Consider the following 241,393-nt stretch of genomic DNA (forward strand, 5'->3'; position numbering starts at 1 on the left):
AACCTTTAAATCAAAGGGTCACAAGTTCGATTCCCAGTCAGGGCTCATGCCTGGGTTTCAGTCCAGGTCCCCAGGAAGGAGTATGCAAGAGACAACCACACATCAGTCTCTCTCCCTCTCTTTCTCGCTTCTCTTCTCTCTAAAATAAAATCTTTTAAAAAACGGCTTTATTATAAAAGAATTATTGCTCACTGTAGAAAATTAATTCCAATCATAACAATGTAAATATTGACCCAACAATCCCAGTCTCTAGTCTATACCCAAGAGAAATAATGTGTCCACACAAAAACCTACGCATAAACTTTCATGGCAGCACTATTCACAACAGCCCCCAATGGAAACCACCCAGGTGTCCACCCGCTGACAAATGGATAAACAAAAGGGGGTGCATTCATTCAATGGGACACAGTCCAACGAATACAAAGGAACAAAGGATGGATACAAAGCTGCAACATGGATGAGCCTTGGACACATACTAAGTAAAAGAAGCCACAAAAGACCATAGACCCGCACGGTATGATTCCATTTCCAGCAACGTCCAAAATAGGCAAAGCCGTAGAAGCTGGAAGTGGATGAGCAGTCGCCAGAGGCTGGGGGAAGGGGAGACAGCCAGTGGCTGTTATAGGTGCGCGAGCTTCTCCTTGGGGTGATCAAAATGTCCTGAAATGAGATATGGTGACAACTGTCCAACTCTATGAGTACATCGAACACTACTGGTAAAAAAATTTAAAAAGTGTTTAAAGGCTGAATTCTGTGGTATGTGAATTATATCTCCATAAAGTTATGTTTTTAATTTTTTTATTTTTATTTTATTTTTTATTTTTATTATTTTTTTTTAATTTAAAGGGGAAGGGAAGGAGAGAGGGAGAGAAATATCAGTGTATAGTTGCCTCTTGTGCATCCCCTGATGGGAACTGGCCTGCAACCCAGGCCTGTGCCCTGACTGGGAATCGAACTGCGATCCTTTGGTTCTCAGCCCGAGCTCAATCCACCGAGCCACACCAGCCAAGGCAGTTATTATTATTTTTTTATAAAGAAGGAAGAAGGGAGTAAGATATCCTTTAGGTCACCCCACCCCAGACTTCCCCAAGTAGCTGCGCATTCAGTCCACGTATGTTCACTGAGGGCCATCTGTACCCTGTGGACCAACGTGAGGCAAACAACTCACATCCTAAGAGCAAGGGCACCCCAACATTCAGAGCCCCAGGACCAGTGCCTGCGCGGCCGGGCCTCTAACCCTCTCCTCCTCCCTTCCATCTACTTCCGCAGCTCCAGCAATCACGGGGTCCCCTCCTATCGCTGTCCCTCGGCCCCTCAGTCCTCACTGCCCTTCCCACCCAGTCACTCACCGCTTCCACCACCTGCTCTGCTCCTCACACCCCCGGGCTCCCCCGACAGACCCCTCTCTGGTCAAAGCCAGCTCCCTGCCAGCGCTGCGCCTGCGCAGCTGGGTGTGGCGGAGAAACACACTCCACCGCCAGCCGCCTCACTTTAAATCCATAACATGCATCCCTAGTGGGTCCTTGATGCTGCCCAATGTCACAGTCATTCTCTCTCCCAGTGGAGCGCGCCCTTCTCCTCTCTATAACATGGGGTAGTCATGTTTCTGCCTCCTGGGACTGTTGGCTCCATTAGCACCAGGCACACAGTAGGCCCTCAATCAGCGATAATCTCTGGGGTTATCATCTCTGGTCCTCGGTCCCGGAGCTCCCTGGTGACCTGGTTTCCGCGGAGACCCACCCTGCGGTCATTTATTTTGTTACGCTGGCTGGGCAGCCGTGGGTTCTTTGCCATATTGGGTCATTGTGGCACAGGGCAGTGAAACAGGGAAGCTCACAACTTCCTGTGGCCGATGCCGCATGTGAGGGGCCCAGCCTGAGTCAGACCGCAGGGCCCAAACGGAAAGTTACCAGGGCTTCAGCAAGGGAGGGCGGAGGAGTTGCGGGGTGCAGACAGCCAGCGCCCCAGTCTGGGCAGAGCAGGATGGCTGCCCCCAGGAATCTAGGCTGCCCCTCCCTCTGGGAAGAAGAGATCAAAGCCCAGAGGAAGCAGGAAGTGTGAGCCTGGCTCCCCAGTGACTCACCTCATTCATCTGGGCCCAGTCGCGCCTCTCACCCCTGCAGAAAGCCTTCCCACCAGGCGGGGTCATCTAACCTGGGTCAGTCTATTCATAACCCTGACCTGCTTCCCCCCCTGCTCACATCAGCCCGCACCCTCCATTCCTCTGCCTCCGCATCAGGGTGTTGAGATGTTTGCAGGTGTCTTAGTCTACAAGTAGGTCTTGGAAGGTAACAGGCAGTGGGAGGGGTGGGAAAAGTCCTATTCTAGAAGGCGGGGTGCTTGGGGCATGGCTACTAACCAGCCCTGTGAGCCTGGCTGGTCTCACACCCCCTCTCTGGGCTCTCGTCTCCATTTCCGCAAGAACGTGCGGCTGGACTCCATGTCCTCTGGCTGCTCAGCCCTGGAACACTGTCAGGCCTTGGGGCTCCTCCCTCTCGCCTTGTCCTCGGGGTGGGTGGGTGGGGGAAGTCCTACAGCCTAAGAGGCTCCCGGTGGTTTGCTGCTGTCACACCTGGACCTCATCCCCACGGAATCCCACACCCCTGGCAGCATCCAGCTGAGCCCAGCTCAGAACGCAGGTGCGCAGGACTCTTCACATTGCACCTCAGCCGGCTGACCTTGGCCATCACTTTCCCCACCGCCTTCCTCTGCTGACCTCCAGCTGTGTGTGCCCCCAGCAGAGGTCTCTTTTTCCTCTTCCTCATTCAGTGGAGCTCTGGGTCAAGGGCAGTGACCAGCATACAGAAGTGGTCAATAAATACAGTACGAACAAATGAATGAATGAATGAAGTGGAAACTCCCCAGGCAAGCTGGAGCCCTGGTTTGCCTCCTTCACACAGACCCTGGTGCACCCCGGCACGCGTAGCCCACGGGAGGCCAGAACTCTGCCCTGCTTGTCGAGGAGGCGTTGCTGGTGAGAGGCGTGTAGATTTTCAAGGGAGGTTCCAGCTGGGCTTCAGCCACGCCACAGCCCCAAGCTGCCTGGCCCATGACTCACAGGCCCCAAACAGCTTTCTTAACCCTCCCTGGCCTTTGTGGAACTGCTTTCTGATCATGCCTGCAGGCTAAAGCGTCTCGGGTTTCTCTCCAGGCCGGTCTCTCCCCAGGGGCTTCAAGTTTCCAAGATCCCACCAGCTTAAAGGACCAGCTCAAGATTCCTGGGCTGTAGTATGTTTTCCCGAGGAATCCTGCTTGTGTTTACAGAGGGGAAAAAATTGCCACCTACGCTGTCTAAAAGTCAACCCGATATTCTGAAAGCCTTCACCGCACACCTCCCGTTTGGCACCTGTCTCCGGGGTTGCTGGGGTAGAAGGGAGCCCCAGCACTCCTCCCACCCCACAGCAGCATTCCCAGGCTCAGGGGGCCACCAGGGTGAGGGAAAACCAGGCCCAAAGCTCTTGTTTACACTGGCTGCCTGACCTTGGCCATCTGGGGCCACCAGGGATTCGCTCCAGTTCTGGGAACAATCAGGGTCTCCCACCTCCCCTCCTCCACCCTCTCCATCCCCCTTTTCCAGACATGTTCTCCCCTCCCAGCCCAACACACACCCCCCTTTGCAGATAAATATCTGACGGCCTCCTCTTGCCCTGGCATCTTCGCATCAGGGAGAGGCGGAGCCTCCTGAAGATCACGAGCTTTCCCTTTTCTCCTGTTACTTTTTACAGTAAACTTCTAATTTGGGGATAATTGCAGATGAACAGAAATGTCGCAGAGGACGCACAGAGTTTCCCAACACCCTTCAGCAGTTTCCCTCTTGTTGCACCTTTCGTAAGAAAACAGCACCGGCAACATTTATCTGCACGGGAAACCCACAGTGGCACTTAGTCAGATGCTACTTAATCTCTTTAAATGTCTGGAGAGCTCTGGCTGCTGTGGGTTGCCTGCCAGCCTGGGACGGAAAGGTCCGATTCCCAGTCGGGGCTCGTGCCTGGGCTGTGGGTCTGGTCCCCAGCTGGGGACGTAGGAGGGGTGGCCGAGTCTCTCGCCCATTGATATTTCTCTCCCTCTCTTTCTCCTTCTCTTCCCCTCTTTCTAAATAAGTAAAATCTTAAAAAAAAAAAAAAAAACCCGAAAGTTAAATTAAAAAATGTCTTGATACTGGTCATTCTCTGTGTTTCACCAATGAAGAAAAGAGATTCGCAGAGTGCCTTGCCTGGGCTCGTAGTGAAGAGGCTGAAGAGGCGAAGGCAGTGAAAGAACAGGGTTAGGGGTGGCATTAGGGCCAGAAGCACCAGTGGTGTGACCTTGAACCTTAGACTCCTTGTCTCAAGGATGGATCGGCAGTAATTACCTCGAGGCTAAACATCTACCTGTCCAGGAAATGGTCGCTGTTGTCATTACGGCCAGCATCATCATGACTAAGCAGCCCAGATCGCTCCCATTTCTTTGTTAAGGATTATGTTTGGCTGAATCTTTGCCACTCACCCTCTGGGCACCTTTCCTGGGAGGCAGGTGGGCCCTATAGATGTGCTTCGACCAGGCCCTAAGGGCTGAGAGTTAGAAATACTAGGGTACAGTTCCCCCATGGTCGCTGGCTGTGTCCTTGGGCAAGTCACAGCATCTCCCTGAGCCTCTGTTTTCTCATCTGTAAAATGGGAACGATCAGAACCTTCCATGCAGAGGTGTTGGGAAGACACTATGGGACGAGCATGGAGTAGCCCCCGGCAACTGCTGGTGTGGCAGTGCGGTGGTCCCCCGAGGGGCAGGCAGGTCACAGGCTGAGCCTCCCCGTCTGACCAGCCTGGTTACCTTTCCAGACCGGTTACCTAACCCTGCTGAAACCTGCCTCCTGTCCAGAATAATCAATCATCCGACCTCTTGAGCTTCGCCCTGAACAAGCACTCAGGAAATAAGAGTCAGTTTCTATTGTCCTTCCTCACCCTGAGGTCTAAAGGGTTGTCTCAAGTTCAAGTGACTGGTTAGCAGCTCAACCAGAGGGAGCTTCAGGGTCTTGCTAAGGCGTTGTCCCATCCACCTGAGCAGAGCCCACCCCACCCTCGTCTGTTGGAGACTGTTCTGGGCAGGGAGGAGGGGCAGCTGCTACCTGCCTGCTGCTTCTTAAGGCTCCTGAACACCACCTCTCCTGGCCTAAAGGGGCTGTCCATAGGTTCCCGATGAAGGAAGCATTGCAACTTTCAAAAAAAGGTATACAATCAACGCTTGCTAAACATTGTATTTAACTCCTACGGGAACCAGGTGGGCATGTTATAACCGACTAGCTCAAAGGGGCAACAAAAGAATGTTCACATTTATAGGTGAGGAATATTGAAACGAATGTGCAAATAGGGTGGAATTGCTTTTCCCACAAGGGGCTGAGGGGGCCCGTCTGCCCTGCCAGGATGTATTGCTGTACAATAATAGCTCGAGGGGCTGGCATCTGACACCCGGAGGGGATGCTGATGGACAGCAAGTCGTTTTCCACTGAACTGCACATTTTTTTTCCTGTGAAAGGGAGGTCGTGAGTAGGACGCACTCTGCAGTCTCGAACCTGACGGTCATTCTCAAGATTGGTACGTCTCGGGCACTATGAATGCAAAGTCCATCCTGAATGAATCGGGGGAGTTACATCTGCAGCTGCTAAAGCGAAGGGTGAAAAGACGTTTAAGATTTTTTTCCTGCTCAATTTCGGCACCTGGAACATTGTAGATTGTGGGTGTTTGGGACCTGGGCCTGTGGCCGAGGCCTGTAGTTTTCAGCGGACCTGGTTCAAGCCCCATTCTGCTGGCAGCCCTGGGTGGTCACATCCTCTCTCTGATGCAGTGTCCTTGTCTCTGAATTGTCACCTACATCATAGATCATGATTAGTTTTCAGAGCAGCTATTCGCCTCCTAGAAGTGTGTTTTAAGTGGATAAAACCATTTCTTTGACGATGGTCCATGGTCACGGGGATTTTTTCCCATTGGCGCAACCTTCTCCTTCTCCCTCACCCTGATCCCAGTCTGCTCTCCACGAAGTCCTTGTTTCCACCGCTTGTGTTCCTGGCAGCGTGAGGAGCAGCACTCAGTGGCCCTGGGTGGGTGGGGGGTGGAGGGGCTGATGCACACTGGGTGGAGTTCACAATTCAAACACCTGGGTGTGGCCTCAGGTAAGGGGGCCCTGAGGCGGCGTGACAAGCGGAAAACCTCAGGCACCCCAGCAACCCCACAGGGGCTTGTGTGGAATCGGTGCTCACTGAGCCCGTCCCCAGGTACCCACTTGTAGGAGGCTACGTGGGAGCTCCCAGGTGGGGAGGCCCCACAGACTGGAGTCCGGGAGGAATTGTCTCCTGACACGGGTCTCCCTCCAACGAGGGTGCGTTCCAGTTGCAGCAATGCCACAGTTTTCCAGTTTGTCATCTCCTCTCATCCTCTCTGCAACTGCGCACAGTAGGTATTTTCATCTTGTATCGCAAGAAGCTGAGGACCCCATGAGAGGGTGGATGTTGGTGCTCCCCAGCTCCAGGCCGAGTTCGCTAGCCCACGCTGCCCTCTAGTGGCTGTGCTCAGAACCTGCCTTCAGGAAGCGCAGGTCAGCCAGCAGCGTCTCGCCGGGTTTGCACTGAGCCTTCTTCCCAGGACAGGGCTGCAATCAAGGGGACAGGTACCCCTCCCAAGAAGCCTACATCACTTTATCAGCCCCTCCCTGTCTATCAGCCCCTCTCTGTCTCCGAGCATTACATCTATTTTTTTTTAATTTATCATTAGAGGGGAAGGGAAGGAGAGAGGGAGAGAAATATCAATGTGTGGTTGCCTCTTGTGTGTCCCCTGCTGGGAACTGGCCTGCAACCCAGGTATGTGCCCTGACTGGGAATCGAACTGTGGTTCCTTGATTCCCAGGCCCGCGCTCAATCCACTGAGCTACACCAGCCAGGGCTGAGCATTACATCTACATGTAGGTATTTAACTGTGGCAAAATATACATTACAGTGTGCCGTTGTAACCATTTTCAAGTGGCATTAAGTAGATTCACATTATTGTGCAACCATCTCCCCGTTCATCTCCACTCCTTTATTTTAATCCTGTGAACGGAAACTCTGTACTCATCGAACTCCCCCTCCCCCAGCCCGCCTTTCTGGAGTGCTCTCCACGCTGAGCTGTCTCCTGTCTGTCTCTGTGAATTTGGCTACGCTAAGGGGAATCACACAGCCTTACTTCACACTGCAGAAATCTCCCTCGAATTGTCTGCCTGTGAAGTGACTTATAAACGGGAAGCCTGGGGAACAATGGCATCCCACAGAAGTTCATCCGGGTGACATCCCTCACGACATACCCAACTAGAAACAAGCTGGGCCGTGAGGAATCTCGGCGCAGGGCTATTCGAATATGGGAGAAACCGAACCAGCAGCCCCTCGCAGCAGGGAGCTAGCTGGCCTGGCCCTCACACTGGGCCTTGCTGGGCTCCAGTCTCCCAGCTCACTGCAGTCATATCCTGAGCACGGCCCCTCCGGGCCAGCGGCTGAAATGACCAGCACCCAGTCCTGTGAGACACCACTCCTTCCCTACCAAGCTCAGGTGTAGAGCCACACCGCAGACATTTTCTTTAAAAAGCTTCTCAACCATAGAATGGCCCATTTCCTGACAGCAAACCCCAGTCCCTTAAATCCTCCCCAAGTCCTCAGCACCTGCCCAGTTCTGAGTCCCTCCTAACATTCGCTGTGAGGGGAAGCAAGCACAAACAACCCCTTTGTTTCCTGGGGGCAGGTCCCTGGCGTTGCCTGATTGAGGGGCTTCCACAGGGCCATTGCGGAATGCTGACAGGAGTGACGGCTAAGAATTGTGGGCCAGCACCAGAGGGAGCAGGGAGCTCCCTGAACCAGTCAGAAACCTGCCAACCCCACATTGCTGTCCACGCCAGCAACCCTACGTGATGGAGACTAGAGTCGTTCCCATTTTACAGATGAAAACATCAAGTTTTGGAGGCTTAAGAACTAGTCCACACTATGGAGTGGCAGCTCCAGGTCTGAGAGCCAAGTTGCCTGCCTCTCAAGCCCAGTGCTTTCCTGCCAAATGCCCTCCTCTCTGGAGCTGCGCCCACCGAGTGAGCCCCGGCACCAGTGTGGTCCTCTTCACGTGCACCGTGTGCATCCTGTAGGTGAGGGTCGACTCTGCTAAGATTTGGTGGCCTCAGATGGCTGCTTTGCACAGGTGGCCCGTGGGCAGGAAGAAGTGGCACGATGAGCTGGTTGGTTCGAGTTGCCACTGCTGAGCATGAGTTCCCTGACCTGCTAAGCGGAGCCCCACTCTGCGGGAAAGGAGAAGCACTTTCTGAACGCCCACACCACTGTGAGCAGACGCCCAGGGCACGCTTTTCCAGGGCTACGATCAAAGGCTCGTGTCTATCTCGGCAAGACATTGGACGGAACACAGACGGACTTCTAACAGTAATGCGTTTATTCTCACGTGGAATAGGAAACATGTAACCAGCACACCAACCTGTGACTGCACAGCTACATTGTTCAGCACAAGACTAGAGCTGGGAGTAAATACAGGATGTTGATTTAAAGAAAATACTAAGGCAGTGTGAGGGTATGAGGTCCTTGGTTATGACAGTGGTGGGCGTGGGCTGTGAGTGCCTGGGGTTTGGGGCCCGCTGCTCTGACGCCCCTAAGGGGCTCTAAGAGAAGCTCTTCAGTACCTGGAGCCGGCACGGGCATGCATACCGGAGCCTTCGATGTGTCAGGACCGCCCCAGGGAGAAAAGTGCACCTTACGACATTGTTCGTGCCCTACAAAATGCTGTAGAAGTTACCAAGCAACAAAAGTGATTTTCCTTAAAATAGAAGAATCTTCTGGGTGCAGCCTTGAAGAGGCAGCGGTTGCAGGGCAGCCTGGGCTGGGGGGCCTGTGTGGGCCTTGGTGAGACAAGCAGGAGGTTGAAGGGACACCCCCCAGCACTGTCTCGAAGGAGTGTGTGTGTGTGAGAGTGTGCATGTGGGGGAGGGGTGTGCACACCCCAGTTAAGGCACATGAAGGACCCTCAGAGCACCTGCACCCAGTTTCCTGCATACAACTGGCACTTACTAAGTGTCAGCTGACTGGCACATGGGGCTGCTGATGCCCTTGGGTGTTGGCATATCTCGCCCTTCCTCCTGCCCTCCTCTTCAGGCTCACAGCTGGGCCAGGGTCCATGGCCATGCCACCCCAGGTCACATTCTTGTACATTTATGAACAAACGGGAAACATTTCCTATTAAGGTACGCTCTCCTCGCAAAAAAAAATTCAAAGAATGTTTCTCATCATTTAAACCTTGATATTTTAAAAAAGTACTTTTTAAGGGACTTTGGAGTTTAACTCAAACAGCTAAGTTCTGCAAGCCAGAGCTGATCTCAGCACCCTAACGGAACAGCTCAAGTGTCATTGCTAGGGACACAGGGTGCCACCTCACCCCTGGAAGTGGGTGGAGTCAAGGCCAGTGTGCAAGAGGGGCTGGAGCCTCAATCATGGCACCCCATGAGATACTCGTGTTATGGGGACTTCCGGTGCCCAGGGGACAGGAGGAGGAGGTGAGAGTTAGAGGGGCACTGTCTGCCAGCTGCCGCTGCTGAGCTGGGAGGAGGCCGGGGCTGGTCCCTGTTGCGGCTCAGAAGGTGCACAAGAGCAGTCAGGCAGGGAAGCCGAGTGGGCAAAGGCCCCCCACCGGGGCCGCGGCGCCCTCAGCAGCACCCCGCAGCGCTCCGCTTCACGTGACACGGCTTACAGAAGAGACGGTCGTTCAGCGGGTAGCAGCCTTGGTCCGTGGGCTCCACAGACAGGAGGATCCTGCAGTCCTGTGGGGACAAAGGACATGCAGATGGACCCCAGGCTTGGGCGCAGCCTGGAGCTGGCCCAGTGTCTGCTGATGAAACGACCCGAATGAATGAACTCCCTCTGGGCTGGAAGGTGGCTCCTCATTCCTCTTCCCCCAGCACACCTGGGGCAGGTCCCCACTGGGGAAGACAAGGCACACAGGGCTCCCGCCCACAGCAGGTAGGGCGTGGTGAGCAGGCAGAGTCACCAGAGGGGAGACGCCCCCGGAGGGATCACGAAAAAAGGCAGAAGAGCCTTCACAGCCGCCCAGCAGTCCCTGTAGGACATGACCTCTGCAAAGCAGCGACCCCATTTCCTGCTGGATGCCGCCCAGACCAGGGCCCGGTGCCCTGCGGGCCCTTGGCAAACATCTGCTGAATGAGTAACTGAAACCAGCCCGGGCTTCATCTCAGATGAAGAAACCGAGGCCCAGGCAGGGTCGGGGCTTGCCCTGGGTCTCCACTTTCTGCACAGCTTCGACACTGGCACGAACTTTACAATTTCAAATTCTCAAATCACCAAACGACTTGAGAATGAGATTTGGAGGCCAACCTGCTAAGCTCACCATTCTGCCGCAAGGCTGTCCCTCACCTCAGCCTTACCAGGGCACACACTGGGGAGTAATAATGGGGACAACTAATGCCCAGGGATGCGGTTCAGGGCATGGCTGGCATCCTCTGGAAGCTGCATTAATCAGTTCAGAGGGGCTGGTCCCTTCGGAGACAACTTGGGGCTCAGGGGTGCCATTCTGACGCAAGGCCAGCAGAGGGCGCCCTCGTGTGTCTCTTTTCTGCAACTGCATCTCAAGTCTCTCTCAAGGACTATTTAAATGCCAGGCTCTGAGAGCATCAGTTGCCAAATGTAAAGTCACAAAAGTGCACATGTGACCTCTTCTAAATTAGAGTCGAGGAAGGAAACATCTCAACTATGACAGTCACACAACTGGGAAGGAGCTGTAGGGTGGAGCTGTTTGTCCACCAGTGCAGACAAACAGGGCTGGAATCACTTTTCTCATACTCAGTTTCGGCATCTTAAATGGAGACACTAACTCCCATCTCACAAGATCATCACAGGATCAAGTAAGGCAATGTGTACGAAAGCATTTTGTATGTTAAAAATCAAGGCCCAGGTATGAAAGCGCTGCTACCCCTCCAGCAATGGTAATAAATGACACGGACCACAAGGGACAGGAACAACCAGAGGAGTGTGGACAGCGTCGTGAAACCCCTTTCTTTCCCTTCCCCAAGAAACAGAGCCCCAGTCTGTTCCAGGCCGAGGCAGTCTGAGTCTCGCCACCTGAAATGTACCCGCAGGTCGAAACTCTGGCTTTCTGCTGCAGCCCGGGAATGCTCACTGTAGCCTTGGCCCAGCTGACCAAGGACAAGCAGGGAGGTGTTATTTGCTCTCTAACCAGGCTCGGGGAAATGCTTATCACCACTGGACCTTATGAGGGCTATAGTGGTGACATGCACACTCGATTTCCGTCACCGTTCCTTCCAGATGTGCTATCAGTTGGACTCTGGACTCTGACCAACAAAGACAACGTAACTCTGAAGCTATCTGTCACCTTCTGGACCGAGCTCCCTTGTCACACTTATAAAAAAACAGCCCCTTGGTTCCATGTGTCTGTTTGAAGAAATGTTTAGACTTACTGGCTGATTAAGAGGTTTGCTCTGGGGGTCCCCACTTAGGTGACACCCACAAAAGTTGCCACCTTTGTTCCCGTCATCAAAGACAGAAACATCAGTGACATGGAGCCAACAGTGGAAGAGGCAGGGGAGGACCCCTAGAGCGCCCCCAATAGGACTGACTATGTAATTTACAGCATCTGGGACAAAATGAAAATGCAGAACCCCTTGTTCAATAATTAAGATTTCCGGACCCTTCTGTAGTTCCTAAGTGTGATGATTGGATGTTCACGCTCTTGTGTGACATGAGCCTCCCACAAACCTTGTAACATCGGCACACTACCCATCTGACATTAAAAAAAAATTAAGGTTTTCATGACGGTGACAAGAGAGCTTCCAAGCTTCTGTGTGCAGGGACCTGTGGGACTCCCCGGGCACTTCCTGCTAGGATTACTGCACCAGCTTCTCACCTTGGTTTCACCTGTCCCTGCGGCCTGGGGCACGAGGGCCCTTTCCTTCTCTCTGACCACGGCCTCTCACACTCAACACTCCAGACGCACCTAGGAACGTCCACTTCCTCTGATTCTTCAGGCTTGCTCATACCAAAGTGGGTTTTCACAGACCCTAGCTCCTTTCTGGACTTCCTTTCTTCTCTCTGAATATCTGACAAACTCCTACTCATCCTTCAAGACCCAGGATAAGCATCACTTCCTCTACAACCTCTCTGGTTAGACTCCACAACAGGCTTTTTAGTCCCAAAGCTGATTTATGTATGCTCTTTTCCAGCACCGGGAAAGATGTCTGCGGTGCGGGATTGCCCATCATCTCTGCCTTCCTTCCTACGGTGGAATCAACTCCCTGGCCTCAGGAGTTGTTAATCACAGCCCCTGACAAGTGATTGGTCTAGAATGGGCACGTGACCCACTCTGGGCCAATCAGAAGCCTTCTTGGGACTGAATTGGCTCTCTTGATATCATTTCCAAGTTAAATAAATGGATGTAAGCCTGTCCCAAAGGTAGCCATGCACTGTAACCCCCTCCTCATAGAGGATACTAGCCCATAAGAAGAGAAAATGAAGCAAACACACAAAAAAGGCAGAACTGAGAAACGAGAGTGTGCCATAACAGTGTCACTGGATACAATCAGTGACATCTCTGAGCCTCCCCACAACCCCCTTTCTTGCAGAAAGTAGGTTGAGTTCAGTTTCTATCATTAATTCAAAGAGTTCCGATTAATAGACTCTACTTGTGTGACTGAACGCGACGTGCAGCATGTCATGAAATCACTGCTTCACTCACCTCGCACCTGTAGCAATTTTCATGGAAGTTTCTTCCCATGCACTCGATTTTGAAGGCATCCTTGCCGTCTCGGGGGATGATGGGATTCTCGCAGATGCTGCACACCGGGGCGAATTTCCTAGAGGGAAGAGAATGCACTTCGGAGGCGTTCACGCCGACAACCACAGAAATTAGCTGTCAGAACGGCGCCTGGCTCTAATTCACCTCCCAGAGCTATTTCAGACCTGTTGCTACGTGACTGCACCTGGAGCTACAACCGCAAATGCCTATTTCTTCCTGGCAGGGGCGGATGGAGAGACCGGAGTAATTAGACCCGGCTTCCCAGGGTATAATTAGCTGGAGGCAAGGAAGTGAGGTGAACGTCAGAATTTGAGAAAGCGAAGACATCTCCTGTGAGTTCAGCGGGGCTGGGGCCCGTTTCATTCGTCTTGTATTGTAGGTCATTGCTTTTTCTTCTTCCTTTCTTTCCAACGGGCACATCTGTCCCGCCCTCTGGGATATGCCTGTCGCTACTGCTGCTTATGGCACTGTGGTCTAGGGATTGAGAGCAAGGCCCAAGAATTCAGGCCAATGGTGCAGGCCACGGGCGCTGGGCAGGAGGCTGTTGAGTCGTGACTTCCATCCTTACCAGCTGGGAGGAGACTGGGTACTTATCCACTGCATGCCTCAGTTTCCACATTTGGTAAAACGGAACCCTTGGCAGTGCCTGCCTGATAGAGGTGATGTGTGCATGCCTGAAGGCCCGATTCAATTAAGTTCTCTGTTCTTAATCTACTACAACATTAGTTTTGAGGATGAAATGGCCTAACCCGAGTGCCTGGCACAGTGTAGGTGCTCAAAACGTTAAATGCAAGCAGGTACACGGTCAGATGGGGGGTGTGCAGAAAGGGCAGACCCAGTTCCTGCAGGAAAGCTGTTCACCTGGCCCCGGGGTCTCGGGCTCAGTTCTCCCCCAGCCCCCCAGGACTCGGGATCAGCTCCTCTGTTCTGCCCAAGTCCCACCCTGTCCTGCCCCACCCAGCGCCCAGACCCCTCTCGTACCTGTAGAAGTCGTCCAGGCAGTACACCTCGTTCTGGCTGTCCAGGGCGAAGCTCTCATCCCCGATGCACCGGGCACAGGTCACACACGTGAAGCAGGTTGGGTGGAAGGCCCGGCCCAGGGCCCTGATGATGTGTTCTCGGACCACCTCGCCACACTTGCCACACTTCTCCAGGGTGTCCTGGGACAGAGGACCATTGCCTCACAGCCATCCACACGTGTGCCCACTCCAAGTCACAAAGGGCTTCTGACCAGCTCAGAAGGGGCCCAGGAGGCCAGGGGTACAGGTGAGGAGCCCAGACTCACGCAGTTGGCCTATAACTACCACCCCAAAACCTGCACTACTACTTCAGTGGATCAAGCTGGGCCCTGTGTCCTTGGCCTCCAGTGAGGAATCCTGCCACGAAGCTATGACAGCAAGTTTTGTTACTAGGAAATGCCGAGGCCACATCCACTAGGGTTCACAGAAGAAATTTCTTCTAAATTTCCAAGTCAGGAAAAGGAATTCCTAGAGAAGCTGGTGTGCTTTTTCTCTTATAGACAATAAACCTTGAAACCCTTTCCCTTTTCCATTTGCCCACTGGGAAGCTCGGAGTCAAATTCCATGCTCCCCTTTTAGGAATTGTAAGGGTCTTTTATTTATATATATTTTGGGGGTACTATTAACTTTCCCTTTGAGGTTCACACTTACTCTGTACTTTGATTTTCCTCTGTTCTAGTTTATTTTACATCCCATAATGTTATGTGCATTTTTTCAGTTGTTTTATGTGATAAGGACACTTAACATGAGATCTACCCTCCCAATATTATTGTTGACTATAGGTACATGTACAACCATATAAAGTACCTCAGGAATGAGGAGGGATGAGAGTTATCACTAAGGTGGACTGACCGGCCTCCCCTAACCAGCCCATTTCTCCTACACATCTCTCTTCCCCTTCCTGTGCTGTTCATTTTAACCCCATTTCATCTGACAGGTATATTTCAGGGGGAGGGGATACACTGCCCCTTCCCTCCCTCCCTCCCAGGGCAGCCCTTCTGTCCTCAGCTCACGGCTCCAGTCCCCCCTCAATGCTTCCAGCTCTAAGCTCCCTCCCCCTCCCCCCTGCATCCCCTCAGTGCCTCACCCCTACCCGGCTCTAAGCTGAGGAAGGAGGGCAAGGCCATCTGCCTCTCTACACTGATGAGGTCAGAGGGCTGGGCAGCCTGGCTCCTCTCTCCTCTCACAGTGCCTCCTGCCTGGGGTCAGGTCGTTCTGACTCTGTGGACTGAGTCCCAACTCTCAGTCCTAATTCCCAGTCCTCAAACCGGGAATCTTCAAACTTCCCAGTATACCAGAATCGCTTGAGAGACTTGCTGAAATGCAGAGTGCCAGGGGCCACCAATTCAGGAGGACGAGGTGAGGCCTGCATCCACGGTGGTCTTCACGCCACACAGAAACACGTCACCACATGCCACCACGCGCCATTGGAGAGCCAGAAATATCAACAGCTCGGCACCCAGACCGCACGCGGTACCCAGCGGTGCCAGACTCCCCCTTCAGAACCTCGTGGCTCTACGGGACAGCGCGAGACCTCGGGCAAGCCCAGAGCTCCCTGCATGGGGGGGTGGGGGCGGGAGAACCCCAGTTCCACCTCCTTCTGGAGCCTGACCCTGTGTGAAAGGTGAGTGACAGCCTCAGAGGCACCCAGGACCTAACGCCTGGCACCTGACTATGCAAATGTACTTGACCTTGAGATGGGGAGATTATCCTGGGTGATCCAGGTGGGCCCTGAATGCCATTGTGAGGGTCCCTGTAAGAGGGAGGCAGGAGGGAGATGGAACAGGGAAAGGAACTTGACAGCCAAGCACGATGTGACCCTGCTGACTTGGAAGAGGAACAGAGGAGCCAAGGCTGGCAAGGGACGCAGAGTTAGAAGCTGGAAAGGGCAAGGAAAGATCCGCCCCTAGAGTCTGACGTGGGGGTGGAGCGCAACGCTGTGATTGGACAGATTTTGGACTTCTGACTTGGAACTGTAAGAGGGTCACTGTGTGCTGTCTGGCGCCACCAAGTGTGTGGCAAGGTTACAGCTGTCACAGGAAAGCCATCCACCTTGGCTGAGCCCCTCCCCCATCTCTGAGCCTCCGCCTCCTCCTCCGTGAAATGGGCCAGTACTGCCTGCCTCCCAGGGCTGCTGTGGGAATGAAATGCTACATCTCCCACGTGCCTGGCTCAGGACCTGGCACCCAGGAAGCTGCTGCAGGGGGTTACCTGGTAGCAGGGCTCACAGAGGGGCCTCCCATCCTTCTGGTAGAAGCTCTGCCCGGCCAGCTGGCGGCGGCAGGTGCGGCACGTGAAACACTGGGCGTGGTACTGCCTCCTCATGGCTTCCACAGCCAGCTCTCGGGGGGACACAGTCTTGTGGCAGAAGGCACAGACGTCTGGGGTAGAAGAGACACAGGCCATGACCTGCCCAACCTGGGAGGACTGTACCGGGTCACCACCCACACATGCCCAGGGTGCCAGGTCTCTGCCTTGACCCCCTGGGGCTCGTGAGTGCGACCTCGCCTCCTGAGGGTCGGCAGGAGCAGTAAGGAGCAAAGCAAATGGCCTTTGAAAAGAGACGCAGTGTTGCGACAACTGGGTTGCCATCTGCAAAATATCAAAGTGGGGGGAAGCCTCCTTCGTGACACCCACACCCCAATCATTCCCAGTGTGTGGGAGATGTGGAAAATGAAAGCATGAGAACACCAAGAGCAACCAGAGGAGGATTATTTTATGACTTTGGAGTTGCGAGGCCTTTTGACAGATGATAAGAGCTCATTACTGTTTATTAAAGGAATAACTCGGGTGCCGGTGGGGCTGGGGGCCAACGGTCACACAGACGCTGCTGTCAGGAGGGCGGATCGGGCTGATCACGAAGGGCAATCCAGCAAAAGACACGCAGCTAGAAATGCACCCACGCTGGGCCACACTACTCCCGCTTCTAGCAATTTATCTCACAGACTTGCAGCCAGGAAAAACGACCATGTGCAAAGCACTTCACCTCAGCCTTATTTTTTGTTTCAGCAGGAGCCCCCTAAAGACCCGTTCACAGGCGACTGGTAAACGCAGTGGTGGGGCCCCACAAAGGAACACGACGCAGCTGTGAAAAAGAGGAAGCACCCACCACGTGTTCTCGTGCGGACTGAGCTCTAAGATGCACAAAGAAAGTGCAGGACAGCACGGAGTTTGCTCCTATTTGTAGGAAGAATGGGGGGTGGGGCGATGCATATCTGTATTTGTATTGTACGTGTGCATGACGTACGTCTGACAGACTACGCACGACATCAACAAGGGGAGGCTCCGCTGTGCACCCTTTCATCTTCCATTTTGTACAATGTGAGGGTCTCGGACACTCAAAAAATTAAGTAGTGAAAAGAAATTCCAGGTGTTTTTGCCATCATAGCAAATTCGGTGATCAAGATGATCAATTTTATGTGGATTTTGGTGCGAAAGGAAAAAACGTTAAAGCGATGAAAATAAAGTCGATGTACAACTCTAAAGCCATCACTGAACGGGGGGCTGGGGAGGACACCGGTGGTCCCCGCTGTCCCAGTTCCCACCTGGAAGCTCAGCCTGGCCCCCTGAGGACCCCCCAGAACCCCCCAGCCCTGGGCCCACACCTGTGGACGCCTCTCTCTCCGGGAAGCCGACAGGCTCGTCTGGAGGCGGCGGCAGCTCCTCCTCCGTGGGCCCCAGACGACTAGGCTGAAGCTGGAATGGAGGCCCCTCTGCCAGGGACTGTGGGGACAAGAGAGATGGGGGGGGAGAGAGAAGTCATCCAGTGGGGACCCCACACCACCCTCTCAGCCCCACACCCTCATCTGGTGGCACAAGGCACAACTAGCCCCATGGTACAGAGGAGGAAACCAGAGGCCCAGAGAAGCGAGTGACCCAGCTAAGGTCACAGCAGGAAGGTTACAGTGGCGGCTGGAGCCCAGGTCTCCCAGCTCCCGGTCTGTGTTCCTTCGACCAGTCAAAGCTACTTCTTTCTACTTGTAAGGAAGCTGCTGGACCCAGGGTTTCCCTTGGCCTGGAGTTCCTCCCATTTCTACAGTGGCCTCTGGTACTAAGGGTAGAGGATTAAAGGTGGTTCACAGTACCTGTGGTGGGGGCGGGGGCGGGGGCAGATGCAGCTGCTCTAAGTCGGAAATGAGTGATGCCCCCATCGGGGCAGGGGCCATGTCCTCGTCGTCCTCGTTGCTGGGCGGAGGCGGGTAGGCCGGTGGGGGCGGCGGAGGCGGGAGGAGGTCCAGGTCGGGGAGCACGTCCTCGCCATCCAGGGCGGGAGGAGGAAGAGGACACCCTACAAGTACGAGAGTGTGTACTTGAATGTGTACTTCAGGTGGTGCGGAAGCCACTGCAGTGTGGGAACCATCACTAGCCACATCATGGACGCAGGCAATGACCCTCAGCAGGTTGATGCAGAACTGTCCACGAAGGGTCTGGCTGCCCCCCCTGAACCTACAACTGACTCAGCGGACGTCAGGGGTCTTCGGACTCACCTTATGTGGCAGTGAGCTGTAGGCACCGGCTCTGAAACACTCTCACCAAAACCAGCCCCAAAACGTAAACCCAAACCAAACACAATCTAAGCAGGTCCCTAGACGTAACGTCCTTTCATAACAAAATTGGAAGACAGAGGGACAAGTGGGATGAGACCACAAGGAAGCCAAGAGTCACATCAGCACATTTCTGTGACAAGTCAGTGGCAGGGGAGTTGAGAGACTTGGAATTAAGAGACTTTGGAGAAAAAGGATCCCACATGTTGTCTATATTCGTCCGGTCATTCAAAGCTGCCACCAGCCACAGGTGGCTATTGAGCACAAGAAAAGTCCACGCTCAGCCCTGGCTGGTGTGGCTCAGTGGATTGAGAGCCGGCCTATGAACCAAAGTGTCGCTGGTTTGATCCCCAGTCAGGGCACATGCCTAGGTTCATAGGCCAGCTCATGTCTGTGGGCCAGGTCCCCAGCAGGGGGTGTGCAAGAGGCAACTACACATTGATGTTTCTCTCCCTCTCTTCCCCTCCCTCTAAAAGTAAGTAAATATCAGCTTTTTAGATAATGATCACATCCCAAAATGATCATTTTTATATACTGGGTTGCATGACCTATTATGAAAAGCAATACCACTTAATTCTTTTTACTTTTTTCAGTGTGGATGCTAGACAGCTTTAAATTACATCTGAGGCTTGATTGGTGACTCACGATACATTTTTATTGGGCAGTGCTGAAACAGACCTTATTGGATCCTGATTCAAAGGATGAGTCATCTCATTTAATCCTCACTTTGCAGATGAGGAAAAGCTAAAAATTCCACTGGATGACGGAGCTCAAAGGGAAGACAAGACATAATGTAGCTCATTCATTCCACTACAATCCAACAGTTACATTTTTATGGCAATTCAGGGCAAATGAATTATGGGTAGTATATTAGGTAATCATAAGGTATTCCTGCTGATTTTGTTTCACATTGTGGTTATGTAGAAAAATAAAAATAAAAAAGAGCCCTGGCTAGTGTAGCTGAGTGGATTGAGTGCAGGCCTGTGAACCAAAGGGTTGCTGCTTCAACTCCCAATCAAGGCACATGCCTGGGTTAAGGGTTCATACCCTGGTTGGGGCCCATACAAGAAGCAACCAATCAATGTTTTTCTCCCTTTCTTTCTTTCTCCCTCCCTCCATTCCCCTCTCTTTAAAAATAAAACCCTTCAAATACTTAGAAAGAAAGGGAAGGGAAGGGAAGAAAGGAAGAGGCAGAGAGATGTAACCAAAATCTGGAGGCCACTGGAGGCCAAATGTGGCCAAAACTTATTGTTGAAAGTAGATACGGAGTACACAGCGTTCCTTGTACTGTTCTGTCTACTCCTGGGTATGTTTGAAAGCCCCCCCCCCACCACACACTCACGCAAAACACCCAAGAGCACACACGCAGGACAGGAGTGACACTGAGGTGTCACCATCTGCTAGTCCGTGGGCACAGCCTTTCCCGGGTTCCTGGCAGGCTGGAAGCAGGTCGGCTGGCCAATCACCAAGCTCCTGCCTCAGCCCCAGGCCTCCTGTCCGGCTACACTGACATCTAGGTAACCACCACCCTTCCGTGCTCCCCTGGAGAAGGGACTGGGGGCCAGGAGAGAAGCCCTGTGTAGTGTGGTGCTGTGTAGACGACTGTGACAATCCTGTTACTGCCACCAGAGGGTGAGCCCTGCTGACAGTGCCCTCGGAGAAAGGACGCAGAGTCCTCTACCAACCCGCTGTCCCCAACACACTGGGTAGGCCAGGTCCACCTGAGGTCAGGCTGCCCTGTGCCCTGGCAGAGGCCCTGCCCCCGAAGACCTGGGCTCTGGTCGCATTCCCGGCTCACTGACTGGGGCACCGCTCTGGGTTTCAGGTTTCCCGTCCATTCCATGCAGATAACGAACCCCCCTTCTTTTTCCCAAGGGCTGAGGGGACTGTACAGACGGGAAACTTGTTCTAATGCAGAGGGCCCGGCCCCACCCCGGAGCTGCTGATTCAGCAGCAGGTGTGGGGTAAGTTCCCAGAACTTCCATCTTCTGAAAAGTTCCCTGTGCTGCTGGTTCAAAGGCCACACTGAGAACTTCTGCCCCTCAAGTCTCACCTACCTAATGCCTTAGGACTAAACAACAGCTCCCCAAGTATGGCCCCCAGACCAGAGCAGCAACACTACCTGGAAACACATAAGAAATGCAAAGTCTTGGGCCCCACCACAGACCTGCTGAATCAGAGACTCCAGGGTGGGGCCCCACCAGCTGCGTCTGAACAAGCCCCCAGGGGTGCTGATGCTACTGAAGTGTGAGAACCGAGCTCCGGAGGAGCGGCCGTGAGTCAGGAACCAGAGTGGGAGACGCAGCAGGTACCGAGGCCTCTCCCAGGACCTGCCTTTGGTTCTGGACTATAGGCTGACGGGCGGGCAGGTGCCAGTCAGGGCAGGGATTCAAGACAGGCACTGGAGGCCATGGGGCAGGTGTGCAGAAGGGGCCCAAGCAGAGTGAGGATGATTCTGTTCAGGTGGCCGAGAGCCAGAGAAGGGCGAGCAGACCCTTGGGCAGAAGCACAGAGAAAAGCCGACTTATAAATAAGAGACAGGTGGGGCAGTGTGCCTGCGAAGTGTGGAGTGGGGGAGGGGCACCGGAGAGGTGGGGACTTCCGTCAGGGTGACGGCTGGAGAACTGCGGGTAAATTCCCCAGGGGACAAGCGCCAGAAGAGGCATCAGATGACAGCCTGCTGTAGAGATGGCTTTCAGCAGCTGGCGGGGACCCAGGGACGCTTTGTGTTCTGTAGTCAGACCAGACTCGTGACCAGGGGGCTCACTTAGAAGGCAGCTCGCTCCGGCAAGGCTGAACCCCATGTAAACCCAGCTGGGGGGCAAAATGAGTTAGAATGGCTTCTAACTCACTGTTTAGAAGCCACCCCTTCCCGAGGAAGGTCCGGGTTTGTTACCACACTACTCCTGGGATGGTCTGCCTATAATTCCGATAACCTGTGAAAACACCCAGGAAATTTGGGCACCTAAATGGTACTTCTTGAGCTCCCTCTCCTACCCAAAGGGACCTCTTTTTCCCCCACTGGAGGACTATGTGGAGAAGCAGCGGGACAAGGCTGTGTCCTCAGTGTGTGTGGTCAGGATGGAGATCGACCAGGAGGCTGCATCATAATGAAGACGCACGTCCCACGAGTACCCACATTCTCCCCTGTGTGTGCACATGCAGCCCCTTCCTTCTGGCCCTCCGTCATTGGCATTTCCTATTGGTCTCTAGGTGGTTTCCATGGTGATGGCTGCACAGGGCTGCCCTAGGCGAGCAGGATGACTGACTGGACATCTGGGGGATTCTGGGGGCTCAGCTGCCATCCGGGGCTGGCCTCTCACCCTCAGTGCCCCAGTGGCTCCTTGTTCCAGCTGGTGCCCCAATGGACAGTGAGCTGTCCCCCTGCCTCAGGTCCCTGACACCATCCTTCATTGCTGCCACCCAATCCAACAGCTGAGACTTTCCATGGAAGTTACAGGGAGAGAGGATTGGAAGGCTCTTGTCAACATGGCAGCAGGGCCAGCTCAGACCAGGCACGAGGTAATAGAACAGTCACTGGGCTGCCAACCAAAGGGTCGCTCCTTCCAGTCCCAACTGGGGCACGTGCCTGGGTTGCGGGCCAGGTCCCCACTAGGGGGCACATGAGAGTCAACCACACATTGGTATTTCTCTCCCCGTCTCTCTAAAAATAAATAAATAAAATCTTTAAAAAAATAACAGTCACAGGCGAAGCATCCATTCTGTGATGAATGCATCACACACAACCACATTTCCATTGTGCAGAGGCGGAGACCCAGGGAGGAAGTTTACCCAAGATCACACAGCCAGAGAACAGCAGAGCCCGGAGGGAACAGTCACCTCTCGCGCCTGCAGACTGGCCAAATTCGTCCCTGCCTGGGCCCCGGGGCTCCCCTTTCCCACTGTCCTTCAAGCTCCACCCTGTCATTCAGGTCTTAGCTGAATGTCACCTTCTTGGAGAAGCCATTCTGACCTCTTCGCTGTTTTATTCCTCTACAGCACACTACTGTCTTCCTGATTTATACTTTATATTTTTATTATCTGTTTTCCTCACTAAGATTTATGCAGGCTGAAAACTTTGTCTCTTTGTTCACGTCCCCAGTGTCTGGCCCAGAGTAACAACCACACAGGTAATTAACGCGTCCCACACGACAGGTGCTGGGCTACCGTCCGTGCTAACTCATCTGACCCCCAGAACAGTCCTCTGACGAAGGTGCCCTGTTATCAGAGTAGGGAACTGTGGCTGACGTCACGCAGCTGAGAAGTGTGGGAGCCAGGGTTTAAACCCGGGCAGGTGGGTTTCAGTCTACCCGGCACATAGTAGGTGTCTGATGAATGAGTGAAGGATGAATGAATGATCTCAGAGCCCGCCCCACCACCTGCCTCAGTGCTTCCCCCACCTGGGTCTCCCACCCAGTCCCCAGTCTCTTACCTCCATTGGAGAGCTGAGTGGGGACAGCTGGCACTGTGGCCGCAGCCCTGCCAGAGGGTGTCCAGGGGCCGGGTCTCCCTGCCAAGCCAGCTCCAGGTGCCTTCGTGGCGGCAGGAGACTCCCAGGGGCGGCCAGGCCGGGCCGCGCAAGCTGCCCGTCTCACTTCCTCAACCGCAGCCGCATCTCGACGTGGGGGAGCCAAGGTGATAAAGACAGAGGAGGCGACCCGCTTCTCAGGCTCTGAGGCCATGGCCGAGGCTCCTGGTGGGGCTGCGGGCAGAGTGGCACTTGGGCCTAAGGCACAGGGTGTGCTCCCCCGAGGCCGCAGTCCCTTCCCTGGGGCACGGAGCCTTCCTCCTCCTAACGAGGCAGCTGCCCCACTGAGCCAGCAACACCAAGCCTGGCTGACAAAGGGGCTGGCAATGTCCTTCCAGCGAGGGTGACTGTTTACCAGGTGACCTGGCTACAAGGTGGGACCCAGAGTCCTGCCTGCTCCTCCCCCGAACCTGCACACATGGGGGAGCAAAGGGCAACCCCGCCCCGCTCACCCCACAAATGATTCATTTCCTTCCACCAAGGACTGTGAGGAAGGGGCAGCTCCTCTAGCTCCAGCCCCGAGCAGGGCCACACCCCAGGTTACCTCCCTCACCTCGGACCCCGATTCTCCGGAGACAGCTTAAGTCCCCAAGGTTGGGACAGCTCCTCCATGGGAGAGCGTCGGGACTGGCCTCCAGGGGGCAGAGGGGACAGAAAAATCAAAGCTACCATGTCCCAAGACCCACTCTGTACCTTAAGCACTTTCTGCCCATGAACTCATAAATCCCCCCAGCACCGCTGGGGGAGAGACACGATTGCTGTCCCATCTTACAGATGAGGACACTGAGGCACAGAGGTGACGAAGTCACTTGTTTGGGTCATGCAGCAGCACAATTTGACCCCAGAGCCCGTCTCCTGGCTGCTTGGCTCAGCGGCCTCTCCAGCCCAGTCCGCCAGCCGGCGCCCTCTTCTCCACAGTCGGCCTCCAGGCCCGGTCAGTCCGTGTTTCCACTGCTGGAATCACTCACTCTGCCCCATTTCCTGAACTGCAGCCCAAACCCTCAGTGGGCTCCAGTCCCGCCTCCCACCCTACCCCTGGAGCGGTCTTTTTAGAGGGTAAGGCTGACTGTTGCTCCTCCATTCAAAATCTTCCCTGGCTCCCTCCTACCTGGAGAACAGAGTCCCAAAGTGCCCTCGCCCATTCCCCCTTCCTCGACCCTCTTTCTCCCTAACCTGTCTGGGAGTGTTCTCCGCGCCTGTTTTTCCTGCCTCACCCGGCCACGAGGTGAACTTTGGTTTTTCCTGAGAGGTCCAGCTCAAACATTCCCTCCTCCATGAAGTCCCCCCGATTCCTGACCCTTTCCCTGGGACTGTTGTCTGCTTCCAGGGCGATGACAGGCTGTCTCACTGTCGCCATGTCTGCCCCGCCCCTGCCCCCGCCAGAAGTGGCCGTGTGCCATCAGCTGTGCCTGGGACTTTGGTGCGCCAGGGGCCAGCTCTCAGCATAGGCATCAAGGCCTGGGTCTGGGAGCAGGCAGCAAGCAGCCCAGCGAGGGAGAGCCCGGTTTTCATCTCTCAGGGGTTCCTGGGGACGGTGGCCTCGGGCCTGAGGAGGGCCATGGGGAGGGGTGCGTCAACCACACTCAGCTCAGGAGCCAGCACAGGGCACCCAGAGGGGAAAGCGTGCCCTTTTCTGTCTCACTCTCACTCCTTGCCACCCCCCCACCCTGACACGGAGACATGGCCCCAAAGCCCAGCCCGCAGGTCCGTGGGGAGGAGAGAAAATAGGGACCCAGAGAGCGAACCTGGAGAAGCAGGTGGGCAGGGGTGAGCGTCCTAACAGATCCCCAGGGTGCACTTGGAGCCCGAGTGGCCACCTCAAGGCCTCCCTCCGCATGAAGAAGCCCCAACCAGCCACCATGGGCAATCTTGGTGACAGACAGAGAATAATAATAACAAAAACAACATCCATGCTTACAAATTTCCCTTAAGTTCGTTTTTATGTTTGGTTAAAATGTATCACTCAGGCCAATAAAAGAAACACTGATTCCAGCCCTGGCTGGTGTAGCTCAGTGGATTGAGCAGGGGCTGCAAACCAAAGGATTGCCAGTTCGATTCCCAGTCAGAACACATGCCTGGGTTGCGGGCCAGTTCCCAGCGGGGGACACCCAGGAGGCAACCACACATTGACATTTCTCTCCCTCTTTCTCCTTCCCTTCCCCTCTCTCTAAAAATAAATAAATAAAATTAAAGAAAACACACCAATTCCAAAACAGAACCAGTAATTGAAGAAAGCGTCAAAAGTCCTCTAAGCACGTCCCTTTTGTTTCTTGTTGCGTAAGTGGTAAGTGATGTTAGGAAGCACACGTGCGTATATTGGCCGTCACAGCCTCTGGTTTTATACTTTGCTGCAAACTCCATTATCTATTTCTGTAAACAATGCTCAGAGCGCCTCTGAGATTTCAATACAAGAAACCACAGGGGCGCTGGGCTACTGATGACCCGACTGCCCTGCTCCAGGCACCGTGCCCAGGGCCTTCTGGTCCTCGGAACTCACCTAGCCCTCCCAGCCCGTTCTGCCCCCACTTCACAGGTGGGCCAGTGAGGCCCCAAGAGGCTAAGTGACTTTCCCAGGCCACCTGTGGCAGACTCGGGATTCTAACTAAGCACCATCAGCACCATCACCATCCAAGGTGAGTCGGCCAGGTGTTTCTGGACGCGAGACTCACTTTTTCCTTCCCGGGTCGCAGGCACGCCCCCAAATTCTTGGACTTGTTCTCACCCCAGAATGGCCCGATCTGGACCGATTATCTTGTGGTCAGTGCACCCTGGGCCGTCCCTAGAGACTGCTGGGGATGACACCTCTGCCTTCCTCCCACCCTACCCTGACCCCCACTCCACCCCAGCTCACCCCTTCAGGAAGTTGGATCTGCTGGTTTCTCAGAAAACATCCAAGGCAAAGGTCCCAGTGCTGAGGCCAGATGTTCACAGCTGGGCAACACCCCCCCCCCCCCGACTTCCTGCGGTTTCTGTTGGGACTTCAGGCCCCAGGGGAAGGGGCCTGGCTGGGGACTTGCAAAGCCTGGGCAGTCAGGTCAGCCAGGCCCCGGAGGGAAAGGGAGGCTGCGCTGGTCCCACTGCCCCCACCTCCTGTCACCCTGGAGAGGGGTTCATGTGCAAGAGCTCCCTGTGGGCAGCGATTCAGGCAGCGGTGCCCAGGGCCCCTCCACCCCCATCCTTCCTCTCCCAGAGGGTGAATCTGATATCCAGGCGGGTAAGCAGAGAAAGTGGGAACAAAGGGAAGGAAAGTCACTTCCTGTCAAGAGGAAGGAAGGAGGCCAGGATCCAGCAACTACCCACCCAGCCCGGCTTTGGGCTGCAGCCCAGGGCAGGGCTTCCAGGGGCTCCGGGCAGTGCCCCCTGCATGCCCCCTCCCTGCCCCCCCCCCATGTCCTGTTCCTCACCCCTTCCAAAAACTCTGGAAAGGCCTCTGAGCTTTGTTCTTTGACACTCTGGCCAAGCAGCCTCTGCTCCGTTCAGAATTAAACTTTGCTAGAGGTGGGGGTGGGATTGCACCCCTTACCCCCTGCAAGGACCCTTGCAGCCTCAGGCAGGGCTTCCCCTTCCTCTCGCTCACCCCAGGAAGGGGAGGAAGCGCATCCAGCTGGGTTCGCACAGGCCCCACCTCTCTTTCCTGCTGAGTGACCCGGAGCAGGTCACTGAACCTCTCTGGGCTTCAGTTGTTGTTTTTTAAATAAAGTGAGAATACTGAGGTCTGTCCTAAAGGGTGGCTGGCTAAGGGGACAAGAGGAAAGAAAGTGCAGAAGACCTTGGTGCTTAGGGCCAAGAGAAGGCCAGCTGGTTCTTCAGCCCCGAAGTGGGAGCAGGAGCCCCTGGGGCGTGGGCTCCTGGGGGGACTAGGGGGACTAGGACTTCGCTTCCCTCATTATGCGGGAACGAATCTAAAGCTGCCCAGCCCCTTCCCGGGATCCTCAGGGGACCCGTGCCAAGACGCACACACCTTGGGGCTGGCCCGGCCTCACCCCTTCCCAGCCCCCGACGGGGACTAAGAGGGACTGTCCTGAAGCTCTTCCCCTCCCCTCGCCGGAGCCCGGCTGGATAAAGGGGCCCGAGGTCTCCGGAAACCCGGCGCCCTCCCGCGAGCAGCCAAGCAGGGCACTCGCCGGGTCACCGTGGGGCGCTGCCGGGGACTTTAATTCGATCCATGTGCGGGACGCTGTCCTCTTTGTGCGGGAGCTTCCGCCCTGCCTCCCCCTGCCCTGGCGCCCCGCACGGGGCAGGGACACTAGCCGTCCCCGGACTCCGGGACTGTGACCGAGTTGCTGGGACGGAAAGACAGCGCCCCCGGGTCTCGCAGGCACCTCCCCCCGCCCCGGGTGCCGCAGGACCCCTTCAGGAGCGCCGGGGCTGGGGTCCCGGCTGGGGGCGGGGTGGCCTCCGGCCGGGGACTGCCGGTTTGTCACCTGTGTGTACCCGGGGCAAGGACGGAAGGACGGAAGGACAGGACCCGCCCCCGCCGCCCAGCTTACCTGGGCCTCCTGCGTTCGGGCCGGTCCGGTCCGACGCCCGAGCGAGCAGAGCCGGAGCAGCGCGCGCCTCCCGCCCGCCGCCCTCCCCGCCCCCTGGCTCCCTCCGCCCCGCGCCCCGGCCGCCTTACCATAAAAGGTGAGGCTTGGGGGAGGGGGCCCGGGACTCCCGTCGGGCGGAAGCGGCCCCCTACCTGCCCCCCCACCTGGCTGGCCGCGCCCCGCGCCGCCCCCTCCCCCTCCCTTTGTTTCCTCGACCCCTCCTCCCACCCCGGCCCAGACCTGGAGGGAGGGAGGCCTGCCCCTCTGCCCGCACCCCCGGGGCCTTTGTGCACCCTGAGTGGTCCTCACCCTTCCCCACCCATAGATCACTTGGGTTGGTGGTCCTACCTGCCCTGTCTGGTGGAGGGGGTGCTTACACCTCAGCCTGGCCTGGAATTCCCCAGAGTCAGGTGGGTCTGGGTTCCACGGCCCGTCACTAACCCCAGAGACCCCGGCAGTCACTCCATCTTCCGGAGCCTCAGTTTCTTTGTCTACAAAACCCGGGCGTGGCTGCCTTCCCGTCGGGGTCTGCCTGAGAATAGAAGATGCGGCCGGGAGAACGCAAGGAGTGGTCCACGTAGGCTGGGCTCGGGGCTTTTTCCGGGGTGCCCCAGTGAAGCAGGTCACCTGGATTTGCTGTCTTGAGCTGTCACTACCTGTCTGGACTCAAGCCCTCTGCAGCTGGGTCCCAGGGTCCGGGGAGACAGGGCCCAGTGGCCACCGCATCACCTGCTGAGGACCCCCTCCCACCTCCTGCACACCCTCCCCCAAGCTGGAGTAGCTGGTTAATGGAGTTGGGAGGGGAAGCTGAGCCCCGGCCCTGGAGCAGGAGATGGAGCCGGGATGGGCCGCCTGAGTCCCAGGAGGCCTCCGGAGCATTGCTGGGAAAGGGAATCTGGGTCTGATTCAGAGGCAAACAGATTGTTCTTTTGATTAAAGCCACGGTGGCTGAGGCCAGTGGAGCACTTGGACCCAGCGCCATCTGGGGGGGGGGGCGGGAGGGGGGCAGGCCCTGCTGTGGGCCCAGCGCTGCAGTCACCCTGGCCAGGGCGGCTCTTGAGGGGCTCACACTCATGGGCTTGTAAGGGGGGGTGCCTGGAACCGTGTCCCAGGCTCCTCCACCCCTCCTGCCACCACCCTAAATCTCTCACCCACTTTTGGTCATACGTGTTTCGTGTGATCATCACGGCTGAAACAGGGTCACTGATGACCTCGATTGAATTTAGTTTTAAATCCTAGCTCTAGAAATCATCCTTCTCTCTCTCTACACACACACACACACACACACACACACACACACACACACACACACGCATGCAACCCCGGAGGTAGCAGAAGGTAGTAGCCAGGACCTAACGGTCACAGAGTCGAGACCTCTGCACGCCAGGGACATCCTGCCCTGAGTTGTGCTTCAGCACCTGAGCCGAGGTGGAACCACCCCTCCAGCTACTTTCCCATGAGACCAGACAGAAACGCAGGAAAAGACCTCAGAACTGACCTCCAGACCTGAAGGAGTGATTTATTACTCTCACCTCCGAACAGTTCCCAGCATGACCCCATGCCCCCAACCCACGGTGTCTTGTGATTCTAACCTGTGTAACCTGTAATCTACATGCCACTGGGGAGCTGGGTTTTTAAAGCATAAGCTTCCATCTCTGTATTGACCAGTTCAGTGTGAGCGATTTGTCTTTTCTCCGGTTCATGCATTTCTCTGGGGCAGTGCGGGCAGTGCGGGCAGGCGGGCAGGCTCAAGGGAGCGACCACTCCGCAATAGCAGCGGCAACCTACAGGGTTCCTATCGGCGGGCATCTGGCCTACAGGCTTCCTTTCCATTTGATCCCCAGGAGGGCCCTGTGCGGCGGAGCTGGTTACTCTTGTTTCTCAGATGAGGAAACTGAGGCCCAGACCTGGATTCAAACCCAGGCCAGTAGCCCTGGGCACTGCTCTGTGCCCCAGGGGCCGTGAGACTGCCCACCAGCCTTCGGATTGGGAAGCTGAGGCTTGGAGAGCCGAGGGAGAATTGCACTCACAGCTGCCTGAGCCCTGGCCGGGCTCAGTCCTGGCTGGTCAGCAACGCCTCCAACGTGGGAGCGAGACTTCTCTGCATCTCCCCGAGGGGCAAGGAGACTGGAATGAGGGGAGGAGAAAGGTGCGACCCAGGGGTTCTCCGACGCTTTTGCTGGTGAAATCCCTTTTCAAGTGCTCTGTGACCCAAAAGCTCATTTGAAACAGAAAAGTGCAGCCCCAGCTGGGATGCTCGGTTGTCTGGAGCATCAGTCCGTGCACCAAAAGGTTGCAGGTTCGATCCCTGGTCAGCGCACATACTGGAGGCAACCAGTGGATGTTTTCTCTCTCATATCAATGTTTCTCTCTCTCTAACCAATAAACAGAACCTCAGGTGAGCATTAAAACAAACAAACAGAAAAATATAGCTGCTCTCCCTCACCTCCAAGATATTCCCCAAGCCACCTCACTGCACCCCAAGGTGGGACAATAAGGCATCAAAGAGCTGACCTGAGGCCTTGTCCAAGGTCACAAAGACTCCATCTGGGACCCAGGCATCTGCTCTGGGCTAAGACTGGCTTGGGACGGGGAAATGTCAATGAGGACTGTGGGGACCTGCCACCCAGCACCCCTGGCCACCTGTCTCACCTCCGCCGCTGCTCCCAGGTAGGGGGGAGCGTCCTGGCCAAGGGTCTCCCGCACCACTCCAGGTGTCAGTGTCACCTCGGCAGGCGCCAAGCTTCCTGCAATGGAAACCCAGGAAGTGCGCTGAACGAGAACACACGCCCTTTGTCCGCCAGAGGCCCTGCTCTGCTCCTCCCTCCCTCCCAGCCTCAGACCAGCTTTCTGCCAAGTGACTGAGTGAGGGCTCGAGCTTCTAATAGGGTTCAGGCAGCAGAGACCCCGGTGGGAGAGGTGTCTGGAGGTGAGATCAGACCCCTGGGGACATTTGCTGCGGCCCAAACAGACTGTCGGGAAGCTGTCACCTGCTGCCAACAGTAGGGGGAGGGCTGTGACCCAATAATCATTGACTGGGCACCTACTGTGTGCTAGGCAAAAGCCAAGGACCTCACAGAAGTCAGGTTAGACACAGTCCTTGTCCCCCTGGAGCATATAGGAAGGTGGAGGCAATCGACACATAATACAAATTCATATGTGAGGGGGGACTCCAAAAACACCACTTACCTCCTGGACGGCAGGCCCCCATAGTACAGGCTTCCCCTGCTAGGTGAGTGTTCTAGGAAGCCACCTGTATCTGTACCAGCTGGTGTTGTTGTGAGAGGCTGTGTTTGGCTTCAGTGAATTTTTTTTTAAAGACTCTTTCAACGCATTTGCCCATTTCATGTGGGTGATTTACAAGCACATCTGTCCGCACCATGCCCAGTGTTCAGCAGTTTTTGACCAAAATGGCATCACCCCACGCCCTACCCTCCCTATTCACCTGATCTTGTCCCGAGTGACTTTTTTTTTTTGTTTCCCTGATGAAAAAGTCCTCAAAGGGAAACCTCTCTGCCAATGTAGAAGAGGCGAAACAAAAAAATGGCAGAAGCACTAAAAGGCATCAAAATCAACAAGTTTAAAAACTGTTTTGAGTGGTGGAAAAAACGTTTCGATAGGTGTATTGCATCCAACGCAGAATACTCTGAAGGTGACTGAAGTTTAAACATGGGAGAATAAACACAATTTTTTATACATAAATTTCCTTTTTTGGGGTCCCCCCTTTGTAAGTCACATTACGTCACCTCTTCTGCAAACCCTCAGTTGGCTGCCCATCGTGGGGACGAAAACCCTCACCCCCTCCGTGGCCCTGAGTGACGTGGCCCCTGCCCACCTCTGCTCAGTCGTCACTTGTGAATGAGCGGAGCAAATAGTGCAAGACACCCAGAGGGACACTGTCATAGCTCAGAAAAGCCAGGAGTGGGGGCTCAGGAAGGAGGGGGCTGGCTCACTGCAACGACAGATGCCCCGGAGGTTTCCCTCATGCCCCCTTAGCAGGGACTGGACGCACTGGTCTTCATCCACCTCTTCAGACGGACGCGGGTCAGGGCCCAGGAGGCGAGCTCTTGTGCTGTCTGGGGGACCCGGCCCAGAGCCAGGCCCCTGCTCCAGACCGTACTGTTTGGATTTCCTCTGCCCTTTCTCTTTGTTTGGTGTGGAGGTTTGCTAAATGCCTCACTCAGAGTGATCTAATTTTTACACAAAAATAGTTTAATAGATAAGAAAAGAATCCTACTGCAGCCCATGTGCCCCAGATTTTGTTTGGAAAATGGTCCCTGTGCCCATAAAAAGGAAAGGACTGCTGAGTCCCATCCCTCTCGACCCTGTCCCCACGGGGTCCTAGGCTATGTGGGGGCCAGAAGGCCAGGGAACCTTCCAGCAAAAATATTAGAACAGTTGGAACCTGGTGCCCAGTCTGGGTCTGGCCGGTCTGGCCCTGTGCCCTCCTCACTGAGTCGTTTCCTCCCAGACTGGGGCAAGTTTCCTGCCCAGAGGGAACGGACTGCGCTCCCAGGCAGATGAGGGGCTGGGTCCTGTATTGGGGTGGGGGACACACAATATCCCCCACCTCTGCTACTCTGAGGCCGAGAGGCCCTCCTTGGGGTAGGAGAGATCAGGGGACCAGAGGGGGGGGCTCAAGCCATCAGTGGGGTGGCCACTCCTGGAGCGGTCAGCGGACACCGCCCCGCCCAGCCTTGGGCCAGCCTGCCCACCTCCCAGGTGTTCTGCGCAGGGCGTGCGAACTCCTCGCCACGCTCTTCTGCCCTGAAGCGGCCTGCGGGCGGACCTGGCGGTCTTTGCTGGGAGTGAGGCCCACAGGAGCCTGGAATTCTCCAGAACATTCTCCAGCCTTCACCTCCTCCCTGGTGCCTCCCCTGCCCCTCAAACAGCCTGGCCCTCACAGCCCCTCGGAAGGCCCCTGGCTGGTGGTCCTTTGCCCCAGGGGGACCCTCCTGGGAAAAAGCTCCAGCCCAATCCTCATAGGAAGCAAGGTACCCAGGGGAGCTGGGTGTCTGGGCCAGGAGAACATGACCGTGATGGAGCTTCGGGCTACACTGGACAAAAGGTGGCCAGAACCACGTTCCAGAACCTGCCAGTAATGGACATTGTATTTCCATTACTGGTATTTTTCATGCTCACCTCTGAGGTCGCCTGGCCCCAATTCTTCTATAAGAAGAGGGGGGCAAGAAGCATGCAAAGCACTTGAGCTCTGCGGTTTAGGCCACCTGGATGCAAATCCTGACTCTGCCACTAACTAGCTGTGTGCCCTTGAGAGAGTTACTTAACCTCTCTGAGACTCAGTTTCTGAATCTGTATAAAGGGATAACAGTACCTACCTCTTGGGGCTGATGTCAGAATGAAATGAGTCATACAAAGGCCCAGACAGTGCCCAGCACACGGCGGGCAGCCCCCCACGGCACACGGCAGGCCAGCAGAGGGGCTGGCGTCCAGCCTCCGTCTGTGCTCTCCGTGGCCTCTCGAACTGCGCCCTGCGGGGGGCACTAGGCGCCCACAGAGGCCACTTCAGCACTGCGTTTCCTTCAGCTGTGTCTCAGCCTAGGATGGCGCAGGACAGGCACCGTCCACCCCGGACAAGTAGGCGCTAGGCCATGCATTCACCCCACCGCACCCCTTGCCACCCCTCAGCCATCTCAGGGTGGGACTCCTGACACGTATCCCGGAAGCCTGCCGGGCTGGCAGAGCCACGTGGCCTCAGAACAGCCCCTTTCCCAATCTGTTTGCTCACGATTCTAAGCTCAGGTTGAGAAAAACATCTTTATTGTCCACAGAGAGGGTGAGGGAGGCCAGGAAGGGGGAAGCCCTTCTGAGGATGCGCCCCTCCCCTCCCCCTCCCCCGACGGCAGGTCTAGGGGGGCTGCATGTCCTCTGCCCACCCTGAGGAAAGGAGGATGAACTGGTGGCCTCCAGGGGCCCCCACCTTCTGAGGGCCCCAGCCCTCCCCTCCATTTTGGGGGCTCCAGTGCCCACCTCAAGTTCCAGGTGGGGCCAACCCTGCCGGTCTGCCTCCAGACACCGTGCTGGGGGGTCCGGGCCTCCAGATGGGCCTGTGTGGGCTTGAGTCAGACTACAAGTCCTCTCCGAGGCGGGTCAGGAGCGGGCCGTCCCCTGGGTCTGGGCAGGTGCTGAGGGCCGGGGCTGGCTTGGAGGTGACACCAAAGGCCTCTGGAATGGAAAGTCCTGAGGGGACGTGGGGAGGAAAGGATGGAGGACACCCCCTGATGCCCCATTCTCCAGGGGGACACTTCAGGCCTCCATTTATCCAAGACCATCCTCCCATTTGGGACTTCTGGGGCACAGGTCAAAGGTTATTGCCAGATGAGAGAGGGAACCCCAGCTCTTCTTAAACTTCAGCCCGTTGAGGCTCCCATGGCTGTCTGGGGCAAGGCACAGGGTGCCTGGGGGTCTGGGGGAGGCACGGGGTGAGGGTGCCCACCTGTATCTGGCAAAGGTCAAGCAGAGTGCGGACGCCCACCAGGCACCAAAGTTCGCCCAGCAGGGAGATGAGGACACCCAGGAGGTCCAGCCAGCGGCCCACGGTCAGCAGCAGCACGAAGAGGCCACCCATGCGCACCAGCACCGTCTGGACCTGGTTCTGCAGGCCAGGGTGGGGGTGCTGCCGCTGCTCCTCTGTGGGGGACACATGCCTGTCATCACCTGCCTGCCACAACCAGTGCCCCAAATTGAGGTCCAGCTGGATCAGGGCTGGACCTCCCAGCTCCCCCACTGACCCTCCCCAGGTTGAGCCTTCCCCTCCCAGACAGCCCCTCCTCCTTGCCTCTGGCACCACCCCCTTGGCCAGTATCCCCCAGAGCACCAGGCCCTTCTCCCTCCCCACCTCACTGCCCACCTGCAAGTCTCACACTGGTGTGCTCCGCCTGCCCTGTCCTCCGGACAGAGCTGCCCGCCTGCAGCTGCAGCATGGGCCTGGCTCCTCCCCTGCAGTTCTAGGTCTGATCCACTAGGAGGCCTGTCAACTCTTTCCGCCAAACAGACCCCACCCACGCACACCTCCCCACTCTACTGCCCTACCTGGTCCTGGCCTCCTGGCTGGGCTCCTGGCTCCTTGTTCTTGACCCTATAACTCAAGTGGTCTACTCAACAGCTAATGACCTTCTAAACACATCAGTGAGATAAAAATCACTCTTCTGCTTGTAATCCTCCAGCCTTTCCTGCTGCATTTGAGACAAGCTCCAAACTCCTTACCCTCCCTGGGAGGTCCTGCTCACTTTGACTGATGCCTGCTCTCCAGCCTCATCTGACCCCTGGCTTGTTCCCCTTTGCCCAAACCCCCAGCCATCTCGGTTTCCTTACTGTTCATCAAACACACCAAGTTCGTGCCCACCCCAGGGCCTTTGCACCTGCTGTTCTTTGCCTAAGCACCCTTCCTTTTCCTGCCACTGTCACTCTGCCCACCTCATTCTCACTCTGCAGCCAGGTGGCTCTTCCTAGGGCCCAGATCTGACTGGGTCACCCTCTCCTGCTTAAAACCCTGCAATGGCTTTCTATGGTTCTCCCCAGCCTGGCCCACGGGGACTCTCCATCAGGCCCCCATGCACCTCATCCACTCAGCCCTTCTTGGGGTGACAGCTACACTCAGCTATTCTCAGTTGTTCAAGGCTGCCAGTCTCTTTCTCAACTCTGAACTTGGCATGCAAGGTCATGTGCCCCCATCACATCTCAGAGGGCCCTGGCTTACCCTTCAAGGTCCAATTCCAGAACTATCTGCTCAGTCTTCCCACTGCATACTGCACCCTTCTCTGAGCTGCCTCACCTACCAAATGGCCTCTGTCACCATGCCACACATGCTGGGATGACAGGGATGGGGTCATCCCTTGCCAGCCTCCTTGGGGTCAGAAAGCAGGATGCTAACGTATAGCAAATGCCCAGGACCCCGACTGTGGCCATTACCTTGCATGTAGATGACCAGCAGGGTGTAGCAGATGGTGAGCGGCGTCCAGAAGCGCACAGCTTCCGAGGTGGTCAGGAAGTCCTGATTGATGAGGGCCACGGCCGCCAGGTCACCCACACCAAAGGCCACGGCCAGGATGCGGCCCAGCAGCCGGGGGAGGCCATGCGCGCTGGCCAGCAGGCCCAGGCAAACCCCGCAGTAGTGCTGGCTGCTGTGCAGCTCATAGAGAGAGCAGACGTGGCGGCGGAGGCGCTGGGTGACCGTGCTAAGCAGCACAGCCAGCCCGAGGCCCAGCAGCAGGTTCAGAGTGCGGTGAGCGGCGCCCTCCTGCAGGAAGCTCAGGCCGCAGGTCAGCCCGCAGCCCAGCGAGTACTGGCACAGCAGGTACAGCTGCAGCCTCTCGGTGCTCCGGGAGCCCTGGCAGGGGAGGGGGCAGAAGAGGGGTTGCGCTCGCGGGGCTCGGCCTCCCCTCACCACCGGGGCTGTCACAGTACAAATGCTTCGGTCTGCAGGAGGCTGGAGCCCAAAGGAGCCCTGAGGATCTCCCCCCGTCAGAGGGAATGTCACCTTCATGTCAAGCCCTAAAGGGATCATTCCCTGTAGCTTAATTTCACGTGCTTGCTGAAGGGTGGTGGCTCAGAGCCCTGAAGACCTGGGTTCAAAGCCTGACTCTGTTTCTTGTGGGTTGTTGGCCACAGACAAGCCATGTACTCTCTCTAAGCCTTAGTTTTGCACCTGTGAAAGGGCGGGTCACGGGAACCTCAACCCCCCCTCAGCTGAGAGGGTAGTGGGATGATGCACTCCAGCTCCCAGCATGTGGGAAGCCCTTGGCTTCCAGGAGCTGCCGCCAGCATCTTCTCGGACTGGGGGCGTGTCTACTCTGGGTGGAGACTTGGCCTTGGCGGTCACAACCGAGGGAGGAGATGAGATGCTCCAAGTGGACCCGGCTTCCTGTGTTTGGGGTGGAAACCAGGGCCCAGGCCAGGCAGGGCACACCTACCACCCCTCCCGTGGCCTCACCTTGCCCAGGGAGAGGAGCGTGGAGACGGCCCGGAGGGAGAACTCCAGTGCCACCAGGGAGGCCACCCGGTTCCCCACGACGGTCAGGATCAGGGCCAGTCCGGTCAGGTACACAGTGTCCAGAGAAGTCCGCCGGGCCCGCAGCCTCTCCTTTTGCAGCTGCCGCTCTGGGTTGCTGTGGCGAGAGTGGCCGTAGGCAGAGGGGCAGAACCACCAGCCTGGGCCCTGGCAGGGGTCCTGGGGCCCCCAGCCACACTTCCTGGACAGCGTTCTCTTGCCCCCAATCCTCTCTCAGAGGCTAGAGTCACAGTTGGGGGCCCAGAGGCCTAAGAGGGGCTGGGAGTGGGCTGGGAGGCGGGCACTCACTTGGCACAGCCCACGAAGAAGTAAACCTTCAGCAGGTTGTTCAGGACGGAGACTCCGCAGGCCCCGATGAGGCCTGAGGGGTGGAGGGAAAGGAGGGGTGCTTGGTAGGGTTAGGGGAGGGGCAGCCTGGGTGCTGGGAGACCTAGGGTTGGGGTCCATCCAGCACTTCAGGGAGCAGGCCCCAGAGGGTGCAGGGAGGCAGTGCTCACCTTGCAGGAGGGAGTTGAGCAGGAGGCCTGAGCCCCACTCGAGGGAGGAGAGGCCAGGGAGCCAGGAGGTGGGGGACAGCAGGGAGAACATGGCCGCCCGCTGCGGCAGCCCCAGCCTCGGGCCAGGTCTGCACTGGAGAGCCTGACGTCACAGGGCAAAGGTGTCAGTGGAGGTGAGGCAGGGAGGGAGGGGTCAAAGGCCCAGAGCCGAGAAGGCAGGGAGGAGAGGAGAGCCAGGGGCCTTAAACGTGCCAGCTGCGGGGTGTTCCCACTCTGGGCAGCAGGGGGTGAAGGGCGTCTCTGGGGTTGGTCTCTGTCTCTCTGCTCCGGTCTGGTGCTGCCTTTCTCACCCTTCCTTGGGGCTTCCCACACGGTGGCTTCCTGAAGCCTCAGGCCTTGTCTGTCCTCCATCAGGTACTGTCCCCCAGCCTCAGGTCTGGGCTCTGTGCTCTCAGCCCAGGATCTGGAAGGGGGCACCTATCCCCCCTTCAGGCTCTACTCTCAGCCAGATATCTGGAGGGGTCGCGCTTACCCCGCCCTCACCGCGGGAGGTTGGGATTCAGCTCCAGGCCCCACCCCTCGGCCACAGGGCAGCCTGCCGCTACTCTCCTCTCTGTGTCCACTAGGGGGCAGACCTCCCCTTGGCCCTCCAGGGTGGGGCTGGATTGCCCAATTCTTTTGGATCCTCCTTTCCCAGTCGCAAGAGGCCAAGGAGGTTTTAACCTGGGGGAAGGGGAGACTGAGGTCGAGCGCCAAGGTGGCAGGGGCTCAGGGTGGGGGAGACTGAGACCACCTGCACAAGGGAGTCGTAGCAGTAAACAAAATAGAAAACTTTATTGGTCTGGAGTGTTGGTAGGAGTTCCCCTGGGGGGCAGCTTGTCCAAGACACAGGGTATTGGCAGGAAGGTGGTTCAGGCGGCTTGACCTGGACCAGTCCCGCCTCTTCCAGGGACTTGGGTGTCCACCTGTGAGCACAAAGGGACACACCCACATGGGGAGTGTGGCTGCAGCTTGGGGAAAGGGCCAGGTTGAGGACGCCTAGCTCTGCTACTCACTTTGGGGAAGTCGCACCCCTGCCCTGGCACTGGTCTCCTCATCTGGACAACGGGCACCTTGGGGGCTCCCTTTCATGGTTGTAACAAGGGTCTGTCGCAGGGCTGGGCACCTAGCAAGACCTTAGTAAAAGCCCTTTGTTGGCTTTTGATGGCCTGAATTGTGTTTCCCAACCCTCCATTCATGTAATGAAGTCCGAGGCCCCAGTCCTCAGAATGTGACTTAGTTGGAGCCTGGGTCCTTAAAGAGGGGATTAAATGAACATGAGGTTGCCAGGGTGGGCCTTAGTCCAATATGACTGGTGTCCTTATAAGAAGAGGGCATTAGGGCACAGACATGCACAGAAGGAAGGACACAGAGAAGCTGGCCATCTGCAAGCCGAGGAGAAAGTTCTCGAAAGAAACCAACCCTGCTGACCCTTTAAATTTGGACATCAGCTACCAGAATGGTGAGAAAACACTTTCTGTTGTTACAGACGCCTAGTCTGGGGCACTTTGTTACAGCAGCCACCACAGATGGTGACATGCCTCATGGTGCCCTTGGGGCCTCCTCACGTGTGCAGTGACCCCTCAGAGACACACCAGCCCCCAGGGTCCTGGTCCTTGCCAAGGGCGCAGTCCTGGTCTGGGTGGGGCTGAGTTCCAGTGGTCAAAGCGAGGCACCCTCTGCGCCTCGGCTTCCTCATCAGCCAAGGAGGACTGTATTACTTCATGCTGCTCTTTCAGAATGAAGCGTGCTGGTGCGGGTAAGTGACCCAGCTCGCAGAGATGCTCTGGAGTGGTTAGTGTAACAATGAACAAGACTCGGGGACAAGGTGACCCCAGACAGCAGAGGGAGGAGAACGCTCTGCAGAAGAGAGTGGGTGGGGATTCAGAGCAGGGTGCTGGGTCATGGGGCTGGTGGACTACAGCTGCCCACATTTCCCCCAGACCGGTAGCCAGGCCTGGGCCTGTGGCTGGCTCTGCAGTGGCCATTCCCAGCTGGAATGGGTGACGGGATGTGTCAGGATCGGGGTGGGGGGGGTGAGGGATGCGGCTTAGGTGTCCTGGCGCCGGCTCCGTCTAGCCCGTTTCCGGAGCTCGTCCCACAGGAACATGCTGAGGACGGTGTGGGGGCCCAGGCGCAGGTAGGCGGGGCCCAGGCCCTTGTAGAGCGCCAGAGGGCCCTCCTGCCGCCAGATCTTCACCAAACAGTCCAAGAGGCCCCTGTACAGCTGGCCCTGGGGACAGACACAGAGTGGGTGTCAGTGCAGGGGCCCTGGGGCCCTGGCTGGCACAGTAGGGGGTGGTTGTAGGGGCTTCTGCAGCACATCAGAAAAGGCGGCCCTGCCCCAAGTCGGGCAAATTACAGAAAGATGGCCCTTTATGTCCCAAAATTTACAAAAGAGTCTTCCTTCAGACAACTCGGGGCTCAGTTTGAGTAGTGAGTGGCATGCAGGAGGGTGTCATCCCTCACTCAGCCTGTGGAGGGCGCCCGTGTGCCAGGCACAACAGTACTGCTGCCTGTGCCGCAGGTGCACACCCAGGAGGCCACTGGGCCAGGCCTGGTTCCCAGTGCTGGCTCCTCCACGGACCATCTGGGTGACCTCAGACAAGTCACCTGAGGTCTCTGATCCTCCGTTTCCCCTCCAGGAAGTTGAAGTTGGTGGTGAGAATGGCAAACAATCCAACTGTGGGCCTGCTCAGCACCTGCCCAGGACACAGGTTCTGGGCGCCAAAGCTGAATGAATACGTTTGCCTGAGCATCACCTGTCTGTGTGTATCTGGCCACGAGTGGAGGTTGGTCAGGGTGCTCTCCAGCGCCCCACATCCTCGCCACCCAGTCCCCCGCTCACCCGGCCAGCTCCATCCACGGGCTGGTTGTATAGCCGAGTGCTGACCACATCGAAGGGGGTCATGGCAGCAACCACAGCCACGCTGCTGATCATGCCTCCGACCAGTGCCACCAGCCAGCTGTCTTCCGGGAGCCACTGTGGGGATGGGACAGCTGCTGACCCCTGCAGCTGCCCTCCACCCATGTCCCACCACCTGGGGGTGGGAAGAGCTGGGAGAAGGGGAACAGACAAGGCCCCCACACCCCGGCCATTTCCCACCCTACACCTCCCCCACCCCAAGTTCCTTTACAGCTTCAGGGTTCGCTGCTGATCCCCACTCCTGCTGGGCCCAGGGGTCTTCAGGGGCCCTGTCTGTGACCATCCCTTAGGATTTCCTGTGTGAGGGTCCAACTGGACTGGGCCCAGGTGTCCCTGGCCCCTCACCTGCCGCTCCTGCACCCAGGCCTTGGCAGAGGCGAAGGTAGCCAGCTGGGCAGCCGAGCCAACCATGACTCGGGGCACGGCCCCGCCCACACCCCGCCACAGCCCCACCAGGCCCTGCTGCCGCCAGATGGTCTCCAAGGCGCCCAGGACGCTCTGTGGGGAGAGGGCACAGGGTCACTGAGTGGCCCCTGCCAGCTCAGGAGCCCACCCAGCCCAGGGAGCTCTGGGAAGTGACAGTCCCACCTGGTGGTGGTGCTGGTGCCCCACTGCTATCCCAGCCACCGTCTGGGCCTGCAGCTGCGTTTTGACCTGTGAGAGCAGAGGTGACAGGGGGCTGAGGGCCGGAGCCTTGCAGAGACCGGCTGAGCTTGTGTGTGGAGGGCACTCTTCCCTGGTGCCCTGGGCCAGACTGCAGGCCTGGGCCAGGATGTTTCGGGGAGCAGCACACTCAGCACCTACGACTCTATGAGCCCAACTATGAGCTTAGGGGGCGTGTGAAACAGGGTCAGGGGCAGTCTCCAGAGCTGGCCTAGTCCTGCACCTTGTATACCCTGGGGCAAGCTGCTTAACTTGTCTGCTTACCTTTGAAAAGCTGTTTTGTGGACTAAGAGAGGCAACAATGGTCATGCATCCAGCCTGGCACTGGGGCCCTGGCTCAGTGGAAGCTTTATTCTGGACTTGCAGGAGCCATATGGGTGCCTACTTGGGTTTGAGCCGGCACAACTGCTACCCTCTGCACCTACCCTGGCTCCGGATCTGCAGGGCAGGGACCCCAGGGGAGCGAGGATGGGCCAAGGTCACGCTGCCCTGGGGCTGACCGCAGCCTGGACAGGGATGTTCCAGGGAGCAGCCCCACCCAGCCTGCCCCACCCCACCTGACCACTGAGGCCAGCCCGGGAAGTTTCAGAGCCGGGGAGGGAGCGGGGTCCCGGGATGGAGGCAGATGGGGACAAGGCACTCACCAAGTAAGCAGGACTCCCCACGAAGGCTCCCAGTGCCCCAGCCACAGCTCCTGCCACCACGGTGCCACCTGGCTGCTGGGTGAGGCCAGCCTGGCAGGCCAGGCTATAGCAGTAGAAGCGGACGCTGTTCATGAGGCCCTGGTAGAGGAGGCTGGCGGCCAGCCCCTTCTGCAAGCCACACAGTCCATCTGTTCTGGCCACAGCGGCTACTGAGGCCACCAAGCCCCGGTAGGGCCGGTGGTAGGTGCCTGGGGCCTGCAGCTCCCCCTGCAGCTGCAGCCGCGTCTTCACCACTTCCAGGGGGTTGGTGAAGATGCAGGCCAGGCAACAGGCTGAGGCCCCCAGCACCAGGTCCACAGCTGGGGCAACTGTTTCCATGTCCTCCGAGCCAGCGGCCAGCTGTGCCCGGGGCCGGGGCATGGCACCAGCCCTAGGATGGTGGCGCTTAGTCTGACTTTACCCCTGAAGGACCACAGGGGTGGGGATCAAGGGGTCCTGGGGACATGTCTAGAGGGCAGGGGTCTGGTGGGAGCAGCCCCTTCGGCTGCTCAGGCAGCTCCTGATCTTTCCTAGAGTCCACCTGCTCCACTTAGCAGCCAGAGCTGTTGGTGCCTGGGACACACCCCCACGGTGTCTGACCAATCCCAGCTGCCTTTGTTCTCCACAGCTCCCTGTGGGGATGGGCCTAGACCCTGGGATCTGGGGGAAAGGTCACCTAGGACCAGAGGGAGAGATTAGGAGCGGAGGGAAGGTGGGAGTCACCCGAGACTCCTCCTTCTGGCCCTCCCTCTGGCCCTCCCTCTGGCCCTGGGGCAAAGGGTTGGTGCTCCTGCCACAGCTTTGGCTCAGCCAGTGATGCTATAGCTCAGAGAGCCCTGGGCAACTTGCCCTGGTAGGCTCTTGGCCTCAACATGCCCAGGCAACTCAGCAACTGCCCCACGCCCACCTCTGCCACTATCTCTGTGATGCCCCCTTTCTGGGGCCCCCCCACCCCCCATCTCCACCTTCAATCTGGCTGCCCCAGTCTGTGCTCCCACTGTCCCTGGGAACAGAGGCGGGGGTGGGGGGGTGTCTGATCTTGACTCCTAGGCTGTGCTCTGTGACCTGAGCAAACCACTTCCTCTCTGAGCTCGCCTCTCCAGCTGTAAACCTGGGATCTCGGGACCCACTTCAGAGCTTCTTTGGAGGGTTAGAGAGATATGTGAAGAGCACCCAAGAAAAGGGGGCCACATCTGCCCTGCCTGGGTGTCCCCTGGGTGAGTAGGAGATGGAAAAATAAGGCTCCTCGTTTCTCAAGGAGTGACCAGTGACGTTGGTCGTTTACCTGCCAAGAACTTGTCCGTCAGCACCACCCTCCTGCCAGTGGGAGCACCTCCAGGGTGTGGCTTTCTGAAGGAGAGCCCCAGGCGTGGAAATGGCCCTTTGTGTCTGGTGGACGCGGACCTTCCACCCCTGGGCACTGCGGCCAGAACCAGGCTGCTCTGACTAGGGGCCGGCACCACCCAGCCCACCTTGGCCTTGGCCCCCAGAGCAGCTCTCTCCGGCCAGGGTCACAGTGCATCAGGACTCGCAGAGCCGCCTGCCCAGAACCCACCTCTGCAGGCCCCACACCCACCTCTTCCAGAGTTTACCCCTTTCCTCCCAGGTGTGAGGCCCTGAAGGTCATGGTGCTGCACCCCCCCCCACCCCCCGCCTGGTAGGCTTGGCATCCTCTGGCCAGCCCCCCAGGCAGCAGCTCAACAAGGAGCTTTAGGAACAGCTTGAACTCTTCTGGGTTCATCTGAAGTGGCTGGCATTTCCCGCAAGAGCTGGGCAGGAGGGAGGGTCCTGCCCTGGTGGGGGAGGCCACTGCAGGGCGGAGGTGCTCCACACCTGCCACTGCAGTTAACAGGAGGCGGGGCAAAGGTCAGGCCCGTGCTCCTCCAGGTGGCAAGTGCCCTGGGCAGGGCCACAGGGATCTGGTTCTCAGTGTGTGTGTGTGTGTGTGTGTGTGTGTGTGTGGGCGGGTGGGGAGGGGGGCAGCTGATGGCACATCTGTGGAATGAGAATGACGGGCCAAGGGGCCTGAGAGGAAGGGCTGACGATCCCCCACGTCTAGCCTGGTCAGAAAGGGCCAGTGACAATTCTTGGCAATATAACAGATCTTTTTATTTTAAAAAACAAAACCCAGACCACCTGACTCCTTCCCCCAGAGGGCCCTTGAGAAAGCTCTTGAGAAGGGCCTGGCTCTAGCCAAGCAGGGGACAGCGAGAAGGCCCTGACGCGGACGCCAGGCCAGTGCCCTCGGCTCCTCCCCAAGCCCTCTCCCTCGCCGTTGCTCCAGGGGAACGGAGACGCCTGACTCCTGGGTCCTCGGGCACTACCAAGTTCAGGGGAGGCAGGGCAGGGACCACGGGCATGCAGGGCCTCCTGAAGCCAGGGAGGGCCAGTGCGGCCGGCTCCGGCCCGGCAGGCAGGCAGCAGCGCACCAGGGGATGGAGCCAGCCGGGAGAAGACATGCACTAAGATCTCCGTGTTCCAGCTTCCCTGCACTACCAGGTCGATGCCCGACCACGAACAAGGACGGCCGGGCGCTCTGGGCCCCCGGGGCAGCCTGAGCCTTGGTGCGGGCCCCTGGCCCAGGGGAGGAAGAAGGGACTCCTGCCCTCCCTGCCCTTCTGCTCCCCTCAGAGTTAGTATTATTCTCATCGTCATCCTGAAGAGATGGAGTGGGCTAAGGCCAGGGCCCTGGGGAGGCGGCCGTATACCCACAGAGCCCATGGGGCTCAGACCCTCTGCCCCCGGCACTTTCCAGCGCCCACCTGCTGGGCAGGGTGCCCAGGGCTGTTGAGCATCCCCTTGGGACCCCTGGGAGAAGGCAGACCCTGTCTCAAGCTCCATTTGTTGCTTCTGCGGCCCAGGGTGGGAGCCGACTGAGGGGCGGGCAGAAGCCCGGCCCCGAGCCGCACGCTGACACGGTGACAGTGACGAGAGTGCACAGTGCACACTGCTCCGTGCCTCCCGGTGCTGCCCCGGGACTCCAGCAGCTCCACCTCAGCACCAGGGGTCCCGGGAGGCTCTGCCGCGGCACAGGCTGTCGCTGCGCTGCCACGCGCTGTGGATGAGGCTCAGGGCATCCTCGAACTTCTTGCTGGAGGCTTCCTGGATGGCCTTGTGGGGGAGGTCCACCTGCGTCGGGGAGCAGGGAACCTGTGAGGGCCGAGGGGACCCTCTGCACCAGGTGTGGCCGTGCCGCCTGCTAAACTCCTGCCTTTCAAGGAGGGGCTCCAGCGGACCACAGGGTGATGGCTGGGCCTCCTCCTTCTGGGGAAGGCCCAGTCTCTCAGCAGGGCCCCCCCATGGCAGGCCCTGTGCTTCAGCTGCCTCTGTACCTGAATGTGTCCTGCCTACCCGGAATGGCTCTCCGCCTCCACCTCACCAAAAGCACGTAATCGGTGCTTTTGGACTGAAACCCAGACGGGTGGGGATGGTGTTTCCTGGGTTCCATTTCCAGCTTAGTCTCAGACTCGGAGTAGCCAGGGCTGCCCCTCGGTCCTAAATGTTCGTGTCTGTCCTGGAGCTGCAGGTACGGGGCTGTCCCCAGGCCCCCAACCCCTGCCGCCGTCTGTGCCACGCAGGCCTCCTTTCCTCAGGGAACGGCTCCGCTCTGCAGGACCCTGGGCAGCCAGGTACCTGGTAGATGGTTCTCCACCCAGAGTTCAGTGCAGACAGGAATCGGTCCAGTTCAGATGTGCAGCTCAAGTAGATGACCCAGGGTGGGAGGGGCTGCTGGCTGTCCCGGGAGAACTCCTGGGGAGAGCAGGGCTCTGGTGAGCAGACATGGGGCTCCCTGTCCCGACCTGCCTCCGCTGCCACCCACCCAGCTCACCAAGACACAGTACTCCCTGCCCGGTTCTGTGCAGATGGCGCTGATGTCGGCCAGCTCGGCTGTGCCCAGGGAGCGGAAGAAGCTGGTCTGGCAATCCTCATGGCATGTGAAAAGGCGGTCATCGGTGATCACCAGGCAGCAGGGGATGCAGGGACTGGGGGACACCCCCTGGGGGATGACCTGAAGGGCGTTGGCAGAGGGGCCGGGAGAAGCAAGCTGGAGCCCCAGTGCTGGTCTGCACCAGACCTCCCCACCCCAGGCGCCCAGCCAGCCCTTACGCCCCACCCTCGAGAAGTCAGGCAGGCTCCGCCCACTCTGGGCTACGGCTGGGAGTATGGGTGACAGTGAGCGTTCCAGGCCGCAGGTGGCCCTGCGGTGCAGGGTCTGCTCCTGGGCTCTCCCTCTCTCGGTCCTCACAGGCTGCTCCATGACTGGTGTGGATGTGGGCAAGGGGCCTGGGGTGGGGGCGGCAGGGGCAGCAGGGGCAGCTCACCCCCTTGGACACGGCCTGGCAGAGGTGCTGCATCCAGTCGGCCATCTCAGCCTCGCTCTCGGCGCTCAGCTCCAGGCAGGGCCGGTCTGCAAGGATGACCTGGAAGGCGTGGGGCCGATCCGTGGTGTTGGACCTCCGACAGCCACCGCACTGCTCCCCCCTGGGCCAGAGGAGGAGGGTGAAATGGGAGCAGGGGTGGCCGGGGTGGGAGTCCCTGGGACCGGTTCAAGGCACGTGGACACAGGGCCTGCTCCCCTGCCCGACAGGGGAGGATGCCCGAGGCAATCAGACCCCTCCAGCTCTGGGGAGGGGCGTTAAGCTCCTGGGCAGCCCTGCTCCTTTCTGTGTGACACCTTTTATGTCCAGGCTCGCCTGGATCCTGCTAGACACCTAAACATGGCCAGGTGAGGGGTGAATCAGCTCGTAGCTCCACTCCAGTCCCCTCCACGTCAAGGTGTGTTCCCATGTTCCTGCTGTGGGCCCCTTGTTTTCTCCAAGTATGTGTGTGTCCATCTTCCCCGTCAGGGCAGGAGCTCCCCAGGGAAGGGACCCCCTCCCCGCTCAGCCTGGGGGGCCGCCTCCCCTCTCAGACCAGACCCTTCCAGGCAAGAAGAAGCCCTCACTTTCCCGAGAGGAGCCTTCCCTCTCCCCAGCCTCGGGTCGGGTCCCTCAGTCCTCAGAGCTGGGCGGGACCCAGGGCACGGCTCGGGGCTGCTGGATGTGGGGGGCTGAGGGGCACGCAGTGCTGAGAAGAGGGCAGGCCGGCTCAGACCAGGGGGCACAGGAGGCCCAGGCCCGGGCTCAGCCGGAGCCTTGAGCTTTGGACAGTGAAGCCAGACCTCAACGCCTCCCCAGCCCCACAGCCTGCGACACTCACCCCATGTTCACCGAGAGCAGGGGGGTGACGTCGGTGCGGTCGGGGTACTGGTAGAGGATCCCGTTGCTGCAGGGGGACAACATGGCGGGTGAGGCCTGACCCAGGACCTGGGGGCCAGGCGGAGCCCAGACCCCTGGGACTCCTTGTAAGCCGGAGCCCTGGATCCCAGAGGGGCAGTGGGGAATGCCGCTCCCACGGCACATGTGTTCCCAGAACCCTGTGGAGCAGGGAGCCCCCACACCTTGGGCCTTGCTCTTCAGGGACTTGCAGCAAAGAGCTCCCGGCGGGGGACCAGACAGCCCGCCCCTCAGGGCCAAGCCTGGGGCCGGGGCTGCGAGGGCTCCCACCTGAGCACCACGAAGCAGGTCTTCCAGTGCTCCTTGCCCAGGTAGGAGGTGCCCGCCTTGTAATGCAGCACGCCTTCCTTGGTGATGGCGCCCTCGGGCGGTGAGCAGTGGCAGGGGGCAGGGCCCAGGGACTCATCCATGGGGTCCTCCCAGTGCACGAGCCCGTAGAAGCGCACAGTAACGGCAGTCGCCTGGGGGGGGCAGTGGACAGAGCGGTGAGGTCCGGCTCAACACCAGAAGCAGCCGCCGAGAGCAAGGACACAGCCCAAGTGGGGAGGGTGACAGAAGAATGCCGAAGACCTCCATCTGTACCTCTTGGCCCTGATACCAGGGCTGGCGTCTCAGCGACAACCCCTGTCCCCAGGTTCTTACCTCGCACTTAGATTCCTGGGCCACGAATTTGGCCAGCGCCAGCTTCTCCATGGTGGCATCTGTCAGGATGCTGGGGTAGGGCGGCTCCCGACAGCCCTTGATCATAGCCGACTTCAAAGAAGCCAAGAAGAACCTGTGCAGGGGGTGGAGTTGCTGTTGGAAGCCTGGACACCTCCCCGAAGACGAACAAGGCTTACTGCTGAGGGCACCGGGCCTGCCGGGGTCACAGCAACCTGGGGGAGGGACCCGGCTGCAACCGGAGCTCAGGGCAGCAATGTGACAGCAGTCCGTGGTCATCCAATGGTGCCTTGGAAAAGACCTAACCATTCCCAGTGGCCAGGGGACCTTGGGCTTTGACAGCGAGGGCAGACTGGGAAGGAAGGCAGCTGGACTTGAATGACAGACAATACACTCTTGTTACACGCAGTTTCTGTGTGGAAGTGAGTCTGTGCAGGGATGCCACGGTCCTGCTGCGAGGACTGTACTTTCTTTCCTGCTGGGGAGCACCGCCCAGACCCTTCCTCCATGCAGGTCACCTGGGTTGACCACGAGTCAACCAGTCGGGGTGTCTGTTCATTTCCCTGCCTCTCTGACCAGACTGCAGGTTCCAAAGGGGACATGTCTCTGTCCTCCACCTCTTTGTATGCCACTTCCCCCCACCCCCGCCCCCCACAGCACGGGTCCAGGGTATGGCCAAACCAGAGGCAGACACCAATTCTCCAGTTCGGTAGCAGGCAGGGGGAGTCACTCACTCAGCCAGGGCCACATCAGCCGTGTCCAGCAGAAACTGCTTCCTGCGATTGGTGCACACCAGCTTCACCGTCTGCTGGTCCAGGCCCACCTGCCAGAAACCACACCTCGCATGCACACGGGGCTTGGCCGCTGCCTGGCAGAGGGCCGGCCGGGGAGGGAGGAAGCACACCCTGGGGTTGCCACGAGGTAAAGCTCCAGAGGCCTGGGACCCTGGCACGAGTCAGGGAGGGACGGTCACAGATATGGCGGATGAAGAGTCAGAGGCGTCTTCAAGCTTGGCCCCCATCCCCGGCGCCATGTACAGAAGCTGCTCTGCAGTGATGAGCGGCCCCCAACCCCGAGGGCCTAGGCAGGGGCCTGTGTGCTCTGCAGCCCGCGGTGGGCGCCCGAGGAGCCCCGGCTACTGCAGACACCCGCCGCGGAGCCCGAACTCACCGACACATAGTCCAGTTCATTGTAGGAAACAGCCTCTTCCACCAGGTACGGCTTTTCGGTGGCCCCTGAGAGAGGAGACCCCAACGATTATTTCCCACAGTGGCCTCTTCTCCCTCCCCCGGAACCATTTTCTAGAACCGGGCCCGTCTCCAGAAGACCCTGGGCCCACCGATCTGAAAGGACGGGGTGCTCGTGGAGAGGAGGCCCCAGGACGGCGGCAACACCGCCGTGGGGTGCATCTGCATCCCCGCTCGCCGGGCAGTGGGGACTCTCGGGGTGTGGGGGGCCGGGGCCCGGGGCAGCGGGCACCTTTCCGGAGCAGGTACACGTAGCAGTCCGTGAGCAGCACGTACAGCAGCTGCAGGGTGCCCTCCATGTGCCCCGTGCTCATCCGGACCATCTGGGGGGCGGAAGCCACGCCAGGTCAGGCACCGCGGCCGGCCCCCCGCCCACCGCCCCGGGCCGAATGCGTCCCCTTCTGAGCGGCCAGCCCACCCCCCTCGCCTGCGCTGTGCTGGCTCTGGTTCGCTCGAGTCCCTGGACTTACTTTGAAGAGCTGCTCTTCGTTTTCCCGAAACACATGGATCATCAGCAAGAGTAAGTGGTTGTTGTCTACTCTGTGGGGGGGACGGACATGGAGGGGCAAGGCGTCAGGCTGGGGCAGCAGCGGGACAGGGGAGACAGACATGGACAGGAAACACACACACAAGAGGGGTGGCACAGGCACCCAGAAGCAGCGCAGGTGTCATGGCTCTGCCCCCAACCAGGAGCCAAAACGGGGGGTGGGGGGGGAGGGTCACACCCCTTCCTACCCCCTAGCCCAGGTTTGGTCTTCCGGGAGTTTTGTTTAGTTTATTTGGAGGACAGGCACCAGTGCCCCCTGCTTCCAGGACCAGGAGTGTCTCACTCAAGCGGCAGGGACAGTCGTGCTCACCTGAACTCTGCCGAGTGGGACATTTCAGAGGGGCTCCCCTGCCCCTCATCCACCCCAGAGTCCTCAGCGCTGCTCGGACACGGGCTGGGCTGGTCTCGTTTGAGTGGGCAAAGAGCCTCCTGGGTCCCAGGCTCCGGCTCAGGCCCAGGCCCCTCCCCGACCGGGGGCGACTGGGTCTCTGGTTCCTGGGTCTCTGGTTCCTGGGTCTCTGGCTCCTGAGCCTCCCCCAGGGTGTCCCCTAGCGGCCGAGGCGCCTCTCCCTCTCCTCCTCCTCCTTCTTCTTGGCCAGCAGCCTCAGGGCCACCAGGAACATGCAGCGGTTGGCCAGGCCCTGCAGTGTCATGGTGGCCGCCACCTGATGTAACAGTGCCTGGACTCTCGACGGTAAAGCGGTAGAAGTCCATTGGGGCTGCAAGCCCCTCACTAAAGTCACAAAATGGTGGCCTCTCCGGGGTGGCCCCCGGAGAGCCGGTCCGAAAGGACTGGTCTGGGGGCTCGACGCACCAGGTGCGAGGGTCCAGCTGCCCGTTGAGCTGGTCGATGACCTTACTCAGAGGCTGCCCCAAGCGCTCCATGGAGGTGTCCTTCATTTCGGGGATGAGCAGGCCCATCTGGCTGGGCTCTGAGCGCTCGCCGCTTTCAGCTGCGCTGCCGGGCGCCTCACCCTTCTCCTGGAGGGAGGCAAAGGGGGGCTCCGGTGAGCCCCGCCCAAGGCCTGGGCTGCTGACACAGCTGTCGCCATCCCCCGTCCTGGCCCCGGTGTGCTGGGCAGAGGCCGGGTGAAGGGGGCTTGCTTCCTCATCTGACCTGGCCTTCTTCTTCTTGCCAGTTTTCTTTTTCTTCGTGACCCTAGGACAGAAGTCATGGGGAGAAATGAGCACCTGAGCACCACAGTGCTGAGGGAAACCAGACAGGCAGGGTCTGAAGAGCCGACCCTGCGTCTGTGACCTCTGAGGGCACGGCCAGAGCGTCAGTGGTCCTGCAGTGCTGGGTGCGGGGCCCCAGGCCGGGGGCAGCAGCAGCGTGGTCCCGGAGGTCTCCCCCGTGGCTGGCAGAGGCAGTGGCCAGCCTGAGGGGGCCCCGAGCAGGTCCTGCGATCGGGCCGGCTGTGCTCTAGGCCATGGTTGGTCAGGCTGATGGCGCTTCTAGCAGCCCTTCCCTGAGGACATGGGTGATGGACCCCTGAGCTGCCTCACTGCCCGTTCGGTACCATCGTGGACAGTCCAACCAAAAACGCACTCAAAGTCTTCCGGCCTCAAACTCTGGTCCCAAGTGGGCCACAGCGGGCCTGGCTAGGTGATCCCAGGTCTGAGTGGCTCAAGCTGCTCTGGACTCAAACCAGCTTGTGGGAGAGGGACCCCTGGCTCTGGGGGCTGGGGAGCAACTCGCCTGCCTTGGGCTAGCCAGCCCCTGGGGCATCTGAGAGTTTCAAGGGCAGAAGCCAGGGAGGCAGGGAGCCCAGGCGGTCTGGGCCAAGAATGTCCCAGCTTGTCATCCACCTTCTCCTTCCTTCCGTGTTCCTGTTGCTATGACAGAGACTTTTCCTTGAATGAGACATGCTGAACTAGAACTAGTACAGCTCTGGCTGTGTGGCTCAGTGGATTGAGTGCCGGACTGAGAAGTAGAGGGTCGCTGGTTCGACTCCCAGTCAGGGCACATGCCTGGGTTTGGGCCAGGTTCCCCAGTGTAGGGAGCGTGAGAGGCAACCACACATCGATGTTTCTCTCCTTCTCTTTCTCCCTCCCTTCCCCTCTGTCTAAATATAAATTTTAAAACATCTTAAAAAAAATAGGATTAGTACGAATCTCAGAAATTATGCACCAATATCCAAGAACTCCTGTGAAAAGAAGTCCTGTTTGAAGGTGCTTTCCAGTCCTGGATGGACTGGACAAACATCCCAGAGGCCCCAGCGCCAGCACGGCTGTGGCCTCGCCTCTCACCTCCTGGGCCCGCTACTCCTCCCACTCAAAGCACTACCGAGAAAGGGAGGGGACTCGGTCCCCAGGAAGACGCCCAAATGCCTGAGTGGACAAAAAGGGATGCTAGCAGTGGACAGAATGGGCGCCAGGAAGCCCACCCATCTCCCCCCACCCAGCCCCCGCTGACCTGATGACCTCGAGCTCCGCGCAGGCGTCCGGCGGTTCTGGGGTGCGGGACTCCACCTTCTCCTGGAAGGTGGTATGCACGGGGGTGGTGTCAGAGGAGGAGATGGGCTCTGCCTGGTCCTCACTGAAGGGGTTGTGGCGCTGGGTGGGACTCCTGGCAGAAGCTTTGCTGCTGGTCAGGTCCGAGGCGGTGGAGCGGGGGCCACTGACAGTGTCGGTGAGGTCGCCATCTGGGAGGGGAGGAGCAGGTGACAGCCCATCAGACGCCGTCCGGGGTCCCCAGGCCCCCATGGCACGCCTTACCTCACGAGGGAGGCAGGAGAGCTCCTCCTGGGGAAACCCAACTGGGGCAGGCCCTGTTTCCAGGGGAGGCCTCGGCCCAACAGGATGTGGGATTTATGTGTTTAAGAGCGACCGAGAGAGCCCAGCACCATCACCACCAGCAGCCCCGAGAGCTACAGCAGTTTGGCCAAATTTAAGAGCTCCAGGCTGGAGCCCCTCGAGGATGGGGTCCTTGAAGCCCGAGATGGCCCGAGATGGGCCACACACTTCTCAGGTTAACCTCGGAGCCCTCCATCAGAGGGTGTTAGGGGGGTGCCCGGCCGCCCCTTTAGCACCCTAAGGCACCAGCAGGGCTGAGGTACCCGTGGTCCCCTGAAGGGGCCCCGCAGAGGCAGATGAAAAGGAACAGAAGAGAGACCAGGGATCAGAGAAAATGAGGGGTGCACAGTGGAGGGCAGAGGCTGAGAGGACAGGACAGGAAACCCAAGGGGTGAGGAGCATGGGGAAGGGCAGAGAGACAGAGCCAGAGCACGGGGGAGATCGAGATGCGAAGGGGACAAGAAAGGTGTGTGGAGTGGCTGCCCCCAACAGGTGCCGCGTGGGCCTTTCTTTGGGCATCTGCTTCTGTCCCTGACATCTCCAGCACATTCCAGGCGGGGAGGTCCAGGTGCCCCTTTACGGGGGTGCTGAGGACTCCACTTCATTCAACCCTCAGCTTGCACACTGGTCCACTCTGATCGTGGACCACCCTAAGGAGAAGCCAGGTGGGGGGTGATGCTGCCCCTCCAGAGCAGAGCTGGTTTTCTGCAACCATCCACCCCAGGCCACTGGAACAGGGTGTGGAGAGGAGGGAGCACCAGTAGAAAAGGCACACGGGACATTTATCTGGTGGCAGATGGGAGCTGCCCATGCGGAGAATTGAGGCCCAGCTGGTGGAACAGTCTGGGTGAGGGTTAATGGCAAGGGACTCCAGCTGTTCACGCTCCATTAGCCACCTTTTCCACACCTGACTGGCCATTACCTGCCCAGGAGACATGGCAAGCATGCTTCCCACCCTCAGCCTCATCTGGAAGGGCCCACCTGCTGTCAGCTTCCTAGTGGATCTCGGAAACCACTGGCAGCTGTCTGCTGACACAGCACATCACCTGTACTTTTTAAAAAGTACATTGTCTTTTAATAGCAGGGCAAAGGAGGTGGCTAAAGCAACCGCCATCTCTGCCAGAAAAACACTAGCGATAGATGAGACTTTCTTCTGAGGTCCTGGGACCCCAGAGCCTTAGTTCTCAGATGTAGAAAACCTTGCCCTTCGGTCTCAAAGGAGGTTCCCGCAAAGCCCACACGATTTTGTTCCAGCTCCTGGAGATATGCCGTTGCCACGGGAGGTGAATCCGAGAGGTGGCCGAGCAGACTGCCGGACGTGGTGGGTGTCAAGGCTGGGGTACCCACCAGTCCTGTAAGTGAGCTAAGGACCATGGAACACCCACCCCAACCCCCACCCCGGGGCCCAGAGTTTGGAGCTGCCCCCATGTCCTGCTTTCCTCTGGTGGAAGGAGAAGAGCAAGGCTCCCCAGGTGAGCGTCCAGAGTGGGCTCAGGACCTCCCAGGAGCTCGAGGCGCTCACAAGCAGGACACCGCTGCCGGGATGCACCTCGCCCTGCCCTGGTGCCCGGCCTGGCAAGCAGGGTGGCTGTGCAGTTAGTTCTCAGGCCACAGGGACCCCGCAGGGCTGCAGGGGGAGGTCAGGCCCTGCTTGTCAAGCAACTGCAACAGGCAACGAGTAGCAGGGTCAGGAGGGGGTTAGTTGTTAGAGGCAGAGGGGGTGTCGGTGCCCAGCGTGTCCGCTGCAAGAAGAGAGGCAGAGAGGATGATGATGTCGCGATGGAATTCTGGATTTCAGGCTAATGCTAACGAAGACCCGGGACCCCCTGACGCCACCTCCTGGCCAGAGGACAGAATTTATGTTTCCCCGGTGCCATCTTACTTCCCTCCAACTTGAGCGATTGCATCTGCACATTACTCAGAAAAAGGTCATCTGCCATCCATCACTCAGAAATCGTGGCTCTACTAATGAGGGGCCAGCTCCCGGCAGTGGGGAGCACCTGCTCCTCCTCCTTCAGAGCGGGCCCCCAGCCCACCCTGGGCAGAAGGGGCCCACAAGGCAAGGGGGCCTTTAATACAGGGATCTGGTTATGGCCTTAGATTTAAGGAGGAAGCATTAACCTTCCCAGAAACATGCCTTGTGCTCTGAATAATCACAGGAATGTAGAAAATAGCTTCACAAATTTTCACAAGCCCAGAAGTTGAATATAGGGCAGGAAAAATGCCCGAGCACTACTGCCACCTAGTGGGCACCGAGTTTATTTTAATCTGCCTTAAAACGGAATCTCCCAGGAGGAAGTTTCACGTGTACATGGGCAATTTCCCTTATTTAGACCGCCATCTCATTCAGATCTCAATCTCATTCAAAACTACCCAAGAGGGAACCATTAGGAATGGACTGAAGGAATCAAGCCTTCTGCCTTCGCTTCCTGATGTTTCTGACACAGAAACTCATCTGGCCTAAAGGAATTTATAACCCACACGTCCAAAAGCATCAGTTTCCAGCACAGGTCTCCACTCGCTGGGTCAGGTCACCAGCGCCCCACACGCACCCAGCACATGGACTCGCATCAGAATCAGGAAGGGTGACCTGTGTGTCCCTGAAAAGCAGTCACTAGTGACTCTACGAGGACACTGCACAGAGGCAGGAGTCCTGCCTTGAGAGAAGGAATTTGCCTAGGGCTAAAGGTCAAGTTTTCCTACTGCAGAATTCCATCTATCAGAACACCAAACCCGGCTTTAACGCGATCATTGACATTATTATAAACAACGAGCTGAATTTGAATCATGCAGCAAGCCTGGCGTGGAGACATTGCAAAAACAGGAAAAGAGGGTAACGGCAGACTCTGTCCCACCTTCCCAGTCTGTGCTGGGTACAGACGGCACTGCTGGAAACACATCTCCAAAATCATAATCTACAAAAACGGGGACAAAACTGAGGTTAGAAACAGACAGTGGAAGGACAGGGAGGGTGGGGGCAACAGGGTGGGAGGCATGGGAGAAAACCAGAGGAAAAAACGAAACTTTCTACATTTTATCTACCAGCCAGCCTCAGAGGAACTTATCAGGTCCCAGCCCCTTCAGCTCAGGCGCTGGCTCAGTGGCCTCTGACCAGCTAGGGAGACGCCCGGGGGCAGAGAACGTGGGCCCACCTGCGCCCGACTTTCCTCTCTATCCCGTGCCTCCCCTGCCTCCACACCCAGCAGCTGAGAGGTGGGGACAGCTCCCTCCATGCCCGTCCCCCTGACTCCTCTGAGGCAGCCCAGGAGCCCAACCCCAGGGGGCTGAGCGCTTTCTTCCTCTTGCACAAGGAGCAATGCAAGTCTTGCTATCAGCAAGGCTGAGAGTAACTACCCTCTCCCAGCAACATGGCCCACGGCACAGTTAGAAATAAAGAAAAAGGCTGTCTCAATGCTGATGCAATTTCAGGGAGTCCCAGGGGCTGGACTGGGCTTGGCTCCCCTGCCCTGGGGGTGGGGCGGGTGCGGGGATGAAGGTGGGGAAACAGCCAGTTTTATAAACTCAGAGGCCCAAGTTTTGAACGGGACCAGGCTGTTCCAGTTAAGTTTTTGACCAAGACAACAAAATGACATCTGGATGTGGTGACATTCTTTTTCAGTTTCTGACGCAATGGGTATGACTGTCGCTGATACACTAGCAGGTGCAGGAGGGACCCGAAACCAAATGGACTCCTGAGAAATGGTGGCAGGTTTCGCCCTAAACTTTGCCCCCATCTGGCTTTCTTCTCCTTCCAGAGGTTCCTTAGCGTCTTTCTGCCTAGGATCTGGGGTAGGACACCCCCTGGGGGCAGGCGACACCCATCCCTGCAATGACAGGAAGTTTCCAGGTCACTCTGCTAACCCCTCCTCACTCAGAAAACTGACCCCAGACATGTGGCAGTACCTTCTGGAAAAGGGTCTAACATCTACAAGATCGTTTGGCTTTCTGTCTCCAGAATCAGTGTTTTGGTCACCAAAGGGACTTGGAGAAAATGAAGATCTGGGAAACAGCTGACCCTGTTTAACCTCCATTTCAACCACCAGACCAAAACCAGCTGAGAAAGACGTCACCCAGACAGGGGCAAGCGGCTCCAGAGTCAGGGTCACGGCAGAGGCGGGGCCGCTCCCCGCCCCGGGGCCACTCACCCTCACTGGACGGGGCGATCGCACTGTCGTCCCACTCCAGGTTGGTGGAGGTGACGGAGTTGAAGGAGTTGAGGGACAGGCTGTCCGAGCCGTGGACCGAGCTGGGAAGGCGGTCTTCAAAGTCCAGCAGGTACTGAGGTTTGTAGTAGTCGGGCATGTAGGGGGCCAAGTCTAAATAGGGGGCGTCCTGAGGAGAGAGTGGAAAAGGCAGGTTTGGGTGGCGGGAGGCCTTGGGCGGGACAGAACAAGGGCGTACATGGACGGCAGAGTCCAGGGTCGGGAGCCACACACCTGCAGTCACCCCCTTCCCATGCTGGTTTTTCTCTGGGAAGCCAATGGGCTTAAAGTACTAAACTCAGACACAAGCTGATAAAGAGAGTACTGTGCGCAGCTGTGGCTCTCACAGCTGACATGAAGCCAACAGAGGTGACAGAACCCGAACTATGCATTCTAACCCTTCCTCGACCTCTTACTATGACAGCTGCTCATTTCCCTAATTTCTAGTACTTTCCAGCGGCTAAGTTCCTTTTCAGTCTGTGCTGATGGGGAAGGGGCCCGGGAAGGTGATGTGATTAGGACGGGGCAGCTGCACCCCCTTGATGAGCCCAAGTCCAAGAGGCGCTTTGGGCCCCTCTGGCTTGTTCGGGGCCAACACCGGATTTCTCTAGTGCATGACAGTGCGGGATGCCCCACGTGAGAAGGGACACAGGGGAATATGGAGCTGGTGACAACTCCGGGACCCCAGGAGGCACAGGGATGAATTTGCCTTGTCCCTCTCAAACATGCCTGTCTGGACCATCAGGGAGAGTACCTCAGCGCTCAAACGCGCCAGGCAGCGCGGCTCCCCTCCAAGCTGGGACAGAGATGGGAAGGTGATCCAGGGAACCTGGCCTTAAGCCAAGAGAGACTCACCCCCTTCCACTCACTCCCACTGTCCCAAACACAAAGGCCGCTCTCACCTGCATAACGCCCAGCGGGCTCCCTGGGAGGCAGCCGGACAGCGGAACCCGTGCCCCCCCTGCCCACCCCTCTGCCCCTCGGGCAGCGAGAGCCGTGGTGTCTCACCAGATCCAGGTCGAATCGAATGAACTCCAGCCCAGACACCAAGGTCAAGAAGAGAGTCAGGTGATCGTGGCTGCAGACCAGGGCATTCCTGCGAGACGCAAGGCGGGACGATGGGGTCCTGGCTCTGGTTGCCACCTCGGCCCTACCTCCCCAACACGCAGGCTGTGCTGAAATGTGGCACGTGACACCCCTACTCCCTGAGGGCACCCAGTCAGCTTGAGGCAGCCTTCACCCGCCCCTTCGCAGCATCCCCCCGCCCCCGGGTTTGGGGCCACACGGCACTTGAGCGCCAGTGCCCTCAGATACGGGACCTGCAGCACAGGGCCGTCTGGCTCACAGCAGCTGCTTATGGACACGGATCCTGCAGCAACCCCCGCAAAGGGCGCACACTCTAGTGGGGCCTGAGGCCCGGAGAGAGGGCTGGGCAGAGGCAGAGCCCCCAACTGCCGAACACCAGCCCGGCCACAGCCCCGGAACTCCTGGCAAAGGCTGCCCCAGGCAAGGCCCTGACGGCCCAGCGGCCATTACCGACGTGCCCTGGGCAGGCAGTGCCAGGCGAGGCCTCTGATGTGGCACACCGTGGTGTCTGCACGTGACAACAGTCTTTGGGACTTTGCTCCAGGGCAGCGCCGGGGCTGCAGGAGACTGAGCAGACACTCACTTGACGTAGTACTTGTGCAGCAGGCCCAGGTTCTCCTGGAACAGCCGCAGGTAGCTCTCCAGGGAGTTCTCGTTGAGGGCCAAGTACAGCCAGGCCCGGCCTGCAAACAAGGGCAGGAGTAACTGGAAGGAAGGTAGTCAGGAGCTGGCTTTTTTGCCAAGCAAGGGCAGAAAGGAAGGAAAGAGTAAGTGAGGGGACCACGCACCCCAACAGCCTTCTTCTTTTTTTAAAAGATTTTATTTTTAGAGAGAAGGGAAGGGAGGGAGAGCAATATTGATGGGAGAGAGAAACGTCAATTATTTGCCTCTCATACGCCCCCAGCTGGGGGCCTGGCCTGCAACCCAGGCTTGTGCCCTGACTGGGAATTGAACCAGTGACCTTTCGGTTCACAGGCTGGCACTCAGTTCACTAAGCCACACCAGCCAAGGCTCCAAAAGCCTTCTTACTGGAATGTCATAAGCCCTGGGATCTTTATTCCCCTAGTCAGCCTGCGGCCCAGGAAGCTCTGACACAGAGGACAGGCTGCAAACTTCAGGTGGGATGACAAATGCAAGAACCCTGCTCGACCCTGCAGGCTAACGCCGACCCTCACTCAGAGATTGATGCGAGGCCCATCACGTGCCGGGTCTGGGCCCGCGGGGTCTGGGCCTCGCCGGCGTCTCCTTCTCCTTCACGCCCCCCCCCACCTCGCCCACGATGCTCCAACAAACCGCCATGTGCAGGGAGAAGAGGGGCCTTGTGGGGAGGAGAGCACCGGCGCTTCAGCGCCCACTGCCCCCAGAGATCAGGAGGGAATCAGCCTCCAGGGCTGACCAGGGGCTGAACCCGAGCCCTGAGCAGCCCACGGGGAGGGCCCTCCCGGCGCCAGCCTGGCACTACTCACTGCGCCCCAGGTTGGTGGCCACGTGCTGCAGCACCTCGATCTGCCTGACGGCCTCTCTCCGGGTGAAATGCACCACCAGCACCCAGTAGCCAGAGGAGAGGTCCTGCAGGCTGAGGACAGAGGACAGGAGCTGCCACGGCTGAAACAGGCCCCTGGGAAGCCGCAGTCAGCTGGTCCGCCGGCCGAGTCAGCAGTGAGCTCAGGGACCCACGGGCAACAGCATGGCTTCCCACCAGCATTTTACCTGCTGCCCACCCCCCTCCCCGCCCCGTCATTTACACCTGAGCAGAGACAGTTCACCAACCACAGACAGCCCGCGGCCTGCCTGCGTGAGACAAAGCTCTGCCAAGGGAAGAGATAAAAGGCTCCCGAGGCCGGGGACGTCTCTCTGGAGGCTGCGCGTGGCCTTGGCGGCGCCCTGATGTGCCAGCCCTCGGCTCCAGGGAGGACCGCGGCTCACCCGTACAGCAGGGCGTGGTCCAAGTGCTCGCACAGACGCTGCAGGACCCTGTCATGGTTCCGGATGGCAGGGGTCTCATCTTCACACGCAGCCAGGTAGCTCTGCAGCTGAAGGGGGAAAGAAAACCAACCCCAGATTAGAAACGCAGTAAGGGGAGGGCTATGGAGCCCTGGAATTGAGAGGACTGCTGAGAAAACCAGTCAAATGATGAATGTGGTGGCCAACAAAGGCCACCAAACGGCCTGCACTGCTGCCCGTCCTGCATGAGAGGGTCCGAGACCCACGGCTGCCTCCTCGTGGCCCAGGCCCCCACGAGCCCTCCGGAAGGGCTCTGCACAACGAGACCAGCGCGGCGGTCCCAGTTCACGCGTAGGCCTCCGGTCCCGCCAGCCTTCAAGCCAAGGCCCCCGAGCTCCACAACCCCAGGCCCCACATGGAACATTATCTACATGAACGAGCCCCCGTGCCTCATGTAAGTGCCCCGCCCCTGGAGTCGCGCAACACGGTGGCCCCACTCTGAGCTGCTCTTCTGCAGAAACTAAGGGCTGATGAACTGGGGCACCTGCTCCGACGGTCTTGTTGCCACAGGCTGATGTGGGACACCGGGTTTGCCTGAGGAACCTGACAAGGCTGGACATGGATCTGGGTACATGCCAGGGTCACGGGAAGCCCTACACCAAGAGGGACACTGTCCTCAAGCTGGACAGCAGGTGAGACGACTGGCAGCTCTGAGCGGACCCCACCCAGCCGAAGAGGCTCGGTGAAGGCTGAGAAAGCCCAGCTTCTTGGACCAAGTTCTCCGCAGCCGGTTAGAAGGCAGGGGTCCCTTCCACGCCAAGCCTGAGGAGAAGGCTCTCCACCTCCATGGTGGCCACACTCTGCCCTGCCGCCACCCTTCCAATGGCCAGAAGGGGGAAGGACACAACGAAAGAGCACCATCCCTGTACACGCATCTCAGATTTAAGCCCTGGCGCTGGGCAAACATGCTCTCCTGTTTTCTGCAGCAGTGGTGGAGACGGCAGCAGCAGGCGAGATACATCAGCCACACCGGTGAGCACGCGCTCCTGGGGACGGGCCAACCATTCAGCCCCCACAACAAAAATAGACTCTTCTCCGCGGCCCAGAGTGAGCCCAGTGGCCCCGCTGGCCAGGGGCCGACCTCAGTCCTTGGGGCTCTGCCCTGCCTCCGAGAGCCAGGTGAAATGGAGCCCCAGGACCAAAAGGAGGAACACTGGGCGGGTAGAAGCCACACAGTCCTCAGCAAAAGCTGAAAGTCTTCCTGTGCATCTCACGACCCAAAACCACAGAGCCCACATCTGTGTGTGTATGTATGTGTGTGTGTGTGTGTGTGTGTGTGTTTTAATTTCAAAATTAGGAAATCTAATCTGAGATTAGAGCTAGAAGGGTCTTCAGTGCTCTAGTGTAATCTCCTTACTAAAAAAGCAAAACAGTCCTGCCTGGTGTGGCTCAGTGGATTGAGCACAAACCAAAAGGCCGCCGGTTCAATTCCCAGTCAGGGCACATGCCTGGGTTGCAGGCCAGGACCCCAGGGGGGGTGTGTGAGAGGCAATCAATGCATTTATCTCTTGCACATTAATGTTTCTCTCCCTTTCTTTTCCTCTAAAAGTAAATTTAAAAATCATGTTTTGTTTTGTTTTTAAAAAAAAGCTAAACAGGCTTATTTATTTTCTTCATGATAAAAAAGTAGTCATATCCACCATCACACTTGAAACACATGGAAAAGTTTTTGTTTGTTTGTTTTTTAAGATTTTATTTATTTATCTTTAGAGGGGAAAGAAAGGAGAGAGGGAGAGAAATATCAATGTGTGGTTGCCTCTCATGCATCCCCTACTGGGAACTGGCCTGCAACCCAGGCATGTGCCCTGACTGGGAATCGAACCGCAATCCTTTGATTTGCAGGCCCGTGCTCAATCCACTGAGCTACACCAGCCAGGGCACATGGAAAAGTTTTAAGTTACACCGGTCACTGTGATTTTCAGCCAGGCGAGGGAGCCCTGGCTGGGACTCAGACCCCTTTCTCAGGTCAAGATACGGTAAAACAACATTATTCCCCAAACACTATTGGCTTATCATAAAAATGCAAGCGACACGGAAGCAGGTATAAGGTGCTTCTCCGGTCCCCTCTGTCAGCAGCCCGAGTGTGTCCTCCCCTCTCTTCTCTTGCCCACACAGACTTTAAAAGAGGGAAGTAGACCCTGCACAGCGTGTGGCTCAGCTGGTTGGAGCATTGTTCTGTAAACCAAACCCGGTCCAATCGCAGGTCAGGGCACAAGCCTAGGGTGCAGGTTCAATCCCCGGTCGGGGCATGTACGGGAGGCAACCAGTCAATGCCTGTCTGTCTGTCTCTCTCCTTTTGTTTTTCTCTAAAAGGAATGAAAAAAATGCCCTTGGGTGAGGATAAAAAAAAAAAAGTAACATCGGAACATACTGTACTCATTGTTCTGAAAGTCACTTTTTCTTAACAACGCTCAGTATATATTTCCATATCATTACCTACAGATCCACTATATTCTTGTCACAGTCTTACTGTTCCTAAAATATGACTGTATCATGCTTTAACCATTGCTAGATATGGCTACTGTCCCCAATTCTTCGATATCACACAAGACACTGCCACGAACCTCAGTGGAACATGGGTGGGTATTTCCATGCGGTGAGCGCTTGGAGCAGAACCTTGGAGCTACAGAACACGCCCATCTACACTGTGGCCGGAACCTGCCATTTGCCCTTCCGAAAGGCTGGATAAATTTACACCCCTACCATGCTGGCCAATACTGGATATAATTAGTCTAATTTTTGCCAAATTGGTGAAAACCAGCACTTGTGTTCATCGCATTTCCCTGATCACCTGTGCAGTTGAACAGCTTTATTAGCCACTCGTTTTCATGTTTCTATAAACTGCCTATTCGGCTCGGTCTTCCCCTGGCAGCTGGTCTCTTTTCATCTGTCGCAACTTTGGTTCGTTAAGCATTTAACCCTGTTTGCTGCAATGTTTTGGGGTTTGGGGATTTGCTTTGTTTTGCCCAGTGTCAACTGACCTCCAAACTTTGCTTTTGGTGTTTTTTTTCTTCCTATTGAGAAATTTTTATTTTATTTTATTTTATGTAGTTAGATCCATTAGTATTTCCCTTTATAGTTTCCTATTTTCCCCAGTCTAACATTACAAGAGCACCTTTATTCTTTGATTTTAGGACTTTTGTTTTTTTTTTAAAGATTTTATTCATTTATTTTTAGAGGGGAAGGGAAGGAGAGAGAGAGAGAAATATCAATGTATGGTTACCTCTTGTGCGTCCCCCACTGGGAACTGGCCTGCAACCCAGGCATGTGCCCTGACTGTGAATGGAACAGCGATTGTCTGGTTCGTAGGCCCTCGCTCAATCCACTGAGCCACACCAGCCAGGGCTGGTGTTTGTTTGTTTTTTTTTTAATGCTTAGCTCTTTATATATGACATGAGATAAGGATTCAGCTTTATTATTTTTTGGATGGATAACCCATTTCCACCTTAATGGTCCCCTACTGATTTGTGATTTAATATGCCGTCTTCCTAGACTAAACTATGCATTTTCAAGACTCCTTTGACTGTTCTGGCACACTGTTTAGAATCAGATTTCATTACAGTTCCCTTCTGGATCTGGAGTAGAATTCTACCGAACCCAGAGACTATCTGTGGGCAGAAGTGGCCTTTTGCCACTTCCGGGAACGGGCACGTTTTCTCATCGTTACACATTTCTGTACCTTCCGGTGAGTTTCACAGCTCTCTCCGTGCGGTACACGTTTATTTCAAGGTGGGTCGCGTGCGCACACACTCACCCCCTCCCAGTGTTATGAATCAGGGAACAGTCTGCCACCAGGAAACAGTTTCTGCAGAAAGTGTAACAGAAAGGGGGCAGCCCTGGCTGGCTACCAGTGGACTGAGAGCCAGTCTGCGAACCAAAGGGTCACCGGTTTGATTCCCAGTCAGGGCACATGTGTGGGTTGCAGGCCAGGTCCCTGGTGGGGGGGGCATGTGACAGGCAACAACACACTGATGTTTCTCTCCCTCTTTCTCCTTCCCTTCCTCTCTCAAAAAATAAATAAAATCTTTTTTAAAAAGAGAGAGAAATGGGGTATATAAGAGGGTTGTGAAGAGTGGGGGCTCCGGGCAGGAGGCCAAGGTCCAAAGCCTGGCCCTGCTCCTAGAGTTGAGTACCTTTGGCAGATTACTTCACCCTCTAACCCTGTTCTGTGAAACGGGTTTAAAGGAGCTCTCCACGCATAGCCACTAGTTATATGTAACTATTCAAATGTAAATTAACTAAAATTTAAAAAAGAACATTCAGTTCTTCCCCTGCACTAGCCACACTGTAAGTGCTCCGAGGCCACCGTGGCTGGCGGACACTGTGTTGCACGGGGCGGACACAGAACGTCTCCATCGCTGCAGACAGGCCTGCAGAACAGGGCTGAGGTAGAGGAGCAAACGGCAAGCGCGTACAAGGTGCAGCTCAGGTCCGGAAGGCAGCCAGTGCTCAGTGCACACTAATCGAGATTCACCAGAATGAAAGCCCAGAGCCTCCGCCACGCGAATGCCACGGCACCCGGAGAAACGTGAGCTCAGGGGCCAGGCAGCCGCAGTGGCGTTCCCCGCTCTCCAGGGCTGATCTCCTGTTCACCAGTTCCCTAGCAGGTGCTTCTAAAGCCTATTCTTTTTAAAAAATACTTTATTTATTTATTTTTAGAGGGAGAGAAAACATCAGTGTGTGAGAGATACACTGATCAGTTGCCTCTTGCCTGCCCCTCACTGGGGACCTGGCCCGCAACCCAGGCACGTGCCCTGACTGGGAATCAAACCCGTGACCCTTTGGTTCGCAGGCCAGCACTCAATCCATGAGCCGCACCAGCCAGGGCGGAAGCCTGTTCTTTAATCATTCTTTTACAGTAGGTTGATAGAGATTTCCCATGACCTCAGGGGACAAGGAGAATCTGAATCAATGCTGCGACTCGGCATAGTTCTTGAGAGGAGCAGGAGGAAGAAAGGGGTGTCTGTGGGTCGGTGACAGAAAACCTGAGCAGCTCTGTCAACAGCCTGCGCTCCTGCGCAGGGCACTGCAGCGAGGCAGGAAGCGAGGTCCTGGGCAGAGGCATTCAGCAGGCAGCTAGCTACTTGCTGCACCAGCAATGGAATGAGTATAACTCGGCCTGGGGCACAACCACCGACCTTTATTTCAAATTACTCTCCGGTGGCCTACAGTGTCTCCTGGTGCAGCTAAAACCGGCTAGATTACTGGGTGCTTAGTAGGTGCCCTAGGAAGGTGCTGGAGTGGTTAAGGGTACAGATTCTGGCCCTGGCCAGCGTGGCTCAGTGGATTGATCTCTAGCCTGTAAACCAAAGGGTCACTGGTTTGATTCCCAGTCAGGGCACGTGCCTGGGTTGCAGGCCAGGTCCCCAGTGGGGGTGCACGAGAGGCAACCACACATTGATGTTTCTCCCCCCCATACATAAATAAATAAAATCTTTAAAACAAAAGGTACAGATTGTGGGGTTGGACAACCTGGATTTGGAGGTGGGCTCTGCTCCTCACTCACTGTTATTTCACCCTCTAAATTCGAGTTTCTTATCCATACAATTGGCCTGGTGACAGTGCCCTCCCCCATACAGGGCACTGTGAGGACTTGGATACGGCTTGTGCCATATCACGGTGCGTGATCCCCTGAAAACCCGTAACAAACACTCGCAGCCGTGAGTACCCACTTCACAAATACCATTTAATTTAATCATCAGAGCACCCCCATAAAGCAGGTCACAGAACTAGTAAGTGCCTGATTTGAAATCTTTTCATCTAACCTGGGATCAAGATCCCTAAATAAATAACACATATAAAGTGTTATACTCCGTTCCAACATGTTGTAGGAGAAGCCCAGAGAGAGAACCGCAGTCCTCTCTCTTGCAAGTCGCAGGAACTAAAAAGCACCGTGGTGGATATGAGCTCACCGTCGTCTGCAGCTCCGCTTCTCGGAAGATGGACCGAGGAGAAAAGCCAGGGCGACCGCTTTAAGAAGCAAGCTTGCCCATGACGCTCGCCATCCTTTGCCCCATGCTGGCATCTCCCCAGGGAGGATGCCTACTGTCCGGCTAACGCAAGCCACACTTGCTCCAGGAGGACCCTTCCCCCACTTCTGGGAAGAAACTGCTGATCAGACTGCCAAGTGCTTCTAAGTGTTTCCTTTCTGTCCATGTAGATTTGGGGGAAAGGCAGAAAATGTCAGAGCAGGGGCCAGCACGTCCACTTCCTATTTTTGTAAATAAAGTTTTATTGGAACACAGGCGTGCCAACTTGTTTTGTATTTGCTTCAGCTAATACTTTCATGCTATGAGGACAGAGTGGAGTGGATGCAACAGATACCACACAGCTTGGAGAAGCAACAAGCTTACTGTCCGGCCCTTTACAAAGAAGTTTGCTGACCTCTGGTCTAGAGCCCCGAGCAGAGGTGAGAAGGAATGCACACCCAAGGCAGGCTGGGCTGGGAGCTGTCCCTGCCAGAAGCTCAGTCCAGCAGTGGCCAGAGGGACAGGCTCAAGCGTTGAAGATACGTATGTTTGCATAAATATTTCCTGAACTCCTATTATGTATCTATCAGATACCGTTCTTTCACAGAAGTCCTTGTCCTTGTAAAACTTACATCCTGGTGGCAGATGGAAGTGAACTATGTGTAAATATATAATATCATGTTGGAAAATAATAATACTATAAAAAAGCAGAGATGAGGGAATCTGCCATGAACATGGGGTCGGAGAGGATGTCGCTGATGAAATAACTGCTGAGGTGTCTGGGGAAGAGTGGGCGGGTCCTGAGGCCAGGCCAACAGTGAGGAGACAGGTGCGGCTGGAGCTGGGGAGTGAGGATGTGAGTAGAGATGAGGTCAGAGGGCAGCCAAGGGCCACACCAAGTGCAGACGTACAGGCCACGGGGAAGGACTTTAGTTTTATCACCAGTACGACAAGAAGTTACCACAAGGCTGAAAACTGGGAAGTAACGTAATATATTACGTATGTTACAAGGCCACTGTAGCCACGTGCAGACTGTGCAAGGCCAAGGGGGAGGCAGAGAGACCGCTTCGGAGGCAGTCACTAGTGCGGACCCAGAGTGGAGGCTTGGGGCTGGCTGCGGGGGCGGGAGTGAGAGAGGGTCAGACTCAAGAGCTCTCCTGAAGGTGGTGCCCCGGGGATGCACGGGTGGATTAGACGTCGGGGATGAGACAAAGGAAGGGGGCAGGAATGATTCTAAGGAGTTTGGTCTGAGCAGCTGAACGGTGGTGCCTTTCCTAGATCAGGTGGAGTTCTGCCCTGGTCACGGTTAAGTTCAAAACACCAGTCGGGTCCCTGAGCGGAGACAGATGTCAAGGAGACAGTTCTCTGAGTGGGCCTGGAGCTCAGGCAGAGGGCGGCGCCCCGCCCTTGCCCACTGCTGAAAGCTGTGCAGTTGGACGAAGCCCCCCGGGGAGCGCAGGGAGGGCCTCTGGGCACTGAGCCGGGGCGCCCTGCCCTCAGAACCTGCCTGCACCCCACCCGGAGGGCTGAAGGAAAGGAACGATGCCCAGGCACCTTCCCAGACCAACTAGATCAAAAACTCTGCATGTGGGGCCAGGGAGCCTGCATTTCTCGTTAAAGCTCACACCCAGCAGGGGCTGGGGGCTGGGGGCTGGGGTCGCAGCTGTAGACCAACAAGACAGCCAGTGAGGCGCACTCCAGAGCATTCTCCACGTGAAGAAAGTTTCCAGAGGGTGGGAAGGATCGGTTTGTGGGGCCCCATTCCCACATAAAGGGAGGTGCTGGGAACCTTGACGAAAGCAATCTGAGCGAAGGGGTGGGGACGAAAGCCCGGCAGGAGTTTGTCGGGAGAGTTGGCGCTTATCTGGACCCTGCGTCAAGCAAAGGGGGTATTTTTAAAGTGAGAGAGATGAGGCCATTGGGACTTGAAAATTTAGTAGATAGTTGATGGTACTGAGGAAAAATTATTATTAAGGTTTTATTTTATCTTTTTAAAAGATTTAGTGGCAGTGGGTAATGGGGGAAAATCCTCACCTTTGAGCAGTACTGACCGAAAATTTTATGGGTGCCTGGGATCTGCTTCCAAATAGCAAAGGGACGGGTGTTTAGCAGACACAAGACAGTCCGTGAGATGGTAAGAGCCATACGTGGGCTTCAGAAGGCTGTTAAGTTGGCCTATTTCTGGTTAGGAGAAAGGGGAGGAGCAGAAGGAGGGAGGAAGAGAAGGAGGAAGAAGATACAGCAACACAGAAAACCCCTCTCCCCAGTTTTGCCAAAATGGTGGCAAGAAAACGCAGATGGAGTAAAAAAGTCAAGTGCACGAGCAGGAAAGACAGGAAGGGATGCACTGGCCTGGGGCGGGGTGGCCACAGATGGGAGCCCAGATGCAGGTGGGCTGGTAGGCTTGACGGTGGGAGGGTGGAAAAGTTCTCATCAGAGGAATATTTAAAAATAAGCAAGGCAGCTGAGAGTGAAGAGAAGGACTGAGATTCGAAGTAATCTGGAAAACAAAAAGCCGGGGTTTCCCAACTCAGGCCTTCTCCCCACGGGTGTTCGCAGACCACACCCTGGTCCTGGAGGCCGCTGGGTGTCCTGGCGGCTGCTGGGTGCCCCGGCACCAGGCTGGGAAGAGCTGGGCTGGGCCCACTCCAGTCTCTCAAAGCCGGGAGGACAGTCAGTGCTCCCCGCCGAGCACACTGGGCGGACTGGCCGTCACGAGACCGTGCCAGACCCCGTGGCTGCGGGGAAGTGTGGGTGGCACACTCCAGCAAGCCAGAAACGCCTGACTCGGAGCATTTTAATTAGGGCTAGTCCCATTCTCCGGTCTGGGCCGCTGCCGCCGGCCCTCTCCATCTTGTCTGCTTCTTAGGGACACAACCACAAATGGATTCTAGTTCAATGTTGGTATTAGGAAATCCTTCCAGAATCGGTCCCTTATAGGTAACTCGGAGTAGCTGTGAACGCGTGGAGGCAAGCAGATGTAAACAAGGCAGTTACATGCGCCCTCGTCGGTCAAGACTAAAGAGGCTGTGAGGCTGCCCCCAGACGGGAGACCTGGCGTCTGATGCTGCTGCCCGGCTCCCAGGCTGCACTGCGGCGAGTGGGGAGCCTGCAAGGCTGGACAGACACCGGGCTGCAAAGGGCTCAGTGCTCGGCCCCTCCGTCCCTGCTCCGCACACAGAGGGCACGGGCAGCTCCCTGCAGGAGACACGGGCGCTCCTCCGCTGCCTGGGGAGGAGGTCGCCGGGAAACGGCGGTCTCCCTTGCGGCTCCACAGACAGCAGGTGTATTTGAACAACAGAAAGCTCCAAATAGCCTCAGCAGGCCAAGCCTAGGAGGCAGAAATCCCAGAACGGAAAGGACCCCAAACAGAGGAAGGGTGGACTGCCGCCTGACCTGAATGAAGAGTTCGGCCCAGATGACGAATTTCAGAATCTGAGGGCAGAAGAGCCCTCGGAAACCACTTAGTTGCGAAGCAGAGTTTCCCGAGGCCTCTCATTCAGTGAGAACGCCTTGGGCCGGAAGGTGTGCCAGCTAGACACAGGCTGCCAGTGAATGAAACTTGGACTTTGCAAATCAGAAACCAACCAACCAACCATCCAGAATCCTCACTCTGGGAGGCAGGGAGACTGAGGCCCAGGGAGTGAAGATACTTCTGACACCTCCTGGCTCTGTCCATTCGTACTTCTGTTTTACTGCAGGGTCCTGGCCGGGTGTGCTCGCAGGCCACAGAGGGAGCTATTCCAGGAGCCCCGCGCTTCCATCCCACCTCGGGATAAAGCGAAGGTCAGGGCACCTACTGAAACCACGTGCAAAGTGCTCATCCCTGCACCTCGCTGAGGAGGGCAGAGCAGGCGGGTCCTTGGGCCATTCCCAAGGCCCCATATAATGGCAGCTGGGGGGTGAGGGACAACGTCAGGATGTCCTCATTGCTCCCTTCCAGACAACATGAGAGTCGGCAGAGGCGTTGGCCTGCCGGGTGTGCACTGCTCCGTCACCCCGGGCAACCACTGTGCTTCTGACTTACTCCCCGAGTTCCCACCCCACCTTCGCCTGGAGAGGAGTTCATTCCCAGTGACAACCAATTACAGTACATTACAGAACCAGAGGACGCAGCCCTGGCTGGTGTGGCTCAGTGGACTGAGTGCCGGACTGCGAACCAAAGGGTCGCCAGTTCAGTTCCCAGTCTGGGCACATGCCTAGGTTATGAGGCAGGTCCCTGGTAGGGGGCACTCGAGAGGCAACCATGCATTGATGTTTCTCTCCCTCTTTTTCCCTCTCTAAAAATAAGTAAATAAAATCTTTTTTAAAAGAAAGAGCTAGAGAACCCAGAAACCACCCCTGCGTGAGAACCAGTAGGAGACCCTGTGGTTCGGAAACGATCAGCCAGCTTTCTTAGTGGTCATAAAATACACTGTCCTTTAGCCAACGGCCCCGCCCAGGATGGGCTTGTGCCCAGTGGCATCCTGGGACTGGCCCCCGCACACAGAGAGCTGTCATGAAGCACGTGCTGCTTGTTTATCATGGCCCGCATTTCCCCTAAGCAAACTGGGTGAAATTGATGCTTCTTAACCACTTATTTGCCACTAAATACACCCAATTACCCATCTTTCCTTCCCACCTTCCGAATCACGGCTCATTAGCCCTTCTACTGGAGAGATGGCGGCTCTTGTTTTATTGGCAGCTCTGGTGAAAGACAGGCAGGGAGAAAGCTGAAAAAAGCAGGCACTTGAATTGAGCAGGTACTTGGATTTCATTTTTTATGCTTTCTTCGGGGCGTTGGAACAATGAAAGCAGAAGGGGATTGGCCTGGTCGGGCAGAGACCTCTTGGGTAATTGGACAGACTGCACTTTCTGAAAGCAGTTACAAGCTTCTCCTTCCTGGAAGGGGAATGGCCCAGCTCCGACGTTCGAGGGCTGTTCTGCCCCTGACCTCTCCTGCAGGAACCAATGACTCCTTCGGGAGCGGGGAGGAAGATGGTGAGAGGCTCTGCCAAGAGGCGAACGCCAGGCACCTAGAAGCCAACCAATGGTCTGAAAGGACACACACACACCATTCTACTCCAGACCTTTGCCGCCGGGGTGGAAGCGGGAGCTGGCAGAGACCCTGCACTGTCTTCTGGGCACTCCATGGTCAGTGCTGTGTGTGGCGGTGGCGGGAGGAGGAAGGGAGTTTTTCACAGCTTCGTTTCAACCAGTCTCTCAAAGCCTGGGAGCCTTCGTGGTCTTTCACTTCCCCTTTCCTCTGCTGCACCTACAACGTGACCGCATGCGTGCTTCCCCCACCCAGACGACCATTTCACTAAGGAAAAAGGCCATCGAGTCCCTGTCTAAACCTCAGCATTAGATGTGGGGGGCACTGGGGAGACCCTTGACTCCACTGAGGCCTGTGCAATACAGTCGGAGACTTCAGAGAGGCCGAGGATGTAAATAAAGAGTTAGGAAGGGTGACAAGAATTCCATGGAGCCTGGACAAGTGTGGCTCAGTTGGCTGGGCATCGTCCAGCAAAGCGAAAGGTTGCTGCTCGGGGCACGAGCCTGGGTTGCGGGTTCAGTGCTTGGTTGGGGTACATGCAAGAGGCAGCTGGTCGATGCCCCCCCTTCTCCTCTCTCTAAAAATAAATAAATAATCTTAAAAGAAAACCCAGCTCCGTGAAGTACAAACCCGTAACAGTTATTACAGGACATCAGGAGGGCCTGCGGTGTCCACCTACTCTGTTGTGATCTGTTTCACGTCTGCCTCTCCTTCTAGAGCAGGAGTGTCACACTCATTGTCACCGGGGGCCACCTCAGCCTCGTGGCTGCCTTCAAAGGGCCAAAATAATTTTAGGGCTGTATCAATGTAGCTACTCCTTAACTGTTAAGGAGATGAAATCACACTCGGTCCTCCAGAGGGTTATAACCTTGGGTGAGTTACTTCTCCAAAGCTCATTTCCCTCGTGTATGAAATAAACGCCCTGGAAGTTTGTGGCGAGCCCGAGGGAGGAACAGTGTATCGGCAGCAGGTGTAGAAACGGTGAGTTCGACGCAGGGACTCTTCTCGTGTTCCCACTCCCTTTCCTCTCAGTTGTTCGGACATTTCACGCCTCGGCGGTCTAGTATCAAAAATTAAGAGCCTGGGGTGAAAGTGTCAACGCAGGTTCACTGCTAACAACGAGTTTTGAGATTCGTGTGGACTTCAGCTCTACAACGTCCTGTCCTTATTCTCATGTATCGCTGGGTGTCTTAGAATCTCTTAGTTCCAAGTCTTACGAACAGTCACCAGGGAGAAAGGGAGACTCTAGGAAACTAATACCTTCTTCCTTATACATTTTACAATGTTGTAAACACCCGTGAGCAAAGGGAAAACAAGACGGGGGGAGAATGTCTGCGCGGCAGGGGCAGCACTTGGCCAGCAACACGGAACGGACGTTCCCAGGACCCCAGGCGCTCCCGGTGACCGATGGCTCAGTGACCTGACTTTTGGGCTCCAGCCAGATGGACTCTCCCAGAAACTGTCCTCACTCTACTCCCTCAAACAGTTCCAGGACGTTCTAGGACACCCCCACCTTACGCAGCCGCAGTACAGGGGAGAATGAGGGAGTGAGGCACAGAGGGAAGCTCGCCCGAGCCAAGGAGGAGAGCTCTGGGCCCAGCGGTGGTCACGTCACACCACACGTGGGGTCCCAGGTCCCAAGGGAGAGGCCTGCTTCGGCAGCACAGAGGCCACCAGGAGAGCTTGTCACCCTAAAGGGAGAAAAGCCGGCTGCCTCCCTCAGACACAAGGGCACCGCCCACTCGGGTGGGTCCACACTGTTGCCTCCGAAGGGGAGAATGACCGATCCACCGGGAGCCCCACCGCACCCACAAATGCTGACCTTCTTCCCAGGACGCTCACACTCCCAGCGTCTTTCTTTCCACACAAAAACACACCTTCGCCACAAACCCCCTCACTGAACGTTAGTTTCCAGACCTAACATTTTTGTCGGCCGGCCGCGGATTTCCCACTTTGCTGGGGATTCTTTTCACCATGGGCTCCAGATGGACGAGTTTTCGGGGGGTCGGCGGGGCTACAGGACTCGCCACTGCTCCCCCTGAGACTCCGAGTGGCCCTGTGACTGCAGAGACACCACTGAGGCCCCGCAGGAGGGCCAGGGCGGCCACCTGTCTCTGTCTAACGCCAGGTGCGGGTGAGTTTCTGCCTGGCCTCCAATCACCAAACAGGCCCTGCCCCTCCGAGTGGGCCCAATGCTAGAGCCCCCCATGGGGAAAGAGGGCCCAGGCTGCTCGGTGGTGGGAGGGAAAGGCTTCACACAGACACCCAGGGACAGAGAGCACTTTGTAAAAGGAGAACCATATCGTAAAATGCAACGGGCAGGGCAGTTGACACTTCTCCACTGGTATCTAATGCGGGGCCTGGGTGGGGTCACTTGGGGTGGGGCGCACACACACCCGCGCTGCCTGGCTGGGGGCCTTCCGACCCGCCACATGCCTCGCTAGAGTCTCCACTCGTGAAGGAGGAGGGGGCCGAGGAACTGCCCATGTCGGCACGCAGGCAGGGAAGGGGAAGAAGGGGAAGAGGGGGCAGGAGGGGAAGGGAGGAGCAGCGGGCCTGACCCTCAGCCTTCGGGTTATAAAACTGGTATGCATACATTATTTTATTTAGAGCTTTGCCCAGGGGACTCCTGAGGGGTTTTCAGAACTGGGGCTTTCCATGAAACCAGAGAGAACAAAACTATTTGATTGAAAGCAAATGGTCAATCTAATTCCCACGTACCCCTAACCACCAGCCCCTCTCCAGAAATGAGCTGCCCTAGTTTTCATTTATTTATTTATTTTTTAATTGTATTTATTTATTTTTAGAGAGAGGGGTAAGCGTGAGAAACAGAGAGCAAAACACTGATGTTTGAGAGAAGCATCGATCGGCTGCCTCTCGCATGCACCTGGCATGTGCCCTGACAAACTGAACCAGCATCTTTCTGTCTGTGGGACGCTGCCCAACCCAGGGAGCCAGGCCTACTCAGGGCCGCCCTGGCTCATTGTGAATGTTCTGGCAGATCTCAGCCCCGAAGGAGCGGGAAAATGGGGCCGGGGGAAGCCCACCCCTGGCAGCTGCTCCAACAGGCTCAGCTGGACAGCTGCTCACTCACCAGCCGACCCCGACTGGGAGACTCCCTGGCCCATGCACGGTGCACCCGGCCAGAAACGAAACCTCACCCAGAGCCAAACCAGTGGGGCAGTCCAGCTGAGGACGGGGGAGACCCAGGCCAGGGAGGGTTGTCACGGCCCAGCAACACCCCCTGAAGGCCAGTGACTTTATCAAAACTCATGCAGTCACCCTGTTCAAAGGGAGCAGACTTAGGGCTGAGGGGACGGAGAACAGGAGCTGCTTACTTTTTCTTTCACACACTCCCGAGCTATTTGTGCGTTCTTTAAAACAACTACTCATTTTCTTAGGATAGCATCTCATTCTCTTGTCCTAGTCAGTGTCCCCTGCTGAATGCAATGTCACCACCTCCTTAGGTAAGTCTTCCCTGATCCCTCATCCACAGCAAACTCCCCTGCCAATCACTGATCACATTCTCCTGCCTGATGCCCGAGTAACACCTGTCACGTCGGAAACCATCTTCGTATTGGCTTGGGCACTAATTCATCACTCGCCTCCTCCTACCGAAAATACTCATTCCATAGGCTAGGCATCTTACCTGCCCAGCTCGCTACTACCCTCCTAGGGCCCAGGACAGCGAGGACATACGGATGATCATCAGTATATGTTTTTGAAAACCTCAACACACAGACGCATGATGGGATTGACAAGTGTCTGTATTCATTCCACAAGCCTGACCAAATGGGCGAGGACAGTTACAACAGAGACCTGGTGAACTGGGCTGCTCTCACCGTCTCTGGAAGCGGTCCCCAGCCTACCCTGGCGAGGACTTTCCTGCATGCACACACGTGTCCACGTGTACAGAGGCCAGCCTGCTGCCTGCAAACTGGTAAACAGGTTTACTGGATCCCAGCCACGGGTCCAGGCTGTGGGCGGCTGCTTTTAGCTGCAGGGGCAGAGCTGAGTGTTGAGACAAAAACAGTGCGGGCTGGAAGTATTTACCATCTGGCCTTTCCAAGGAGGTTTGGAAACCCCGGGCTTGAACAAAGAGAAAAGTGTAGTGTAAGGCTGATTGGACCCTGCATGAGAGCAGAGTTTGCAGAGACACTCGCAGGAGACGGAAGCGGCCGAGAGTTTGTTCAGGCCTTGCCATTTGTGCCGGACGCTTTAAGTGTATCATCTCCCGTGATTTCATGAGCATTGCAACCCCATGAGTCAGTTCTGGCTGCCGAGGCTGCCTCAGGTCCAGTGATTGGCCGGGGTCACCAGGGCCCAAACCCAGAATTCAAACCCAGGGCCTGGTCTGTGCCCCTTGGAGCCTGCCTTTGTGTCCGCTGTGCTGCACAGCTGCCTTGGGAAGCACTGCACCCTTTCAGGGACACACGGACCTCGCTTCCACTGTGATCCTGTCCACTTACCTGTCTAACTATGAAACTCTCCTCTCTCTCCAACCCCCGGGGAAGCCTGCCTTCAAATCAGAACAGCAGGTCCCTCCATGTTACACAGCCCACGTTCATCCTCACAGAATCTAGGGGTGAAAACAGCTGAACTTGAAAACAGTGCTTGGGGACAGGGGTTACACTGGGGTGTGGTGTCTGGCAGGGGAGTAGAATGGGCGGAGCTTCTGGGATGATGGTCACGTCCTGGTTCTTGACCCCAGCGCGGGATGTGTAGGTGTGCTCACTTTGGGAGAACTCACCCAGCCAGACGGGGGTGTAGGTGAATTCTACCTCAACAACACGTTCTGAACGACTCCCTCTCCAGACACAGTAATACACAACGGGGGGGTTTTATTTTCTTGTAGAAATCCACACCTCAGTTTCTTCACCCGACAAGGATCGGTAAAAACATTTTACTAGCCCTGGCTGGTGCAGCTCAGGGGAGTGAGCGTGGGCTGAGAACCAAAGGGTTGCTAGTTCCATTCCCAGTCAGGACACATGCTTCGGTTACAGGCCGGCCCCCCAGTTGGGGGGGGCATGTGAAAGGCAACCACACACTGATGCTTCTCTCCTTCTCTTTCTCCCTCTCTTCTCCTCTCTCTAAAAATGAATAAATAATGTGTTTTTAAAAAAGAACATTTTACTAGTGGTAGGAAGCCACTCTCACAGTGCTGGACAAATCTAAATGACACTGCATTCCAGGACAGATGTGACCCCGAGACGGCTGCCCTCAGCGCCGACTGCCGTACCCAGCACCCTGATCCCAGTGAGAAGCAGATGCTCTATCTAGTTCAGGAGACCCAACGCACCTCGTGGGGCAAGAATCACAAAACAGTTCGCTGAGGACCAACGGAAGGCGGTACTTGGTCCAGATGGTGTTGTATAACAGCCTTCAGGTGGGGCAGCACTCAGCCATCCCCAGGTCTTGCACAAGTGAGCAACCGGCTCCGCGACAAACAGACATAACTGCCGCTTATGCTGCAGACTGAACATCTGCGCCGCCCATTCACCTGCTGAAACCCTGCCCCCAGTGTGACAGTGTTCGGAGCTGGGCCTTTGGGAGGTGCTTAGGTCAGGAGGGTGGAGCCCTGGTAGAATAAACACCGCCCCCCCCCGCCCCGCCCAGAGTTCCCACATCCCTTCCCCCGTGGTGAGAAACTGGTCTGCAACCTGGGGGAGGGGAACTGCGACAAATAAATGTTATTTATAAGCCACCTAGTTTGCCACCTTAGCCAAAACAAACTCAGACAGCTTAGCAAGCCTGGGTCAAGCATCGCGCTAAGCATCACGCTGAGCGCTCTTCATACTTGCTCTCCTCAACTCTTCAAACAAAGCCGATTTGATCCCTGCTTTATGGATGGGGACACTGAGACATGGAGAGGCTAAGGGACCTACCCCAGGTTACAGGGTTACTAACTGGCGAGGCAGGTATTCAACTGAAATGGCCAGACTCCAGAATCCATGTTCTTAACAAAGATGCCAGTCCCTGGCAAGACACCCAGGGGTGGGTTTCCAGCTTCTAGGGAGCGGCTTCTGTCTTCTGGTATGCGTTACGGCTCAATAAAATGAGCTTGTCCAAACCCATACAATTAGAAGAACTTTGACAAACAACTGCTTCATAATTCACTCCTCTGATTTACAGAGTGTATCTCCACCTTCCAAAGGTCTGTGCTGACGAGAATGACAGTGTCCCTGTCTCCCGTCCTTCTGCCCAGGGCTGTCTCCACTCACTTGTTGGAAAGCCAAAGACAAAGCACCTGGCCCACCTGAAGCCATAACAGCCTGGACTGGAAGGACTGAAGTCAGCAGCCTCTTTCTCTTCTATTACGAAGACTTACTGCCTTTTAACAAAGCATTTGCTCATTCTGCCTGCAGTCCTTGAGTGAGCAAAAACCAAAAAACAAAAAATCTACACTCCAATTACATTAGCAAAGTTCAGGAAAACTAAATAAACAAAACTTCTGTTGGATGCCTGCAATGTTACTTTGGGTCGTGCTTTTAGAGGAGTATCTTAGTAAAATCATTTTGAATCTACTTTTAGATCTTTACAAAAGGTAAAACTGCTGGCCGATGTTACTTTTGAGGCATTTGAGTGAGCAAAAGTTATTTAAACATAATGGTCCATTTAATTTTCTTCATTTTGGTTTGTTGAAGTGAGCAAATAATCTGATGGGCCTCCCTCCCCACCCGCAAGTCACCCCCACCCCCCAGTTTCTGGATGATCGAGGAATTCAAATTAGGGAAAAAAAAAATCCATCAACATTCTGAAATGACTGCCAGTTCTGGTTTTGTTTTAAGTGACAATGAATTCCATCTTCCAGAACGGGACTCTTTTTCAGGTAAGCTGACTCGTCCCCCACACAATCACATACCCTCCAATAGGTAGTATTTTTTCTACCTGGAACAGGGGAGCCCCGCTGAGCAAGGGGCCTGCGGTGTCACTAAGTCCTGGGAGCCACCACCCCAAATGCAATCCCCAGGGGCTCCAGGTTCTCAGTCAAAGCTCTGAAAAGCCCCTTCAAAACCGCCACCCTCGAGGCCCCGGAGGCCCCGAACTGTCACCGGGCCTGGGAAAACTGGAAGCGGCTGCCGGCCAGCCTTTGCCCTCCACGCCTCGGACCCTCCCGCGGAGCGGCAAGCCGGAGGAGGCCGAGGATGCAGGGATGCTGCCCAGAGATGCGCGGCGGGCGGGGGTCCTCCCGGGGCTTTTCTGCTGCTGGAGGGGGGGCGCAGGGCCCCCGGGGCCTGGCTGGGGACGCTGACCTCAACTTTGTTCTTTAAAAATAGCTCGGAGGCAGCGGCGCTCACGTGAGCGGCGCCGCTTCCCCTCCGCCGGCCCGCGGCTCCTCGGCCCCCAGGTCGCGGCGGGGAAGGGCGGCGTCCCCGAGCCCCGCGGGCAGGGGCACCCTGACCCCGGTGCGCCGCCCGGGGGAAGGGGGCGCGGGGAGGGGTCGGGCCGGGCGGGACGAGCAGGCCGCGCTCACCTTCTTCACGGACAGTGAGATGTTCTCCAGGATCCGGTCCTTCACCTCCCGTGGCTCCATGTCGCCGCCGCCGCCGCCCCGTCGCCGCCGCTTCCCGCGCCGGGGGCCCGGGGCCGCCGCCAACCGCTGCGGCCGGCCGTGCGGGGGCTCCGTCGTGCCGGCCGCGGGGCCCGGCGCCCGCCGCCCGGCCCTCCCCTCGCCTCGCCCGGCCCCTCGCTCCGCCCGGCCCGGCGGGGATGGAGGCCGCGGCTGTGCGCGGCGGCGGCGGGGCGGCGGCGGAACTGATGTCAGGCGGGGCGGCGCCTGGGCCGGCGGGCGGCTGGGACGCTCACGCCCCGGGACCCCGGGAACCAAGGCCCGCCCCTCAGCCCACGGACCCGGGGTCCCCAGACTCTCATCAGCCCACGGACCCGGGGTCCCCAGACTCTCATCAGCCCACGGGCCCGGGGTCCCGAGACTCTCATCAGCCCACGGACCCCGGGGTCCCCGAGACTCTCATCAGCCCACGGACACGGGGTCCCCGAGACTCTCATCAGCCCACGGACACGGGGTCCCCGAGACTCTCATCAGCCCACGGGCCCGGGGTCCCCGAGACTCTCATCAGCCCACGGGCCCGGGGTCCCCGAGACTCTCATCAGCCCACGGACCCCGGGGTCCCCAGACTTTCAGCCCACGGACTCCGGGGTTCCCACAGGCTCCTGGCCCCAGCCCTCAGCTACCCCAAGCTCCTGTAGTCCTTTCGGCCGGGTACCCAGGGGACCCCCACATGCCTGCCCCTCAGCCTGGAGACCCCACAACTCCCTCCCCTTCCTTAGCGCAAAGCCTCCGCCATGCCCGGCCCCCCTCAGTGAACAGGCCCTGGTCCCCGGGCTGTGGGCGGCCTGGACACCCCAGCACCCCATATCCACCTGCCCCCCGCCTCCCACGCCCTCTGACCCTCACTGGCCCGGGTCCTGCCCTCCGTACGCTCCCCCTGCGGCCCCCACTGTCAGGTCCTCGTCTCTCCCGCCTCCCCAACACCGGCTCTGGCTCTGCGGCCGGGCTGCACCCCCGGGGCCCACCCCGCCCCTGGCTCTGAGTTCACTGTCTGCACTGAGTTCTCAGCCCCCTGCCTGGCCCCCTCCACTCCTCTGGGCCCAAATTAATGTCTTCCTGGTACTCGTCTCTCCTTTTTATTCTTCTGTTAAACGTCAACACATACTTTTGTTGTCACTTTCAAAAACTGAGATATAATTGACATCAGTTACACGGTCTACAACGAGATTCAATATATGTACACGTTGCAGGGCGAGCATTCCCCTTCTCATTCTTAAGGGCCCTGGACCCCCAGCCTCAGCTGCCCAGTGCTCCCTCTCCTCTGCCCAGGTGACCAGTGCTCAGCCTCCCAGACCCAGTCACGCCCACCTACAGGACACACCGACTCTGCAGCTGATCCTGGACAGACCTCACCCTCCACACACCTGAAGATCCCCCTCCGTCCCTGCGTTTCCCCAGGGGAGACCCAAGATGTTGGTGGTTGTTTTGTGGTGTTTTGTTTTAATCCTCACCCAGGGACCTGCTTGTTGACTCTAGAGACGGGAAGGGAGAGAGGGAGGGACGGAGGCAAACATCAATGTGCCAGCGAAACGTCCATCGGTTGCTTCTCTCACACGCCCCAACTGGGGACCAAACTCTCAACCTGGGTGTATGTGCCCTGACCTGGAATCAAACCAGTGACCTTTCTGCCTACGGGCGGGCGCTCCAGCTAATGGGGCCACACGGGCCGGGGCACTGTTTTGTTTTTCTGTGACTGACTAGGGGGTGAAGTATGTGTCGGGAGAAGGAACGAGAACAAGTACTTGAGAAACAGTTGCTGCATTCTAGCTCCACCTCGGGATCTAGGGCAAGAATTGTTCACGGGGAGGTCGATGACGATGACGCACTGAGCACCGACTTGCGGCTCGCACGGAACTCAGTGCTTTGCGTCTGCCTGGCGTGTCCTCCTCACTCATTCTCCCACAGACAAAATCGAGGGATGGGGGTAATTTGCCTGAAATCATACAGCAGGTGGTAGAGCCTAGAAACCACTGGTGTCCTTTCTGAGCTAAGGATCCCTTTACACTTCTTTGTCTTATTCTAGGACGGGACCCCTTTGGTCTGACCCTTTAAGGAAAGAAGCAAAGTCTCTAAATGCAGGGCATTTTCTTATTAGTACTGAGATTAGGAAAATGAGAGATTAGCTTCCGTGGAGCTGGGCAGGGACAGAATGACAGGCGGGGCTGGAGCCACTGGACTGGTAGAGAAAAGGCTGAGCGCTGAGGACACATTCCTTTGAATGAGGAAAGAAACAGTCAGTATGTCTGAAGGTGTTTGTGGCAAGTAGGAGGAAACGCGGCTTGAATGACCAGTCCCATCGCTTGGGCGCCCTCCCTTCCAACTCCACCCATGTCAGGGTGTCTGCGGGCCCCAACCTGTTGGAAGCAGCCCTGGCTCATGAGAATCCATTAGACCCGAAGTGGAACCAACTGGCTTCGTGATTCTGCTACTGCTGTTAATCAGCAAGCCAGCTTCTGGGCAGCATCTTCTGCTGGGCAGCAGCTTCCTGACCTGTGCTCAGGCATGCTAGCTACACCTTCCGCAGGCATTTTTATCGCTTGTCTGTATCCCTGTGATGTGGGAAGGTGGTGGCATTTGTGGCATACTGTTTTCGTCTTCACACCTTGGGTTTGGTCACCTCCAACCTTTTACAGCATTCAGGAAGAGTGGCTGGTCTCACAGTCTACCAAATTCCCAACATGTGCGTGTGTACGTGAGTGGGGCGGGGCGGGGTGGGGAGAAGAGAGGCACATTTTAGTCTCACAAGACTCTGTGCAGGGACGGGGAGGGGCCCAAGTGTGGGTGTTTACGTGCAGATAATTGTCCCATGTCTAGAGCTCAAATGTGGAATCCATTCTTGCCTGTCAAAAATGAGGCAACTCAGAAAAAAAAAGGAAGGAAAAAAAAAAAGGAACCACCCCCAACCGGGGTGCCTATCAATCCTGTTATTGGCAGTCATTGAAACTCGAAATTGAAATCCATTCATTTATTGCACAAGACTTTGCTGATCACATGCAAAGTGCATGAGACTCTGAGGCATCAGGAATCAAAAGCCTCCACTGACTCATGCCAGGGCCCCGGGCAAACCGCTCTGTTGTAGTTTCCAAATCGGTGACACAGAAAAAATGATTTGGTTGTTGTTATTGTTCCTCTCCTCCTCCTCCTCCCTCTTCTCGTCCTTCTTCTTCCTCCCTTTGCCCCCAACTCCAGGCAAATATGCTCGCGTTTCCGGAGGAGGGAACAAGTACTTCCTTGGCCATCAGGCTCATGGAGCCAGTGCCCGCCTCCAAGGGAGATCGGAGGGGCTGGCTGTACACACCAGCACCTGTCCGGTCCCCGTGCCTGAACTCGGGCACCAACCAGTGCAATCCACAACTTTAGGACTGGGGAAACCAAAATGAGGCAGCTTAAATCTAAGGGGTTTTATTTTCAGATGTGGAAGATCCAGTTCCTTCCTCAATACTGTCCAGTCAGCAAGACAGGGTTGGTGAAAATTGGGGTACCATTCAACCTCCCAGCTTAAAAGCCTCCAACAGCTCCTGTCATAGCTTCTGGAATGACACCCACCCTCTTCCCTGCGGCCTCCAAGGAGAGGTCTGACCTGCCCCAGCCTCTCTCTGCCCCGTGTCCCCATCTCTCGGCTGGTGTGTGCCGGTCCCTGCCAGCCTTGTTTCTCTCTCACACGTGCCAGTGGGCGCACACCTGGGGATGCTCTTCCCAGTGCGGCAGGGGCCTTCGGCCGTTCGTCCAGAACGTCTCTGTCCACAGTGGGAGCAGTGGAGCCAGGCACTGCATTTCCCAGCCTCCTTAGAGGCAGGCAGGACTCGACCACCAAGTTCTCTCCAGGGCAACATGAGCAGAAACAAAGTGGTCCACTGCTAGGCTGGGCTTCTCCATGCTGCTTCTCCTTCCACCAGGTAGGAGGAAGCAAAAGCAGGTGTCAGGCCTACCAGGTGTCAGGAGCCTGGTGCCCTGAATCACTGTACAGTGTGGAGGAGAGCTGCCCGCTAACCGGGAACACTTTTCTTGGACAGTCGGTTACATAGGCAAGATAAAAACTTTGCTTGTAATACATTACTAACATTTTGGCCTTTTTGTTCCCTCAGCCTAGCCTAACATACACCCCAAATCTTTGCCTGGCAGGAGCCTTGCCAGTCAAAGCTCAAAGTTTAGCTTCTCAGAAGAACTTTCTAATGGATTACCCAACATTAAGTAGTCTCTAGTCTCTTCCAATATGCCAATCTACCAAAATATTTTTACGTATTGATTTTACAGAGAAGAAGGAGGAGGAGGAGGAGGAGAAAGAGAGAGAATCACCATTTTCCACTCATTTATGCATTCACTGGTCGACTCTTGTGTGTACCCTGACTGGGGATTGAACCTGCAACCTTGGGGTATTAGGATGATGCCCTAACCAACCGAGCTACCTGGCCAAGGCCCAATCTACTAAATCTTCATCATAGAAAGTATTACTGCCCAGCGTTTTGTTTGTTGCCATTCTTCAAAGAGACTGCTGGAGCGTCCCTAGGAACATGCACCTTTGCTCAGCTCACGCCATCTGGCATGTGATACTCAATGTTTATTAAATCAATATCCCCTGATTAATTTTTAATTTAACAAGGATGCAGAAAAAATTTTCAGATGTCTACAGAATTAAAAGTACAGAGAGAACCAGAGCTGATATAAGGCCGCTTCTCTTTATGTCTGTGTGATTTAGGTCTTTCCACTCTAGGAAGACCAGGAAGAACTGCAGTGAGTCTGCCCAGCCACTGGCAGAGGGGCCGTTCATCAGCATCCAGATGAGCCCGACACATGGGAACGATACAGGTACTACTTCACACGGATGTCTGCAAACTTACTGAGCTCAGAATGTCACCTGTCTTTTAAAATCCGCATGAAACTGAGATTCAGCAGTCACCCTGGTCTAGAACCCCTAAAACTTGCAAACTGACACCTCGATAAGCTGGCTGGGTCTCAGGCCCAGTTCTGCTCTGTCACCCCACTTACGGTTCAACCCCTCAGGGCCTTGTAAGTGATACACTGAGGCAGTATAATTGTGTTCATGGATTTATTTATTCCTTCAAAACCTACAATGTACCAGGCACTGGGGAAATAGCAATGAAAAGGAGACATAAACCCTTACCATCGTGGACGTCACGTTCTAATGGGGAAGAAAGACAATAAATGAGGTACAGACATGAAATGCAGAGTGTGTTAGGTAAAGGTCACTGTAATTTTAGGGAGAGTAGCCAGAGAAGGCTTACTGAGGTGATGTTTGAGTGAAGACCTGAAGGAAGTGAGAAAAAGTCATAAAGGTGTCTAGGGAAAGAGCATTCCGGGCTAAGGAAGTAACAAACGGGAAGGCCCTGAGGTGGGAGAGAGCATGGTGAGGTCAAGCATGGGTGTCTGAGAGCTGAGTGTGGGGGGGGGGGGAGCAGGGGTGAAGGCCGAGAGGTAAATAGTGGCCTTGGGCATTCTGGGGACCCACTGACGGGCTTTGGGGAGAGGTATGACCTGATCTAACAGAATCACGGCGGCAGTTGTGCTAAAAACAGAACATAGGCAGACGAGGGCAGGAGCAGGGACACCTATTGCAATAACCCAGGTGAGAGGGCGTGGCTGTCTGGGACTGGGATTCTAGAAACGATCAGATTTTGAGTAGATTTTGAAATGGAGTCAACAGGGTTTAGAGCAGACCAGATGCAGGTTGTGGAAGTACTCAGGGTTTCAATGAGCAACTGGAAGAATGAAGTGGCTTTTTACTTCTGGGGACAGGAGTGAAGATGGCAGGAGGACCAGGGTAGGAGGTGGTGGTGGACGAGGATTCCTGGCTCGGGGCACTTCAATTCCAGATACCCGAGGAAAACAGGTCGGCTTTAGAAACTTTCTAGGAGGAACCAAGCCACCCTAGGTCTAACTTTTTAAAGAACAAAACCCACAGGTAAGGACTGGTGTGCTCGGTGAATCCCACTGGGACACTCAGCTGTGGGCGGGGAAGCAGTGCTGGGTGGTAATTCAGCACTTTTAGGTAACTTCTCTCACGGTTATTCTGCCCATGCCAACACCTGCATATGTACGGTGTAGGAGCAGGCATCTCATCTCCAGTTGTTTGCCAAACCATAAAAAGCCAGTTGGGACCTGAAGGAGAGAACAGGGCATGGCAGGGCATCCTGGACTGAGGTCAGCGGTGTATCTGGATGGGATATGGGCCCTCTCCTTGGGGGAAAGGTATGTGTGGTCTATGTGAGGTGAAGCTGAAGGACAGCCAGCTGACCACCCAGCTGTACTCAGCTTCCTGTGCACACAAATGGATTAGATCTCTGTCTCCCTGGCAGTTTGGTAATATGGCCACATGACTAAGTTCCAGCCAGTGCAATGTGGGTAGAGAAGTGACGCCCGCCACTCCCAGGCCTGGTATTGTATAGACTTCCATGAGCAACACGCACCCTTCCTGGCATGTCAGCTGCAAAGTAACCTTGGAAGCCACATGTTGAAGAGGGCAGAGCCCTGGCAGACCCTTCATTGACTGCATGGGGCAAAGCCCTCTCTTCCCACGCATCAGACTGCTAGAACTGCCCAACTTCCAGAAATTCCCTTTAGCATTCTCAAATATCTAAGGTGATGCAATGAACACTAGCTAATACCTAATGAGCATTCGCTATGTGCCAGTGATTTTCTAAGGACTTTATATGCATTAACTTGCTTAATCCCTATTTTACAGATGAGAAAACTGAGGCATAGAAAGGTCAGGCAACTTACCCAAAGTTACATAGCTAGTAAGTGGCAAAGCTGGAATTCAAACCCTAGCAGCCTGGCTCCAGACAATAGTCTGGACCACAACACCCATCACCAGTGTTATTTCTATTTCTGGGGGTCAGCTGCCCACGCAGAGCCACAACACACACATCTTATACACGAGCAGGCAGCTATCCTTCTGCAGTGGTAATTTCAAAGTTACTTCAATGGCTTGCAGATGCCCATTTCTTCTGGAGGTCAGGCACCTGGCAAATCACAGAGCCTGGGTAGAAGTTAAAGGGGCAGGGAGAGAGGGACAGGGATAAGGGGTAATCAGCCATCTCAACTTAAAAGAAATTGGTCCAACAAGAGTCTTACGATAAAAACTTTATTGTCTTAAATATCAAATGTTTTACACATCACCTTTCTTCAGAAAGTTCCTATTAAAAAAAGAATAAAGTGTTTTAATTATTTAGAGCTGACTTACACTTCCGTTATATGACAAAAATTCAAACCCAAATGCACCTAGTTCACGCAGCTGCAGACTGGCCCTGTGTCCAGCCCCTAAGCCAACAGCACAATGCAACCAACTTTGGGATTCCTGAGTTTGGTTCCCTTAAGTTCTCAGAGTTTTCCAACTCTCAAAACCAAAGCATTATGGGAGAGACTGAGCTCTTGGCATGCCTATCTTGCCATCAGCCCAGTTCTTCTAAGATGCAGTAGTCTCAAAGTGTCAGAAGTCAGGAAAACATACATGAGCAACTGTAAGAACAAATAAGGGGGGAAAGAGCAGTTTCTGTGTGTTAACATTTGCCAAATATGGCTGTAATTCTAGTAAACAAACCTTACTTGAGTGCAAAGGCCACTGGCCCAACTTGCCATGAAGATGATATTTTGGATTAAAATGAGCAAAGTAACTTCCATTGTCAATACACAGTGAAAAAGGCAAATGCAATTAGTATGTCGAGTTGCCCCATCACCAGAACTATCTCAATAGGATGATGAAGAGAACAGAGTGTGGAAACATAATCATTCAGAGAAAGGTCTCCGGTGGCACAGACTCAGCTGTGGGGCCTTCAGAGAAGGAAAAAGGCGTCTGGGCAGCGTCAGGCAACCTCACACCAAAGGCATTTGGAGATAAACCTTAAACCGATCTGCCTGCCTTTTTCTTCAAGCCACAGATGCATTCATTCAAGGTTGTGTGAAACAAACTCCTGGTGATCAGCATCATTTCTCATCGGACATGTACTGCCCAGGAAAACATCCCAGCATGTCCCTTCCTCGAGTCAGCTAATGAAAACCTTATCGTACCTATTTAAAGAGATAGAGTTCTGTAAAAATTACTCTCGTTTTGTATTCCACAGCTCCACTCCAGGTCTTCTGTAGTTTGCTTAGATTTTTTAGGCGAAAGAAATATTCTCAAACTCCTACGCCCTTGAACCATTCCCCTTGCAGATTTCATTCCACGAGACCGTGCCCTAAAACATCAGCTACATCCCACACCTTCAAGCCCCAGAGGGTCGAGGTTACCAATACCAATACATAGCTCATCGTAAACCTCTAAAGTTACTAAAACCAGAAATTCTCCCTGTATGCTTCAAGATTACATTACATGATGACATTCTAAATGATGGGTTAAAATGTCCTTTTGCTCTGGCTTGTAGCTCAGTGGACTGCGTGTGAGTCACTGGTTGGACTCCCGGTCAAGAGCACGTGCCTGGGTTGCAGGCCAGTCCCCAGTGGGGGCCACGTGAGAGGCAAGCAACCTCACGCTGATGTTTCTCTTGGTCTTTCTCCTCCCCACAAAAATAAAAAAACATTTTAGAAAAAGTCCTTTTGATGGAGCTGTCCTGTAGAAAGAGTTGGTGGTAGAGTCCTGAATTCTTGTAAGTGCTGCCTACCGCCCCGTCCCTCACCCTCACTAGATTTCCTGCTCTGGAGCCCCGTTTCCACACCTTGCACTCCACGGCTTTAAAACAACCCTGCGGAGCCTCTCAGTGCTGCTGGCCCAGTGGCCCAGAAGGTCAGTGTCCCAGAGCAGCTGAGCGCTGGGGGAGCGGGGAGCATGCTGAGGCACACTCCCTATCTCTACCCTGCATGGGAACAGGGCCTGATGGAAGAAGGAAAAGTTGACCATCGCCGGTGCATCTTTAGGATTATCTTCCATGTACATGTACTTTTTACCCTGCAAACCATCCGCCCGCCCCTTCCCCCCAGTTCCACCAAATGACTGGGTGTCGGACAATTGTGAATGAATAAAGCTGAGCCTCAGGACCATCCAATGTATGCCCATGATCTTCAGGAGGGCCGCCGTCAATGTGCCCCCTCCCACTTCACTTCCATTTTCAGTTCTCACCAACATGTGCTGCCTCTGCTATTTGCGGAGGAGACTAAGGCACAAGAGAAGATCAAGCTCATCAAAGGTTCACCCCTAAATTATTCAGTTTGCTCAGTGAGCTCCCAGTGGCACCCACGGAGGGAGCACCCGGGCACAGAACTTGAGCTGTGACTCTACACTCCCAGTTCTCCGGGACATGCTTTGAATTTACTTTGTTAAGAGGAATTGGCATTTTAAATTCTCCCAGAGAAAAAGCCTTTTACCCTATGGAACTCCTAAGGTAACATTCATCTTCTGAGAAGGAAAACTGTTTGTTTCTAGTTCGGCCAGAGTGCACTAAGCCCCCCAAGTCCAAGCAGAAACCTGGCCTTTCGGTACCTGTGCTAGACAGGGGCAGAATGCGTAAACCAGTTGGTTTCTCTTATGATGTGTTAACAACTCTGGGGCAGGTAACAGCACAATTACCCTGTTTACCCTCAGGGCGGGTGTCACATAGGCAAGAAAAGAAAATCAGAAAGCACTGTGATTCTCCTGGCCAGTTATTTGCAAAGCTGGTTTTTTAATGTACACGGTGAGATAAAAGCCCCAAGTGAAGGCTGTATCTGCAGATATGAAAATTGTCTGCTTTTTAATCTACATAATGTTAACTGGAGCATATTCATCAGTCACACATCTATATATACACAACAGCTGGTGGTTAAACCAACTAGATTTTTATGGCTTTTACTAGAGACAGAAGTTGATAAGGGAAGAACAGGCAGATTCCACTTGAAATGGTTATAAAACCAGGGACACAAAGCCTCATGTATCTGTCCATTTTTATGCAACCCTCTTTGCTGGAGAAGTGTTTTGGGAAGAAACACGTGGGGGAGGCTGCAAGCAAATTAGTTTTAACACACGCACCGTCTACTCAGTTCCCTTTGCCGAGCAACTGGTAGTCCTTATGTTTATGGCTAAGGCCCAAGCTGTGGGGTGAAGGCTACTGGCCGGTGTCTGGAGGCCTCAACGGGTGCAGTGGAAATCACTCCTATCCCCGTCAATGGGCAAAATCCATAACCTAGATGTCGGTGTCTGGTTACCAAGCACTTTCTTGCACACAGCAACCAACTTACGGGAAAATGCAGAAGTTATACACAAAAATCTTTCTTTGGTGAATAAACTGAGACCGCCCTTGGAGGTAAGCGCTAACCAGAGAGCTGGCCAGGAAAGTGGCCCATCACTGGTTAGAATGGCTGTTACCAGTTCCGCTGGCAACCAGAGGAGTTTCACGACTTCACCTTACTCTTGGAAAAGTTATTCTCCAATTTCTGCACTTGGAATAAAAGCTGGTAGTGAAGGCTGACTAGTGTCGTGTTCTTTAATTCCCTTTGTGTTCTAGATCTGCCGAATTTACAAACGATTCAAACCCCTGACAATATCGACAACTTGACTTTTACACAAATGATGGACAAGAAATCAGGTCTTAAAAATAAAAAGCAATTACATACTGGAAAATAAATGATTAAAAAAAGACAAAGATATTTGGCAAGTGGGTTAAACTCAAAAGTATTCCTAACAAAAACTCATGTACACCTATAGGCCTATTTTCTACTGAAAATGAATACGCACTATTGCAATGAAGCCCTTTTGGGCCGACAGTCCATATTCCCCCTTTGGGACCGACTCCCGTCTACACGCTGAGAAGTCAGTGGCCAAGGCTCCTCTCATGGTATACGCCACCCACTCCCAGAAAGCCGCAAGCCCCATCTTCATACAGAAGGACTTTGGGGAGTAATCTTGTTATTGATAAGTTCTCCCCCCTACCCCACCTCGTGGCCCTGAAAATTTATAAGCTTCAAATAAATTCCCAGTCACCACCCATTAAGTGAATGCAGAGACACATCCCGCTACCACTCGATTTGATTCCGACCAAAAAGCATCAACTACTTCATGACAAACAGCCCTCAGAGTCGGCCGACTGAACCCTCTAAGCCGTTTCCTGATGCATCTGACGTCTTTGGTGTAGGGCAGGCAAAAGGGTCTGCAGTATGTGATTGTCTAGAAGAACATTTTAAAGACAATCTGGCTGACCTGTTGTTCTGGGAGTCCTCTTGGGAACAGTCAACTACAGCTTCTGTAACTGTTTCCTAACCCCAGAGGGTGTCGAAGAATCTAGGGGACTTCCCATCACATTACTCATGTCTCCCAACACACACACAAGTATCAGAGCCAAAAGAAAGAGGGGAAAGGGCAGAAATGAAATGCCTTTAGCCCCAAACTGAAATGTCAAAAACTCCTAAGATATGAGGCTCCATTTTGATTGTGCTCAGTGATGTAAATTCTGATGGAAATAAGCTTTCAAAGAGAGCCAGACTTTAAGACAAAGTCATTCAACACTAAACTCATAAATCGCTGTCTCAAAGGTTCTGTTTCAAACACATTGCAAGCTGGAACTGGGAATTATCATGCTCAAAATTCTTTTCAATAAAAACCAAAATTTCCTGCTAGGGACCTAAGAAAGCAGCCCCCCACCCCAGGGTGGGAGACGCTGGGAAATCTACCCCCCAGGATTATTGCACAGTGGGGCCCACAGGACACTGACTCCCAAGGACAAGCCCTCACATTTGAAAAGGCCACAGTAAGGACATTGAGAGACTGACTGCCCTGCTCTACCTTGACACGGTAAACACAAATGTGACGCATCTTGCTTAAAAAAACCAAAACCAACTCCTGAGGAAAGAAAAGGGATGGAATACACGACCAAGGCCACCTGAGTCTGAAACTGCAATGACTATTTCCATGGCCACGGAGCACACTCACTGAACAGACAGACCCTTCTGAGCACCGAGATGAACCAGCGACAAGGTTCCCGCTTCACTATTTCACCAGATCGCAGCTCAGACGGAGCCTTAGAACAACGCCCTCGTGGAAGCAGAGTTTAGAAGAGAAACGGACTGCCGTCAACCCATAAGCTGAACTTCAGATCATCGCTAGTCATGAAGGGTTGAGGTATGATCAGTGAGATGCTAGCAACCCCGGGCTCTAGGAAACTCCAAGGTTTGGGTCATTATTTCTCACTCACAGTTCTTGAAACATCACCACATTTGCAGACTGAATTGCAGGACTTTTTTAAAAATCTGGGTAGCACCATGGTTCACTCTTACGTGAATCCCCCCCCCGCCAAGCTGCGTGGCAATCCATGTAGTAGCCTGTGATGTACAAAGGAACCCAGATTTTAAATCCTCCTGATTCATCTCTTTAAAATGTTGAACCCTAACCACACAAATAATAACGTACCACGCTAGGAGATACTCATCAATTACTCTTCAGTGTCTTGTTATACCTGATGAATCATGATACTCAGAGCACTGAGGAGAATTCTGAAGACCCAAACCATGTAGTCAAGCTTGTCAAGTGACAATGGAACCGATGAGCCATAACCCATGTGCCCACAGCACAGACTCAGCCTCACTGGGAACTCGATTTGCTCCTAGCTGCACAGATGGTGCGATTTCTCAGGGCTTCTGCTTCTTGAAGCAGCATTCACTCTCGTTCTAAATGGTATGCTGGACACAAAATCATCAGTTTTATTCCAGAATACATCATCTTAATGAGAATAAAAGGCTTTCGTATGCACATACTGCCAGTACATTTAAAAAGGCCCAAATCTTAACAAATAGAATAGACAAAATCATCAGACAAGAGATCATAAATTACTTTGGCTGAAAAAAAATCTTTAAAAAAAATCTGGCTCAACATTCTGCTCACAGGTTTCTACATATACTGCATATGTGGTGAGAGTGTGTGTGTGTATAGCTTTTTTTTTTAGGGAATGGAGTATGGTCTAGCCCACTTTTCCATGGTTACGTAGGAACTACAATGTTCTTTGCCAGCAAAATAAGAAGTGCAAGGTCTGCATTTCCATCAACTCGACGCAAAGCCCCAAGAGCTTCCTGCAAAGTAAAGCCGGCACGGAGAATCCGGTCAATGTCCGCCGCAGGAAAAACGAACGATGGAAGCATGGAGGGACTTGATGATGGACAGCTGGTAGGCGGCTCGGATTCCAGAAGTGGCCCTGTAGCTTCAGGACAGACGTCTCTGGTCTCAGGCCTGCCTGTCACTGGGTTCTGTGTGCCCTGACCCAAATCTTTAACCAATATGAAATCTGATGACCAGGACTTCGTTTGCTCCAAAGTCTGACTGAGTGCCTCCCCTTCACCTGCTGCAAGTCTGGGTGAGATTTCGACACCTAAGGTGCAGTGTAATTGATTAGACGTCTTATCCGAGGCCAGAGTGACAGAACTGCTCTCATTTACTGACTCCCTAGACTCGGGGACACCTTTCTTATCAGTTGATAGGCCATCACCCGGACCCCTGAAGTTAGCACTTTCTACGTCTTCTATTCCAGAGCCAGTCGAAGTGTCTGTTAATTTTTCTGTCTTCATTGATGCAGATATGGCCTGATGGAAGGAGACTTGAGAACACTGTTCATTCTGGGTAGCTATAAGCTGCTCATTTTGGATCCATCTTTCAGGAAAGACCCCAAAACCTGTTTGGCCCTCAGTTACTGTTTTTGACTGACAGGTAACTTCTTCAGAGGTATTTTCTGAAGCTGGTTTACTATTGGTGACCAGGAGTCCATGAAGTTCCTTCAAGGCTGCTGTGATCGATGAGCAAGATCCCTCTGTGGCCTCCACACAGGGCTGACAACTGCCGCACGGACTTACCGACGGGGAGCAATTCCCACATTCTTTATTTATTCCGGACATTTCCGCATTGCATCCTGGGAACTGTGGATTCTGAGTGGGAATGGAATTACTCAAAATTTCAGGTGAAGTGTTACATTTTGATGGTTCCACTTCCATTGAGGGATTATCCAAGGTGCTATCAGATGCGCTGATGTTCTTGACACTGGCATTCTGACCACCGGCTGAGTTCAGCACAGCAACTAGGGACTGTTCAACTGTATCTACTTCCATGAGTGTTTCTGAGTCCGAGCAGTCGTAGCATTCGGAAGGCGGACTGTTTCTCCGTGTACACGGAAGGTCCACATTCTGCTGCAGCCCGCCTCCTTTCGCTGCAGCTTCTGCATCAACACTTTTTGGTTGATTCTGTTGCCTTTCTCCAAGCAGGTCAACGCCCCCTGTGACACAAAGATGCTCTTGGTCATGTGGCATGTTCTGTGGTACAACCTCATGCTGTTGATTCCCTGGTTCCTTGTGCTGCTGAAGGCCAGTCACTGGACTCGGATCCTCACATGCTGGAGGCCAACCTTCTTCACCCAGAAACCTCTGTGTTTCTTGCACCCCAGTCGTCGTGACAGGTACTTCCTGTCCTGTGTGGAGATGAGATTTCCCCGGGTGATCTGCGACAGCAGCTTCTCCGGGTGAATTCTGCACGTGCGTGGCTGGACTCCGGGCTGCCAGAGCACTGTCTGCTGAAGGAGCATGACCGGCAAGGTCCTGGGGGGGAAGATGCTCTTTCTTTTCAGAGGCTGTCTGGAATTCAGCAGAATTCGAGGCCTTCCCAGCTGTAGGCTGGATGCTGCCTGGGTCACTGGGCTTGACAGGGCCGACTGGAGCAGAGACAGAGCGAGCAAGCCCCGCAGGGTCACCGGTCTCAGGACTCTGCCCTGAAGGATGGGCTGGATGGTCACACCCATCGGAAGTTGGTAATGACGACATTCCCAGTGAGGTAGTTTCTTCCCCGCTCTTCTCTGCATGGAACCAAAGGGAGAGGAAATGAGATCCACAGGTTACAAAGGCCACTAAATCACCAAAGGACACGAATCTAAACAGGATAGAACTAAATAAGGTGCTTAAACTCAGGTCTGCTTATATTCATAGACTTATACAAGAACCGTCACCACTGTGGTAGACAACATCACAGCATCAAAATAAGAGGCAGGCAGGTTCTTAACAAAACAGGCATTGCTGTAACTCGCTACTCTAAGTATCATTAATGAACACCCACAAAACGCCGGGGTTGGCACTCGAGACTGAGGGACGTGTATGCTGCTCTCAGGGGGTTCAGAACCCTGCAATGGCTCCCCCAGTGTGTGCTTCCACTGCTTCCCCTGCAGTCGCCTGGGGTGTTTGCCAAGTGCACAGATTCTGGGGCACCGTCCTCGGCACTGAACCTAGCAACCTGCATTTTCGGTAAGCTTCTCGAGTGATTCTCAGGCACATTAGAAATTCTGAAGCTTCCTGCACTCAAATGACTCTCCTGCCAATGCACTTTTAGCGTTTCAAGTGTGAACCCTGAGGTTGTAAAAGAGACACCTAAAACCAGGTGCATCTGGGGCACAGCAGGAATCATAAAGAGAAAGAAGAATGTTATGCTTGGGGATCTTCGGAAGACAGAGATACAAATATACTATTTATTTCTATCTAAACTTCCAAAAATAATGGTAAAACTATGTGAGCACTGACTTGGAGAACAGAAATAAAGCTAAAGATCAAGCAGATTAAATTCCAATCATCATTTTATCAAATAACGTAACTTGGAAAAGGTTGTCAGTTACTTTATCACACTAACACAGTACAATTAAGTAGGACCAGTTAAGTACTTTAAGGGCAGGGCAATGTCGATTTATACCCATTGCAACTTTTGGATCAGTCACACAGACAGCAGGGTAAAACACTAACTCACTGTAGTCGTCAGGTCATTAAACACCAGTCCCAACTCTCCTTTTGCCACTGATCCAGCTAAAAACTGATCTCTTATGGCTCTGGGCAGTGGGGCTTAACTGGTTGGAGCACCAAAAGGTTGGGGGTTCAATTTCCCGTAGGGGTGTGTATGAGAGGCAACCAATTGCTGTTTCTTTCTTTTCACTTAAAAAACATTTCTTGTTAGTTATTTTTAGAGAGAGGGGAACGGAAGGAGAAAGAGAGGGAGAGAAACATCAATGTGTGGTTGCCTCTCACACACACCCTACTCGGGGCCCGGTCACAACCCAGGCATGTGCCTTGACTGGGAATCCAACCGGTGACCCTTTGGTTTGCAGGCTGGCACTCAATCCACTGAGCCATACCAGCCGGGGCTGATGTTTTTCTCTCACATTGATGATTTTCTTTCTCCCTCCCTTTCTGTCTAAAAATCAATAAACATTTTAAAAAACCCTGCCATCTATGCAATTATTATAAGATTTAAAAGTCAAAGGCTGGTAACAACAAGGATTTCACAATAAGATCTATTAAAGCAGATGCAACTCAAATGCTTCAATCTGTACCTTGGCATCCAATTTGGGGGCTTGACCTTGACTTTAGAAGCCACGAAGCAATGCAGTTCCAATTAAAATGGCTCTAGATCATTCTAATCCAACACTGGTTAACAACATAAAAGGATAAAGCTATGCTAGGAAATTACTGACTTATGAAATGATCTTACTTAGTTTATGGATAAACAGGAAAACAGCATTTTCTCACTGCAAACTATATCCATTACAGTCTAAAAACACAGTTATTAGTTTTATTTAACAATCTCTAAGGCTAAATCTGAAAAAGATTCAATATTGAATTACTACGAACAGAAAAGACACATTGCAGTGAAATTATCGTGTTAGCAGCAGGGAATAGGGGAGCCACAGTTTGATAATGGCCTTCTGGCAACTGTATGACAGTTATTAACAACTGGGTGAGATCAAGGTGAGCATGGCCTCAATGTATTTTGTACTCACTATGAAAGCAGCATCTAGTCCTCCTGTAGCTGAGATGGTCAGTTTCACTGGCCTAAGTCCTAAATGTAGGGGAGGACTGGTCAGTACCACAGGAGAGGAGAAGACGATGAGGACAATGGATATTAAGAATAATTAAATGATGCCTGCTTTCAACACATCCTTACAAGAGAAAGAAAAAATAAGTTCTAGGTATCTAATTACAACCAGCCTGCAAACCCCTATGAAGTCCTCGGTTGACAGTTTATAAGACCACTTTTCCTCCTCTGGGTGCATCGGCCAACACATGCAGGCTGACGGCGACCACACCTGCGCTGTCGGGGAACGCTGGGAAAATCGGGCAGGACAGGGGCAGACAGAAGCAGTCTCAGCTCTTGTTGCTGAGAGAATAAAACTTCAGTCCCGCCTTTACTACCGACTCTGTGACCCTGGACAAGTCACCGCCTGCTTCCATTTTTCCTTCCAACAGCGTGAAAATCTCTGCTCCTCTATGGCAACCCTAGGCAGCTGTGTGCAGTTTCTCAGAAGGGTCGTACGAAGTCCCTAACAGCCTAGTCATCCCCAACAGCAACCGGCTGGGACGCTGACGTGCCTGAGCTCGTATTCACAACGGCCGGATGGACAGTTTTTACTGGGATTCCCTACCTTGGACCGTTCCAATCACTGATAAATGTTTAAACAGGAAACTATGCTTGCATTTGCAGGTGTATGCCGACATACAAACACATATGCAGGCTAGTTGTAACCAGATGAAGCAAGTGGAATGGCGGATGCTGGACGCAAACCCCGAGAGTGCTGCAGACACAGAGCACAAACGAAGACCGGATGGAGGCTGAAGGCAGTGGCTATAAATACCTGGTCTGGGGCCCACTCCAGCTGCAGTACACACACACTACATGCATCATGGCTTCTGACGCTCTGTTTGAATTAGGAAACAGACAAGCAAACTCGGGTTAACAACGCAAACCACACAGCATGCAGGGTTACAGTCTCCATTCCTCTGCCCTCTTTAAGGTCAGGAACTGGCAGAGTCAAAGCTGGGGGATGTTTCCGCAGTTTGAACATCAAAAGACTTGTCGGTTGCTTTAACTCTCTCATAATAAAGTCATGTGTTAACTTCAACAGGTGTTTAATAGAACTTGGAAAGAAATTAATTTCACAGACAGAGAACTCATGGGCAAACACACGAGACAGGCAGGGGGTATGGACCACGTGACACGGACGCCTCTGTGTGGACTCGGGCAGTGAACACACGTAACCGCCACTTCCACGCTTCTCAGTTAAGATTTACTTTTAGAAGAAACGCATCCAAACCCGATTATCCCGGCTTAACCTCTTTATCTTTTAATCAGTGTTTAGAAAACATCAGAAATGGCTCCTATTCTGAATTACTTTTCAATTGATAGAAAAGATAAAGATACTTTGGTATAGAGTAGCTACCAAAGAAACATTTTTTAGCAAAAATACTTACAATGTCCAGGGTTTTGATTTTGATGATACCGGGAAGTCAATGTCCCAAACACACAGAACGAGATGTTGCAGGATTACTTCATTATTTAAACATGACAAGAATCAGCACAGCCAAAACAATGTCAGTGACACACAGTCACACGTGCAAAGAGCCATTTCCTTTCTTCAATCTTTAAAATTGGTGTATCTCCTTCGCTATGCCTAAAGACACCTGTGGTTTTTGTTTTAATCTCTCAAACTTTTAAAATAAAAGGTAATTACCCTAAGAGAGTAACTACTATTAGTTTAGAAAGTACTACTACCATCGGCTAGTGTTTCTTAAAAAGAAAGCACCAAAACTGTAGGGGGGTGGAGAGTTCACAAAATGTAACATATCCTATTTTATTACAACTAAGCTGACAAGATACTAAGAAAATATAAAACCCTAATTCTAAGTAGGTACGTCAAACTCATCCAAGCTTGCCTTTCTGGGGAGATTATGAAAACTATGAATTCATTCTCTGTCTGGATGACCAAAATCCTCCCCTTCCTACAAAATACTGAAGCCGCATTCGGAACTGCACTTCGGATGTAACACCGAGCCACAAGGTGGTGGAGGAGAAGGTGGGGAACGAGGCCAGCTCGGAAACCCCCACCTGCTGTCCACGCCCATCCTGAAGGGGTTCAAGGCCGACCCACGGGGCGTTCTCCAGTAATAAACACGGGTGCAATCTGGACGCTTATTTTTAAAGTTCTTATTTTTTCTGTCTTTACAAGAAAGCTATTGCCTGAACTTGCAGTTCTAATCCACTTCATTGTATCAGAAAATGCAACATGTGATATTAGTCACTGATGAATAATCACAGCTCAAGACTTTAAAATAACCCAAACTTCAAAGTTAATTTTCTTCAATTTCTCAAAAATGCATCTCAGACTCATCTGTAACAGAGAGGGAAAAGTGGAGATCCCATGGAAGTGGGATTTCAGCAAAACCATGTCCCTGCATTTTACCCAGAAACTTGACTTGGATTTTAGATTGAAATAAGCTACAATTCAGATTTAGGACAAAAAGTATGAGGTAGCTTCAATTCAATCTGGCCAATGACACACTACTGTGACCTCATTAACAGCGTGAACACTACATTGATTACTGGTCCTCCGTCTTTGGCGGCAGCACTTTCAGTCGACATTAATAATGTTCGGGCTGCTTAGTCGCAGGGACAACGCTACTCTTCAAAATAAATGGACCCACAAAAAGGGAAGGACATTTTCAGGCCAATACGGTTGAACTTAAAAGTATCTGCTCACAGTTATAATTTTCTTTCAGGGGGGAAAAAAGGCCAAGGTTTTCGGGAGGCCTGCAAAGTGTGCCTGAGCCAACAACTCCCCAGTCTACCTCGCACACGGCAATGGACTGTGTCTCCTGACCTGCTGAAACACCACGTTCTCTGTTGTACTCAGAGACGGAAGGAGGCGGGGGGAGGACAGGAACACATCTGACGGGACGAGGAGACTGATTACGGGCTGGTGAGGTCCCCGCCCCCCTAGAGCTGGAGCTACCCAAGCGCCCAGCCACTGCGAATACCTGCATCCTGTATGGATTTCTGAAGGGCTTCCGCCAGTTCTCGGTCTGCAATCTCTTCTGGCCTCATCTCCTCTCGCCCGGCCCCATACGCCAGCCGAGCACACTCCGGTAACTCGCCCTCAGGAAGGAAGGTGGTCTGTGAGCCTGTGGTGCCGATCACGAGGACGTTTTTCTTGAGGTCAATGGAACACTTAGAAGGAAGAAACCAAAGACCGATGATGGCAGATAAAACACCATGCGGAAAAGTGATGACCCTCAATGTAGAACTCCATTCACAAAGAGCAAGTGACAGAGACAGTGCAAAACAACCTCACCTAAAATGATTTAAACTTTAACCTAGGTGACACTGTTAACATAGCATTTGTTTAATGTTTTTTAATAAAGATTTTTATTTATTTATTTATTTTTAGAGAAAGAGGAAGAAAAGGAGAGAAGAGAAACATCAATGTGTGGTTGCCTCTCGCGTGCCGCGCCCCACACTGGGGACCTGGCCTGCAACCCAGGCATGTGCCCTGACTGGGAATCGAACTGGTGACCCTTTGGTTCGCAGGCCTGTGCTCAATCTACTGAGCCACACCAGCCAGGGCCCATTTGTTTAACATTTGAAATTTATATCAGAATAATCTCTATATGATAGTTCACACTTATTTGTCTAATACAATGTATGTTCATTTTTTTAATTTTTAAATTTTTAATAAACAATTTTTATTATTTTTAGTGAGAGGGAAAGGGAGGGAGAAAAAGAGACAGAGAAACATCGATGTGCGAGAGACACATTAATCAGTTGCCTCTCACACGCCCCCAGCTGGGGACCTGGCCCACAATCCAGGCATGTGCCCTGACCAGAAATTGAACTAGCGACCCTTTGGTTTGCAGGCTGGCATTCAACACACTCAGCCACACCAGCCAGGGCTGTATGTTCATTTCTAAGTTTAAATGTAACATATGTTTATTGTGCAAGATCTGGAAAAATGCCAGACATAATCAGTGACCCTGCCTTTTATAAACATGTGACTTTTTCTTATAAAACTGAGACATACCATTTATACACTTTTACATCTTTGCTTTTCATTCTTGTATAAGTATAGCTTATAATTAAACTCTGTACTGATAGTGTCAAAAAAGTAATTACATAGGAAAGGCAAGCTCTATAAAACGGTTCTGTACTTCATACTTTTCTGTGTATTTTCATAATTAATATAGGACAGTTACCCACATATCTGCTTTATACCTATAAAGTTGGAGACTCCTGGTCTATACCATGACTGAAAAAAAGGAAAGATACTGACAATAAAATAGGTTTTTGTTAGGATGGGTGGGGTAGGACAAAATGGCGGCTGAACTACCACCCGGAAAAGACTGCTGACGTCACGCCACAGTGCTGAAAGGGCGGGCTTTATCGGCATAGCAACCTGAGCCCGAGGAGAACCACCAATGATGAGTTGCCGCTTTGTTTAATGGGGACCAATCCCCAGCTTCCACAAAGAGAGCCAACAAGAATAAAACCCTGCCACATTCCCTGCTTGGGCGTGACTTCCTGGCCCCAGGCCAGGGAACTTCGCCCCATGCGTGCAAACCCCAATAAAGCTCTATACTGCCTAATTTTGTGGTTGATTGGCATTTCTTCCTTGGTGGAGCCTAAGAAAACCTTTCAGTTTTATTTATACGTGCATTAACTCATTCCTTTTACTCAAAATTCTGTACTGTGATTCAATGCAATATACATTTTATAGAAATTTAATGTTAAAAAATGTAAAGAATATTAGTGACATAAAAATGTCAACTAGATATGAAACTTGTGAAAAATTTCCTACCTAGTGGACACAAATTGTTTCTTTACTGGGAATTGTTTATCTATCAAGAAATTATTAGGCTTCGGAGTAGAAATATAAATTTCACTGCAAATGAAGTTATAAATCATTCTCCCTGCATTAAACATTTCTATTCCCAACATCTAATGCGTACCTTCTCCCTTAATCCTGAAGCTCTTCTTCCCAAGTATTGTTGGCCAGCTACTAAGGGCGTCCTAAACCTACATTCATATAAAATCATCATTGTGTGTTACCTATACTTCCCTACAAACCCATCAAAAAATTACCTGAATTCTAATTAGAAACTAAAAATTACGCAAGAGAACCACTGCCTTTTTTTAATCTCAAAACAAATGGCGCGATTTAAGATTCAGACAGATTTCGCAAAAGATTCTACTTCTACATAATTTCACACTTCGTGTGACATCATCATCAATTAAGGACCTTTCCAGGTTTGAAGAGTCAAGCTTCCCAGCTTCCCAGCGCACAGCCACGAGAAATGATGAGTAACAACCAGAGGCCACACGAAGGGACAGCACAGCGCAACTACCTGGTGCCGCTTCAGCATGTCGAGCCCCAGAAGCATGTCCATCGGCTGTTCCTCGAGGATGGAGAAGGAGCAGGCCAGGAAGTCCCCTTCGATCTGAACCTGGGCTAAAGCACGGGAAGGAGAGAAGAAGTTACTGACTTTGCCTCAAAAGCCCAACACAAACTTTGGAAACGTGTCTACCGTTCTGTGCCTGCTTCTCACAATCATTCCAAACCCAGGCTAAGCAAGCGAAGAGGTGAAGTATAAAAAGAAAATCCTGGAAGATTAATAATCAGTTTCAAAAGCCAGTGACGGTACCAGCCAGTAAAGTGGATTTAAAAAGAATTTCTCCAATAAACTACTCACTTCTATACACTTACAGATTTTCTAAAAGGGAAATAAAATCCGTGTGCTTTACCTAATTTTTGCTCATTGATTTTAGAGAGAGGGAAACATCCATTTGTTGTTCCACTTAATTATGTATTCATTAGTTGATTCTTTTTTTAAAAAGATTTTGTTTTTAGAGTGAGGGGTAGGGAAGGAGAGAGGGACAGAAACGTCAGTGTGTGGCTGCCTCTCACACGCCCCCAAGTCAGAACCTGGCCCACAACCCAGGCATGTGCCCTGATGGGGAATTGAACCTGCAACCCTTTGGTTTACCAGTTGGCACTCAATCCACTGAACCACACCAGCCAGGGCATTAGCTGATTCTTGTATATGCCCTGACCAGGGATCGAACTTGCAACTTTGACATACTGTGCCAATGCTCTAATAAACTCAAGCTACCCCAACCAGGTTAAATCTGTACACTTTAAACCTTTTAAATTAGCCTCCAAGAAGTAAATTGCTCATTACTGCCTATTATAATCAAGTTTCTGTTTGCCAAACCAGAGACAACACCAAGGCCTCTGTTTCCTTGGAGTCTCCTGCCTCGACTCTGTCAATCACTCCTCTTGCCTAATGTGGTAAGTATATCTTGTAAACAGGAGTGTGTGAAATACATGTCTGGTATGAAGCATAATAAAACAAACACTCACGCATCTCTTCCCCCATTTAAGAAACAGGAAACTAACAAGTCTCCATACGCCCTACTGATCACAACTTACTCTTTGCTTCCTCCCACCCTCCTACCCTTGCTGGGTTTTGTGTTAATCACTCCCAGCATTTCTTAAGAGTTCTTACTAGCTTTGTATGATTTCTAGGCAATATATGGTTTACTTTGGAGTTTTTAAACTATAGCTTGCTGGAGACTTCCGCCAAGATGGAGGCATAGGTGGACGTGCCGTGCCTTCTCACACAACCAAGTTTAGAGACAACTAAATATTAGCAACAGAAAACACAGCCAGAACACGGAAAATTGAACTTTTCGGAAGTCCGTTAACAACAAATTCTTCAGCCTGACCGGTAAGGGGCGAAACCAGCGGCTGGTGAAGCGGGGTTGCACAGGAAAACTCGGTCAGACAGACTCAGGCGCGTGGAATCCAGGCGCAGGGTTGGACCGAGCGAGCGACCGAGCAAGCGACCGCGGGGAAACAGTGGGGGAGCGGTGCTGCGTGTTGACTGTGGTCGCGCATTTGTGCGCGGGTGGACAGGCAAGGGAGTGGGTGGTTGGACCGGGGCCCGGCGGGCCGCGGCAAGCGGCTGTGGAGGGCGCCACCATTTCCCTGCTCTGACCCCACCTCCACATACAGCATCATAACACAGCGACTCTGAGTGGCCCGGCCCAGGTGAACGTGGTTAAGCGCCTTACGTGTAAGGCGCTGCTCCTCACCCAGCGGCAGGAAACAGCAGAGGGGGTCGCCATTTCCCCGCTCTGACCACGCCCCAACATACAGCGTCACAACCCAGCGACCTGGGAGTCCAAGGCCCCGCTTCTCACACTTAAAGGACGCGAACAGACCAAAAATGTCGCAAATTCTCAAAGTCCCTGAGCCCATAGATCTAAGCGATGAAGAAAAAGCAAAACTCTCAGACGCACAGTTTAAAACACTGGTCATCAGGATCCTCACAGAACTGGTTGATTATAGCCACAAATTAGACAAATATATGAAGGCAAAACTAATTGAAATGAATGGAATTACACAGGACACCAATAGCAATGAAAAGGAAACTGGGACTCAAATCAATGGAGTGGACCAGAAGAAAGCAAATAATGGCCAAACAGAAAAGAGTCAAGAAGCAAGAATTCAAAGAAATGAGGAGAGTCTTAGGAACCTCCAGGACATCTTTAAACGCTCCAACATCCGAATTATAGGGGTGCCAGAAGGGGGAAAGGCACAGCCACCAGTGGAAAACTTATTTGAACAAATAATAAAGGAGAATTTCCCCAATCTGGCAAAGGAAATAGACTTCCAGGAAATCCAGGAAGCTCAGAGAGTCCCAAAGAAGTTGGACCCAAGAAGGAACACACCAAGGCACATCATAATTACATTAGCCAAAATTAAAATGAAGGAGAGAATCCTAGAAGCAGCAAGAGCTAAGGGGACAGTCACCTACAAAGGAGTCCCCATCAGACTGTCAGCAGATTTCTCAAAAGAGACCTTACAGGCAAGAAGGGGCTGGAAAGAGGTATTCCAAGTCATGAAATCCAAAGACCTACAACCAAAATTGCTCTATCCAGCAAAACTTTCATTTAGAATGGAAGGACAGATAAGGTGCTTCTCAGATAAGATCAAATTCAAGGAGTTCATCATCACCAAGCCCTTATTATATGAAATGTTTTTGGGACTTATCTAAGAAAAAGAAAGAAACATGAACAGTGAAAGGACAGCAAACTCACAGTTATTAGGAACCACACCTAAAACAAACGCAAACTAAAAGGACAGCTAGATCAGGAGTGGAAACATAGAAATGAAGATCTCAAGGAGGGTTAGCAACAGGGGAGTGGGAGGAGGAGAAAGGGGGAGAAGGTACAGAAAATAAGTAGCATAGACAGTAGATAGAAAATAGAAGGGGGGGCAAGAATAGCATGCGAAATATAGAATCTAAAGGACTTGAGACACGGTCATAAACTAAAGGGGGGGTAATGGTGGGGATGGGGGGGTAGGGTGGAGGGGAATGAAAGGGGGAATAGAACAACTGTAACAGCATAATCAATAAAATTAAAAAAAAACACAGAAAAAAAAAACTATAGCTTGCTGTTTTACTCCAAAAATATTTTGGGGTACTCGATCCCTCCAGGCGCACATGACCGTGTCTCTGGCTTTACACCGCCCCTTACAGTGGCACCGCAGTGTCTAGCCCACTGGAAGCGATGTGCCCGCTGCACCGCCACGGGGCCTCCTGGGACGCTTCCCATTTCTGCCGTCACAGCAACGCTGACCTGAGTGCTCCTGTACCCGTCTCCCGGAGGACCTCGAGTTCCTCCAAGGTACAATCTAAGCAGTGGAATTACAGGGTTTTAGCACATATTACACTCAGCTTTGCTTGGGGCTGCTGAATTGTTTTCTAAAATATTTTTGGCCGTGCATGAAAGTTCCCATTGCTCCACATTCTCGCCAAAACTTCCTATGCTTAGATTTGAAACCTTGGTAATCTGGCAATAATTTTGCATTTCTCTGGTTAACAATGAGACTAAGCAACTTTTCATATTCTTATTAACCATTTGGATTTCCTCTCAAAGTACTTATATAATTTTTTATGTCTTTCTTACAGAGTTGGAGGGTTACAAACACCCAGAACATGTGTATATCCTGAATAAGAATCCTGTATTAGTTACACATTACTAACACCTTTTTCCAAGTTGCATTTGTTCACTTTTTCATGATGTCCTTTGATGAAAGGTTCTTAACTTTAACATGGATGAATCTGTCAAATCATTTTCATCTTATCTTTGAAAGAACCCCTTTCCTATGCAAGATACGCTCCTGTATTTTCTTCTAAAAGCTCTGACTCTGCCTTCCACATCTATGCCTTCGATCAACCTTGAAATGGCTCTTTTGTGTGTGATGTAAAGAGCTGTGTAAAATTTAGAATCGGCACGTGACGTCCCTTGGATGGACCAGGATGGTATTAAGAAGGATTCTGTGGACAGATGTGGGAGAAGCACCACTTGCACAGACCGAGTCTTCCTTCCCACAGCCCGGCTCTTGTTGGCATCACATGATTTTCTTCTCCTGATCAGAGTCAGAGCCGCAAACCGGTGTGACCTGCCCGTCCCCCAGGAAGGACTCAGGGACTGGCAACAATCTGCCTCCTCCTGTTAGCTCCTCACTTAAAGCCAGGAAGAGTCTGAGGCCTGGGACACTGAAGCAACCAATGTGCGGTATTCCTACTCAATTTGAGTCCTACTGTGTGTAGGAAAGTATGTGAGAGTGAGGTTATTTAGACACTGCTTTATCTACCAATTAAAGGAGTAAAAACTAATAGTACTCAATTGTACAGAGACACTGAGATGAAATACTCATTCAGTGCTGGAGAAAGCAAACTGGTACCAGTTAGCAATACCAAGGGTCTCAGTGGTAATAACCTTTGATTCAGTACTTACAGGACTCCTAACGAAAAAAAAAATCACTGCACAAAACCACACAAAAATCAACTGCCGTGTCACAATGACAAAATATTGGGGAAAAATATACCCCAAATGTTGACCATTAGACCTACACAACAGACTGTTACTCGTTTATTTAAATGCTTATGAAATTTATAGTAATATTGGGAAAAATATTACAAATGTTAATTTTTCTTAAAGCAGAGTATAAAATTCTAAACACCATAAGACTACCTTTTACAAGGAAAAAATGCACGGATATAAAGCCAAAAAGAAGTATGTTTAAATGTTACTAATTGTTGATCCTCACCTAAAAGGACTTATGGTATTTTTAGCTTATTTTCACATGTCTCTCCTTTTGAAATTCTCTACAATGAGCATCTATGGAATAGATTAAAAAAGAAAAGAACTTGGAGGAGAGATGAAGGGTTGATTAAACATACGTTTATCTCCATTCATCCCTTATGAAAATCACCACAAGACTTCTGAGTAAAGATAAAATCACTAAGGACAAAAATAACAGAAGATCAAGCAAAGCAGCTGCGGAACCAGAAGGCAGAGGCGGTGTGACCGCCATCACAGGCACTCCCAGAGGCTGACGGCTGCGACGAGGCCTCTGGAAACAGGGGCAGAGGCAGGCCCGAAGCAGGGAGACCGGCTGAGGTCTACGGCACAGTCAGATCTGGGGCCCCTCCCCTGCACTTTGCTCCCGGGTACGTACCTCCCCACCTCCCTCCCTCCACCTCCACGGCAGACCAGAGGGTGAAACAGACTCTCACGGCACAGGCGGGCCTGGAGGACGACGGGGCACAACCCCTAGCACGTAACCGAAACCAAGGGGGTCACGTCAAAGCTTTGCTGGGACGTACACCTTTTCCTCCCTCCCAACTTCCAGGCTGCCCACCCGAGCAATCTTTCCTAAATAGCCTTTTGGTGCTCCACTCTTCGATGTGAGCAGATGTCACGGATCACCAGACACTTGAGAAAACCATCTAACAGGCAAGACAAAAATATGCAAAACATAACAAAAAGGATAGAAGACAAAGTTGAGGACATCTCACCAACTCCCCCCCCCCACCCGGAACAAAGTCCAGGATAGGAGATTACTGTCTCTGAATAACAGACACCCTAGAAGAGAAGAAATCATTTTCTAAGTCATTCTTTCAGGCTAAAAGGCACCCAGCACAGTGGATGAAAAGAAAGCTACACCCAGGTACATCACCGTAAAATTTCAAAACACTGAGGTCAAAGGCAAGATTCTACAACCTTCCGAAATAGAAATATTTCACTTGCAGGACCAGGGATCAGAGCAGCAGCCAGCTTTTCCGTAGCAATGCTGTGAAAAACTACGAAGGAAAATGATTTCCAACTTAGCCAGACCGCCGGAACAGAGGAGAAAAGACACGCTCACATTCTGGTGAAGTTACTGGAAGACATCCTGTAATAAACTGAGAAGCGAAATAAAAAGAGGAAGACAAGGATTCGTGTGGTCCGACTGGAGACCCAGGAAAAGGACCCCCAGACACCGGGTCAAGGGCAACTCCAGAGCAGCAGCCACGAAGCAGCCCTCACCGTCCGGGCTTCGGAAGGAGCGTCTTCAATGGGATGAAATGTATCGAGGAGATTTACACAACTCGCTAAGTGTCTGTGATGACTGGTGCACAAAAAAACCCAATGATTAAAAAAAAAAAAAAAAAAAAAAAAAAAAAGACAAATGGTTAATTCCCAAAGGAAATCACTAATTTTCAATTAGATGGCTAGGCTCTCAATAGCTTCTACACAGTCACACCAGGAAGATAGCACTACAGACATGTTGTTTAGACACGTGGAGGCAAGCACCCATAGAAATCTGCTGAACAGTTGAAAGAGCGACCTGTAAGGAACAGAAAACAGAAGTACATGGGGGACTGGTGTTTTTGGTCTCCAGCTAAAAGGTGCACATATACGTGACTTTAATATAGAGTTTAAATTTTCAGGGTTAAGGCTCATTGGACCAGATGTACCTGTCCAAGAGAAAAACTTCAAGTCCACCACCCCGCAGACTCCCCACGCCCCTTGCTCACCTAGATGTACCCTTCCAATAATCTTCTGGGTGCCCACTCCCTTGGCGATCCCTGCCCACCGACGATCCACCAGCCTCATTATGTTACACCTCTCCGCACACGCTTGGCTCATAATAGTCATCTGGGCACCTGGAGGTAGAGGGAAATACCAGATAATGAAGACAAAACCCACACTTGTGGTAAAATTAAAAACGTAGCACTAAGAACAGGACAGAAAGCAAGTACACCCCCAGGCTTTGTCTGTGTGGCGCTGTTCCTACCTAGCGGTTTCCTGCTGTGCTTAGTTCAACTTTCAGTTCCACGGTGCAGAAACTTGACATTGAGGGAAAGCAAAACTACCCGGAAAGGACTTCCGAAAAGTCAAACTGTCTACAGATGGAACTGCTCACTAAGTGCTACTTTACATTCAGATCCATTTTCAGTCTCTCCCCTAAACATCTGACCAAATTATTTCTACCCCAAACTTCGGGACACTAATTTACCAGTTAAAAAAAGTACACCATGCAGTCTTTCCGAAAACTGGAAGTGAACTCCCATGGTCTAGTCTGCTCATCAGACCCTCCTCACTTCCAGGAAGCGGGCAGTGGGGCCTTGTCTCTTGCAGCGACACAATCCCCCCCGCAGTGGGAGCCGGCCTGTGGGAAGACATACTCCTTTCTCTGTGGTTTGGGGCCACCCAGTGGATGGTGTACTGCTACGGCAATCTGAACAGACTCGGACACCAGCCTTATGTTCCAAATGCTCTAGACCCTCCACTTTCACCAGGAGTAAAGTGTTCCCCTTGCCTCTTCCTCACTTTGACCCTCCCGCAGGGTGTCCCCCGCCTGCTCCCACTCTCTGAATTCCACTGGTGCTTTCAGGCTCAGCTCAAGGCCCACCTCCTGCCCAGCAGACTGTCCTTTCCCAGCCATATCTCCCCAAGTTCAACCCCAACGTTTCCTGTTAGTGCTCATCAGGCACCTTACACTTATGGGCACCGAAAGGCCTTCGCATCTGAGGAAGGTTACGGATTCAAGAAGGCCCAGAAATAATGAAGGAAAAGGGAACTTGGAAAAGTAGTTTCCGTTTTTCTCCCCCCCACACCTCACTCCACAAAAGTTAGTTACTGATGCACAGGATAGGAATGGGGCCCTTTCACCGCTCTCCCGCCCCCTCTCAAGCCTCAGCTCCAAGCCCCACTCCCCTGCCCGGGGAGACAGCTCGGTCCAGACGCCTCTCTTCTGAAGCCACACCTGAGCATCCCAGTCAGAGAGAATGTGGTTTCCAGGTTCATCCAACACGCACCCAACTTTTCCATAGAGGTTTAGACTCCTGGCATCAAGCAGACCAGGGGCTGAACCCAAAATCTACTACTTGTGAACTCTGTATACCTGGAAGAGGGAGTGCCCTGCTCTCTAACTTTCCTCATCTGTAAGATAGGGGTAAGAGCACAACAGTTTATGGGGATATTGTGGGGACTGAACAAAAGTGAATGAAGCAGTACACACCAGGTACCTTCGTTAATTTAGCATGACCTGGCACGGTGCTCGGCTCACAGGAGCCCCACGACCCACCAGTTAGCAGTCTGACCCCCAAGCCTCAGCACAAGGCCCCGCACTGAGCAGACTTTCACAGCTGAGTAATCACCAGTACACCTCTCCCAGGGACGTGTGCGTCTCAGTACATGATCTTAACAACAGCTGAGACCCAGCGTGCACTCGAGTATTTGTGGATGAACAAAAGGGGGAACACTTTCTTGAGCGGGGGGCTTTTACTACTCCAGAAAGTCGTACCCGGAGTAAACACACACACGGCCGCCGTCACACCCGCATGATGCTGTGTGTGGTGAACAGCAAAGAGCTGTTACGGACAGATAAGGTGATGGTTAGTACAGGGAATATCTGAATCCCCAAGTGCAAAACTCCCTGCCTGCTTACTTGGCTATCAAGTTCTTTCAGGGCAAGAACCATGACCTACAGTCCACACTCCTCACTGCTCCTGGCAAAGTGACGGCGCAGACCAGCAGAAACGCCTGCCTGACCACACACCCCACACAGCTCCCTCTTAGAGCCCCTCACTCTAAACCCAAAGACTCCTCAATGCCGCAGAGGTGTCCTAGGAACTCAGGAGAGGGAAGCAGAAGATAAAGGAAAACACTGCAAATACAAAACTGATGAAAAAGTGATTAAAGCAACGAACCTATCACAAACAAGAAAAGACTGGCAAGTGAGACCCCCCTCCCCCCAGGTGTGCTGGCTGGCAGTCCAACGGACGGACGCCGTCTTTGGTGGGAGACACCGGGCTCTCCCACTCCCCGTGTCAGGGCAGATGCTGGATGGAGACAAAGACACAAATGACGGAGACGTCACCTGAGTCAACGAAGGCTTTCACAGGATGTCCATTCACTTTGCAGTTAATATAAAGCATCACTACTTGGCCAAAACTTTCCGGAGCTTCTTCCATAGCTATCGTCATGTTTTCCTCAATGTTCTGTTGCCTGTAAGAAACCAAAACCAGGTACACTCAAAGCGTTAGTTCCACGAAGAGAGATCTGTTTCCAAGTCATGATGTTAAAAACAGACTTGTACGTATCTTTTGCTCTGGCTGTAGCAGCTGACTCACTGAGATGTAAATTGGTGCTCTATCCTGCAGTATGTGATTTAGTAGGAGGCAGTGAGGTACAGAGTTAGCAGAAAATTAAAGGCATACAAATTACTCTCATTAAGATGACTATGTTTGTTTCCTTTACAAGCTCAGAAAAAGGAAAAAGAACTTCTGGAGAGTAAGGGTCACAGTCTTCTTATCCTGTATGTACAATATTAGAATTTCATGAATGCTCAATTTTAACTGAGGATTTACTGGGTGTCTGGGTACATTTCCTGAGTCCAGTGTATTAAACACTGTTTGCAAATGTAATACACAGGTGTCCTAAAACTGCCTGTGTTGAATCTGCTGCTTAACCTACAAGACTGGGTTTTCTAATTGTAAAATGAGATTAAATCCTGTTAAAGGGTCACTGAGACGTAGAGAGCATCTGTTACTATGATACGATGCCCAACATAAAAGCAGGTGTTCAAAAAACACTAATGAAAAATCCATCTACCTACCTAGCCATCGCTTAACAACCACACATGAATCGTTGTTCACCTGACCATCAAATAATTTCTCCAAAAGTTGAACATTCTAAGCCTTACTTTAGAAAAGCATATAACCCTGGCTGGTACAGCTCAGTGGATTGAGCATGGGCCTGCGAACCACAGGGTCCCAGGCCAGGTCCCCAGTAGGGGGTGTGCGATAGGCAACCACACACTGATGTTTCTCTCCCTCTCTTTCTCCTTTCCTTTCCCTCTAAAAAATAAATAAATAAAGTCTTAAAAAAAGAAAAAGCATAAAAAAGGGAGTTCCAGCTTACTCTAGCATCACACGTCTCCATCCTCGGCCTCCTTTTAAACAGTAACCAAATATGACCAACATTAATGGAAAGTAGGGCAAGGGCTAGGCCACGTAGCTGAAGGTTGAGACGGTAACAGACCAGGGCTCTGGGTTTAGATAAATTACACTGCAAACCAGGGGCTGGCGAAGTAGAGCCCACTGTCGGTGTAAATAAACTTCACCGCTCATTTCCGTGCTGACACTGCCTGGCTGTTTTGTACTGCACTGTGGCCTGCAAAGCCTAGAATATTTACTATCTGGCCCTTCGTGGAAAAAGTTTGCTGACCCTGCTTTAAACTGTCCTTTTTTCAGTTAGCAATCTAGCTCGACTGAATTGATGTGGTTTTTTTTTTTCAGCCACTCAGTATTAAAATACTAAACTTCTCAGAGAACTCAAAGGCACACTTGTTTACGCCAGGCAGATGTGCAAGCGGTTACACCTCAGTGTACACATGCCCTGTGTAATCACTGGTGTAGCACACTGAATCGAACTTTAATTGACACCTGATATAATTACGCAGCTTTTCTCCTCTGCTATATTATTAAGTTCAGAAATAACCTAAAATTAGCTGTGTAGTCCGGACATTGCAACGACACCAACCAAGGTTAAGTTTCAGCAAAAATCTGAGATGACACTGGTGACTCTGGCAGTTCTGGGCTCTGTCTGTAGAGCCTCTTTTACTGGCACCAGGTTTCCTCCTTTGGAAGGCCGTGCGCATCACCCACTGCTTTGCCTCGCCCTGGGAAAAAACACGAGCCACACAAATATGCCCGATTTCACTTCCACTCTTCCAACAGCTCCCTGCCACGGTTTGGCTGTTGCATCATCACACTTCCTCCCACCCCTTTTGCTTCCTGGGTTGAACCCAATTATTCTTGAGAATTATGTAAGGTTCTCTTATACTTGCAATGCAGTCCAGTTCAGAGAACACAAACATCTCCCTATTTCCCTGGGTAGATTTAACTAGTGAGATGTTTCTCAAGTATATTCATTAGTTCTGATAAAATTTCTGATACAGCCCTGGCTGGTGTGGCTCACTGCACCAAGCACTAGACTTTGAAGCAAAGGGTCGCCAGTTCGATTCCCAGTCACAGCACATATGTGGGTTGCAGACCAGGTCCCTAGTGGGGGGCACGTGAGAGGCAACCACAGTGATGCTTCTCTCCTTCTTCCTCTAAAAAATAAACAAAATCTTAAAAAAAAATTCTGATACAAGTAATGGGAACGCTTAACAAGAACACAAGTGAATGGCTTAGGGGTTCAAGTGATTCTGGTGTACAATGTACATTTCTTTGATTCAAATGCAGCCAGAGAAATAAAAAAGAAGAAACCGTTACGTGACTTCCAAGCTGACAGCAGTAGCATGTGATGACCAACTGAGGCTTCGTACAAGTACAATAACCAAAGGCGAGGACAAAGCCCCTAAAAGCATTATCGGTACAGGTGTGGCCCTGCGTGTATTAAAACCATCAAAATGAGCCACAAAAACTGAACGGGGTGGTGGCGGCGGCGGGGGGGGGGGCAGCTGTCTTTTCTCAAAGAACTGACCAAACAGCGTCTGGCTTGTGACTGGCACTGTGACCAAGGTCAGCACCGGCATCGTTGTTCCTGCGCAGGCCCCGCCCCTGCAGGTTCGGCTTCACCAGGGCTGGGAGGGGCGCCCTGGCACCTGCCTTATGAGAAGCTTCTGACGTGATTTTAGTGCCACCGAAGGTGAGAACCACAGCAGAAGGGAGCTGGAGCTGGAAACATGCCTGGCAGTCAGTCTGTGCACTGAGGCCAGGACAAGAGCCACGGAAGGGCACTCTCCCCTAATCTAACCATGCACAAGCCCTGGATTCCACCAGGGCTCAGTATGTCTGAAGAGAGATTCTGACCAGCCTCTGCAGCCAGCCTAGCAGTCTCACCAAATCGGGGGCTTCTGCTTAGTCCTGGGCCACCCACCTGGGTTTGCTTGAATCCACTGTGGACTATCAGGGGTCTTTATTAAAATTTCAGCAGAGAAAAATCATTATGTTAGGTATGTGGTACCTCTGTCATACTGAATCAAAATGTGAGGAAAAACGAGAATAAAGAAAAAGACTGAAGTTACTATCTCAAGTGCAAAATAAGGAATCCATCTCAAAGCAGATGGCCAACTACCACCAGACGGCCAGGAGTCTGGGAAGTCTGTGCGCTCTAACTCTTGCTCTTCAGGTGCAGGCATCATTACCTTATATCTTCTTCTATTTTCGCCTGAGCTTCAAGATCAAAAGGGTCAGCAGAAAACAGACGGATCCTTTCTTGCTCTCTCCGGGCTCGGTCTTGCTGCTGCTCCACCAGGACCCTGGAAAACTTCTCTACAAAAGTAAGGGGTGGGGTGGAAACCTTAAGTACCGCTCTGTCTCCGTTCCTAATACTTTCCCACATCAGACAATTTCTCAAAATACAACCGTAAGAGATGCGGAAGATACCTAAAAAACTAAATGAGCAATTACATCTACTATTCTCTGAGGCAAGAATACTTCTTCACTTTAATTCAGTGTAAAGAAATAAAGGATTTGGAAAAATCATTTAGCCTTGTAAGAAGTTATCCATCTTACTGTTTTCATTCAGAGATAACGACTTTTCAATTTAAATCTGGGAGATGACATCTGTGTAGCACATGAATGACCCCACTCCTCCCCTCCCCACTGCCCTTATTAACTATTCCATTGCCTAGAAATAAAATAGAGCAAAATAGAGCACTACAAACTCCCTTTTCCTCTTCCAGTTTCATTTCTTTATAACATTCTCTGCCTTAAAGCAGACAAATTAAATGCAAACTACTGTCAGCCTATCGACATTACCCAGTGGGTAACAGGCAGGAAAATCGGTAAAGAGAAAAAGGTTGCTTGCTATCAGGTATGTTACAAAAGCCACCTTTATTTTGTTGTTTCTTAAATGCGGGGCACGTAAGTGTGTAAGCTTTAGTGTGCAAGCTTTAGTGGGCCGACATCATGGCCTTTGGTAATCAGACAAGCCCTGCAAGAAATTAAAGCAACTAAGATAATGGTCGCATGAGTCAATGCACACAATATAAATGAATCTAAAAACGTGAAGTTAAGTGAGAGAAGCTGGGCATGAGATGACATACTGCAGGACTCCATTTACATGAGGGTTAGAGACAGGCGGAACAGCGGCAGCCTGTGGGGGCGGAGACGGAGGAAAACAGAACGGAATTCTGGAGAGAGGTGTTCTAGAACTGGACTGGGGCGGTGGAAGCATGAGTTAGCCGAAACTTGACGAACCCTATACAGAAAATGTGTATTTCTCTGTAGGTAAATATTATCTCAATTTACGAAAAGGTTACTGAAGAATGCTTCATTAAGTATGTTATGTTTTTAAATCTGATCAATAGTTTCATAAACCCAAGTAAAAAATTAGAAAAATTTACAGAGAAAACGTCATTCATCAAGATGACTAAACATAAATGTTCTGTTAACTAAAGGAAAGTAACCTTTGGTAATGACTCATCTTTCATTAAACTTGGGGTGGATGAGGGCGTGGGGTTCCACTCTGCCCTACAAGCTGAAGGTGCTGGGGCCTGTGTCCCGTGACTGAAATGCACCAGCAGTTTATCGCTGCTCTTTCATTAAAGGCCTGACCAAACAGGTTAAAATATCAGTACCTGGCTTACGTGCTGCTAACATAATTAGGGAAAAAATGGGAACGGAAGGGGCGGTGTGGCTGGACCTCTGTGGGAACTCTGTGCAGCCCGAAACCCCGCCGCTACTGTGGACTGACTCGGCCTCTGCCGTTTGCACTAAGTCACCTCCTGCACTGGCTGACACGCCCCACAAACCACGGCACGCGGGGCCGAACGCCCCGTCGCCCGCATTTCCCCACGCTGGCTGCAGCACCACTCCTCCACCTCAGACCGGCCGGACAGCCCTTCAGAGTCCGCTTACCAAGGTCTCCACTGAGCAAGGCGTCTGCCAGGGGCGGGTTGCGCTCCTTCAACAAGGACAGCTCGTGGGGGTTGGCCAGCAGCATGTCTCGGAGCAAGGCCGGGTTGTCCAAGCCCTGGGGAGATGAAGCTAGGTCTCCGGGGGACGAGTGGGACTGCTGTGCTCCTGGTGGCTGCCGCTGCCGGGAGCTCGATGTGCCAGGCACAGCTATACTACGAAAGTCTATGCGGGGCAGGTCTGTTGGGGAAAATCGATCGTTTACTTCAAATGATCCATAAAAGCAAGCATCTGAGGGCAACAGCAGAACACGTGCTCATACATGGTCCGTGACCGTGGGGAGTGGCCATCGCAGACGCTCTAACGCCCCCTCCCTTGGCTTGAGAGTCTTGTGTTGGCTTTGAACATGAAGACTGCGGTCTGGAAGTGAACAGGTAGGAAAAACACAGAAGTGGGGAGGGGGTGGGGAGCAGACTATGTAGTAACCCCAACTTCTCGGCTTACTATAAAGTATCACAGAACAGATGTTTTTATTTACTTTTGTTTTTGAAAAATTAAAGCTAGCCTCCAATGTAACTACAAAAATTTGGATTTTTCTTAAGAAAAATCCTGGTCTGCTTTGACACATGCTTCAAAGAGCCCATGGTCAAGCCCATGACACCTTGAGTAGAAAGACTACTACACAAATGGAGTGAGCAGCACACACGTTAGGTGTTAAACTCCACACACCTGTGCTACGCGTACTAGTTCTCCAAATTTGCACTTCCACCTGCGCGTCACTGCTGGCTCCGCTCAGAGCCCCAGGGCGCCGCAGGGGCGGTCACTTGGCAGGAGAGGAGACAGAAAGCATGGTGACAGGGGCCTTACACAGAGGACCCACACACTGTATGGCGCTGCTCGCATGAGACGTCCAGGACAGGAGAGCACACAAAGGACACAGAGGGGACTGATGGGGCCCAGAGCTCGGGGGCGGATGAGCAACGACAGGGTTTCTGGGTAAAGTGATGAAATGAGCCAAAACTGATCGGAGTGACAGCTGTGTAACTAACTGTGAGTGCACTAAAAACCCTCGAACTGTGTCCTTTACACGAGGGAGTCGTACAGCATGTGATCTCAATAAAGCTACTACTTAAAAAGAGTTTTACTTTTAAAAAGGAAGAAGAAAAGAGAAGTAGAGCCAGAATTCAGGGCTAGGACTGAAGGAACCCACATTTCTCTGATCCCAAAACGTGCTTGATGGTCACACCTGTCCTAAGTCTGGGGCCACCCGAAGCCTTTTGGACCCCAAGTGGAAGGGGGAAACGCTTCCACTCAGACATAAGGTTTCTGCCTCTCCGCCCAAGTTCATCTAGGCACCTTCTTCGAACAGACCTCAGCGGGCAGGGGGCAGTGACTGGCACGATCTTTGTGAGGTAAACTAGACCAATCAGCAAAACGTATATGGGCAAGCCTTCCTTGGGTTGAGAAATTTTATCTCAGACCCTGTTCAACTTATCTTGAACACCCGTTCATCCAGAATTATTCTGAAATACTTGTTCGCCTCACAGACCAGACCCCACCCTTTCCCCTACTGCTGGCTCTCTGGTCTGTACGGGAGGGCAGAGGAAAAACAAAACAGAAACAAAGGCGAACGAACAGCAGGTCTCCACAACCACCGGTCTCGCCGAATAAATCAGAGACTTCGTTTTTGGGGACCGGCATTATCTGACCCATAGCCCCAGGGGAGTAATGTAGCCAAGATCTGGGAGGGGCGCTGCTCATGACCTCCACAGCCCCGGTTTCAGGCTGAATGGAAGCAGTGTTCTGGGCTAGAGACTGTCACCGCCTGGACACCTATCGGATGTTGGTGCAAACTTTAAACCAAGTGACCCGGAGACTGAACACTGTTTAAAGAAACCCATCAGGACACAGTAGGAAGTGGGGAAAAGCACACATTTCACCAAGTGGTTCCACATCAGAACCTTATAAACTTCAGTAGATCGTAACCCCTGAGTATCTTAGCTATGAACCCTGCCCCCCTCAAGTGCCCACACCCACACAACTCTGCTTATTTTAGGGACACAGAAACATCCCAGATCCTACTGCACAGATTCCAGATTATAAATTCCTCCTTTGGATGGAGCATCTGAGATAATTAGGTTTCTTTTTACACGATTCACAAAGCCGATGAGAAAGAACCAGAAATTGGTGATCTAGCTGCTTAATGTTCATAAAGCTCAGTGTGATGGCAAAAGCAGTTTTAATTCCCATGCCTTCACTCACTGGCTATGTGACTTGGAAGCCATTATTTAAAATCAGGCTTCACCTGCTGATGACAGTGAGTTGTAAAGCGGAACCGCTACCCCTACACCTGAGTTTAGAGATCACACGCGAGCACCCGGCTGACTACAAAGCCTGATGCTAGACTCCAGATGCCACGCGGCGAACGTCAGCCAGGAATCAGGCACGTGGAGCCTCTCAGGTCCTTCCCAACGGCAAAACGATTGCCGATGAGACAGAAGCTAACGCTTATCCAGGCTTGCTGTGTGCTGAAGGTTTTACACGCATCATTCTATCAACTGCAGGAGTCAGGATCCAAGGCTGACCCCAAACTCCGAACCACTCTGCTGCGCTATCTGACGTGTGTGCCGGGGGTGCTAACCCATTTTGTGATGTCTTACTTGGAAACTGCGCTGGAGGTCGAGGGTCGGCAGTCTCCTTCTGTCGTAAAATCACGACGTCCCCATCTTTCAAGCCGTAGGAAGCCAGTGACCTGTGGTTGTCTGTGAGAGGTCTCTCGGCATAGACAATCTACAACCAGAAAAGACAGATCAGTACAAGGCTCTGAGAAGTACCAGTGAGCGAAGAAGAAAGACCAGTTTTCTTCTTCATCAGATAATGAATGTTACTTCCTGCTCGGAACCCTCCACAGGTTTCCCATCACACCTAGAATAAAAGCCAGAGCCCTTCTCATGCCCTCAGGCCCAACCAAACACTTTGGCCCCTGGCTCCCTCTCTGACCTGGTCTCATACCGCTGCCCTTTTCTCAGGTGTCAACTTCCTCCCCAGGCTGTTCCACCTGCTCTTCTCTCCGCCTGAGGAATGTTCTTTTGTGGGTCGTTTTCAGATCTCTGACCAAACATCACCTTGCCTTTTCTAATCACCTGCATCTAACACGTATATTTATTTTCTGTATTGTCCTCCTGCCCCCACTACTTGAGGACAAGAACTTGGCTTTGCTCCCGTATCTCAAATGCCTAGAACGGGGCCTGTTAGGTAAATAATGCCCAACTATTTGTTGGGTTAAAGGATGAACAAATCTACAAATGTAGTGGATGTAACTTCAGACTTAATTTTAAGCAGGGAGGGAAATGGGAACAATTTAATCTCCGCACGCAAACTACAACACCATTAAATAATGTTTCCACTTCCCCCAGTTGTAGTGACGAAGAATGGACATAAAACCTCTATTAATTTTAGCTATACGACATGATGGCTTGATGCATGGGTATTTTGCAAAATGATTACTCTGGTAAGTTCCGTTAACGTCCATCACTTCAGTTACACATTTTTTTTTCTTGTAATGAAAACTTTAAAGAGTCACTATCTTAGGAACTTTGAAATATATGATACAGCATTAACTTTAGTTACTATGCTGTACATTGTATCTCAATGTGTTCATTTTAAATGATCTTGCACACTAGCAAGTCTAACAGATTCCTGAAGACCACCCTTCCTGCATCCTTCTTTTTACCACCCCCGGCTGCATCACTCATGTTTGTGAGGAAGAGGAAAGTGGAAGGCATGCCGAAAAGAACAATGAAACACAAACGGAAAAAAAGGAACAGGGATGTACTACCAATAAAAATACATTTTTTTATATGCAATCAAACACTGAAGAAAGCCTGAGCGCATGAAAATAGGTGAAACAATCCGCTCTGGAAAGAACGGGACCGCAGCGAAGGCGGCACTCGTGAGTTCGCGCGCAGGCACAGAAACCGTCCCTGCGTCCATACTCTCCGGAGGGGCATTCAGAGTAAACTCGGGCTTTCAAAGCTCTCTTCCCCACCATTCGCCTTTCACCAGGCTCCCCGCAAACTGAGGAGCCTGAGTTCTGTCCCGGCTCTGGCAGGGCCCCGTCGCGCCGCTGGTGCAGGCTTCACATTTCCCACAGGCTAAGCAAGCGCTGGGGCTGGATGACCATTACAGCCGCCCTTTCCAGGCCCTTCTGCCACACTACCATTTTACAACGCTTCCTCGCTCGGCCTTGTAACTCTTCGTAGTTAGGACTGCCTGACATAGAACTGGAAGAATACAGGATTTAAACTAGATTTAAACAGGAAAATAAAAAGATCTGTCACATCTGTTCTCAGAATTTGCAGTGAAATAAGGAACAGAGCTAACAGGAAACTGAATCTGGTTCCCTTCAAAATAAAAAAGTTCTGGGGATGAGCAAAAAATTGATGAGTAAAGTCTGAAGATCCAATTACCCTTCAAAAGTTCTACACTCGGACTAGAAAAGTATTGTTACTTCTTTCCCTCACCTGCAAATTTAAAACATGTTACGACAAATTGCAACTGTCACTATCAACCCATTCACATCAACATATTTAAGTATGTATCTCACAGCAAAAACACACCAGAATCAAAAGTGGACAAGAAACTATACACCAGCATCCACATGGATCGTGTGCGATTCAACCCAAGTATCATTTCGTAACTTGCAGGACTGCTTGGAACCCCCCTAAATTTGAAGGGACCCGTCCCAGGTGGAGTGCAGCGAGAAAGAAGGGGCACGCCGAGAGTGATGCCATGCGGGTAGGTCACACAAGGTGGCGTCAGTGTGGTGAAGCTGCCACGGTGAAGGCCCCAGTGGTCTAAAGCCACTTCTTTATCGTACAGGTTCGGAAGTTCAACATTCAGTACATTTAGAGATACGCAGTCAGTCGACATATTCTGACTGTACTTGAAAGAGAACATTTATTTATCTCCAACAAGAACTCGAAACCCGGAGAATCAGGGGGCTCCTACCCACAAGGTCACCTGGAGGCTGGAACCACCCCGTGGGAAAGCCTGGTTGCAACAGCCAGTGAGCTGCCACTCAGAGCTTCTACAATAAAGAGCCAGCCTCTCACAGGGTCAGTGACTTGCTACCTTTTCCATCTCATGGCACGTGGAAACTAATTACTAAAATTCTGTGGCATGCTAAAAAATAATTTTTGGCGGGTTGACCAAAAGAAAAAAAAAGATAAAACTTGGATTCACTCACACCAGAAGATGCTTGTGTTGGCTGCTGTCATGCTTTAATTTGACAATGAAGAGAGGTCAGTGCCCGACTCAATCAACAGTCAGGTGCGGCAAACATTTGAAAAGCTGGCTGCACACTGGTTGAAAATCGCTGCAATAGGTTCTTTGTCTCCCTCTTAATCGTCATATCCTTTCCTTTAAGTTTTATAATCATCTTAAGAGGCAAGCATCATTCGTCCCACTTTATGGACAGGGAGCATGACCTGAGGCTACCCTGCTATTGAGAGGAGAAGTGGGAGTGGAGCCAGGGGTCGGGGGCCCACTTTACAGCCCAGACCCTTCCCCAATGCCACACACAACATTCCCAAACATCGGTCCAGAGCGGCCTGGTAAATTAGCGGGGTGACCTTAACCAGAACTAATAAGCCACCAGCCACCAGAAGGGCCTATACTTCCCAGGGGAATCAAAGCAGCAAGCATTCCCCGCCCCGAACACGAAGAAAAGAACACCGCCAACTCAGCACTGTTTGGACTCCCACCTTACAGATGCTGTACCCCACTCCACTGTCAGCCAGCCCAGTCTTTCCGCAGAGGCCAATGAAATCCTTTTAAGGGAGGGCAGCCTGATCTAACAATAAAATTGTAAGATCCAGGTAATCACTAACGTCAAACATGTGTATGAAATAGGGACTACTGCTACCTGCCTCAGCTTCCTAAAAATGCTAGACTGGTCAATGTGGGTGGGGGGCAAACATTCTTCACAATGACCAAGTGGCAGGAACCCAAGGATGACACAAATGAAAGAAACAAAAACTTACGATGAAATGATCACTGCTAGGAAGAACTAGTATCTTTGCTAAAATAGGCTCAAGAGTCTAAGAAAGACAATTATTTTGCTTCTTAAATCCCAGAATAAAATTTGGACCATTTTCTAACTTAACATGAGTATCCCGCAGACCACGGTTTCAGATTTTTACCAGCCACGACAACGTGAGTTTGGGGCATGGGGGTGGTGATGCTTCCCACCACCTGAATACTCCCCTCACAGGCTACCCACAAACCTCAGAATTCAAGTTGTGACGGCTGTGAGAACACAGGGCAGAGCCACTCACACAAGGACAGGTCTCAATCTGCAGAAGTGGCCCAGCTGCTGGTGCCCACACCAGGAGGCACCCTGGAGATGGATTCTAATCTTCATCAACAGTTAACAATAATCTAATTCATCCAACTCCAAGACTTTTAAGAATGATGTCGAATGTTTTTTGGTCTCTGAATGAGCGCCTCCAATCAACAGAAATTGTAACGTTATCTCTAGCATAAAGGACCATCAACTGGCCACAAAACCCTTGGAATCACATCTGAATGGCTTCATAATAGTATCTGCCATGCATTGAAAGCCCACTACATGCCAAGTTATCCACATACACTGTCCCACGTAATAGCCTGACTTTTTACAACGTTTCTGAAGATGACTTGGCAACAGTTACTGAAGATATGAAATTACAGTTCAGGCCATCATGTTTAAAAGACACATTTGAATTATATAAAGGGAACGGGAGATTATAAAAACAGACTAAAAGGTAAATAGCAGTTATCTGAGTTATAAACTAATAAGTAGTTGTGTTCTTTATGTTACAGGTTTTCTATGATGAGTACATAGTACTTTATCGGGAAAAAAGCACACGAAAACTACCTGCAAAAATAAACACACCAAAACCAACTACAATAGAAAATTTCAGTTTCCACTGGTTTAAAATAGTGTTTTACAAACCACAAATCATGCTGTACACAGAGTTACATTTCCAGGATCATACAGTTACTGCTATTACTTGGCACTTAAATGTCTTTCATTTGAGAGTCACATATTCTGCACCCTCTTTACCACATGCCACGTACAGGGGTGAAGTTTAACAATGTTTCAAAAATACAAGAACATTAAAGTAAAGCTAAGTTCGGATAACTGAGGTTTGCCCAGCCAAGTCTGCAGCAAAGCATCAAACAGAGCCTTTCCTGGCTTCCAAGCCCACACCTGTAGTAAAAGATAGAATGAGCCCAGATTTAATCACATGTACAAGGTAGAGATGGCTTCTATTCTAAATTTGTTATCACTGGACTAAAACTACTATAATCAGACCAGAGATGTTAACAATTAACACCTTTTCCAAGTTTATGCTTATGCACAATCAATGCTGTTGTGAAAGACTGAATTCTGAACCAGTGGTCCTCAAGGCAAGATAACACTTTAAGGATGAAGAAAGAAGAAATATTAGAATTTTCATTTGTTTTTATACTTCCCTAAATTCTATTCTGTGCCTGTTTTTAATGTACATAAAGTTTTACTTCAGGTATATGTCACTGATTTTTAATTACATACATGTAATATATGCACATACAATGCACATAAGCTTGTGTACCTAACACTTGATATACATCACAAAGATGCATGTATCAAAACATTTTACTCTGAGGGATACATGACTGAAAAAGTTTGGGGACCAATGGTCTGGACACAGTGACAGGAAAGAACAGCCAGCACATTAAAAAAATAATAAAATTAAAAAATATATGTATGTGTGTGTGTGTGTGTGTGTGTGTGTGTGTGTGAAGTAAAGGATGAAAATGGAGAAGGCAAATAACAAGCAGTAAAGAGACCAGAACTAATGAGAGGGAGGAAGGGAAGATGAGTAATGAGGGAGAACTCTGGGAAGTAAAGGTTGGGGGGAACCCAAGTGAGTGAAGATGATCTCTTTGCGTGCAAAAAACTGTAATGATGTTTACTATTATGATCTGGTGAAAGGAAATGACTCAAGTGTCTAGGGTGGATCCTGTTCCTGCCCCATGGGCTAGCAACCGAAAGGCAAGCGACCACCAGACATCTTAAAATAGAGACTGTGTTAGGTTACGATGGAGCCAACAGAACAAACGTGAAAAACAGAGGAGTTATTTACAGCTCTGTAATACAGGCTTAATGCTGATTGGAGCCCAAGTTCCCATATGCTAATTTGGCTTGGGATAGAAGTAAATGCCAAAATGCTGACCCAGTGAGTAAGAATCTGGAGTTAGCCTAGCTTTCCAACTGGTAAGGTATTCCTAATATTCTGAGCTAACAGAGGACAGTGCCTGCTTTGACCATACAATTAACTGTTTTTTCAGTCTGACATCCTCTTTAATCTTTTGTTACATCTGTCTTCTCCTAAACCCTAAAAGCAACAAAATCAGTTTACATTTTAATTTTTATTTCCCCTACCAGCTGGTGATTATAACCAGGTCAATATGGCAGCCAGAGGGAAGAAAACAATGGGAGAAAAACCACCTTCAAAAATGTAATAGTTAGTCCTGGCTGGTGTGGCTCAGTGGGCTGAACTCCAGCCTACCATCCCAAAAGTTGTCGGTTCAATTCCCAGACCAGGTACAAGCCTGAACTGAGGGCCAGGTCTCTAGCTGTGATGTGCAAGGGGCAGCTGATCAGTGTTCCTCTAACCCACGGATGTTCCTCCCCTTCTCTTTCTCCCTCCTTTCCCCTCTTTCTAAAAAATAAATAAAATCTTTTAACAAAATTTTAAGTTAGGTGGTGAGGGGGTGGGTGGAGGTGAAACAGTATGGTATAAGGAGGATAAATGTTAATAAAAATTTCTGAAAAAAAAAATGTAAGAGTGAATTTTCCTCCATATTTAAACTGCCCTTTCCTAGCTTGAGATTCATCAACAGGAATGGCTCCTTAGTTTTTGTGGATTAGCTTTTTACAGAAGTTGCAAAGAAATCTTTTACCAATTTCTTTATAGCTTTTGCCAGACTTGCATATCTGAGTGACACTGTGCCCTGAAATAATACATTTTCTTGGTATCAGGTTTATGTCAAAGTTCTAAAGGTCACATTATAAAGGAATCATAATCACTTCTGAAGAAAACACCAACCCAACTGTAGTTGGGTAATAGTTTTTGGAACTATTTCATAACTGCAGTAGGAAATCAAGATTTGCATTCTGGGGCCTCTGAGAACTTCTTTAATTTTCTTGATATTTAGACTACGTGCTCCACGAGCCGCTTATCAAGTCAGGATTTAAATGTTAGTGTGAAGCCCACAGCGTTACTGTTACCAAATCTGTGGGGTGGCAGCCCCAAAGCATTTTGAGAATAAACTACTTAGCGTATTGAACGCAAGACCAGCTGAACTTCTACCCAGCAGAGTCGGGAAAGGGGACCAGCAAACCACACTGAGAAGACAGTAGGCCATTTTAAAGCAAATATCCTCATAAAGCCCTGAGCTTTGAACTGGCCGAAACTCTCACTTGTGACCTGAAAGAAAGAGGGATTTTGGCCTCCTACCAGCGTAGAAAAGAGAAACAAATACTTTGAATCGCGCCAATTACTGCTTTTCTTTTTTGAAAGAATTTAACCAGAAACCAAGGTGGTACGGAAAAGGGGAAAAGAGCATTTCCAAAGGCCTCGAAACGAGGTAGTGCCAAGTCTCAAACTTCTTCCTTCACTTAGAGCGCAAATCTGTACGTTTAAAGGTAAACTGCGTTTACTTGAGCAGGAACCCATTCCAAAAGTGCCCATGAACACCTCTCTACCAGTGATCCAAACTGGTATTTCTGGTTGGGGAAGCGGGGTGTCTGAACTCTTGGAAACCTAGCGCTTCTTCTTAGGTCCAGGAAGACACCCCAGACTGGGGACATTAAGGGAGAAGGGGCCGAAGAGCCAGGAGGTAGGGCGGGCCGCCCAACACAGTCCACGCGCCCCTCAGGCTGCAGCGGGTGCATCTGAGGTCAGGTTCTCCGCTCCCTCCCCTAGCACCCCACCCCACCCCACGCTGGGCGTGTGTGGGGGCAGCCACCGATTCCAGCTCCCTCCCGGATGCGAGGGCGAGCTGAGAAACGGCCATCCTGCTCCCCCGCCCCCAATTCTTCACCAGGAGCAAGGAAGGGCATGAGGCCCCGAGGCGGGAGGGCTAGCTCCGGAGGGAGGCCCCGCTCGCCGCCCGGCGTACCTGGCTCTCGGCTGCGGGGATGCCGGACTCGAGCTCGCACAGCGCGCGGAAGTTGTGCAGCTCGAAGTCAGCGTCGACCTGGAGGGAAAAGGTCACCTCGGAGAGGTCCCTCCGCACACAGTACACGGTGAGCAGCATGGCCCGGCCCCGACCCAGCTCGGTTCGGCTCGGCCCAGCCTCGGCGCAGGGCTGCGGGCAGCGGCAGGGCCTGGCTGGTGCTGTGGACAGCCGGCGCAGGGTGCGGGCGCGATCGCTCGCTCCTTCCCTCCCTCACACACGCTCAGTGACTCACTCCCTCCCGCCCTCACCAGCGAGCACAGCCGCCGCCACCCTCCTCCGACTCCGTCTGCCTGCCTGCCGGCCGGCCTCCCACTACTGCCGCCAAGCGCGCCAGCCGCCCAGAGCCCCGCCCCGCCGCAACGCGGCTGCCGTAAAGCCCGCCTGACCCTCTCCGCCGTCGCGACGCGGCGGAGGGGCGGGGCCTGGAAGGGAGGCGGGAAGCCAGACAACCAGAAGAGTATCGGAGTGGGTGTGGGAGAGGTGTGGGAGGTTGGGCGAGGAGAGAGGAGGGAAGGGAGGAATGAGGAAGAGTATCGATCGGTTGATTGAATACCTGAAGTCTGTGGAGGACTCCACGATATCTTTTATTCATCCAACAGGCGTTTATTAAGCGCCTACATATTGGAGACAAAGATGCGTAAAAAATATAGATCTTTGCCCTTAAGGAACTTGAAAGCAAGTACAGGAAACCGACACACAATGCGGCTTTCAGCTCCAAGGCCCCACGCTCCTGCCTTCTAAAGAGTTTTCCCTCTACCTGGGTTGTCTCTTTCCCAGCCCTGGCAGACCCCAGCACCTGGTGCCGTGCTTTCGCTGGACTTAAATCCACTGGATAAAATAATTTGCTACTGGAATGGCTTGTTTAAGGCCACACAACTGGTGAGTGTTAGAGGCCCAGAACATGAGGACGGGTCAGAAAACCAACACAGAAAGAAAGAGGAAGATAAAATGGATGCAAGTTGGCATCTCCCTATTTAACCCCCTCTCCCCAATCCATGGAGTAGGGATCCCTCTTCCGATAGAAGGGGAGGAGGAAACGCCATGGCATGGAAGCTGCTAAGTAGGTATGTTACCCTAGAAGGAGCGGCCAGAGGGGAAATAGAGGCAGGAGGGGGGAAGCCCTTGAAATTCTGTGTATTATCTTCACTCTCTGGGAAAGAAAGCCCTTGAAACCTTGCTTTCATCCCTACGCCTGAAAGGTGTGAAAGGGCTCACAGGGCCCAAAGGAAGAAGCCCATTAACACTTTTGGGTATTCATGCCCCACCTCCCAAAGCTGGCACCACCTTTACCTGTCGGTCAATATGTAAACCCCTCACCCCTCCTACCGCCAACTACGTTTTGTCCTCAGAACAAAGGACTGGGGCGTGAGGGGATGGGCTTGGCGCTCTTGGCTCTTTGGCCACCCTGGCCAAAGGCGGCCCTTACCCTGCTTTCCCCTGAACCTATGCCTCCCCCCCCCCCCCCCGCACCGTGGCAAGGCCCATTCCTCTTCCACGAAAACGTATCACTAATAAACCCTGCTTGCACACTGATAGATCTGCTGATTTGTAATTCTTATTTATTTATTTATCTTTAGAGGGGAAGGGAAGGAGAGAAATATCAATGTATGGTTGCCTCTCGTGTGTCCCCCCACTGGGAACCGGCCTGCAACCCAGGCATGTGCCCTGACTGGGAATCGAACCACAATCCTCTGGTTCACAGGCCCGCACTCAATCCACTGAGCTACACCAGCCAGGGCTGATCTGTAATTCCTGATGGCAAGAACAAGGTCTCTTCCAGTAACAGGAAGGTTAGGTGGTAGGAAAGTCAGACAATGACCAGCTGAGGACTTTTCACTGAAGTGGATGGAGGAAGGCCATCTGTGCAGAAAATGAGAGAAGGTGGAGGAGCAGAGGGTCACGGTCTGGCTGGCTGCCTCCATTGCATGCATTATTTTCTCGTTCAAGTCCAGAATTTGCCCAGGAGTACCCCAGTAGGTTTCTGCTTACATCTCACCGGCCAGAACTACGTCACATACATGCAAAAAAGGCTAGGAAAGTGTTTAGCTTTCCTCCCTTCCTTAAAGGGCATGCATAGACAGGGACAGGGATACATAGTGTCTACTACAGCAGAGAAGGTTTGACATAACCATTGCCAAGTTGAAGCAAGTTCATCAGAGAAATGATGTAGGATTGCCAAGTGGTGTCAAGGATTCAGTTGAAATTGGAATCATAAATTGATTAGTTTTTCTGTTAATTTTTCTTTCTAGTAGTACTCATTTGTCCAAGTATGACAGGTTTTCTTTTCCAAAAATGGCCATGATTGCCCTGGCTGCTGTGGCTCTGTGGATTGAGTGTCGGTCTGCAAACCAAAGGGTCACTCATTCAATTCCCAGACAGGGCACATGGCTGGGTTGTGGGCCACGTCCCTGGTTGGGGGAGCGAGAGAGACAACTGATCAACGTGTTTCTTATACATTGATGTTTTCTCCCTCCCTTCCCCCATCTCTAAAAGTAAATAAACTCTTTTAACAAAAATGGCTGTGACAGTATCGCCCAACTTATATGATATTCCTGCAATGATACTGTGACATTCAAATGAAGGTATACGTCCTTCCATTTGAATCATGACAGACAGACTCTGGCAAAAGCGTCATCGTGTGACTTCTGAGGCTGGGTCATAAAAGCCAATACAGCTTCCGCCTGGTTCATTTGGAACGCTTGCTCTCGCAACCCACAGCCATGCTGTGAGGAAGCCCAAATGACCCTAGGTAGCGAGACAACATGGAGAGAACATGTGCAGATGTTCCAGGCGACAAGCCAACTGAGACCAAAGCAAGTCACCAGGAAAACCCACCAAACACATGAAGACACTTCCTGTTGATCTCAAGCCCAGCTGTTGAGTCACCTCAAGCCCTTGAGTCTTCCCAGCTGAGGCCGCAGACATCATGGAACCATCTCCACTGTACTCCCTTTGAATTCCTGACCCACAGAATCTGTGAGCACAACGATATGATTATTTTATACGAGTGACTTGGGGTGGTCTGTTACAAAGCAACAATAACTGGTACACTGAACAAAGGCACGGCCAATAAACTTCTTTAAAAAAAAGAACTTTTTATTGCAGTGTAATATACAAAAAGAGAAGTCCATTATCTTAAGTGCATAGTGAGTTTTCACACACTAAACACACCTCTGTGACCAGAACTCAGTTCACAAAACAGAACATTCCCGGGACCGCAGAAGCCCCCCTTATGCTCCTTTCCAATCACTGACTCTCCCTCCCCAACCCCTTACAATGTAGGTGTTTTAAAGGTTCCTGCTGTGCAGAAATAAACCCTCACATTTACAGTCAACTAATTTTTGACAGTGGTGCCAGGACAATATAATGGGGGAAGAATCGTCTCTTAAATGAATGGTGTTGGGACAACTGAATCTCCACACGGAAAAAAATGAAGGTGGATCTCTGCCTCACACCATATATAACACTAATTCAAATCACAGATGTAAGTATAAGAGCTAAAAATATACAGTTCTTAGAAGAAAATACAGAAGTAGCCCTCTCTGGTGTGGCTCAGTGAATTGAACACCAGCCTGTGAACCAAAGGGTTGTGGGTTCGATTCCCAAGCACATGCCTGCATTGCAGGCCAGGTCCCCAGTAGGGAGCATGCGACAGGCGACTACACACTGATGTTTCTCTCCCTCTTTCTCCCACCCTTCCCCTCTGTCTAAAAATAAATAAATAAAATCTTTACAAATTTTGTTTAAGCCATAATGAGCTATGATTTTATATCTCTAGGATGACTAGAATAACAGAGGTGGTGAGGCTGTGGGCAAACTGGAACCCTAACACAGGACTTCAGGGAATTTTAAATGGTGCAGCTACTTTGGAAAACGGTTTGACAGTTCCTCAAAAAGTTAGGCATAGAATCATCAAATGATCCAGAAATTCCCCTCCTGAGTACATACTCGAGAAAAATAAAAAAATACATCTGCACACAAAAAAACTCATACATAAATGTTCATGGCAGCCTTATCCACAAAGACTAAGAAGCGGAAACAACCCAAGCATCCAGCACCTGGTGAATTAATAAATAAATGTGGTATTATTCATACAACGGAATATGATTTGCAAATAAAAATACTAACACATGCTACAATACAGATGAATCTTGAAAACATTCTGCTAAGTTAAAGGAACCAGTCACAACAGACACACACTATAGGATTCCAATTGTATGAAATACCCAGAGGAAGCAAATTCGTGGAGCCAGAAAGGATATCAGTGGCTGGCTGCGGCTGGTGGGGTCGGAGGAGTGGGGGTGGATGGGGAGGGACTGCTTACGAACAGAGTTTCTTTTTGGGGGAATGAAAATGTTCTACAATTGATTGAGGTAATGGCCATACGGCCATATTAGTAAGCTAAATACCACTGAACTGAACATTTTAAATGGGCAATGTGTATGCTATGTGACTTCTATCTCAATAAAGCTATTAACATTTGTCTTAAAGTTCCTATTGGCTGCTAAATGGAGAATGGGTTTTACTGGGGCAAACAGGGTAACAGGAAGATGCTCAGGGAGCTACAACAGGAGTCTAGACGAGAGAAAGGGTGGACTAGAGACCTGCCAGTTGAGACAGAGAGAAGCAGGGCCATTGCAAAGACCTTCTGAAGAGCCGCCAGGACTTGCTGATGGACTGGAATTGCAGGATGAGGAAGAAGGAGGAGCAACCCATAAGAGAAAGGAGACTCAAGAAACGACACTCGCTCAACACATCCCACCAACCAAGATGCACCGTCTCTCTGTGGCACCAGGTTTCAGACCCGAGGTCCTAGTTCCTGGAACAGAGGGTATTTCTACAACGCCCTCCCACAGGATCCACCAAGCTGGGTGGCAGAGCCCGCAGCCACCAGCTCCGCTCGCTGTTCTAGTCTCCCCGAAATCCTTCCCTACCCTCCTGCCTCTCTGGAGACAACCACTTCTGGAGCAGAGCACACCCATCGCTTGTCATCAATCGGCTCCTTTCCTCTCGGGCCTCACACCCTTTGGACTCTGCTCGGTCGCCTCCTGGGATCCAGCTCGCCTTGTGGACTCTTGTTTTTCTCTCATGGCTCCACAGCAGAGCTTTTCAACCGGTGTGCTGCAAAAATTTTCATCACTAAAACATGCAATGACAGACTCTTTAGTCAGGGCCAATGACCTCTTCTCCCATAGACTGTTAAAAAAAAAAAGACAATAACCAACACAATAGCCACCCAGTGTGAATGTCCTGTCTTGAAACATATATAGGTCACATAATAGGGTTTCATCTTATTGGTCACATTGCATAATAAGGTTGCGTTTGATTGACTAATTTTTGGTACCAGAAATCATTATATACAAGTAGAGGCACCTGATTTTTTAAAAAGCCACTTTAGAGCAAAAACAGCAGGTAATTCCTATTATTACAATTTTTAAATCAATCGGAATTATTCCTATTTTTTGTCAGATCAGCAAAAAATATATTTTGGGTGTGCTGCCGAATTTTAGTAATTAGTTTGTGTGTGCCATGAAATGAAAAGGTGGAAAATCACTGCACCATGAGATAGACTTTGCACCTCCATTACTTGTAATCCCAAATGGCTTAAGCCATTTCTGATACTGCATTCTAAGTCAGGATGGGGCGGGGTGGACCTTGAGAGGAGGCCTAGACAAGCAGGGACACCAAGAAGATGGGCCCCAGGGACTGCTTATTGCTGAGTGTCAGTCAAGGGCCTTGCAAACATTTACTGAATGCTCACGTGGTACTACATTCTTCGAAGCATTTTATGTGGGAATCACTTAACCCTCACAAAAGTCCCGTGAGGTATTATCTCTATTTTACAGATGAAGAAACGTAAGGCATCAAGAGGGGTCAGTCACCTGCCGAGGGCACACAGATAATGAATGGCAGCTCCAGGACTCAAACCAGGCAATCTGGCTGGACTCTGCAGTCTTCACCACTATTTCACACTGCTCCATGTAAGGCCTCATTTCATCCTTCTGAAAGGCCCAGGCGAGAATAAAAAATAGTCATTAAAAAAAAAGACTTCAGTGATGGGAGCTGTGAGTATTCATTCCTATTCCATAGATAAGGAAACTGACATGTGGAGGTTTTTAACTTGCCCAAGTTCATACAACTAGTGAGTGGCAGCGTCTCCAAACTGCAAGGAAGTTTACTCGTGAAAACACCCATTTCCACCCTTGAACCAGAGCACGAAGGCACTGCTTGCACATTGCACATAGAAACACCTTGCTCGGCTTCAAAACTCTGACTTCCATCACCATACGGTCACTACCGGCAAAGTCTGTGTTTACCTCTGGGTTCTTGCCGAATTCTTTTCTACCGGGAATAACAAATCAGTACAGACATCTGCCCTGATTATGAAAACTCCTACAATAAGAAAGAACCAAGTTCCCCAAATACTGAGGTCCTCGTCTGATATCCAGGACCTGTTACTTTTTGAAAAAGCACGTACACATTGTTCTTTAATATTTTCCCTCCTCATCATCCATGGCTGGTTGCTCAAAGAAGCCTGTCTCAGCTTATTGTTTCTGGCTTGGCAACCGAGAGCAGTTAGTGCTCCATTTCACTCATTTTACCTGAGCACAAAAACTCTTTTCATTCTGTTTCCTACTTCTTAGGCCAGGATCACGTGCATATGTATAATGCAATGCTGCTTCCCTTTCCTGCTTATCGGTCCCAAAATCTGATAGCCTTTCCGTGGCACTATATTCTAGGTCAGCCCTTCCCCTCTAGGTCTCTTCATTTCCAATGCACCTTGTACTCACTGGGTTACTAAAACATTTCAGGTAATTATCCCAGGGGTTCAATGTTTTCCCCCTCTTCAACGTCATAATGAAACAACATTATTCGAGCACCTGGCGTACTTTAATTACCGGAGAGAGCCCTGGGCAAAACTACAAAATAGGTCAAAGTTTGACCTTGGCAAGCTCAACTTTAAGCTCCTTCCTTGGCTCTGGAACTTTCTATTTGTTCCTCTTAGTGTTCATTTGCTCCTACTTTCTTCCCTTTCCTTTCAAAACCCTGTCTCCAAAAAGGATTTGGGAGTAATTCACGTTAAGGAACTAATAACTGCTGAAACTCAATATTATCTTTAGGGTATTTGCATTTTTAATAAGGGATAAAGGATTAGTCGTGGCTGCAGACTTCTAGGCTTAAGAGAATTTGGTGAGGAAGGTAAATTTTCCCACGAACCTTCTGGACTGACGAGCCTACTTCACCTACTCATGTGACAGCTGGGCAAGGCTTTACTGACCTGTCCTTGACATACACCTAGTTCCACACCCACCTTGGTAGTTAAATTGCTCTTTTCTATTTTCTCTTCAAGAAAACTTGTTTTTCTCACGAAAAACTTGAATGTCTTTCTTCAAATCACAGTGTGGTGGAATCTCAGTCATGGCTAAGCGTATAGCACCAACTTTGTAAGATACAGAGCGGACAGAAAGCATTCTGAGAGTGGGCAATGCCAATGTCTAAATCATGGCACTGTTGTGGATATGTTCAATATCTACCACTTGGGGCAGCTTTGGTCCTACTCACCTTAATCAGCAAGAGAACCCTATTGGGCACAGACCATTTATTCATTTCTTCAACAATTAACACGTACCGCATGCCAGACATTGTTCTAGGAACCAGTGGTACAGCAGGGAACAAGACGAAGTGCCAGTGCACATGGAGCTTGTTACATTCTAGCAGGGATGGTACACAAACCACATATAAAATGTACCAGGCGTTGATAAGTGTTATAGACGGGGGGGGGGGGGGGGGGGGGAGGGGGTCAGACTCTGAGTTCATTTTGAAGGCAGAGCCAGTAGAACTTGCTGATGCATTGAATATGGGGTATGAGAAAGGAATTAAGAACAGGGTAGACGTGCTACTTGCAATTTTTCTGCTTGATGGAGGGTAATCGATTAGAATGAAAGGATGGTATCGCCAACAGCCTCCTGGCAAGTTTTAAAAAAGAAGAGGCAGGCCATGCCAAATATCTCAAATCCCATTCATACTCCCCGTTTTCTTGGCCAGGCCTTGCAGGCCTGTGGTGGGGTCCCCACACATCCTGGTGTGCACGCTGCGGCCTAGATTTAATGAACTGACATGAGGCTCTGTCCCCTCCCCTCGCTCATGAGAGGCACGACAACCATCTCCCTGGCCGCCCCAGCCAAACTCCTCTTGCCCCAGATGTAGTCTCTCTCTTGAAATCCGTGCTGAATACACCGCCCACCTCAATATCCATAACACTCCCAATTTCCACCCCTTGTTTGTCACGACTCTTGTTGAACCAGTTGGTCAGGACCATGTTCCAGCTGGCAGATTTCAGCATCCCACGAGTCTTATTGTCAGGAAATGCTCCTGCACAACCAGACTGGCCTCACGAGTGCAATTTACCACCGTTGTATCGCTTCACTACAGCTGATGCAGAAAGGTGTCAACTGCCCGTTTGTCTCTCTCCGGTCACGCCAGCCAGACCACGACTTGGTGCAATGCTGGGGCGGATTCTCCAGAAAGTGATCACCTGCTGGTCACCACCAAGGCTGAGAGCCTTAAGGAAAGGCGCCTGCGCCGTACCTACGGCTTGCAGTATAATCTCCCAGAGAGCATTGGCGCCTGCTCACGTGACTCACGCTGGCCAATGCCTGGCGTTCGCGCTCTAGAAGTCTGGTTGCTAGGCGACCAGAGCTTCGGCTGGGTTTTAGGGCCTCCGCTTTATCCTGGGAGGTAGGAGGTAGCGGTGGGAACTTCAGACCTGGCTCATACTGTGAGACATGCTAGTGCCTGCGAGGCTTTTTAGCGGCTGCGGTCTTCACACTTGCGGAAGCCGTGATGGCGTCCCTTGCACCCCGCTGTGCCGCCTTGATGCTGGAACCCGGTGTCCCGGCACCCGCGGGCTCCTGTTCCTCCGAGGCCAACTTGGTGGCTGCGGTGGCGCAGGGCCGCGCTGATTAGGCGGGGTCCACTCATGAGCTCCCTGCCTTGGCCAGCGCAGCACAAGAAAACCTGCTCAGACTAGCTAGGGAGAGGTGTGACGAAGGCAGTGGCAGGCTGAGAAACCGGTGCTCGGTGGAAATCCCAGGCGTGGCTTCCTGCAGCTTCCTTGTGGCTTGAGTCAAGGTTTAGGCTTGTCGCTTTGGCCAGAGAAGGGAAATGGTCAATAGGGACTCTGTGCACTGTTTCTTTCCTGAATTGATTGTTTTGAATAGCTGTAGACTGAAGGATAACAGATTTCGATTGAAAACAAAAAGTAGCTATTCCTAGAAGTGTAGAGTCAAATACATTTTTTTCGAAGTTTATGTACTTGACATTTTAAAAATGAAAAGGCCGTTGGGATTTCTAATAACAGTGGCGGTCTGTTTACTGTTCAGTACTTTCAATGCAGGAATACTTGTGCTGTGCCTGGGGCTTGTATGTAGCTTGGAGAGCTTGATATTTCATGTGCACCTAATACATTTGGATTGGGTTTCACATTTCATTCTGATCATGAGCTTGTGAAATAAGGTGGACAGGTTTCACTACCCTTTCTGTCATGCATGATCAGAGAAATTATTTCCCAGAGGTCAGTGCTTCTCAGTCTTGAATGTGTAGACCAATCACTTAGGGATCTTGTTAAAATGTGTGTTATGAACCTTTGGGTCCGAGGACCTGAGAGTTTCTGCATGTCTGACAAGCTCCCAGCTGCAGATGATGCTGTTGGCCTTTGCATACATTGCAAAGTATATAGTAGCCCAAAGTAAGCAGGAGTCCTATGTAATTGTCATTCCTAGTTATTGGCACAACTGCCTCCTTTCTGTATTTGATTTTATGCCGAAACAGCAATTTTTGTTTATTTTTTTATTGATTTTAGGGAGAGAAAGGACGGGGGCGGGGGAGAGAAACATCAGTTTGTTATTCCATTTATTTACACATTCATTGGTTGATCCTTGGATGTGCCTTGACCAGGAATCAAACCTACAACCTTACTGTATCCTTAGGATGCACTAACCAACTGAGCTACCTGGCCAGGGCAGCAAACAGCAATTTCTTAACACCTGTGGACTTTTATTTACATGGGAAGGGAAAGTCATTGGATGGAAATGTCCATAAGCATATGGTCCACATATTTCTATTCAGGATTCATTTTGGTTATTTTGTTAGTTGGATCATCTTGAGAATTCACGCTATTTGAAATAGCATACTTATAACTGTCAAACTTTTTGTTTTTGAAAGGCTTTAAATAAATAAAGAAGGTAAAATTTCCTCCGACACTGAAGGGTATGCTCAACTCAGAGGATCCATAGATCCAGACTTGACTCCCACTGACTCACCAGGCGTCTCCAATCCTCTAGTTCTTTTAAAAAGTTTCCTCAGTGAAAACACACCTGAAGTTCCAAACACAGAGACTAAGCAGTGAAGACTCTCCAATTTGTGCTGTATTTACAAGAGAAGAAATTTTAAATGCTGTAAGAAAAATTAGGTATCTAGGAACCCAGTACAATGATTCATAAAATTTTGGGGGGGTTTCTGAATATTAGAAGAGGACTCCGTATAGGTCTCTGGGGTTCTTTCTCTCCCTGTTCAACTCTCCCTTCTCTGGTACCCTGTTTTATTAATTCTAGCTGCCTTGTTCTCTCTGGATTCTCAGCTCTGTCTCCTCGAATCAGGGACTCCCTTGAGGTCTGCCTCAGTTTCCTTCCCTGCACTGTAGCCTGGAAACTCAAGGCAGTAAATTGGGGCTAACTTTGTTTTCCTCTTAGTGGGGATTACTGCCTTTGATAGCTTTTGTCCACTGTATTGAAAACCCATTGTTTCGATTAAAGACAAAGAAAATCCTGAGAGCAGCAAGAGAAAAGGAGTCCATTACCTACACAGGAGTTCCCATAAGGCTGTCAGCTGATTTCTCAAAAGAAATCTTACAGGTAAGAAGGGGCTGGAAAGAAGTATTCCAAGTCATGAAAGACAAGGACCTACATTTAAGATTGCTCTATCCAGCAAAGCTTTTGTTTAGAATGGAAGGGCAGATAAAGTGCTTCCCAGATAAGGTCAAGTTAAAGTAGTTCATCATCACCAAGCCCTTATTATATGAAATGTTAAAGGGACTGTATCTGAGAAAAAGATAAAAAATATGAACAATAAAATGACAGCAAACTCATAACTATTAACAAATGAACCTAAAAGAAATGAAAACAAAAACTAAGCAAACAACCAAAACAGGAACAGAATCAAAGAAATGGTGATCACACAGAGAGAGTTCAGGGGGAGGGGGAAGGGAGGAACAGGGAGGAAAAGGTACAGGGAAGAAGAAGCATAATTAGTAGGCATAAAATAGATGGGGAAAGATAAAAAATGGTATAGTAAACAGAGGACTCAAAGAACTTACATGTACAACCCATGGATATGAACTAAGGGGGGAGGAATGCTGGAGGGTTGGAGGGGCAGGGTAGAGGGGGGATAAAGGGAGAAAAATTAGCAACTGTAATAGCACAATCAATAAGTATTTTTAAAAAAGAAAACCCATCGTTTCATACTTTTTGTCCCTCTTTTGGCTGTCTTAAGTGGGAAAGTCAATCTGGTCCCTGTATTCCTATCCTGACTTCTGGAAGTAGAAGTCTAAATATCACACCTGTCTGGAACACTTCCCGCTCAAAACCATTGAATATTGAAACTCTCAAGTTAGATTGCATACTATTGAACTCAGCATTGAAATTCAATGTATTCCAGGAGAAGACAGTTATTATCTTGTCTTTATATTACTGCAGACTTCACCAGTAGCCTGGCACTTGGCTGACACTCAGGAAAGCTGGAGAGGATGAATAAACTATTTTGAGCGAACAGCTGTCGATCAGCTTACGGTGTCTTCTTCCAACATTTGTTGATGGGCCTTTGCAATTTTCTTCTTGCCTGCCAGCAGGAAATGAAAGCTAGGCAAAATGGAAATTTCTGGGACTTGTTATTCATGATTATAATTATCCACAAAAATGCACTCTTTAAAAAAAAGCTTATTTATAAGCACAAGGAAACTTTGGGGGACAATGGCAATGTTCTAAAACTGGGTTGTGGTGATACTTGCATCAGTTTACAAAAATTATTGAATTGTACACTTAAAACTAGGTAAATTTTGTGGTATTGATTATATACATTACACCTAAGTAAAGCAGATTTTTTAAAAAAGCTTATCTTAAAGATTTCCAAGACATTTTAAGATGAGAAAGGAAGTTGCCAACTGCTTATGTAAGCTAAATCCAGCTTTGATTTTTTTCAAAAGCTTTACACGCATTGAAATATAACCTTGATTCAGTAGGTGTAGACTAGGGGGGAACTTTCATTTTGTCCAACACACATGCATTGGTTTTGTAATCAGAAAAAAAGAGAGATCTTAAAAGGGAGATTAAAATTTCTAAGTTAAAAGCGGGAGGAAATAAAGAGTGACACCAAGGGAGAAAGAGGGTCTATTGGACCCACCCACAAGGTCATGGACGGGATGTTAGGTTAGAAATCAGAAAGCCTGAATTCCAGTTCTGTTGGAACTCTGAGCTGAGACAAATTATTGAACTCTGATCTGGCCGTGGTTCCAGAAGCCAGTATGAAGGAATGAAGTGAACATTTGGAGCCTGGATCTGAAACCTAAGTGAAGCTCCGAAATAGTTTTGCTCACAGCTACAGGCGCGATGTCCATACGGGGGACACTTCCATCCTCCTGGCTATCCAGGGAGTGATGGCGCCCCCTCTCTCCAGGCTGGTCTGATGCAACCTTTGACAGCAAAACCGGCTCTGATTCTGGATCCTGGAGAGGAAGTTGCTGGGCAGCACACAGCAGCTGGCTTGGCACTTCAGTTTCCTTACCGGATGGAGGTAATATGTTTATTTTACAGGATAATTGGAAGGACAAAGGACATATCATATACATTGTGTTGAACTCGGAAGGAAATCGCGATGTAAAAGCAAGTCGTATTTTAAAGAGTACTTTACCATACCACACTGATTTGGTATACAGATTATACGTCATTGTATCATACCTGCTTTATTTATGTGAGATCCCTATCTACTTCAAGCATTCATTCTTATCTTTCAAACGGGCGATGATGTTGAACTTCCGAGCATGAGTTGGCTCCTCGATGGATTTGTCTCAACAGCATTTGCCCACAAGTCCCATGGCTTTGCGTCACTTTAGAACCTCAGTTTTCAGCCATAGTCCCTTTACTCATCAATTATTGAGTATTCAGTTCTACTAATGACTCGAGTCAGATCTATTTACCCAGTCAGAGTGTATAGTTTATAATTAACAATCAGCCCTTGCATTTCTCTAATGCCTTCTCTCTAAGGACCCTGCTGATGGTGTACTTTCAGCTGTACATTAGCACCAGGAAGTCAGGAAAGGTCAGCTCTCATGGTCTCCACTTTGCCGATGAAGAGCAGCTACTCAGAAGCAGCTGACTTCCATCTAAAAGAAATGCACAGGCAACTGGCTGGGGCTTGCAAAAATCGGAACATTTTCTTCTGGAAACAATTAAATGGTGCCAAACTTACATTAAGGTAGCCTACTTTATAATAAAACTGTTGAGGTCTCAGGATGAAATCAGACTGACTAACCAACCTCAACTGTGTGTCACCTGATGGGGGATGGAAGCTCATGCCCTTCCTTCCCTGACTTCTTCCTCATTAGCTGATCAAGCAGACATTTCTGTGCCCTCTCCTGGCTTGACTTTGAAACTGCACAATGTGATATTCTTTGAACTTCACTGGGCGGATCTTTCCTTAGGTAAATTCATGCTCTGCCTTCCCTTTCTCATTTTGAACTTGAGAGAGACCAAGAGGGCCAGTTACTCTGTTGTCTGGATAAAAACGATCAGCTCGATCAGGCTCCGTATATCCACTTGACAAGCTGAATAGAGAGGCTAACTGACCAATCTCACGTTCAGATAGCACATGTTCTTATTTTCTATTGTTGGGGATAACTACATGTGAGTGTGTAAAGTATTCCCCGAGGCATTGCTCAGTGTGTAAGTTTATAGGTAAAAGAAGTGGAAGAGTGAAGATTTGGACAAGCTTTGATAAAAGTATTCTGAACACGCTAAAAAATACCTGTACTTCTCTTTGGGGCTGGGGAACAAGGAAGGTAAAGGTACATGGCAGGTGTCTCAGGGCAGCTGCAGTTGCCGCAAGATCATTCCTGAGCTTGTGCAAGCACGGACAAGTTCAAAGTGTTGACTCCTTCTATGGGGAACCATTGCATCATGCACTAGGCCAAAGGGAATCCACGCAGACAGCTGAAACGTACGCAGTGTTTTTCCTCGTACTCTTGGCTGTCACAGTTTTTGGCTGAAATAGTAATCTCCCCAGAGCTGCTCACTATAGCTTCCAGAAGAGCTGTTCAATCATTCACTTGCTCACCAAACATTTATTTTATTACTTGTTTTTTGTTTTCCCACGAGGCACTGCACTGAGAGGCTGGCTCAGAGGATGAAGCAGGTATTGAAACTCAGTTTGTTAGAACAGTACCTTAAAGCCTTTATTCGGTCAGGGTACACAGAGAAAATGATACAATTCGTCCGTCCCACTGAGGTAAACTGGAGGTGTGATTTTAGGGGCATTCATATGTGTTTTGGTAAAAAGCAGTTAATGACATTATTTTCTACATATTGTGTGATTTTGATTTGAAACATAAAATGAAAGTATTAGAGACAGCATTAAATATTGAGCTTATACAAAACTTCTAAATAAAACCTTTTCAAAATTTTAGCTTTCTTCAGTGAATATAACTTTCTAATATCAGGTTTTATGCCTGAAGTGGCTACATGCAGTAATGAGCAGGACTTTTTAAGGAGGGTTGCTTTGGGTTCTTGACAGCCAAAAGTAATTAGAAACTCAACTAGTCAGTAAAAATTTTATAAAATTTTAACATTAAAAAATTACAAAAGTTAGAATATTTAAAGAGGTGTCTTATTTTTTCAGTTACAATTATACAATTGAAATATGATAATATTAATCAGTTTTGAATCTGATCAAAATCATGTCAGGCATTTAAAAATAATGACACAGCTCTGATTTAAAACATGTTCCTTTGGGTCTGACAGCCCCTTGGTAGGTAGTACGATTCACCGTTTACGGATAGCTGTGTTCTGCTCTCATCGGTCAATGTCCGTGCCATCTCAGACATTAAATACTTTCAATACCACCCTGCCCAGAAGCTTTGTTAGAGCAGTCACCCTGAAGTTCACTTGGACACTGCTTGGGCCAAAAATGGGTGGACCTACCTGGTAACTATGTGAAGACAGATTTGCGTCAGCCATATGGGGCTGCTCGGCCAGACCCCCCGACCAGTTTCTGCCCCTTCACCCCTGCGCCTTGGGGTGTTGCTCTTTGTCCTTGGACTCCCAGGACCCAACTCCTCCAGCAGGACCCTGGGTCCTTGTCTGTGAATGTAGTAGTGTACTCTTTAGCTGGCCTCTCAGGTGGATGTCCAGGTGGGGACACATGGCCAGCAAAAAGTGACATTGACCCTGCTGTGTGCTCATGAGGATCACAGGGCAGGAAGTCAGATTCTGCTCTGCTTGGATCACCGTCTTGGATCTCCCAGAAGTGACCGGCCTAGTTGGTGGCCTCCAGGGCCACGGGATCTTTATGTTGTGTCCCACCTGTAACCCAATTGCAATACTCCAGTGTGCTGTGACCCCCGGTCAGGACCCTCGGCAGTAGATAAACATACCATGACAACACCACCTCTTATTTATCAAGGTGTGCTGTGCCTTAACGGTCTCCCACCTTAACGGCAGCCCTCATTTCATCCCCATGAGAACAACCAGAGCCCTGGTTGGTGTACCTCAGTGGACTGAGAGCAGGCTGTGAACCAAAGGGTAGCAGTTCGATTCCCAGTCAGGGCACATGCCTGGGTTGCAGACTAGTTCCTAGCAGGAGACACATGAGAGGCAACCATACATTGATGTTTCTCTCGTTCTCTTTCTCCTTCCCTTCCCCTCTCCTTCCCTTCCCCTAAAAACAAAAAAAGAAGCAAAATATTTGTAAAAAAAGAACAGCCAGGAAGGGCTATCATTCATTCTACAGCAGACAGTAGGTGCAAGAAGGTGAGTTGCTCCTGTTGACGAGCTACGTCCACAGTTCCCTGATGGGCGGCTCAGGGATGTGCCCATCGCTGGGGTGGGCGGAGCCAAACAATAAGTTGTTGGATGGCAGCTTTACTTGAAAGTCTTGGGGGACAGTTTCACTGGTAAATAATATGCAATATTTTTAGGCTAAAACAGATGGGGTTATGAAATTGACTGAAAGTTTTCCGCAGATTTACAAGGTCAAAAAAGAAACGTCAAAGAAACATTGTGCTTAATGGAGGGCAGCTTGGAACCATGCAGTCCCCACCTCCCACCTGGACCTAAGGGCGTGGGGGTGACTTCTCTCTTCGCTATAAACGACGCAGATACACTGATTTAACTCCCCTCCTCCCCGATTCCGGATCCCGTACTCATTCTAAGTAGAAAATTGTTAAGATTTTAAGAGAGTTGCAGAGTGCTTCCAGCCAGGGCTGCAGCTGATGTGGCGCTGGGAACCTTCCAGGCAGAGGATGTGGTGTGAGCAGAGAGAGGTAGTGGGCAAGAGGGTGGGGCCGTGGAAGATGAGCAATGGCCGGAGGGCCCAGTACCTGAAGGTGTGTAATGGGAAACATGATTAGAAAAGCGGACCGGCTTCAGGAAGTGTGATCTGGCAGAGAAGCCTACGTGATAAAGCCGGAGGTGGGAAGGCCTGAACCAAGGTGGCAGCAGGGGAACGGCGTGGAGGGTTTGCACGCAGGAAACTGCCCGGACTTACTGAAAAATGGGGTGGAGAGCAGGATCCAAGACAGAAGTGCAAAGTCGCTGGCCGAACTTGACAGCCCTCTCTAGGTGCCGTCGGAATGTCCAGGTGGGGAGTTAGCAGATGGGAGACTGGAGCCCAGGGCTAAAATTTGCATTGTGCATCATTTGCCTACAGGTGAAAACTGCCACCTCGAGGTCACATGGGTGCAAGAAGAACAGGGGCACACCTGGTCAGAGAGGCCACCTGAGGAAGGTTTAACAGGAGGGCGTGTTCAGCAGTAGGGAATGATGGAGAGAAGTTGGAATCACTGTCACTCAGTGCCCAGCACATAGTAGTCACTTAAATATTTGTGAGAAGAATAAAAAGAAAAACCAGGAGTAATGAAATGATACATTCAGGACAAGCGATATGAAAGAAGTAGTCGTAGAGTCTGGGCACAGGGCTGTTAAGAGAATAACCGAGAGATTGTAGCATTTGTTCCAGAAAACGTGGGGACTACTTACTTCCTAGCAGCCTCTTCCAACCCCGAATATCCCTGATTGACCATTAGGAAATTTTGCTCTGCCCTGCAGCGTGGGGGCTGGGCGGGGTGGAATTTAAGGTGTGGCTTTCCTGTAAAGTCTATGATTTAATCCACATAGTGCATTTCCCATTCAATCTCAACCTCTAGAGATTAAAAGATACATAATACCAGCAAACCACCAAGTGGTTCTCGTAATTCATTACAAAACACTTCCTTTTACTGGTGTGACTTTTCCCCTCTTAGAAATAGATGACTTCAGACTAGTGGGTTTCCCTCTAATTCCTTTTTGTTTTTAATTAAAATTTTAACTTATTTCTAGATAGAGGGGAGAGAGGGAGAGAAACATCAACGTGTGGTTGCCTCTCGCATGCCCCCACTGGGGATCTGGCCCACAACCCAGGCACGAGCCCTGACTGTTATTGAACCCAGGACCCTTTGGTCTGCAGGCCTGCACTCAATCCACTGAACTACACCAGCCAGGGTTAATTTCTTAATAAAAAAAATTATTTAGAAAGACTTCGGCTTCCTGAGAATCCCATCCAGACATTTCTTGATACATTATTTTTTTTAAATGCATTTCTAATTTCTCTTGTTTAGAGAAAGTTCTTTTCAAATCTTTTGCATTTCAACAAATATTTCTCTGAATAGGAGAAGAAGCTGCCAAGGGCTTTGGGAGGCACAGACGCACCTGGACAGCGTGGGTGGGTGTGAGCAGGGAGCCCCTGGGCTGGCTTTATCGATCAAAAAAAGGCAGAGGCTGAAGTCCAGAAAGGGGTGTAGGGAGAGAACGGCTAGGTCCCTGGGGCCCCTCCCCCGCCCTTGATCCACCGGGCGCTCCTGCCCTTTGAGCCCGGCGGCTCCGTCGCTGGCACAAGCAACCTGGCCGCTGTGGGGGACGAGTCAGGTCGGGCGGGTGGGCAGCATGCTCCGGCTGCTGGCCTCCCTCTGTGCCCGAGGCCGGGGAGCCGGCGGGGCCACACAACCTGCCGCGGGGCTCTGTGACCACCGCCGCAGCTTCAGCCGCCAGGCCTCCGACACCCCCAGGAACCTGCCCCCCAGCTCTGAATCCGTGGCCCGACCTGTAGGCGTCTGTTCCATGATGCGGCTGCCGGTGCAGACGTCCCCTGAGGGGCTGGATGCCGCCTTTGTAGGGGTGCCCCTGGACATTGGAACCTCCAACCGGCCTGGGGCGAGGTAAGGACGGAAGGACTCAGGGACACGTGGCTGAAATAGCCTAAGAGCCGCCGGGCACGGAAGCCCGCACAGGCACCTCTGCTCACCTGGGGTCAGGTTGGAGGAGAATTGATGCAACCCCCAGAGCTCAACACGTGTGACATCCATTGGTAAAGAAAGCGGTTCTGCTAGGGGGCCCTCTCCACACCCTGCTCCCCAGGCCTTGCGGGGGTGGAGGCTGGGGTCTCCCCAACGTCCAGGGGCAGGGGACATTTGACAACCAGAAGCAGCTGGCTGCCCCCTCCCAAAACTTCTAGGTGTCACCTGCTTCAAGAATTGCTCAAATTAAGGCAGTTTTCCTAAGTTCAAGTCAGGGGAAGTAAATCCATTTTCCTGATTATTAACCTTCACCTATTTCTGATTAAGCTCAGTGACAATGCCTCTGACTACTGGTCTAAATGATAAACGCCACCACTTATTAAAGGCCTACTAAGTGCAAGGCACTTTGTATAGATAATCTCACCTAATTCTTACAACAATGGGGCCCGGTAAACATTATTATTATTTTACAGGTTAGGAAGCGGAGGCTCGGGGAGACTCAGTTATCCAATGCCGTTTAGTGAATTGGTGATGGCTGGGCTCCCAGGCCTGTGCCTTTTATCTCTTCCACATGTAGCTTGGGACAGTGGTTCTGGACCAGGGTCATTTTGCCCCCAAGGGACATTTGGCAGTGTCTGGAGGCATCTTTGGGTGTCAGAACTTGGAGGAAGAGCTGCTACTGGCATCGAGTGGGGAGAGGCCAGGATGTTGCTAAACATCCTGCAATGCATAAGACGGCCCCCCATAACATGCAGCCCCCAGTGTCACTATTGCAGAGGCTGAGAAGCCCCTGCTGAGGCAGCGCCTCCAAGCCTTTAGGGATGCTCAGAGGATGTTTCTTCTCCTCCCAGATTTGGCCCCCGGCGGATCCGGGAGGAATCAGTGATGCTTCGGGCGGTCAACCCCAGCACAGGGGCCCTCCCCTTCCAGTCCCTCACGGTTGCAGACCTAGGCGACGTGAATGTCAATCTTTACAACCTCCAAGACAGCTGCCGCCTCATTCACGAGGCCTACCAGAACATTGTAGCTGCTGGCTGTGTTCCTCTGACCTTAGGTAATGACAACTGCCAGGTCAAGTGCAGGTTGCTGCAAGTGCAGGTCGCTGTGCTCAGGGATTGTTTACCATCGGCTAGAGTACAGCTATTTCTCCAGAGCCTGCCACTGTGGATGTGGAGACAGTGGGATAGAGGACATTATATATTTTTTAAGATTTTATTTATTTATTTTTTAGCGAGAGGGTAAGGGAAGGGGAAAGAGAGAGAGAGACATCGATGTGCTGCCTCTTGCGTGTGTCCCCAACTGGGGACCTGGCCTGCAACCCAGGCACGTGCCCTGACTGGGAATCAAACCAGTGAGCCTTCCGTTGGCAGACCAGTGCTCCATCCACTGAGTCACACCAGCCAAAGCGAGAACATTGTTAATTCATGTATTTTACCTGAGGACAGGATATTTAAATGCTGGACTAGAACGGCAGATAGGATTGGACTAGGACGAGGCAAAGGAGGCATTTGCCTCTGCAAAATGTAAGGGGTGCCGTGAAAGTGAATAGTAAGCATTTCTGATTCCCCCCTTTTGCCTCAGGCTCTGCTATGGCTAGGAACAGCGCAGTTACTGGTCCCACCTTTCTGTAAAATTTATCATCTCTTGAAAAGTTTTTTTTTTTAAATTTTATTTTGAGAGTACATTGACTAAAGCTGGGGACAGTTTTAGGGCTTAGCATAGAAAAAGCAACAGGAAAGAGCCTGGGCGGGGCTGCTGGGCTCACTGGGAAGTCGGTGAAAGGGGGCCTCGGAGACAGGATCAGCCAGTCTGTCCCGGACGAGATGCCGCTGCCCACTGCTCCCCTGGCTGCAGGTCTTATGAGGTCGCGTCCAGGTTTAGGAGATGCACCTCTGAGAGGGAAGGAAGAGGTCTGCTTCTGGGAGGGAGAGTGCATCTATCATGGATTGTGTGCGTGAATTTTTATTTTTTAAAGGAGCATTTGTCTCCATTACTGAGTGTTTGGCAACCCTTAAGTTTTGCATCGCCCACTTTAATCACTTCACCCTTCTCCCGGCTCCGGACCCCCGGCCTGGAGCAGGCTGCCGACAGGGGCTCGGTGAGACTTCTGAACTATTTCAAGGACAGTGTGGTAATGACTTTGGGAGAACCACACAGGGCGGTTTCCTCCTTTTCAGGGTCCAGCCATGTCAGTGTGGCTTTCCCTTCCCCTTCCCCACCGTGCCCATGCCCACTGGTTCACAAACAGCTAAAACGACATCGGCCTTTTTCTAAACAGCAAATTTATTCTCGTCGAAATAGAGAGCCTGGCTTGCAAAGCGTGGTGGTTTCTGGGTGGCCCAGTTGAAATCTCAGCTCCACCCCCCACTAGCTATTTATGCCTCATTCCCTCACCGGTGAAATGGGAATGATAATCACACCACACCTACCACATTCTGTTGTGCGAGGGACATGTAACGAATGTGCCTGCAAAAGGCCAGGCGTCGTGCTGGGCTTATTCTGAGCTTCAATAAGTGTTAGCTGTTGTCATTAATAGTTAGGCATAGTAATACTTTTCTAGACCTGTGCTGTCCTGAGCAGTAGCCACTAGCCGCATGTGGCTATTGAAATTAAAATTAATTAAAAAATTTTTAGATTTTATTTATTTATTTTCAGAGAGAGGGGAAGGGAGGGAGAAAGCGAGGGAGAGAAACATCGACGTGCAAAAGAAACATCAATCGTCTGCCTCTCGCACGGCCCCAACTGGGGACCTGGCCCACAGCCCAGGCCTGTGCCCTGACAGGGAATCGAACCAGCAACCTGTCCGTTTGCAGGCCAGCACTCAATCCACTAAGCCACGCCAGCCGGGGCTAAAATTAGTCTTGAGTTCATTTACATTATTATTTAAATAATAAGTATTCATTTAATCGTGGGTTTGAATAAAATAAAAAATTCCGTTCCTCCGTTGCATGAGCCCTGATTTAAGAGCCACGCGCGGTGAGAGGCCACCACTCGGGCCAGTGCAGGGCGTTTGCGTCACTGCAGAAAGTGCCGTTGGATGGGGCCGTTCTGGGCACTTCACCTGGAAGCCCTAATTTGTCTCATTTCTTCTCTTAAATGACGACGTGCTTCCAAACACCCGGCGTCCCTTTCCCCACTGAACAAACTCTCGTGTTAGGTGGGGCTGTAGTTCTTCAGCCACACAGAGAGGGCCCATTGAAGGCCGTTCTGTGCCACACGCAGTCCTGTCTTCTTGTCCACGTTCCAGACTTTTCCCTCTTCCTTCCCTTCACAGGTGGGGATCACACCATCACATACCCTATATTGCAAGCCATGGCAAAAAAGTAAGTCCCGAAGGGCCCAGGCGAGCTTTCAAAATTCTCGGGAGCTCAGGAATACGTTTGCTGCTAGCTGGTGTCAGGCGACCTCTGCTGGTTCAGGTTATTGGGGGTGGTGGGAGCTTCCCGACTGAGTTGCTTCTGTGGATCGAAACTAATGACGGGCTCCAGGTGTCTCTGTCAGTCACCAGCTAGAAGCCAAGACTATTATTAACTAACTCTTCTGGCCAGCCTCCCTTGCCCTAGGTCTGCTCTGGTGTGCACGCTCAGCATTTGCCTCCCTTTGGGGAGGATGAGCCTCTGGTGAAATAGACAAGCCCAGTTAACTTGTTGCTCGCAGGCCAAACCCCAATACTGACAGGCTTCCCAGTGCTGCTGCTTATTGAGGAGAGGCCCTGGCTTTTTCCTGCCAGGGTCCCCCTCCCAGAAAAGCTGGGAGAAGCCGGCTTTTGCAGCAGCAGAAGTCTACCGAGGATGGACTGACTTGAGTCTGGGTGAATGAGTCTGGGAACGAGACAGATGGGCCAAGTCGGAGGCAGCTCCAGATCCATAGATGAAAAGGACACGTGGGTAGCATTCCGGTTTGGGGTGGGTGGGCACACAGCTGTGTTGGCCTCGCATTGTTACGGATTGCCTGTTTCTTTTGGTTGGCCAGCAGGGTCGATGGACATTGTGGCGAGAGAGCTGGGTGCCCAGGCTGCTTCCTGGTGCCACAGCTGGAGAAAGGGGGGCTCTGATTAGTTTGGCGGAGCTCACTCTTCCTTCGTTGTCACCAACCCAGCTCTCTCCATCTGCAAGTGAGGAAACTTCTGGGCGATAGGTAGTGGGTGGAGGCTGAAGCACAGGTCTATTTTCGGCCCGACTTCTCTCAGTGGATTGCTCTGAGATGCTAAGTCATTTGAAGACAGAAACCAGCAAGGCCCGTGACTGATGCCTGGCCTCCCCTCCTTGGCTATGAGCTGTCATAAAGTCTTGGTGGCCTGGAGGGCGGCTGTGCTCAGGCCCCGTAAGGAGGCCTGGCCTCTGAGCTGCCCCGTTGTCCTCAGGCACGGCCCTGTGGGGCTGCTGCACGTGGACGCTCACATGGACACGACGGATAAAGCCCTGGGAGAGAAGATCTATCACGGGTCGCCCTTCCGTCGGTGCGTGGACGAGGGACTTCTGGACTGTAAGCGCGTAGTACAGATTGGCATCAGGGGCTCTTCCACCACCTTGGATCCCTGCAGATACAGCCGGAGCCAGGTGACAGACCGAACACCTCTCCCTCGGTCCCCTGCCTGCAACATGCTTTCCTCCTTTGCTCACTCAGTGGCGGCTATGGATTCCACAGGGGCTGTAATAGTCAAGTTCAGGAAACAGGGACGAGAGGCTGAGTTGGCACCCAGAGGGTCATGTGGAGCAGAGAGGGGCGAGAATGTTAGCTCATGAGGCCGCGGCTGGGATGGGGAGATGAGCAGAAATGACCCCCCGGGCCATTGCTGGCTTGGGAAAGAGCTGGGGAGGCCCAAACCCAAGGCGAGTGGCCCCCTTAGTGCTCACCTTCACATCCGCTGGACGCAGTGGCTCCTAGGTGAACACAGGTGACAAGACCCAACAGAAATAATGGCTCGAGTCCCCATGCAAAGGCCAGGCTTCCGGACAGAGCTGCTTGGGAAGCGTTAGCACGGGCTGTCCTGAGTGTCTCGCTCTCGCGTGAGCCACGCTTCTCTCTGATCCCGTCTCCAGACGTCAGTTTGACCTTCGTCTGCTTTACCTGTCATCGTCATCGTCCCTCCCTTCCTCCCCTGTAAAATAAGGATGATAACACCCTCCTCATGAAGGTTCAGGGTCCAATGTGAAGTGCGCAGAGCTCGGCATGGGGTTGGCACACAGGAAATGCCAAGGAAATGCGGCCTTGACCACGCAGAAGCCTTGACCTCCACTCTTCCATTCCTCCCTCCCCAGGGCTTCCGGGTGGTGCTGGCTGAAGACTGCTGGATGAAGTCGCTGGTTCCTCTGATGGCAGAAGTGAGGCAGCAGATGGGGGGCAAACCCATTTATATCAGCTTTGATATTGACGGCTTGGATCCCGCCTACGCCCCAGGGACGGGGACACCTGAAATTGCTGGCCTCACCCCGAGTCAGGTACGGAGGCTCCACGGGTGACCATACCTGGGGATGAGGATTTTTAACTCCCTGCTTTCCTGGGCCTTGCGGTGAGTCTTCGGGAATCAGGATAGGATTTTAAAGGCAGATCAGGTAGGACTTTCCTGTTCTCACGGCCACCCTAGGCATGAATACTGACTTGCCGAGGACTGAGTGATTGTAGCCAGGGCCCTCGTTTCTTACCTGGGATAAGTCCTTCACCTGATCTCGCTGCCGCTGGTCCAGCTGCGGTTGCTTCATGGGGACAATATCAGAGTAGCCCTCTTAGGAACACTAAACTTATCTTTTTGGGGTTAAATTTGAAAAGTACACCGTGGGATTAACCAGTTACCTAGGTTGTTCAAGACTTTTAGAAATACCCAAATAATTTCCTGCAGGCTGTGCTGAGCGCAGTTGCAGGGAGGCAGAATTGGAGTGTGGTTATAAGAGAGGGTGAGCTCCAGGAGGTTAGGGCCTTTGCTTGGTTCACTGCCCTCTCCTTGGAGCCTAGAATAGGGCCTGGCCTATAAATAGTAGGTACTCGAAGGTTTGGGGGAAGAAATGAATGGAGACTGCTTAAACCTCACGAATTAGCTCACATCTTCTATGGAGGATGGCCATAACTACCTCTTCAAAGCCGTTTTCAGCTCCCATCAGAGAGAATTCTAAAACACAATCCTCACTGCTGAGCTTGTCATCCTTCTGGGCGTTTCATCTGCACAGTGGACGCTCCTTGAGACAAAGCGATTCTTCCTGCCATCCCCTCCCTCATCTTGTCTCCCGGCCACATCCAACTGTGGGTACTTGTCTTGGGGCCCTTTCCCCGCTGCCTGGGCTGTCCTTCCCCTGCTCACCTGCTCGGTCAATTTCCTGAGCTAAGTGTTTCCGCCTTGGGGAGGCCTTCCCCCACCTCTCGGGGCTGTTCATTATGTGTTCCCGTCCTATTTTCCACTTGCTTTCCTTGAAGTCCTTCCTGCATGACATGGAAATGATTGGTTTGCTTGTCCCCATCATCACACTGTGGAGCCCTCAGGAGCAGGGACTGTGCCTTGGCCATTTGTGATGCCCGCCAGTGTGCCCGGCGGTCAGTGAGCGTTTACTGAGGGAAAGCGAGAGTTCCAAGTCAAAGGCGGGGCACGTGTTGGGAGGATGCACCGAGGCCCCTAGGGGCTGCTTCTCACCGTAAATGATTACCTCTATGGCTTGATGGTGGGCAGGCTCTGGAGATCATCCGGGGCTGTCAAGGCCTGAACGTGGTGGGCTGTGACCTCGTGGAAGTCTCTCCTCCATACGATCCTTTTGGTGAGTAAACAAGAAATCTGTGACCTGTAGGCAGCTGCTAGTTTAAATGATGTTAGTCCAGTTAATAGGCAGCAGATGGATGGGTCCCTCTGTGTAACTCGGCAATCTGCTTGCTGAGTATGTCCTACAGTGAAGAAAATAAGCCTATTATTGCATATCTTACAAACTCGAGCTAATGAGCCCTAACAAAACCCCCAGGAGGTGGTGAAGTATTATTAGCTTGCCCACCAGTCAGCAAAAGAAAGAAACCAACCTACAGTTTAGTGGCAGAGTGGCTGGCACTCTGCCATCACCCTGCTATCTTGTGGAAAAGTGAATTCTCAAAGGGTAAATAACATTTATTAATAAAGTGGGGAATTAGTTGCCTTAGGAGAGGTGCTTTGAGCAGATGCCATTCCAGTAATTTTAATTATAACTGTGTAAGAAAACCTTACACAGTTAGGCCTATTAGCCTCAGAGGGTTCGATAATAGATACAATACACATCATTATTATAGGTTTTCTTTTGGGGGAAATCTGTTCACAGAGCAAAAAAGAACACTTCTGAATTTTAAAACACTATTTCCAAATGAGGGAAGGAGCGGAATGCCAGGGAAGGTGTGTCTGGAGGGCAGTGGGGCAGCACTGAGGAGTAGGGAAGGGGGGACCCCCAAAGAGGAAGACAAAGGGAAGAAGGCGGCGCAGTTCGGAGAGGCGTGGCCCGGGGAGGCGGTCTTCACCGGGTTTCCCTTCTCTGCAGGAAACACGGCCCTCCTGGCTGCTAACCTGCTGTTTGAGATGCTGTGTGTGCTCCCCAAAGTGACAGTCGTCTGAATCGCGTGCTCTTCAAGACAACGTAACAGTGACAAATGCTTCAGTGACACATTCTCAAGAACGTACGAGCAAGCAGTCGGTACTCAGGCGTTTATGCCGATGAAACTTCCTGCTAAAGGTGTCACCGGTGGCTGTAAAACCAGGGCATACAGACCTCTAATCTGACAGCCGGTATTACTAGTGTGTGCCGATTTTCTCCCCTTAATGCAAGATGGTGCAGGACAGAGGGGGAAGGGATGGAGAATTGAGGTCCAAGCTACCTTAAAACCAGAGGAATGAAATAAAATAAAGACTCTGAGACGATACTGTATAATCCTTCCATATTTCTACAGTACCCTCCTTTTAAATACAGCTCCTCCTCCGAGGAGTTGGGGGCTGCACCTTGGTTTTAGAAGCACTGTGAGCATGAACAAAGAGTTGGAAAGAAACTAACACGCAGACCCTAATAAACTTCCCACTCAAAAGCCTGGAGGGGTACCCGAAACGTCTTGTAAAGCAGACGACACCAGCCGGCCTCCCAAGAGCCCTTCCTGACACTCCCTGAAGCCTGGTTTGCATTATCTGCCCTCCTAGCTGATGCATCCTGACAGCAGTCCCCGAAATCTGCAGCTGGGACAAGCTGATCTTAAGCGTGTGCTGAGTTACATGCAACCTCAGCTGTGTTGATAACGTGCCCGTGACCACACCCTCCTCTTGTGATGCAGGAGCTGCCCGTAATCATCACACGTTAAAATAGTTTATTTCTGTTTCCAGTCGGCAATATTCTTAAAACAAAAATAACATCAGCTTTAGTACCTGTTCACAATACAAAACAAAGACAACATAAAAAAGACACCATTTGCCAAATAAGTTATTTGTTCCTAAGAGTATCAAAAGTGCAAAATATTTACTTTCTTTTCACATCTGTCTCGAAAGCACAATTATTCTCCTGGACAGACTGAGCAGAGAGTGCCAGCAGCTGCCGCCCTGCATGATTTCAAGGGACAATGGGCAGGTATTTGGATGTGAGCAACATTTCATTTGATAAAATGTTTTGCATCATCTTCTAAAGAATTTTCCTTAAAAAAAAAAAGGTTTTTGAGTGTTTGCTTCTAATCCCATTTCCCAAACAAAGCAAAGCACTCAAAACATTCAGATCCCATTTCTCTTTATATCAGGAAAACATTTATGTACTGAATGAGGAGGAAATCACCCTATTATCTGAAAACCACAACCAAATTTTCATGGTCAAGTAATGGCGGCGAGACCATGGTGCCCAGTGGGACCAGCACAGCCTTGCTCACGGAAATGGCTTGGTCGGGGGTGCTGGCCTCACGTTCGACAGACCGCGCCACTGACACCTTGGCAGTGAGAACATCCTTTTTAAATGGGCGTGTATTTTACAGACTTTTAAGGCCAGTTTTCAACCCCATCTGCTAAACATGATGCATAGCCTCTATCAACCCCAAAAACCTACCTCTAAAGTCATCAATGTTGTCTTATTAAGATACGTATCTGAAGACTAGGAAGTTAAAACCCAAACTGGGTCTGGGGGTTATAGACATCAGAAAGAGAAATGGTGGCCTTGGCTGAGCGAGACAATGGCTCATACATTTGACACAAAACTAAACAAGTTAATGGACACAACATTCAGGAGAAAAGGCTTGGGGGTCAAGGGTAAAGTTCATTTTAAAACGAGAGCTCCCCAGGCCTCTGGGCAGACACTTTTGCTCCCAAAGAGACCTATAGAATTATTTTTGGACTGAAGTTATTTGCCAGGAATGTTTTCAATCTATTATCATTTTCCTTTCTTAGTACAAATGGAAGGTAGAGCTGTCTGAAGGTGATTTCTACTTTAATAACAACTTTTTAAAAAATGAATAAATCTGGAGAGGTTTTGGTTTTCACAAATTATGGATTACGGTCAGGAGTCCCATTAGTACCAGACATTAAAAACAAAAACCTACCATCAAACCAAAGCATACTCATTTAAGCAATGTGGACACAAGACCCAGAAAATAATTTGAGGACAGGTGCATCGAGGAGCCAGATGAATTCCACGGTCATTTCTCCCTGGGTGGGGCGCCATGAGACAGGGCAGCCAGAGTAAGCATCTGTTTCAGAGGATCGTGTGGAAAAATGAAGCCTGGCAGTGATTAATTATTTTTCATAAAGCTATAGATTCCATGAAAGCGACAGAAATTCCTGGGCTCAAATAATTTGCTACTGGTCACTGTAGCTCAATAATTAAGCTATTCAGGATTCAAATGGCTTCATTTAGAGCAGTTATGATTAAAGAAAATCAAACTTGGGTTTGTCCCATCAGTGATTCTGGCCCTTCACTTTACCAACTGCCTTTCAAGGGCAGTTTGCTCTGACACTTGAACAGCTCACTCTTGGAGGAGGCCCAAACGCCACGGGCATCCTCCAAAGACAAGGTAAGCTCTCTGACCAGCGGGAACGACCCAGCTTGGAGCCGGTGCGACCTTGCAGCTCAGCCAGCTGACGCCAGGTCTCACCTGGGTACCGGGGAAGCAGTTCTGAGCTAGCAGTGAAATGATGAACACGAGACATCAGAAATAGGCCAGAAGCTCCAAGTAAACAAGCCTTCTGCAAAACAGGAGTCTGGGACACTCTGGGTCCACCTGTCACAGAAGACGACTCGAAGACACAGCATTCTGGGGAGACAGTGCCCAACACACACTGCAGAAAAGTCAGGTTCTTTAACGTGAAGACGTGTCTGGTTTTTACTGAAGAGACGCCACTCACGGCGGGTGTGCCGATAATGTGTCTTCAGTTTAACATCTGCTGGCTTATAGCAGCTTACCTCTACGGTCAGAGAACAAGGTTAAAGTTATGGCTCCTAATATCCATGCCCTACAACTGACGGAGGCAGAAAGGCATCTGAAATCATACACGTTAATGGCTCAAGTCATTACAGTACTTCTTGCCGTGCGGGCCCCTGTTGGCTACGTTTAGTGTGGGGAGGCGGCAGATGGGAGGCTCACAAAGGGGTCACTTCAGTCACTGCCCAGCCCTCCCTTCTCTTGCCTTGGGAAGAAAAGCAACTCACATGCAGAACCCCACTCAGCCCTATATTTTGAAAACCATGGCTGACAAGCTGCTATAGGGGGATACCCCCAAAATATACATTAGCCACTTACTACCGGAAAAACCCGTTAAAGGTAAGACTGCTGGGATCTGGGCCTCTTTCAAGACGCGGGGCCTTGAAGCTGCTGCGGGTTGTCCCACTGTTCCAGCATGCGCTGTGGCGGAAGCACAGTGGGGCCAGGAGGGGCGAGACAGGAGGGCAAATGACCCGGCCTGCAACCTGCACGCACCGCCCAGGGCGAACCTCTGTGCTTCTCCTACACCCCGGAGACACGGAGGGGGAGGGCGCTGGGCGGGCCTGACGGGGACCAGGAAGGAAGAGGGAATGAGCGGTCTGTTTTAAATAGTGCGGCATTCAGATGAGGAAAAAAAACCCAAAGGAAAATATTTTGATCTAGGGAATTTGACTTGTGGTATTTTCACTCCTAGGTTAGAATAGGACAAAGGATAGATTCTTCTATCCTCTGTTCTAGAAGAATATTCTAAAATCTACGCTCTGTCTGTTGTGATGGTTTGAGTCCTGAAAATACCCGTTCACAGGGGCCTGTAAAAAGTCAGAAGAGTTCAAGTCTCTTGGAAATCCTCTCAGTCTAGTTCAGGCCAAGATGGGATATAAAACCTCTGCAAGGAGCCTTCCAACAGGCGTTCCATCCACAAGGACAGCTTGCTCAACTTTCCTTTGATGGGCCTGGACCCAAGGCCACTGGAAGCTTTCCCTCGGGGTTCCCCCAGATGGAGGGAAGAGTCAAGGTCACCACACGCTCCCATGGCTTCCTCCTCTTCGATTGTTTTTTGGGGCTTGAAGAGGCAGAAGTACTTCTTGTGGCCGTTCAGGGCCAGCACGTAGCCAGTGTAGTCGCGCTCCATGAAGTGCTTGTCGTACTGGTTAGGAATGGGGGCTGCATCCTGAGCGAATTCTAACAGGTATTCGAGCCACTCTCTGTGCTTCTCCAGACTCAGGAAGGAGAAGTGCAGGCAGCTGCTCCTGGGGAGGGAAGAGGACGAGGACTCACACAAGAGCTAGAGCACAGGCGGGTTCCTGAAAGGGCTCACGGAGGGAGGACCGAAAGGACACAAAGTCAAGGGGGAAAAACTGTCCCCTCGCAAGGGCTTCCATTTTTGGGTTAGAAAGGTCACAGCCAACACCTCGCTGCATGGATAAAGCTCCTGGAGGTCGGAGAGGGAAGGACGCAATCTCCCCGCAGCGCCTCCTTGCCCACTGTCCCCAACCCCCCAGGCCTCCCAAGGGTGCAGCTCACCCGGTGAATGTGTAGACCTCCACTGCGAACTTCTGCAGCAGGCTGGTCTTGGTGGCACTGGACAGGATGAGCACCACGTTCATGTGGCCGGGCCTCAGGCGCACCAGGTTACTGGTGTACGTGACATCTGTGAGCTCAGTTACCTCCACAAAGCCTTTTTTAGGGATCTTGCTGTGGAGAAACACGGAGGAGTTAAGGTGTTCTCAGGGCAGGGGGTGCCTTTACGCTTTTAAAAGGATCAAGGGGAAGGAAACACTGGGTTCTAACCAGACTAGCCTGACATTACTGAACACCCTGGGGCCCGCCACGCTGGAGGAGGGGGACGGTCCCTACTTGGAAGTCCTGGGCCTGCACCTCGCTGCTTCAGGTGCTGCCGTTCAGGGGTAGGAGAAACCTTGGGACAGGAAAAGGTGTCGGCAGTTACGGTGATGCACCATTTTGTGCTCCGGGCTCCTTGAGCATCTCTTGGACACACTTCTCGGTTTCCTGCCCCAGTTTTCCACCCGAGACTGAGGTGGGGTGTGAATGTGGAGAGGGTCCCCGTGAACAGGAAGCAGCAGTGACCTGCGCTGTCCCGTCTCACCCCCATCCGTGCGAGCGCTGCTCTGTGAGACCCCACGGTCTGAGGCCTGCCGCTCAGGGCAGGGGGCTGGGGTTTGGCTAGAGAAACCTGCTGTTTTCTCTGGCGAAGCTGGGCTCTGCCTTCCCGGCCTTCTCCTGGGCTTCCTCTTTTCCCGGAGGGTTTGACTCTCGCTCATCGTTTGAGTCACTGAAGAGGAAAAAAGGGAGTTTTACCAAAAAAGAAGACAAGCAACCAGGAGGTGTGGGGCTCCCCCCCAGCACCACACGGGGAGGCCGCAGAAGACTTACCTGAAAGCCTGGATGATGACGGTGCCGAAGAGGATGAAGAGGGCAGAGAAGACCAGGGACAGGAGGGGCATCATTTCCCGCCTAAAAGCAAGTCAACAAGCTTACAAACTGCCCGGCTCTCCACTGGCTGCTGTGACGCATCCATCAGATTTCCAGTTTCCTCTCTGGCTCAAAAGGACAAAACCCAAACAACCCCAAACCAAAAAGCTTTCATATCAGTAAACACTTCTGGATTTCACACAAATAGAGGCTTTAGCGGGCGGGGATACAGAAGCAGAGATTCCCCTTCACTGTTATCATTCACAGCTCGTTTTAAAAGTCTGATTTTGTGTCTTGGTGTCACAGGCCGGGCCCAGCATGCCCTGCAGGAGGAACCAGTAAGAGGGTGATGACGGATTTGAGTTGTGAGCATGGGAGGACACTCTGATGTCAAGGGCAGTTAGGACGTCATCAGGACGGGGGAATGCCATGAGCTAAGTGGCAGTGACTAAAAGTCTGTGGAATGATTTCCTTTAGTTTGATTTCCCCCTGGAGTAGTTCAGGCGGGGCTCAGAGGGTGGCGTAGGGAGGAAGAGTTGACCTTCCACGGCGTTCTCGAGGACTGGTGTCCTCCCACGAACACTCCGTAGAGCCCTGCCACTTTCCAGGAGCTGTGCCTGGTGCCGGGAATCGCGGGCAGGGAGACGCGCTTCTGTCCCTCAGGAGCCCCCGGTCGCCTGGAGTGGGAGGGGGACATCCCTCCCTTCTCTGATCAATTCGCTGATTGGCTTGTGACCTGTACACTGGACTCCCTGTGTGTCGGCCGCCAGGCTGGGCACCAGAGGGGCCCTGAGGAAGAGGACAGCCCTGGGCTTTGCTGTCTGGAAGGACAGCCAGGGGTGGTCCTTCCCTTCTGGTGGGAAAGGGTCGGCCAATAAAAAAACATGAAGTCACCGAAAGAAACAGAGGGACAGTGCTGAGAATGTCGACATCCCTCCACGTGCCTGTGTTGGAGACACACTCAAATCAAAGAACGACAGGCTTGTTCTCAAAAGAAAACAGCGGTCCTGCTATGAATGGAGCACAAGAAATTCAATCCAGTAACATTCCTACCAGTTGCTGTGAAAGATGCTATCCCAGCAGTCGGAGATGTAGTCCGAAGCCGAGTAAAGCCACCGAAGGAGAAAAATCTATTGAGAGAGAATGGACGAAGGTCAGACCCTGAGCCCTGGTGGGAGAAGTCCCTGCCCCCGACACAGTCACGGTCCCGTCCTCGCCCCCCGACAGTGCTGCCGCCAACCCTCCGCCTGGGCCCCGGGAGCTCCCCAGCCCTGTCCCGCCCACGCTCCCGGGCCACGTGCTTACAGGGGCAAGTTCGTCAGTCAGGTCGGGGAGCACAGCTTCCGAGGACAGAAGAGCCGGGTCCCTCCGCAGCTGGTCGAGATATCCCAGGAGGACGAATTTGTCATTCTCGCTCCCCGTCCAGGGGTCCTCCAGGGTTTTATACACCACCCTGCCTGCCGTGTTGCGCCTTTCTAAGATGGACACCTGGGAGAAAACAGAGAAAAACCATCAGAATTCTCAAAAGAATGCTGAGTTACTATTGTTTAGTTTCTTTTCTGAAAGGACGAAGAAAGAGTCTAGTAAACTCAGCAACAAACTCAAAATACAGATATGGGTGAGCACAAAGCATTTGCAGGAGACTCAAACTCAAGTTTTTCTGACAAAAGAAATTATGGTGACTTTTTATGGTAATTTTCTGAAGCTTCTATTAAAAGTGAAAGCTCTTTCTTCTCAATCAACTTTGTTCAACAACCTCCGACTTAATTTTATAAGGAAGGAACCCTTTGTTTTTAGAGGTTAAAAAGGCCAGAGAAGAACAGTGTGCTTCTGTGGGGACTGATGACCGAGGAGGGAAGGAAGGAACCATGGATCAGATGCCCGGTGTGCGGAGGAGGGGAATTTCGAAAGCGCATGATCGGCGGCCTAAGGACGATGCTGCCTGCTGGACACTGCAAGACTAGACCTGTGTGGGAAAAACTAGAGAGAAGGGCTGATGGTCTTCAGTCTTTACTCACAGGAAAGGTGCTTGCTGAGAATCTAAGACGTGAAATCACAGGGCTGAGCGACTATTTTAATGAGAGTGGGCTTTTATAACAGGCTCAGAGTGTTCCGGGTTTCCCGGAACCTGTGCTCAAAACTCCCGAGGAAGGAGGGAACGCAATCAAGCGCCCCTGCTTGTGGGGAGCTGGGGATCAGCACGGGAACCACGGCTCACCGCTGACTTTCCTCGGAACGTCTCGCTATCTGGCAGGAGGGTGTCGGCAAACTCCGGCTGCCGGTTGCTGTAGACGTGCACGAACCGCACTGTGTCTTGTGTGTTTGCCAGTGCAAAGGATAGGAAGGCCTCAAAGGGTTTGCTCAGTTTGGTGGTCTCAGCAGTCAGCAGCACCACGCAGTACCTGCACCGCGACAGAAGAGGTTATAGCCAACTCCCGAGGCCATGACAAGCACCTGTGATGGTGAGTGGGGGGGGGGGGGCGCAGGGGTGGTGCTCAAATGGACACTTTGACTAATGGAAACCAGCTCTTCGAAATCTCTAATGAGAGAGGATTTTCAGGGTACGCTTGACCTGCTGCTTTTCCAGACCAGTGACGCCTCCCCCCAATCAAATGCTACCACACTTAGGAATTTCTTTTAAGGCAACGGCCACCGAGTCCTTGACACAGAAGGGCCTTTCAGAAGCCATCTGGTCTAGTTCTTCCCTCACAGGCAGAGCTGCTCACACCTCTCAGCCCACAGGTCACTGGGCCTCATTCTTCCTTTGCAACGATTCCAGTGGAAAGTCTAGCTCATCGCTCATTCCCCTGCTCTCCAAGCATCTCCTGAGCACTGCCTCCAGGCCGGTGAGACGGGCAAAGTGCTCATCCCCCGAGACCAGCAAAAGCCTCAGCCGAGTGGAATCCGCTAGTGGGAACGGTAACTCGTTCATGCTCTGTGTTCTTTAGAGTCACCACGTCTCCCTGACACCTGGCTGAAGCCTCTCTTCCTTCGGGTCCAGCTGAAGTGTGACACCTTAGGGAGATCTTCTCTGGCCCTCAGACTAGGCTGGGACACCCAACAATTTGGTCCTAAGGGACCCTGAATGAACACACACCCCTGTAACAGCTGTCAGTCAGTCCTGGTCACATGAAGAATAAATTCTGTCACAGGGCAGGTGTTTAACGGCCTTGTGGTAAAGTCTGACATGGCCCCTCTATGGCAATGACGGGTGGAGCAAAGCCTTGAATCCTTACTTCCTCTGGCGGTGGGACCGTTTCACGGGGCAGAGTTCGTGGAACAGCTTCTGGCTGGTGAGCCGGGCTGCTAACAGATACTTGTTTTGGGCGACGAAGTCATCAACGACCTGTTTCTTCAAAGCTCGGATCTAAAAGAAAACCAAGAAACAGTTGATTTTATACAGTTTCTTGCTGCAAATGAGCTTTACTGATAAGCTCTAAAAAATGTGGCTGCCCGGGCTGGTGTGGCTCAGTGGATTGAGCATCTGCCTGTGAACTGAAAGGTCACTGGTTTGAGTCCCAGTCAGGGCATATGCCTGGGTTGCAGGCCACGTCCCCAGCTTGGGGTGTGTTGAGAGGCAACCAATCCATGTTTCTCTCCCTCTTTCTCCTTCTTTCTCTCTCTAAAAAATAAATAAAATCTTTAAAAAAATGTGGCTGACCCCGGCTACAGGAGTATAACAAAGTAAGAAAGATCCGTTTGAGCAAATAAACCTGCGGTCTACTCCAGAATGTAGGGCTGAAGGCCAGGCTGTAGTTATTCGGGTCAATGTCGAGTGCTCTTTCCAATGGAGAACTTTTGTTTTGGCTTCTGCTGGCATATTTAAAAAGTCAATCATTTTACACTTTTGGCAAATTTTCTTCCAAGATTTGTAGCAAACTGAGTAATTAAGTAAACTCCAAAGTAACAAAGTTACTAAGTATAAAAGGCAGACTATAAAACTGTATGACAACCACTTTGTTATTTGTATCTCTCAGACATTCTGAAGGACAGAAATGATTCAGGGCAGGCAAAATTGGGTTTATAGTCGTGAGTACGTGAAACACAGCCTTTATGCTTGTATCGTACAGCTTTCCAGAACAACAACTGCGAATTCACTTTTTCCCACTCCGTACACTGCAGGCTGACTACAATCTAGAAATCCATGTAAAATGCAGACCAGAAAATCCTTGGGTGTTGAGAAACATACTCTGAATAACCTATTGAACCAAGAAAGTATGTCAGATATTAGAAAATATTTTGAACTTGAATGATTAATAGAAATACTATTTATCAAAACATTGAGATGCAGATAAAGTAGTAGTATTTAATTTTTGTGGTAAAATATACATAACATAAAACCTACCATTTTAAAAAAGATTTTATTTATTTTTGCAGAGAGGGGGAAAGAGGGAAAAAAAGGGAGAGAAACACTGATGTGTGAGAAAAACATTAACTGGCGGCCTTCTGCATGCCCCGAGTCAGGGACCTGGCCTGCAACCCAGGCATATGCGCCCTGACCAGGAATCAAACCAACAACCTTTTAGTTCAGGGGACAACACCCAACCCACTGAGCCACACAGGTCAGGGCTGACCACTTTCAAGTGTCTACGTCTGTGGCATTAAGTGTTCTCACACTGTTCTCCAGTCATCACCACCATCCACCTTCTGAACCATCATCCCCAGCTGACCCTGCACCCCCAAGCACTAATTCATTCCCCTTTCCTTCCTCCCGTAGCCCCTGGCAGCCACCGTTCTACTGTCAAAAGATTATTTTTTTTAAGCAAAACAGTACCTTTGGAAAACAAACTTGTTTCTAAATTTTGTGCCTCTGAAGGAAGAAATGAAAAACTAGTTTCTCCTCCTCACCTGCTCTGTTCGATTCTGCTGCTTAGGGTTTATGTGAAGGCCCGAGATAAAATGGGAGGGCGATCTTGAAACCCGGCGACGCGCACATACCTGGATGGCATCCGCGGGCTTGTTGATGTTTTCTTTAAAGACCAAGATGGTGGGAGTGTAGACGTTGACGTTGTACTGTCTTGTCATTTCTTCTGTCCCTCTCAAACCGAAAGACACGTATCCAAACGACAGGTAGTCTTTGTACGCAAAAGCAGTCAACTGTTAGGGCGTAACAGAGGAGGACATGAGATCAACAGCAGAGCATGTGGATTAAGAATCGAGTGTGACTCGGCCCATCAGTGGGCGGGGATGAACCCCAGCTCACTACACAGCCCTGCTTGGGCTGTTTCACTCTGGGACACTTGAAGGAATTCGATGGTGTGCCATGCGTGAAAACTGCACCGACAAAGCTAAACACAACTACTTCTTTTTTATAGGGAGAGCAAAACGCTCATCTTACTGAGGTCTGCAGTGGGTAGGCGGCATGGCGTGTTGGAGGAGTGCCTGTACCCCAATTACCTAAGGTGCAGTGACCGTCTCACGTCAGTCACACTGATGAGCAGAGGTGTGCTGGACATGTAGAGTAGGGTATGGTTCGGAGGGCAGGTTTGGAGTCAGACAGGCTTCCAGGGAATCAATGTTCCCCACACTGGAGGGAGACCGTGGGCTGGCCGCACAACCCGCCCCCTGTGCTTCAGTATCTTAGGACGATGCCCATGTCACCGGCCTCTTCCGAGGAGTCAGTGCTGTTACGTGCACGGAACGTGCAGCACAGCAGCAGCACAGTGCTCCACCCACGTGCGATGTTTAAGGGAGTGGCCTGCGGACACTTCTCAGGGATGGGCTTTCACCCACAGAGAGGACACTCGGGCTGCAAGTTCTCCGCGCCGTGACAGGGGACAGGCTGCCCCAGCAGGGGAAGTACCTTGTACAGCAGTGGCTCGATGGGCGTTTGGTCAAACAGAAGGACGTGCGGTTTATTGTCCTGCTGCCAGCCAGAGAGAAACCGGACGTAATTTTTATTTGTAACCTTCAATTGAAAAGAGGATGTTAGTTTCAGTATTTAATTTTCAACAGTTGCATTATAATCTAGTCAGGAGATATTTAAATAAAATCAAATATGTGTGAAATATTATTTTGTAAAAACTAAAAAATGCAAACAAGTCTTTTTGTCTTCATTTGACTAAAACTTTTTAAAAGAACAGGAATTGTTAATTTCGTATTTCCATGTGTTTCAACTCTTACAGACTGAAATCCTAATCTTGTCTAAAATAATTACTGGCCGTATTATTTTTAAAAATTAAGGTTTCACAGCTGGTTCTTGCTTACAGACTGTCCTTTGAAATCTGTTAACCTTAATCTACTAACTTTAATCTCATACAGAAGCTAATGCAACAATTGCTCTTTTAAAACAGCTTAAATGAAAATAAGTGGGCCCACCTCACCTATACATTACATAATTTCATTTGCCGTCTGCATTGCTACTTTTGCATTTCCCAGTGCATGCCTTAAAATAATTCTACTGAAAGAACAAATTTAAAGCATGTATAATTAAATTTCTATCTAGAAAATTTGAAAGAGTTCAAAAAAGTATCTTTCCAATTTGCTTCCAGAATGAAGTAGGTAAAACCTCAACCTGATCAGTTAGTTCTCTCTGTTGCTCATGGCTCTGTCACCTGCAGGCCAAGGCCCAAGTTCCTTAAAGGGGCAAGAGGCCCTCTAAGGCCTTCATGGCAAGATTCCTATTAATGGTCTAATCTCGTCCTCTTCCCCCTCACTAATGATTACTGCATACAGAGCAGGCTGCTCCCGCCCCAGACCTCTGCCTGCCTGGAGCTCATTCCCTCCTCCTCTCTCCTCACCTGGTAAACTCAGTACAGGGGTCATTTCTCCCAGGAAGCCTTTCCCAACTCTCTGGGATGGGCTCTTAACATACCAGATGGAAGTAACCAGCCGCTAGACCGTGAGCTCGTGAAAACTGTCCTCAACGCTCACCGTAGTGCCAGGCACAGAACAGATATTATATAAAGGTCTGAGGACCTACCAGGACAACCTGTCGGGGTTTTAGGAGGCCATTTCCTTTCAAGCTAACTCCAACAAATACTTCTTCTGGGGACAACGACCCTGGCAGGACAGTCTATGAACAGTGCAGGTGGAAATATGACGGAAACGTCTGGACGTTCCCTTTTCCTGGTGTTGTTGAAGGAAGGGATCATTTAAAGCAAAACAAGGATCCTGTCTTAGGTCTTTTGATCCCTAACTTAAGAGACTGGGCGGGGGGAAATGCTTCTTCCCTTTCTTTTTTTTAAAGATTTATTTATTTTTAGAGAGAAGGGAAGGAAAGAGGAGAGGGGGAGCAACACTGATGTGTGAGAGAAACATAGACTGGTTGCTTCTTGCACTCCCCCAACTGGGGACCTGGCCTGCAACCCAGGCCTGTGCCCTGGCTGGGAACTGAACCAGTGACCCTTCGGTTCACAGGCTGGCACTCAATCCACTGAGCCACATCAAAAATGCTTCTTATGTATAAAAACCATAAGCTAGTATGAACTTTTTATGCCTGGCTTCTTTAGCTCAACCTTTTGTTTGTGAAATGTAACCACTGTTGCATCATTCACTATACGTTGTGAACGTTCCAAAAATAAGATCTGTTTTCACGAGATTTGGTGTTTTCTATAGATATGATCATTAAGCCCAGAATTGAATATTGCTTAATTTCAATATTCTCATAAGAAAAGTATCTTCAAGTGAACAAGGTCAGGAGTCGGAAAGAAACCCTTTATCTTACGCCGTGCTCCAGTTTTTAGCTTAGAAAGTAAGAGTCCCTGTGGTTGGAGGCTCAGATTCCTACGACAGAAGAAATCCGCGCAGGGATGATCGACAGGGAGGAACCCCTGGAGTCTCTCCGCCTGCTCCACTTTCAGTCTCTGACAGACTTCACTGAGACTTCGTCTGAGTGATTACTTCATTGATACGTATCCCGCCCTGCTCAAAAGGACCACAGGTAGAGTTCCGGGGCCCTCGGTAGCACCAGGAGCCTTGCCCACCATTTCTCGGCCAGGTACTCACTTTCTCCACCAAGTTCCCCGGAAGAAGACTCTCCACGAAGTGTCGCAGGTTCTCTCGGACAACCGCATTGTGGAAGAAGGAGACTTTCCCGTTGATGATTCCGAGGATGGAGGGTGTGCTGTGTGCTCCAAGGTGGTGGGCCAGGCGCCTCTCGTACCCAGCATGCACCACGCCAATCCCCACGCCTGCAAAGGATGGGAGACTCACATGAAGCCCTTTTATGTCTCTCCGCAGCTGAAGAAATGCCAGTAGGTAATTTTTTGGTGTGAAACTGAAATTCTGACCTTCCAGGAGGGAGGATCGGACACTTGCCCGCCTCTCTCTATTCCTACTGCCCTAGTTCAGGCCAGTGGTTGCTGTCTTGCCAGGGTTGGTGACCTCCTCGCCCCTAAGCTGCCCTTCTATCATCTGTCCTCCACGTCGCTTTAGGAGTTAGCTTTCTATAGCGTAGATCTCATTAGGTCACTCCTCTATGCAAAAACTTTTCTTGGCTTTATTCCTTACTACAAAGTAGAGTCCAGCTTCCTCAGACTGGATTTAAGGCTCCGTACCCGCTGGCTCCCGGCTCTTCCTGCTTCCTCTTTTCTCACCTGCTGCTGGGGCTCTTCCGAGAACGCTCTTTGTTTCTCTGCACTGTTCCCTCTGCCTGTGTGCTCCTCACCCTTCCTGCCTGGCCGACCTCTAGGCACCTTTCAAGACTTAGCTAATAAGTAAACAGCTGGGCTTTGATCTTCGATGAGTTGAAGAAAGTAGACTAATACATTTAAGAAAAAAAATTTTTAAAGGCGTTTATAGAATAGGCACTTTCAAAAATTTTCCTGTGAGAGTGCAGGCCTGCGAACCAGACAATCACGGTTCGATTCCCAGTCAGGGCACATGCCTGGGTTGCAGGCCAGTTTCCAGCAGGGGATGCACGAGAGGCAACCATACATTGATATTCCTCTCCCTCTCTCCTTCCCTTCTCCTCTAAAGATAAATAAATAAAATATTTTTAAAAATGTTTAAAAAACAATTTTCCTGTGAAACCAGGAAATCTAGTAATCAGAAATTTTCTAAGGTTTGTTCATTAAGTGCTTTATATCAGGCACTTAGTAAAAAATTTCTCACTTAATGCTCAATCTGAGGAAAGTATTTTGATAAATCTGAGCAGCTGAGTGCTTCTGAACAACAGATTGAAAATTCCGGTTTTAGAACAAATGAACCAGTGGCTGTCAGTGGTATGCTCTCTCCAGAGAAATACAGGCTTCTCAGCCCCTATGAGTTTGTCCTTTTTTAGTTATTCAAAAGGGGGTCTGTTAATGCCTGCAACACAAACATAAGCACACACATGCACACACACATTTAGTTCAGTAGTTCCAACTTTAAGGAATCATTAAAATAAATATCCTCCCTGAATCACTAAAGTCTTCCAGGCACTAAGTGGAAACTAAACAAAGGAAAGGCTAATCTGCAATTTAGAATGGGAACTCACAGTCATTATGTTGTGGGCTGACTTGTGTCCGCCCTGCCCTGTGCTTCAGAATGTGACTGCAGTTGAAAATAGGGCCTTAAAGAAGTATGTAAGTTACCATGGTGGCCTTAATCCAGTGTGACTGGTGTCCTCATAAGAAGAGTTTAGGACACAGAAAGAGAGACACCGAACACACGTACACATAGAGAGACAACCATGCAAACCACAGGGAGAAGGCAATCATCTGCAAGCCAAGGACAGAACCCTGCTGCCGCCTTGATCTTGGACTTGATCTCGAGAATGGTGAGAAAACAAATTTCTGCTGTTTATGTGTGCTTTGTTATGACAGCCCTAGCAAATGAATACACGGAGTGCAGCACAAATACCATGTGAATAATTTGAAACTACTACCAGCTGGAGGGCTGCTTTGTTCGCCAATCATTTTAAGCTTCTCCTACATATTAGGCCCCAACTAGATGTTAGGAGACCGCAGAGATAAAGCTTCACATTATGAAATGAAAATGCAAAATGAAAGTGGCTGATACATTTCCCCTCTCTGAAAATGTGTCCTGGGAAACACCAGTCACCATGCACTTGTGAAGAGAAATCACACTGTTCCTTCTCCCCAACATCCCATAACATTCAACATTTCAAAGTTCCCTTCTCCCATTTAAACCTCTTCCAGTGAATCAAACGATCTTACCCAATCCTTCCAGTTCCTGAACTACTTCTTTCCAAACAGGCTCGATGTGGATACAGCTAAAGCACCAATCCGAGGTGATCTTGATGAGGTATGGTTTCCTGAAGCTGTCTGGAACCACTTCGTTCACATAATGTGAAAAGTGCAACAAGTATTTCTCATCGATAGAGTCCCGCCGCTCAGAATTAAAGGGGAAGTGAAAAAAAGACTCATCAAAATAAAAATTTTCATGGAAATGGCGGAAGCGATACTCTCGCTGCTGGTGCTTCTGGTAGCCCTGGCTCTCTCCGGCATCTCCGTAGTGATCGTAATTTGACCTTTTTTCTTCATTGGAAAGAATCTACAAAGAAAGAAAAAACAGAAATCTATAGGACAAATAAACGTTTACCCAAAGAACTTTTCTGTAAGCAGCTTAGAAGATACAGAAAAAAGATAAATGTACAGCTATGACATAATGAGATATTCTAATTAACGTATCAGACAGAATCATTAAGCATTTCAAGACCAAGTTACTTCAGTCACTTAAATACTCACGCTCAGGTTGGATTTAAGGATTTTAAGCTATCATAACACTAATCACACCAGTAAAACAATTGAAACCTAACATCAGGGCTTGCACACAAGAACACTTACTGGGTCACATCATTTATGTTGGAACGTTTCAAACCAAAATATGAAAAGCTATGCACACCAAAAAGACCACAGAATTGCGTTCAGTGTCTTGTACGTTGGCTCACTTTGTTTTACTTAGAAATACCTTTGGCCCTGGCTGGTGTGGCTCAGTGGACTGAGTACAGGCTGCGAACCAAAGGGTCATCAGCTCGACTGCCAGGCAGGGCACATGCTGGGGTGCAGGCCAGGTCCCCAGTGGGGGGGGGGTGTGTGAAAGGAAAGCACACACTGATTTTTCACTCCCTTTCTCCTTCCTCTCCCCTCTCTCTAAAAATAAATAAAATCTTTAAAAAAAGAAAGAACTTTGAAGTTCAAAACGCGAGCAGCTGTGTCAGGATGACGTGCTGTTCCACGAGCCGAGCACCGCCCACTGAAGAACATCACCCTGCGCAACACAGGAAGCCGAGGACTTGACTTTTGTGTCTTCCAGACGGAACCACTCACGCTGACGTGTTAGGAAACCACTGAAAATCTCGTGTTAAATATGGGTGGCCAAAAAGTTCCTTTGTTTTTCCTGTATGACAGCTCCGGTAGTGCTTAGTGTCTTTCACTTCATTAGAAACAATTTGGTTGGACTGTATTGTGACAGCTGTCCTATCAGCGTGCATTTAAAAAAACTTAATCAAAACCGGTGAGTTGTTGTGTAGCCATTTTAATACTGAAGATGGAAGAAAATACGCAACATTTTTGGCATATTATGCTTTATTATTTCAAGAAAGGTAAAAACACAACTGAAAAGCAAAAAAAAAAAGAAAAGGTCTATGCAGTGGATGGAGAAGGAGCTGTGACTGATCAAATCTGTCAAAAGCGGTTTTGTGAGGTTTCTCGGTACTACTGACATTTTTGCTGTGGGCTGTCTTATACACTGGACGATGTACAGCCGCACCCCTGGCCTCTACCCACTAGATGCCAAGTGGGTAGGAGGACATATCCAACGTACTCAAAATGTCCAAATCAATAAAGTTATTGTTGAAAATTAAAAATGCATGCTTTCTTTTATGGAAAAAACTAAGTGAACTTTTTGGCTGACCCCATATTGGCAACCCTGTGTCATGTTAATAACTGTAGGCAAAGTGGTCTGTAGTTAGTTTTACATTTCTAGTATATGTGCTGCCGAAGTGAGCATGTAATATAAATTTCTAAAAAGGAAGTAAAGACGTACCTTCAGGGTAATTCTACAATTCTAATTAAAGCCTTTAAATAGGCCATTCTTTTAAAGAGCTGAAGTACTCAGGCACTAGTTTTGACATACGTGATAGGACCAAATACGGTCTCCACCATCACCTAGAAGCTGGGTCACGGGCACAGGGAACGTGCCCTGCCCGAGAGGATTTTACAAAACACTCAGACACATTCTATAGGAGCTAATGAATGTATCCCAAAGCCCGACACAATACCTCGTAAGCCTTGCTAATTTGAATGAACTTGTCTTCTGCTCCGGGATCTTTGTTTTTGTCAGGATGCCTGAAACGCAAAAGGGCAGAAGTGAGAATAGATTTCGTGTTTTGCACATGGTCAATTAACATCCTTGCCCACACAGTTCACTACCGGATTTTATAAAGTCCTGGAAAGCAGGGGCTGGGTTTTGTGTCCTTAGAACCCCCTAAGATCTAGACCGGCATTTGATTTTTCAGTGCTCACTTCACTGAGACTCTACTACAGACCTTATTCTTCACGCAATTACTGCTGCTTGCTTCCAGGAAATTTCCTGCAGCAAAGGTTCTGGAAACAGAATATCCACTGGGAAGCAAAAGACCACTAAGAACAGCACCAAGTACATCAAAATAAAAAACATTTACAACTTTGCCAACATATTCTACTAGGAACATATGTGAATGAATTACACCATATATTCTAATTTCTGTAGAAATAAGGGAACTTCAAATGGCTCACTGCTGAATGTAGACATCCCGCCTTAATATTTAATCCTTGTTACAGGGAGAAATAAACAGAACACTGTATTTGAAAAATAACTAAATAAAAAAAATTTAATCCTTGTTATGAACATTAGTGGGGGAAAAACCCCACCAGGTGTAATGAAAAGTGTGACTTAAGGGACCAAGATGGTGGTTTCAAAGCATGTTTTTTGGATGACAAAAAAAGTGCTTTAAATATTCAAATGTAGGCTAAGCCTTTAAAAGATAAAAATGATACGATCACACAAATGAAGGTTTAACACACAGAACTTTGTAGGGGGAAGGGTAGGAAGGGACTTTTAAAGAGACTGAACCTTTTAAAGAGCGAGTTGTGAGGGCAGCTGGGTTAGAACCACAGACCCTGCAACAAAGGAAACCAAGGCCCGGAATTGGGGGGGAACCACAGGGCAGTTTCCGCTTATAACAGATATTTTTCTAATCACAGGAAAACAATACAAAGTTGAAAACAGAGAAGGGTAACTTCAGCTCTAGGAAAGCACTGTCCAATGCTATTTTCTGTGTATGTGAAACATGTTACTAACTGCAGTACATACACATCTACTGGTGGCCTACTTACCTCTCTAAGGGAATACAAAGAGAGGCTGAAAGTGTAACCCAGGCCCTGGCTGGTTAGGTCAGTTGTTTAGAACATTGTGCTGATATGCCAAGGTTGCGGGTCTGATTCCCCCCGGTCAGGGCACATACAAGAAGCAACCAATGAATGTGTAAATAAACAGAACAACAAATTAATATTTCTCTTTCTCCCTCCCTTCCTCTAAAATCAATAAATAAAATTAAAAAAGTAACATAGTTTGAATGCCAACTATAATTAAAAAATACAGAAGGTAGTGATAATAAATATTAAAAAGTAATGTAGTGAAGTACTAGCCATGTATATGTTATACCCATTTGCTCCAAATTACATTATCCTTGCGCAGGGGCCATGCTAATCTTCTCTGTATCGTTCCAATTTTTGTATATGTGCTGCCGAAGCGAGCACTCCAAATTACATTATATGACACCTTCTTCTTGGAGTGGTGGAAGGTGTTTATTTTGTCAATGTAGATGACAAAAGAAAAGTATGTATGAAATAACTTAATTATGGGAGACAAACAGTGTTCCTGAGAGAAAAAGTAATTTTAAGTGGTTGTACCAAGCAAGGGGCAAGCTCCTGGGAAGTATAAGCAAAGCTATTATGTAGTAAAACATGTTAGAGGAAAGCTACAAATCCAATTTGACAATTACCTACTTCCCCCTGCTTCAGTTCATTTTGAAAAGTCAAACTGGGACACACTACTATTTTCAGTGCATATGAAACCATTACAAAAAGGAAACAATTTCAGTGATAAACAACACTGCCCTGCCCAAGCAGCAGAAAATAATAGTACAGCGAAAATACAAAGGTAAAGTAAAACTGTAGCCTTTCACTAGATGATACTCTACACACGCTGATGAATTACTCCTAGAGAGACTCTAATTAAGGAAGAGAAGCATATGGCTCGTTTAATTAATATAACATCCTTTTTGGCTCTGGGAGACAGCAAAGGCAAAGCTGTACATTTCAGTAGGTCCTACACACTGAAGCTGCCACTTCTGGTTTTAAAATGTTGTCAAAGGCAGTATCCTGTCCAAAAGAATGTCACTACCGTAGAAGTTCATTGCAGATTTATAAATCTTGCTTTAAACATGAAGAGGCAAGAGTCTGAAATGATGCAGAAAGCAACTTTGCTGTATAGAGTCCCTGGAAAGAGGCCACACATAGAGACTGCGTTTTTTTGTAACTAATTCCGGATCCTTCATGATGTGAATATGGTGTAACACGGGGGTCCCCGACCTCTAGCCCAAAGACTGGTACCAGTCTGGGCCTGTAAGGAACCGGGCGGAACAGCAGGAGATGAGCTCGAATGTAAACGCCTTGAATCATTCCGAAACCATCCCTCACCCCACTGGTCTGTAGAAAAACTGTCTTCTGTGAAAGCAGCCCTGGTGCCAAAACGGCTGGGAAGTGCTGATCTAAAATATCTATTCAAAACATTATATTTTAAAAGTATCTTTTACCTGTATTGCAACCAGTTTAAAACTAGGGTACACGTTCTACTGAAGAATAATAGTGTCAGGCAGTCACGCGCACCCTGCATGGTCATCTGCCTGAGGCAATTTTGTCCTGTCCAACTTCCTGCCCAAAATGCCAACCCACCTGCCCCTACTTCTGCCCAGATGGGCAAATGATCCAAAAACAAGAAAGCGATAAACTAGCTGTTGGTGCAGAAGGTCAAACTATGGAAGCCACAGGTAATACAAATGTATAAAGCCGGGACAGCAATGCCTTCCCTCACAGTGCAATTATAAGGTTTAAATGAGATTAAACACACACACACACACACACACACACACACACACACACACACCAGAATCTGGCCCCTAGCAGGCAGGTGCTTGGTGATGCTCCCACCCCAAACCTTCTTTCTGTTCTCAAGCTTGGTTCACCCAGCTAGTAGTCGCCTGGGTCCTCTCTCTCCATCCCTCCTCCCTCTGCTCCCCTCCAGCTACATAGTACAACCCTTCAACTTTGGCCACTCCATAGCATTAGTGCAAGAAACTGATGCTGTCTGTCCAAAATAAGTGTTAAGTTTATTGCCATCCTGCTAAGTCATAAACACTCGTATATTCTCTAGCATATATAATAGCTACAAGTATAATTCTGATTTTTCTACAAATATACTCGATTCCTGAATATTCTTTTAAAATTGAGAGCAAAAAGTTCTTATTCTAAAGCTCTTATTCTTACTCTAAATTCATAAGGCTCTTATTCTTAATTTTTAAGCTGTCTTTTTTTGACAGCTTAAAAATTAACCTAGAAAATAGGATTGGGTAGTGTTTCCTTCAGCAATGAGGCTCATAAAGAGTTACTTTATGAATAAACTCATGGGAAGGGTAGTTTATCCATTCCTAAGTATATATATATTAAAAAAATTAAAGTTTCCTCCTACTTTAACATTAAACATGCTAATGGTATCTCAGCAATTAAGGGGGTTTCACAGTAACACAGGCTTTGAGTTACATCACTAAAATTATAGAATAACATGAACATTAGTTCTTCCAAATAAATGTTTTAGACAGACATATTATATATTTATTGAACACAGAAACAGAGACAAATAAAAGCTAATCATAACTGAAGCTTCATTTCCCTGCTGAAACTGCTTAGCTTATATTAAACTATTTCTTTGTTTCACCTACCATTCCCGGGCGAGCTTCTTATAAGCCTTTTTAACATCGGCCTGACTGGCTGTCCGACTGACCCCTAGGACTCTGTATGGGTCAAAATCCAACGCAGACAGAATTTGCAGGATCAAAACCAGAACTATCAAGAATGGCCAGGAAATGCTCAACTTTTTCACTTCCATTTCTCTTCCTTTCCAGAGCTGAAATGATTGAAGAGGCAAGTTTCAGTGGTAGAAACCTGGACAGTCTTGCTCTTTAGGTAAAGATGTAGGTCAGGAAGAACAAAACAAACAGAAGCTATTTTGCAGAAAAAGTGTCAGGCTGTTTGACTATATTTTAAAACATAATCTCGTTACTATTTATCTCACAAATAAGAACTCTTATAGATGAAAAGGTGAGCAATAAGAATTAACAGCACCTCTCCAGAATCCTTGGGTTAGAAAAGCTTTAGAAGTGACCGAAAATAAATGAGATGAAGAAACAAGAAGCAAATGTGAGAAGACAAACAGGAAAATCAGGGTGGCTACATCTGCAATACACTGTTTCACTTATCCTGACAATCAGTAATAGGGTAAACTTAAAAGCCCAAGGCTTCAGAATACCTCACTGAGTATATGCTAAACAAATTCATGAAACTGTAAAATTTACCATGCCCCAAACCACAAAATGAGACAGTTGTGACATTCTTGGGAGTTAAATAAGTAAAAATACAAAAGTGAAATATGCTTAAAAAGCTGCAGTTAGGATTTAATATGCTCCAATTCTATTCTTTCTCACCGAGCCCATTAGAACAAGAAAATGAAGCTGCTTTTTAATTCAATCATTAGAAATAGGGTCATTATAAACGCAGACCTCAGGAAATGCTCAACTTTCCCACTTCCATTTGGGCAAAAGTGGTGAGAAAACATTAAATTTTCCACGTGAAGGGGAACTGGTGACAATGACTGTAGACCAGACACAGTCTTTAAATATTAAAGCTCCATCTCTAGTTGAGTGTAGGGACTGAAATCACGCTGGCTTTTGTTAATAATACTGGCTGGTTAATAAACAACACGGTGCTCTACTGCACAGAAGACTTGTGATCTTGGTGATACCATACAAAGTTTTTCCAAGGGCCGTATTTACCTTGACTTCTCATAAAGTACTCCAATTTTAAGGTTCAAGGGTCTACTGTGACATTTTACTTGAGAGTGGGCAAAAGCCGTGTAACAGCAGTGGATTCTGACACGCAGTGGTGTAAATGCGGCCTGGGAGTCCTCGCCAAATCGACCCACCCGAGAGCCAACGTTTAGGACTGCAAGCACGCTGAATAAAAATCTAAAACCTGTTTTTTCCTTGTTCAGGCAACCTATAACCTACCCTGTCCTACAAAACACGCACAGCCCGCTAAAAATCCGGATGGTGATGTAGCTACTGGTTAAGCACACGAACTCCGGAATCAGACTAAGATTGAGATCCACCCTCCACCACTTTATAATCTTGGGCAAATTACTTAAACTTGTTAAGCCTCAGTGTCCTTATTTTAAAAAATGGGGGTGAATAACACACCTTGAAAAGGTCAACATGGGAGTTAAGTGCATGTAAAGTATTTACTGGGCACAGGATTGAGTCAATAAATGATACTTGTAATTATTTTTCTATCGTGCTGTACAAACACTGTCTTATTCAACTGTGTCAGTCGCCTCCTGTTAGAGGGCCCAAGTGGCGGGGTGGGGGGCTGTGAAGTTCTTTTGCAGCTTCACAGAAGCTTGACGATGCCGGTCTCAGGGCAGGAAACCACCTGCCCAACAGGTAGGCTACCGCCCTTGGGTAATACCCCTAAACCAGGCAGCCGCTCCGAGAGACACGCTCTCAGTCTGGGCACCGCCTCCAGCTTCCGCCGGAGGTCGCAACCTTCCAGGAGGCAGCTGCCTCCTCTGCTGCCCTCCGAGAGCCCTGGTCCCGGCCCGGTCGGCTCCTGATTCCCCCCAGGCCCAGCAGGGACCAGGAACGGGAAAGAAACGAAGAGAGGCTCCTTAGCCTGCCTGGCCACGCCGCGTCCGTGGCTCCGCGCGTCACGCGGGGAAGGAGTTACCGGGAAAGGGCACCGGCCTAAATGGCTGCAGCGTCGGAGATCCAGTTAGTCCGCCGGCCGGGAGCCTCCAGTCTACACCAGCGTTCGCCTGGACTTGGGGAGGGGAAGAAGGAGGGGACAACCTAAAGGGAGTCACGTGACACTTAAAGGCCTGGCGCATCGAAAGCATGGGTTGAACAGGTGGAGGGCTTCTAGTTTGCGAATGTGTTTTGACCCTTGCCACACACCGTCTGCGCGTGGACCTAACGCGGTTACCACGGGAACGAGGCGCGCTCTTTGGCTGGATCAAAAAAGGATGATCGTTACCAAAGAGGTCAAGACGTGCCACCTAGCGAGGCTAAGTCGCGGTGCAGGATGGGAAGCCAAAAAGACCTCCGCGATCCAGGGAGGAGTTTCTAGTCCTACCGGGAGATGGCCCTGGTCTAACAACAGTTGCTAGGGTGGGGAAGCAATCATTGGTCCCGGTTCTCTTTAAGCCTATTCATAGAATCCTAGAGCGTTAGAGTTTGAAGAGACCTCGGGGATCCTTCCTAGTCCAACTTTTCCATATGCTGATGAGGAGAGTGAAGCCCAGAGAGGAGCAGGAACCCAGGACTCCTAAACCCATTTATCAAAAAGCAAACTCCAGCCTAGAATATGCCAGTCCCCACCCTTAGCACGGAAAGGGATGTGTATTTGGTGGTGGTTGTTGGGGTGGGGGAGGGAGAAGCACAGGAAAAGGAGCGACTCTCGCTGGGCCAATGAAACAGATTCTTTAGAGACACACAGAGATTTCATGTCTCTCCTTTGCATTTATCATTATCTAACATACTACATCTTTTTTTTTCCCCTTCTCTTCCCCCAGTAAGCTCCTACTGGCAGGGCTTTTATCTTTTTTTTTTTTTTGGTCCAACTCTGTATTCTCGATGCCAGCCAGCACAGACCTTGGCACAAACAGGATCGCAATAAATATCTGTGGAATAAATGATGAATGGGGCTGAGATTTTGCTGCTCAAGAATATGCATTCTAAGATGGACTCCCGGTTAAGCGTGAGGACTTCGAGTCAGGTTCAAGTTTAAATTTTGTCCGCTTGCCACTTACTACCTCTGTGACCGTGACCGGTGACTTCACTTCCTTGAGACCCAGCGTCCGCCTATGTAAAGTAGGGGAAAGTACTTTTTTGGAAGTAATGTATTCAGGGATAAACGAAGTAATGGAACGTAAAATGGCTAGCATAATGTCTAGGACCTAGTAAATGATCAGAAAATGGGAGCAGTTACTTTTCAGATCTGGAAATGAGCCGTACGAACTGGGAGATCACAAGACTAGATTTCGGCCGTTTCCTTTGTGGTGGGAGGTGCTAGGGTGGGAGGGAGGGGAAAGGGTCATGAAATACCTTGTAAGGTGGAATTGGTTGGATGAGACCAAGTTTGGAACAGTGAACGAAGGGCACGGGGGACGGCAGATTTACGGTTCTAATGACGGCAGGAGAGGGGGCTCAAGGAGAGCTACAAGGCGAATGGGGCGGGACAGACTGTGGCTCAAGGCTTGGTTGGCTCTTACTGGCAGTGTGACTCCTCCTCTGGTCTCCGTAAAAGCCAGTGGTCTTTGGTCTTGAATTTTGGGCGGGGGAAAGCGGCAAGATCGCGGGGGTGTGTTTGGGGCGGGGCGTGACTGGGGCGGGGCGTTGACGCACGCGTGTGCCCTGGGGGCTGGACACCGCGCAGTAGCTGAGCCCAATGAGCTGGAGGTGGCCTGGCCTAGGGGCGGGACCCTGGGGGCGACGGAGATAGTGGGCGGGGTGGGACGCTGTGGCCCGCCCGAGGGCGGGTCCTGGGGAGCTGGCGGGGTGCTTTGGCCGAGGCCCGGAAGTGGACGGGGGCGGCTCGGGTTCCCACTATCTACCGGACATGGACGAGGCTGACCGACAGCTCCTTCGGCGATGCCGGGTGCAGCTCGTTGGCAAGCTGCAGGTGGCCGATCTCTGGGACGCTCTGCTGAACCGCGAGCTCTTTACGCCAGACATGATCGAGGACATCCAGGTGCGCCCCCGCCCCCTCCCAGCCTACGCCCCGCTTCTCTTCTCGTGCGCAGACTTCTCTCACAGTTGGGGACAGCGAGGCCGCGCGGAGAGGGTTACTGGAGCCACAAAGTAACTTAATGACCGAGCTCCCCAGTCTGTGCCAACTAGTACCCCCCACCTTTAGGGAACCATTGTTGTGGGAACCCGGTTTTTCCTCACGGTGGCGAGCCCCTTAAATTGCCCAGCCAAACCAAGCAGTCCCAGACAGAGGCTTGCAAAGCGATTCGGCACCTTGCACCATCAGCGGGCCCTGTGAGCTGCTGCAGCTCTGTGCCTTTGCCAGCAACGAGGTATGTTTGCTTTTAGCCCCTCTAGCATGAAGGTCCACAGCACCCACTTGGGTGGCAGACTGCCTGGCACCCTGTCCTTGGGCAATCCACACCCTCTTTGAGCCAGTTTCCTGGGCTGTGAAATGGGGGCAACAGTCATATTGTCCTCAGGGCTGAGATACAGGATACGAAACAGTAGTGTCAGACTCAGAGTAAGGGCTCCTGAGTGGTAGTTGGCTGTGCCCTGCTCCTTGGCCAGCCCCTCATGTATTACGCTTATGTTGTGTAAGGGTTTTTGGAGATGAACTGCCTTATGCAGGTAATGGAGGGAAGAACAGAGTTAAACATTCGCAATTCTCTTTAAAAGCACTTTCGTGTCTTGGTCTTATTTGACCCTTGCCACAGGCCTGTGAGGTAAGATGGGTACAGGAGGGATGTGCAGTGGGCGTGCATGGCTTCTCGGAGGCCCCTGGCCAGCGCCCTGTTGGGTGGCTTGCAGGCCGAGTGTCCAGTTTCTGCCTCACCCAGAAGCTGGGCCTGACCCAGCGGGAAGTCTTTAATAGAACGAGTGTCATTTGGAAAATTACCAATGAATAACAGTTAAAAGAAGTCTTAGGAGCACCTGCTGTGTGGCCCGTACTGAGGAATGGAGATGGTTTGAGGCCACATCCTTGCTTTTAGGTGCATTCACAGGGGTCACCAACTGGAATGCCCGTGGAGGCCCCGTGCGTGGGCACTACAGTGGGCAGCCTCTGTCCTGCCCTCCGGCTGGGTGTGGTAGAGCCAGAATGCTGGTCTGGTACTGCCAGATATTTCATGTTGTTAAAGAGAATCTGGGAATCTTGGTTTTGATGTCTAATTACCTGATTTTAAGTGTTCGCACAAGCTCAGACTTTTTAAAGAATGCAGCGTGAACAGTGGGTGCCATTTCCCTGCACCTGGGCTGGCTGGGGCCACGTGGGTGTGGGCCCTCATCCTGGCTTTGTGATATGTTAGCAAGTTGCAGCACCTTTTGGTGACTTACTTTCCCTCTTCTGTAAAGTGGGGGTAATTGTAATTTAAGGTTGTTGAGGGGGCCTAAGGGAAAGATGCACTTAACAAGTGCCTATCTTATTGTGAGTGTTCAGTAAGTCTTGAGGGAAATTACAGTATCACCCTCTACTTGCAGAAGTAAGCAAATTTTGTTACTAAAAATTATCTTTACTGTGACACCGTGTCTCTGCTGTTCAGTATAGCAGCCATTAGCCACATGTCCCTATGTAACTGTAAATCCGAAGCAATTAAAATTAAGCAAAATAAAAAATTCAGTTTTCTAGTCGTAGGACCCAAGTGCACAGTAGCCGCGAGTGGCTGATAGTGGCCATATTGGACAGGTCACATAAAGGACATTTCCATTGTCTTGGAAAGTTCTCTTGGATGGGGCTGCTGTAGAACATTTGAGGACAGGGTGGCATCTTATTCCACCCTGAGGAACTTTCATAGTGCTGGGTCTCGAAGGACAACCAGCAAGCAGATGACCAGTATCTTCTTCTCGCTCCCACCAAGCTCCTTATCCCAGTGCCTGGCCTCACTGTCCCCACACCTGCCAACCTTGACCATTTCTCCATCTGCACAGTCCACCCAATCAATGGCCAGGTTCTGCTGATTCTCCTTATTTCTCTGGTCTGCCCGCTGACTCCTCTGTCTTCCAGCTGCACTGTCTTTGCCACCAACTGACCTGGCTGTGGCCCACTCCCTTCGTGGTCTGCCCACCCCCCAGGATGATTTTTCTAAATGGCAGATCTGACTGTGCCACCCTCTTCTTCAAACTTCAGTGGCCTCTCACAGCTTTCTTGGCATGACCACACGAATGCCTCTCTCCTCGCTACTATTTCCCACCCCGACTCACATTTCCCATTTCTCTAAATTCACTGTTCACTTCTTCTTTTTTAAAATACAACACACCTTTATTCTCTTACATTTCTGGAGGTCACAAGTTGAAAGTGAGTCCTAAGGGGTTAAAATCATGGTGTCAGCAGGGCTACTTCCTTCTGGAGGCTCAGGGGAGAATCCATTCCTTACCTGTTGCAGCTTCTAGAGGCTGCCAGCACTCCTTGGCCTGTGGCCACATCACTGCAGCCTCTGCGTTCATCTTCACGTTTTGCTGTTCACGTCTTAATCTTCCCTCGTGCCTCAGCTAAGACCCTGCTGGAAGCCTCCTTTACTGCCCAGGACAGAGTTGTGTGCCCCTGGTCCCGTGTTCTTTTCCTGTGGCACATCTGTCCTTGCCGTGTCATTGGTGATTTGTCTGCTTCCACTCCCCACGTGATGTTTGCTGCTTAAGGACTGAGATTGTTTGCTGCTGTATGTTTAGCACTTTTGCACATAGTAGACGCTTCCAAAATACTGAATGGATAGATAAGTAAAGGCAGGACCAATTTTCGCTCACTTGCTGATTGTTTAGATTTATACTATCGGGGACATAGGGGACAAGATGAGAGTCACAGGAAAGTGTGTAAGTAACGGTGTCATGTCCTTCTTTCTAAACAGAGGGCAGGCTCCGGGTCTCGGCGCGATCAGGCCAGGCAGCTGATCACAGATCTGGAGACTCGAGGGAGTCAGGCCCTTCCTTTGTTCATCTCCTGCTTAGAGGACACAGGCCAGCACGGCCTGGCTTCCTTGCTGCAAACAAGTAGCCAAGCAGCAGAGCGGGATCCCGAGGCTGTCAGACCCCGGGACCTCTTGCCTGCGGTGGTCGGACCGGTGGGCCTCAGACCAGAGGAGCTGAGAGTGGTGAAGCAGGACCCCCTGAAGCCGACCCCAGGCAAACTCACTCCGGTAGTGCTGGGGCCGGGAGAGCTCTGTCCCACCAAGCTCAGACCAGAGGTGCTCAGACCAGACGTGCCCAGGCCAGTGGATGTTCCTTCTGGAGGGTTCGGTGACGGCCGTGAGTACTGAGGGAGTGTCTGGGGGGTGGGTGTGCCTATCGGTACAGCCTGGCCGGCTGAAACTCAGAATCTGCTTTTGGTGTTGTCTTTCTGAGAGCTCATGTGGCGTATGGGTGGGCTTCTGGTAGCCCTTCAGAAGATTTAATTTTGGCAGCCCCTCCTCTGAAAAGCATGTATTCTTTTCTGAATGGATAATTTCAAATGGCTTCTCTTCTGCCTCAGAGATACTTTCTTCTGTTTGGTCAAGTCTGATGTTGACGTTGTCTGTTGCTTTTTTTTTTTCATTTCATTCATTGTTTTCTTCAGTTCCAGATTTTGTTTGTTTTCTCTTTTATGATTTCTAGCTGTTAAACTTCTCATCTTGTTTATGTGTCGTTTTTCTGATTTTGTTGAATTGTCTTTCTGTGTTTCCTTGTAGCTAACTGAGCTTCCTTTAAACAACGATTATGAATTCTTCACTGGGCAAATCTCAGAGTTTCATTTCTCTGGGGTCGGTTAGTGAAAAATTACTTTGCTCCTTTAGTGGTGTCACGTTTTCCTGATTTTTCATGTTCCTTGAAGTCTTGTGTTGCTGTCTTTGTGTTTGAAGAAATACGGCTTCCTCCAGTCTTTACCAGCTGGCTTCTTTAATGAATCCCACCTTGGAATTTTTTTTTTTTTTTTTGCATTAGCAGCTTGCTGGAACTTCTCCAGCGGACTCTGAACTTCCGCTAAGGCACCCTTGTCTGTGGGTGAATGTCAATCTTGGTGTTCTTTGCGGGGGAGGGTGGTAGGAAATTCTTATTCTGCATTTGGATAACGCTGCCCTCTCACTTTGGGGGTCGTTGCAAATTTGATAAAGGAATAAATGCCTCAGTGGTGGGTAGTAGTTCTCTTTTGGGGGTGCAGTGGAATTTTGGAAGTGAGCAGTAGTTTCAGAATTAAGTCTGTGGACCAACACAAGCCTTCAGGCTAGGGAAAACCTTTTTTTTTTTTTTTTAAGGATTTTATTTATTTATCTTTAGAGGGGAAGGGAAGGAGAGAGGGAGAGAAATATCAATGTATGGTTGCCTCTCTCATGGGTCCCCTGCTGGGAACCGGCCTGCAACCCAGGCATGTGCCCTAACTGGGAATTGAACCGCGATACTCTGGTTCGCAGGCCCGCGCTCAATCCACTGAGCTACACCAGCCAGGGCTGGGAAAACCATTTTTTAAAAAACGTGGGATGGGGATGCTTTTCTGGCATGACTTTTAAGTTGGTGAGACAATAGTTCCCAACAAGAGGTCCAGGTGTGCTGTCAGCAATGAGTGTCACCATCATGGGGTCATGAGTTTAGGCCCCAGTGTGTCTCGGAGGTAGCCACTGTGCTCTCTTCGCTTAAAAAGAAAAATTGTCCCCAACCTCATAGATTGGTGGCTCGTCGACTTTTAGCTAACGGAAATGAAAACTCTTGACATTGAAGGAATAAATGACCGTTTTACTCATTTATTCATTCTACAAATACTTGCTGAGGACCTACTGTGTGCTGGGTCTCTGGGGTCCACAGAGTGAGGGCATCTACTCTCCCGGAGCTTCCGTTACGCTCTTCTGTTCTAGAATGGTGCATACACGGAATCCCGCCATAGGTACTGGACGGCTTTTTTAACTCGGCATACTGTTTTCGAGATCATCCATGATGTTGCGTGTGTCGGCAGCTCGTTCCCGTGCAGGCTGTGTGGTGCTCCTTTGTCCGGCGGCATCACGGTTCATTCATCTGTCGACCTGTTGATGGGCGTTTGCATCGTTTCTGGTTTTAGGCGTTATGGGTGGCTCTTCAGTGACACTGGTGGCCAAGTCTTTGTGTGTCCATTGCATTCATTTCCCTTGGGTGTTCGTCCACCTTGGAATGGAGTTGCTGATTGGAGGGCAGGTGGGCATTTAATTATTAGAAGCTTCTCAATAGTTCTCCAAGGTGGCTGTGCTGCGTGACTCTCTCCCACCAGCGGTGTGTGAGGGCCACCAGGTTTCCACTCCTACGTGTCTGTGGGAGCTGTCCTCACGGGGTCCCTTGCCCCTCTGCTGTTGGACTCTGCCATTCACGTTTTCCCTCTTTGTCTCTCTCCCTACCCCCAGGTGCCCAGGAGAGATCAAGGGGAAACGCTGATTTGGTGAGCCTTTGTAGGATTTGGGGCCCGTTGCGTTGGCTTTGGGTATCTTCTGCTCCTCATTCCCCAGGCCTCTCCTGCAGCCATGTCGGGAAGCCAGGGAAGCCAGCACAGCTGGAGAGAGGCTCCTGGTCCCGGGCCCCCTCTGGCTCCCTGACTCGGGCACAGCTCCTTCTGGAGCAGATTGTCCAGCCCTGCTCTCTCCTACCCTGTGAAGTCAGGGGTGACACCTAATGAGGCGTGGGCATCAGAATCGGCTGTGGCCTCACCGCCCCCTGGTCCCAGTCTGAGTCACTGGCTCTCATTCACAGCATTGGCTGTGTGTCTCCTGTGTGCCAGCCCCGGCCTCTGTGCTGGGACACCTGGGGACAGCCCACTTAAGTTTCTCGCCTTTGTGAAGCCATCGAGGCTAGTTCTAGAAAGGAACATACACATCTTCAGTATAAATAGTGTAAATACATCATAAACAAAAAGAACAGGCTGCTGCCAGGGACGATTACAAGGGACACGTTGAGCCTGGGGGGGACGTGGTGTCAGTGCTCCGAGGGTGGGCCTGGGCATGGGTCTGCCCAGAGTCGCCCACACGATTCTCAGGAGCTCCCCTGGACTGGGCGGCCGCTAAGGTCCTTTAGGGGTGAACGTTAGTGGGTGTTGGATCTCTAAGCCAGCAGCTCCCACCCCTGGGTGCTGGGTGGGAGCTGGTCTGCCTTCCCGAGCTTGACCCTCTGCGCGTCACACAGCCGGTGCTCACGGCAGTCTGGCTGCAGGCTGCTGGCCTGTGCCCTGCAGCCCTGGGTGTGGACTCCGCCCTTCCTTCAGAGGGAGGGCAGACCCCATTTCTGTGTCGTCGCTCCAGACTGTCAGCCATGCGAGGGAAAGCCAGGGGGTGGCCTGCACTTCACCTTGGTCCCTGTGCTTGGGCAGGCCTACGTCCTGGATGCAGACCCCTGTGGCCACTGCCTCATCCTCAACAACGTGAACTTCTCCCTGAAGTCGGGGCTCAGCACCCGCTCCGGCTCCAATGTTGACTGCAAGAAGTTGCGGAGACGCTTCCACTTGCTGCACTTCGAGGTGGAGGTGAAGTGTGACCTGACTGCCAAGGTACGGTCACTGTCTGAGCAGAGAGACAGGGACCCTGAAAGCAGCTGACTCCCCAGGACTAGCCCGTGGGTCTGTGGGACCATGAGAGGTGGTGTTTCTCCGTAGTTACGAGTTTAAGCTTCAGACTCAGGGAGCCCTGGGTGGAGGTCTGGCTCCCCTGGTACCTGCGGGGTGACCCCTGAGCCTCCGTTTCATTGTCTGGACAGCAAGGACAGGACTCACTCCCAGGGTCGCTGTGAGGGTTCAGTGCCCGAGCACAGCAGCTTTTCCCCGAGAATTGTGGCTGTTGTGACCGTCACTACTTCAATACTGGCACTGGGAGCAGGGGCGCTGCTCCACCCCGGTGCACAGGTAGGCCCAGGATGGGGACCTGATCCGTCTATTCTGGCTCACTGCACCCTTCTCTTTGCAGCAAATGGTCCAGGCTTTGGTGGCGCTGTCACGGCGGGACCACGGTGCCCTGGACTGCTGCGTGGTGGTCATCCTCTCTCATGGCTGTCAGGTGGGAGGCCTCAGTTCCCCGAGCAGGCACCTGGGAAAGGCTGTCTGACAACCCTGTTCCCTCCTGTGCCCAGGACACCCATAGCTTTGTGGGAAGAGCCAGGGGGCCCTGTCCACCCCCCACTGTTTTCTTGGGAGCCATCCGGCCCTCTGAGGAGTTGGATTCTCCACTTGGGTGGGGTGGTGTCCCTGGGGGAAGGCACCTGGGAGAGGCAGGGAGGAGGCAGGCTCCGCTCACAAAGCACCTCCCCTGGATTTTGTTCAGAGCCGGCGCAGCGGGTAAGAGCTCCCAGCTTCTGCCGCCCCGGTCCTGCTGGGCACGGTTCTGGGCCCTTTGCTGCTGGCTGGGAGTCTAGGACACTGGACTCTGGGCTTGGCCAGTAATGTGCTACGTCATTGTGCCCAAGGCTGTACCCCTTCCTGAGCCCCAGTTTCCTTATCTTTTAAGTTGAGGGTTGGGAAGGTCAGAGGTTACAAGCTGGGGGTCTGTAGTTCCCTGGAGGGGGGGAACTATAGTGTTTTCAAATCTGGTAGCTTTCACACCCAAATAGGATTTCTAGCATTTCTTGAAAAACCACAAAGGTCTAGCCTTACCGGGCCAGCCTCCTTCCAAAGCACGCTGTGTGGCCAGTAGCTGGGCAGGGGCTGCCCTTGGGTGGTTTCCTTCATGGAGTGGCCCCTGGAGCAGCATCACCTGGCAGCGGGTGACATGCGGACTCCTGGCCCCTCCCCCCTCCGCCCCCGCCCTCATTCAGAACCTGCACTCTAGCTGGTCCCCGTGCACATAAGGTTTGGGAAGAATTGCTCCGGAGCGGCGGTTCTCAACGTTCAGCTGCATCAGAGGCACCTGAAGGACCCCATCGCCCTTCTCCTCTCTCAGGGTTTCTGACTTAGAAGGTCTGGGTGGGGCCCAGGAATTTGGGTGTCTTTTAAGTCCCCAGTGATACTAATGCTGCTGGCCTGGGGGCCACACTTAGAGATTTAGAAGGAGCTGGTCGACACTTTCCAGTTAGGCTCTCAGCCCCTATAGGCACGTGGGTTTATACCCTGGGAACGGCAGCTGACCAGGGCCCATCCAGAACCAACCTGCTCTGTCTAAAGCAGCCTTGGGCCCCAGGCTGTGACCTTCTAACTGCTTGCCCCCCAGTTCCCCCCTTGTCCCCCAGAGCCTCTGAGTGGTTTGTTGGATTCCTACCCGACTTCTTGGTTTCGTGACCAGGATTCTCGGTCTTCTAGGCCAGCCACCTCCAGTTCCCTGGGGCCGTTTATGGTGTAGATGGCAGTCCTGTGTCCATCGAGAAAATCGTGAACATCTTCAATGGAGCCGGCTGCCCCAGCTTGAGAGGGAAGCCCAAGCTCTTTTTCATCCAGGCCTGTGGTGGAGGTAAGCCAGGCCTCAGTCCCTGCACAAGAACCTAGTGGGGAAGGAGCCACTGCCCCCCCTTCCTTCCCACTGGGCCCCTCGAGGTGTCCCAGGGCCTCCCAGGCAGTCACGGGGCCCCAGACATGGTGGCCGCTGTCTGAATGGTGGCACCGGCATTGGCTGGAGTGGCCTCAGCTTTGTCCATCCTTCAGAGGCGGGAGTGTTGGTCTCACAATGCAGTGGAATCAGAGGCTCACGCAACTTTCGCGATTTCAACTCTTGAGACTTAACAAAAAGAAACCAAGTGGAGGAGAAAAGAAAAACTTCACTTTCCTGACCTCCGTCAACTAGACCTCCTTTCCGCTCCCCCAGAGAAAGGAGGGCCAGCTTTCCGTGAACATCACAGTTAGCCCGTCTCCCAGCCCTGTGTGCACCCCAGTGTCCCTTCTCAGTGGCACGGAGCAACTCTGCCGTGTCTCTGGACTCCTTAGTGGCCTTCGAGGCCCTTGGGCATCCGGCCCCCGGCCATGTTGCTTCCCCACGGCGGGCAGGCTGCACCTGCCCCGGCTCGGCTCAACCTTCCCAGGGCGTCACAGGCTCCGGCTTGCTCCTCGGCCTTTCCACGTGCCATCCTCTGCCTTGTCTCCTGGCCACTCTTAACCACCCCTCCTGGTTACCATTTACTGTCACCGCCCCCGGAAAGTCTTCCCCAAACACTGGCTTCCTTGAACAGTCAGGGCTCGCTGGCCCTCGTGCTCCCGCGGCGCCTGTTCCTTCCTGTCACAGCACTGTCTCCTGGTGTTGAGACAGCCTCAGCCCCTGGTCAGCTCCCCAAGGGCAGGGCCAGGCCGGTCTGCCCTGCAGCTGGGCCTGGTCCGGCACAAAGCTCACGGTTTGGTTGCATCTTATGTGGATTGTATTATTTGAATTTGAATTGGAAATTGAACCATATAAAAATGTCTGTGAGTAAAATTTGAAATAATGTAGACTCCCACCATTAAAAATCTGACCAAAACAACTCACTGGGAAGAGCAGGATTCCAACGCTGGAAGGCAGCTGTCTTTGGGGTTCTGGTCCCTGCTTAGCGCCCAGCAGGCTGTGACCACAAGGTGTGACCTTGTGGTTAACGCTGTTGCCACATGGGGGCAGCCTGTCAGCTGAGAATAGAAACAGAGAAACGTGGGAGACCTGTCAGTGTCTGGCGGGTGTCCTGTTTATCTGCATCGGAAAGTCTGTCCTGGGTTTTGGTGACTCTTACGTTGCTGTTTTACAATCTGAATCTTACGTTCACTGTTGTTACAATCTGAAACAATTTTAAAATCCTCTAACACCCTGCATTAAGAGGCAGTGTGGGCACCTGGGTGGAAAAGATGCGTCACTTTGGGGACGGTCACTTTGGTGTGAATGGCAGTCAGTGTCATGATAGAAGGCAGCAGACAGCTGGTGATGCGCTTGGCCAAAGCCGTGTGGCCTCCGTTGGGCCGAGATGTTGATTTTGGGTGCCCCCCTTCCGGATTTTAGATCTCATGCTGGGAGGCAGCAGGAAGCTGGATATGCCCAATGGTTATGCACAGAGGGAATGGCATCTCTTCCTGCTGTGTGTTTACGCTTGTGGGGAAGTCAGTCCTGCTTCCCAGGGGGTTTTGAATTAGTGAGGCTCTTGAAGAACGGAGCTGGGCATAAAGTGCGTAACCTTGGAGCTAGGCCTTCACATCGGGTTTGCAGATTGAGGATGACACATGAATGGACACAGACTGGTGTCCCCTGCCTGACCCACTCTTTTTCCCCTCATAGTCCCCTCTCGGATCCCATTGTGTCTGCCCCGCTTTTCAGGGGCAGTCTCTCTGCCCTCCCATCCCCTTAGGCCAGTCTTAAGTCATTCCACCAAAGTGCCTCCTCCCCCCTGCACCGGCTGCCCAGGGGGACCCAGCAGCCCTCCCACGCTCACATCTCAGGTCCCCTCTGCTGTCCCACTGAAGTCATTCCTAGACGCCTAAGGCAGATTCCAGAATCTCAACCAAGACAATGAGCAGGAGCGGTGACCTGAGTCACTGTAGTCCAGCTTTCACAGGTCTTAGAAGCCGCCTTTGCAGGCTTGGGGCCTCTGTGGCATACAGCAGGGGAGGGGGTGAGAGGCAGGAAGGTACAAGGCCCTGCCCATGGGCTGTGGGGATGCAGACAAATCACCAAGTTTCTGAGCTTTAGGGGGAGGGGGTGAGAGGTCAGCAAATGTCAGAGTTGTTATCATGGGGTGTCAGAACTGCCTCTGTCTCATCTTTGTCTCCTCCAGACGGGACCCCACCTTCCCTGGGTGAGCTGGGCCCTCCCTCCCTCCTGCTATTTCCCACTGTAGATCCTGCCACACAGACTGTGGCTAGCCGGCCTGCTCGGCAGGTGCCATTCTCCCACCCCGCATCAGAGGCTGGGTCCCAGAACCCCTTGCCCAAGGAAACCCTGCACCCTCCACTGCTGCCCGTGTTCCTGAAGCTCTTTGCTGCGTTGCTTCTGGAGGAGCCTGGGGTCCCCTGCAGGGGGCTCAACTTCTGGAACTCGTCCCAGTGACCTCTCACAGTGCGGCCACTCTGATGACAGAGCTGTGCGTGGCCCGTCTCGCCTTGACCCCTCTGTTTTCCAGGCTGTCTGCCACTTTGGGGGAGTTTGGATTTTAAGACTGAAGAGATAGAAAAATATGACAAGTTAAAATCATCCAGAGTCCTGTGAGCCTGACCTTGGCCCACGGGCTCTGTCCACTTTTCTCATCTGACATAACCCCTTAAGCACGTCCCCACGCCTTCAGGGTCTTCATCGTCTCTAGTCCAGGTGGTCTTCTAATCCTCCGTTTCAGTGATGTGCTCTCACCCACTAAACCGTCCCTCTGGCGTTGGCCCTTCGGGTGAGACCCAGTTTTTGGCACTCATGGCCACCAGGGGCTTTCAATAGAGGGCTTCTGCCTCCACATGAATTGTTTCCTTAGGAAATGATGGGGTCAGAAGCTGCCAACATCTCCGTGGCTCCTATAGAACCAAGTAGAGGAAACGCAAGGGGGTGAGTTTGGGATGTACATGTGCACCCTCAGGTCCTGCGGAGGCGGCTGAGCCTAGAGCCTAAATCCCCCTGCTGCTGCTGCAGACAGGGCCAGGGATGGAGAGTGTTCTCCCCTCAGTCGTCCTAAAGGGGGCGCTGTGTGTATTGTGGACGGTTACCTCAACACTTCCTACCAAAATTTAAAAAAAGATGAGTTTTATATGATGTTTTTTTTTAAGATTTTATTTATTTTTAGAGAGAGGGTAAGGGAGGGAGAAAGAGAGGGAGAGAAACATCAGTGTGTGGCTGCCTCCCATGCGGCACCCCCTGGGGACCTGGGCACAACCCAGGTATGTGCTCTGACTGGGAATCAAACCAGCGACCCCCTTGGTCCACAGCCCATGCCCAATCCACTGAGCTGCACCAGCCAGGGCTATATGGTGTTTTTTTTTTTAATACAAGTCTTCGCAGTTGGGCGTTTTTAAGTTTGGGACGGGAGCACCGTTTTGTGTGCTCAGCTGTTGGTGGGCGCTTGGGCTGTCTCTGCCTTTTGCGTGTTGTGAATGACTGCTGCCAGCTTTTGTCTGGACACCTCTTCTCAGTTCTTGTGGGTGTGCACCTTGGGGCTTTTTGTAGCTGTGTTTTAAATTTCTGCATCTTCTCACCCTCTGCCCCCCAAGTTTACTTAATGAATAAACTTTTGTTGTAGAAAAAAAGTAAAGCTTCTGTTTCGGTTTCCTGCTGCCCGTTCACCCAGCACCGGAACCTGCTCCAGAGGGAGTCGGGTGGCCTGGGGCGGGGGCAGGCTGCACGGAGTGGGAGCTCCGCTCTGGGTTCAGTGACGAGTCCTGTCTGTTTTTGCTTCTTGCAGATCAGAGAGACCGGGGGTTTGAGGTGGTCTCCGCTGCCCCTGAGGACAGGGCCCTTGGCGGTAACGCGGAGCCAGACGCTGCCCCGTTCCTGGACAAGCCAGGCACCTGTGACCAGCCAGATGCTGTGTCTAGTTTGCCCACGCCGAGTGACATCTTTGTGTCTTACTCTACCTTCCCAGGTGAGTGCATCAGCCAGTGGCCACCCCCACACCCTCCGCAGCCCCAATCTGTCTTAGAAGCAGTTGTGTTGTGAAAGAAAACACCTGGGCATGAGTCTTCATTCTGCCTCTTGCCACCTCTGTGTCCCTGAGTGAGTTACTTTACCTCTCTGAGCCCCTCTGAGCCTCACTGAGCAAGGCAGGTGAGGTGCCTAGGATACTAAATTTAAGGAGAAATACATGCTTGGGCTTGTGTGCCTCACCCTCTTCTTGGCCTTGCCTCCGTTTTCTTATCTTTAAAATGGGAATAATAACATACCTCAGTTGTTGCCATGGGAATTAGCAAGGTACCTGGCACGTAGCAGGTGGGCCAGGTGTCAGTATCCTTCCTTTCTTGTCCCTGGTGGGAGTCCCTTGGCTTCTCTGAGGCTTGGTTTCCTCGTGGGAAAACTGGACGTCATGAGGTGGTGCTGAGGATGAAACGAGGTCGTGGCGGGGTGGCCCGCATAGGTGCAGGTCACTGCTGCTCCTGCTGGAGTTGTGAATGCGGCAGAGACTGGGGGAGGCCTGTGTGGGGCGGCAGCGGCTCCCAGCCAAGCCCGGCCTTTCTCCTTTCGCAGGGTTTGTCTCCTGGAGGGACCGCGACAGTGGCTCTTGGTACGTGGAGACCCTGGATGGCGTTTTTGAGCAGTGGGCTCACTCTGAAGACCTGCAGAGCCTCCTGCTCAGGGTGAGCCCCGCCTTCTGGGAAGGAAAGGGGCGGCTGCTGGGAGGGGCAGGGAGGTGGGGCCGGGGCGGGGAGCAGGTAGACTGAAGGTAAAAGGTGGAGAAACCCCATCCATGTCTGCACCTTGGCTTGCCATGAGTCAGTGCTTTTGCTTCTCTAGTGCAAGATGTCACTGCCTGCGCTGACATTTGCCCCTTATTCCAAGGGCTGCCATCCTAGGCTTCTTTGAGGTCCCCAGGCTGACACCCTTCGCTCCGCTCCTCCCACTGACAGAGCCAGTCCTCAGCACCAGGGTTGGCTGGCTCGGTGGACAGAGCATAGCATTTCTGAAGGCAGGTCGTGGGGCTGTCCCTATGTCCCTGCACCCTTTGCCCCACTGCGTGGTCATCTACTCCCTCTCTCTCTCTCTCTCTCTCTCTCTCGATTTTTTTTAATCCTCATCTGAGGACATGCTTATTGATTTTAAAGAGAGGGGAAGGGAGGGAGGGAGGGAGAGACAGAGAGAAGCATCAATGTGAAAGAAACATCGATCGGTTGCTTCTTGTATAAACCCTGATGGGGAACTGAACCCACAACCTAGGCACATGCCGACTGGTAATTGAACCCGCAATCTAGGCATGTGTCTTAACCAGGAATTGAACCCGTGGCCTTTCAGATTACAGGACGATGCTCCAACCGAGCCACACTGGCCAGGACTGCTCCTGACCCTCAAGAGCCATGAGTCCTCTTTAGGATGTCCCCTTCTTGGGAGGCCCCCACTGGGGGAACGTGGCAGGACGGCCGAGAGGGCCCGGCCTCTCCAGTGCAACTCAGAGCAGTTGCTTCCCCCGAGGGTCACAGAGCACTCGTGGGCCCCATCTGCCCTGCTCAGGTATTTGTGTGCCATGAGAAGGGGCTGAGACCACTCCTTTCTCCTGAGGAGGCTCCGGCTCTGTGCTTTGCCAAGCAGAGTGGAGAAGGAAAGCCAAGTGCAGGGCCCCCAGGTGCCGAGGCCTGGGCAGGTGAGCCGCAGAGGCAGCCCCGGGTCCTGCGGGGTCAGGCGGGGGGTCCCCGGGCCGAGCAGCGAGCTCTGCTCCTGGGCCCCACTGCTTCTCCCAGCTTTTCTCCAAGCCCGGACTTGGTGAATGTTTGAATTTTGAAATTTTGGATTCTGAGTTTTCTAAACTTGTGGTTGAGTGCTTAGTTTTGAACCCCCCGGCCCCCAGGGAGGCTGCGGTTAGAGCCTGCAGTGCTGACTCAGGGGACGTTCCCCACCACTCCTCCCCGATTGCAGGCATCGAGGGGATTGTTACTCCGATGGAGAGAACTCACAGAACTCCGTGTGGTCGTGTTTTCACAGGTCGCTCATGCCGTGTCGGAGAAAGGGGTCTACAAACAGATCCCTGGTTGCATTAATTTCCTCCGGAAAAAACTCTTCTTTCGAACTTAAGGAAGCCATGGCCCCGACCCTGCCTTGCCCTTTACCCCCAGGCCTCCCTTCCCCCTCTCCCGGTGTCGGCTGAGACCTGCGCTCTCTTCACCCACGGCTGTCACGGGTGGAAGGACTTTGTAGCCCGTGGAGGGTCTGCTCCTCCCCACTGGCGGCAGACACTCTCAGCAGCGTCCAAACTGGGGACAAATGACTGACGACGGAGGAAGAGCAGAGAAGAATGCCATGGACAGTGTGGCTTTCCACCAGTGGCTGGTTGCCTGGCCAGGGACCGTGTCTGTGGTCCTGGTATTTGCTCCAGAGCAGGGCTTCTCCACCTCAGCACTGTTGACATTTGAGGCCCCATAATCCTTTGCTGGGGGTAGGGGTGTGTCCTGTGCATGTGGGATGTCCAGCAGCATCCTGGCCTCTACCCACGGGATGCCATTAGCATCTCCCTGAGTGGTGACAACCAAAAATGTCTTCAGACATTGCCAAGTGTCCCCCGGGGGCCCCCCATCTGAGAACCACTGAACTGGGGGAAGTTTTTACCTACAAACCAACCAGTATCTCTCTCAGATCAGCAAGTTTAGGACTTCTGGGGCCTGAACAGCTTTAATCTGTGAATCTTAAATAACATCTTAAAAATTACTCATTTTTCCTGTATACAGGATTTTTAAAAAATAAATCTTAGGTGAAATGGACTCTCTCTTACCTATTCCCCTCATCATGTTGCTTTAACTCTTTGTCATTCCTTCTGAAGGAGACTTTCGCTTTTTTAAAAACATTTCATTTGATCCCCATCCCGGAAGGTGAATGAGGTGGGAACCATATGCTCAGAGAGGTCAGGTGGCTTGTCCAGGGGAGCTCATCAGCCAGTGGAGAGACCTGCTCGGGGCCTGGTCTTCTGAGTGCAGCCTGGGCCTGCAGGTGCCTTCCTGGCAGAAGGACCCTGCACTTCGTGGTGGCCGTGCTGTAGGACAGCGACCCGGTGGGCTTCCCCAGAGAAGGCCCCAACCTGAGATCTTTGAAAGTGTCCTGACTCAGCCTCTGTCTTGCTCTTAGAGCCCTGGGCGTGGGGATGGTTTGCTAATAAGACTCTCACCCAGAAGTGATTCACGTAGTTGTCAGTTTATTATTTTTCTTCTGTGACCTTCCCAAGTCTCCTGGTGGTTAGTTGTTTGCCATCACCTGGAGGGCACACACAAGAACTCAGCCAGGCTGTCCGGGCGGAGCAGAGAGCTGCTCTGGGCAGCGTCCCGGCTTCCTCCCTCCGAGCTCTGCTGCTCAGGTGAACCAGAGCAAGGGGCGTTCTCACAGCCGCTCACCAGCCTGCAGCCTGCCCGGGGGACTCCTACCAGTCACATGCTTTTCAGATTTCATGTGTTTCTCAAAGCGGGGGGGCTCTGAAATAGTTAACCAGCACCACTGTTTGCATAGCGCTGCTTCGCGCCGTGGGCGGGGCTGTACACCTCTTCTGAGAGGCCGTTCAACAGTTTTCTCAAACGTTTTCACACTCCAACTATACGACCCAGAGATGCCCATGGATCTCCAGAGCGTACACACTCGACCAGCGTGCAAGAAGGGATGTCCCAGGGTGTCACTGTGCGGCGTGAGAGCGGAAAATAGGAACCAGGTGTATATTCATACTATGGAATATTTCTGAGCTGTTCAAAAGAATGCTGTACCTGTATGTGCTCACATGTAATGTGATACGGTGTTAAGTGAGAAAACTAAGTTGCAGAACAGTATAAACAGTAAAACCCTATTTCTGTTTAGAAGACTGTATCTGTGTGACGAAGTTTAAAAGATGCGTGTTAACAATGATTGTCTGGTGTGGACAGACTTAGAGATATAAGACAAGGGGGGGCCTGTACTTTTTACTGGATATCCTCCTGCATTCTTCTGATGGTTTTTATAGAGTATATATTACCCTCTAAAGTAAAAAGAAAAATAGAGCGGTGAGGGCTGAGAATTCATGCGTTGCTGTCATTCAACGAACATTTGGTGGAAAATCGAACACCCTTGGCCACCTGTCTCCTCATGTCTCGTTCCTGCTCCTGCCTTTGGATGGCAACTTCCTGACCTTGACACTTGTCTGGGTTTGTCTGGGCAGGTGCTCTGAAGCGCCCCAGGGCTGAGACCACGGCAAGGGTCTGCCAGCCCCTGCAGCTGTGGGCGGGGCAGCCTGAGCCAGAGGACAGCTGCGCTCTTGGCTCTGCTGGTCCTGGAGCCCGTCACCAGGCCTATGTGTCTGCCCAGGCTGCTGTCCTGTGAATGCAGGACCCCTGCCCAGCTGCCTCAGAAGGCCCCCTTTCCCTGTTGAGCCCCTCTGACATTGGACCATGCTTTTGGCTGTGGGCTGGGACAGCTGATGCCGGGGCACTTGCTTCGGGCCCTCGAGCTGCCAGAACCAGCTGCACGGTGACTCATGTGGCAGCCGGGGCTGGGAAAGGGTCCTAGGGTTTGTCTGGGAAAAGGCCTCTGAGCATCCTCCCATCCAGTGGGTCTGGGGTCAGGCTCCTTTGAAATGCTGGTGACGCTTTAAAAGCCAGACTTGGATTTACTCTACCAGAATGGAATCGTGGCTTTCCCCCAATTTACCCACAACAAAACAAAAACAAAACCCTACAGACGAACAGCTACTCTCTTGCTTTTACATTTTTCTCCTACAAACTTTTCTGGAGTCATCTGGAGTCTGTGACCACTTGTTGGCAAAGAAACGCTAGCAGACAGACAAATGAGCGAGGCGCCGGCAGATACCAGTGGGAACCTTGGAGGCTGCCACCTGCTTATTTTGACAATGCCCATTTGACAGCGCAGTTCTCCCCCTGTGACCACATGCTCACGGCTGTGCTTTTATGTTTGATTTTATAAGAGTGTCAGTTTGAGTCAGTCGAACAGTTCTCTGAAAATTAAAATGCTGAACTAGATGCCAGCTTCTCCTTCGGAGCTGTACCATAAGCACCCGACTCCCACTTGCTCCAGCTCCTGAACACACGGAGGAGCCTTGGTCTCCTTGGAGTCCCATTTTACAGAAGAGCAGACTGAGGTGCTGGCAATTCCAGGTGGGTGACAAGTGTCCCCAGTCGGCACAGAGTGCCTTCTTCCCTCCCTCCTCCTGCCTGCCTCAGTTTCCCCATGCCCTTCACATCCCCCCAAGCCTCCTTTCTTTGGATGGTGCTCCCTGTTGGGGCTGCTCATACCCGTTGCTAGTTGTAACCACAGCTTCTCCTAACCCTGGCGCCAGCTTTTCAAAGAATGACTTTCATGGCTTTTGTTACAAAAGTATGCTCTTTGTTAAAACAGTCATCGAGCTGGTGCGGAAGCTTATGAGCTACTGGTGTTGAGCTCCCAGGAGACAGCTCTCTGGGGACACACCCCCAATAGCAGTGGGACCAACTCAGTCCCATTTGCCTGGTCTGTCCCAATCTAAGACGTCAAGTTTTGCATCCCAAGCAACCTTCCAGTCCAGGGCAAACCAAGATGGTTGTCACTTACCATGTGCACTCAGGGATGCGTTTAGGTAGGGGGCCCTTTAGAGGGAATAGTTGCCAACGATTAAGGCTGTGCAGGTCTCTACCTATCAGGTTCTAGGCTTTGCAGATAGATACGTGGATAGCATTGGGGGGGTTATACTCAGATAAGCAAAAACAGAGGGCTCCACTCACCCCAAGGAGTCCACTCTCCATGCCCAGAGAGCGCCCTTTGTTTGCGGCCTCTTTGGACAAGGCCACCTTCTCCGGGCCTTTTGACTCAATTTACCCATGCAGAAGTGGTGGGGGGCCTTGGAGGTTGCCAGGTCTGCAGCCCCCTCAAGGGGCCCCTGCCTGGCTCTCAGGGGGAAGGAGGGGTTCTCCAACCCTAGGTGGGCGCTGCCTGAGGCCATGGCCAGTGCTTACCGAATTGATCCAGTCAATGTAGTTGGAGACCCTGGTGAAGACAGAGGGCTTGTGGTAGTAGTTGCAGCCGAGGGAGGACCCGAAGCTGACTATGCCGTGCACTTCCCACTGGCCGTTAGCATTCTGGCAGTTCAGTGGTCCGCCGGAGTCTCCCTGAGGAAGGCCAGAGCTCCGTCAGCATGGACCTGGGGGCTTGGTTGGGTCATGTGAGGGGGCGGGGCTGCCCATGAGAGCCCCTTGCTTCACCCATTTATAGTACATGTATGTTGTTCCTTCCCCTGTCACCATGGCCTCTGACCAGTCTCTGTGGTCACAGCTCCAGATGCCACCATAACACCAAGACCTAACTCTGATTCTTTCTGTGGGCCTGGAACTGAGCCTGCACTTTCTATGCCTTATCTCCTCTCCTTCGATCCTCACCAAAACCTATGAGGTCAGTATTGTTTGTGTCCCCATTTCACTGAAGAGGAAGTGCTGACCCCTGAGACGAGGCTGTGACTGCCTGAGGTTGTCCAGGCGGTAAGTAAAGGAGCCGAGACTGTGTCTCACAGTCAGAGTGCCACGTGTTCCTCGGCCCGTGATGAGGGACCCTACTGGACTGGTTTGCGTGGGGGCAGAGTGTAGGGGCACAGTGTGATCGTGGGGCATGCGAGGCTCCTTCTTGCTCTGTCTTCACTCTGCTGCAATTCCTTTTGGTTAAGACACCGTCTCCAGGAAGGCCCTGTGGCAGCTACCATGAGGGACACACTGGGCTGTTGGTGGGATTAATTCCACAGAGAAACTCGAAGTCACCTCAGAAAGGATCTTACCCAGAGACTACCTGCCCTTGGCTCTTTTCCTAAACAGAGGGAAGAGTAAGAGAGATGACAGTAATGAGGGACCCAAATGAGACCCAAGGAAGGACTTCCCATCTGTGACAGGGCAGATAAAATGACGAACACCTCAAAACATCTTTTCTGGAGACTATAAGGACAAAGGTCCGGGTCTCCAATGTCTGGAACAGTTTCCTGGTGCTTCTGATAGTAGCAAGCAGGAGGATAGAATCTAGGACCCTCAAGAGCCTCTCCCCACCCCCAGCCCCATGTCATTGTGGAGGGGTGGGTGGCACCTGACTTTCTGCACTCACATTGCAGCTGGAGATCACGCCATCACCCCCAGCACAGACCATATTGGTCTTCACGGAGCTGCCCCACCAGCTGGGGCTGGAGCAGGTGGCGTAGTCCACAACCAGCAGCCGGCCCTGCTGCAGGATGTCAGGAAGAGCCCCGCCGGCTGCACAAGATGAGAAAGAAGGTGTTACAGGGACAAAGGGACTCCTAAGACTAAAGGAAGCAGTGGACACCTACCGGGTTTTCTGCCCAGCCCTTTTTGCTGATCACTCTTACTTCCCATCTATCCAGGGATACAATGGGAGCAGCCATGTTTGTGTGTCCCCATAGTTGATTGGTTCAAGGGTGAATAGCTACTCAGCCTAAGCCAACGAGCTTCTTCCCTGGGAATTTGGGATTGGAACTAAGAAATCCCAGCCAGAGAGGATGTAAACCTGGGAGCCGTTGGCAGTGGCTGTCATTTTTCTCCTAGGGAGAGAAGAATGAAGTAGATCTACCAAGAAAGAAATTTTGAGAGAGGGTTTCTGGAGCTTTTTAGTTGTCCAGCCCCTGATTCTATCCTGTTCCTCAAGCCTATCTATGTCTCTGCCCTTGGTTGAGACCAGCTAGCTTCATGGGTTTCTATCACTTACCTTAAACATAACAGTGAACCCGCTGGCATTTGGAGCCCCAAGTTGGGAAAAATATTCCAATGTGGTTAAGGCAGAGCTTTCCGAATGGCCCCTAATGATACTGTTACCATCACCTCGACTACTGTTATCACTGCTACTTATGGCAAGAATTAATAGTATAATAATTCTTCACTGGTGCTTTATGAGGCTTTTCAAAACATGCTAAATCTCCAAGTAAATATATATTCCTACATGACAGATGGGATTTTGAAGCTGAGAGAGATTAAGTAGCTTTCTCAAGACCATTTTAATTAATGAGTAATTAACACATATTTTACAATGTGTAAAGCATTGTCATATCTCTTTTGATCTTGCCAATTATATGACCATTTACCAGATGAGGAAACTGAGGCTCCAAGGTGGCTTGGCTCAGGTTACATAGCCAACCAACAGAGTGGGACCAAAAGCCAAGCATTTGATCGTTTTCCTGGCTCTTGCTGCCTCCAATGAAACACGTTCTGCCCCAGTGATTCCTGGGTGTATTAACAAAGAGGCTGTTTGTATTGTGATAATCATGAGATGCCTCCCTTGCTCTTCACTTCTGCTGAGTTTCCATGTGTCCTTGTTTTTGCTCAGAAGCCAGTTGAGGGCGATACCGACTTATGTGAGTGCATGTGTGTTGATGTATCTCTGGAAAAACAGATCACTTATACCAACAGGTGTGTGTTGTTATAAAAGGAGCAATCACCTGCATGAGCCTTCCAACCTCTGGTGACATTATAGGGAAGGGCAGGTCCTCTGTTCCTTCTCGGTGACCTACCGTCACTGGGTTTCTGCCCCTTGGGGTTTATGTCAAAAGGAGATTCACTGGAAGCCAGGTTCTGGGCAGTAAAATCAGGCAGCACACATGACAGGTAAATTTGGATGTGTGGAGAGGAAGGTCTGATAAGGGCCCAAGGGACATCTGTGGAACCCTAGAAGTCAGGCCGTGGAGTGTCACTCTGGATTCCGGCCTTGGGCTGTACAGAGGAACTTCTGTCAGAGTGACAGTGACAACTAACACACAGCACCTACTAAGTGCCAGGTGCTGGTCTAAGCCCTTCCCATGGATCACCTCCTTCAAGCCACTTCACATGTCCCTGTGATGCAAGTTATTATTCCCATTTTACACATGAGGAAACTGTGGTGCAGAGAGGCTAAGGAATGTCCCCAAGGTCACAGCTAGTGAGTGGAGGAGCTGGGAGTCGAACCCAGGCAGTCTGCCTATTATCAGTCTACGCTATCCTGCCTCTCCAAGGCAGCGGCCTTCCAGACACCCCGGGAAGATGAGTGTGGAGAGAGCCCCTGGCTGGACACGGGTGCCATTGCCTTCCTCCCTCCCCAGCCTTGGAGCTCCTGGCACCCACTTACTCTGTAGCCGTCCCCAGCCTGTGACGTAGCAGGGGTAGTTGTTGGGCAGGATGCTGCCGGCCGGAGGGAGGCAGCCCAGCTGGATCTTGTCGGTCAGGGCGACGGGGCTGGCCAGTCTGAGCAGGGCGATGTCGTTCCTGGGTCAGTGCAGAGGTGGAGCATGAAGAGAGGGTCTCCTGTTCCTGTTCTGCTTTCATTTCTGACCCAGCCCTCACTGCAACCGCCGAAGCCCCTCCTCGGCCAGGCAATTGTGAATCCTCCTTCCGCAGGGGCTACGAGGGACTGGGGAGCAGCTGTGGTCAACCCCCACCCCCAGGGTTGCGTTTTGTCCCTGGTGGAGCTTGGAGCCCTATATTCCCCTGAGGCCTTTCAGGGGACTATTTAGGATGGGGGGGGGCAGGTAGGTTTTCTCTTCCAGGGGCCCCTCCATTGGATTAGTTAGTCATGACTGCCTGGTGGGCTGGGCTGACAAGGATTCTGAGCTTCTGTCCAGAATCAGCAAGGAAATGTATCCGGGTTGCTTGGCGATGTCTGTCCTGAGTATATACCTCCTGTGTTCAGTTAGAAAACGGTGGGAGATGCTCAGAGGGAAAGGCCATTTGCCTGCGCTCTTGCCTCTCCCTCCACCTCGAGTCTGCCCCCAGCCTTGTCTCTTAGTCTCCCGCTCTTGTCTAGGAAACCGCTAGCACCGAGCAGATTGTATGTTCCACGCTGGCCTCTGTGGCACGTAGTAGGTGCTCAGCAAATACTGACAGTGAGGGTGTGGGTGAGCTTGTGGCTCTGAGGTTTTTTTTAGCCCCACCTGGACCTCAGGACTAGTGACCACAGGAGAAGCCTGATAGTTCAGCACATATTTTCTGGCCCTACTACGTGCCCCTTCCCCAGGTTAGGGGCTGGAGATTCAGGGATGAATCAGGCACAGCCCAGCCCTTGCAGAATTCTGTCAAGAAGGGAATTTGGACCTGAGCTAATCACTACAGCAGCGAACTGTGTACCTTGACTGGGCTGCCCCTGAGGGAAGGGGTGAGTGGGCGATTCAGCAGGCGACATTTTCTCTCATCACTTCCTCCTCGCGTCACCTTCCCCAGGGAGCTCGGACCAGGCCCCTCCCAGGCCCTTTCCTAAATGCTTTACATGTATCACCTCATCTGACCCTCACAGCAGCCCTGGAGGTAGACACTGTTACTATCCTCATTTTACCGAAGAGGAGACCGAGGCACTGAAAGGCTGAGGAATCGTGCAGGGTCACGCAGCCGTTGGTCATATGGAAGCCATCAGCCTGCAGAAGCTCAGTCCCTAGCTGCCACCCCGCACCGCCTCGCCTGCACCCATGGGCTCCCTGCGGGTGGGCGCGGGGACCTGTGAGCCCCACCTCCAGAGTCCAGTGCCCAGCATCACATGGGGTACATGGGGAGTTAGTAAAGGCTGAGAGGTGGGCGTGGGATGGGATCTGATCATTTGAGAGGAAAGGTGGCATGGGGTCCTTGTCACTTCCCACAAGGGGTGTAATTACTGGTGGGCTTTGGATAGCTCTGAGGCCCTCATCATCTTCCTGTGCACATTACCCCCAGGCTGGCCCTGCAGGGCATCAGGGTATCTCTGAAAATGTAAAAGGCCTTGTTGAGAGGAGGTACAGAGTGGAGGACACAGGAGACGCTGTGTCCTACCCCTCTGACAGTCGTGTGTCTGCAGACCCACGCTGTGTCCCCAGGGCTTGGCACAGAAGAGACACATAGTCAGTGAGTGCCTGGGGTGGACAGGTCATCATGGGCTTAACAGGCAGGAGGCCCAGGTGACCCTGACAGACTTTGCCTGCCCCTCCCCCAGTTCGCACCTTCATCCCAGGCACCTTTGGGGCTGGCTCTACTTCCAAAGGTCAGAGCTCCTTCCCCCTCCCTACAAAAGGAGCAATGGAGGGGTCCCTTCTCCAAGACACCCTCCTGCCCTTGCCCCTGCCGACCCACCCCCAGGGGCACCCAGAGCCAAGGTACCCTTTGGAGATCTTATTGGAGTTCCAGTCCTCGTGCACCACGAGCTTGGAGACCTGGACAGCCAGCGAGCCGCTCTCTTCTGTGGAGAGGCTGTGCCGGCCCAGCACCACGCGGTAGGTCCTGGAGGAGCTGGGACAAAGGGGGTGGGGCGGAGAAGGTCAGGTCCTGGCTGTCTTGTCCTCTCTCTGGCTCCCCGGGGGGCAGGGATGCCTCAGGGCACAATCTCAGGAGGCCTGGGTTTGAATAGTGCCAGGATGGGCCCAAGTACGCCAGTAGCTGGCACTCGGAAAACTCTTCCCTAGGGCGATTGGTTAGTTACAATATAACATGATTACTATAACTGTACTTTACTAAGGATAAACTGTAACATAAAAGTTATAATGGTGTAAACGCTCTGTTATTATGCGGGAATGAGGTAGGCACCGAGAACACAGCAGTCATTTGCCCTCAAGGGCATTTTGTAGATTAATCTCCCCACCTCTCTGTTTTCAGAGGGGGAAACTGAGGCTCAGAGGGGAGTAACTGGTCCAGGGTTTTCCAGCTCATTGGTGAGAACCCAGAACTAGAAGTCAGGGCTCCTGACTCCCAGGCCTCTCTCATTCCGCCACCTTGTAAGCTCACAAATTAGGTGGGGAGAAGGGACCCCGCCTGGCAATGAGAGTCACAGCGACCCACGGGAAGGTCCGCTGAGCACCAGCTGGGGTGAGATAAGCAGAGGTCTTAGGTAGGGAGGGGAGAAGGCAGGTGGACAGTGAATGTCGCTGGCCTTTTCGTTCCCTGAGGGCCTTTACAGTGGTCAAAGCTCACTTTCACTGGGCGCCTGCTAAGTGCCAGGCCTTTGGACGCGTCACTGCATGTAACCCACGTTAAATCCTGTTACCTGCTTTTTCACGGGTGATGGTTTTGAGGCTTAGAGAAGTGGTTCAAGTTGCTTAAGGGAAGCCAATTCCAGATCTGGAGCCCACGTCTGGTACCCCAAGAGGGCAGAAAACGGGCCTCCCCCTGCCCCACAGTCCTGCTCAGTGCCTTGCCCAAGACACTCGCCACATTGTCTATTGATCTGTCAGCTGCCCAACAGACTAAACTGAAGGCCGAGGGGAGCTTGTTTTCTGGCCAGGCAAGGCGCTGATTGCGAGACTCCCTTACAAGGCCTGGCTCCGGACATCTGGGCTCCCACTCTCAGAGGTGAATGCCGGCCGGTGGGCTGAGTGGGCTGGGTGTCTGGGGCACAGCACTTACCTGATGCAGTGGGCAGCTGTCAGGACCCAGTCTGTGGCCACCAGGGAGCCTCCGCAGGTGTGGCGCCACTGGCCATTGGAGTTGTACTGCAGGGACACCTGGGAAGAGGTGCGGGCGATCAGCAGCCCGTCCCCGAGCTCAGGGCTGGGTAAGGTGCGTGAGGAGGCACCTGTCTCAGGTGCGAAACGTAAGGGCCACTGAGGAACTCAGGAATCAGGGTGAATGACATTTTAATGCAACATTAGTGAAAAGTAACACAAGGAATCCATGATGGACAAAATGTAAAAAACTTAACTAAAGACACTTAAAAATAGCTTGTGAACATCTTTTCTGCAACATGATTTGTTGGGATTTTCCCCTTCGTGGGAACTATTCCCTTGGGACGTAGCCCTCCAATTTACTGTGTCTAAAGCCAAAAATCCTCATTCCCACCCCCAAACCTGCCTTTTCTCAGGCTTCCTCCTCTCAGTAAATTGCAACACCACTTTACTAGCTGCTCAGCCCGAACCCCTGGGGTTGTCCTTGACGCCTTTCCTTCTCTCTGGTCCCTCACTCACATCCAGTGGCAACTCCGCCAACTTTACTTCCAGAGTCTGTGGAGAGGGTGCTACCTTGCTTACTACTTCCACAGCTAGTCCCAACCGCCTTCACCTCTCACCCAGGTTCTCCCTGCTCTTACCCTGGCCTGTTCCTCACCCTAGGTCCCCCCCCCACCCCCCACAGTGGCCAGAGCGAGCCTTTCCAAATGGAAGTTTGTGTCTGTTTTTTGCTCAGACCCTCTGGTGGCTCCCCATTGGACATGGTGCAGAATCTGAAGCTGTATGATGGCCCATGCGGCTCTGCCTGAGTGCCCTGACCTCATCAGCTCCCACCCCCTCTGGTCCAGCCACACCGACCTCCCACCTCTCCGGAGGCTCTGCAAACACACCAAGCTCAATTCTGCCTCAGGGCCTTTGCACTCGCTCTTCCTCCTGCCTGGAATAGTCTTCTCCCAGCCACGATCATAGCTTTCTCCTTCACTTCCTACAGGTGTGTGGTCAAGGTTACCTTCTCCAAGAGGCCTTTTCCGACCACCCCGCACACACATATGTGCATACTCATGTCCACACACATGCACACACAAGCACACACGTGTGTGAGTAGTGGGGTGGGATGGCTCCTTATTGCACCCAGAGAAGGCACCGCTTTCTCTACCCTCCAGGGCTGACCAGGGCCACAGAAATGTATTTTATTGGTGAATTTCCCCAACTTTGCCAGTGCAACAGACCCCATGATGGAGGGCCCGAAAGGCGATGCCCGGTGGTGGGGGCCTGGAGGGAAGAAGTGGGGTGTGGGGGACTCACCTGCCAGGGCCAGCTGTTGGACCTCACATCTTCACCGCCAACCACCCTGGACAGGTTGGGCAGGTAAGTGGGGAGCCCACAGCTGAGAGCTGTGAAAGGAGAGTGGGCTGTGAGCGCAGGGAGCAGGGACCCAAACAGTGCAACCAATACTTGCTGCGTCCCCGCATTTCACAGAGAAAATCCTGGTTCTCAAAGGATCCCAGGAGGCCACAGAGTCCGTCCTTCCCTTCACTTCATTGGAACATCACTCCAGCTTTCTTACAACCCGAGGACTGTGCCCATGGGGGCAGGGACGTCCCATCCCCAGTCCCGTCAGGGCACTGGGACAGTGCCTCTGGGTGACAGGGCTCACCTCCAGCCACCAACACAGACAGCAGCAGGACCCTGATCATGGTGTGTCCGTGGGAGTTCTGGAATTGTGGACGTGGCGGAGGCCTTGGTTTTATGAATAGGCTTATCGGCCAGGGAGATACGGGGAGTGCGCAAGGTGGGGACTTTCTCAAAGCCCAGTGAAAATACGGTCTGTATCCAAATATTGTTTTTTCCATTTTCTCCCACCTGTCACCCTGGAAATATGTTGAAAAGATGTCAAAGGTGGAAATTGAGCTATGAGCTCTACTTACCTTCAAGAGATTATTATGTTATATGCTGCGGAGGAAGAAAAATATGAGTTGTTGGTGCTTAGAGTTGTATTTTCAAAGAAAAGAGCTGGTATGCTGGACAAAGAACATTTCAGGCCAGTGGTTCTCAGTGTGGCTGCTATTGCCCCCCAGGGGACCCTTTTGGTTGTCATGGCTGGGGCTGGGGTACCATTGGTATCTAGTGGGTAGACACTAGAGGAGCTGCCAAATGTCTTACCATGCACAGGACCATCCATCACTGAAATTGTCTGTCCAATGTCAACGATGCCAACACTGATGAGTCCTGTTCTGGACCACAGCTTGCTGTGTGTGACCTCGGACGAGTCATATAAACCTCTTGGCCTGGGGCCCGCCCATCTGTGAAACGAGGGGAGAAAGATGCACCTCGTCTGTTTTGCAACCTTGTGGAGAGGATTTGAACAGCACAGGGGCCGTGGAGAGGGCTTTGCTGGTGAGGATCAAGATGCACTTTACTGTCCACTCCCAAGCCAACAGCAGTCTGCTCTTCTCCAATAACGTCCTCTTCCAAGTGGGGTGGAAGCAGCAGCCTCCCGGAGAGGGGCGCTGGTACCCAACATCACGTGTGTGTCAGAAGCATTCCCACCTCTTACCTGAGTCGTACGAAATCCCACGAGAGGACACCTTATTTCAGGTAAAAGAGGGTCAGCAAACTGTTTCTGAAGTCTCCTATTTTATCTTTTTTAAAAATACTTTTTTATTGATTATGCCATTACAGTTGTTCTATTTCCCCCCCTTCATTCCCCTCTACCCTGCACCCCCACCATTCCCCTCCTTTAGTTCATGAACACGTATCTCAAGTTCTTTAGATTCTATATTTCCCCTACTATGCTTGCCCTCCCCCTATCTATTTTCTACCTACTGTCTATGCTACTTATTTTCTGTACCTTCTCCCCCCTTCTCCTCCCACTCCCCTGTTGCTAACCCTCCATGTGATCTTCATTTCTATGGTTCCACTCCTGATCTAGCTGTCCTCTTAGTTTGCTTTTGTTTCAGGTGTGGTTGTTAATAACTGTGAGTTTGCTGTCCTTTCACTGTTCAACTTTTTTATCTTCTTTTTCTTAGGTAAGTCCCTTTAACATTTCATATAATAAGGGCTTGGTGATGATGAACTCCTTGAATTTGATCTTATCTGAGAAGCACTTTATCTGTCCTTCCATTCTAAATGAAAGCTTTGCTGGATAGATCAATCTTGGATGTAGGTCTTTGGATTTCATGACTTGGAATACCTCTTTCCAGCCCCTTCTTGCCTGTAAGGTCTCTTTTGAGAAATCCGCTGACAGTCTGATGGGAACTCCTTTGTAGGTGACAGTCCCCTTATCTCTTGCTGCTTCTAGGATTTTCTCCTTCATTTTAATCTTGGCTAATATAATGATGATGTGCCTTGGTGTGTTTCTTCTTTGGTCCAAATGCTTTGGGACTCTCTGAGCTTCCTGGATTTCCTGGAAGTCTATTTCCTTTGCCAGAATGGGGAAGGTCTCCTTTATTATTTGTTCAAATAAGGTTTCCACTCGTGACTGTTCCTTTTCCCCTTCTGGTACTCCTATAATTCGGATGTTGGAGCGTTTAAAGATGTCCTGGAAGTTCCTAAGCCTCTCCTCATTTTTTTGAATTCTTGTTTCTTCATATTTTTCTGTTTGGTCATTTTTTCCTTCCTTCTGGTCTGCTCCCTTAATTTTGAGTCCCAGTTTCCTTTCCATTACTATTGATTTCCTGTGCATTTCCCTTCATTTCAATTAGGTTAGTCTTCATATGTTCCTCCAATTTATGACTAAAATCAATCAGTTCTGTGAGCATCCTGATCACCAGTGTTTTGAACTGTGCATCTGAAAGTTTGGCTATTTCTTCATCGCTTAGATTTATTGGCTCTGGGGCTCTGAGTTGTTCTTGTTTTGATCTGTTTGTACCTGTTACGTATGAGGAGCGGAGCCTTAGATGTTCACCAGGGCAGGGCCACCCATGTCGCTGGTTTGTTATGCTGTATGTCAGGGCGGGGTTAGAGAGGGAGCAGTGATGGTCCTCTCTGCTCGCCCCCATCTATTTATCTGAGTGCAAATGTGCGAGCCCACCGCCCTGCGCCGGGGCCTGCGCGGTCTGTCTCAATACTGTCTCTTCACTGGTTTATTTGCGTGCAAATGCGCGACCGCAGACATCTAGCTGCACTGCGCCTTCCCTGGGCCCCGCCTGTAGCTACCCCGCAACTGGGATCCATGCCCTCTGCTGCCTGCGCGCCGCCCGGGTCGGGGGTCTTTTTTGCCCGACCTGCTCCGCTGCTGGCTTCGCCCCTCTCACCAGTTTAGCTGAGCAGTACGTTGTTTTCAAACTCCGTATTGTTCGATTTTCTGTGGTTTGGTTGTGTTTATTGTCATTAAAACTTTGTTGTTTTTAGATTTGGTTGTGCGAGGAAGCAAAGTGTTTCCACCTACACCTCTATCTTGGCGGAAGTCCCCTCCTATTTTATCTTGAAGGTTAATGTGAGTTTGGCATTCTGCTTCGTGTACCTGTTTGTTTTAGTATAAAAAGACGGTTTGTCCTGCGTGAGGTCACTGAACAAATACCAGTCGGCACGTGCCATGGGCTTGCTGTGTGACCTGGGGCAAGTCACATGGGCTCTCTGGGGCTCGCTCATCTGTGAAAGGGAGAGAAGGACGTGTGCCCAGTCTTTTACCATGTTACTTTCAGGGCTTGAAAGTGACATAAAGCTTCATCAAGCAGGCTTAAGCCCCAAGGCCACTGATTGGGCCACAAAGCGGCAAGTCCAGGAGCAGTGCTCCTGTCCCCCACACACTGGATGCCAGGAGCCCCCTTCTCTGAGCCCCCTTCTCTCCACCCCCAACTCATGACAACCAGAGATATCTGTACATGCTGCCAAATACACCCTGGGCAGCAAAACCACCCCTCTTCCCTTCCTCCCCCTCTTGCTGTTGTAGCCTCATGCTCCATTCTTTAGCAGAGAGTGAGAGCCTTTTAGGGTTCGGAAGTCCCTCAGCTCTCTGATGGGACCTGCGTCAGGTCACATGCCCATCCCTGAGCCAATTGTTATGGTGGGAGAGGGGATGCAACACGTTAGTTGGCCAGGCCTGGAGCACAAGTCTTGCCCCTCAATCTAGGCATGCGCCTCCTACCCAGACCTCGGGTAGTAGGAGTGGGGGATGGGTGGCATAGAAACAAAAACCCCGGGTTCTAAACAGCGAATGGAGGCCAGGGAGGAAGACAGCAAATAGCCACTCTCCGGCTCGCTTCCCCCTCCGGTGCTCAGTTCCCCATTTCTACGTCGCTGGACAACAAGGCAGTTGAGTTCTGACCAGGGCTGTGTCCTTGAGGCTGCAGTGGGGGCAGAGGTGTAGGTGTGGACTTCTCAGGCAGGTTTTGACTCATTCAGAGAGGTTCCTCTGAGAGGCCATTGGGCTCCGTGGCTGGGGCTTGGGTGTACACCCTGTGCTGACTGTGGTTTGGGTCCTTGCTGCCCAGAGAGCGGTCTGCACCAGCAGCAGCCAGGGCTTAGGAGCTGGTGAGCAGTGCAGGCCTCCTGCCCAGGCCGGCTGAGTCAGCCTCGGCGGGTTAGCGAGACATGCAGGTGGTTCTCCTGCATGTGGACATTGGGAAGAACGGTGCTGGGGCACATTTCATCTTTCTTTCCCCAGCTTCTCTACCTAGTAAATAGGAACCATGGACATTCCACCCATCTCTTAGGTTTGTGGGTAAAAGTAAAACACAGTTTATTCACTCCAAACACTGATAAGAGAGTAAATGTACAATAATGTTCACTCTAAATCCCCAGGCTGCTGGCCTCCGATATCAGAATAGCACAGAGCTCCTCATATGTTTCCATCCAGTAATCCTAGCAAACTTTTCCTGTGAAGGACCAGATAGTAAATATTTTAGCTTGTGGGCCATATGGTCTCGGTTGCAACTAGTCAACGCTGCGAAAGCAGCCATCTGGGCATAGCTGGTTTCCAATAAAACTTTATTTACAAAACAGATTTGGCGTGCAGGCTGCGGTCTGCAGTGAAGCGCTGATGTGAGGTCGTGTGTGTGGGGGCCACCAGGCCAGCAAATGTCTCTGATGTCTCCTTCTTAAAGCTTGATCTGCATTTTGCAGCTCACTTCCTAGCATAGCATAAAATCAATTTACATGTATTTTCATGTAAATTCTTTTTCTTCCCACCCAGTCATCAGGGAGAATTGATGCCCTGGGAAGATGTTCCGAGTTTATTCTGTCTTTACTGCTGCCCCCCCTGGCCCACCACCAGGAGAATGTTTGCAGACACCTGCCCCAGCCTCATAGGATGGAGCTTCAGGGAACCGGCCCCCAAGGCCTGCTGGGAATGGGGCTCTCTCCCCTAAGGAACAAAGGGAGAGAGGGGATTTGCTAATAGGAGTCCAGGTGTGAGGTCAGTAGAAGTAATGAGTCTTATTACAAGGCCCCGGGATTTCATCGACTCCCAATGGTGAGGGAAGGCAGGTGCCCATTTTGGAGATGAGGAAACTGAGGCTCTGGGAGGTTACTTGACTTGGCCACTGGCGGTGGCTGTGGGTGGCAGAGTGTAGTGCGTGCCCTCCCGTTGTTCACGATGCTGATTTGTGGCTGAGATAATGTAGGTTGCCAGCACGGCCCGTCTCTTTACCCCTCCCAGTATCCACGCCTTTTGCCATTAACTTTGCAGCGTCTTCCCAGGAGGAAGACGAGAGGCAGGTGGAGCTGAGACCCAGGCTGGATCAGCCAACCTCCAGGCCCTGAGACATGGGCAGGGGGATGCCAGACAAAAGAGCAGGGCCCCCCAGCCAACCCCCAGACGTGTGAACGATCCGTCCTGTCACTGGATGCCACTGAGGGCTTGCGGTCAGCTGTGACGCAGCGTTATTGATTGCGCCAGCAGTAGCGGGTGCCGTGGGAGCGGCCCTCTGTGACGTCTCGGGTTCCTGTCTGTCTGGGCTCGTCGCCAACTCTGTTCAGGCTTGTCGGCACCACCCCCAGCCCCCGGCCCGCCCCCCACCCACCCACCCTGTGGCAGGGCCACTAGAGGACTTCAGTGTTTCTCAAGATTTGGGGGTTAATGGCAGAATGACACGGTTGTAGCCACACAGGCTCTGGGGTCAGATGGCCTGGGTTTAACGCCTGCTGCCCCCTACCAAGCTGTGTGATCTTGGGCGAGTTTTTAGCCCTTTCCGAGTCCCCGTTTCCTCATCTGTAAAGGGGGATGACCATGAGGGCTGCCGTGATTATTCAATGAGACAGTGCGGTGAAGTCCTGGCTCACAGCCGAGGGCTCACTACGTGCTAGGCACGGCGAGTGCCTCAGACACAGTGGCGCTCTAGCGGGTCTCTGAAGGCTGAGGTGGGAGGGTCGGTGCCTAAGTCCCCGCTTTCTCTCGCTTCCAAACACTGGTTTGGGCCCTCCTGGGCAAAGGGCACAGCTCCTTGCTGTCACCCCAGCCAGCACCTGGGGAGCGCCCCCCCACACGTCCTTCTCCCCTCCAGCCCCCCAGCGAACTGGATTTTTGCCACAAGAGAGGAAGGACGGTGTAGTTATTTCCTTTGGCTGCTTTAACAACTTACCACACAAGCAGTGGCTTAAAACGCAGAAATGTGTCCTCCTCACAGTTCTGGAGGTCAGAAGGCCACGATCAGGGTCACAGGGCTAAACCAGGGCTGGATCTTTCCGGAGGCTCTAGAGGAAAGGCCGACTGCCTTGCTTGGCTGGTGACTCCTCCCTCCCTCTACGAAGCCAGCAGGGTAACATCTTCAAGCCCCTCTCTGATCCTGGGCCCGCTTCCATCCCCACAACCCCTTCTGACTCCGCCCCTCCTGTCTCCCTGTTATAAGGCCCCTCATGATTTAATCGGGCCCACCTGGATAATTCAGGCTGTTCTCCCCATCCCACGATCCTTAAATCGACCACATCTGCAAAATCCCCTTTGCCACATAAGGTAGGAGAAGCATTCACGGGTTCTGGGGACTAGCGTGTGGACATCTTCGGAGGGCTACGGTCCTGTCCACCGCAGGTGGACCCTGACTCTCGGACACAGCAGTGGATCTTGTGCCTGAATCTGAGGATTTTATGTTGTTGCCAAACAAACAGAACCATGGCTTATGTTTCAACCTTTCTTAGCTAATAAAAGTAGTTTTGTTAATTCAATCACATTCCCAAAAGTTTATATAGGTTTGGGGCTGGGGGGGGGGCTGTTGTTCACCACTGTGCATATGCCTCTTAAATGAGTACTGAATTATTTCGGCACTTCTGCATTCCTCTCTCTCCTTTCCATTACTGCCGTGGTCGGGGCCGCGTCAATTTTGGCCCAGCCTAGACCCTTCTGGCCGGCCTTCCTGCCTCCCTGCTTGCCTGCTCCCAGTCACCCTCCATACAGCTGTCAGATAAATACTTCAGTGTGTATATCTGGCCACAGCAGTCCTGCCTCTACCTAAAACCCTCTATGGCTCCCTATTGCCCTCCAAATAAAGTCCCAAGACCCCCTACCATAGCTATAAGGCTTTCCATGAAAGCCCTTTGCTAACCCTCTTGCCCCTCCCAGTTAGGGCGACCAAGCATCCCGTGTGTCCAGGACTGTCTTGGTTTTAGCTCTTGAAAGTCTCATACCCTAGAGAACTACTCAGTACCCAGGACTATTGGTCACGTCCTCCCTGCCCCATGCCTTGAGCCCTAGGCAATGGCAGCCGCTTGGAGGTGTCTTTCTTTTTAAACATATTTTTAGAGAGAGAGGAAGGTAATGAGAAAGAGAGGGAGAGAAATAGCAGTGTGTGGTTGCTCTCATGTTCTCCCAACTGGGGACCCGGCATGTGCCCTGACTGGAAATCGAACCAGTGACCCTTTGGTTTGCAGGCCTTTGCTCAGTCCACTGAGCTGCACCAGCCAGGGCTGGAGATGTTTTTCTTGATGAATGAGTCGAGCCTTCCCTGGGAATTGCCTTGGCGCAGTGAGGTATGAGAGGTGCGCCCTGGCCCCACCTCCAGGGGCCAAAGTGTGACAGGGAAACAGGGCAACTCATGGACCAACCAGAGGGCGGCAGTAGCCGAGGGGTCTCTGAGGAGATGAGAGGCCAGAGTTCAGATGCCGGGGGCGGAGGGGGGGCACTACCCTTCGTAGATCGGCACATTCTCCGGAGTGTGTGGTCAGGGGGTGGGGTCCCCACTTGGACTGTCCCCCCACTAAACACTGGGTCATTCACTTTTTGGGCTTGGGCCCCAGCTGCCCTCCTGGGCATCTCAGGAGGGGCTCTGCTTTCACTGAGTCTCGACGGCTCTGCTCTGTGACCTGGCCCAGCTCCTTCCTCTCCCTGGGCCTCTGTTTCCCAGCCTGTCTAACAGAACGAAAGCTTTTCCAGCTCTGACCTGCTGTGACCGCACGTGGAAATGTTCTCTTTTCTCAAACCTGCTCCCCCCGAGGGCTGGGCCGCGGCCTCCCCTTCCTCCTGTGCCCTCCCTGCACCCAGCACAGGGCTGGTGTGAGGCCAGAGCTCACAAATGCTTCCCCGTCTCAGTGAGCCCAGGCTCCCTGCAGCCGTGGGGTCCGCCCTGGGGTGGGGTATGCTAGGGAGCGTCTTCCTCAGGAAGCGGCAGTTGTCCCTGGGCAGGGGCTTCCTTCTGTGGCCCGAGGACCTTCCGACTCCTCTGTGGAGGCAGGATCAGGAAGAGGTGACTTGATAAGGGCCACGTGTCGCACAGCTGTGAGAGGCTGGGGACAAGTGTCTGGTGCATCCTTAACTCCTGTCCCCTGGGGCACAAGTTGGCTTCCTGGGATCCCCCTTCACAAGCACCCCCAGGAGCAGACTCCAAGGCCTGACCAGCCTGGCTGGGTATGTGTGTGTCTCTTTGTATTCCTGAAGTGGAAAGGGGGGGGCCCTAGAAAGCCTGGGAATTGCTGGGGAGGCGCAAGTCAAGCATGCAGGCGGCTTGAGGGGGTAGGACGTTTATTGTGGTTGCGGGGATTTGCTGCCACGGCTCCCACGGATGAATTACAGCTGTATTTTCTGCAAGAGCAGAGAACAAAGTGAGTGTGTGTGTGCCCACGTGCCCGGTCCCCTTCAGGGGCTCTGCTGGCAGAGTAGGAAGAAGGGGGCACCATGGGCGGCCCCGGGACTTCCCAAGCCAGTCGTGCCTCCGCCTAAGGGCTCTGGGTCCCCCAACCCTTCAGACAGTTGTCCCCTCCAAACGGGGGACTCAGAACACGCGCCTGTCCCGGTGTGAGAGCCCCCGGGCTGAGTGACCCTCTGCTCCCCCAGCACGGCCAGCTGTGCTGCCCCCTATCCTCTGCTGGGCCCTGCTCTCCTGGGTCCACATTTCTCTTTTGTGGGGACTGGTGGGTGCCCAGGGTCAGGACAGGAGCTTTTTGCTGAACCCAGTGGATAAATGGGTGGAGAAGGTAATGACTGTGTTCTCTCCTGCACCCGCCTCAAGGCTGCGTCCAGTGAGCACTTGGTTGATTGAGTGAGTGAGCGGATCACTGAACAGGTGGGTATGTGAACAAGTGCGTGAATGGATGTGTGACGGAACCAGCGAATGAATGGCTGTGTGAGGGCGAGGGGCCGGTGCCCACCTCCTTGATCCAGTCGATGTAGGCGGACACGCGGGTGTAGACTGCGGGCTTCTTGAGGGTGTTGCAGCCCAGCCCGGAGCCGAAGCTCACGATGCCGCGCACCTCCCAGGGGCCGTTCTCAGCCTGGCAGTTCAGCGGGCCGCCGGAGTCCCCCTGCACCGGACCAGACAGCATCAGTCTCCAGGACTCGCCCGAACCCTCGACCCAGATGCAGGCTTGGGAACAAGGGCAGGTTGGGGTGGGGGCTGTGGGCTCCTCGCGGCCTCAGTGCCCCATTTTGGCCTTGGCTTGTCCATGGTGAGGGAGGCAGAGAAGAGGTGGTTTGGGGCTTCCTTGGCCTCATTCTGGGAGGTTCTGGCTGTCAGAGTAGCTGTTGAATTGTTGTGTGATCTTGGGATGATGGTAACCCTCTCTGTGCCTCAGTTTCCCTAGCTGCTCAGGTCACTGTGTCCAAGACTGTGGGAGCTGCCTAGAGAGGTGAGGATGCTGGTTCCTGTGCAGGAGAACTGGGGACATGAAGCTGATGGGACTGGGGAGACAGGCCATGTGTTCGAAAACAGGAGAGTCCCTGATTGTCCTAGGTGCTTCTTGGTTTGGGGTCAGACTCCCTAAGTCCTCTGTGTCCCTGGACGGGTGGAGCTGACGGCATGACGAACAAGCATAGAGACTTTAATGAAGTTTCTTCTATACTTGTCACTGTCACTTAGACACCGAGCACCTCCGTGAGGCACTTCCTGCATCTTCATAGTATAGATGGGAAAGCAGGTTCAGAGAGGCCAAACCGCCTTCCCGAGCTCACACAGCTACAAAGTGGTGGAATGGGGACTCGAAGGCACTCATGTTCCACTCTCACGCTCTCGCCACAGTGCTGGGGGTGGGTGGGTGGGCGGGAAGGCGGTGGGGGGGGCACGTTTCTCCTAAGCCTCCTGGGCCCACCCAGAGCTCAGTCTCCTCCCACGGAAAGGGTGTGCTCGCGTGGGTCTCCCTGCTCCACACCTCCCTTTGCCCTCCCCGATGCCCCCTCCCACATGGCCACCTGCAGAGGGAGGGGGCAGGGCCCGGACACTCACTTTGCAGGCCGAGGTGATACCATCACCCCCAGCACACACCATGGTGTCCTTTACCATGGTGTCCCACCAGTCCTTCTGGGTGCACGTGGCGTGGTCCACCACGGGCTGCAGGCCCTGTTGTAGCTCCTTGGCAATGGGGCCGTTGGCTGGGGAGAGAGCGGGCGGTGAGCGGGGAGGCCTTTGGGAACACGGCGGTGGGGGGGGGATGGATGGGGCTGGGACAGGTCTGGCTAGACCTCACGGGAACCACGCGTAGGCCCTTAATGGGCAGGCTCTGAGCCAGGGGTCCCAGCGGGTCTGGGTCAGAGAGCCCTCTGAGCGCAGGGAAGGGAGAGCGGCTGGAGGCAGGACAGATCACGGAAAGCACTTCGCGGTGCTTTCTCTCTAACTGGGATCCCGAGGCTCTAGCTGCCCTTTGTTTCCTTGCGGGACTCGGCTTCCAGTGTCGCACAGAAAAGCGGCTTTCTCCACGGTTTTCCGAGTGTTAACCTGCATTGTCCTCTAAGTCTTCCATAGTTTTGTTCACTTGCATTTAACTTTTTAATTCGTCTGGAACATACCGGGCATATGGTATACCGTAAGATCTAACCCCCTCCCACAAATAGACTGTTACTTTCATAGGCACTTACTATGTGCCCAGCCTTGCTTTAAGCACATGACAAATTCTAACCCGTTTAATCCTCATAGCATACCTTCTAATGCACTTGTTAGACCGCCTGTGGCACAGTATGTGCTTAATAAAAGTTAGCTGTTGTTATTACAAAGTTAAGAAAATCCGAAGATGTTTAGGTACAGAGGAAAAGTGATGGGAAATTGTGGGTGTTGTGCTTATTGTGGGAGCCACTTCCTCCAGGAAGGCTCCCGTGATTTGCCAGAGGCTGTACTCACTCGAGAGGCGTCCCCAGCCAGTGACGTAGCAGGGGTAATCCTGAGACATTATGGAGCCCTCCTCTGGCAGGCATGCCACCTGGATGGTGTCACTCAGCTCCACAGGTTTCGCCAGCTTGATGAGGGCAATGTCATTGCTGGAGTTTAAAGTGGAGGTTTGAATGGGCAGGAGGCCTTGGCCACCCAGCCCATGTTAAAGAGGCCCAGGGTGTGAGTGGAGGGCCAGGTTGTCAGTCACCAAGAACCCTCCCTAAACATCCTGACTTCCAGCTTCTCACTGGCCGACGGAGATGTCAGAGGTCAGGTGATCCGCCTTCTAACACCATGGCCCGCCCTTTGGACATGGCTTCTCCCACCTGTGTCTTCACATCGTGAACACTTAACGGAGGGGCAATGAGAACAGAAGCGTTTCGGATCACTCGGGGTGAGGTGTCAACCGGAAGTTAAGCGAAGGTCAGTAGGAAATCACAGTGACAAAAGAGAGACACTGGTGGGTGCAATATTTTGATGTTCTCCTGTTACCAGGATGAGAGCTAGCAACCTTAGCAGACCTGATCCGATTCCTAGTTCTGACACGTACTTGGCCGTGTGACCTGGGCCAGAGTCCTTAACCTCTCCGAGTCTCCATTCCTTGTCTAGGGCTGTTGTGAGGGAGAAATGAGAGCGCATATAATGTGTGTGTTGCAATGTGTAGGTGCTCAGTGAAGGTAAGTCCTGGCTCAGCCTCTGCCTGAGGGAGCCCAGGCAGGTCGCTGTGGGCACCTTCTGGGGGGCCCTGGCCAGTGAGGGAGATGGGAAGGGTGTCCCTCTCCACTTAGCATTTTGCCATTTTTCGTAAAGGGGACATCAGCTGGCTGTGCAGGGTGAGGATGGGGTCCAGGGACAGGAAGGGGCAGGCACTCCAGCTCTGTCTCGGGGACCCCTCCTTCCTCTGCGCTGCTCCCAGGGGCCGTGAGACGGTCAGCCGGGCACTTACTGCACCAGGAAGGAGTTCCACTTCTCATGGACGAAGATAGTGTCCACACCCACGTACAGGGAGCCTTCCTCGTCGTCCACGGTCAGGTTGTTCTTCCCCAGGCCCACGCGGTAGATCCGGGAATTGCTGAACAGAGGAAGGGCACTGGGTCAGCGGGGCCACCTGCTAGCTGGTAGGGAGAGAGGAACTGGGGGCTACGGTGACTCAGCTCTGCGGCCAGTGGGAATCATTTGGGGGAAGGGCGCGTCTATCCCCACTGCCCCTTCCCAGGGTGCAGGGTAAGGACCCTGTTCAAGTCCACTTTGACTCCTGGGTGGGTAGCCTCGGACCGCAGTTTGCTCATCTGCAAGGTGCAGATGCTATTGGAAGGCCTCTTCCAGGGCCGTTGTGAGAACGGATTGCTTCCTGCCTGCATCATCTCTGACTCCCCTGCTCCTCCCCTTGAACTGGTCCCTCCTCCAGGACTTAGCACTGGCCATTCCCTGCACCTGTAGCTCCCTTCCCCACGGCGCTGAGGTCCGCCCTTGCTTCCTTCAGGTCTTTGCTCAGATGGCTCCTTGGCAGAGAGACCTTGCCTGGCCACGTCATTTAAAATAGAACCCCCCCCCCCCGTGCTTTTTATTCTCTTCCAGCCTGTTTTCTTCACTGCCGTTTGATGGGTTATCTATTGTGTTTGCTTGTTTAACAGTCTGTTGCTCTGTCTTCCGCTAGAATATAAGCTTGCGGAGTGCACAGAACTTGTCCTGACTGCCGAGTCCCCTGGCACACGGTGGGTGCACAATCAACAATGCTGAATGGAGGAATGAAAACGGAGTTACAGCCGTAAGTAGCTTATGTGGCTCCCGCCTGTTCTGGGCACCATCCCTGTTCACCTGATGCAATGGGCAGCCGTGAGGACGTGGTTGCTGGTGATCAAGGTGCCACCGCATGTATGCCCCCACGTGTCGTCCTTGAGGTACTGGAGGGAGATCTGGAGGAGGGGCCACATGTCAGCCCACAGGGACCCCCTCCCCACCCCCCGTCCACCCACCTCCCACCCCTGCCACAGTACTTACCTGCCAGGGCCAGCTGTGGGGCCGGGCATTGTCTCCTCCCACCACCCGGGCCGCTAGGTTGGGTGGGAAGGTGGGGACCCCGCAGCTGGAGGCTGGGGGGGGACAGGAGAGGAAGAGCATAGTGAGGGGGCTGGCACCCCACTGGGGAAGGGGCAGGAGGAACTTGGGGGGCAGACACGGGTTCAGAGTTTACGGCATGACTTTGGGGAGCCACCTAGTTCTCTGGGCCTCAGCTTCCCTTTCTGTGAAATGGGAAGAACAGCACCAACCGGGCGTGCTTTTCCTGGGAACGAAATTAGACAAGGCCACCAAAGCGTTTAGTGAAAGGCCTGGCGCAGAGGGCACACTTCCTGCCTTGAAGGAAGGGGGAGGTGGCTGACGTGTGTACAAGTGCCCAGGAGCACCCGTGTCCTTCCTCCTTACCTGCTGCCCCTTTCTAGGCCTCAGCGTAATGGGGTCGGTATGAGCAATGAGTCCCCAGAGTTCCAGGCTGTCATAGCTGGGAGCTGTGTGGAGCGGTCAAGTGCATGCACTCCCCAGTGAGACAGACTGAGACTCGAGTGCCGGCTCCACCACTGACCAGCCATGGGGTCTTGGGCAGGATGTGGAGCCGCATGGAGCCTCAGCACCCTCATCTGCAGAGAGGGGGTGCTAATGCACCCCGCCTCTCAAGGTAGCTGCAAGGGTCAGGTGAGCTCCTGCATGTACGGGGCTCAGTGCAGTGCCTGGCACCTAGTAAACACGCAATCAGTAGGAGCTGCTATTATGATTCCTGCAGTGGTTGTTGTTAGCTAGAAGGACTCTTAATCAAGTGCTCTCCTTTGCCCAAACAGCCAGTGAGATTTAGAGAGGCGAAGAGACTTGTCCAGGTCCTGCCGAGAGAGAGTGACATTCAGCCAGGTTTGTCGATTCCTAGTCTGGGAGAAGGCCAGCAATGTGGGGGAGCAAAGAATTTCCATGGGTGAGGTGCCGATGGTGGGAAAGCAAGCCCTGATTGTCCCCAGGATGAGGTGTGGGCCCGGTCTCTCCACACCTCACCTCTAACCCTCACCTCGGGAGGTCAGATCACCAGTTCTATTTTGCAGAGATGGAAGCGAAGCGGCTCATCTCACACAGCTGGTTGGCAGTATCTGAACCCACGTGGGACCCCAAAGCTCCTTTCTAGGGAGGCCAGCCCGGGCTCACAGCCTGGGGGCTGCGGTTGGCCCCCGACCCGCAGCTTACCGCAGGCCAGGAGCGCAGCGAGGACTGTGATGCTCAGCATACCGTGCGTATTCAGGACCGAGTGGCTGTCGAGGCCAGCGGGGCACTCTTATAGGCAGGAGTGGGGTGACCCCAGCCCACCCCACCTGGTCAAGGCTGAGCCACCTCTTGGGAAGAAACCTGTTCTTACAAGGCCCTTTCCCTGACCTTGGGTGGTTACTATTTAATTTGGGCAGGAGATAGGGCTAGTTCGAGGCATGGATTTCCCCAAATAACCTGAGAGCAAATTCTGAGGTTTGCAGGTTTGGGGGTGCCCTCACCACTCTGTTCGGAGTATATTCTTCTCTCTTCCTAACTCATTCTTTTCATTATTATTTTCTGGGCACCTACTATGCGCCAGGCACTGTGCTCAATGCTTCTTATAGGCACTTAATTTTCTAGCAACAAGAAGTAGACACTGTCCTCCATTTATTAAAAGCTGAGGCCATTGAGACTGAGTGGTCAGGGACCACCCATGGTCACACAACCGGGCAAGGACAGAACTCGGATTGGAAGGCAGCGCTCGTAACCGCAGTCTGGGGCCTCAGACTGCTGGGGTACCCCGACTCCTTCTGTCCTCATAGCCTCATCTCTTTTACTTCCTTCTCTTTTTGTTGTTTTCTCTCTTTTTCTTTTTCCCTTGTTCAACTAGTACTGTCTGGGCGTGGGGCGTCCAGTGCCTGCCTCCCCGGCTGCGGATGGAGGCTGAAAGGGGGGCGGACCCCGGAAGGTGTCTGCTTGGCCCAGTTCCTACTTGGGGCCAGCTTGGTTCTCTCCCTGCGGGGCCCCTCGGAACTCCTGTCTCTAATATGGGGAAATAGAACCAGACACACTCTCAGGCCTTGTTCAGTCCTAAGGTTCCATGACTTGAATGTCAAGGCTGAATGGCATATGTGGGCTGATGGCACTTGGTAAGGGTCCAAGCACACTGGTGCCTGTCCTGAGCCCCGGTGGCTCAGGGTCAGTCTGTCCCTTAGAGCACCTGGTTTAATCCATTTGCTCCAAGACATGACCTCAGCCTGGGGTGTTAGAGTCTGCTTTCCCCTCTTCTTTCTACTCCTCCGTGTATTCCCCAGAAGCTGCCTTCTGAGCTGGGCACCTTAGGAATTATTTCCCAGAAAAGAAATTCAGAATGCCAAGCGCCCTATTGTTAAGGGTGGTTATATGGGGTTGGAGATTCTAACTTACATATATTATTATATATTAAATCTTTAAAAAAAATAATGCATTACTTGGGTCATATAAAATTAATCAACTTTTTTCCCCCTCTTTCTTTCAATATAAAAACCAGTCAAGTTCTGATAGAGGTAAAAGACCTGGAGATGGGAGTGAGGGAGTGTGAGGGTGTGTCTAGGGGTCTGTCCTGCTGTTGTGGTCTCAGGGCCCAGGCCTGGGGGCCTGGGGGGGCAGTCTCAGGCCATGGGAACGTTTGGGGAGTGGGCTTCCTGAAACTGGAGGGGTGGGGGCTTGGCTTAATGAGAGAGTACCTAAAGGGGTGACTCTCATTTGCCCAGAGCGATGAAGCGCTGACATACCAGGTACACAGAGGCCATTCATTTGTTCATCGGTTCCTCCCCCACCCGTTCAGTGCCTGCCTGCCCCCGAGAGGGCCTGTACTAGAGCTGGGACTGTGGAGACACAGATCTCTTTAGCCTCGCTGCGGCTCCCTGCCGGGCAGGGTGGCAAGTGCTCCTCGGAGTGTCCCTGAACAAGAAGAAGTCAGTTCTGCGGGAGGAAGGAGCTTGGTGGGGTGCAGGCCAGAAAGGCTTCCTTCTCCACAAATTTGAAGTGAATCTGAGGACTCGAGAGGGTGAGGACGCTAGAATCCCCCCCCCTCCGTTCCACTGAACCTGTTTTCCAGGGCTGGAGTGGGTCCTCCGCGGATCTGGGACCTCAAGCTGCCCCAGCCTCTCAGGGTCAGACTACGATGGAAAAAGAACCACGGTGACTTGGTGGAGGCCGGGCTCAGGGGTGAGGCAACCTCAGGAGAAGCAGTGCCAAGGGTGGGGGCAGGCAGTGACGACAGGCTGACAAAGGGCAGGTGCCGCCACCTGGGGCCCCACCTGCTGATTGCTGGGACGGCTCCCAGGTGGCAGCTGTTACCTCTCGGTGAGGTCTGCCAAAGGGGGCTGGTCTGGGGGCTGGCAGGTTTCTCCTTAAAACCAGATGAAAATACTGGGGGTTCAGACAGGGTTTGGGGGCCAGGACTCAGTGGGGGGAAGGCTTACTGAGAAGAGGGGACGAGTGGGGGGAAGGTTTTAAGGAGCCGTCTCCCTTCTCCTTCTTGGTCCCTGAATCACTTTGGGCCTCTTCATCCCTCAGCCTGTGGCCGGTGCCTGGGCTAGAGGTCGGGGGGGCTCTTGTGCGGACACAGGCTGAGAGCCCTGTCCCAGCTGAGCCCTGTTGGTGGAAGGCCCTGGCCTGGGATAGCTGGCCCCTCTCTCACATCCCGGAGCTCCGGGGCCACACCCACTGCCGGGCCAGCTGGGCGGGTGTGTGGAGCTTGAATTAGCCCTTCCTCAGTCAGGTCATCTCTCCTTCAGCTCTGATGCACTTTTCGCTATAGGAGGTTAGGGATCCAATGTTCTTGGAAGGCCACTGAAAGGCAATGCTTAAGCTAACATTCGTTGGTAATGATGGTGGCATCAGGTGGCATTCCCTAAGAAATACACTTCAAGGACACAGCTGTGCCAGACCAACATGTCATCTTCTCACAGCTGGAAGGGACCTCAGCCTAGGCAGAGGGCATCCTGGCTTCTGTAGTACCACCCACATCCACCTGAGGGCAGTAACTCCCACCCTAAACCCACACTTCAAGGCCCCAAGGCTGCACCTGGGAGAGGTGGTGCTCTACCTGGAAGGCACAGGGCTGGGAAGGCCTTGGGGCCCTAGCCCACCCTCGCATCAACCAGGTGGGAAGACAGACCCAGTGGGACAATGACCTGCCCAAAGCCACACAAGGAGTGTCCTGGCTCTTTCCTCATCACCCTGCCACACCAGACTGTGTGATGGCAGAGGCTTAGAGTATGTTTCTGGGTGTGGCTCTGGAATACATTAATCCAGAAACTACATGGTTCTGGTGCCACTTCTGGCAACCATGCTGTGCCCCGTGGTCCCATGGCCCTGTACGTCCTCTCTGAATCGGTGAGGGGTGCTTGCTGCACCCCAGTGGCCCTGGCCCGCCAGCCTCCGAGAGACTCTCTGGGTCTCCCTGTTCTTATCTGGAAAAGAAACAGCATCCCTGTCCCGAGCTGGTTGTGAGGATTAAATGGATTAATATATATAAAGGGCTCAGACTAGTGCCTGGTGATAGAGGGCGGACATCAAACTCAACCTCTCTGGTTGGGGAGAGTCCCTTTTCTCTGGCTTCTCCAATGACACGGAAGCCACCTGAGCAAAGGCTGCCCGAGCACCCAGGGGACCTCGATCTGTTCCCCCGCTCTGTGCCAACCAACAAGAACCACGCACACCTAAGAATATAGAATTTTTATCTTGTTTTAGTTAAAAAAAATAATCGTACCACTGGATGAAGGAGTAGCTCTTTTAGGGGGAGGGGAGTGAGAAGAGAGGAAAAAAAGCAGTAAGCCAAAAAAAAAAGAACTCTTTATATTCATCTGTATAAACACATGGCTAAGGCAAACGCAATCCGGGGCCAGGCTGCTGCACGGGGTCGGCACCTCCTAATCTCTGCGGATTCTAAGGCCAGAAAAATAAAACCTCTGCAGGTCTAGCGGGAGTCTTGTGGACTCGTGGGGCATTTTACTAAAATAAAGAGTTATCGAGTTTAAACAGCAGTGACGCTGTCATGACACACTGAAAGTTGCATAACTGTGGCCTTAACAGCCACTGTTGGGACTGGGTGACGGGCAGAGCTTCACGACACGGCAACAGACACACACAGACACGCACACACGTGAGCAAGCACATGGGGGCCGCGCAGGACTGGGCGGCGGCACAGGGAGGGCTGGGGTCCCCATGCTTCCTCGGGGGGCAGGTGTGACAGGAGAGGTCCTGTCGCTGGTGACAAGGCAATGAATGTCACTCTGGGGAAGGATGGCGTGAAAGGGTGGAAGGCGGCCGGCCCCCTGCTCCCCACTGCCTGGTCTGTGCAAGCTTCTTAAAGCACTTCTTGGGTGCCTCCTGGGAAATGGAGTCCCCACCGATTTCCGTCCCTAGGAAGGGGCCGACCCTCCTTCCCATGCTGCTCTCTGCAGGGCCCTTGGGACCCTCAGGTTGTCCCCGGGGCACCAGGGAGAGGTGTTTCTGCCCCCAGAGCCTTCCCCAACCATGACCGAAGGCATGGCTGGGAAAGTGTGAGCCCGTGAGGTAGATTGACACAGCTGTCCCCTCACCCTGCCTGGCCGGGCCCCAGAGCGCTGGGCTTGTGTGGGGTGCCAGGGCCCAGGTCCCTTCACAAAAATAGAAGCCTTTCCCTGGCCCCTCGACTCAAGCAGGGAGGAGGCAGGGCTGGAGGAACAGGTGCGGGGGTGGAGCACCCTTGTGCCTCTGATCAGATCCCTAGGTCCCGCTCTACGGAGCCAGCCGCAGTTCTTGCCATCTGTTGCTCCCCCAGCCTAGAAAGGGGCTGATGGCCCCAGGGGCAGTGCAGCCTGCTGGTTAAGGGCAGGTGGCCTCTGGGTAGGGCAGGAGGTGACAGGCGGAGGCATGAGGAAGAGAGGGGTGTGTGTGGAAGGCAGGCTCATGGGCAGAGAGTAGCGCTGGAGCAGGCAGGGGACAGCCAGGGGTGCGAGACTCAGGGACGCCAAGGAGCTCTGGGCCAGGCAGGGAGCCGGCACTGGGGTCATAGCCTCAGAACAGTGGCAGGGGGCAGGGAGAGGCCAGGCCACCTCTGTGAGAACCCTCCACTGGCTGTGATCACAGACATTTGTAGGTTTTCAATGTGGTCCCTTCAGACAGAGCCGAGGATTCAGGCCGAGCCTCGGTTTGCCTGCCCTCGCCCGCCCTCGCCGGCCCAACTGGGCTCCGGGCCTGGGCCAGGCGGTCGGGCCGCAGCCTCTCGCTACTTGAAGGTGGACTGCAGCTCCTTGAAGGCGGCTTTCCTCTGCTTCATCTCCTCCGCCTGCTTCTTCCTCTCCTCCTGCTCCGCCTTGATCTCCTCCTCGAAGCGGCTGGACACGTTGATGGCCTGGACCTGGGGCGGTGTGGGGGTGGCTCAGGGCTGGAGGGGTCCTCCCAGCAAGGCTCACGCCTCCCCCCTCACTCGTTCTAAATCTGGTCCAGGCTCCACCTCTCAGATCCTCAGTTTCCCCATTCAGAGCCAGATGCTCAATAACTCTGACCTCACGGGTTCATAGAGATAACACGTGTTCGGTGGCTGCTGCATAGCACAGCCCTGCACGTGGGAGCCTCTCATGTTGCACCCTTGACCTGTTTCCTGTGCAGGGGAGCCCAGCTGCACACCGGTCCCACTGGTGAACCCTGAAACATCCCCTCCACCCTAGACGCCCAGGACCAGCAGGGACTGGCAGGACCAGTGTCTCCATGAGGCCCCAGGAACCACTGTGTGTGTATTCCTGGGCCTGCTCCGCCACCTGTGGGCGTAGGCTCTCAGGCCTAGTCCTCTGAATTAGTGGCCCTCTTCAAGAACACACAGCCCTCAGTCACCCCAGGGGCCGCTGGAAGGGATCACAGCCCGGACGAAAGGGGGCAGAAGCCAGGAGCGCCGTGGGCCTTGCCTGGCCCAGCCTGGGAGTCGGCTCCCCATCTCTCGTCTGCGGCCTTGGCGGGGGCAGGGAGGGTTGGGGCTGACCCTCCCACTAAACCAGGCACCTATGGCACCCCAGCCACCCCTGTCCTTGAGTTAGTGTGGTCAGAGCACCCCACCTTGGGCTTGGCACATCTGTCCACTCTCACCTTGGCTTCGAAGAAGCTCTTGGCCCCCTTGACGCCCTCGGTGGAGACGTCGATCTCGGAGAGCCGGGCCAGCACGTGCAGCCCGCTGTCCTCCTGCAGCTCCCCGGCTGCCGCCTTGCGGAAAATCAGCAGGAACTGCAGCAGGGAGAAAAGCAGGGGGGCGTCAGGGCGAGAAGGAAAGGGCCCGGGGTCCCTGGCCACATCCAGGCCCAGCCAGGCCTCCTTGGGGAAAAAGGAGGTGTGCTCGTGGGACTGGGAGCCAGAGGTCTGAGTTCTCCTCTCCCTCTTTGGGCCTCAGTCTTCCCATCTGCACAGTGGGAGACTAGGGAACCCATCTTCTGTGCTCCTGGGAGCCCGGGCTGCTGCAAGCCTGCTCGGTCCACACTTAGCTCCCACCAGGAGTCTTGATGGCGTGGCCTTGATTTGCCTCTTATCCTTGTCTCCAAACTAATGTGCTCTGAACTCCATTTACTGAGTCCTAAGGTACATGACTGTGCCCATTCTATAGAATGAGGAAGGTTCGGGGATGAGAAAACACCCTGCCCTGGATCTCAGCACCAGAAATCGACAGAAAGATCTTAACCCACGTTCTGACTCCAAACGATTACCCTGTGCTGCCTGCAACCTTCTGCCTCCTCTGTGCTTCCTGCCAGGTCTCCAGGGCCCGGTCTGAGCTGACTTTTCGGAGGGACCACCCCTGGCGTTCAACCCCATGCTGCCCGGGCTCAGCTCCTCTTGGATCCACAGTCCGTGTCACTCCCTCCGCCTGTCCCCTTCTCCTGAATCACAGCATCATGTCACTTCACTCTGGCTTCTCCCACTCTACACCCCAGGACCGTTGGAGCACAGGGCCTCCTACCGCAGCCCCAGAGCCCACACAGGGCCCGGTAGGCAGGAGCCACTCCATAAGTGCTCACTACAGGAAGAAATGGATGTCCCTCCTTCTCACTTAAAGCTAACCCCCTACCCCTATAACCCCAGGCTCAAGGCTGATCGCCCAAGGACAAAGGAGGGCTGGTCTCACCTCCCGGAAACTGAGCTTGCTGTCGAAGTCCTCATCCACCTCCTTGATCATGTTTTTCAGGCCCAGGTGGGTCTGAGGGGCTCCGAGTTTCTCCATCATGAGCTTTAGTTCCATCAGGTCGATGAAGCCGTCCCGGCCGGCGTCATACCTGTGGGCACAAGGAGGGAGGCCTAAGGACACCCTGACACCTCATGTTTGACCAGTCAGAGCAGTCACAGGCTGGAGTACAAGGATTCAAAGGCCACCTCCCACCAACATATCATCCTATCACAGCTGAAAGGCAGAGCCAGAGTCCTGATCTGTGGCCTAGCTACCGCTTGGTTACCTCTGATGATGGGGAACTCACCACATGGCCTGCTAGCCTCCTACATGTTAAACAGTACTGTTTTGGACCTGCCTGCTCCAAAGGAAACGGAAGCCACAGCCTCCCTGTACTGAATGTGACATGCACAAGCAGGGAGAAAAAATTCACAATACCATGGAGGTACAGATTGGGAGGGTGCACTCTGATGTTAGCACCCACTGACCACTGCCAGGGACATCCCTGCCCCCAACCAGGAGGGAGGCAGAAGGTACCACGGGCCATAGGGTGGGGGCCACAGGAGGGAGGGCCACTCTCCGTTTTCCTGGAGGTGGTTGGGGTGTGTTGAGGGAACAAGTTGTGCAGGGCACCTGCAGTGAGCGAGCGGAGGGGACAGGGGGGATGGCTGGAAAGGCCTGGAAGAGTGCCTGGGTGACTGTAGTGTCTCTGCCTTGCCCATTTCAGGTCACCTGTTTTCTACCACCAATGGCCTAGGAAAGATGGCCGGGCCCTCCCATCAGGTTAAGCAAACACCTGCCTGCCGGCCACCTGGTGGGCTCAAGAGTAGTATCAGGGCTCTAAAGCTGGGCCTTCTAAGCCTCAAGAAGCCTCGGGCAGTCCCCAAGGCCTCTTTGGCTGGATGACAGCAGCGTGACAGACACCTATGCTCTGCAGAGTTCACCGTAAACACACATCTCAGTCCCCTACCCCTCCCTCCTGTAGTCATGTGGGAGCTTCGCGTGACTTTGGGCATCTAACAGCTACCACTTTTTGATACCTGACATTATGCCAGGAACCTTACATAGTGTATTTTACTTAATCCTCAAAAACCCTTATTTTTTAATGGAGACTCAGGGAAACTCAGTGACCTGCCCAAGGTCACACAGCAGTAAAGGAAGGAGCTGGGCCATACCCCACCCGGCCCAGGGCTGTAGGCTCGTAAACCTGCACATTTGCTCGGTGCCCAGCACCCCCCCCACCACCACCCCGCCACACACAGCCTGGGGCTGCCAGCAGAACAGAGACGCCTGCCTGGAGCGCGGCACGGAGCATTTGTGCAAGGGGTATAAATAGTTCCCGGGCAAGTGAGTCAGTGGTTGGAGATGATGCGGTCTCCCGGAGCCCTGCAGGGACACAGGCTCCGAGGCTCCCTCCCCACAGGGCTGGAGGGCCTGCGGGCAGTGGCCATCACAGGGCTAGAAGCCGATGGATGAGGATGGGGCGTTGTGGGGCCCCTCCCTTCACCTTTGGCGCCCATCTGCCAGCCCGTGAGGGCCGGGGGGCTGCTGCATGGCCCTCAGTGACAGGTCTCGGTGCAGCCCTGTGGACAGCATCAGTTCCTCCGGTCATGGGGGACTCCCCTCCTCAGCGCCCCCCAGGAAAACAGAGCTCCTAGCACTTTCTAAACTTGGGCTCCAATGAAGGGCAGCGAGGACATGTCTGGGTGGGAGCAGGCGGCCTGGGTCCCAGTAGCCTATGCCGTTTGAGCCTCCAGCCAAGGCTGAGATGAGACTCCCCCCTGGCACAAGGGCAACTCTCACAGGACCGAGTGTTTATATACGCCAAGCAATCAGCACAGTGCCTGGCACATGGAGCTGGCTCTAAAAGCGGCAGCTGCCAGCACTATAAGGAGATGTAGTTAATTTTATTAAGCTCCTACCGTGTGCCAGGCATTTTCTCTTTACGACCTCTGTGCTCAGCAATCCTGGGAGGTCAGGAGTAGCATGTCTGCATGTGGCCAAGGAGGGAACAAGGTTCGTGGAGAGGACGTTGGCCCCATAACCAGCAGGGCAGGGATCCGGACCCCCATCCCTACGATTCCCACTCCACTCTCTCCGCCACCCCGTCCTGCCCCTCCTCCCCTGAGCCAAGCTTTATTTACTGCTCAAGGGGCTGGGTTTCCTCCCGCAGCCAGAGGTGGTTCAGTTTCAGAGGAAGTGCAGATAAAATGTCCAAACTTGGACGAAAACTTGGGCTCCGTTTTTCTTGATCTCTGGCAGCTCCCCAGCCTGGCTGGGCCGCAGCCTAAACTGCGGCTTGAGCCGCTGCCTGCCTCAACGAAGGGTCGATCGATTACTGGGTCTGAGCTCCATCCTGGGCCGGCTCCAGCCCCCAGGGGGGCAATGCGGGGGCAGGCCATGGTGCCGGTGGATCAATAGCCAAGGAGGGGGGGGCAGTGATGGAAGTCAGAGAGATGCCAGGTGCTGGGGTGGGAGTTGGGCTCCTACAGGTGACACAGGAGAAGGCTGTCCCCTTGAGACCCCCCAACCTCAGGGCATGGGAATCCACCAGGGGCCCGGGGCTCTGATGGGGATGGGCTCTGGATCACTGGGTCAGCCAGGTACCAGGGTTAACCTGAGGGTGACCCTGAAAGTCTATGATCACATCGACTCTGTTGAGACTGACCTGAGTCTGAACCTCAGATCTGCCACCTGCTGGCTGGGTGACCCTGGTCAAACCGCCTGTCCCCACAAACCTCCCTCCATTTTCCCACTTATATCACAGATGCCAAAGGACCCATCTCAGGATGGAGAAAAGGATGAAAAGAAATCCTTAGCACAGGTCCTGGCCCACAGCAGGCGCTTAAATGAATACATACCACCTGTGATAAAAGCAAACCATCGTTGTTGCTATCTACCTTTAGCGGTCAAGATTAAGTGAGGTTATAGATATCAAATGCCCAACACACAGTAGGTGCTTAAAAGCTACTAATCTCATTATCACTAACAGTGGCTACGAGAACATTTTGTGTGTCAGATACGATTGCACATGATGGTGACAAAAGCAATGAAGAATACCACGGCTTCTCCCCGACAGCTTCTCCCCTGGGCACCCGTCCTGAGGGGGCCTGGCTGGGCGGACGCACCTGCTGCAGCCCGTCTGGGAGGCAGGGAGTGGACCGGATGTTCCCAAGGTGCCCCAGCACCGGCACCGTGCCCTTCCCTGAAAGCCCCACTACCTCCCACCCCCCGCCCCCCCGCCCGATCCAAAGTCCCTGCCGAGTGGGGTGGTGGAAACGCAGCAGAAAAGGCTTTTTGCTCTCTTGCTGGGCAGAGGGAGAGAGAAGCCTCGGTCCCAGATGACTCTCCTGTCCTTCCTGACAGGCAGGGAGGTGACCATGAGAGAGACTATCACCGTGTCACGAGCAGGTGGATGACTAACCACACAGGAGAGAGCGATGCTGGGAAATGGGCACATCCCAGGCCGGGAGACCCTCACCCCTCAGTCCTCTCCCTGGGCTGGAACCGAGGCTGCAGGTGGCCAGGGGATCCTGTGAGAGAGTTGGCACACAAGAGCTACCTGGATGGTCCGGTCTATCAGCTTCGTAATATGTGGGGACACTCTATGACCTCAGCCCAGGGTCATAGAGTTGGCCGACCTCGAGATTCCAACGTCTTTCCTCCCTGCCTCTTCTTCCTGGCCCCATGGAGGGTCCTGAGTTCTCAAGCTCGCAGGGCTGAGAGCCTGGCTCAGGGCCTGCCTGGGAGGACCAATTCAGTTCTGTCCGGCAGCACTGGCAACAAAGCTCGGGGCTGGGAGCTCAGCACTTTTCTCCAGCACCTGGCACGGTGCCCACATTCCTACCCGCCTCCCCCTGAATAGCTCTCAATAGGGAGGGCTCGGCAGCTGCCGCCCCGGATGCTGGCGACAAAATCCCCTCCCATCCAGTCTTTGAAAGTGGAGCAACCAGCCACCACCCAGGCAGGCTTTGCTCTTTGGGAAAAGCAGCGCCCCCCCCCCCCCCCCCCCCCCCCGCTGCTCCTCCCAATGGCTCTGATAACCTGGGAGTCTCCAGGGGTGGGCAGTGGCTGGTTCCTACAGGGGTCAGCACTGCCCCCATTTCATAGAATATTATCAGTGCCTGCTCTTTGCTGAGCACTTACTAGGCGCCAGGACCTGTGCGGGAGCTTCACGCCAGCTCCTCACAGAATTCTGAAGCAGGTATAAACTGTCCCCGAGACACAGATGAGGAGGCTGAGGGAGGAAGTGACTTGGCCAAGGCCACAGTTGACAGGGACACAGCCGGGATTCGATTCCAGGTGGGATGTAAACACACAGTTAACTACTATACTCTGAGCTCTGATGCCTACAGACCCTGCACAGAGAACCTCAGGTTGGGGAGGGGGACTGCTAGAGGCCACCTTATTCATTTGCACGTGAGAGGGTCAGACTCCAAATACAATCTTCCTGCTCGGCATCTTAAATACCACTGAGGATGGGGAGCTCACTGCTCCCCTCAGGTGGCCCATTTTGGCTTTGGAACTCCCCAGGAGGAGGTGGACCCTCACACACGACCCCCAGCTACGCCATGCAGTCTCAGTGCAGAATGAGGCGTTACCACATTCTGGAACCGCTGCACAGGGGACCTCCATCCTGGCTCTTCTGCTGATGCTCCTCTGTCCATGGGCGTCCCCGGGAGGACAGACAGCTGTACACGGTGGAACTTATGGACCTCCCAGGACCACATGGCTTTGGTCTCAGCATTCACAGACCCTGGTCCTTCCCCATCCTGTCTGAGGGGACCCAAGTACCTCCTGGGCCTCTATTCTTTGCCCTGCAACATGGGAAGGCAGGGCAGGAATGTTCTGGAAGACAGGAATCTGAATTGCTAGCTATTACAGCCAGCATGGCTCTGCCTGCCTCCCCCACGCAGGTGGACGCCCACACGCTGGGTGACGACTGCCCGGCACTGCCCCGCCCCCACCGCCCTGGCCTTCCTGCTCGGCTGCCTGACTCATGCGGGGAAGCCCAGCTGCTCACCACTTCCTCTTGTCCTATCTGCAGAGTCTGAACCGAGACCTGTCGCCCTGCGTCAGCCAAGGGCGTGCACTTGTACACGCCTGTGCTGCTCCTGAGATCAAATAGGAGACCCCAGGCTGATGGCCAGAGGCTGGGGGCTGCCAGGGCTTGGGGACATTCTAAACTTCGGCTCAACCACTTCACGCTGGCCCGGGAGGGACAACTGCCTCCACGCTTCGTTAGCATCCGCGGTGGGTTTCCCACCGGCTCACCCTGCACTGCCTCCTTCCCCGCCTGCCCTTAACAGTGTGTGCACCCGATGGTTCCCGTGAACATGCACATTCTCATCCACATTTCTACCAGCTCCCGGTGCCGCTCTATGGGGGTCCCATGGGAGCAAAGGACTTGCAGACAGACAGACCCCATTTCAAATCCCATCTCAGCTCCTGAGGAGCTGTGTGGCTTGGGACAAGTCACACAAAACTCCCCATCTTACAGGATGCTAACAGATGATTAAACAGATAAAAGTGCCTGGAATGGAGTGGCCCTTTGAATCCGATGAAGGCCTAGTGCTGGGAAGGGTTGCAGCTGGGTCCCGCACTGGCCGGGAATCTGGGGCCTGGCTCCCGGCTGGCTGCACCTTCCTGGCACGGAACCCTCACTCCTCTTCAGTCCTTGAAAAGCAGAAGTCAGCCCTGCTCGGCAGTCAAAGGGAACTCGGCTGCTGGGGGGTGTGGGACTGTCCCTGCTGAGGTGGCAGTGACTCCCTCCTCAGCTGGGTTGGGCTCCCTCACAGAAAGGGCTTTGGCCTCCCCCAGGCAGCAAGGCCTGGACGCTGACAGCTGAAGCCAGGCCTTGAGCCCAGAGGGCAGGAGGAGAGAAGGCCGGGAAGAGGGCAAACCAAAGGGGAACCAGAAGCCCCCTGGGGGGTGCGGGGAGGAGAAAGGTGACTCAGAATCAGAGGGAAAAAGGAAGAGCAGAGTGGGGGCTGGAAACCCTCCCTCCCCTGACAGCCAAACTCCTGCCTGCTGGGGGTGGGAGGTCCCAACCTCGGCACCCCCCACCGGGTCCCCCTACCCCCAGGCTCTGAGAGGCCCCTGGAGCTCCCTGGAGACAGACCTGGTTCTAATCCTGCCTCCTCCTTCAGCTTCAGTTTTCTTATCTGGCAAACAGGGTGACAGGACTCACCTCGCCGGGTGGGCGAGAGGGTTAAATTCGATTTGTGAAATGATGCAGAGGCTCCTTCGGGAGCACCTGGACCTGGGCCTCCAGCAGCAGGGCCGTCCTCCAGGTAGAAACGGTGCCTTCCATCTCTAGCCCTGGGGGCCCGTCCCGTCCCCCAAGGCCCCTCTCGGGGGCTTCAGGCTTCAAGGGCAGGAACTTTACCCTCCCCTTAGTTCTGGGCCTTGCCCGCAGCAGGGATTTAATGAGCCAGCTGCTGGGTGAATGAACTAAGGAGCGGACCTGCAGACCAGCTCTGAGGGTGGACTCTACAAAGCGCAGACCTTTTCGCATTTAACACCCAGCACCTGGTAGGTTCTGCACCCCAGGGGGGCAGCCGAGCACCCGAGCAGTCAACCGCCGGGTGGTGGCACCGGGCACCCGAGAAGTCCCGCTTTAGTGCCTCTCCAGAGCTGCGGGCTGCTCTCCCCTCCTTCCTGCCTCCCATGCCTTGCACGTAATTAAGTGATAATCGCCTCCTTTCCCCATTTTTGTTATTTATCAAAGCATGTGCAGCTGTCGATTGGAGCGTCTGTTCAGCAGGAGAAAGCTCTCAGGCTGGGTCCCTGTCACTCTGGCCCAAAGCAAGAGGGTTGCTGCCAGCCCAGCAGCTCTGTGAGGGCGAAGTGGAAGCAGGCAGTGGCTTCTGTGGCGCTACCTTGGTGACAACCACCGCTAGAGCTGGGGGTGACGGTGACAGGAACTTACTAGGTACTGACTCTGTGCCAGGCACTGGGTTAAGTGCTGCGTGACACCCCCGTGAGGCGGGCGCTATTGTTCTCCCTGTTCTAGGGCCAGGAGCCGAGGCTTGGAAAGGTTGCAGTGTCCTGCCCCAGGACCCAGAGCTGGGATCCAAACCCAGGGCCACAGAGTCCAGAGGTCCCGCTCTTAACCACTGTACCACACTGCCTTCCAGGAAGGAGCGGGACTGGGCGGCACTTGAGCAGCCAGGGTGTGAGCAGGTGATGAGGAGGAGGGCAGGGTGGGAAAGGAAGAGGTGTCCCGAAAAGGAGAGGGAAGCCTGCCTCTCTGACGCAAGGGGTCAGGAGATGAGGTGGCTGGGGACGAGGCTGGGCAGGCGGGGAACTAGGACATCGTCCTCAGATTCCGCAGCAGGTTCAGGATAACACGGCTGCCTATGTCTCCGGCAAGTGTGGGCTTACAGGGCCCTGCAGAGTCCCTTGCAGGCTACTGCCAGCCAGTCCCCCCCAAGCTCTCTGGGGCCACACCCAGTCCCCTCTTGCCTGGAGGGTTGCAGAGACAGCCCCGCGGGATGGGCAGAGAGGCAGGGTGAGGGTGGACCAGAGGCGGTGGCCGAGGCCCCGCAGGGAGGGAAGACTGACCGCCCAGGCTCCACTGACGTGCAGGCACCGTGCATCACCTGCTCTGAGCTTCACCCCCAGACGTGGGGACCACTATCCCTGCTGGCCAGACAAGGATGCTCTGGTTCAGTCGCTGAAAACCTCCGTTACCCTAACCAAATCACTGCACCCCTCTGGGTCTCGGTTTCCTCTTCTGTAAAATGGGGAGAAGGTCTGTCCCTCGTGGAACCTGCACGGCTGTAGCATGAGGCCAGTGATGGTGGCAGACAGCCCACCTTCCCTCCGTCCCCTTTCTCTCCCCCACCTGCCGCCTCATGCAGGACCTGCTGAGGAACATGGAACAGAGGGACTGCAAGACCTGGAAGGCAGTTCTGTCGTCTGGCAGGGTTCAGGACCCCTCCGAAATAAGGTCGCTGCCGAATGACCTTTGGGGATCATCAGACAGAGCCTGCTCCTCCTACAAATGGGAAGATGAGGTCCAGGGAGGGCAGGCAGACCTGCTAATTCAGGGGCAGAGTCAGGGCTGATGCCCAGGCTCCTGGCCTGCAAGGGAAGGCCGGCTCCCCGCTCCTTCTGACCTCCCTTCCCCTAAGCTGGGCTCTGGCAGAGGGTTCTGCCCCAGGAGGACCCACTGCCCACCCCCTACTCCAGGAGCTGGAGGTGGGAGTCCCAGCAGAGCCCGGGCTGCAGCCCTCAGGCCCTGCCTGGGTCAGGGCTCGCAGCCCCACTTGGGCAGCAGAAGCAGAAGCAGAAGCAGAACTGGGGTTTTGTCCTCCCCGAGAGCCTGGCTGTTGGCTGTTCACAGGCGGCCTCGTGGGGCTGGGCTCGGCTGGCACAGTGAAGCCTTGTTCCCTTGAATACAAAACCTGCAGCTTTCCATTCAAGCCAGCCCCCCACCCCCCACGGACAGCACTTCCTTCCCTAGAAAGAAGTCCAGCTCCCTGGCCCCTTTCTGCCCCCTTGCCCCTCCCAACGCCTCAGCAATGAGTAGGAGTTGTGCCAAGAGGAGACTTGGGTTAGGGTTCGTTCAGGTCCCCCAAATTTCACCAAAGTACCTCGTCAAACAAACACCACAAATGGCCTCTGTGAAAGGTGAGCTCGTTCTGCAAAGGCAGCTTGGAGACCAGTCCCCCGTCAGAAGCCCCTTGCAGTCTAGCTGTGGCCTCCCAAGTCCCTGCTCTGGGGGCTCTTTTCTTCGCAGGGGGTAAGGATGCTGTGGAAGCCTACGAGGAGGAGTCTAGGGGAAAGGAGCGGGCTGACGGTGGGTAGGTCCCCGGGGCATCACCCTTGAACACAGAAGGGGCTGTCGGAGGCCTGTGTTTCCCACGTGGAAGCAGGTGGCTGTGCTGGGAAAACCCAGAAATGAAAAACATGGGTTTTGGAGTCACGGTCGTGGGTTCAGATCCTGACAAGTTACTTCTGTGCCTCAACTCCCCAGCTGTGCCTCAGGAGCGATGACGGCCTGGTCATGTGGCTTGCTGGGAGGAATCCCGAGCTCCTTAGTGACTTGCCACCACTGATACAGAGATCTTGGCTGTGATAAATATTGTTGCCTGCCCAGGGTGGCTCTACCAGGAAGTTCTAGGCAAGGAAGCTACACCTGCCCTCGGCTCAAGGAACTTTCAATCAATTCCTAGCAGAATTTTGGAAACTGTCATCTCCTGGAAATCCTGGAAGTTTCCTCCTTGGGAAGCCTGCTCTCCTGACTGTGCCAACCTCTGGCTGGGAAGAAACTGTAGAAGAACTCCCAGGAAGATCCTGGGGTCACAGAGGCAGCCTCCTGGCCCTGGCACTTGCCCACGGAGGCCCAGAGGGGAGCCAAGGACTGGTTTTCCCCAGGTTGGCCCCTGGAAAAGTATGGGCGCTCAGCCATCCAGGTCTGGGAACCAGAAACTCCTCCCCTGCTCGCTGGGGCCAAAGGCAGAAGCAGCAGCTGCAGCAAGTGAGAGACGTGGGAAGAGCCTTTCTCAAGCTCTGGGGTTGCAAAACACCACCTTCCTGGGCCTCCTGCTGCCGGCTGGACAGTCAGCTGCCTTTGGGGCAGACACACTTCCCTCAGCCCGCTCCACCTCCCTCCTGGGACTAGGTGGGCCCACCCACCCCTCCCCTCAGGGCACAGAGACCTCCTGACTCCTTCACCTGCGACTCTTGGCTTCAGGATAGTTCTGCCTCCTCCCAGATACACTCCAGACAAGTACTCCTGTGGGCTGTGTCCCCTCCAGAAGCCAAGGGCAGGGCACCGGGCCACAGGAGTGGAAAGGGTATCAAAGGGAGGGGTGCTGTGTACCCCCACCTCCCCTCCACCACTCCCCCAAACATGGCTGGAGGGGAGTGTGGCTGATCATCTCAATCCCAACTGGGCCGACCCAGGGATGGACCACAGGGGGACCTGAAGCTCTTTCTAGTCCCTCAACAGAGATATTAAGGGCGTTTCTCGGGGGAAGGGCTGAAGCCCACCCACTGGGGAGGTGGCTTGTCCAACCTGCTGAGAATACAGGGTGCGGAATTAGACTGAAGTGTGGGGGTGAGAGCTGCTGGAAGTCAGGAAAGTGCAGGGCGTCTGGGACCCTGTGTGGGGAAGGAAGGGGGCCCACAGTAGCAAGGAGGGGCACAGGGAAGGGGTGAAGAGAGGAAGTAGAGGGGCAGCTGCTGCAAAGCTCCTGGGTGGGGGGTGAGCACAGGAGGAGGGAGGGGCAGTGTGTGGGAGGTCATTAAGCCCTTAAGGGATACTTCCCCGGGTGGGGGCCTGGGGGGAGGCCGCACACACCTGCAAGTGGGGGGCCAGGACTGAGGGGTCCTTCCTTAGGGAGGCCACCTGGGGATCAAGGTTGGGGTCCTGGCTAACAGAGGGGTGGGGTAGAGGTGGGAGGGGCTGAAGGGTCTTGGAACCTAATTTGCTACCAGATGCGAAATACCTGCACGGAAGGAGGGGGAGGAGGAGCTGAGACAGAGGAAGTGAAGAGACCCCACGGAAAGGAATGTGTGCGGCACGGGGTGCAGGAGATGGTCACCTGTGCCGAGGCGCTGGGGGGTGGTTGTGACCAGCGCGTGTTGGGTTGGGGGTAGGAAGGGAGGCCACGAGATCCTCAGTCTCGGTGGTGGTGGTGGTGGTGGCGGCGGGCAGGGGGACAGCGTCACCAGCAGGGCAGGGTCCTAGGCCAGCGACCCGGAGTGTTCAGACCCATGTATGTGGTGGTAGTGGGGACTCGCCGGGACTCGTGATTACCTAGGGAGCCGCGGGGTCCCTCGCGCTGTGCGCGTGAGTATGGTGCACTGGGGGCGGCGTCACCTAGCGAAAGGGTGACAGGGGCCGGGGATCCCCATGCCCACATGCCTAGTGGGGCGGAGGGCTCCCCAGCTCACGATGATCTGAAAGGGGCCGTAGGATCCCCACCCCTGGTGTTTCGGGTTTCGGGGGAGCTAGGCTGGTGGCAGGGGTCCCGGGGCGGCTCGGGGCCGGGGGTTCGGGGTTCGGGGCCCGAGGCCCGCTGCGGGTGGGCGGGGGGCCGGGTCGGGCAGGCACTCACTGCTTGAACATCTTCTCCATGTCCTTGATTTGCTTCCTGGAGAACTCCTTGAACTCGGTGTAGGGGTTGAAGACGCGGCGGCTGGGCGACTGGGGCTCGCCGATGCCCTGGTTGAGGTCGGCGCGCCGCAGCAGCTTGGCGCTCAGCTCGTCGTCCGCGCTGCCCAGCGCGTCGGCCGCCTCGTCCTGCGCCCCGGACGCCGCCGCCGCCGCCGCCCCGTTCAGGCCGGGCTGGTCCGGGGCCTCGCCGCCGCCCTCGCCTTCCATCTGCAGCCGCCGGCTCAGCTTGCTGGCCAGCTCGTCCGTGGCCATGGTGGCCCGCGCGGCGCTCGTCTCGGCCCGGCCCCTGTCGCCGCGCGCCCGCACCGCCTCTGGCCGCGCTCTTCCTGTTCCTGACACTCCCCGCGCCAGGCGCCGCCCCCGAAGGTGGGACTTACGCCCCTCGGGGCCCGCCCGCTCCCCGCCCCCGCTCCTGGCCCCGCTCCCCGCGCGCGGGCTTGGTGTCATTCGCTGGGGCTCCAGTGTGCTGGTGGCGCAGTGTGCTGGTGACGCCGAGCCCGCCACCCGCCGCTCCGTAAGACTGGAGTTCTCCGTGAAAATCCACCCCCCGTCTCTCCATTCTCAATGCGCCAGCTGAGCGGGAGAGGTCGGACTGGCGGGAAGGAAGAGGGGCTCCTTCCCTGCAGTTTGGGTGTGGGTCGGGGGCTTGGGGTCGCCGCCCCCAATCCCTTTTCTGGAAATTCCACGCAGTGAAGTCGTACTCTTGAGTCCGCTGTGCCGTCGGTTGTCATGGAAACGTCTGGTTGTTACACACTGGCGTTGTCATTGAGGGTTGTATGGGTGTGGAGAAGGTGGCCCCCGATGAGCTGAACCCCCTTTAGATTTAACCCCAGCGAAAGCTGCTGCGTCTTTCGGAAAAGGGCGGACCAGAGACTGCGAGTAGATGAGGCTGGGCCCCGGCCCTGAAAGGTGTTGGGAGACGGGGAAAGCGAAAGGGCGAAGGGGCTGGTCCTCTCTCCTCCTGGTCCAGCGCATCACACAGATGACTTGGCAGAATAGCTGCTGGGCCACGCTGTCGCCTGTGACTCTCTCTGCTTTAGGGAAACCGACTGCACGATCTTGATGCTGCTACTTCGGTGAGGGGCCCAGAGGAGACATGTCCTCCTGTCCAAAGGCTCATAGGATGGGGTTTCTCTTTATGGTCAACTTCCAACTGCAAACAAAGCTGTAGACCTCCAGCATAAGAAACCCACCGTGGTTGGGAGGTGGGGGTGGGGTGGGGGTTAATAACTCAGAGTCCCAGGCTCCAATCCAGACAGACAAAACTGATTCCAGGGGCAGGACCCGGGACGCTGCGTTTTAGCAGCACCCAGGGAAGTTCTGCTCACTGAAGTCTGAGAAGCACAAATGTAGAAGCAGGGCTGTGCTTCGTGTTTATTCTCTAAAATGTTAGGATGATGTCGAGGACCCCTGTGCAAAGGCCCGTCCCAGTGGTCCAGGTGCAGAGAAAAGATGGATACAGGGCTGAAAAAAAACCCATCCTCTGGAGGCGGAGAAGCACTTAAGAAGGCAAAGCCAGCAGCGGTTACACAGTGATTTGCATGAACAGGCCTCAATTGCTATATGTCGATTTGCCATAGTTTAATAATATTGTTGAATTAATTTAAAAGGTATTTAGGAAAGAGTGAAATTGAAGGGGAAAAAACTTCAGCGTTCAGAAAACACGGAGCTTTGATTAACTTATTTTTGAGATTGTTTCTGAGCTCAATAAAGATGTTTAGGTAGGATAACTTGATACTGTTTTTTTAAAGCTTGGAATTAAGTCTCTGTCGGTCTTGGGCAATTTTGCCCAGTTACTTGCAAAAGACAGGTTTCTGTACGCCCCATACACATCCTTGAAGGACCTAACAGAAGTACAATAGTTTGCTTTTTATTGGATGCAAAAGACTAGGGACAGGGTGTAGATTGAAACTTTAAAAATCCTGTCTGCAGATGTTCAGGTCTGCCAAATTCTTAGCCTTCCTCACAAAGCACATAATTACTTAAAAAAAAAAATCTGAACCTCACCTTGCTTTAATGTATGATTTATAATGGATCTGCATGAAACAGGGTGCCTTTATTCTGAAATGCTTTGCATCTGCTTGGCGGGGGAGCGCGCTTTTAACAGGGAAGAGATTATATGAGGATACCTGCTTAGTTTGAATTATTCACACGGGCTGTGTGTATTAAACGCCCACTCAGCTTGTATGGATACCTCCCTCGGGAGGCAGGGCCCGGCCCCATGAAGCCCAGGTGGGGGAATTTCTGATCATCACCTATTCCATCCAGTGAAAAGGGGAGCCCAGGACATGCTATGATATGCAGGCGGAGCTCAGGGACTGCTGCCAGGAAGGGTGAGCCCTTTTAAAACCTCGGGTGGATTTTGTCAACTTCTCTGGGTGTTAGACTTCTAAGGCTCTCAAAATGCAGGACAAGAGCTCGAGCTGCCCAGTGCTCTGTGCTGGCCTTTGCTGAGCTGGGCTCTGTCTATAATGACCGCTGCTCTGCTCGAAAGCCAGAGATGAGTGCTGGGCACCGCGTTTTATGTAGATGTTTTCCTTCCAAAGCTTTTGGACTTCAGGAAAAGCACTTCTTTAGAAATCAAAGAAGTGGTGAAGAAAGGAAAAGCAGGGATGAGTGCTGAGCACTGATGAGATCGTGAGACTCCCACGAACTATCGCTTGGCTGTTCCTTAGAGAAATCGCTTTTGAATGACCCTGGCTCTGTGTCCCACCCAAGCTTGCGTTTGGGCAGAAAGAAACTATCTGGACTGTTGACGCATGACAGCATTTGGTCATGTGGAAAGAATGATCCTCAGGGAAAAATCACACCCCCGGCAAAGGAGTTTCAGAGGCGGGGCAAGCGAGAGCCGACTCTGACTGTATCCCAGCGTGGAGGGAGTGAGGCTGACTCAGTCATCATTGACTTCTCTTTCTCCCCTTCCTCCCACATCTGCTTGTGTAACTGTCTTTTGGGGAGGGGGAAAGTCTTACTAAGAAAAACAACAGCACTTTGAGAAACAGGGAGGAGAGATGAAGAGGATGGAAAGAGCTCTGGGGTGATGGATGGGGCGGATGGGGTGACCACAGAGGGGCGTGGCAGAGCCTGAAAGGGCCTGTGGGGGTCCTACCACCCTGAGATGCTGGGAAAGCAAGAAGGGGTGAGGGAGGCCTAGAGATAAAGTTGGCTCAAAGTGCGGTACACACTTAGCACTTTATAAACACAACCTTACTATTTGGCATCGCAAACACTCTGGTCACCAGGAAAGCCTTGATGGATTGAGAAGGTACACAGAGATCAAGACTTAGGGACAGCCCAAGTACTCCTTTGGAGCGATTGGAGGGGTGATAGCAGGGAACGGGGGGCACAGCCTGGCTGGTCTCAGAGGGTCCCTCCGTCCTGCTGAGTCTGGAAGCTGTGGGGAGGGTGCACCATGTCGGGCAGGTGCTTCTGGGACACGGACAGGGCAGGAGGTAAAGGGCATGATGGGGACAGCTGCATGACCTGTTTGCGGGTCATTAGAAACCCAGCCGTCTACCTGTAGAGCCCTCTTTTTGTGGTTATCTCAGATGCGATGAATCTCCCTGAAAGCCGGATCACCTTTCAAATTAGTTGCATACGCTCAGCTGGGCAGCCTGGAAAAAACAAACAACAACAACAAACCCTGAGCGTGTTTTCTGCTTCTGTTAAACCCTGGCCAGTTCATTGTCCAAGTCTACCCGGCCTGAGGTCTAGCCTATTTTAAACTCTCAGAGTGTGTGTGTGTGTGTGTGTGTGTGTGTGTGTACCTTGTAGCTTAAAACCCAGCAAACCCAGCAGCAGGGCTGCTTCTGAGGTGCCTGCCCTGGGGACCCCTTCCAGAGGGGGCGATACAATGGGCAGCTGATGACCATTTATATGCCACACGGAGAGCGGTGTGTGTCCACATCCAGGCAGCCAAGTCATATTTACTAAGTGGGTTGGGCACCAGCCCTGGTCCTGGAATCCTTCTGGTCCGGGGCTGGAGGAGCAGGGCTTGCCAGTTTGAAGAGAGGTCTGTTGCAGTCCCATGGACTGGGAGAGGCTACAAGTCTTCCTGCTAAACAGTCCTATGGCTGGGACTCCACATGTATTACCACCCTCCATGAAGCTATTAATACAGCGCCCTACTCCCCGACTGGACTTCCTGGGGGAGGGGAGCTACCTGTCCCTCTGGTTCAACTTCCGCCCCTCAGTGCCCAGCCTGGGGCCTGGCCTGGAAGAAATACTTGTTGAATGAATGCAAGGTGGCCTGCTCTAAGGGCTGGCCCCAGAGTGGGCCATCTTGCTCTGTCCTCATCTTTTGGGGATAGACTGGGTGCTTTCTCGGTGTCCCTTCAGAGCATCCGGCGGCCCGCTTTTAGGTCTCAAGGTCACTGCCAAGAAAGAGAAGCTGCTAAAGTGACACCTCTATGCACCCACATGACTCAACACAAAAGATAACAGGAGCTCTTCAAAAACAAACCTCTCAAGTGTCCGTCCCCTACTCCTCTGAGGACAGCGTCAGCGGCATTAGATAGGGAGGCTGGGTGACCTGCTGGTCCTTGGGCATCAATGTGGCCCAGAGGTCATTGAAATCTTTCTGATTAGCAGACACGGTGGGAGGAATAAATGGGAGGTACAGATAACCCCTACTTGTGGCCACTGCAGGGGCGCCCGGGAATTTGGGAAGCTGGGAGGGAAACTGTAAAATTAACACTGTGCAGAGATAGGCAGGATGAAAGGGCAAGAGAGCACCGTGCCTTGGCCAGGGACACCTGACTCACCTTGGCCAGGCAGGTGACTCGCGGAGGTGCTAGTAAACCGGGTGGCCCAGAGGCAGGGTGCGTGCGTCACGAAGGCTTGGTTCTTTCACGCTGGGTCCAGACCCGCTGGCCACACTCCCAAAAGTCCAGCTCTGCCAGTGAAAGGCAGTGCGGCGTCATGGGTAGGACTTTCAAAGTCCCAGTGGGGTGACCTCGGACAGGTGACTTGACTTTTCTGACCTCAGTTGCATTGTCTATGAAATGGCAATGATTATCTCCTCCTGGAGCCTTTGAGAGGGATCAGTGAAAAAAAAAAAAAATCTATGTACAGTGTTTAGCAGAGCACGTGGTCCATAGTAAAAGCTCAAAATGCTCTCCGTAGCAGAGGCGCCGAGAATCCGCTGCCCTGGTAGTCAGTCTCGCGCAGGCAACCGCCACGCGGACATGAATAATCTGGTCTGGGTGAGAGTTTCACACAGGGTCAACACAACTGGCCCACTGCCCCTTTTTATAAAGTTTTATTGGAACACAGCCACGCTCACTTGGTATCGTGTACGATGGCAGAGTTGAGTGGTGGTGACGGAGACTCTCTGGTCCACAAAGCGAAATGGCCCTTGACAGGAAAAGGGCTTTTACTGCCTGGCAGCTGGTTCCCAGACCTCACTGAAGAAAGCGATATGGGGGAGCAGTTAAGGGGACAAAGTCCAGGTTCTGACGCTCTTGGCCTTGGGCACATTACTTCCTACTCATTGTTTCCACAATGAGTCCAGCAGGAGTCATGCACATAGTGAGTGAGGACCACGTGAGCGGAGGTCTGGCCTCTGCTGTGATGCCTGACAGCTTGCCAGGAGCCCTATAAAAAGTTTACTGTTATCAGCTATTAAATTTCAACTGTTGAAAGGCACAAAGAAACTTCCAGAAAGGGGACACTGCTGCATGCAGCGCCCTCTACAGGATACCCAGCAGTGACCCCCCCTCACCCCACCCCCCACCCCCCGGAAGCCCAGAGAGGATGTGAACACCAAAGGCAGGCGCTCCCATGCAACACAGCGTGAATGAATGATCCAACTGCTTTTGGGAGAGCTGCAGACCAGAACAGGAAAAGCAAGGGGAGCAAAGGTCAAGGCCATGAGGTCTTGCCCAGTACCCACGAGTACCTTGTGCAGAGTAGGTTTCTCGTATTTGTTGCCTAAATGAACGGAGGCTGATTGTTGGAGTGTAAAAGTGATTTATCAGTCAAAGAGCACCTCTGGTTCCTATGACGAGCAGACCACAGTTAGCCAGAAGGTAAAATGTCCTGCCTCCAATAACTCAGGGTTCTAGAAATGAAAGCAGTGTGCTAACGTGGAGAGGAAGGTCAAAGCCAGAGTTTCTAAGGCTTCCTGCTGCAGGACAGAGGCATCGTGAAGGACTCCCGGGGGAACAGGTAGGCGAAGAAAAATGTTTAAAAACAAAAGCAGGCACATAAGGTCACGAATTGGCCCAAAATAACTTGGGACACTGAGCAGACGGATGCAAGCGGCACATCTTGATGGAAATGAGGCCAAGTTGATAAGCTGAAATAGTCCACCCTCACCGGGCGACCTGACTCCGGCTTCGGGAGGCCTTGGTGCGGAAGGGAGGAACATGTTAGCTTGGCAGGTCTGGTTTCCTCTCGTCGTTAGTTAGTGCGTGGCTTTCTTTCGTTCCCAAGACCTTAGAAACTTGGGAGCCACTCTGCCTCCCAGGAGCACAGCTTGGGATGCAGATCCGGAAGCTGTTTTTTCTGCACACTCACGACTCCGATTTCCACAACAGCAGGCTGCGGCAGCCCTGCCAAATCACTGGAGAAGAGCACCTTATCTGCAAAGTCACGAATCCAAGAATCCAAACAGGCTGACGGTAGGGAGGGTGGAAGGAAGTCCTCTTAGCTTCTGGGGGGATCAGAAGATTAGGAGGGGGGTGGGGACTGCAGGTGCTTGTTTGTACCTTGATAGAGCCCCAAGGGAAAGGTTTCTGGTAGCTTCTCAGAGGGGGCTGTGTGGCAGTGTCTTAGTAAAGGTCACTTTGCTTGCAGATAACAAAAATTCAAACCAGCTGAAGCACAAAGAAGGTACCTGCGGGGGAGAAGAGCCAGTTCCCGACTGTCCTGACTCTGGCTTTGCCTGCCCTCTGATTCCCTGAGTTCCCTCATTTTCCCTCACTAAACTGCCTTTCTGCTGAAGTTAGCCACAGGAGGTTTCTCTGGTTTGCAACTAAATAATCTTGAGTGATACAAAGGGTCCTGGTGGAACCCAAGGGCAGACATTGGGACAGGCTTTCCCAAGGAAAAACACTAGGAGCCAGAAAGTGATCAGGTGTCAGCTGGACTGCATTCAGTTGCAAAGGGGCGTGGGTAGATTGTAAAACTTTGGAGCCCCTCCCACACTGACTCCGGCCATGTGACTTGCTCTGTCTGATGGGATAGTAACAAACCCAAGGCAAACCAGAAGTGTCTGTGCTTTTGGGGGCTTGATCTCTCCTGCTGTGACGAGGAACCTGTGCACAGTCCCGGCCCCGGCCCTGCACAAAAGAGCCTGGTCTAGTCTGCTGGGTGATGAGAGGCCACGCCAAGCAGGGACAGACTGTCCCGGCTGATGCCCCTCCAGACCGGGGTTTCTCACTCTTGCTACTGCTGACATTTTGGATCACATACGTCTTTGTCATGGGGAGCATAGTGCA

The 241,393-nt window shown here is 52.5% G+C and overlaps 11 protein-coding genes and 2 non-coding genes across 29 annotated transcripts; 3 read left to right on the forward strand and 10 right to left on the reverse strand.

Moving 5' to 3' along the window:
• Nucleotides 1-8,408: 8,408 nt before the first annotated feature.
• FBLIM1 (filamin binding LIM protein 1) lies at nucleotides 8,409-30,106 on the reverse strand. 4 transcript variants are annotated; one of them, XM_053660661.1, is made up of 8 exons: nucleotides 30,082-30,106; nucleotides 22,805-23,074; nucleotides 17,914-18,116; nucleotides 17,434-17,551; nucleotides 16,040-16,209; nucleotides 13,791-13,969; nucleotides 12,750-12,867; nucleotides 8,409-9,804 (listed from the first exon to the last, which is right to left on the reverse strand). In XM_053660661.1, exons 2-8 carry the CDS (start codon nucleotides 23,052-23,054, stop codon nucleotides 9,691-9,693), a joined length of 1,152 nt encoding a protein of 383 aa, XP_053516636.1. In that variant the 5' UTR covers nucleotides 23,055-23,074; nucleotides 30,082-30,106; the 3' UTR covers nucleotides 8,409-9,690. The 4 variants fall into 4 exon arrangements, with proteins under 4 accessions (XP_053516636.1, XP_037001994.2, XP_037001993.2 ...); XM_037146099.2 differs by lacking the exon at nucleotides 30,082-30,106 and adding an exon at nucleotides 27,778-28,178; XM_037146098.2 differs by lacking the exon at nucleotides 30,082-30,106 and adding an exon at nucleotides 27,391-27,460.
• On the forward strand, nucleotides 11,704-11,804 carry LOC119049986 (small nucleolar RNA U13). The gene has a single exon (XR_005082648.1). It is a non-coding gene; the product is annotated as a small nucleolar RNA U13 (small nucleolar RNA).
• A 3,087-nt stretch (nucleotides 30,107-33,193) lies between the features above and the next one.
• On the reverse strand, nucleotides 33,194-37,566 carry TMEM82 (transmembrane protein 82). 2 transcript variants are annotated; one of them, XM_037146135.2, is made up of 6 exons: nucleotides 36,958-37,566; nucleotides 36,749-36,821; nucleotides 36,383-36,557; nucleotides 35,362-35,779; nucleotides 33,887-34,080; nucleotides 33,194-33,615 (listed from the first exon to the last, which is right to left on the reverse strand). In XM_037146135.2, exons 1-6 carry the CDS (start codon nucleotides 37,046-37,048, stop codon nucleotides 33,541-33,543), a joined length of 1,026 nt encoding a protein of 341 aa, XP_037002030.1. In that variant the 5' UTR covers nucleotides 37,049-37,566; the 3' UTR covers nucleotides 33,194-33,540. The 2 variants fall into 2 exon arrangements, with proteins under 2 accessions (XP_037002030.1, XP_037002028.1); XM_037146133.2 differs by having other exon boundaries at nucleotides 33,194-33,630; nucleotides 36,958-37,554.
• A 546-nt stretch (nucleotides 37,567-38,112) lies between these two features.
• SLC25A34 (solute carrier family 25 member 34) lies at nucleotides 38,113-41,852 on the reverse strand. 2 transcript variants are annotated; one of them, XM_037146127.2, is made up of 5 exons: nucleotides 41,230-41,852; nucleotides 40,511-40,576; nucleotides 40,268-40,420; nucleotides 39,845-39,979; nucleotides 38,113-39,229 (listed from the first exon to the last, which is right to left on the reverse strand). In XM_037146127.2, exons 1-5 carry the CDS (start codon nucleotides 41,647-41,649, stop codon nucleotides 39,047-39,049), a joined length of 957 nt encoding a protein of 318 aa, XP_037002022.2. In that variant the 5' UTR covers nucleotides 41,650-41,852; the 3' UTR covers nucleotides 38,113-39,046. The 2 variants fall into 2 exon arrangements, with proteins under 2 accessions (XP_037002022.2, XP_053516077.1); XM_053660102.1 differs by lacking the exon at nucleotides 40,268-40,420.
• Nucleotides 41,853-43,338: 1,486 nt separating this feature from the next.
• On the reverse strand, nucleotides 43,339-77,826 carry PLEKHM2 (pleckstrin homology and RUN domain containing M2). 2 transcript variants are annotated; one of them, XM_037146102.2, is made up of 20 exons: nucleotides 77,565-77,808; nucleotides 59,009-59,115; nucleotides 58,549-58,658; nucleotides 57,666-57,765; nucleotides 57,005-57,092; nucleotides 55,940-56,126; nucleotides 54,650-54,709; nucleotides 51,415-51,643; nucleotides 49,309-50,157; nucleotides 48,922-48,991; nucleotides 48,684-48,774; nucleotides 48,375-48,439; nucleotides 47,939-48,027; nucleotides 47,187-47,319; nucleotides 46,815-47,005; nucleotides 46,468-46,533; nucleotides 45,591-45,750; nucleotides 45,098-45,277; nucleotides 44,902-45,018; nucleotides 43,339-44,397 (listed from the first exon to the last, which is right to left on the reverse strand). In XM_037146102.2, exons 1-20 carry the CDS (start codon nucleotides 77,622-77,624, stop codon nucleotides 44,263-44,265), a joined length of 3,087 nt encoding a protein of 1,028 aa, XP_037001997.2. In that variant the 5' UTR covers nucleotides 77,625-77,808; the 3' UTR covers nucleotides 43,339-44,262. The 2 variants fall into 2 exon arrangements, with proteins under 2 accessions (XP_037001997.2, XP_053516400.1); XM_053660425.1 differs by lacking the exon at nucleotides 54,650-54,709 and having other exon boundaries at nucleotides 77,565-77,826.
• Nucleotides 77,827-84,748: 6,922 nt separating this feature from the next.
• DDI2 (DNA damage inducible 1 homolog 2) lies at nucleotides 84,749-124,212 on the reverse strand. 8 transcript variants are annotated; one of them, XM_037146109.2, is made up of 10 exons: nucleotides 123,846-124,144; nucleotides 116,291-116,420; nucleotides 113,634-113,870; nucleotides 111,917-112,043; nucleotides 108,641-108,768; nucleotides 106,293-106,421; nucleotides 99,762-99,865; nucleotides 97,401-97,590; nucleotides 95,222-95,284; nucleotides 92,320-92,407 (listed from the first exon to the last, which is right to left on the reverse strand). In XM_037146109.2, the coding sequence occupies exons 1-9, from the start codon at nucleotides 123,981-123,983 to the stop codon at nucleotides 95,268-95,270; spliced, it is 1,200 nt and encodes a 399-aa protein (XP_037002004.1). In that variant the 5' UTR covers nucleotides 123,984-124,144; the 3' UTR covers nucleotides 92,320-92,407; nucleotides 95,222-95,267. The 8 variants fall into 8 exon arrangements, with proteins under 8 accessions (XP_037002000.2, XP_037001998.2, XP_037001999.2 ...); XM_037146110.2 differs by lacking the exon at nucleotides 92,320-92,407 and adding an exon at nucleotides 94,370-94,428; XM_037146111.2 differs by lacking the exon at nucleotides 92,320-92,407 and adding an exon at nucleotides 94,494-94,528.
• A 17,854-nt stretch (nucleotides 124,213-142,066) lies between these two features.
• AGMAT (agmatinase) lies at nucleotides 142,067-150,360 on the forward strand. The gene is made up of 7 exons (XM_037146114.2): nucleotides 142,067-142,422; nucleotides 143,352-143,554; nucleotides 145,775-145,823; nucleotides 146,864-147,059; nucleotides 147,762-147,941; nucleotides 149,159-149,243; nucleotides 149,982-150,360. Exons 1-7 carry the CDS (start codon nucleotides 142,151-142,153, stop codon nucleotides 150,053-150,055), a joined length of 1,059 nt encoding a protein of 352 aa, XP_037002009.2. The 5' UTR covers nucleotides 142,067-142,150; the 3' UTR covers nucleotides 150,056-150,360.
• DNAJC16 (DnaJ heat shock protein family (Hsp40) member C16) lies at nucleotides 149,238-173,411 on the reverse strand. Of its 4 annotated transcripts, XR_005082644.2 has the most exons (16): nucleotides 173,298-173,411; nucleotides 171,239-171,423; nucleotides 167,480-167,546; nucleotides 165,414-165,750; nucleotides 163,261-163,445; nucleotides 161,117-161,221; nucleotides 160,252-160,410; nucleotides 158,550-158,680; nucleotides 157,532-157,715; nucleotides 156,619-156,801; nucleotides 156,367-156,443; nucleotides 155,275-155,355; nucleotides 155,075-155,173; nucleotides 154,405-154,575; nucleotides 152,554-154,130; nucleotides 149,238-149,367 (listed from the first exon to the last, which is right to left on the reverse strand). XR_005082644.2 is itself a non-coding variant. In XM_037146112.2 (15 exons), exons 2-15 carry the CDS (start codon nucleotides 171,403-171,405, stop codon nucleotides 153,731-153,733), a joined length of 2,346 nt encoding a protein of 781 aa, XP_037002007.2. In that variant the 5' UTR covers nucleotides 171,406-171,423; nucleotides 173,298-173,411; the 3' UTR covers nucleotides 150,773-153,730. The 4 variants fall into 4 exon arrangements, 3 of the variants coding, with proteins under 3 accessions (XP_037002007.2, XP_037002008.2, XP_053516395.1); XM_037146112.2 differs by lacking the exon at nucleotides 149,238-149,367 and having other exon boundaries at nucleotides 150,773-154,130; XM_037146113.2 differs by lacking the exon at nucleotides 149,238-149,367 and having other exon boundaries at nucleotides 150,773-154,130; nucleotides 173,315-173,393.
• On the reverse strand, nucleotides 168,891-168,998 carry LOC119049985 (U6 spliceosomal RNA). Its single transcript, XR_005082647.2, has one exon. It is a non-coding gene; the product is annotated as a U6 spliceosomal RNA (small nuclear RNA).
• A 1,697-nt stretch (nucleotides 173,412-175,108) lies between the features above and the next one.
• On the forward strand, nucleotides 175,109-190,548 carry CASP9 (caspase 9). Its single transcript, XM_037146117.2, has 9 exons — nucleotides 175,109-175,319; nucleotides 178,159-178,555; nucleotides 180,649-180,683; nucleotides 181,605-181,781; nucleotides 182,194-182,283; nucleotides 183,519-183,666; nucleotides 187,541-187,720; nucleotides 188,320-188,429; nucleotides 189,766-190,548. Exons 1-9 carry the CDS (start codon nucleotides 175,188-175,190, stop codon nucleotides 189,853-189,855), a joined length of 1,359 nt encoding a protein of 452 aa, XP_037002012.2. The 5' UTR covers nucleotides 175,109-175,187; the 3' UTR covers nucleotides 189,856-190,548.
• Nucleotides 190,549-190,946: 398 nt separating this feature from the next.
• Nucleotides 190,947-201,875, reverse strand: LOC119049965 (chymotrypsin-like elastase family member 2A). Its single transcript, XM_037146115.2, has 8 exons — nucleotides 201,792-201,875; nucleotides 201,440-201,528; nucleotides 200,097-200,194; nucleotides 198,858-198,986; nucleotides 196,867-197,003; nucleotides 194,863-195,008; nucleotides 193,737-193,889; nucleotides 190,947-191,025 (listed from the first exon to the last, which is right to left on the reverse strand). The coding sequence occupies exons 1-8, from the start codon at nucleotides 201,829-201,831 to the stop codon at nucleotides 191,008-191,010; spliced, it is 810 nt and encodes a 269-aa protein (XP_037002010.1). The 5' UTR covers nucleotides 201,832-201,875; the 3' UTR covers nucleotides 190,947-191,007.
• Nucleotides 201,876-210,011: 8,136 nt separating this feature from the next.
• On the reverse strand, nucleotides 210,012-217,118 carry CTRC (chymotrypsin C). The gene is made up of 8 exons (XM_037146139.2): nucleotides 215,866-217,118; nucleotides 214,642-214,733; nucleotides 214,459-214,556; nucleotides 213,587-213,712; nucleotides 212,611-212,747; nucleotides 211,723-211,868; nucleotides 210,653-210,805; nucleotides 210,012-210,086 (listed from the first exon to the last, which is right to left on the reverse strand). Exons 1-8 carry the CDS (start codon nucleotides 215,903-215,905, stop codon nucleotides 210,072-210,074), a joined length of 807 nt encoding a protein of 268 aa, XP_037002034.2. The 5' UTR covers nucleotides 215,906-217,118; the 3' UTR covers nucleotides 210,012-210,071.
• Nucleotides 217,119-219,354: 2,236 nt separating this feature from the next.
• On the reverse strand, nucleotides 219,355-234,279 carry EFHD2 (EF-hand domain family member D2). The gene is made up of 4 exons (XM_053660615.1): nucleotides 233,893-234,279; nucleotides 222,782-222,929; nucleotides 221,758-221,892; nucleotides 219,355-221,035 (listed from the first exon to the last, which is right to left on the reverse strand). The coding sequence occupies exons 1-4, from the start codon at nucleotides 234,201-234,203 to the stop codon at nucleotides 220,904-220,906; spliced, it is 726 nt and encodes a 241-aa protein (XP_053516590.1). The 5' UTR covers nucleotides 234,204-234,279; the 3' UTR covers nucleotides 219,355-220,903.
• Nucleotides 234,280-241,393: the final 7,114 nt, after the last annotated feature.

Source organism: Artibeus jamaicensis, unplaced genomic scaffold (genome assembly GCF_021234435.1).
Source record: "Artibeus jamaicensis isolate MK-2021 breed Jamaican fruit bat unplaced genomic scaffold, CSHL_Jam_final scaffold_847, whole genome shotgun sequence".
In the NCBI taxonomy this organism is placed as follows: Eukaryota; Metazoa; Chordata; class Mammalia; order Chiroptera; family Phyllostomidae; genus Artibeus; species Artibeus jamaicensis.

What these genes read in the sequence shown, in the direction of transcription:
- FBLIM1 (XM_053660661.1), bottom strand. Translation starts at nt 23,054, where the DNA reads ATGGCCTCAGAGCCTGAGAAGCGGGTCGCCTCCTCTGTCTTTATCACC. An exon ending in CGCCCCCGCCCCCACCACAG is followed by an intron (nt 17,552 to 17,913) that starts GTACTGTGAACC and finishes TTGTCCCCACAG; the next exon opens with TCCCTGGCAGAGGGGCCTCC. An exon ending in AAAATTGCTACAGGTGCGAG is followed by an intron (nt 9,805 to 12,749) that starts GTGAGTGAAGCA and finishes TTGTCCCCACAG; the next exon opens with GACTGCAGGATCCTCCTGTC.
- TMEM82 (XM_037146133.2), bottom strand. Translation starts at nt 37,048, where the DNA reads ATGTTCTCCCTGCTGTCCCCCACCTCCTGGCTCCCTGGCCTCTCCTCC. An exon ending in GCTCAACTCCCTCCTGCAAG is followed by an intron (nt 36,822 to 36,957) that starts GTGAGCACTGCC and finishes TCCACCCCTCAG; the next exon opens with GCCTCATCGGGGCCTGCGGA. An exon ending in GCTGGTCATCTACATGCAAG is followed by an intron (nt 34,081 to 35,361) that starts GTAATGGCCACA and finishes TGTCCCCCACAG; the next exon opens with AGGAGCAGCGGCAGCACCCC.
- SLC25A34 (XM_037146127.2), bottom strand. Translation starts at nt 41,649, where the DNA reads ATGCCCCGGCCCCGGGCACAGCTGGCCGCTGGCTCGGAGGACATGGAA. An exon ending in TGGGGAGTCCTGCTTACTTG is followed by an intron (nt 40,577 to 41,229) that starts GTGAGTGCCTTG and finishes CTGCTCTCACAG; the next exon opens with GTCAAAACGCAGCTGCAGGC. An exon ending in CCGTGGATGGAGCTGGCCGG is followed by an intron (nt 39,230 to 39,844) that starts GTGAGCGGGGGA and finishes GTCTGTCCCCAG; the next exon opens with GGCCAGCTGTACAGGGGCCT.
- PLEKHM2 (XM_037146102.2), bottom strand. Translation starts at nt 77,624, where the DNA reads ATGGAGCCACGGGAGGTGAAGGACCGGATCCTGGAGAACATCTCACTG. An exon ending in GATCGCCCCGTCCAGTGAGG is followed by an intron (nt 54,710 to 55,939) that starts GTGAGTGGCCCC and finishes CCGTTTTTGTAG; the next exon opens with ATTATGATTTTGGAGATGTG. An exon ending in GCTGATGTGGCCCTGGCTGA is followed by an intron (nt 47,320 to 47,938) that starts GTGAGTGACTCC and finishes CCCCCTGCACAG; the next exon opens with GTTCTTCTTGGCTTCTTTGA.
- DDI2 (XM_037146103.2), bottom strand. Translation starts at nt 123,983, where the DNA reads ATGCTGCTCACCGTGTACTGTGTGCGGAGGGACCTCTCCGAGGTGACC. An exon ending in AAAATAGAAGAAGATATAAG is followed by an intron (nt 108,769 to 111,916) that starts GTAATGATGCCT and finishes GGTTTCTTACAG; the next exon opens with GCAACAGAACATTGAGGAAA. An exon ending in GAAAGCCTTCGTTGACTCAG is followed by an intron (nt 106,422 to 108,640) that starts GTGACGTCTCCG and finishes CTCTACCTCCAG; the next exon opens with GTGCCCAGATGACTATTATG.
- AGMAT (XM_037146114.2), top strand. Translation starts at nt 142,151, where the DNA reads ATGCTCCGGCTGCTGGCCTCCCTCTGTGCCCGAGGCCGGGGAGCCGGC. An exon ending in TCCAACCGGCCTGGGGCGAG is followed by an intron (nt 142,423 to 143,351) that starts GTAAGGACGGAA and finishes TTCTCCTCCCAG; the next exon opens with ATTTGGCCCCCGGCGGATCC. An exon ending in GCAGATACAGCCGGAGCCAG is followed by an intron (nt 147,060 to 147,761) that starts GTGACAGACCGA and finishes CTCCCTCCCCAG; the next exon opens with GGCTTCCGGGTGGTGCTGGC.
- DNAJC16 (XM_037146112.2), bottom strand. Translation starts at nt 171,405, where the DNA reads ATGGAAGTGAAAAAGTTGAGCATTTCCTGGCCATTCTTGATAGTTCTG. An exon ending in AAGAAGCTCGCCCGGGAATG is followed by an intron (nt 167,547 to 171,238) that starts GTAGGTGAAACA and finishes TTTGCGTTTCAG; the next exon opens with GCATCCTGACAAAAACAAAG. An exon ending in GAGGTCTACACATTCACCGG is followed by an intron (nt 154,131 to 154,404) that starts GTGAGCTGCACC and finishes TTCCCTCCCCAG; the next exon opens with GAGCAGCTGCCTGCACTTCT.
- CASP9 (XM_037146117.2), top strand. Translation starts at nt 175,188, where the DNA reads ATGGACGAGGCTGACCGACAGCTCCTTCGGCGATGCCGGGTGCAGCTC. An exon ending in ACATGATCGAGGACATCCAG is followed by an intron (nt 175,320 to 178,158) that starts GTGCGCCCCCGC and finishes CTTTCTAAACAG; the next exon opens with AGGGCAGGCTCCGGGTCTCG. An exon ending in TGGAGGGTTCGGTGACGGCC is followed by an intron (nt 178,556 to 180,648) that starts GTGAGTACTGAG and finishes CCCTACCCCCAG; the next exon opens with GTGCCCAGGAGAGATCAAGG.
- LOC119049965 (XM_037146115.2), bottom strand. Translation starts at nt 201,831, where the DNA reads ATGATCAGGGTCCTGCTGCTGTCTGTGTTGGTGGCTGGAG. An exon ending in TCCAATAAGATCTCCAAAGG is followed by an intron (nt 197,004 to 198,857) that starts GTACCTTGGCTC and finishes GCACTGACCCAG; the next exon opens with GAACGACATCGCCCTGCTCA. An exon ending in AGGCTGGGGACGGCTACAGA is followed by an intron (nt 195,009 to 196,866) that starts GTAAGTGGGTGC and finishes CATCTTGTGCAG; the next exon opens with CCGGCGGGGCTCTTCCTGAC.
- CTRC (XM_037146139.2), bottom strand. Translation starts at nt 215,905, where the DNA reads ATGCTGAGCATCACAGTCCTCGCTGCGCTCCTGGCCTGCG. An exon ending in ACGGCTGCCCATTGCATCAG is followed by an intron (nt 213,713 to 214,458) that starts GTGAACAGGGAT and finishes TCCTCTGTTCAG; the next exon opens with CAATTCCCGGATCTACCGCG. An exon ending in TGGAACTCCTTCCTGGTGCA is followed by an intron (nt 212,748 to 213,586) that starts GTAAGTGCCCGG and finishes TTTAAACTCCAG; the next exon opens with CAATGACATTGCCCTCATCA.
- EFHD2 (XM_053660615.1), bottom strand. Translation starts at nt 234,203, where the DNA reads ATGGCCACGGACGAGCTGGCCAGCAAGCTGAGCCGGCGGCTGCAGATG. An exon ending in GCAAGCTCAGTTTCCGGGAG is followed by an intron (nt 221,893 to 222,781) that starts GTGAGACCAGCC and finishes TCCCTGCTGCAG; the next exon opens with TTCCTGCTGATTTTCCGCAA. An exon ending in AGAGCTTCTTCGAAGCCAAG is followed by an intron (nt 221,036 to 221,757) that starts GTGAGAGTGGAC and finishes ACACCGCCCCAG; the next exon opens with GTCCAGGCCATCAACGTGTC.